Below are 244,392 nucleotides of genomic sequence, written 5' to 3'. Positions count from 1 at the left end.
GAATTAGCTGGTGGCAAAGCCATGAGTCTGTATCTTGTAATAGTCTTAAGAAGGGGGAATGTAGCAGACATTCAAATGATGCGTTATAGGTGCTTTGCGGGTCTTTGGCTACACCAAAGCCTTTTGGGAAGGTGGAATACACAACTTTTCCCATCTCTGGAAATGGAAGAAGCTGCTGTTACCCAAATCTCTCTCCAACCTTAGGTGAAACACACAGATTCCTTAGTAGGTAGAAAACAATAATAAAGACAAACTGCATATTTTTTATATTAACAAAGGTGCAAGCTAAATTAGGTGGTTTGGTAGGCAAATTTCCATAATTATGTGATTAACAGTGGTCATTCACAAAACAGCTATTGTTGCTGATGCAGATATACTGGGATTAGTAAGCCAATTAACACTGGTGGTGTAACAAAAACCCTTTTACCCTATTCAGTTCACAGATAACAGCAATGAACCTCTTAATGAATTGTAATTGAGCACTTTCGCAGTGCAGTCTCCCTTTGAAGTCCCTTTGTACAGACACTTTAAAGTCAGTAGCAGAATAAGGTGGGAAGTTGAAAACCCTATTAGTTTCTGAATATATTGCCATTTCTGCTGTCAGATCTGCGCCCATTCTTTTAGGTAGAGACTAACCTGTTTGCCCTATGCAGAATGCAAAAGCAAGAAATATAGCTTTCCAACGTTAGATGTCCACCACCCAAATATTTGCTTAGGAATAACAGCATTTCACAACAAGAGTTTTTTTCATGACCTTATTGACTCAACTCTGCCATTAATGATTGTGTGAAGCCCAGCTGGAAGTTCACAATAATATTTGATTGATGCCATCAAAAAATGGACCTGCAATCACATGCGCAGGAGTGGTCTACCAGACTGCTTCCTCATAATAATCTAAGCAGCTCTTCATTTGATTGCAATTCACTTCTGTGTCTCAGTTGTGCTGGGTTAGCAGTGGTGATCAGAAAAAATGTCACACTTCAAGCATACATGGTCTCCTTTTGTGTATATATTTAGCTAGAACCTCAGTGCCCTGTGATTTTTTTAAAAAAAGTACATGTCTAGAGTAAATGCTCTGCATAGTTAGGAAATCCTCCCTAACTGTGGGGAGACTTAGACCACAGCCCATCTATTTCTGCACTGCATTTCTCAAAGTCTATTTGAAAACCCCACAAATGGAATATGATGCTGATAGCCTATCCTCTGCTGCTGAGTATCTTGAGATAAGAAGTATGCTTCCTTTGAATATTATGGTTCCATCTTTGGCTATTATGAGTAAGAGCCATCAACAACCAACTTCCTGCCCTTGAATTTGTCCTATAAAAGGAAAAAAGCATCATAGGGTTAGGGCACAATTTCATTTCCGACTCTCTTCTGCTTCCTAACTCTTAAATGGAAATAAGGGACAGAGTAGTTGCAAAAGAGTGAAAATGTATCTTCCAGCATCCAATAAAGCTGAATGTTGGAAGATTCCAGACAAATGAAAGGAAGTTCTTCTTGACACAGCACATAGCTAAACTATGGAATTTGCTCCCACATGGTGTAGTGAGGATTAGATAAATTCATGGAGGGTAAGGCTATTATTAGTGGCTAAACGAACAAAAGAACTTCAGTGGGAGGTTGCATTGTGAAACTGCTCAATTACAATAAAAAAATTCCTTCCAGTAGCACCTTAAAGACCAACTAAGTTAGTTCTTGGTATGAGCTTTCGTGTGCATGCACACTTCTTCAGATACCATATCTGAAGAAGTGTGCATGCACACGATCTGAAGAAGTGTGCATGCACACGAAAGCTCATACCAAGAACTAACTTAGTTGGTCTTTAAGGTGCTACTGGAAGGAATTTTTTTATTTTGACTATGGCAGACCAAAATGGCTACCTATCTGTAACTGCTCAATTACAGTTCATCAACTGCTTCACTCAAAAACTGAACTAGGAGAAAGGATTTTTATCACATTACATCTGTTAATTGATTTACCAATGTGACCATTGTTAATTAAGTAATTGTCGCTGCCTGCATTTTCTGCATTACAGTTCCCACTGTTTACCATCCCGCCTCCATCTGTAACCCAGGATAACGCTTCATGCATCTGATGGAGTGGACTGTAATCCAGGAAAGCTGATGCCATAATATATTACTTACTCATTAAGATGCAATAAACCTCTTTCTTGTTTTGTTAGGTAAATTGCTACTCTAGTCAATTTTTTTTTAAAAAATGGATTAGGAAAAAGTATCCTGACAGCCAGACCTCTTTTGAGTGTTTTGAAGGAGACAGCCATCAGAGTTTGAAGAAGGTGAAACATACTTATCTACAAGAAGAGGGAAGGGGTGTGGGTGTAAGTGAGAGAAAAGTATAGGGGAAAGAGAGATAAGTTTATCCTTTTCAGAAGAGGTGTATAGATGGAGCCAACTTACAGCTGGGAATTTGATATGGAATAGCAAATGTGATGCCTTGCTTCTTTTCTTATCTTAGTGAATACTCTCTTTGTATATTTGTAAATAAAGGAAATATTACTACCATGTACTAAGTCTCCAGTGGTTTCACTTCCAAAAGAAACCATACTTGGGTAGTACTTCCCCTGGAACTTTTAATTGATTGAGGAAGTGGGCAATACACAAAAGAAATCTCAGGTATTCTCAGGCCGTGGAATGAAAAGATCCCAGCTTTATCACTGGCAATTCCAGTAGGGCTGGAGGGAGCATAGCTTAGTGATAGAATGTCTGCTTTGTACACAAAGATCCCAGAATATCCCTGGCATTTCCAGTTAAAAACTGATGGGGAAGACAACTGAGACTCCGGAGCCACTGCCAGCCAGAGTAGGCTGTACTAGGATAGAGGGATAAATAGTCAGATCTATGATGGTATCTTGTGTCCCTTCTATTGAAAATACACAAAATCTATGCCTGCCGTTTCTATGCAAAGATCTAGCATATGCAAGAGAAGCCAGGGACTGTTGACCACAGTTATTTTCTGTTCTCCAAACAGTGGTTACTAGCCACAATGGTTACGCTCTACCGTTACTGGTTGTACGCTTCTGAATACAAGTAGATGGGAATTGCAGGTGAGAAGAGCACTGTTGTGCCAAGGTCCTACTTGCAGGTTTCCCATGGTTGGCCCATCTGGTTGGCCACTATGAGAACTGGATTCTGTGCTGGACTGGGTGGATCACTGACCCAGCAGAGCTTTTCTTAAATTCTCCAAATTCTATAATTGGGAGATTATAGGATGATTGATCAGGAATGCGATAGCTATATGGAATTTGGTTGCATGAATGTAATGTTTTTGGTGAGGTACAGTTACGTTAATACATAATTTCCACACATAATACATTTTTGTGCTATCAGTGAAAAGGTACACAAGCTATGCCTTCACCAGGTTGTGAACCTCTACAAAAGATGATGTTTAAAGTATTTTCTCATTGTAAGATGCTTGCATCTTTGTTCTACAGCTCCAGTGTAGCAACACATTAGTAGCAGAGGGACATATGGGGAGCGCTGCCTGCTGGTACATGATTCTCTATGACTTGAATTGACCCTTTTGTGTATTACTGCCAACTGCATGGTGTTGCAAGCAATATCACGTTTGGGTAAGGATCTACAGTACCAGCCAGAATGTTAAGGTTGATACATTATTGGTTAAAAATACGCAAGGAATCCATGTGTTCCGGGCTGTAGAACTGCACTATGTTTGAGATTTGGAGAGTGGGAACTTAAGAGGTTTGAGATTTCATTTCACCTCCCCCCGCCATTAGTTTCCTCCTGCTGCCAGATTGAACTTTTTATTGTTATTATTAAGCCAAAGACCCAGGTTGGCCTGTGAAACACCATTAACAAATCAAAGTATCCAGTTCATGAATGTAGCTTAGTGATGTGGGATGTGTTTTCCAAGTCTCATCACAGCTTGGAAAGACACTTGCTTGAAAGACAATACTGCGTTGGAAAGATCATGGTCTGATTCAGTGTGGCCATTTCATAGGTTCATATGAAGAGAGAAATCAGATGCTGGATTAACTGTCTCCTGTTTATTTTAAATGTAATAATTTGTATTAATGGGAAAAGCCATTAGGCCTTAACAGTGGACTGTCAGATATATAGTCTACAAATATTTAGTGAGATTGCATAGGGTCAGAGCCTGTCAGAGCTGCAAACAGATCCTTCTGAATATAACCTAGCCCCTAGTGGAGGAGCCTGATAAAATAAAAAAGCCCTCAATCTGTTAAGTCATTGTTAGGTCAAAGGAGGGCACTGTAGCCATCCACTTTAACAGATTGGTTGTCTGGGATGGGGGTGGAAGAGAGAGAAATTTCATCACAGAGATGAAGTGATTTCTCAATTGCTGAGGAAAGGAGCAGAGGAACTGTGTGTGTGTGTGTGTGTGTGTGTGTGTGTAATGTCATAGAATTCTTTATCACCACACTGTGAAATATAATCCTGATGTTTTGCAAGCCAATAAAAGACAAGATTACATTACAATTTTAACGTTCACACTACAAATTATATATCCACTGCAGATTCCAGTGTACAATACGAAATGTAGATTTACATTTCCTGTTGTAGAATCAGGGTTAAGCCATTTGAGGGTGCTGAATACAGGGAGGGGCAGTTGGTTAGGGTCCCAAAGATTTGCATGTGCAGGCTCACACTCAAGTACACACATCCTTCCACCCCACCCCCCCACAGAGACATGCACACAGCCACACAACTTTGCAGGCCCATGTGCAGTGGGCTGGGGGCCACTGGGATGCAGAAGTAGCAAAAATGACATGACACCAGTTTGGGATCGAAATGGCCACAATATTATTGATTACAGATGCAGTGAGGTGATCCTTCATAGCTTCATGCAGCTACTCCTTGGGACAAACACTAGCTCAACCACCTCCCCAAGCTCGGCACTGGTGGGAAATATAGGGACATTCTGGGATCAAATCAGAAGCCAGGATGACTTTAATAATTCCAGGACAGTCCCTGGAAAATAGGGACACTTGGAGGCAATGGGAAGGAACCTTTGTAAAACATAGTAAATGCTCAGGCTAGTGCTTTGCACCTCTGCTGTTAAAACAAATGGGATGCTTAGTTTAATCCTGTGCTTGCCTATTTGGAAGTAAATCTCACTGTGTTTAACTTGGACCTATTTCCAAACAAGCATGCATAGGGTTGCAGTCTTACAAATGCCCAAGCTTGGCTGGACTGGATGTTGCCTATTAGTATTTAAAAGGTTACCTTCCTAGGTACAAAAGGTCAAGGAGAGAGTGTGCCCAGATCCAATAGAAACCAGGGTATCTGCAACTTTAATAGCTGTGTAGAAGAAATTTCAGCAGGTGAGAGTTTGTCATGCAGTTAAAATAAGCAAAGAAATGTCCATGGAACATTCAATGCAACAATGAAGGTTATATAACAGTAGGCTGGTAATTTTAGGTGTTCCACCGTCTAAAAGTTCTGTGGCTTGGTTGGTGTGTATTTGGAAGCTTAAACTTTCTGAAACTTACTCATTAGGAGGTGAAACTTTGCCAGGATATTCCCCTGTTTTCCATCTAAGAAATCAAATAAAAAATTATCACACAGTGTTCGTTATTGCTGGACATGCATGCACAGCCATATCATTTGGTTGCCTAGCAACCTGGGGGTGGGGAGAGGACTGGCAAGAGGAAGAAAGAGAAAGAGAAAGCTTAGCAGAAAACACTCTGAGCGGCAGAAGAAAGGCAGTCTGACATTTCATTTAAGGTAGGTTTGGATTGGTTCTGGCACAGCACAGTGTGGTCCAGGTTATTGATGATGGTTCATAAAGGGGAACCTCACCTGTCTTGCAAAATGGCTAAGGTTTTGTAGCAAAGCTTGCTATGTCAAATCCTGTGAGTTTCAAATCTTTCTTATTTAGAAACGGGGAGGAAAAGGTGAGGGCTTGTATATGTGGAAACAAATGGCATTCAGTCTGCAACAACACAATACTTGTGCTGTGGTCTTCGGTCAAGACAGTCTGTAAACATGAGAACTGAGTTGCTTTTGAAATATAATAGCTTCTGTGTAGAGGAGTGAGGGCATATTTTTCATCACCACTATTGTTGAGTTGCAGAAATACTTTGTGATCAGAACATGATCTGCTCAGAGGGTAATAAAATGCCCTTTCTGAAAGCAAGAAATAAAATAGTATTACTCTTAACAGCAGGAAGACTAATTTTTAATACTGTGTTTTGATTGTTGCAAGCCACTCTGGGACCTTGCGGGTAAAAGGTTGGCAATAAACGGTAATAATTATTTTTAAATTATTTTTGTCTTACTTGATGTGTATGTTACAAAGTATACCATTATTAGAGCAGCAGGAATAAGAAGAATTATTTTGATAAAATTGGAGGAGTGGTTAGAGTTCATGTTTTTCATGCAAAAGGTTCTGAGCTATGATCAATGGTCTGACATGCTAAAAGCCAACTTTGTGTTGCTGAGTATAAGGTACAAACATGTGATTAATTAATTTTCCATTATTTGTTACTCCTCCGTACTTTGAAAGATCCTGGCAGAAGTAGGCGGTTATTTTCCTCCACCGTCAAAACGCAATAGGTTTTTCTGTCTGCCTCTGGAGATATTGAAAAAACACACAACTGTTGACACATTATATGACAACAATTTGACTTGGGAAGAACATGCAACTCAGATGGATTTGAGAAAGAAGTTTTAGTTGTTGAGTGGGCAATGTCACTTGAACCAGGCTTTCTGATATTTGATAACTAGTCATTCATTTAGTCCACAGGGACATTACAGATATTTAGACACTGTTCTAAAATTTTGATTAGCGACTAGGCAGATCCTATTGCACTTTTTGTTCTACAAACAAAGGGAAATGTCAAGTCTTTCAAGATCCAACAATTAAATTCTGTCTATGTCTTCTTGTTGTTCTTATTCTCTCTGAGCACATCCACCTTGATTTTCTTCCAGTGGATTACCAATTTGATTTCAGGCAATCGGAACAGGAAGTTCCATGTGACAACCCTTTAGATATTTGAAGATGGCTATCATAGCTCCCTCCGCTCAGTCTCCTGTTACCCAGGCTAAACATACCCAATTCCTTCAACTATTCCTCATAAGGCTTGGTTTCCAGACCCTTTATCATTGCCTTCCTCTGCACACCTTGAAACCTCCTAATGACAAGAAAGATTGCTGCCAAAATGATAACCACTTTGGCGGCAAACAACCTTGCTGTGTTGCACGAGGTAGCATTCTGGATGGAGATTTGGCCCCGTCAAGGTCCTCTGAGTTACCTGTTGTCAGACTATTCACTCTGCCAACAGTCAAGCTTTCTGAGGACTGAATTTTTCTAAACAAGAGAAGCCTATCATTTTATCATCAACTTCAGCTCTTTGCAAGGTAAGTGCTTGAAGTTGTGTAACTGGTAGCACTTAGTGCCCCTCATCCGACATCTAAGGTACTTCTTAGATCTCTTAAGTTTAGATTACTTGAAAAGACACCACTCTCCCCCCCCACCCCCATTTCTGTTGTGGTTAATAATGAGAATAATTAAAAATGCCATTTAATTTACAGTAATTCTTAAGTGGCATTCCATTTGCATAACAACTAGAACACACTGGATAAACAGTTGCTAGGTAACTGGAAATTCTTCTTCACTCTTCTCCACTATTCCAAAGGAAGCTCCCACGCCCAGAACCTTTCACATCGTACAAGGTAAATACTTTGTCAGGAGGATATGGGAGGAAATGCTGAGGATTGGGCGTAAGACAACAACCCCTGGTTTCACGTTCCATGAACCAGGGAATGTAGCACATTTTGCTCCAATATGCCATCATCAGTACGCTAAGAAATAATCTTAGCTGCAGAGCATAACTTGCTGAGAACCCACAGTGAATGTAGTTTATTTGCTCTCACTGGTAGTGGAGTGGAGCAGAACAGACCAAAAAAGAGCAATTAACAATAGTGTACCCTGATGCGCAGATAAGGCCAATATGATTGATGCTGGACTTTGCCGCTTCAGGAGACTGGTCTAACTAGTCTCCTTCCTATTGTGTGAGTGCCAGATTTCCCATTAGGCAGGTGATCTGGGTTTAGATCCTTGAATGCCTTTTCTAAAGCTTCAAAGCAGCTATTGAGTAGGGCTGTGAATTTATTGAGGATAGCAACAGGGAAAGGGCATATTTAACCCTTTCCCCTTGTGACATGTTCATGACTGAAGTCCTCTTCCTCCACCCAAGCTGAAGGCATTAATACAGAGGTCGGCAACCTTATCAGAGGATGGGCCGGTTGACGCTTCGTCCTCGGAGGATGGGCCAGAACATGTGCACACGCGAGCTCTTCCAGGTCAGAGGAGCGCCCGTGCGCGTGCGCACGCTATTTCCCGTGCTCCTGCGACCTGGAAGTGTGCTGGAAATAGTGTGTGCACATGCTCATGGGCGCTTCTCCGTCCCACACGCGTGTGCACATGCTATTTCTGGCGCACATCCGGGTTGGAGGAGCACCCGTGCGCATGCGCACTGGTACCATCAACTCGGATGTCAGTCCCCATGCCGTGTTGGTAAAGCAGGTGGCAGGATGCTCCATGAGTCTGTTAGATAAGCCTCGTGGGCTGCTACAGGCCCATGGGCCTTAGGTTGCAAACCACTGTATTACTATAACTGAGGGTAGGGAAACAGGACACTTACAGAAGCCTGAACCACTTTTTGTCACCATTTGCATTAGGCATAAATTTGTTGCCATTGGGAATTCGTAAAACAGGACTAAGTGTTAACCCAGTAACACTTAATAAAAACTGTTATTTTAAGGATGTGGAGTCGGTGAGAAATTGAAGTATTTTAAGGGTAGCCAATCTAGTTGCCACCAGATGTTGTGGACTAGAACTCCCATCCCTGACCATTCGCCATGCTGGCTGGGGATGATAGGAGTTGTAGTCCACAACATCTGGAGGGCCCCATGTTTACTACTCCTGGTGTAATGCTTCGTTGTATGGAAGGGAAAAATATAGAAACTAATCTGTTATCTAGGCAGCCAAGTACACTATGGTGATTAGTGCAGAAAAGGAACTAAGAGATGAACTATGTGCCAGATATTGATTGATTTATTTAGGACATTTCTATCCTGCCTTTCCTCTAAAAATAGTGCTCAAGGTGGCTGATAGAAATGAAAATTAGCAGTGCAAATACCATCTAAAAAAAGCTGCCCGAAATCAATAAATTAGTAACAGCAGGAGTAAAACCACACAGTGTGAAAAGCACAGGTGAACAAGATGTTAATGACGAAGTTAGGCAAAGCTATCTGGAGAGGGGATTCTAAACACAGCAAACATTCTCTCTGGAAGGCACCCTACAAATATGTAAGGATCAGGAGGGCACAGAGAGAGAGGCCTCATTCTGAAGGACTTAATTTATGTTACGTTTGTTAGGGAGTAGTGCCTTCAGGGATCATGGTCCCAATCCAGTTAGATCTTTAAAGGTTAAAATCAGCACTTTGGACTATGCTTGGAAGCAAAACTGGCCGCCGGTGTTGAACTTTTTAAAGAAGTGGTGGCCGAAAATCACCCATATGCCTTTGTGGGTGATTACTCAGCAGAACAAAGTAAACAAATATAGACAGAAGTGAGATTCTGCTGAATCCTGAGGAAACAGACTGAGGGTGTCTCTTTAGGAGGAGCAATCCTGTGTCAGGTTCTGAGGAATATTAGCAGGCTTGGTCAGTCGTGCCTTCTGTTAAAGTAGGGGCGGGGAACCTTGTTGAGCCTCAAGGCTGCATTCCTTCATGGGCAAACTTCCAAGGACTGCAAGCTAGTGGTAGGTGGAGCAACAGGTGTGACTCATACCTTTCTACAGTGGGCTACATTCCAGCCGAACAAAGCTGGAGATTTCTACACCTAGATCTCCATCCTCTGACCAGGTAAGCAAGAAACACCATTGCAGTTTCAAGGACAAATTCCTGCCAGGCAAAAGCACTCAAGCAATATGTGGAGCCGGGCTATTGATGGATGTGGTCTGGGGTGAGTTCCTACAGACAGCGAGGCAAAGCCTGAGGTCCCCCACCCAAGGCTCTCTTCCTCCAGCTTTTGACCCACACAGCTCTGAGAGAAGAGGCATCCTTTGACCAAAATGTGGCTCCTTGGTCTTCAGCAGTCTTAAACTTCTGGTTAATGTGTGTACACACCAGAAGTTGATTGGGGACAAGTGCCACAGAGGCCTTTAATTTCACACCTTGCCGTTGTGTGTTCATTGCATTCTGGTGCCCATGTGTTGGATAATCCTATGGATGTGGTTTACAACAGTATGCAACAGCCTTTCTCTTCCTCCATTTTGTTTTGTTTTGTTAATAACTTACTATTGAAAAGTGTATTGGTTTATACAGATAACATTTCCCAACCCCCTACTTCCACTTTACCTCTTTTTCTCCCTTTAAACCAGTTTTCTGGGAAGTTTTTAATGTATGATATTTTAGTGGTTTTTTGGTTTCTATGGAAGCCGCCCAGAGTCCACAATCTGGAGAACTCCAGCTTGGGGGAAGGCTGCTCTAAAGCATTAATTGCTATAAAGTCAATTATCCAAAGCTAACAATATTATTGGCAGCTAACTTTCACCATTTTCACGTTGAGGAAAACGCCATCAAGCTGCACATTGTGAGCCACACTTATAGGCATGGTGACTGCAGCAGGCAGTGTAGTAGATTGGGTGAGGACTGCAGAGACCTTTGGAAACAATATTGGTACCTGTCTGAGCTCTTAAAAGTGGCAGTCTCTGTGTTGGGGCATAGCAATCCTACTTATAACAAAACACAACTACTGTAGAACTCTTTATTGTGCACATACAGTAAGCCTGCAACTTAAGCACATTTAACATTCAGCTTTATGCATTTGGCAAAATAATAATAAATATATAATAAATTATATTATTATATATTATGTATGCACGATGGCGAACTCTACATAATCACCAGGGCAGGGAGTGGGATGGAGCCTCCACAAGTACAAGAGATTCCCTGCTTTAACCTAAGGACAGCTGTAAAGACGGAGACCATGATATGCTGAGAAGAGGACTGGGGCTTGTCAGCATGGCTAAATAGGGCTACAGCCTTAAGTAATTCAAATTCAGTCAAACATAGCCAGCCATTCTTGGCTGTGAGTCCTGGAAGACCAGCCCCTTGTTTTGTTGGTCTTTTTGACATCTGGCTTGGGAGGTCAGGACTGACTGACTCCCGCTACAAAAGTTGAAGTTGTTGAACAGATATTGGGCTGGGGTATTGTTTGGGCAGAGCTTTCCAAACTTTTTATGTTGGTGACACACCTTTTAGACATGCAGCATTTCACGACACAGTAATTCAGTTTTGCCAGCAAACCAGAGATTAAACTAACCCCTTTCGGGCCCCGGGAGGAGCGTGGGAAGCGTTTGTGCAACACACCTACACACTGCAGCCAACAGAGTAACGTGTCGCGACACACAGTTTGGAAAGCACTGGTTTAGGGGGTTGTGTTGCTGTTATTGATACTAAATTTTTTGTGATTATTTTTTTAGATATTATTTATGTGGAAGTTCTTTAGTTTGGTTGTGTACTTTTTGATGTGTTTTATTATTTATGACTACTTTCGATGACGATAAAACAGGAAAGCGGATAGAAAAGTTGTGCCTAAATTTCCAGTTGTGAAAATGGTTTCTGATTGTATTAGTTTTGAAAGTTGTTACTGTGCTTCTTCTCTCACATCTGGTTAAACATTCTTGATATTTACTGTTCTGCTCCGCAAGGGCTCCAACTGATGTCTATGTTTTAAACAAAAGAATTCTCCTCTCTTTCAATATTGACTCAACAAACATAGCTACGCTTAGGGTCTCCTCAAGTATTTGGGTTCTTGCATGGTCAGCACGTAATGGATTGATCTCAAGGATCAGAGATTGGGACAAGCAGTTAGTACTACTCGGCCAGGTGTAATCAAACAGAACATCTGAATAGCAGGGAATATAACATTGGCACTGAGCCAAAGGGAAAGAACAGGAAAACAGAATCAAAGTGCCAGTAACAGCCCTAATGAGGATTTCAGAAAAGAACTAGATGGAAATTGATAGAAGAGCCATCATAGCCTACTGTGCTAAAGAAAGAGCTGATGTTTCTTTTTGCTAAATTACAGAATTACATTACTGACAGACTCCGCTAGTGCAAACAGTCTCTACTAGTACAGCATAGGTGGGGAAATAATCATGGAAACATCCAAGCATAATGCACGTTCATATTTACATTGTGAACATCTGTATCATGCTTTGTTGTTGTTGTTGTTTAGTGGTTTAGTCGTGTCCGACTCTTCGTGACCCCATGGACCAGAGCACGCCAGGCACTTCTGTCTTCCACTGCCTCCCGCAGTTTGGTCAAACTCATTCTGGTAGCTTCGAGAACACTGTCCAACCATCTCGTCCTCTGTCGTCCCCTTCTCCTTGTGCCCTCCATCTTTCCCAACATCAGGGTCTTTTCCAGGGAGTCTTCTCTTCTCATGAGGTGGCCAAAGTACTGGAGCCTCAGCTTCACGATCTACCCTTCCAGTGAGCACTCAGGGCTGATTTCCTTAAGAATGGATAGGTTTGATCTTCTTGCAGTCCATGGGACTCTCAAGAGTCTCCTCCAGTACCATAATTAAAGCATCAATTCTTCGGCGAACAGCCTTCTTTATGGTCCAGCTTTCACTTCCATACATCACTACTGGGAAAACCATAGCTTTAACTATGCGGACCTTTGTTGGCAAGGTGATTTTAAACAGATTCATGCCCCCAGTTGACCTGAGCCAATATTATTGCTCTTATTGTGTGACTTTCAGATTAAGTTCTTTGTTCGCCCAGTGATTCCTATTTATAGTTTGAGCCTTAGCCTATTTAGGTTAGGTTGGTTTTGCAATTCCTTCACTTTCGTTTACACAAAGTTCACACTCTCTAGAAGCATTTGATGGAAAGATTAGAAACATCTGAGCACAGGCAACTTCTATCTGTGGCAAATCAACAGCGTTAAATACTACCAAGTGATTTGATCACATTTTTTGTAACACCGAGAGCTGTTAAACACATTTGACTTCTTACAAGCAATTTAAGAAGAAATGTTTCTCAGTGAAAAACTGAAAAACGTCATCACACACAAAAAAAACAACAACTCACCTATACAGTGCGCTTCAGTACCTCCGCCGTCAGGTAACATGCCAGTTTATACTGGATTTTCTTTCCTTATCAGATTATCCACAAATCAGGAGAATCCTAATTTACCAGTGGGAAGGTGAGGATTGCCACTTGGATCAGGAGAATGTCATGTGGACAGTGAAAAACACCAAATAGTGATAGAAGCAGTTTCAAACCCACATTAAGCTCCACTGTAAGGTAAAGGTAAAGGTACCCCTGCCCGAGCGGGCCAGTCTTGACAGACTCTGGGGTTTGTGCGCCCATCTCACATCTATAGGCCGGGGGCCAGCGCTGTCCGGAGACACTTCCGGGTCACGTGGCCAGCGTGACAAAGCTGCATCTGGCGAGCCAGCGCAGCACACGGAACGCCGTTTACCTTCCCGCTGGTAAGTGGTACCTATTTATCTACTTGCACCCGGGGGTGCTTTCGAACTGCTAGGTTGGCAGGCGCTGGGACCGAGCAGCGGGAGCGCACCCCGCCGCGGGGATTCGAACCGCCGACCTTTCGATCGGCAAGCCCTAGGCGCTGAGGCTTTTACCCACAGCGCCACCCGCGTCCCTATGCTCCACTGTAGATTAGCCCTATTGATCTTGGAACAGGCGCATACAACACTGGCTGTAAACTATAATGAGGTGAAACTATATTGAAATATAGCTATTGGAAACCACAGGCTAGTTATACTGGGAGGCAGGAATAATTTGAACACTGATGATCTAGCCTGTGCTCCTGGTGTTTCCTGGCTGTCTCTCCATTATTCTTGGCAGCATCATTCATGACTAATCTTCTACTGGTGCTCCTGAATCTTTTTCTAATGTGCAGAAGGAATGAGATGTTGCCAGATCATGAAAGAGACATCTTAAAAAAATAATGCAATATCTGTTTTAGTATTGTTACAGACTGCAGCTCAGCTGTATCTTCTAAAATCTTCCTCACATTGTTCACGAAAGGCTTCCCAATATCTATGCTAGAGAGGATCTTGTGTGAGCTCCAGCAGAGGAGAAATTGCCGCACACGCACCCTGAATGATTGACTGCATCTGCGCATTGATGCTCCCTTTCAAATAGCATATTAATAAACCAATGGTACAGTCATCTCTATTCAGAGAGTTTACCAAAGTAGCAATATTAGTACCTGTATAGTTCATTAGAGAGTATTTCCACAACCAATAACAATCATGGGTGCCATTTCCATATAACCACAGAAAAGTGATTCTGCATGTTTACTACTTTACATAATTTCCAACATGGAAATGAATGGCTTTGAATATGCTCAGCTGAGTAGCATGCGCACAAAGGGTAAGGGGGATGGGGGGGCAAAAACAGAAGCCTGTTCACAACCCTACATCTTGCATTTAAGAGTTGAGGGCGATCAATAAGATAATACTGTAGTATTATCATCCAAGTGCCTCTTGGCTGTATTGATGACCCTGCTTAAAATTGTGAGCAATGATACATTGCTGTTCTGCTGATTTTCATATATTTCCAGTGCACATTTCAGATAACACATTACAGATGCCTCAAATTAGCATTGGCCTGAGCAAAGAGCAAGTTGTTACATAAGCGGAAAAATGTCCTTTCTGATATAAATTTACTGTCATTTTTACCTCGATGGGGATAAAAAATACATTTTGTTTTTTTCTTTGTCTTGACTTCTTTAATCTTAGCAGCATAGAATGCCAATTCCTTGACTCCAAATAGCTGCTTCCAGAGTTTCCTCCAGAGAAAATATTAGCTGCATGAGATGCCTAGTGAACCAAATCTGTATTTTGGGCAGTGGAATAAAATGAATAAAAAACAGAATAAAAGAAGCTGCTATTGTATACATATGTGTTGCAAGAGCATCATGCTTAGCTCAGTGGTGCCTGAAAAGTTTCCTGCTTCAGTCCCTGGCACTGTGACTGAAACCCTAGAGAACAGCCCTCAGTCACTATAGACAATATGACTAGATTAATCAACAGCCTGATTTGATGATAAGCAGCTCCCTGCGATCATCACTCCCCTTTCCCTCTCCAAAACATATTGTGGAATCAGCTACCAGAGGAGCAAGACGAGGTGTTGCTGGCAGACAGTCTGCTAGACTCACATATCCCTGGAGATTGTGGATAAAGCTGTGGGAAGGGAAGGGGGATAGAAAGAGAAATAAGGCCAGAGGAACAAGCTGCTGGGAGGAGCTCTTGCAGAGTGAAAAATGCCATCATGGCTGCTGGAATAGGAAAAGTTTCAACGGTGGTGATGGCAAGGTTCAGGAAGGAGATGTCCGGTGTAGTCTTATCCATCTGTACTTAGAAGTAGTTTGTTCAATGGGATATACGTTGGATTGCAGCCTTAGTTGCATCAGCTGTCATCTTGTGGCTCTTAAGCGTGGGGACTTGAGATGTCTCATAGTCCCTTTTGTCATTTTTGATTGTACAAAATGTAGTTGTGCTTGCACTGCAAAAGGACACAAGCCCCGCCAAACACAATTTTTATTAGCACTGAGGCTTGTAGGATGAACAGCAGACAATGTCTTCCTATTACTTAGTACATTTCACCCTCAAGTGGAGTAGCTGTGATTCCCTTTGTAATATGTTCAGATTTTGCTAGGCTGGTGACTAAGGAGAACATATCACCTTGAAATCCTTTAATAATATTCCTTGGCTGAGGTAAAAGCAGAAAACTGCATCAGAGCAAAAGGGGGAAAGCAGAGTAGCACAATGGCTTCTTTGAACATAGCATATTTTAAAATATTGCTGTACATTTGGGGGGGGGGTGTTAGTCTGCATGATGCCTGGCTCCTGGATCCAGCAAGGGCTAAAATCTAATGGATTCAGTTGTTGAACTAGCCAGGCTAGTTAATGGGCCAAAGTGTGGCTTTGTGCCAGAGGGCAATGGGCAGGTCCTGCTTCCCTCACCTGACTGTTAGTTAGAAGGACAATGGCTAAAATTATGTGAGCTGGGCTAGAAGCAGGCAGAAAGCCAGAGAGTGAGAGCCATGCTTGATTTCTGCTTGAATCCAAGGCTCTGAGGATGGGAGAAGCAAGACCTTCTGGTGTTTTAATGCTGTAAGTCCTCCCCCTGCCATCATAGTCTCAGGTTGTATATATGTGCAAGTAAATGGGTGGACACAGGTGGCGCTGTGGGTTAAACCACAGAGCCTAGGACTTGCTGATCAGAAGGTCAGCAGTTCAAATCCCCGCAACAGGGTGAGCTCCCGTTGCTCAGTCCCTGCTCCTGCCAACCTAGCAGTTCAAAAGCACGTCAAAGTGCAAGTAGATAAATAGGTTCCCCCTCCAGCGGGAAGGTAAATACCGTTTCCGTGCGCTGCTCTGGTTTGCCAGAAGCGGCTTAGTCATGCTGGCCACATGACCCAGAAGCTGTACGCCGGCTCCCTCGGCCAATAAAGCGAGATGAGTGCCGCAACCCTAGAGTCGGTCGCGACTGGACCGAATGGTCAGGGGTCCCTTTACCTTAAGCCATATAGCATAAAGACCACAATCTCCGCTGTCCCTCATTCCAAGGAAACCGAATCCTAGGAAAATACCTGGAATCTCACACTGCTCAAAGATTGAGCAATTTGGATTAACCATTTATTCTGCGCAAGGTGCACTCCAGGAGAGAAACAAATTCAAAACAAAATAGATGACTACACACAACGTGTGTAGTTGTGTGCAAATCTTCATTACCATGTGTAGGAACACTGTCTTATACTGAGTGAGTCCCTTCGTCCATCTAGTTCAGAATTGTCCACACTGACTGGTAGCAGCTCCCCAGGATTTTAGATGGGGGAGCCCTATTTGGAGATGACAGAGATTCAACCAGGAACCTTCTGCATGCAAAGCAATATTCTACCATTGAGCTAGAGGCCTTCCATTGTAGTTTGATAACTCCTGGTATGGCAAAATAATAATAATCATCATAATAATAATTATGACTGATAGCGAAAGAATACCTGCACCCAGTGGTACAGGGGCAGGGGTACGCATACCCCTAAACATTTTATGAATCAAAGTTTGGTCTCATTGAAGGGCAGTATTTCAATATGTGTGGGAAAATGAGAGTACCCCTAAACATTTTTTTTGGGGGGGAAGCACTGCTTGCACCTATAATTAGGGTTTCAGTGGTGACAAACAAAGGATTTATTTGGAGTTTGGTTATTTACCATTACAAGAAATTCCTTTGTTTCTCTTTTTGAGTATTCCCAAGGATACTAATGCCCTTGATGAGGAACAAAAAATTCTTATCGACATTGAAAAGTTCTACTGCTTTGATAAGCAGCATGCTTTCAGTCCCCTTCTGTTATGTACTTGCTCCTTAGACAACAGATAAATGTGTGACTACTGTACACTGTTTACAGCAGGCTTAGGAATATTTACAAAATATAAACAGAAAGACAAGGCCTGAGCTTCTGATCCCAAGGACACTGGGCTTCACAGGAGGACACACCATCTGGCTAAAATAAGTCCACACAATTCATGTATTCAGTGTTCTCCTTCCTTGGCTTCTCTGTTTTGGCTGATACATTTGAGTGCCATTAGGAGCATGCAGTGCTCTGTACACAGTATTGGGAAATGATTTTGTTGCACAGGAAACCTTAATCCTTGTGTCTAAATCTCTTCTGTTAATAGTAGGTATTTTTCATTTCCTCTCTGTTCCTCCCTACATCTCATTGACTCATTATAGACAGAATGTTTCTCAATCTAGAATCTGAATACTCCTCCTTCCCCCTCTGGCTTGTGTGCTGCTTCTAACCTCACTTGCTGAAATTCCTCCTTTTCCCTTTCAGTGCTAACTGTGGTGAGCATTACAGATGCAATGAGTTGAAAACTCAGGGTACTTAGCTTTAAACTGGAGCACTATCTGTGGTTAGCATTCAGGTTGAGGCAACAGCTGCTAACCATTAGTGCTGAAAAGGAGTGAGATGCTGAAATCAAGTGGCAGGGAGTGTGTGAACCTCAAGTGGAAATGGGAAGAGTTTGGGGAATCGTACCTGCACCAAGCCACTGATATAAAGTAGGCGTATTCCAACAGACCAGTGTACCCTTTCTCCTTTTTCTTCCTTCTGCTGTTCTCAGATTCCTCTTCAGTGGACTTTATTTATTTCCATTCCCCATTCATGAATTTTATGCTCCCTATGCATAAAACAGCCCCTTCCTCTATTTGTCAGGCTGTCTTTTTAGCCTCCACATATGTTCAAAACACACTTATTTGAGGAGGCATCCACATGAGCTGTTTTGGCCAGATTCAGTCACAGTTGTTATTCAAACAAATGAACAAAAAAATGGCTGGTTGTAGATGGAGGAGCTGATTAAGGTTTTCATTGTTGGCTTTTGTTTCAGGATCTGCTGTTAAGATAGGGTTGCCATATTTCAAAAAGTGAAAATCCCGCCAAAATCTACTCTTCCAACCTGGGTTGCTATATGTCCAGATTTTCCCGGACATTGCAGCGCTTTCTTCCCGGACACTGTTTCCAATGGCTGAATCCTGGCTGTGTCTGGGAAATTCCAGACATATGGCCACCCTAGTTAAGATCTTCTGCAATCCTCCTTGTAGTGTCCCAGATTTCTTGAGGAACACTGAGTTTGCAGGCTTGCATTTGAAAAATAGTAGATTCATATACTTTTGAACTGATCATCTTAGAGCAAGTGGTAGTAAAGGGATCCTTCTCCACAACATCATTCCCAAATGCCAGTTTCTATAAAAATAAATATGTGAATATTTATAAATATAAATAAATAAATATGTAAATACGTCAAGGAATGTAAATTGGAAAGAATACTAAAGCTTGTCTCCTGCCTCTGGCAAACCCAGTGTAGAGATGAGGGAAAATGTTCCCTCAACAACTTTACAAATTATGGCCTATTTATTTTGCCCTATAGAACTCAATGGGGCGCGGGTGGCACTGTGGGTTAAACCAGTGTGCCGCTTGGACTTGCTGATCGAAAGGTCGGCGGTTCGAATCCCTGTGATGGAGTGAGCTCCCGTTGTTTGGTCCCAGCTCCTGCCAACCTAGCAGTTTGAAAGCATGCAGTGCAAGTAGATAAATAGATACCGCTCTGGCGGGAAGGCAAACGGCTTTTCTCTGCTGGCCACATGACCCAGAAAAACTGCCTGCAGAAGCGGACAAACGCTGGTTCCCTCGGCCTGTAAAGCGAGATGAGCACTGCAACCCCGGAGTTGTTCGCAACTGGACTTAATTGTCAGGGGTCCCTTTACCTTTACCTTTATAGACCTCAATGCAGGCTATTTAATACAACGCCAATTCACAAGGCAGCATTGCACAAGGCTGAAGGTCTCTCTGGTTCTAGCCCAAGTGTTCCTGGCCACTCCCATTTTCGGCCATAGTGGCAGAGCATCTAGTATCCATGACCAGCACCTGGTGTGGAGACTGAAGCAGAGCCAGAAAGAGTTGGAACAAACCACAGTGAGGGAGGGCTCCTGCACTCAGTTCCTGCTTGTGGGTTTCCCACAGACATCTTGTTGGCCACCATGAGAAAGGATGCGGAACTTGACGGGCCATTGGGTTGATCCACCAGGCTGTCCTTATGTCCTTACAATCTCTTGGAGAACTCCAGAAGATTGCTTTAATTTCCATGAATTTTCCCAAAACAGACATTGGGCCAACTAGCCTATAGCTTTATGCCCCCTCCCAATTACCTTTAATGCTAATACTGTAGCATCAAGATCTGTCCTTAAGAGGAAATCATAATCTATGTTTATGGTTGGGCAAAGGCAGGCATCTCAAAGTGTTTTATACTAGGCTTAATCAGTCCTGTCTCATTTTCTTTTCATATAATACTTCAGAAGCCATTTGACTAAAATAGAATGATGTAACTTGTATGCCACATATCAGACTGATACTAATTCCTTTGTGATCCTTATCACTTACTCCCATTGGAGTATAGCATGTCATCAGCTTTCAGACTGGCAAGATAATTGCTAACATCAGAATGGAGAAACTGTACAACTGAAATGAATATGTGTCAGATTTCCATCTTCCTTTAGGAGGCTGGGCAAGAAGAAACATGGAGGTATGTGCTATAGATGTATCCATGAATCAAGAATTCTCAAAACAATTTTTCTAAGAACCACTGTGATGATTGTTAACTTTTGACTGGAGCAACTTATATTCAAATAGTGACACTGTATCTCCTGACCAAATGAAAATGGTATTTGAACCAGGGATGTAAGATATCAAATTAGGACTCTTCCTCTGAACAATTTACAAATAGGTTCAGTGTTTTCAGATATGTAAATTATAATGGCGATAATTTGTTTCATAAGGTTGCATCTGCAGAAATAATGAGATTGGGTTCCTTAGCTGAAGAACATGAAATAGTCATACAATATTAGGATCCAGAGATCTAAACTCAGGCATAGGAAAACTCAGCCCTCCAAATGTTTTGTAACTACGACTCCCATCATCCCTGACCACTGGTCCTGTTAGCTAGGGATAATGGGAGTTGTGACTTAGGTTTTAGTGGCAACCATGCAAATAATGCCTGTATGCAAATAAGACCCGTATGCAAAACAATGACTAGCCTATCAATGGTACTTTAATTCCTAGAAAGGTTCAGTATTGGAATATGCGTGTAAGTCATGATGACTTCAGGTATCTTCCTTCAAATTACCCAGCTCAACCTAGCTTATTGTCTATTTACAAATTCAGGGATAGAAAGCTCCATTTCCTGCCACCTTGTCCTCCCCTTCAGTGTAGTTTTAGAACAAAACTTTCCAAACTGTGTGTTGCGACACAACCCATTAGTTTGTCAGCTACATTGTGTAGGTGTGTCATGTGAATGCTCCCCATGCTGCTTCTGGGGCTGGAAAGGAGTTAGTTTAATTTCCGGCTTGCTAGTAAAATTGAATTACTTTGTTGTGAAATGATGCATGTCTAAAAAGTGTGTCACCAACTGGAAAAGTTTGGAAATGTCTGCTTTAGAAGATGAAGCTTCTCCACCAGCATCTCTAGGCAGAGAAACCTGTCAGGGGGAGGGTGGGGGGAAGATGGCACTTTCCTGCTACACCGTGCAGCTGCAGTCAGCTACATACTGTTTAGAACCACACCATTGCGTGTCATATTACCTTGGGGTTTCCTGCAGCCATACCACAGTATGCGGGTGGCGCTGTGGTCTAAACCACTGAGCCTCTTGGGCTTGCCAATTGGAAGGTTGACGGTTTGAATCTGTACGATGGGTTGAGTTCTCGTTGCTCTGTCCCAGCTCCTGCCACCCTAGCAGTTCGAAAGCACACCAGTGCAAGTAGATAAATAGGTACAGCTGCGGTGGGAAGGTAAACAGCATTTCTGTGTGCTCTGGTTTCCGTCGTTCCGTTGCAACAACTCATATCACCCTAATCATGGACCCTGCTGGATGGGGCTGATGGGAGTTGGAGCCCTATAATGCCCCAAGGACCACTGCTCTTCCATCCCTGTTTCAAAAGTAGACAAACCCCTGTTATTGCCTTCAGGTTAGCACTGTATGTATGAAGTTTTAAAGCAAATCTAATTATTGCAGGGATCTATCTCATGACTTTATGAATGCTTGCCTTTTCAATACTGCACTGTGTAACCTAGGCATTGCTCAGAATTAATCTTCAGAGGGTCTGAAGATAGAATCTGGTATATAGCTTCAAAGTCTGATACATAACTTATAATTTATTAACATTTATGTGAAGAAAATTACTTTTTCTGTCTCTCAGTTTCTCGCTCTCAGCTGTAAGTGTGTGTGTGTGTGTGTGTGTGTGTGTGTGTGTGTGTATCCCTTGCGACCTTGCTGGTCTTAGAGATTTCAAACAGGGAATGAGACAAAAATCTGTATCTATTTAATAAGTCAACCTAGAACAGATTTGTTATCCTCATCTTTTCAGGAAAACATATGTGTTTCAGTTTAAGTGCATGTGGCTCAAGAGTTGATTCTCTGGGGTGTGGTTTTTTTATTACTTCTGCTCAAAAAAATTAGCAGGAAGTTAATTTATAACCATCATCATCACAAGTACAAATATGCAGAATCCTAACATTTGATGATGATTATGATAAGGCTGTGCTTGAACAATTGTTCCCCCTCTTATCAAAAACAGTACACAGACTGTATGGCAAATGCATCCTGTTTATGATTGGATATTGTGGCCAGGGGTGGAGGACCAGGGGTGCGGGTCACCCTGGGAGTCACCACTGGGGGGGGGTGACAAAATGACGGGCGGCGCTCACCGCGGGGTCTGCAGCGCACTCGAGCCACACATCTCTCCTGGGAAAGATGCAGTGGCTTGGGTGTGCAGGCTCCACGCTGCCCAAACGGTCTGCCCACTGCCTCCCCCCCCCCTAGCTGTAGGGCGGCTGAGTGGGAGGAGGCAGGCAGACTCTGGAGGCCCCACGGTGCATCCCGCCAATATGGAAGGCTCACCCCACCCCTGGGTGCACCGCCCCAGACGCCCTAGCGGCTTCCTCCGCCGCTGATTGTGCCACTAGACAACCATTGTGGCACCTGAGTTCTGATGCTAGACACAAGACAAGGACTTCAAGATTTGGTTTGGACATCAATTCAGTGCTTTGAAAAACAACCCATCTCAGTCAGGAACGCTTTGTAGGATGGCTGATTTGCCTTAGGGTCTGCCCAAGTTTGCTTTGCTTCCCTTTTGACAAAAGTGGATGAAATCTGCAGGTATGCTACCCTTCTGGAATGAATAAAGCCTGCCAAATTACAGGCAAATTGTGTGTGTGCATGTGTGTGCAGGGAATCTTCTAAAGTTCAAATTTCCTTTTCCTAAAGGGGAATTTTTAGAACTTATAGTATTTTGGGGTGGAATTGGATGACATTTACAGGCCAAATTGAAATTTCAGAATGATAGCTGCAATGGTTTACCCTCAAGGGCAACCTTCACAGTTTTAGGGTGTTTTCCTAGTGCTTGTGGGCAATTAGTCTAAAAATTGAAGACTTGAGATATGTGCCCCGGGGCAGTAAGCCTGCCAAACTTTAGAGAAATTGTTCCAAAGGCTATCATTACCTGTAAAGTTGGTTGAAGAAAAGAATTAAAGGGATTTGCTGTCTGGGTAAACCCATTCCCTCTGATTATAACTTGTCAGCTCCCACTTTGCCCTTTCCCTGTACTGATGTTTAATGTCCTTTCCCCCATCACCCCACTCTGGTGTTTTCCTTATGTGATAAGATTAGAGACTCCCAGTTCACTTTTAGCAGACACTTTGCAGCAGTTTTTTTGATGTTTAGATTGCTGAGGCACCACAAGGTGCTCCAGGAGTCCCTGCGTTGAACTCATACAGGTTTTGCTTTGTCTCTGAGAAGTCCAGAGTCCCTCTGAGGCAGTCCACTATGGCTTGAGAGTCTAGATTTGTGCAATCCCAGACAAAACGGGTTTAATAAACCAGTTCAATTGCAAATTGTAGTTTGGGAAGATTGCTTGTTTCAACGATCCATAGTCAAGATTAACCATAGTTTAGGGCCTGGAAGTACAGTGGTGCCTCGCAAGACGAAAATAATCTGTTCCGCGAGTCTCTTCGTCTAGCGGTTTTTTTGTCTTGCGAAGCAACCCTATTAGCGGCTTAGCAGATTAGCGCTATTAGTGGTTTAGCGGCTTAGCGGCTATTAAAGGCTTAGCGGCTTAGCTGCTAAAAGGCTATTAGTGGCTTAGCGGCTTAGAAAAAGGGGGGGAGCGGAAAAAAATCGGAACACTCGCAAGACGTATAGGGAAATTCGTCTTGCGAAGCAGCTCAAAAACGGAAAACCCTTTCGTCTAGCAGGTTTTCCGTCTTGCGAGGCATTCGTCTTGCGGGGCACCACTGTAAAGCTAAGCTGCAGTTCATTGAAAAGGAAGTCAATGCTTCTGATCTCCTCAGTATAACTGTGCCAGAGGAGTTAGGGAAGGGGAGAAGCAGCATGAATACAAGGCTCAGGCATTAAGACTAAATCTCATCACAATTACAACATGTCCTTGCTTCCCAAACTTATTTCATTGATGCTTGTTGGCATCACATATTCATTAAGCATATATTCAGAGAGATTTATAGCTAGACATCTTTTGCCATGAACAACTGCTGCAAAGGATAATCTCTTTATGGCCAGCATGCTTTAGGAGCATTCCGCCAAAGTTTAATGTTAATGCTGTAGCTCTTACAATATCCGTTATCGTGCTATACTGATGCAGAAGTCAAATTTTGTTATCAGTCTGATCAGCAGTGGCAAGGAGATGGTTCTGTACTTGCATTTTAAGTGGCAAAATGGCTGAAATCATTACTCATGTTCACTGCGCTGCTGGAGAGGCTACATGACAAAGAATTCTAATAACTTGGGGTTCCTGCAGCTTTTAAATTCAGAATTTTAATTTGAGGCTAATGAGGGAGAGACTGTTTGTCCAGAAGGGTTTGTAGATCTAAAGATGTTACTGTAAATCCATACTTAATTTCAGCCTTCCATTTAATTTAATTTGTGAAGCAACACAAAAATAAATCCAGCCCAATCTGTGGATTTATCACTAGCAATTTAGGCATAGTTTTATCTATTTCTTGATGATTGCATTGATCCCCAATAGTTAGCATTTCAAATGGTCTGGAATTTTTATATGAATTGTTCTTATAATATCTGATAAAAAGTGTGCACATTAATATATTTGTAAGATTAATATATAGGACTACCGAATCTGTTCAGAAAACAGTTTGAATAATAATATTTATGCATGTGGAAAGCTAAAAACAACCAAATATTTTCCCTAGAACAGGCATGACCAAACTCGGCCCTCCAGATGTTTTGGGACTACAACTCCCATCATCCCTGACCACTGGTTCTGTTAGCTAGGGATGGTGGGAGTTGTAGTCCCAAAACATCTGGAGGGCTGAGTTTGGTCATGCCTGTTCTAGAACATTGGATGTGTGGGATAACTAGCCTCATACAACCAGTATGCTTAAATCTGATTAATGCATGAAGGGAATGTGTGAAAGGGTTAATGCCATTGAGTGAACTGCCCTGCCAGGCTTAGCTCACCTTGGGAGGGACTAGGTAATCAAGACTATTGTTCCCCCAGTCTACCTAATAGGCTTAGCATGTAAAGAGGTCTGGGCTGGTTTTTCCAAGTTCAGACCACATGGTTCTAACAAGCCTCCCTTGAAATCTTATACCAATAATTTAGGAACTTTCACCACTGTAACTAAGCCTAGTAACTAAGCCTGTGTTTTCTGAATGCTGTATGGAAAAGCACATGAACCCAACCTTTGGACAGTTTGCAAGTACACCATTTTAAACTAACAAAATGTGTGGTCTTTTGCTATGCTGGTTGAAGAGGGGAGTATTTTGGAACTCAGGTTTGAGCAGCTTATATTTCCACACTTTACTGCATATTGTGATTTTAAATCTCTGCTGGGGTTCTCTCCACAGAGAGTACTTGCCCCAAACTTGGAGCCATGCAACCAGGAATTCTCTTTTTATATCTATTTTTTTTCCTTGTTACCAACAGGATGTAGAAACAACACAAACAGTACAAGCAATGAGACACCATTGATTTTGGGCCAGCAGCATTTATTAGGTAATTGACTGGTTATTTTGTTATTGATTAGTTCTTAATTTTGTTATTGGTTGTTTTTTTAAAAAATGTTAAATGAAAATGACCTCTTCTCTGCTGTTAGTAAGTGCATTTTTCTAACTACATTTTCTTAAATGCATTTTCTACAATGCATTTAATAGTATATTCTGGGTGTAATTTGAAATTATTAAACAAGCTAAACTAAGAGAAGAAAAAGACACACCAGATAAAATTACCTTCTCCATGCAACTCCTAAAAATACAAGGACTCTTTCAGGGTCTTGCCAGTGAGAGCCAGTGTGGTGTAGTGGGTAAGAGTGGTAGTCTCGTAATCTGGGGAACCGGGTTTGTGTCTCCGCTCCTCCACATGCAGCTGCTGGGTGACCTTGGGCTAGTCACACTTCTTTGAAGCCTCTCAGCCCCACTCACCTCACAGAGTGTTTGTTGTGGGGGAGAAAGGGAAAGGAGAATGTTAGCCGCTTTGAGACTCCTTAAAGGGAGTGAAAGGTGGGATATCAAATCCAAACTCCTCTTCTTCTTCTTCTTCTTCTTCTTCTTCTTCTTCTTGCCTTGAAAACCTAAAGGGTCCATGAGGCATTTAAGAGGGGAGATAAATTTTACAAACCTATTTTGAACCAATAAGCAAAATCTACCAGGAAGCCAGGAAGGCAAGGCTAGGATGGACCAGAATAACAGTAGCAAGGCTCTCTCTATGGGACAAGGGAAACCAGTATCATAATTAAGATGGCAACATCAGGTTTTACTTAGCCTGTTTCCTTTCTTCCGTGTTTTGCTGCTGTGGTAGACTAGCAAAGGGAGTCCTAACCCAAGCCAAGGACTTAACTCTCTGGACTCAGCTCACAGACACTCCATCAATAGTAGACATGCTGCTGAATCTTATGCATGTTCCATCAGACGTCAAGCCAACTGAATTAATTGTAGACATGCTTAAATTGAGGTGGATAGACTTGTAACCTTGGAATGTTAGTGTACACTGTAATGTATGGTGGAATGTGCCTAGTGACTATTTTAATACATTGGTGTCCACCAACAAAGGATTTTTAATTGTACAGTGCTTTTCTAAATGGAGAAATAGGAAACAGAAACTTACTGAATCAGAGGACTGACATGGCTGAGCATCAATGCCATTAAGACAATGTTTGTCTCTTCCATTTGTCTTCTAACATTTCATCTCCCTAGTTTTCACTCCTGATTCTTGCTGTCTTTCAGCAGTGGGTGCACAGCATGTTCTTTCTGTTCTTTAACAGGCTCATCTCAGCTATCTGCCAATCTCCCATTCCCACCACCCTTCTGAGTAATAATAATAATAATAATAAATTTTTATTTATATCCCGCCCTCCCCAGCCGAAGCCGGGCTCAGGGCGGCTAACAACACTAAAAAAGTGCAACAATATAAAAACATCATAAGAATTAATTAAAATCAAAATTAATGGCAACCATAAACTAAAATATTGTAAAGATTGCTGAAGGAGGGAGTCAGGCTGTGCCCTAACCAAAGGCCTGGTGGAACAGCTCTGTCTTGCAGGCCCTGCGGAAAGATGTCAAGTCCTGCAGGGCCCTTGTCTCTTGTGACAGAGCGTTCCACCAGGTTGGAGCCGCAGCCGAAAAAGCCCTGGCTCTAGTTGAGGCCAGCCTAACCTCTCTGTGGCCTGGGACCTTCAAGATGTTTTTATTAGAGGACCGTAAGTTCCTCTGTGGGGCATACCAGGAGAGGCGGTCCCGTAGATACGAGGGTCCTAGGCCGTATAGGGCTTTAAAGGTTAAAACCAGCACCTTAAACCTGATCCTGTACTCCACTGGGAGCCAGTGCAGCTGGTATAGCACCGGATGAATGTGATCCCGTAGCGAAGACCCCGTAAGGAGTCTCGCTGCGGCATTCTGCACCCGCTGGAGTTTCTGGGTCAGTCTCAAGGGCAGCCCCACGTAGAGCGAGTTACAATAATCCAGTCTGGAGGTGACCGTCGCGTGGATCACAGTGGCTAGGTCAGGGCGAGAGAGGTAAGGGGCCAACTGCTTAGCTTGGCGGAGATGAAAAAATGCCGCCTTTGTTATAGCTGCAATCTGCGCCTCCATAGAGAGGGAGGTATCGAAGATTACACCCAAACTCTTAACGGACGGTGCTGGCACTAATTGCACCCCCGCAAGAGATGGGAGTTGCCCCCTCAATCCCATATCGTCCCGTCCCAGCCAGAGGACCTCTGTCTTCGAAGGATTTAACTTCAACCGGCTCCCACGTAACCATCCAGCCACAGCTTCCAAGCATCTGATCAGTGTGTCTGGGGCCGAGTCAGGATGGCCATCCATCAACAAATAGAGTTGGGTGTCATCGGCATACTGATGGCAGCCCAGCCCAAAACTCCGGACAAGCTGGGCGAGGGGGCGCATAAAGATGTTAAAAAGCATCGGGGAGAGAATCGCACCCTGAGGCACTCCACACACCAAGGAGTGGCGGGATGACAGTTCCCCCCCAAGCGCCACCCTCTGTCCCCGACCAGAGAGAAACGAGCGCAGCCATTGAAGGACTGCGCCCTGGATCCCCACGTCGGCGAGGCGGTGGTCCAAAAGTTCGTGATCGACCATGTCGAAAGCTGCTGACAGGTCTAGAAGAATCAGCAGCCCCGACCCGCCTCGATCCAGCTGTCTACGGAGATCATCTGTTAGGGCGACCAGAGCCGTCTCGGTCCCATGACCAGCGCGGAAGCCGGACTGGAATGGATCCAGAGCCGATGTTTCATCCAGAAACCTACCAAGCTGTTCAGCAACCGCTCTCTCAATCACCTTGCCCAGGAATGGAAGATTCGAAACTGGGCGGTAATTGGATAGATCTAAGGGATCTAATGATGTTTTCTTTAAGAGCGGACGCACCACTGCCTCCTTCAGTTCCCCTGGGAATGTCCCGGTGCCAAGGGACAAATTGATGATATCCCCCAGGGGGGCCCGCACCTCGTCTGGACATGCTCTAATCAGCCAAGACGGGCACGGGTCGAGAGGACAAGTGGTGGGCTTTCCAGCTCGGAGGAGTCTGTCCACATCGGCTGGGGATATCCGGTCAAAGTGGTCCAATACTGGACCCGAGGACAGTCGAGGGGCCTCCAGTTCTTTTATTGTATCCAAATTGGCAGGGAGGTCATGGCGGAGCGACAGGACCTTCTCCGCAAAAAAGCTCGCAAATGCCTCACAGCTATGTGTCGAATTGTTATTTAAATTTGGCTGTCCTTCGAGGGACGTTAAAGACCGAATTATACTAAATAATTGTGCCGGGCGAGAGCTAGCGGATGCAATGGAGGCCGAGAAGTAGGACTTCTTGGCAGCCTTCACTGCCATCTCGTAGGTTTTCATAAAAACCCTATAAGATGTTCTTGAGGCTCCGTCACGGGCACCCCGCCATACTCGCTCTAGCCGTCTGAGGTCCCGCTTCATTTTCCGGAGCTCCTCAGTAAACCAGGGAGCCCGGTTTCTGCGGGGTCGCAGAGGGCGCTTAGGTGCGATCTCATTGATGGCTGCCAGGAGCTGGGTATTCCAGCCCTCAACAAGCTCAGTCAATGAGTCGCCAGGGGGAGAAAGGTCCCGCAAGGCTTGACGGAATCTATCAGGGTCCATCAGCCTCCGCGGGCGAGCCCAAATCGGCTCACCACCCAAGCAGGGTGGGGGTGGAACATCAATCCTGGCTTTCAGAGCATAGTGATCCGACCATGGCACCTTCATCGAAGGAGACAGGATCACATCTATACCGACGCCAAAGATCAGATCCAGCGTGTGGCCTGCTTGATGTGTGGGGCCCGAAACAAACTGGGAGAGCCCTAGTGTCGCCATGGAAGACACCAGGTCCAGAGCCTGTGAGGAGGGAGTGGCATCGGCATGGATGTTGAAGTCCCCCAATACCAATAGGTTAGGGAACTCCAAGGCCCAGCCGGCCACCGCCTCCAGCAGGCCTGACAGGGTGGCTGCTGGTGCGCTAGGTGGCCGGTACACCAGCCAGACAGCCAAGCTCACCTCGGAGCCCCACACTAGGCCAACACATTCAATGCCGGGGATCGATGGCGGTGGTAGAGCCCTGAAAGAACAGTCTTCCCGGATTAATAATGCCACCCCTCCCCCCCGGCCCACAGTCCGTGACTGGTGGAGGACGGAGAAACCCGGGGGCGCCATCTCTCGTAAGGTAACAGTTACCCCTTCGCGCACCCAGGTCTCCGTCACACAAGCCAGGTCGACCCCCTGCGAGATGATGAAATCTCGCAGGGTGGCGGTTTTGTTGCCTATAGACCTGGCATTGCACAACACCAGTGACGGAGGTGAGTAATCCTTTCTCACCCTACCCTCGTCTCTCGGGATGGGGCGCAGATTGGAAGGGGTACGAGCATATCCGTATCTCGATCCCCTTCGCCTATGCCATCTGCCCCCACCGCCATACCTCCCTCGCCCCTCCACAGTAGGAATCCCAGGCCTCATACTCGCCTCCATTTACAAAGTATAAAAGCAAACAAACAAACAGAAAGAAAAAAAAAACAATTACACCAAAGCAAAACCAATCCCCACCCCACTCAACAAACCGTCCCACCCCAACCCAAAATAAAACAAAACAAATAAGAATACATGGATAAAAAACCACCGTTTCTGGTGGTACAACAAAGTAAAAAATAAAAACACTTTTAAAACACTTTAAAATATATAACACGATTAAACATTTGCTGCCACAGCAGCAGTGTCCTTCGAGTTGTGATGGTGGTGAGTCTGGGGCCCGCCCCCAGGCCCAAGGTGGAGAATGGGCTTGCAGGGGGAGCGGTCCTCCCCAAGACTCACCGGCAGAGCGGCACTATATAGAAGGATCTGGCAACTTCTGTTTCAGTGTATCTGAAGAAGTGTGCATGCACACGAAAGCTCATACCAAGAACTAACTTAGTTGGTCTTTAAGGTGCTACTGGAAGGAATTTTTTTATTTTTTTCTGTTCTTTAGTTATCTTGCCGATGTCCTCTATTCTACTCATCTAAAATGACTGTTACTAAGTTTTCAGCTATCTTTCTTTCCAAACAAAATCTATTTTCTATCCTAGTCAACTTGTCTTCTGCCTTTTAAATGGTTGATATTCCATCTCTTAGCTTCTTTTCACTGTACTGGGTCTAAGTTATGGGACTGGATATGGTGAAAACTGCACATTTGATAGCTACAGTATATACGCATAGCAAAACTCAGCTTCATGCTGCTCTAAGAGGGACAACCAACAAGCCCCATTTGAAGGTCATGTGGAGGCTGTGCAGTTTGAATGAAGATTTGTTCAGAGGGGAGGGGGGAGGGCAAGGTACCTGCTTTTTCCAATAACACCCCTTGTGTTGCCAGTTGTAATCTCTGTGTTGGTTTTTTCCCCAATTGCTCAAAAAGTTAATGCATCACAGAGCAGACTTACAAAAACACACAGCTATACAAAATTCCTTTTTTGAGAAGTGGTTTCCTTTCATTTCTCACATCAGTGAAGGTCTCTTGGGAGTTTTATCCTCCATCATCTCAATTATTATTTTGAAAAGACACTTGTCTTATAAAGCAAATTATAACATAATTAATGTAAGTAAGTCTTTGGGGCTATTATTTCATTCCTACAGTATTTGTTATAGACTTACTTATTCATGTTTGTTTTTGTTATTTATTTTGTCATGTTGCAACGTCAGTGATTTTTTTTTTAATGTCCTTTGAAAAGCCTTGCTTCTTCTTTCTGTTCTGCATTTTCTCTCCTATAGGCAATGACACAGCCCATCACTTATACTGACCCCCTGTGGATTTCTGTGTCTCTTTCAAACTAGTCTCCGTCTGTTCCAGACCTCTTTTCTTCACCCCGCTTTTATCCTTTCTTGCTTCTGCCTTGTTGTACATTCAGAAATGGTTATATGCTTGTTTACTCAGAAGGAAATTCATGAGTAATCCTATCCTATTACTCAGAAGGACATTCCACTGTATTCAGTGGGGTTTACACCCTAGTAAGTGTATTTAGGATGCAGTCCTGCTTTTCCTTCTTGAACTGTGCTAAAGCCTGTCTATCAAGTTATTTCATTCCTTTTTTAAACACTCTCACAATATCTGTTTTCTTTTGCAAAGTGTTTTCAGGCCCATGACAGATTATTCAGTTCTGCCATGTGCTGTTAATATTGCAGTTGCTTTATCAAACCGTCTAATCTCTCTTTCAACTTTATCTTCCATGATGTCACTTAATGTATTTACTCAAATTCATTTAGCACAGACTCATTTAATGCAGATTTGTTCATTGCTCCTTAACCAACTTTGAGATGCTTAGTGTAGATTATCAAGGTCAGTGGTTCCCAATTGGTGGTCCATGGACCCCAGGGGGTCTGCATAGCCCACTCGGGGTCTGTGGCACCATTCACATAACTAAAACTACCACAGGGATACCAAAATTTCAAAAGTAGGGAGTCTGTGGCTTGGCTTTTGAAAAACAGGGGGTCCTCAGTCGTTAGCTAATTGGGAACCAATGATCTAGGTAGCAAAAGAGAGTGAGTGAAGCAGAGGTGTTTCCTTCCCCAAACCCTTTTGGTGTGTGTTTGTATTAAAGTTAGTGAGTAAACAGCAAGAGGGGTAGTAGCTATAGCACATCAATTAAAACAAAAGTGAAAGAGTGAACTCTTGTGTGACTGTTATGCTGCCTGTTTTCACAGGATCCCTTTTGTGTTTTTGTACAGCATGCAGAAGGCTGGAAAATAATTTATTATTAATATAATTATATAATTTACCTGAAATGCCAGTATGCTTGTATAAGGGCAGGCTTTGTGGTCATTAAGTGGCTGGTAGACTTCACATCAAGAATGTGCTCTGGGCTGTCATGATGTGGTTGGTGTATGTAAAGCATGTGTAAAAAACACATATATCCTTGCTTTTTTATCAGCACACTTATTCTGTTGTTTTTGTTTTGTCTGCTCTCTGCCTCTTTTTGGAAGCGTCATCTATATGTCCTTGAGCATACGGCATGTACACACATTTCAATTTGATTTACACTTTGGAAGCCATTAATGGACAGGAAAAGGATTGATCGTCCAGGAATGTGACTCTAACCCAATCCAGATGGTCCAATGGGTTAACCACTGAAAGTCCTGAGGGCATTTTTACAAGTGAAGCCGAGAATGCATTTTAGTCTGGAATGTATCACTTCTTCTGCGCATTATTAACGCAGGAGAGAGCCAGTTTTAAATGGAACGCATGTTCTAGCCAAACGAGGCTTTAGATTCAATCACAGAAGCGGAAAATGAAAACAAAACAATTAAACCCATTTGTGAAAGTGCCATGTTACACGCGGTTGTTCGCATCAAGGTAAAAAGTGTGGTTTTAAAAAACAAAATAAAATGAGAGACCAAGGAAAATAGCCCTGGAAGAGGTCAGGAGAGGAAGGTGTGTTGAAAAGCAAAAAAATGAGAGGAATATGAAGGAAGAGCACTTTAGGCTGAGTTCCTTCGCCATTAAAACAACCCCAAGCTACTGGTTATTTGGGGGGGGGATAAAAAGGAAGGGGGTGTCTGTGAAGGCAAAGCGCCAGGTCACCCCGAGTGGGCAACATTTGCCTGACAGATTGGCTTCTCCCTCCCTCGGCTCCACTGTAGTGTGTTGGGCTTGCCGGAGGGGGTGCTGGGCGGCTGCCCAATCTGAGCGGTGCTCGTCCGTCTGATTGACAACTGGGTCGGGCCCAGCCGGCACCGGTGCAAGATACGCACAGGCAATTAGACGGAGGCGGGGGCTGTTTTTGCGGGGCTTTTCCCTGCCTTCCCACAGGCGGGGGCGCTCCGGCGTCACGCTCGCAGCTGCCCCTTTACCTCAGGCAGCCCAGGAGGGAAGCCGCGGCAGCCGCCGCCCGCCACCCTTTCTCCCAACGGGTGAGGCAAGAGACGGGGTGGGGGAAAGCACAGCCCAGGCACATGAATCAGTCTCTCGGCGCGTATCCGGCTTCAGGCAGAGGCGGCGACCATAGCGGGGAAGCGGGAAGGGAGGGGACGCCTGCTCTGACTGCGGCCATGCCGAGAGCAGCGGCGGCGGCGACTCTGTCACCTTGCCGTGGAGGTGTGCGCATTCTTTGGACGGGGAGGGAGAGCTGCTGGAAAGGTTGCGGGAGGGAAAGGAAGGCGGGAAAAGTGACAGCTGGCCGAAACAGCGCCTGAGCGCGGGGAAGGGCAGTTTGGGGGACTCTGCGCGCGCGCGCAAGAGGTGCTGCTCTGGAGCCCAGAAACCGGGGAGGGGCGCGCGCGCTCTTGCTTGCCTGCCCGGTGGCGGGGAGGGGCAGGTTAAGAGTAGCGCGTAAAAATGCTCCTGGGTGCTGGAGGAAGAGGGACGTGTATATGTGTGTGTGTGCACAAGGCGGCTCTCTGCGTGTGCTGACTTTCTCGCGCGCGCGTCTGTGTCCCCGTGTCGGCACAGGTGAACGCTTCCGAGCCGCCACTGCAGTGCCCTCAGCTGCGTGTGCAGCCGGTAGGAGAGGACACAAAGAGGCGGGACGGCTCTCCGGCAAGGAAGGGAAGGAGACGCTCCTTGGCCCCCCGCGCACGCGGGAATTATAACGGCGAGCGGGAGGAGGACGATGCAAGCAAGCATCGATATTGTGAGGAAGTGACTGGCCGCGCGACTTCCTCTCAGAGCTTGCTCGCTCTCCTCCCCGCCTTCCAGATAATGCACAAATAATCACCGCTGCTTTGAAGTCGCTGTTGGTTTAGTAGCGACGGCAGCAGCAGCAGCTGCCGCCTTTTTTGCAAGGGTGCTGCGCCTCGCGCGCGCGCCCGTGCCTCTAGCTCCTTATGTGGGGGGGAGCTCTCTTGTCTCCTCCCCTCCCACCTCCCTCGGGGAGAGCGCCTTTGTTGTTGTGTTTCGGGGAGGACTCCTATCCTTCACCTCTTCGTGCACGCTGCGTTGCGTGTGTGTGTGTGTGTGTGTGTGTGTGTGTGTGTGTAAGGCAGTTCATCGCCGCCCCACCGAATGCATGCAGTACGTCGTATTTTTTACAAAGTATGTTATTGTTTCGTGCGCCTCATTTGAAAGCTGATTGTCACGTTTCATCCCGCCCCCCTCTTTACCCCCCTCCTTCTCTCTCTTGTTTCCTCTCCCAGGTGCTGAAAAGCCACGGCTGGCGCTGGCGGAACCGGGATCTGTGCGATCGCTCCGGCGCTTTGCAACCTTTGCAGTTTGACCGACGGTCGGAGACGGGAGAGTTTTGCAACCCGCCTCTTTAGAGCCTTTGCATATATCGGGGAGGAGAAAGAAAGAAAGAAAAAGCGGAAGGAGGAGAAGCCCAATCATCATCATCGCCGAGCTGCTGCAGCAGCAGCAGGAGGAGGAGGAGGGAGAAGAGAAGGGTCGTCGATATTGTTGCTCCTCTAGAACTGGCGAGGCTGATGGCGGAGTTTGGCAGCAGAGGGGGTGGCACCAGCAGTGGGGGCATAGCGTCCTCCCCAAGCCCTGCACACGGGAAGGTGGCCTTCAAAGCGGGAGATGGGGAAGGTGGTGGTGGTGGAGGAGGAGGTGGGGTTGCAAGAACCCACTTGGACAGTGCCGGCAACGGGGTCTCCAATGGGGACTGTGCTCTGATGGGCACCAGAGAAGAGACAGAGTCTACTCAGTATGGCAGCCCTGCCACAGAGAGAGGATGTCCCACCCTGCAGCCAGATGGCAAACCTGGTCACCCCAAGAAAACGAGCATCATCAAGGTAAGAGGATATGCTACCTGGGGTTCTCTGCTATTTGGGGGTAGGAAAGTGGATGATGGAACGGGACATGCACAAATGGCAGGCTCCAGGTGAGCCAACTCAGCCGTGTATGTAGCAGTAAATGTGTCTGCTGACTTGTGCAGGTGCACACACAGCTTTAAAGCAGGGAGAGGACACAACCTGGCCATTGAATTTTGATTATATGAATGTGGAGCTTTGGTGCCTGTGTCTGTATAAAGAGGTAAAGTTGGGGGCATTGTGGGGGGGGGGGAGCGAGAACTTGTGCTTCTGAAATGAAAGAAGGAAGGAAGGTACTGCTGCCTAGTTAAGTACGGAATCAGCTTTCCATGCAGAGATTTCAGACTACGCAGGTTTTTGCTGATTCTGTGGGATGCTGGGTGCACCTGTGCAGAGCAATTTTGTACCCTGTTGACAAACGCACAGCAAGTGATGTGAAAACCAAGGATAAATGACGTGGGTGAGGGGGAAGAAAGATGACTGCCCTCCTAAAGGTGACAGCGCATCCATCAAGAGATTGTTTATGGCAGCTTATGCCTATAGTCTTAGCCTTTCTTAATTACTTTCTAGATATTATTGTCACATATCAAACAGGTACGGGGAGATAAGACAATGCTGGTAGGTGAATAATAGATTTACAAAATGAAGGATTCCTGGTTGTAAGTCTGATTAGTTTTAAAGAAAACAGTTGGTTTATTTTTTTAAAAAAAGTGATCGCTACAGGGCATAGGATTCATAATAGCTGAATGGCATATAACCCATACTGTTAGTTTTAAACACAGATTAGCTGCATTAAAAGTTACATAAAATAATACAGTTGCAATATGTATGAATATAGCAAGTCCATAGCCAATGATATCTCCTTGCTGAGAATAGGTATTTTCAGTAGCATGTTGTAAAGTGAAATGTTTCTATAATGAATACTCCATTAGCAGCAGATCTCAAGTTGTGCAGCAAGCTGCAGGATCTTGTTTTCAGAATCAAGGGGAGAACAAGGACAGTCAGTGGTAGAGTGCATTTGACAGTCTTGCACCCACCCATCCTGTCAGAGAGAGGTGGTGCAGGTTTGTTAACCACTTACAGCAGTGTGCTTGTGTGACAAACATCTGCAGCACAGTGGCAAACTTCTGTTGCTTCTTGTTTAGGTATAAATTCAATACTGTATTCATTTAGCCTGCCAAAATATCTTTTGAACCAAGCACAGAGTTAATTTATAACTCTGCAATTGTGATCCCTGGTAGTCCAAACAACAATATAATTGCTGTATTACTGGAGTTTGTTAAATAGTGGTGTGTGTTTTTTTAGTTTCTGTAGCAAGCTTGTGCTTCGAAAGGGTAGGAATAAAAGAAACATTTTTTCAAACCATAGCTTGCTTTAAAGCTAGGATTGGGATTCAGAATTTGGTAACTTGAAAGTGGACTTTGCCTTCCACACATCTATGACTTATGTGGTTCATCTCCCTAACTACGGGTTAAAACTGTAGATTTGTTTCCTAATGTTTTTCTTTTTATGATAAAGTGGTATATAAGTATTTTTAGAAATAAAGTTAGTTGCTTTCCTCACTATCTCTTTCGTATTATTACTCCCATTAGTGGTTCAGCATGGTGTGAACTCCAAATATTACTTATTAACATGCCTTGGCTGATAATTATTTTGTATTGGCGTGTCACCCATATTTACAGCCACGTCTGATGTGTGTTTACTTGGAAGCAAGTCCTACCAAGTTCAGTGGGAACAGGAATTTTAAATGAACTAAGGTTTGGAATTTATTCAGAATTTGTTTATTGTTCAAGGTCACCTTCATACATATGCAAAAAATTTAAAAGCTCTAGATGTGCAATTTTAAACATGCTGTTGATTATGGATATCCATATTGAAGTTTATGCAAATACTTGCCCTATAGACATGCAGCATAAGCAAATAATACGAGTTTTTTGCGTCAGCTGTTACTTTCCATTTAGTTGAACACAACTATATTATCTATTTTACAGTTGGCATTCTTTTTGAAGTATGTGGCTGCCAATACAAGAGTTTGGCAAAAAACTTGTGTAAGTTAGTGGCACTAAAATAACTGATTCCTTTAGTATAATTTTAACATCATAAATGTGGATTCTTACTTATTGAAACTAATCTTTGTTTAATGGTGCTTCTACCTGCCAAGTACACCTGGAGCTCCTAAGTTATATACTAAAAACTGATGTTGAAATGTAGGCGCAAATATGATAATAAATGCCTGCTTATGCAAATAATATACTGTTGTTTAAGCAATGCCCACCATACTGGCATTCTGAGCCTCTTCCCTCAGTGTAGTCTATTACATTTCTATGAACAGTGGCTAGGCTTGCTGAGAGCTGGAGTAAACAATTTTAATCTTACGAAAAGTATGGGCCTGCAAAAAACTACAGTGCTCTGCTTTGGTAGCAGGCTTTAGGATTTGGCTGTAGTGTTCCAGTTCCAGCAGAAGTCGCCGTTTTATCCATTGTGGAACCTGACCCTTGGTTTGTTGCTTTTTAGGGACCCTGTGCTGTGCTCGGGATTTGTAGTAAGAGGATTTCTGCATTCAAAGGGCGGGCTTGTGTGCTACTTCTCTGTGGTAGACCGCTTCTGTGTTGCAATTTTACATGCCCCATCTGTAACCCTTAGAGTTGTTTTACCACGTGGGCACTCCTGATTGCAACAGGAGTTTTCAGTGCAGCACTTTATGAAACTAAATGGCAAATGGAACCTCATTTGATCATTCTTAGAATAGTGCTTTATCTGTGATGGTGTTCATCTGGCTGAAGCTAACACAACCATTTAGGAGTGGGATGTTGCATGACAAGCTTCAACTCTGTTCTGTATATTGAAGTTTTATGCATATGTTACTGATGGTGACGATGTTATACAATATGGTTTGTTTGTTTGTTTGTTTGTTTAATTAATTGGGAGTCCCTACTTTTGCTGTATACAAGTGCTCTGCTTACATTTACATTATCACTTTTTAAAAGCTGGACAGTGAGTCTGGCTTGATGAATGCTGTTAGCAAACTGGAAAGTCTTTTGCTTTCTTAACCTGTTACTGGCTTAGCCCTCCCTTCCTCCCACTTCCAGATGATTTTGGCATGTAGGACAGCTTGCCTGCATAGCCTGCTGGATTGGGCAAACACCACTTCTGCACAGAGATCCTGTGCATAGCAAACAATATTTCTAGCTCTCCGCGCATTTTGGAAAAGCAGCAGCAAGAATATTTTTTCTGTTCATGCTTTTTCCTTCTCCCTACTTTAAGTTAGGGTATGTTCTCAATTTCTGCTGGAGATAAATGCCACAAAAGGCAATGCATTAGTAACATTTATAATGCAGTAACCTATTAAAGCTTCACTTTCTCATTGTAACACAGTTCCTGCATGTTTTCATTTGGAGTAGTTTTTAAAACAAGCAGTTAGGAAGGAGATGTCTTTGCCTTAAAAAAATATAACAAAAATATTTGTTATATCCTTCCCCTTCCAAGTTCCTTGACGTAGCAGATGTGGTTCTCCTCTCTTTTTCCCCATACAGCAACAATCGTGTAAGAAAGGTTAGGCTGAAAGGTAGTGACTCTTTCAAGGTAACTCAGTGAGCTTCATTGGGTGAGTTGGGAATCAGAGCAGGGTCTCCCCCAACCTTTTTACTCCAATCACGGAGTTAGAAATTATAGTTGAATTGACATTTTGATTTACTAACAGCACATCTGAATGTACATACCATTTACATGTGAGAATCCTAGAAGTGTAGAGTTGGAAGGGATCCCGAGAGTCATCTAGTCCAACCCCCTGCACTGCAGGAATCCTAACTAGATCATACATGACAGGTGGCCATCCAATCTTTGCTTAAAAACCACCAGTGAAGGAATGTCAACCACCACCTCTCGTGGGAGTCTGCTCCACTGTTGGACAGTTAAAATAGAATTTGGTTATCCCAAAGGAACAATACTAAGGACACTGAAAGTAGAAACTTCTGAAATGGAATAATGACATCTTTTTCACAGATTATTTCATCATATCTCATATGTATGTATGTATATGACTATAAAGCAGGAATAGGTTACCTGCCAGATGATGTTGGACTACCAGATTCCTACATCTTTGACCATTGGGCATGTTCATTAGGCCTGTTGAAAGCTGGAGTAAGCAACACCTGTAGGGGCACAGGTACCTCATCCCTGCTGTAAGGTAACATGTTAGGATTGCTTTCCCCCTTTTGTTATATGTACAGTACTAGGACAGACAGACAAATTAGAAGTACCATTTTCTTTCTTTTCTTTCTTTATCCTAAAAACCCCCATGATAGTAGCTTCTATGGCCCAAGGTGTAATGAACAGAGCACTCCAGAACTTGGGCTCCTTTTCCATATTGATCTGGGAATGGAGGTGGGGAGAAAGTAAAATGCCCGGAAGAAAATGACCAACAGTTTTTATTGCTAACAGTTGTTCTATCCACACTCAGCCCTAAATGCTTATAATCACTAGAACAACTTCATCAGCTCTTTGATATATAAAGAAAGTGCAAATAATTTATTGCAATGTGTCAAGCTGGCTTTGTTGTGGCACTATGTTACAACAAAACCAGGAGTTGAATGACTCAACATAGTCTTCATTTGTTTTAAGAGGAATTGTTTAGTCTGTGCAAAAATATATAATGCTATCACAAAGGACAGGAATTCATCAAGTTGGTTGTCAGCCTCTGTTTAGACTGGACCTAGCCCTCCAATAGGTCTTGCTGTTGTTACTTGGAGTCCTTCTTTGTTTATACAACAGCCACCTAAACCTCAGGAAACAGAAAAAATGTTTCCAAAAGTACATACTTTTCAAAGTAGTAAAAAAAGAAAAGAAAAAAGAGCACACCAAAAAACCAAATCCAGATATAGAGCAAGTATTTTATGTTAGCATTCATCTCAGGTTCAGAAACAAGTTAAATACTGTAAGACTGTCCTAAATGTATATATGACATAAAATATTTCATTGCTAAAATACAACTTCAGACCAGTAAACGATATTTACCGATACTTGTGATGCATTTTATAGGTGTTTAGCAAGAATGTAAGGCAAAGGATTAGATCTGGTTAAAAAACTCAGTTGACATTTTAAGGTTGCAGTCCTGTACATGTTTAATCTTGGGGTAAGTCCCATGGAAGTCTGTGGATCTAACTTTTACACCCAAGATTTCCTATAGCTTTTTTCAGATGATAACAAATAAAATGACCAGGTAGGTTTATTAGTGTGTTGGTACTAATTCAGATATAGTGGAAGCCAATGTACAAGGAGGTGAGTCCTATCGTCTTATGAAAGGGATATTTCAATAGGTCTTACAATGCTTTTCTTAAAATGGCTGGCCAGCCAGGTTTTGCTAGTGATAAAAATGACTTGATTTCCTAAGCTCAATAATTTTGATTGAATTCTTTAGGAACTTGCTTCTGCTTAATCATGTCACACTGGTAGAGAACTACACACTGTTTTCTATCTTGAATTTCTTAAAATTATATTTAATTCTTAGGGTGATTTATATTCTTTGTTCATCTCCTTTTTTCTCTTGACTGTTGCAGGTGATTCTGTGATGCTGTGCCCTTTTTGACTTAAACATGCAATGTGTTGGTGTGTTTTGTTTGGTCTTGTGTTTTTGTGGGACAGGGTTGGAATGTGTTCTTATTCGTGTATGTGTGAAGATGCCATCCCACTGCCAAGTGACAGACCAGAAAGGCATTCATAGCTATGTTGTGGTACTAGGAAATAGTAGGTGTTACTTCCTTACAGAGTCCAAAAGCTTGTTTGAACTGTTTAGTAGTAATATTCTATATTATGCCTCTGAAAAAAGATCATCTTGATTAGGAAACTTAGCTTTCAGCTACGGTTGGATAAATTCATTTGCATATGACCAAAATTGGTAGAAAAATGTTTCACAAGGCTGTCCTTGGTATTAATAGCAAAATAAAATGCTTTTACACTTTAGGGTTGTATTTTGCAGCTTGAATCACAAAAATAGAAATCACATTCATGCAAAGATATGACTGTTTCAAAGGCTGAATTGGCATTCTTCACTGTCTGTAATATTAGACAGGAGCCCAGCTGAATCTCCTTCCACTAACACACCAACCCGACCCTCCCAAAAAGAGAGGTTTGTTAAAGATAGTGCTGAAATTAGAACCCAGGTCTTCCCAATCCAATTCTACTTGGCTGTTGGCAAGATCACACTGCCTTTCAACTCTGCTGTAGAATGTTGGCTTGAGAAACAAAACCTAGAGTTTCTGCTCTTCGTAGTTGCAGAAGTCATGTTCAAAATATGAAGAATCCTGTGAGCCATATCCAACATTTCTCAAAAACAGTTGCATGCTTCTAGACAGGTGCCGCTCATGCAAGTTTTCCATAGCATCCACATGGCAACATTGGCATCAAAATGCCACCCTGTATTCTGCACCCTCCCTTTAAAATGAATTTTCTGCACAAAATCCTCTAAATTACAAAAACAAACAATTGCTAACAACCAATGTGCAGTATTAAGCCTCTGTCTGGAAGCAGCTTCATTCTAGATATTCCTGATGCATAGGTCCATCAAAATTCCTCTTTCCCCCCTCAAATACTGTAATGTATTTGTTAATGTAGTGGTTAAGAGCAGTAGTCTCGTAATCTGGTGAACCGGGTTCACTTCCCTGCTCCTCCACATGCAGCTGCTGGGTGACCTTGGGCCAATCGCACTTCTTTGAAGTCTCTCAGCCCCACTCACCTCACAGAGTGTTTGTTGTGGGGGAGGAAGGGAAAGGAGAATGTTAGCAGCTTTGAGACTCCTTCGGGTAGTGATAAAGCAGGATATAAAATCCAAACTCTTCTTAACAAGGCATGTATTGCCTGACTTTATTCTGGGCTGAGTTTTCCCAATCTTTTTTTCCACTAAAACAGCCAGAGGAAGTTATTTTAAATGCTTCCCCTGTTGCTTTTCCACATGGAAATCCTAGGGAAGTAGGCTTCTCTCCTTCATAGTACTGTACTCAATTTGCTCCTCCCTCAAAACATATGACATTGGTGTTTCAGGGTAATGCCCACTTGTGCATGCAATACCAAGATTGTAGTCGTCACCTGAGGTCAGCACAAAATAGAAGCAATCATTGTGTAATATGAACAGCTACATGCACATTCAGAGCATGTGACTTTACTACCTTAGTGTTGATTGGCTTTTGTCATGCATGCAAAATCTGCATTTAGTTTGTAGAGGAATACAGAAGCTTGTATCCATTTTTCTGTGTGAGTAGTGGGTGGGTTTAACTGTATTCTGTGTTTGTTTGGTTTTTTTACATTTAGATCTTACATATCTTCCAAGGAGCTCAAGGCAGCATATATGATTCTTTGCACTTCATTTTGTCTTCACAACAACCCTGTGAAGCAGTTTAGGTATAGGGTGCGAGATAATGCCTGCACCAAGCTCACCCAGGAAAACATATGTATCTGCTTGCAGTACATATTTGCATTGTTCACATACCCAAACCTGCCATGATGCTTCTAAAAGACTTGGAAACTAATTTTCTTTCCCCTAAATACATTGTTGTTGTTTTGGGGGGGGACCCAAATGCCCTGTTTTTTCAGCTTTAAATAAATAAATTTAAAAAGCTATAGGGCCCAGCCTTCACTAACCTAGTGGCCGCCAGAAGATTCGAACTACTCATAGGCTGTAATGTAGAGAAAACCCTGAAACAGGAGGGTATCTCATCATATAAGGATTGTGAATAGATGAACTTGTGAATAGATGTCCTTACTTTTTTGTTTTCATTTCCCTTTATGGAACACAGAGGAAGAGAGAACCTATAATCCCTTCTTTCCTCCTGCTATTTCATTGCCCTGGATTCTTTAAAATTGTACATTTTTAGTTTGTGGCTTGGCTTTCCTTCCTCTGAATCTGCTGGATTCTTTTCTTCTACCTGTTGCTGTTGTTTGTGGCACAATATGGTAGGTACTGTATGCTTTGGTTGTGGGAGGTGTCATGTAGCCAGAGTTTGAACCAGGCATCGGTTTACAATGCCAGTTCCAGTTCACCCTCAGAACACTGAAGTGACGACTGGAGGAACAGGAATACAGTGGATGCCCGGGTTGCGAATGTGATCCATGAGGGATGCACCTTCACAACCCGCCAGCGGCGCATCTGCACACGTGTGGGTTGTGATTCGGCGCTTCTGCGTATGTGCAAAGCGTGATTTAGCACTTCTGCGCATGCGCAACCGCCAAAACCCGGAAGTAACCCGTTCTGGTACTTTCAGGTTTCGGCGGTCTGCAACCCGAAAAAACGCAACCTGAAGCGTCTGTAACCCGAGGTATGACTGTACTTCTCTGAATGTGCAGGATTTTCTTGCTGAATTGATTTTGGGGGTTGAATAATGGCAGCTTATGTCCGTTACCACAAAAGTGAAAGACAGATGGGCCTGTTCAGACGTTGTTCCCACTCTCCGGATGGTCATCTGTTAGATACTAAGAGTGGGCCTTTAGGCTTGCATTCTTCTACCTTGACTGATCAGGAATAAATGAGTAGGTTATTACTAATAATCTGGCAAATTGTCATAATAGATTCCTATACAAAAAAATATCCCAGCACTCTCTTTTACTTTAATTCGAAATAAATTACATAACAATTGAGGTGCTAGTCCTACATATTTTTATATAGACATGAATGAAATGTGACTATGCGTCCCTAAGCCTTTTTAGGATTAGGGATTTATGATATTAAAAATCTCTGTATTTAATGTTGTGGCAGATTATGGCTACATTGTGTCTAGATTCAATTTAACCAAATAATTCCTTGAATGAAATCAAATCTATACCTTGCAGCTTCTAACATAAAGACCACTCGATCTTTTTTATCCACTATTTCAAAAATATTCACTTGGAAGTAAATCCTACGGATTATTTGAAAGTAAGCTCAGTTTTGATACACTTGATATCTCAGTCTAAGACAGCAGTTATTTTAACCAGTGTGTACTCCATATTTTAATGCATCACTGGTAAATATTATCTCTACATCTGGCTGTGCAAGCCGTACACATAAATGGAATGTGCATTTTCTTCTAAGGCACTAAATCCAGGAGTAAGAGGAGCTGTGATTTTTGTCGCTGCTTCTCAGGCCAGCATGACTCTTTGCAGGGTTATCCCAATGGAATACATTGACTCCTCTTTATGAAGTTCTTCCAAATGTCCCTCTCATGATAGAAGACACTTTGACCCAACAGAGGCTTCTCAGTGGAACCAGGGAGGGATGTGATTTTCACCTTTCCCCCCTGCAGCCCCCAATCTGCTTTCAAGGGTTGGTGGGCCTTTTGCAACAGAATGGGAAGTCATGGAGGGGATAGAATGGGAAGTCATGGAACAGATCAAAATCCCCTCCCTGTTCCTTTGGAAGACTCTACTGGATCAAGGGGCACTTGTCAGTAGAGGACAACCATGGAGTACAAGCCTAGTATGTTTAGTAAACCAGTTCCAGCACAACTAAGTAGAAAGCTGTTCATTGTTGATCTATTTATTATTTATTTATTGAATTTATATACCGCCCTATACCTGGAGGTCTCAGGATGGTTCACAGAATAAAATCAAAATATAAAACCATAGAATACACTACCAAAATAAAAACAACAACCCAGTAACCCTCCCCCACCCTCCAAAAAACCCACCCACATTTTAAAAGGGCATAAGATGTTAATCAAATCAACCAAAGACCTGGTTAAAAAGGAACATTTTTGCCTGGCGCCTAAAGGCATATAATGAAGGTACCAGGCAAACTTCCCTGGGGGGAGAGCACTCCATAGATGGGAAGCCACTGCAGAGAAGCCCGCCAGATCTCTCGAGGAGGAGGCACACAAGGAAAATGACCTCAGAAGATGATCTAGCAGGAACAGAAGTTTTCTTATCCAGAGAAGGCAAGGGTTGCTTAGTCCTGATCGTTGACTGAGGCAGAAGACCATAATACTTGGTTCTTTAAGACAACAGGGGGTAAGTAAAGGAGCTGTACCTGTGGTAGTCCTTAGTAAGTCGCTTTTGAAGCAATATGGTAGACTTCATTGGGAAACCAACTGAGGCTCTGGGCTTCCTAGCAATAGAGGCTGAATTTGATTGCAGGAGATCAGGTTCCACGAATGGCAGGGCATTATAGAACTTAATATGGAACGTGAGATCTGGATGAGGTGCTTATAGGCTTCCCAGAGGCATTTGTGAGAACAGCATGCTGGACTAGATAGGCCTTCAGTCTGATCCTGCAGGGCTCATGTTCTTATGAGGTGGTTGGGTGGTTGTCAATAATAATAATAATAATAATAATAATAATAATAATAATCTATATCTCGCCCATCTGGCTGGGCTTCCCCAGCCACTCTGGGTGGCTTCCAAAAAAAATATTAAAATACTGTGATACATCAAACATTAAAAGCTTCCCTAAACAGGGCTGCCTTCAGATGTCTTCTAAAAGTCTGGTAGCTGTTGTTCTCTTTGACAACTGGTGGGAGGGCGTTCCACAAGGAGGGCGCCACTACCGAGAAGGCCCTCTGCCTCAAGTATTACTGTGTGATAGCTATTTATAGAAACCTTTTTTTTTGTTAAATGTAGATAAGAAACTATTGGTGAGGGAGGGACATTTAATTTCAGTTACAGCATTTCATTTGTTATCCTGTCCTTTTTCTACAGAACTCAAAAGTTATCTCATTGTATCCTTGCAACAACTCAGTGAGGCGAGAGTTGATGACATGCACTCAGTCAGGAATTTGAGCCCATGTATGCCTTGTCTAAGGCTAATACTTTGTCCACTACATTACACTGTCTATAGAATTTACAACTTTATGTGCACTATTTCAAATAGTTTAAAAGTTAGGTAAATGCTTATTGGTTAACATGATTCACAAAAATAATAGCATGATATCATGAGCCACATAAGTAGCTACAGTCAAATGTTTCTGTGATCCTTCAGAGGTGATTCCTAAAGTTATTTTTAAATAATGATGTAGTTAACCACATTTCTTAGTAACAGCCAGCTAGGGTTGTCTTCTGCAGTGGCCATTCTAAGTATTTGCTTTTCTGTAAGCTACATAGCTAGCTAGCTAATCCACTTGACTCTTTACAAAAATAGACTGCCTCTACATATTTTTTTTTAAGTCTTTGAAAAAATAAAATCATGTTACCCTATTTGGACAAATATTCAAATGTACCTTTATTCTAAATCCATTTTTAAAACCTCTTGACTGTAAAAATAACCATGTTAGAATGAGAAACTTGCCGAAGAACAAAATGTGTTAGTATATTCCTCAACTGGTTACTTTGGTTTTGAGCCTTCTTCATGAATCCATACTTACAACATTTTAGTTGGTTGTAAATGCATGTCAGTGCAGATTGATACAGTGGTACCTCTGGTTATGTACTTAATTCGTTCCAGAGGTCCGTTCTTAACCTGAAACTGTTCTTAACCTGAAGCACCACTTTAGCTAATGGGGCCTCCTGCTGCTGCTGCGCCACCGGAGCACGATTTCTCTTCTCATCCTGAAGCAAAGTTCTTAACCCAAGGTACTATTTCTGGGTTAGCGGAGTCTGTAACCTGAAACATATGTAACCTGAAGCGTATGTAACCTGAGGTACCACTGTATTAGAGATGGGCCTTTGCTCTTACATGCTAGTGAGGCTATGTGCACCAATGAACTTCTTTTGTAGATATGGAAATAGTTTTCCAATCAATTGTCAGTTTTGCCTGCCTGACTAACCTGCTTAATGCTTACACATTGTGTTGTGCCAGCTGTGTTTTGCAGAAAAGAAAAAAAGCGCATTCTAAAATACCACAATTAATCTATGAAATTCTTTCAGTTTATACCATAGCTATGAGGATTTAACGTCTAATTTCCCGTTACTGCATCAATTATTTGCTGCTATATTTTTTGAAAGTTCCTAACTTAGAGAAGCTTTGTAATTGCTTATAACATGTTACTGCTAATATAGTACTGAGGAGAGAAAAATGTTTGGTTAGGAGGCTATCCAAGTTAAATAAGAAAACTATGCACAGGTATGTGACAAAAAGGAGGCTGTACCATAATCAGGTGAGGCTGGGTCAGTGTCTGGCAGTTGTAATGGGCTGGATGAGGACTGATAAACTCAAGTTGGATCTCAACAAGATGGAGGTGCTGTGAGTGGTTTAAATAGATGACATGTCCTTTTCGACAATGGAATGGACTCCCTTGGGAGGTGGCGGACTCTCCTTCCTTGGAGGTTTTTAAGCAGAGGTGGGATGGTCATCTGTCATGGATGCTTTAGTTAAGATTCCTGTATTGCAGGGTGTTGGACTAGATGACCATTGAGGTCTCTTCCAACTTTTACATTTCTGTGATTCTAGATAACCTTTTAACTATACTATTGTAATGTACTCTTTGAAGGGTGTCCTTGGAAGATGACCCAGAAGTTGCAGCTATGGGTTGCAAGATTGAACGGCCAATTGGGATAAACATAACATTTATTCTGAAAGAACTATAGTGGCTACCTGTTTGCTTCTGAGCCACATTCAAGGTGCTGGTGATTATATAAAGCCCTTCTCTGTTTGTGACCTAAATTTTTGAAAAAGTGCCTCTGGAGCGAGACAAACCATAACACTAAACCAAACCATGGCTTGCCTCTGGGCAGCAGGAAGAGTGGGAGAGGAGCAGAGCAGCCCCACTTTTTTACTGTAAGTATCTGCATGCTTCCACACACTTGGCCAATTTGTTTTACTACTGCCTGCAAACCAGGTCACTGAAATTACCCCATTTTTATGATGTGCTCTAGGTGGGCTGTTGAGTGATGAGTGAGGAATAACCATTCAGTCAAAAGGAGATATAGTTCATGTAGAATAACTGCTCTAGACTGAGCACTGCAGAAATGGATGCTGGGCACTTTCTGTTCACTGGAACTATGGAAAGAGAGGTATGAATTGGGAAGCAGCTCCTCTTGAGCTCCTTTCGGATGGAGTTAACTAAGAGGGAAATATCCCGTTGCATAGTCAGACACAGCTCAGTGTTTACAAGTTTAGTTTACTATGGTACTGTGGAAGAAAGAATTTTTGGGCAAAGGTGTGGGAGATGATTCCTGTATCAACAGGTCTTTTGTCATTTTTACTCTTGTTATTGTGGATCCCTAGAAATGCTGCCTACATAGAAAGAGGCTGAAGGAAGTGGAGTTACTTGGTTATGGGATAAAAATCGGTTCTCAATGTGTCTAGTATGTTGGCTGACCAATAGCAATCTGTGGGATAATAGAATTGTAGAATAATGGGGTTGGAAGGGACCATGAGAGTCATCTAGTCCAACCCCCGCAATGCAGACATCTACTGTGAACCTTTAGGGTGGAAAGAATTAAAACATTAAAATTTATCTTTATAAATACATTAGGCCAGTTGAGTAAAATGGGTGGGTTTATACTATTCATGTTTATATGTTCATTTGCTTGAGTGATGGTGGGACTACACATATGGGTATAAATGCAAATGAACTGGTTATTTCTGGTACTTCGTCTGTGTATACAGGCACCAGCCCTAAGCAGCTGATTTTTCTCCCCTAGAAATATCTCTTAACTCTGGACAAGCTCTGTTGCAACATTTTGTGGTTGTTCCTTCCCCATCAGGAAATGGGGGCATAAAAAGAGATTGTGTTGCCACCTTTCCTGAACGACATGTAGGCGTTGGCCTGTAGTAGGACAAGTTTTATTTCAAGGATGAATATTCTAGGCAGCTGAGAAAGATCCACTAGGATTTTTCATCCCATAGACCAAATGATATTTTAAATTCAGAAAATTGTAAACAACTATTTCCATGTTGGTTTTCCTATTTTGAGATTCATATTCATGTACAGCATGGTGCCTTATTATACTATAATGAGTGTGTCACAACCCTGCTCACTTAAGGTGGTGGATCATCTCCTTTTAAAGTTTCTTAGGAGTTTTTGCTAAGATCTTCTGGGATTCACCATTCATGGCCGCTGATGATGTATCCTGGGTGCAGATATGACCTGCAGTCTCTCTGGATGCAGGGTTTCTATTTTAGTAAGAACTCTCAGAAACTGTAAAAGGAGGGCTAGCAGCTGTATGGCACACCCAGATTTCTAGTAATATTACTTGAACATTTAGGACCATAGGGTTATCACCGAGTGTACAAAACTACCATTATATTTTGATTTTATTTAAAAACATTTATAACCTGCCCTTCATCAGTAATGATACCAGATAGGATATAGAATATAAAGTGCAGCAGAACCAATGAAAACAGCAAAACCATGGTCATAGCAGAAAAGCAGCTAGATATAGGAGAACAGGCAAAAAGGATTGTGGATCATTTATATATGGGGTTGGGTGGTATTCTTACTGTACTATATTAAGAGATAAAGGCATGAAAATGACAGACAATCTTGGAAAGAAACCAAAAGAGAAAATATTTTTTATTCTATTCTGGCTTTTCATTTATGGTAGTTTGTTGAGCTGGTGCTGAAGACTTTGACAATTATTAAGCTAATGACTGGCATCAACATGCTCAGGACTAAATCAGAATCATGAGGGATCACATTGTTCATTGATTGGTAATTTCTGAGTTCCCCTGCTGCACCTGTAAGCCCTGCTCCTGTCCTCCCACAAGGATCCTTTTGGAGGTGATATGTTGCTTTGGGCATCTTGGCATGGTGACTTTGGGTCACTTGCAGATTAGGAACCAGCCAGTGGTGATATGAGATCTGAAGGTAATCCTACTGGATGAATAGGCAAATGAGAATGAGGAGATTAACTGTCTTGTCAGGGTAGAAAAGTTCCTTAATGCTTACCACTAAGCTATGCACTTAACTATCTGCAAGCAAGTATTTTGTAACCGAAGAGATGGTAGAATCCCTAGAAGCAAACATTCTGCTCTTAGCTTAGGGAAGTCTTGGCTCATTTTTTGAAAGACCTGTCTTCTAAGCGTAACCCAAAAGAGTTTCTCCATCACTGTGCCACTCTGCAATGTGGCAAGGCTCTATGGGGGATGTAGGATAATGCAGGATATAGGCTGTGCTCTGGGAAACACAGTTTCTTTTATATTAATAGCAGGTGCAAGATGTTGCTTGACATAAAGGGTCCCAGACTTCTCTACTCTCTTAATGTGAGGGAGCGGTGGGGGTGGGGGGGAGGCTCAGGTGTTTTGGGTCTTGTACAGTGGAGTTGGATGGCAGTACTGCATGTGTGTGTGGGTTTTTTTGTACAAAAATATTAACTTTCTCTGTTGGTAAAAGAATCAGAATTTGTCCCTTCAAGGAGCCTATAGATGTTAAAAAAGTAGTATATAATTGCATGTTTAATTCCTTCCCCTCGTTTGTAATTCAAACAGGTTTGAGTTTCAGTCATTTTACAAAATTAGATGTGGGTTTTGTTTAAATGTAAATAGTTGTAATATTGACCTTGCTGATCAGCGGTGTAACGAAAAGCTCAAAGCTGCACAACAGAAATTCTTCCACCCTAAAATAATGCTTTTTTCAGAGGCCTTATAAAACTTGTCCAGAGTCATGTGGTGATAATAAGCATTGGAAGCAAGTCTGATTTTCTGTATAACTGGCAAGGTTATTAAAATACAGTTTAAGTGAAATTTATTGCAGTTGGATCAGAATGCTTTTTCAAAATGTGGGGAGCAGACCACTCTTGGGAGACACAGCATACCCAGAAGAGGCCTGTGTGCAAAGATATTTACTAGACTAGTTGCTCCTTTTTTTTTACTTCTGACCTTGATTTTTATTTTTCTACTTAAACTTTTGACTCTCTGACTGCTTTAGGCCTTAGCCCAGTTCAGCAACTTGTAGCCCATTTTGACTGAATTATCGACTTGTTTGCTGCCATCCCCTTTGTCATTGCTAATTGCCTGCCAGCCTTAGAGCATCCATGTATCTTGATTCCGTGGACTGTATAGCTTTTCTCCTGCATCTTAATTTGTGTTAGACTATTCCCTGCATTTGGACGCTTGTGTACACAGTGTTCCTTGTAGGGTTTTCCAGATCATAAAACCTAGCCTGTATCTTGCAAAGATGGTAAGCCTCTTTTGTAGCTCATTCTGTGTGACTATTGTTCTGGCAGTGCTTATTCGGATGTAAAGGATGGAGAGGGGCAACTAACCCATCTATCAGGGTAAGCAATAGTATGGGTTGACCACCTCACTCTGCAAGGAATATCAAGGGAATTTGTCTTGCTCACCTGGCATACTGCCCCAAAAGAAAAACAATCATAAAATTGTAGAACCCGTAGAGTTGGAAGGGATCACAAGGATTATCTAGTCCAACCCCCTGCAATGCAATAATCTTTCGTCCAACATGGGGCTTGAACTCATCACCCTGAGATTAAGAGCCTCATGCTCTACCAACTGAAGTTCCCCTCTTCTTTTCAAGAGGTGTTCACTGGTAATTAAACTATCATATCAATCCATCCACTATCATATCCACCAGCCATATGATTAAATAGATGGATTCCAACTGGCAAAGACTGGGGTGATTGGTACCAATTGCTAGGAACACTTCACAATTTCAAAAATAAATAAAGACTCCAGGACTGCATTGCCAAATATAGTTCTAAATGGAAATTTTATTTGTATATAACTGCGGACTAAATTTTATGTAAATGTATGACACACCAACATGTCAGTTTACAGTTTGGTGAAAATTGAATCCGGCAGCACCCACTGTTATCAGCCCCCAGCCATTTTAGCTGTCTGCTGTTTGGCAGCTCTGGGGTAAGAGATGGTCTCTTTACATAGATTGATTTCATCCAGCTGTAAGCAGAAGGCTGTGGCACTATATTTTAGAACAGGAATACAGCCTTCCTTGGTGTATTAGCATGGGTTGTTGTTGTTGCTGTTACGGAAAATATGCATTTCACGTGACTCGGGTTTGGGAGAGAAAGAATAGGTAACATATATTCATATATTTATTAGGGAATTTTGTTAATGTAGGCAGGATATTTTAGGGATAACACTTTGTTAAGCTAGTGTGCAGTAGTATGTTGCCAGTGGGCACAGCTGAAAAGCAACTGTTTTATGCTGCTGGCTTTTTGCAGTTTGCTGTTCTAGAGATTTGGAATCTTTCTTACTGGAAATACATCTGGGTTTTTCTTAATGCTGGTGCTCTGCCTAGCTTATATCTATTCCCAGATATGTATGCATAGAAATATATACTGATGCTCAGTGGTGCTCAAAATATCTGTTGACTGTAATGGGAAATGGCTATGCAGACATGTAAAAATTTGTCTCTATCCTCTTTGCACTTTAAGCTTTTGACAAACATCACATGTGCCAGAAATGAGTTCCCAGAAGGGGAGGCAGCATGCTCTGTTTTCTCTCCCAAATCCCAGTGGGAAAACAAAAGGGGTTGCTGCTTTTCACCTGCTCTATAACATGAAGGGAAGACTCGCTGTGTCACTTTTTTCTGTTTTCCATTTCAAAACTAGCATTAGGTATTCTCTTAATAAGCACAGTAGAAGATAATGAAAAATTGAGAGTAGGGGGCAGAAACTTAGGGTAGAGAACTACATCTTAACTGTAAGCTAATGCAATTGCAGAGGGGGGGCAAGATTTAAAGGTTAGAGGGTGGGTGCAGAGTAATTTTATTTAAAAAAACAAGCTTGGAAGAGGAACAAAGAGGGATTGCAAACTAGGTACTGCACCTAGTTGGCAACTAATTTTTAACAAGGATCAAAAAGAGCAAGTTTGGCTACTTTTGTTGATTCAGTCCCATGAGAGCTGACACAGGCGAATTGCTCTCTGACTCTCAATATAGCCATGTGAACAGCCATAGGCCCTTGAAAGAGTTCCCTTGTGAAAATTTTGAACTTTTTTTATGGACAGGAGAGGGTGAAGGCAAATTTCCTAGGTCAGCACTGAAAAATAGCCAAGTTACATAATATTTGGAAGCCATGAGATGGGAAGCATTGTTGAGCTCCATATCAGACATCTCTGAGGAACAAAATAGTCCCTCAAAGGTGCTAGTTGCCAGTTCCTAGTATATGTGTTCCAGCCATTAGGGGACAGATAAATAATTGGATTAAAATTAGATTAGCGTGGTGGGGAGACTCTGGGTCAGCTTTGTGGTGACCTGGCAACCAATCAGAAGGGCCAGGTGAGTCAGAAAATTATAACTTTTCAGTTACGGTAAATTGTCAGATGGGAATTTGTCAGATGAGAAGTTATGGCTTGGGGAAAAACCTAGATAGGGACCTGGGAAGTGGGTGACATGTCCTGATAGGGATTGGGGTAAGCTAAGTATGGCAACCCAGGCTAATTCCCTGAGGGCGAAGTAAATATTTTTGAAGAGGCTGAGGGAGAGTTGTTGTTTTAGTAATGTTAATAGCCATTCTAGGTGGAAATAAAGGCGGTAACCATTTTGTGTGTGTTTGATTGGTGTGTGACTGCTGACACGCATGCTGTTTTCAGCCCTGAAAGGGGGCAGATTGGGGTGGGCTGGCACATGCTTCACTGATGCATGTGATGACCTGGAACACAATCCCCGTGCAAACGGGGAGTCGTCTGTAGTCTATCCTGAGACAAGGTCTGAGAGTTTAAGTAAGTTCTTGCCTATCTGTGATATGAGCATGTGCCTGTAACTAAGTATTGTTAGCATGAGTAACCATCAGGCTTGAACCCTCATTGAGCGTAATTAAATAAAAAGTCTAGAAGAATGTTCTAGAAGTGCCTCCTCTTTAAACTGAACCTCTGTGTTTGAGGCGGAAAAGTTTATACAGCACAACCTTCACATGCCGTATTTACTCGAATCTAATGCTCACCTGTTTGGGCCGAATTGCGTTGCGAAAATTAAGGTGCACATTAGATTTGATGGTGCATTAGACTTGAGTAAATACGGTAATACAATACCTTGCTACCATAAACAGTTAACTCTGCACCTCTCTTGCATTATTAGCAGGGAGAGTTGAATCTTTTAAACCACCAATAAACATGTTGATCGTGCTACCCAGCTCCTGTCATTAGAGGGGGAGTCTGTTACAGTTAGATTTAATATTTTTACCCTGCTTTCCTATTAAACTGGCATACAGTACAAAAGTGGCTCATGGTAAGTGGCTTACAGTACAAAAAACCAAAAAAGCCTACAATGAAAAGAATATTGTTTGAAGGCATATACAAAGGAGTTTTAATGCTGAAGCTGTGTAGCCTGAATAGGAGAACACCTGAGAACCATATATAAGTTACGCTGAGATCTTTGTAGGAAGAGTAGATTTTTGTTTAAGGAAACTAACGTTAAGAGCACAGAAGAAGCATTTGGAGAAAAATATGGTACACATATAGCAACCCCACTAATAGCAAGTCCTGGTGGTAAATACAGTGGTGCCTTGCAAGACGAAATTAATTCGTTCCGCGAGTTTTGTCGTCTTGCGATTTTTTTCGTCTTGCGAAGCACGGTGTCGGAAAAGTTTTGGAAAAGCTTCAAAAATCACCAAAGTCTTCAAAAACCTCAAAAAAGGCTACCACACCGCATTCTATGAGTTGCTCCTCGAAGTCAAGTCGCAACTGTATTAATGGTGTTAAGAAAAAGGAAACAAACTTGCAAGACGTTTCCGTCTTGCGAAGCAAGCCCACAGGGGAAATTGTCTTGCGAAGCAGCTCAAAAAACAAAAAACCCTTTTGTTTTGCGAGTTTTCCGTCTTGCGAGGCATTCGTCTTGCGAGGTACCACTGTATTGATAGGAATGGGGCTACTGAGAAGCAGAAGTTGCTACTGGCATGCTTGGGGAAACCCCAGAGTTTGCAGAAGTTTATGTAAAAGTAACAAAACTGTAAACATAACACCCCCAAAAAACAGCCAAATGAAGACTAAGTATACTCGGTAGCTACAAAATATTGAGTTCAAATTGGAAAATAAAACTTTAAAACAGAAATGGGAGTCTGGAATGTAGTGGCCTGCTTGAGCGCCTTACAGCTAATATAATATAATAGAGGAGGCCATAGATGACTGGAATTTTGAGCCAGGGACACTCATTTTTAGTAGGCAAGGATAAATTTGCAACATGGTATGGCCCCAGGACACAGTCTGAGGTCAGCACTTGGCTGAAACTGAGGAGCTCTGGGTCTGGTCAGTGCCTGGATGTGTGGCCTCCTGGGAACCATGGTGGAAGAAATGCAGGATATAAAAGTAAGTAAACAGGTCCTGCTTACAAAGGTAGAACGGTGACTGCCCATGGAAAGGATTGCACATAAGGGACAAGAGGATTGTACTAGATTTGAAAGTGGAATAGAGGCTAATTGGAAGATGAGGAGAGTGAGGAGATATTTAATGATCATAAATCAGTTGGGTGTTAAGTATAACTTTTTCTCAATATTGGCTTCTGCATTGAACAGCCTCCTGAAACATGCCCTGTGGAATTTGCAGATTTCACCCCTGGTGAGATGCATGAGCTCCAGGGGTTGTCAGGTCAAAAGTACTGATGCATAAAAGGAGTAAAAGTGTACCTGTAGCTAACTTGTGCTTTTGTTTTCTACGCTTCTGTGTAACTTTTGAACCAGGTGCCAGCTATTACAACCGTTTTGTCTTACCCAGTGAGACATTTTGCTCCCAACAGTGAACGGGAATGGACGAAGATGAAACTCTTGATGGTACATAAGCTTTTGTGCAGAATTCCATACACATTTAAAAGGTGGGAACACAGGAAACTCAGAGTCAGGCCTGTTGGTCCATCTAGCTCAGCACTGTCTAAACCAGGGGTAGTCAACCTTTTTCTACCTACCACCCACTTGATGGTAAAATTTCCTTACCGCCCACCAGTGCTCAATGGAAGGAGGATTCAGCTTGTGCCATAGAACCCCCTACTGCCCACCTAGAACACTGAAACGCCCACTAGTGGGCGGTAGGGACCAGGTTGACAACCCCTGGTCTAAACTGACTAGCAGTGGACCTCCAGGATTTCATATGGGAGTGTCTCCCAGGCCTACCAGGAGATGCTGGATATTGAACTCTGGGACCTTCTGCATTCAAAGCATGTTCTCTGTCATTCAACTACATTCTCTCCCTGCGTTCTTAAGCTACACTGCTTGGTTTTTATTTTTAATCTTGTTTTTAATCTAGTTTTCAGGAAACGCTACTGAATATTTTTGTGCAGACTTAGAGCTTATATAAATTACAGAATAGCGTGCACACACACATCTCACATGTGTTCTGGCTCTATTGCATGTTGTGCTAGAGCACCAAGGACCTACTCTGTGAGAGAAGCTTTGATGGTGCATATGAGATGCATTTTGGGGTCAGTGTGTGGGTTAAGAATTTTTTGAATGTAATGTTTGGCTCCATCAAATCTTGAATGTGTAAAACTGAATGCATGCCAGCATCTTGTTTAAGTTGGACCTATGATCTGCGCTACAGAAAACAGCTCAAGTGCTGGGCTGCTTACGTAGTCACCCATATTACTGAACTGTTTGCATTTCCAATCAGCTTTCAAAATAGTATTTTTAAGGTTAAACTTGTTGGCTTTTCTCAACTGGTGTGAGTTTGGTAACTACTATCTCCATCTTAAGGGTTGAATCCAAGCAGCTTGCAAACCTATGGATGGCATCACCTTCTGTACTGAATCCATTCACATTACTCTGTAAATATATTGGGTTGATCCGTGCTCTACTGTCTTCTTCAGCCAGCCATTCCATTCCCTACTTGGGAGACTTGGATGAGATAAAACAGTCTGCCCCCCCATTGTATCTAACTTCTAACCCACTTAATATGAATATTCCTATATAAAAGCAGACTTTAAACAGAGTGCACTAGCTTCCCTCTGTGGTGCTTGCTTTCTGTCATTTCACGTAATTTATTTTCTACTTGACATACTTCAGCCATCTCTTTGCAAATGAATGTTTTTTGCTTTTTTTCACCAGAGGCGAAACTTGGCTTTATTTCACCCAGGTCAAAGACCCAGTTTGGCGCGCGCGCGCGCACACACACACACACACACACTTGCGCACCCCCACAGGCAGGGAACCTCAATGGCTCCCCTCTGGAGGCTTCATCTGGGGCAAAAAACCTGGCTAGCCCCCCCTCCCCCTGTATCTACAGCTCTGCTTTCACCCTTCACCTAAATGATTGCTGAGTACAGAATCTGTGGCTTCTGAAAAGTTCAGATTAATAAACAAAACAAAAGGGGGTGATTTTGTGGGCCACTGCTGTGATTCTCCCAAATGCTTGACTGTGTCAGGAGCAAACCATGAACCTTGGCTTGCCATATGACCTGAAAGGCCACATAATCCAGACCACAGTTACGACACAAGCAAACAGGGTCAGGCAAGGTGCACTGCACCATAAAACAGATAGCTCTGTAGGACTTGCAACACAATCGTTTGTTTACTCAGCCCACTGTGTTCTCTGGGTAAGGATGGCTTAGTATTGTAGCATTTAGCATCTAAGCCTAAGTCTAGGGGTCACTCATCACTCTGACTAAATGGGAGTGGGTGGGTGGGGGGTTTTGCTTTAGTGCCAAATGCAGTTTTGTGTAGAATTTACTGGTCTTGCATGTAGTTCCTACAGAATAGCAGGAGAGCCGCCAGAAGGTTTAGAACTGTCAATCTGGGAAAGCAGCCATGGGCAATTGTTACTGATGGAGAGAAAAAACACATTCTTGAGCTGGACAGCTGATCTCACAGCTGCCCAAGAGAACCCTTGAATGGTTTTTACTGAAACACACTGAAGGATAAAGGCCAAAAAGAAGTGATTGAAACTACCAACAGGCGGTGGCATCATCAAGATGCATTGCAATGAATTTTATGTCCTGAAACATGCCCAGTTTTCCTTCATGCTACAATATTGTGCAAGGCAAAATGTGAAATTATGTTTCATTCAAGTCAGAAATCTCATACAGAGAAGAAGGAACAAAATGTGAACTTTTGTTGTCATACAAGATTAGTAGCTGAAAGCAAATTGGGAAACAAAGAGAGTCATCTACTCTCCTGTGGGATTAAAACTGTGGTAGGTTTGTGCTTTTCTCGTATTTGTATTCTTCAAGTAGAATCCCAAAATGACCAAAATCCGAGTCATGGGTGCAATGGAAAATGAGGGGAGTGGTGAGGAATAAACTGTGGTTGATGGGAAAAATGTATTTCTGCTCCGTCTCATCAGTCCCAGTCACACTGGCCATTACTCCACTAGTTTCCTCGTTTCAGTCGGTGCTTATCAATGTCACAATCAAAGCAAAAGTTATGCATGATATAATCCTGAATCAGGCTGTCAGTCTGGTATGCATTACTGGGACCTGACTGAATGAGGCAGGGTTGCCTGTTTTGACCCAGATGTTGCCAGTTGAGTACACAAAAACAATAACATCCTTTCAGATGGTAGGGAAGTACAGCTGTTATAATCTAGAAATATAATAAACCTTTGGTTAAGTATCCAATGGAACTAGTGTACTATCCACCACTCTTCCTGAGCTGATAGAGGCATTCTTTGATTTTGTATTGAAGTCACCTAGAGGGTCCTCAGTTTCCTTTCTAAGGTTACCTTGACAGAAAGGTATAGCTCAGGAATATATGATATAGGTTTATCTATTGGGCCCAGTAACATATGTGGGATTTGTTCTTGGCTTGTGCTGGGAATTGCTATGGGCAGCTCATGACCTAGTTAGAGCTCAGGCTACCCCTGTAAAATTGGGAGACCAATCTGAATGGTCTGTCCCCGGATCAAGATGGATTCTGTTACGGTCAAGAAATCTCAGGGGATTTATCCCCTGGCAGCCTTAGCTCTTCTAGAGTCAATGCCGTAGGTCTTTGGAATGCAGAAATGATTGGACACCATTGCAGTTTTGGTACAATCTCCCGTAGTCTGGAAGTCCAATGACTCCTTAGTTCAGTGAGCTATTGTGAGAAAAGCTGGAACACAGACAGCAGAAGGTGCAAATTGAGTTGCAGCTGAAGACAACATATAGCTGACTTGAAGGTCTGCTTTGTTGTGGTGATGGTTGCAACAAATGGTGGCTTTATGGTGTTGCTGCACTAAAACATGATTTCATTCAGTTATCAGTGGCTAATTAAAACCTTAGAAGAGACCCCATCACCAGCTACACCGCTTCCATTTTGTGTAACTTAATTGGGTGTTGTCACACAGCCTTTCCCAGCCTTGGAGCCCCAGATGTTGCAAGACTACAACTGTTATCCCTGACAATTGGCCATACTGGCTGGAGAATGATGGCAATTGTAGCCCAGCAACATCTGGGGGCCTGAGGCTGGGAAAGACTCCTGCTTCTTCTCTTCTTTGGCGATCACTTCCATGAACACGGTCTTAACAGTGAGTCCATAAGTGACAGTGGAGGCCAATTCTAGATCCACACATCCTTCGACAGTGGGTACATAGGGTACAGTAGATCACGGTGAGGATTTGCCAAATGTTTCTTCCTCTTAGCACATTTCTCCCTTTCGTCCTAAGTTTGAGCATTGAACTACTCTTGTCACCACTACTCACCCCAGTCAAGTAGTGGTGAAGAGGAGCAATCCCTGGAGGAAGGAGCTGGAGCTCTCTCCCTCTGGGCCCCAGTCCAAGTCACTGGTGGGTCCAGAGGAAGAGAGCCCAGCTTTTGTGACAATAGCTGCAGTATCTGTATAAGGGAGTTCAAAGAGCTGCTTTGAATGTTGTTTGTAAGCAGGTTTTGGAGAAAAATCATTTGCATTTAACCTCCTTTGGGCACCACTGTCAACAAAGCACCCATGAGCTCATGTCACAATATGCATAGTTCTCTTAGAAGGAAGCTACCTTATAGTGAGCCATGGAGTTCAGTATTTTCTCTATGCTGACTGGCGGTGGCTCTCCAGGGTTCAGACGGGAGTTATTCTAGGACCTGAATTTATACAGATGCTCTTTCACTGAGCAGTGACCCTTCCCAAGTACATCTGTTGTTTCTTCCCCCAGCAGCAATTCTGCTCTTTGATCTTCATCTGAATAGCAGCCTGGTATCTTTTTCTAAAAAACACAGTTTATAAAGGTTCTAAAATGAATCACAACTCTTTCAAAAACTTTTATTCTTGTTTACACATCCATGTTAAGTACATTTTCACTTAGGAAAATATTCAGTTGATTTCAATGAAATTTATTGGAAGTAGTTGGAAAGCTGCTGGTCTGTGTATTTTTGTGTGTGTGTTAGCATTAAGTGCAAGAGCATATTACTGAAAGGAAAGCAGAGGATTAGTGTTTGTCCCTTATAGAAAGGATACTACTTAAATTAAGACTGGGATATAAGCAAATACAATTTGGGCAAAATCCTGAATCACATTAGGAGTGTTATTTACAGATTTTTTCTTTTATTATTTACAGATTGATTTATTTTTGGAAGAATCCAAAAGTTTGATACAGCTTTTTTCTGTCTTTGCATAATATACAGTGGTACCTCAGGTTACAGACGCTTCAGGTTACAGACTCAGCTAACCCAGAAATAGTACCTTGGGTTAAGAACTTTGCTTCAGGATGAGAACAGAAATCGCACAGCGGCGGCAGCGGGAGGCCCCATTAGCTAAAGTGGTGCTTCAGGTTAAGAACAGTTTCAGGTTAAGAACAAACCTCCAGAACGAATTAAGTTCTTAAGCCGAGGTACCACTGTATAGCTTTACAAACAATAATGGCAGCTTGCACTTTCAGAGGATAATCTTGCAGCATTTTAATCTTTTGCGGTGCAATGTTTATCTTCCTAGAAATTTACGTTGTTCAATGTTTGTAGAATCTCTTTAAAAACGTAAGTCTTCAGTGTGTACTCAGCGTAACATTTTGGTGAAACATGGAGGACGTGTTTAACTAATGCTTGGAAGGTAACACAGAAGGTAAAACAACTGTTGAGGTTCATAAACACTCTGCCTGAATGTAAATAAGCACTATATATGTTGTAAATCTCATTCCTATAAAACTAGCTTTTAAACCATAGCAGATGTTACAGGAGCACCGTTGTGGTCAAGAAGTGCTAAACGGATATTATGAATAAATAAGTAAAAAGCCCATGACCACAAAGCTTAAGGTTCTTGACAAAAGACCTTTTAATAGATAAAAACATTTCATATTTTGTCAGCGTTGAGCAGTACTTACTTGGAAGTGGTGTGGGTCAGGGAGGGAATCTGTTCACTAGAAGGCCAGGGGGCACTTGCTGGCGAATGGATTTCTAGATGCCTCATCAGAAAAGCTGATGTGATAGGAATGTACAGCAAGGCAAGAGAAAACAGATTTGATAATACGGTGAAACAGCTTTCCATTAGAGAACAGTCTATTGGAAAGCAGTGTCATTCTTTCTCTTGACATATTGTTGAAGCCAGAATGGGTGCAGCGTGAAATAAAGACTTAATGGATAAGAATGCTGGTCTTTATTAAATCTGTTTATATTTGTTGACTAACAACATTTGTACACTGCCACACAATGTCAAGTTCTATGGCCTGCCTATAATAAATATGTATTTTTTTAAAAGTGCATTGATTACATAGCCTTCTAATGGTGCATGCTGTTAGTTTTAATCTGTGCACTGGGCAGTGGTAAGGAACAACGGGGCTGTAACTGCAGCCTCAGCTGGTAGATGTGTGGGAGCAACAGGAGGGCATGGATGGAAGTCAGCAAGGGGGCACCAGTTAGCAGGCACATCAAAATCTCTAAGCCTACTTCATGGAACGGTTTGGCATTTCTGGCTCTGAAATCCAAACCAGCCCAATTCAGGATGTTTGGGCAGCGGGGTTGGGGGTGGGTGGGTGGGTCTTCCTTAATGCCACATTTCTACTTTCCAGCATCATGATAAGGTGTGCTGTCTATGTGCCAGTTTTTCCTATTTTGTAGAGCAGTGTGAGCCTCCCAAGAGGTTTTGCAGTCCAAACATATGGCCCACAAGCTGAAGGGTTTTGAAAAGACATGAGAGGAGGACCAGGAAGAAACAGCTGAGAGTAGAGTCAACAAGAGCACCTCTCTGGGCAGAACACTGCTTAGGCAAAGACTTGCAGTGGACCTGGAAGGATTTATCTGCAGTAGGGTCACTAATTAACTTAGCAATTCCAGTTTTCTTGTCTTTCATTGTGGCTAAGAAGTGGGGTAAAAGAGGTGAGGACTTAAATATTAAGGATGAAGCCCATTCTCTTAGAATTCAGGAGCTGACACTTAATTTGATTACACCGTTATATCTCCAGTGGGCCAAAGTTTCAGTTTAAGAAGCTCTTATCAGCCTTTTTCTTCTGCGTATGATCAAAGCTGTCATTTTAATTATCTTGATAACTTTGCTTTATTTATGTATTTTTTTTCTTACTTGGGTCTTGGCAGCTCCATGCAATGCACTTTTATAATCAATAATAATATCATCGTGTGATAGTTAGGTTTACTGTTTTAACTTATTGCAAATAAAATGCTTATTAAAAAGATAATTAAAACAGTTTTAAGGGTGGATATTGATCTGCCACTTTATAGCAAGAAAGCTAAAGAGTTTGGTTAGATTTATGCATCTTAGGTTTAATGATATTCGATACCTCTTGACTTTTCATGAGACAGGGTAATCTCATCTCATATGCAGTCATTTTTCATTTTGGAAATGGTCTTTTCCAGTGATAGCCAAATGCTAGGCTATCTTAATACTAGAAAAAAACCCTTATTTAATGTTTTAATCTTTTTTAAAAAAGAAAATTTGCATGGTTTTTAGAAATGTAGTTTATTGCAATTGGTTGTGCAAATACAGTGGTGCCTCGCAAGACGAAATTAATTCGTTCCGCAAGTTTCTTCTTCTTGCGAGTTTTTCGTCTTGCGATGCACGGTTTCCCATAGGAATGCATTGAAAATCAATTAATGCGTTCCTAGGGAAACCGACTTCAGACCAGGTCCGGGGACAGTCTGTCCCCCGACCTCTTCTGAAGGCTGGGGGGGGGGACAAGGGCTTTTCTTCCCACCCCCAGCATTTTAAAAAACTCCGGGACAGCGGAGGACTTCTCCGCTGTCCGGGGCGATTTAAAAGCCCCTGGGAAGGCAGGCAGGGGGGACAAAGACTTTTGCCCCCCGCCAGCCTTCAGAAGAGGTCCTGGACCTCTTCTGAAGGCTGGCGGGGGCGAAAGTCTTTGCTCCCCCCACCTGCCTTCAAAAGCTGTCCGGCCAAGGCTTCGCGGACCTCTGCCGGCATGCTGAAGCCTGCGCGCGCTGACATTAGCGCGCCCAGGCTTCGCGGAGCGCTCCGCCAGCAGCGGCAGCGCTGCCGCTGCTGGCGGAGACTTGCCCGCATGCCGAAGCCTGCCCGCGCTGACATTAGCGCGCCCAGGCTTCGCGGAGCGCTCCGCCAGCAGCGGCAGCACTGCCGCTGCTGGCGGAGACTTGCCGGCATGCCTCTCCTGCCTTCAAAAGCTGTCCGGGATAGCGGGAAGTGCTTCCCTGCTATCCCGGACTGCTTTTAAAATGCTGGCGCTGGGGAGCAAAGCCTTTCGGCCCCGCCAGCCTTCCTGGACCTCTTCTGAAGGCGGGGGGGGGGGGGAAAGGCTTTGCTCCCCACCGCTAGCATTTAAAAGAGGTCCCCGGAGATTTCCCTATGGGCTTTCGTCTTGCGAAGCAAGCCCATAGGGAAATTCGTTTTGCGAAGTGCCTCCAAAATGGAAAACCCTTTCGTCTAGCGGGTTTTCCGTCTTGCGAGGCGTTCGTCTTGCGGGGTACCACTGTAATACGAAAAACGAAAGTACTTGAGTAGTTAAAACCAAGAAAAGAATGCAATGGTATATTAGAACAGTATTCAGTTCTTCATTTGATATGAGGAATAATTATGTAATAGGGTTTAGGTTATTTCTCAGTGAAGCACATATTGAACAATCCTCCTGACTTTATTTCGCAAAATTTGTTTGACTGTTATATGATGTTGATGTCAAGTGGCTGTTACCCTGCACTTTCCATTGTATTTTCCCACCACTTTCCTTACTGCAAAATATCAATTTTTAAAACTCTCTTTGTTGTGTAGGAACATTATTTAGCCTTTGATTAAGATCAGTGTATGGCCTTTCTTTCTGGTGGTTTATGAAGCGGCACTCTTAACACACAAAGGACATATGCCAGCGTTTTACTGAATGTATGAGAGATCTGTGCAGAAGTGCCCAGAAAGAGAAGAGAATTGGGTCTTATTTCTGAGCAATGTACAATTACAGTGGTACCTTGGTTTAAGAACAGCTTAGTTTATGAACAACTTGGATTAAGAACGCTGCAAACCCCAAAGTAGGTGTTTTGGTTTGTGAACTTTGCCTTGGAATAAGAGCATGTTTTGCTTCCTGTTGAGTGTGTTCCATTTGTAGATTGAGTCCCCCGCTGCTGTGGGAAAGCACACCTTCGTTTAAGAATGCTTTGGTTTAAGAACGGACTTCCAGAACAGATTAAGTTTGTAAACAAATGTACCACTGAATTGTGGCATGAATCTATGCTAGAAATTGTGGCAGCAGGGACTACTTCTGAACCAAGACAGACACTGAGGTGCTAGGTCTTAGTAAAACTGCAGTATTTAACTGCCCATCCCTTTTTTGTGAAGGATTGAGAGAATCAGAACAGATGGGAAAGAGGACATCTTTCCTCCCAGCTGAGTAACAATTGTGACAGCAAGGATCCCTTTTGAACCAGGATGTTGTTGCTAACTAGTATTTCAGTTAAGCTCAGAATTGTTGACAGCGTTTAGTGATTATCATAGAATCATAGAATTGTTGGAAGTGACCTCAAGGGCCATTTAGTCCAATCTCCTGCCATCCAGGAATCTCCAGCCCAGTGTGGGGCTCAGACCCACAACCCTTGGGATTAAGAGCCTCAAGCTTTCCAGACTGAGCTATGGTCAATCTATGTACAGTAGTAAGTACACTCTGGATATTTTGGAGTCAGGAAGAATAATTATTACATACAGTTTATGAGTGTATTAGTTATTTTAAATCTTTTTTTTGAGAGTGGGTTTATAGTCAGATTGTGGTTCCCAAATCATTCTACTTCAAAATAAGATCCAGATTAATGTATGAGAGCATTTTATTCATTAAATTCATATCAGAACTATTTATTACCGTATTTACTTTTTAGACTATGTAGATTTGGAACATTGTTTACTCTGGCTTCCACAAAACCTAATATTTGAATATTAGCCTATAGGGGCAACGCACAGGTGAACTGGAGAGAAGCACAAATAGCTCTTCTCTGAATTGCTTGAGAGTACGGTATCTTTTTCAGTAGTCCAAAATTTAGTGGCTGTGATACAGGGCTCCTCGATACAGTGGTTCCTCTGGTTAAGAGCCTAATTCATTCCGGAGGTCCATTCTTAACCTGAAACCGTTCTTAACCTGAGATACCACTTTAGCTAATGGGGCCTCCCGCCGCCGCACAATTTCTGTTCTCATCCTGAGGTAAAGTTCTTAACCCAAGGTACTACTTCCAGGTTAGCGGAGTCTGTAACCCGAGGTGTTTGTAACCCAAGGTACCACTGTAACTACAAAGCATACATGCATCTGCATGAGACTTGATCTTCAGTGTTGGGGAAAGTTCTGTTGTACATACAAAGGACTGCGCAATGCTGCTTATAATATTTTAATATTAATATATGTGTATGTATCTGTAGTGTGTGTGCAGTTGTAGAGCAGCTTCTTGACAGTGTCTTCAGTTTGATATGTAGTTCTCTTTTGGAGGAAAAGTGGAGTCTTGGTTTCAAATGAAATCTAGGTTGCTTTTACCCTTTTTATAAATGACTTGCATTATTTATTTATTACTATATTTATATGCCACCTTTCCTGCAGGGAACTTTCTTATCAAATTCCAGTTTGAATTAATCATTAAGCTGGAATTTGATGATATACTCTCTCACTGAAGGAATTTGATATTGTTCACCTGCAGGAACTTGCAGAGAGTATTTGTTAAAATGAATGCTTTACTAGTGATCATTGTATTATTTTGTATGCAGTTTTAAACTTGCATTATTACATTGCATATACTATTTTTGGATATAACTTAGGCCTCTTTATTTGTTGGTTTTAACTAGAACGGAACATAGTTCACGTAGCCATTATCCTAAGCCAGCTCTCCCCCAGCTCAGTCAGAGGTGGGGGGGGGGAGACTTCCCTTATGTAAGGATTTTTTTTTTTAAGTTCAAGTAACACTGAAAAATATCACGACAGTAGTATATAACATATACCCCACATGCTTCATGGAAAGCTTTCTAATAAATTACGACACATTTTCATTTTGTATAGTGCATTATGGGTTGTTGTAAATGTGAAGCTTAATTTATTTTTAACATTCGAAATAAAGCCTTGCTTGCTGTTACATCAAATTTATGTCTGCTCTCCAAAAGCAACACTCTGTATAAATACAACTGTTAATTCATTGCTAATGCTTTCCTGCTAATTGTTTGGATAAAGAGAATTTTAATCCACCTGCCAAGAGTATCCTATTTCTTATAGCAGGCAATTGTACGTTGTAAATTTGGTGAAATAATTAAAACCGTGTGTGTTTGTATGTGTTTACTTTGATTTCTGAAATTGCACTAAGCTATTGTAACATACATTTACTCAGTGCTATTTTTCTAGAAAAAGCCATGCCAGAACTCACCATAAACTTCTCCCTTGTTCTCTTACAATGGCAATGGCACCCACCTGAGTGGTGCCAGAACTGAGTTCTGGTGAGTTCTGGCTGGGAAAAGCACTGCATTGTTTTTATTACTTGATTGGGAGCCACCCAGAGTGGCTGGGGAAACTCAGCCAGATGGGCAAGGCATAAATAATAAATTATTATTATTATTATTATTATTATTATTATTATTATTATTATTATCATCATCATCATCATCATCATTTACTATATGTACTATATAGAGCTGAGGCATAACTACTTTGGTTGTTGTTGGGTATTTTGATCCTCATGCAGCAATTAGACCATTACGAATTTTGAGTTACTTGTTAATGTACATGTGAATACTATGAGGCTCTCAGTTCTGCAAACTAAAGAGAATTTTCTGGTCATTAGCAAAACTTAACAACCTCTTATAACAAATGTTTTGTAATATAAGATACAAGAGAGATTTGTGGTTATAAAAATATATATGCAATGTATTTGAACTGAACCTGCGGATTCCGTGTGAGAGTATTCTTCCGGCCCACTTGGTATGAAAGTTGGGTTGCTTTGCTCCAGGGCCTGTTGACTTTTTCTCCCCTGGCTTCTAGCATAAGATAATATGTTCCTTTTGGCTGCCTGGAAATGATAAAGTAGAGGGCAGGCTGGCAGTGAGAAAGGAGCATATGGAATAGTGGGGAATCTGCTTTGCTCCCACCTTTTAAAAACCAGCTCTTTTCCATTTTTTAATTTCAGTTTTGTGCCAAGTGTGTTTCTGCCACCCTAGAATCTCACATGCTTGGCTCTCCTCATAGCCCACATTTTGTTCTTCAGTTCTATAGGACTTAACACCATTATTATGACAAAGTATAAACAGAAAAATTGTCCACAATAGAACAAAAGGATTGGAGCACAAAGTCATCTGTACAAGTAGTGTCTGATATTTTGTGCCATCATTTAAAATGTACCAGATGGTTGGCAAAGGACTATCCCAGAAGCACAAAGTAAATTACCTGGGGATAATTTAACATCTGCAGCACTGTTCTCATCAATTATATACAGTAAATGGCTTGTATACCACTTCCTAGCATCAAGTACATTTGTGTATAGCAGCCTTTATAGATTCATGGCTTTACATATCTTTCAGTATGATAATCTGGTCTGTAGCTCTTTGGCATTTATTCCCCTGTAATTCCAGTGTAAACTAAACTCTCTATTTTTATAAGGCATGTTGTTTATCATATCACATGATTAATTCTTGTGATTATTTTCTAATGGGTATTTGGAGTTGAAGAAAAGTGAATACACACACACACACACACACACACACACACACATATACACAACACACCATCTTCCATCTACTGGTTTTTATTACACCTATAAAGGTAGTGGGTTTAAGGAGCTGCCTACAGGCAGAAACCTATTCTGTACAGATGTGGATATTGTTGCTCAGAACCAAATCTGAGCAAGCCAATTGATTCTACTTCAGCACAATGGTTACCAGCACCCACCCATCTCTGCAATTTCTGGCAGCAGGAATCCCTACTCACATTTGGGATCACTTTTTAATCTTTGTCTTAGATAAACTTAAGCAGACAGATCTTCTTAACTCTTCCTCTGATAAAGCAGATGTTCCAGTCCTCTAATTGTTCTGGGAGCTTTTTAAACAAACCTTTTACAGACGCATCTAATATGTATTAGATGAAGTCTGATTAGAGACTGCATTAACTGTTTAATGCATGGGTTAGTAAAGATCTGGTAGGGCTGCCTGAAAAAGAAACCCCATAGATATAATCTATATATTCACAGAAACATACAGCACCGCAAAGGCATGGTTTGCAGATAAAACACGGCCTCTACACAGAACATCACCTTTTTACTAGTGCGAAGTTTCTTGCACAGTTAAAATTGGTTTTTGTCAACCAGCATGGAATGGTGCATCCAAGATTCTTGAGACAAGTTGTGCTTGTACCCCAGATCAGACACGAGAAGGGCCTCTCCTTAGGGGATGAGCAGCGTAGTATAGCAGGAGGTGGTACCTCTTAGGTGTAAGTTGTTTGTGGTTTAAAATATTGTGAGTCGAATTCAAATTCAGTCATAATGTAACAACGGGTAAATCTCAAAACAAAGAAACTAAAGAGAATAGAGGAGAGAACTAACGAACATGGATAAATGCACAGTTTAAAAATAACTTAAAGTAAAGTTAAGGGAAGAGGAAGGGAGGGAGATCAAGAGGAGGATAATGCAGCAGTTTGAGCTCGTCACTGAATAGAGTCTTCCAGAAGGTTATCTGCGAAGATGGGAAGTTTCCCTATGGAGGCATAGGAAAATAGGGAATCAAGTTGTGGCAAGCTGGATGGTGCAAATGAGTTTCTCAGACAATACTATTGCGCCTATACTGGCCCTCAAGGGTAAAGTCTGAGAACATCTTCCATCTTTCCGTAATAGACATTTGGGCTGCTACAAGGAGAAATGTCCATAGATCCTTATGGATGAATTTAGGGCCAGTAAAGAGCAAGTGCGGGGCACTTCAGAAGATGTTGGAAGATTCTGGACAGATAAAAGGAAGGTCTTCTTCACACAGCACATAGTTAAACTATGGAACTCAATCCCACAGGAGGCAGTGATGGCCGCCAACCTAGATGGCTTTCTAAGAGTTTTAGACAATTTCATGGAGGCAGTAATGGTTCCACAGTTGGAGGCAGTAATGGTTCTGAATACCAGTTGCTGGAAGCCACAGGAGCGTAGAGTGATCTTTCATCTTTTAAACAAATTTCTCCACCCCAAAACCAGCCTCTGAATTAGTTGCAAGGTTCATCTTCTTAATAAATATACATACAGAGGTACCTTGGGTTAAGTACTTAATTCGTTCCGGAGGTCTGTACTTAACCTGAAACTGTTCTTAACCTGAAGCACCACTTTAGCTAATGGGGCCTCATGCTTCCGCCGTGCTGCCGCAGCATGATTTCTGTTCTCATCCTGAAGCAAAGTTCTTAACCTGAAGCACAATTTCTGGGTTAGTGGAGTCTGTAACCTGAAGCGTATGTAACCTGAAATGTATGTAACCTGAAGCGTATGTAACCCGAGGTACCACTGTATATATACAAAAGACTCGCTGCATGTTTCGATAATAATTATTTCAATGAAATTTATTTGGAATTCTCCCAAACACACCATATTTCAATACAGCATATTTCGAACTTACATTGCACAAAAGGATTTTTTTTTTAATCCCCTAAGCATGTGATTGCTTCGTGGCTACTAGCAGTGTCTAGGGTGGGCCCTGATGTTGCTTCTAGCCACTCAAACAACCAGATCTGCACAGTGTTGAATTAGCAACTCTCAAGCTTTCACCACCACCTCACAACATCCTCCAATGAGGGTGCTAGTTTTTCTTCTCCTTTTGCAGCTACGCTGGTAGCCTCCGGGGAACTTACCATGAACTGTTGCTAGATTTGGTTATGAAACTAGTATATTTTATTTTAGCCTTGCACCACAGTTACATAGACTAAGATCTAAAGAACCTGTTAGACAAATGCAAGGGGTTTGCACCAGCCCATTTGATCCCCCCTTTTTTTTACTTATTCTACCCCCTTTAAACAGCTGGTTCCAATTCCATTTATAAAATGCTTTTAGAATGTTTCTTCCCCCTCGGTCCCAAAACGTTTGTTATGGAGCTAAATTCCACAGGCTAGAATCCCAAGATTTACATTTGACGTGCTCTCAAATTTAGGTACATCCAGTGTCCCCCCCCCCCCAAAAAAAACACCTTGTTGAATTCCATTTCCAATTTCCAAAATTTCAATTTCAGAAGTGGTGTGCTGTAAGGTATTGCTGGGAAGGGGAAGGACTAGCATTAGAGATAACACAGTTCTTTGGATCCCAGCTGCAGAGCTATGAATTCTGGCCATACGGAAAGTGGCTTGTCTCTTCAGTTGTGCTTTCATGAATTTTTAAAAAGATCTTTTGCTTATGCAGTTTTACTGTTGCTAGTGCAGACTAATCCTTGTACCCAACTTTGAACCAAGCGTACAAAGTCTGGAAGGCTCCAGCCAGTTTGTGCAGCTAAATGTTAAGGGAAAATATTTGATCAGGGCTTAGCTCCGTGCCTCCTGTTATTTGCGGATATATATATTTTTTAGGGCGAGAGCTGCATTTATTTTATGTGCTACTTTTCAAATAAACCGGTTCCCAGAGGGACAGAAATCCACCAGTTGTGCCGCAATTAAAACCTAAAAGTAAAGCTGCAACAGGGAAGAAAAATTTGAAGTAACATTATGACACATGTTAGCAGGAAATTGCAAGATACGGAGGGAAAGTGTACAAATTGATGTTTTAATGTAATGTCTTTCAACTCGATCTAGCAAAGGGAGAGAGAAAAAGATGTCACATTTACAGGGTTTTCTGCTTTAAAGCCGGTTGTCATAAAATGCAAAAGAAAACCCGGTGTTTAATTTTCCAAGACACTTTGATCAATTGTATTAATTTGTCTCAAGGAAGAATTAATAATTCTACCAGCAGTATAATGAAAATGTTTCAGCATTAATGCAGAATGAAGTACAGTGAATGGAGATATTGAGCCAGTTTCACCCATTATCTGTTTATTATTAAGCCTTCCAAGACTAATAACATTAGTGAAAGATATATTTCTTTAATATTTATTTCAAAGTGGTGCAGTAGCAGCTTATTGGTTGGTATATCCATGATTTTTAAAGCTGCAACTATAGTTTTTAATGCTACTTTTTTCCCTTTAGGAAAACATAGCTTGACTCCTCTGTTTTCTTGCTTGCATAATGATTGTCCTATTCAAATAGCAACATGGACTGTGATACCTCATTTACATCTCACTCAAGTATTTCCCTTTTACTTCTAAATTGTTCTAATTTAAGACAAAATAAAATTTTCAAGAGAATAATATATCCAAGGGCTTCCTATAATACTCGGCTCCTATTCTGAGCTGCTAATCAGATGCCTTTGATTAAGCTGGTGAACGTAACATCTACACATACAGCAATTACTGGCCTCCAGAGACCATTTTTTCCATATAAACAGCTGTGCATAGTTCCATGCATTGGTACAATTGCAAATGAAGATGGGAGAGCCAAATGAGATGGGTGAATTGTAGAGAATGATCTAGCCTCTCTTAGAAACCCTAGCAGAGTTAACTTGTTTGTTTTCTAAATGAGAAAAGCCTGTTATTGTTCTAGCTTTTCCCATCTTAGAAGATGCAAGTAACAAGGGGCCTTGAAAGAAGGTCATAGCTCAGTGGCTACGCAAGGTGTCCCAGGTTCCGATCCCTGGCACCACCAGATGGGACTAAAACCTGTTTGGCTGTTGCCAATCAGTGCAGATTAATAATGGTCTAGGTAGACCAATGTCTCACCCACCTAGATCATAGGTTTGTTTTTAAAGTACAATTCTATACAATGTTCTTTTGTACATACCTTGCTTGCTTTTAATCTGCTGTCTTATCTCCCTGTGCTATTAGTAATGCATGCAGCATTGCATAATTTTTAAGACATCATTGAGCCCTGGGGTCGAAGAATAGCACACTAATTGAGGAAGATATGTTAATTAAATCTGTACTGTACTGTACTGAACTGTACATACGCCTAAGCTGGTATGGTGGCACAGAATGTTCAGTTGCTCAGAGAACTAAATAGTGTGGTATCCAGCTTCCGTAAGAGAAGGGAAATGTGTCAGTTTGGCTAGGTAAGCAAAAGCCATTCTGAAATTCGCTGCATGTAAAGGTGGAAATCTGGTCAACCCAGCTCTATCTGTGTATAAAGCAAAAACAATGGCCCAGATTTTATATGGTGCAGAGGTTTGGGGTACCTCAAAGGTCTCCGGTCTGGAACCCCCACAGAATTATTTTTTAAGAGTTCTTTTAGGTTTACCCAAAGACGTGCAATCTGCCATGGTCAGGTTGGAAACTCACATGTTGAGCATAGAGAGCCAAATAGATAAAAGAATTCTCTGTTACTGGTTTAGAGTTCAACAGATGGACAACACTAGGCTACCAAAAAAATGCCTGATTGAGCTCTCAAATGGATTACCCTTCAAAAACTGGGTACATCATGCTGCCCAACTGATGGGCAAATATGACCTCTCAGTGACTGAGATTAAAGAACTCCCCTTATATTCACAGAAAAATATTATTAAACGAACCATAAGGGCAGTGGCAACTAAAAACGATCTAAACTCTATGTGCACATTTACATGCGCCCCATTGTATTTTAAACTTAGAGAGGTCAATGAACACACATCTTATTTTAATGAATTGACTTTTGCACAGCTTCGAAAAGCTTTTACAGAGCTACGACTAAATACAATAAGCTCTGCTTATAGAGATGGGAGACATAGAGGCATACCAAAAAACGAACGTGTTTGCATTAGGGGATGTTCTGAAGTAGAGGACCTTATGCATTATATCTTGCACTGTCCGTTATATAATGATGCAATAAAAAGATTTTTGGTACCTATAATGACACGGTCCCCTGGCCAGAACCCCCTTGATATGATGTTATATCTCCTTGCAGACACAGATAAGTATGTGACCTGGCGGGTAGCACTTTTTGCAACTGCTGCTGGGAAAATTAGAGCAAATTATATAGCCAAGGTAGCCATTAACTGTAAAGGAGATGAATTTATTTGATCCTATCTATCTATCTATCTCAGGCTATGCTCTATCTTTGTCACCAAACTCTGAGTATAAATTGCACACTGTATTAATTGATATTGTTTTTAACATTAGTGACCATGTGATGATTTTAGCTTATGAATTTTATCGTTTAATGTTTTTATTTGTACATTGGGGTACTTTTATAGCTTTGTTTAGAGTATGTAATGTTTTAATAATATAAATGTTTTAAGCCTTTTTTTGCCAATTCAGTATATTTTCTTTTTAATTGTCAAATAATTCTGTGTACATCACGGCAGCCTTTGGCTATGTGCAATAAAACTGACTGAGAATGAACTAAGATGGGGAGCGGAAGAAAGGATAGGTGGCTTAAGGAAAGGGATTGAGGGGACAAGGAATTGAAGCTAGAGAGATAAATATGAATCAATTTTGCATTGAGGGTCTGTGTATTGTGGTGGGGACAGAAATGAGGTTCATAGACCCTGGTCAGGGGAATTCTGCCTATTGTGGGTTCTCCTGTCTTTGCAGCACTGAGGATACAAAGAGGACTCAAGTACAGTAGTGATGGTCAGGACACTAAACTCCACAGACTGATTTCAGGAAGTACTCAGTTCTTTGGCTGCAGATTCTATTAACCCTAGAAGGATATTGAAACATCACTGGAAAGCTGATAGCTGATATTAGCCAAGCTGGCCATTATGTGATTTGTTGCCATTCATAATGTTATTTTTGTGGTATGAAACTCTCTGAAGCTGATGGGAGAGCTTTTCTCTGACATGGTTATCTTCTCAAACAGGATTATCCCTTTACAATGTTTGAGTTATTAAAGCAGAGTAAAACAAACTGCTTTTAATGGAATATATCCAACACTTTCTACTTTAAAAACCCCCAAACTGAATCATTTGACCTTTCTCCTCTTCCCCGCCCGTATTCCTAGAGTTTTTTCCAATGTGATGTTAATTTGGATTGTAAAGTTTTCCCATGACTTCAGGCTGCATTGGAATAAGAGGAAATAAGTTTTAGCTTACTACAGTTACAGATAACATTGGGCAAGAGGGGAAAATATTTTCTCAGATTTAATAATAAGGGCCCACTCTTTCCCCATAGGGACGCGGGTGGCACTGTGGGTTAAACCACAGAGCCTAGGACTTGCCGATCAGAAGGTTGGCGGTTCGAATCCCCACGACGGGGTGAGCTCCCATTGCTCGGTCCCTGCTCCTGACAACCCAGCAGTTTGAAAGCATGTCAAAGTGCAAGTAGATAAATAGGTACCGCTCTGGCGGGAAGGTAAACAGCGTTTCTGTGTGCTGCTCTGGTTCGCCAGAAGCGGCTTAGTCATGCTGGCCACATGACCTGGAACCTGTACACTGGCTGCCTCAGCCAATAAAGCTAGATGAGTTCCGCAACCCCAGAGTCGGCCACGACTGGACCTAATGGTCAAGGGTCCCTTTACCTTTCCCTTTCCTCATAGAAATCCCTTACATGCAGCTGATATGAGGTGCTGCTGTTCCGAATGGCCCATGGGTGCTGTGGTTAAACTTTTGGACGATGACCAAGGAAGACCCAGCTTCAGATCCCTCTCTGCCATTAGATTCTCTGTGGGTGATGCTGGGAGAGTCACACACTTTCAGCCTCACTGTATTGCATAGGGTTGCTGTGCATAGAAAAATTAAGGGAAGGGAGAGGGGAACCGTTTCTACTGCTTTGAGTTATTTGCAGTAAACATGGCGTTGAAATGTAATAAATACCACAATATGCTCATACACAAAATTATATAACACCAGCTATTCTAGAGGCACCACAGAAAAACATTGACTCTGGCATGATGGTAGATTACAAGTTCAGCCCTGTATGCAATTACCCTACCGAAAAAGTGAAGACCCCTTTGTTGCATAGTTTGTTGCCAAAGGGGACAGAAGGGTCAGGTGTTGTAATGAATAACTGAACCCCCCCCCCCGGTTCTCCACAGAGGGGCGCAAAAATGTTTGTGAAACTTATCCCAGTGGTTCATCTCTGCACCAAATAGACCCTCTCATTCCTATTTGAAATTATTTTTGCCCTGCTCATGTGAAGTACACCTGTACACATGTTGCATTGATAGCACTTGCACAATCGATTGCATTGCTGTTTAAATGTAATAAGAGTCATTCAGCATTAGGGCATGCCTCAGTTTTTCAACAATCACCATTTTGGGCCATACTGTGTCGTACTTTATTATTCTAGTGGAATGTTTTGCTTAGGCTGTCTGATGATTTTGCCGAATCATAACATTACCTTCAAAAGCTGAGAATTGCAGAGAAGAGAGAGAATATGTTGAGACTATCAGCAAAATTTTCCAGAGGCTTAAAGCCAATCTAGAAATAAAACAATATTCTTCAGTTGCTCGTTAAACCCATGAAATTAAGGAAACTTTTATAACAAAATAATTCATGCAACTGAAAGTCTGTGCATCTCATTTTAAAATTAGATTAAAAGATAAATACAGTATGCAAGCCCTCTTATAGCTGCTATAAATACAGTTTGAGTGGTAGGGTGTGCGAGAGGATGGCACAGAATAAATGAAAGCTTTTCTGTAGAAAAATATTTGTCCCCTGCAGCACAGCCCTAATATTGAAAGGGAGGGTCACCTGAAGCTGTTTATGTTTTTGCCTTGATGTACGGGGGTCGTAGAAGTGCTTTTATTATGTTTCTCAGGCAATGTGGATGTATTAATGAGGATTTATAAAGGCAAAATAATTTATAACCATGTTATCATCACAGTATCATTTATCATTTTTAAATGGTCGTATTCACCTTGATTTTTCAAGGCAACATGGTGCTTATGACCAGTAAACACCTTACACACTTCTGGGCTTGAGCGCCAGGTGTGAACACGAAGTATAGAACTGTGTAGCGAACATGCAAAACTGTAGCTCCAATATCTTGAGCTCCAAAATAGGTATTACATCACGCTATGTTTTTATTTTTTCTCCTTGCCCCGTTTGAAAACAGATGCATGGATCAAGCATGTGTTTGAACTATGTTATGTTTTCAATGTGAACTCTCAATCTTGAATCCATATATCACACTGTGTTTTATTTTGCATCTTTCCCGGGCCTCCTTAAAACTGAATAGTTATGACCAAGCTTATTATTCAGCCTTGAAACACAGAATTGTGCCTTTATCATGTGTGTTCATTTATTTTACATTTTTATCCTGCCATTCCTGTGAAAACTCAAGGTAATGTGTACTTCTATTTCCCTATCTCTCCCCCCCCCCCATTTTATCATCACAACATCCCCACAGGGTAGGGAGAACAGATTACTGGTCCAAGGTCACCCAGTAACTGAGTGGGAATTTGAACCTAGGTGTTGCTGTGTGGTTTGTTTATGGGGTGCTGAGTATAGTAGCTCTGTGAGGGGATTTTCGGGATTCTTTGGGGGAAGTCATGTGCTTTAAATGCCCTTGCCCAAGTCTGATACTCTAGCTACGAGATCACACACCTTCTGCACTAAAGTTATTTCCAGTATCTCAAGTTCATTGGAGCTATCTCATTTAAAGAAACTTCCAGGTGAGCAGAATGCAAATGCGGAAGTTTAAATCAAAGGCCTCCAATTATATATATGAACTTTACTTTTTATAAGTGAGCATAAGGAGATGCTGTATGGCCAGCTATCTAGAAAGAAAATTAGTAAACATTCCACACACGTACCAGTAAGGCAACTGCTTAAAAATATTGTCATTTTCTTTTATAGGATTAAATGGCTTCACACCAGTATGTCTGGAATTAGAGGAGTCCATTCTGTTTATCTAAAGCTGACAGCATAATGTAGGATCTGTTTATCTTCATAAACAGCTGTCTTCAACAGTTAATTTTTCAACCATGAGTCGGGAGCCCTCCTTTCATCTCATGTGTAGTGTATGAGCCTTGTGTGAGTTTTACTGAAAATGAATGGATCTGTGCAGAAGCAATACTGGTTGGATCATGCCCTTAGTTGTCAGTGAAGTCATCAACATCCACACCATCCTTTCTTTGGGCTGTGCAGCTGTATAACATAACAGAGGTTTAGGAAACATAGAAAACTGTCTTATACCAGGTCAGTTTATTTGCACATATATTAATTTAAGGAAGTTATACCCTGCTTTTAACTATATGCCTTGAAGCCCAGTTTTGTCTACTGACTTTCAGGAACTTTCCATGATCTCTGGTAAGGATGTTTCCCAAATTCTGTCGTCCCCTCCACCAAAGAGTATGAAATTCAAGTTGGATCTCTGAGCCCTTCCAAAGGTGCCAAGGAACTTTTTAGTACCATGTTCTGAGACTTGACCTAAAATGTGGGTAATTTTGAGTTTAAACAGGGCATATAACAGCGTGAGTCACAATTAGCCTATTGAAGTTAACTGCAACAATAATCTCAGTTGTTCAACCCTGGCTGCAATAACAGTCTAATCTCAAAAATTCAAATGCTGTGTTCAATTAATCACTGTTCCGTTTTCTGGCTGAAAAAATGGCAGCCCCACTATCCATTTGGAGAGCAGTTCACAGTGCAACTCTATTCAAGATCACTCTGAAATAAGTTCCACTGAATTCTAAAAGTCTTACACCCAAGTAAGTGTGCATTAGATTGCATTCTTTATATCTGAACTAGATACCTCCCCCTTTATATTAAAAGAAACAAAGAATTCTGGAAATGGGAGGTCTGCATTAATAGTGCACCTTCTGTTGAAATATAAAGTGCCGTATTTTCCCTTCAAAAAAAATAATGAAAAAAAAATGTAAACCAACAGATTTTCCAGATTTGTGTTGGAAGATTTGAAACCCTTTAAGTAGTAACAACTTATCAACAACTTTTGACTATAAAGAGGGTCATTTTTAGCATAGTCTCTCCATCCCTTTAGGCAAGGAAAATGTTTGTATGTCAATGCAGAACTGTCTGTGTAATTTAATTATTTATAGACATCTGGACTAGCTGGCTTGCTGTTAACAAATCACAGGCACACATTGTACTTCCCACTTGAGACTTTAAAAAAGAATAGAAGGACACCAGGTCATAATTTCTTTTCATGTTCTGTTTAGTGACCATAAGAAATTAATGTATTTCCTTTTGCAGCATTTAGGGTTTTATGTTCCATTTCTTCCCTTGCAGTGCATTTGTGTCTGAGGCTCAGCCAAGCAGTCTGATCTTGAGGAGCAATTTTAGCTATAAACAATGGTTTGTGCTGCTGTGTAAGCATCATTTAGTGGGGCAGAGCTGCAGCTTAACTGAAGTAACTGCAAAACATAAACAAGGTGGAATTTGATTCGAAAGCTAACCTTGAGATTTATTGAACTTTGAAAGTGATTCAATTATGTGGTGGTCATTTGCCCCACAAAACCGCCACAAAAGGATTGCCTTGATACGGAGCTGAGGTTCAGAAGGGGAATACGGTGAAACAAATGTGTAATTATCCACGTAACATGGTGAACTGAGCCAAATCCTTTACCAGAGTAACCTAATAAGCAGCAAGAAACTGAATAGGCTTTGTACTGAAGGAGGCAGAGCTGAATGCCATAAACATGTACAAGGATCCTATGAGGATTTAGTCTTCAGTATACCATACAGGAAATGAGGAGTTGGCAGTTGCAGTAGACGTTTGTGCTAATCACATGAGTCCAGCTGTTCAGAAGGGTAAAAGTACCATAAAAATCCACTTGGTTAGTTGTGCCAGCTATTTGCATAAGCTTGACCAGCTGTTTGAATCCCATCTATTGCCTGTGACATATCCTGTAAATTTAATAAACTTTTGTCATTATTACAAGGCACCTCTGAGCTTTGAGGGTGTAGTAGAACACCTTAGCTAATAATTCTGCAGTATTTCTGGCATGTTGTCATTTGAATTATCTCTGAATTTTCCATCTCTGCAGGGCCATTTGTTCCAGTGATAAATAAAGTGTAGGCAATTGTTGCTGCCAAACAGGATTTTATTCTTGTTTTGAAGAGTTCACTTTTAAAAAAACAATACTTAATAATCTGTTCCCAAACTTAAGAAAGGGTGACAGCTTCAGTCCAAAGAATAAATAAATAAATCCTGATAGATGTGTTTTGCTTTTTTGCCAAGAGGCCAATTTATGGAGCCCAAGCTCAGAGTGGCACTTCATTCACACTGCTATAGATTTATTCATACAAATAAGAGTGCGGGCTTAAACCATATACAGTGGTGCCTCGCAAGACGAAATTAATTAGTTCCGTGAGTTTTTTCGTCTAGCGAATTTTTTGTCTTGCGAAGCATGGTGTCAGGAAAGTTTTGGAAAAGCTTCAGAAATCACCAAAGTCTTCAAAAACCTCAAAAAAGGCTACCACACTGTGTTCTATGAGTTGCTCCTTGAAGTCAAGTCGCAACTGTATTAACAGTGTTAAGAAAAAGGAAACAAACTTGCAAGACGTTTTCGTCTTGCGAAGCAAGCCCATAGGGAAATTTGTCTTGTGAAGCAGCTCAAAAAACGCAAAACCCTTTCGTCTAGCGAGTTTTTCGTCTTGCGAGGCATTCGTCTTGCGGGGCACCACTGTACACAAAATGTCATTGAAAACTACTACCTGATGAATCTCAAAGTAGTTTTTGTTCCTTTCTCAAAGCTTTATTGCATGCAAAGTGACTGGCTCAAACATCTGGTCTGATTGGTATAATTTTAAGGTTCGTTTCAGATTGTACAACAGAAGTGTGAGAAGCAAATTGCCCACCATATTTAGCCTTAATTGTTAACATATGAAATCAGTTCTGTTTGGGTGTTTTGCACATTTTTCTGGGCTTTAGTGGAAAGCATATGGGCTTAGTTGCTTGAGTGCAACATTGGAAGCCATGTCATTATTTTGGCATTGCTGGGATGTTATGCTGACCAAGTATAGACAACAAACAAAACTATTTTGTGCTCCCTGTGCTTTGTGAATTTGCTGTCTATGTTAATTATAGCCCACTGGACTCTTTATTGTGGTTCCCACATTAAGTAGCTGCCAGTGCCAGAACTTTCATTTTCTCGGCACGGCCATTTTGTTTCATGCAGTATCAGTATGTTGTAGCTGTCTCAGTTTGGTACTTATCGAGATTGTTGCCAACAATCAGAATAGTGAAGAAGAAGAAGAAGAAGAAGAAGAAGAAGAGTTTGGATTTGATATCCCGCTTTATCACTACCCTAAGGAGTCTCAAAGCGGCTTTCAATCTCCTTTTCCCTTCCTCCCCCACAACAAACACTCTGTGAGGTGAGTGAGGCTGAGAGACTTCAGAGAAGTGTGACTGGCCCAAGGTCACCCAGCAGTTGCATGTGGAGGAGCAGGGAATCAAACCCAGTTCACCAGATTATGAGTCCACTGCTCTTAACCACTACACCACACTGGCGTAGCGAACATTCTGTGGATCCCAGTGAATTAAAGGATGAAAGCGAGTGGCTTGGTTTAGTGAAAAAGTGGCTTTTCCCTGTTTGTGAAATTGTAGAGTAGCCTCTGGATTGTGGACTCCTTTCACCATGGGCAGGAATAAATGACCAAATCAGGGAGATTAACCAGGAAGTTGAATAGACAGAGAACACCGAGTGAAGATTTGCTCATGATCTTGCCATGGTGTCCATACACAGATTAGGGAGTAATCGGTGTAGCTGTTAAAATAAACTATAATAGCTGCTATTTGTTTTTTTTCTAAGTATTAGACTAAACCTTCTGAAATTACATCCTGCTATAGTGCAGTGATGCAGTATTTATTTATTTTTAAATGTTGCTGGATATTCGTGTATGTGGTTATACAAAGGGTCCTTCTAAGCACCCATAAAGGCACACCTTTTAAAAAGGGCTATACAGTGGTACCTTGGGTTAAGAACTTAATTCGTTCCAGAGGTCCGTTCTTAACCTGAAACTCTTCTTAACCTGAGGTGCCACTTTAGCTAATGGGGCCTCCCGCCGCCACCACGTGATTTCTGTTCTCATCCTGAAATTAAAGTTCTTAACCCGAGGTACTATTTCTGGGTTAGCAGAGTCTGTAACCTGAGGTACCACTGTATTCACAGTAGCACCAGTCCAGAACCAAAAGCAATCATTGTCTCTCTGTAAGGGGAGAGGTACTACACTTGGGAATAGCTATACTGTTTTCCCCCCTGCTTGAAATGAGTAAATTAGTCAGAGGACATCACTGGAGTGGGTGACTGTAGAGCTTTCAAAGTTAAATAACATTTTGCAAAGCAGCAAAATACCTATGAAGTAACATGGTATTACTGTAAAGGGAGATGAGGTAGCTCTGTTAGTGTTGGACAGTTTAGAAGAGAACTGTCTGGGTTTTCTTGTGTTTGAATGATATAGGAGTTTGTGTACATGTTAAGAATTATTATTTTTTAAGTGTGAGGGGAAGAAGCATTAAAATACTATGGTAAGGGGAACAGATGAGCCTCTTCACTAGTGATGTCAGGGCTGTGAGTGAATAGTTATTACATGCATTAATAATGATCAATCGATTGATCAAGTTAAATCTCTTCATTTGATGAGGTAATTAATTCTCCTGAGCGAGAATTATGTTTGAGATACAGTTTCATTTGTAGAGCAGAGTGGTGAGTCATTGGCTTCCACCTAGCTTTGTTTTTTCCTGATTTGCACTGATAGAAATCCATCAGGCTAAATGATTAATGTACACTAGTGATATATTCTACAAATGATATCTTACTGCATTGCAGGGGTTGGACCAGATGACCCTTTAGGTCCCTTCCAGCTCTACAATTCTATGATTCTAAGCACAGCTGAAATATTCTCTAGAATCCACACACCAGGAAGTACTACCATATATTAGAAAATATTTTACTGCGTTATGAATTTTGCAGACAACGGACCTTCATCAGCAACTTTAGATTTGTTATGGTGTTCTCAGATTTATGGAAGAACTACAACTTGGTTCTCTTGTTTAGTAATGAAAAGCCATTTGAAGCTATACTGTTGTGACTCATATTGTATCCTTTGCCTGGTTGTTTCTCTCATATCCCTGTACAGATGTCAAAAGAATATACTTTCAAAAATACTTAGGATTGTAGCCACAGAGATGTTTTAGTAAAACAACTCATTAAACTGATGCCGTTGTGTTTCATAAACGGGACTGATTTATTTGTATTTTTAAAAATGTTTTACAGTTTTAATGTAATTACTAAAATTATTTGACAGAGCTTTGCACTGGAAAGCAGCATATAAAGAAAAAATAAAAATAAAATTTTGAATGAATTATCTGATGCCTGTTAAAATGCAGTTTGAAAATTTGGTTGTAAATTTAAGATAGTGTGTAAATTCTTGAAATTTCTCTTGTATGTAGAAACATCAGTTGCAAGATGTACCATAAGCATGAATGCCATCACTGGCTTCATTAATTTCAGTTATGGAAGTAGATGACTATATATGCATATATTTATTTGTACATAGAAATGGCAAAGGCTCAGAGCTGCAATCACATGTCTCCATGTGAATATCAGAGCTGGGTGGACACTCTGGAGAATACATGGGGCTCTATAGATGGAGGCATTAGCCTTTCAATTTCTGCATGCTATTAGTTTTTCCTTGCATGTTTGGTGGTTAGCCACCTTCCATTTCCTTGCAACCTTACAACATGTCTACTGAACACTAGTTTCTCACATCTATTGCCATCGTTAAGTGTTCTCTTCTCATGTAACAGTTGCCATGTGGAGAGATAATTAAAGTGAATTTTATGTAGCAGCTATAAATGTGTAAACAGGCCCTTGTATGTTAGATGTTATGACCATCAGTGTGACAGGTTTTGCTTTAGAATGAGCATTTTATCAGAACTTTGCTCTGCTTTATTATTTTGATAATTTCAGAAATTTAACCTGGTGATTCACATCCATTGTGCTCAAATAGCATTACAGTAAGCCCACAATTTATGCACATTCAATGAACTTGGCCAAAAAAAAATTAAAGCGGGGGCAGACATCCAGGAAAAAAAGACTTTGGCAATCCCACCTTCCATTGTACCCAATGTGTTTTGACCATATAGCTTAGGCGTGATCCCTGGAACATAACCCCCTCTACAGAGCTTTACTGTTGAGCTCTGCTTCCTATCAGCTTTGTGTCCTTGATTTTGCTGCAGAAATACTTGTGTAGATATCAATACTGTTGCTTTGAGTAACGTTGTGAAGTTACTAAGACCCATCAAATCTGATATGTAGGGGTATACAGACATGTATGGGGGGTGGGAGACGGTTCTGGTTCTTTTCCCAATCTTCCTTGCCACTTCCAAATCCTTCTTTCTCTCCACCCACACTCCCACTGCTCCCATCATACGTGGATAGGTGTTGCCATGGGCAGTATAAGTATACATCCCCTCATTCCTTCAAAAAGGTATGCAGCCTCGAGGACTAGTTATCTTTTCATCCTTCCCACCACCATAGAAAAACAGCACGAAGAGGAATGCATAAACACCCCTTCTTTCACTAGTCTTCCTCTCAGTCTCCAAGCTTGCTGCAACTGCTGTGTGTTAATAAGAAAAGTGGGGAAAGAATTATGAAGAGGATTTCATGAAGAATAAAATGACATTTTAAGTTATAGGCCTTTCCTGATTTTTTTTCTTCAATAAATAGGCCAACCTTAGTCCATTTCTAATAGGCAAGGTGACATGTAGATACTAATTGTTGATGACCATTTGATCCCAAACACTAAATATGCAAAGACTAGGACAAGCCAGACTTGCGTGGCCCATTATCTTAAGAAACCGTTCCAAAAGCAGCTTATGCTCACCCCCCACCCCACTTTTGTCAGTTTCACTGTGCAGCCAAGAGTTTTGTTATGCATCTTCAGATTGTGCACTGGGTCTTTTGCCAGCAGGACGTTTGAATTCTGACTTAAAACTACTGCTTTTTTCGGCCCTGTTCAGCAGCCCTGCAATGTGTAACTTAGCCTCCCACTATACCTGCTATAATGTAAACAAAGCTAGAATTCTACCTTTTCTAGGCAGTTTTTCAAGCTGTACCCATTTCCATGTTCAAGCCCAGAAGCAGGATCTCAATTTAAAGCACCCCTTTATTCCTTAGCAGACAATAGAGGCTAAGGGAGTGTTTGAGGCCATGGGAACAGTAGCCGCAGGTTCCTTTCTCCTTGGTTAGTTGCTAGGAAGACATTGCTAGGCTTCACATCACTCCGCTGTTTGCTCCTTGGTTCAGCATCTCATATCCTTTGCTCTCTCCCCCTGTCATGGGGCCCATTCTTCTGTCTCACGTTGCAGAGGAATCAGTACCCAACCCACACACAAAGTATATGCTTCTCTTCTGTCCAGGACTTGTAATAAAATTCTGGGCATTTGTATTAATATGTTAACAATTGTGGCCTAGAATATCAACAGATATTAAAATATAGCTTTGCCCACAAACACATTAGATGTTTATAGAGAATGTACAATAATCCTGGGATGTGTACTGTTGAGGCATAGTTTGGTTGGTTTGATGGTCTTCAGCAAGTCTCCTGCCTGTGAGTGTAAAAAAGAGAGAGGCAATAATATATACTACAGTGGTACCTCGGGTTAAGTACTTAATTCGTTCCAGAGGTCCATTCTTAACCTGAAACTGTTCTTAACCTGAAGCACCACTTTAGCTAATGGGGCCTCCTGCTTCCGCCGTGCTGCCGCAGAATGATTTCTGTTCTCATCCTGAAGCAATGTTCTTAACCTGAAGCACTATTTCTGGGTTAGCAGAGTCTGTAACCTGAAGCGTATGTAACCTGAAGCATATGTAACCTGAGGTACCCCTGTATCTTGTAGGGCTGTTGCAAAAATGCAGAAAAAGTGGCCACAAAACGCCATTGACACCTAAGGATGCAATCCCTTGTACACTTACTTGGTAATAAGTCGTACTGAGCTCAGTTGGACACAACAGCATAAGGGTAAATTGTATATCTGTTACCTTTTAGTGTAGCTTTTAATTCATTCTGCATAGATGTCAGTACTGGTGGACATACATGTTAGTCCTCAACAGATCTTTTAAGAATATTTTGTTTTTGTAACATGTGGCAAGTACCTTACCAACTTTCCCTTCCTCTACTTTTCAGGATGGTACGAAGCAAAAAAGAGAACGGAAAAAGACGGTGTCATTTAGCAGCATGCCAACTGAAAAGAAGATCAGCAGTGCAAGTGACTGTATTAACGCCATGGTTGAAGGCTCAGAACTCAGAAAGGTTCGCTCCAACTCTAGAATTTACCACCGGTACTTCCTTTTAGATGCGGACATGCAGTCTCTACGTTGGGAGCCTTCGAAGAAGGATTCTGAGAAAGCAAAGATTGATGTTAAATCAATCAAAGAAGTGAGAACAGGGAAAAATACAGACATTTTTCGTAGCAATGGAATTTCGGAACAGATTTCGGAAGACTGCGCATTTTCTATTATTTATGGAGATAATTATGAGTCTCTAGATCTCGTTGCAAATTCTGCAGATGTTGCAAATATTTGGGTCACTGGACTGAGATACCTGATATCGTATGGAAAACACACATTAGATATGCTAGAAAGTAGCCAAGATAAAATGCGGACTTCATGGGTTTCACAAATGTTTAAAGAAACAGATATTGATAATTTGGGGCGCATATCCATGTGCAGAGCTGTACAGTTTATAAAAAATTTAAATCCTGGTTTAAAAACTAGTAAAATTGAATTGAAGTTCAAAGAGCTACACAGAACAAAAGACAAACCTGGTACAGAAATCACAAAGGAAGAATTTATTGAAGTCTTTCATGAGCTTTGCACTCGCCCTGAGATCTATTTTTTGTTAGTTCAATTTTCTAGCAATAAAGAATTCCTGGACACAAAGGACCTTATGATGTTTTTAGAAGCAGAACAGGGTATTGCACATGTCACCGAAGAGATAAGCCTGGATATTATTCACAAATATGAGCCATCTAAAGAGGGCCAGGAAAAGGGCTGGCTTTCCATAGACGGTTTTACAAATTATCTTACTTCTCCAGAATGCCATATATTTGACCCAGAGCACAAAAAAGTGTGCCAGGGCATGAACCACCCTCTATCTCATTATTTCATAAACTCATCTCATAACACGTACTTGATAGAGGATCAGTTCCGAGGCCCATCTGATATCACAGGATACATTCGTGCTTTGAAAATGGGGTGTCGATGTGTCGAGTTGGATGTGTGGGATGGTCCTGACAATGAACCAGTAATTTACACAGGGCACACCATGACCTCGCAGATAGTCTTCCGCAGTGTAATCGACATTATAAACAAATATGCATTCGTTGCTTCGGAATACCCTCTTATTTTGTGCTTAGAAAACCATTGTTGTCTCAAGCAGCAGAAGGTGATGGTTCAGCATATAAAGAAAATACTGGGAGACAAGGTCCACACGCAGTCTCCAAACACAGAGGAATCTTATCTGCCTTCTCCTGAATCTCTTAGAGGGAAAATACTAATTAAAGCCAAGAAGCTGTCTCCTAATTGTTCTGGGCTAGAGGGAGATGTTACAGATGAAGACGAAGGCGTAGAAATGTCCCAGAGAATGGGAAAAGAGGGTGTGGAACAACAGAATATTATCACAGTAAAACGGTTTCAGCTCTGCAAAGAGCTTTCAGAACTGGTAAGCATGTGTAAGTCGGTTCAATTTAAAGATTTTCAGGTTTCATTTCAGCTTCAAAAATACTGGGAAGTTTGCTCCTTCAATGAAGTGCTTGCTACCAAATATGCCAATGAAAACCCTGGAGACTTTGTGAATTACAACAAACGTTTTCTCGCCAGGGTTTTCCCTAGCCCTATGAGGATTGATTCTAGTAATATGAACCCACAGGATTTTTGGAAGTGTGGCTGTCAGATAGTAGCAATGAACTTTCAGACACCTGGATTAATGATGGACCTCAACATTGGTTGGTTTCGACAAAATGGTAACTGTGGCTATGTTCTTCGACCTGCTATCATGCGGGAAGAAGTCTCTTACTTCAGTGCAAATACGAAGGACTCTGTGCCTGGAGTTTCACCTCAGCTCCTTCATGTTAAGATTATTAGCGGACAGAACTTTCCTAAACCAAAAGGGTCAGGTGCCAAAGGTGATGTTGTAGACCCTTATGTCTATGTAGAAATCCATGGGATCCCTGCAGACTGTGCAGAGCAAAGGACAAAAACTGTGCACCAGAATGGGGACAACCCAATTTTTGATGAGAGTTTTGAATTTCAGATTAATCTACCTGAACTCGCCATGGTGCGCTTTGTAGTGCTGGACGATGATTATATCGGGGATGAATTTATTGGGCAATACACAATTCCCTTTGAGTGTTTACAGACAGGTTATCGCCATGTCCCCCTTCAGTCTTTAACAGGAGAAGCTCTGGCACATGCTTTCTTATTTGTCCACGTTGCTATAACTAATAGAAGGGGTGGTGGAAAGCCACATAAACGGGGCCTGTCTGTCAGGAAGAGCAAGAAATCCAGAGAATATGCCTGTATGAGGACTTTATGGATTAAAACCATTGACGAAGTATTCAAGAATGCTCTCCAGCCCATTCGGGATGCCACAGATTTGAGGGAAAACATGCAGGTACCGTCTTTTATTCACTACCATTTATATGAGATTAGCATTTTACATACAGATATACTGGTGTAATTATGTTTCCATAATAAATAATGTGACATAGTTAAGCGTAGTAAATGTGCTCAGAGGTTCAGTGACTTTGCAGACAGTTAAAAGTAAGGATTAGAGTTATCAGTGCCCTCAAGTGATGGCTGTAAGATACTCAGGCACGGACGCCACCCTAACTGGATTCAGTTTTTGTGCTGTAAGGTATTTTCTGTTATCTGACTGTTGTTCTGAAGGATGACTGATTATGGATATGTTTTATAGCAAGGTTCGCTAACTGGTTTTATTTATTTACAGTTGTTCCTTGGATCCCGAACGCCTTGCAAGTCGAACATTTTGGCTCCTAAACGTTGCAAACCTGGGAGTGTGTGTTCCGGTTTGCAAACGTTCTTTGGAACCCGAACGTCCGACGCGGCTTACGAGGGTTCCGATTGGCTGCAGGAGCTTCCAGCAGCCAATCGGAAGCCGTGCTTTGATTTCCGAACGTTTTGGAAGTCTAATGGACTTTCAGAATGGATTTCATTCGACTTCCGAGGTATCACTGTATTTTTATTTTTAGTAGTATTATAGACCTGCCTTTCACCCTAAGGTCCCAGGGCAAGTTACAACGATAAAAGAGTCCAGCAATATTTTTTTTAAAAAACCGTTTGAAACAACTTATAATCACAAACTACCTCACTTTTCCTCCAAGGAGCTTGAGGTGGCATGGCACGTCTCGCTCTTCCCCATTTTATCCTCTCAGCAACTATGTGAGGTAAATTAGGCAGGTAAATTAGGCAGAGAGAGAGAGAGAGAGAGAAAGAGAGAGAGAGAGACCTAGTCCAAGGTCCCCCAGTGAACTTCATGGCTGAGTCAGATTTGAACCCGGGTCTCCCCAGTCCTAGTTCAACACTTAACTATTACACCACACTGACTCTCATTAAAATCTGTTCCAGAGTAGAATTTTAATCTCAGGGCTGCATTACATGCTGACTAATCTGGGGGCTACATCCCAATGGCGCCTATGATCAACGCACTAGTGGGTTCTGATGTTCCAACCCCACCTTTGCCCCTTCTTTTTCATGGCACATATACTCACAGTACACACACAGCATATGCCATCTCACCCCACACATGGCTTGCAGAAAGCCCTCATTCCTTCTTCACAACACCTTTTTACCCATGGCAGATAGGAAAGAGGTTCAGGAGCTCAAGTGTGGCAAGGAGCCCAGCATTCGACTTGATGGAGCAATGGTATACTGCAGCATCCTGAGGTGGACTTCTTCCTTTTTAGTGCCATGTGAAGGATGGGAAGAAAAAAATGCTCCCTCTGTAGCTGTAGTGTTCTAGCAGGGAGGGGGAAGTGGGGAGGGAAACGTCCCCCACCGCTCTGCCAGAGAGAAGGCCGTCTTCCTCCCTGGTGTCCCTTCCTCATGAGCGTTGAATGAAGTGCCTTTCCTTTCTATCCACTGCCACCGAACAGATTGGCGGTCTCTGGAAACCGGAGGGAGTACTCTGCTCTGCTCTGATGTTTCCCAAGCACTCCCAGCTAGGGGTGTCAGAGAGTTCAGACAAAAACAGAAAAGAAATCAGAAATTGCTGCAGTTGGCATGTTCATGTGTGGTCAGGAACGGTAAACAAATGTGACTGGTCTTTGTTCAATGTTGTTCTTGTTTAGTTCTATGAACAGTAAGTAATTAATGACCTTTCTACATTGTTTTGACATTTCCTTTACACTGAAAGGGATGTTAAGATACATAAATAGTTATGCAAGTTATGTTAAATTGCGGGCAGCAAGATAATAAGGTAGTACTTTGCAGAAGCCAGACTGCAGCAGAATGGATACGCTGTTGATTGTGGTGAATATAGGTCAGAACAGAAAGCTGCTGCCTTATTTTGATACTCCCACTGCTCAGGTTTCCAGTGCTCTGATCTGCTAAGTGTTAGTGGATAAATAAGAGGAGAGGAACTTTGTTCAGTGGCACTTCTAGGCTACCAGAAAAGGCTTGGAGGCTTGGATGAGGCTTGCAAGCCTGGGGTTCAGCATACCTGTTTTGCAAAAAATAGTTGTGTTTGTTGGCTTGCAGCTGATTGTATGAGCTAAGGGCATCAAAAAGCATTGTGTTTATGGTGTGTGATCTAAAATGGCTCATTCATATATGCAAGCCATCACTTGATTCTGCAGTCATCAAGGGATGTAAAGGCATGCATAAACTAGTGTCGGAGAAGGGGGTAAACTTAAGATGTATGTTTACAAGTCCCCATATTAAATTGTTGCTGAGGCAAGACCTTCCATATCCTCAGCATTTCTATGTTGTTTCATGCACTGTTGTGTCAAGTAGGTTGCTGTTCTCATAGTTTGGTACTAAGCAAGTACTAATTTTATGTATTTTATTTAATGTTAAATTATTCTAGGATAATACTTCCTGCCTGTGATTCGTTTTACCTTGTTAAAGGATGAATCAAAGACTAAAGTGAATTGAAACAGATACACTAACATTGGGCAGGATCAACAGATGTTGACCTGCATCGTAGACATCATAATACAGCACTGGAAAAATATGTATCTGAAGAGTAATGTAAAATGACCCATGATCACTTAACTCCTAGAGAGAAAAAGTTTGCATGACAATATTGATGACTGAAAGCTTTTCAAGTAAAGAGCATGAGCTGGAATTTCGACTGTTTCTCTGCAGGGAGAAGAAATGATTACAGTACTGTCAACTGCAGCTGAAAAGTGGGATTACTTTAGAATGTAGAAGCATTCTAAAGCATATCTTCTTAATTTTAATTCTGGATAACTACTGCAAGCCTTGTTGGTACCTTAATTACTTCAAAAAAGTTGATGTTTCTGCAGAACATGGCTACAGATATGGGGTGTTTTATTTTGGTAGCTATTAGGATTGCACAATGAGGCTGAAATAAAACTAAAGATAACTGAGATTCAAATTGTGTATAAGTGAAATATAACTTCTTCCTTCCTTTTCAACAGAATGCAGTGGTTTTATTCAAAGAGCTGTGTGGCCTCTCTCCTGTAGCAAACCTCATGCAATGCATTCTGGCAGTATCTACACGCTTGGTGAGATCTGATAACACACCCTTGGTTGTGATGAATCTCAGCGAACAGTATCCCGTTATGGAATTGCAAGGAATCATTCCAGAAGTTTTGAAAAAAATTGTAACAGCATATGAAACAGTGAGTAGCTTTTATTAAACATATTTTAGACAATATATTACTTTCAAAATATTAGTCTAACCTTCCAAATCACGTGGATGGAAGATCATTTGCATGAATGCAGAGGGTATAACAATGTTTTCGTATGAAACTGTAGAGATAATAACACATGAGCTGTGGCCTGTGCAAGTCATTGTTAACAAAAAAGAACATTTGTTTGATGTGTATCTGATGCTATGCTCATGTGTGTGTGTTACTGCTGTGCAATTTTATATATATGACCAAGCTGTAGCCTTGTTTTTAGTCTGAGGGGGGAAAGAAAATGGTGTTGTTTTAAGGGTTTAGTTTTATTACAAAAAATGTGAATCACATTAGTTTCAATACCTGGTTCAGTTCAATTTTTAGAAACTTCTTTACAAGGTTTTTTTAAATATATATTTTTATTTGCTTTTCTGTTTTATCATATCATCAACACATACTGTGTTACACACAGGATAATAAGAAAAAATACATAAATATAAGACATATATATGTATATTGATGATAACATCTTATTCCTCCAATTTATTTGAGTCTTATAAACCCTTAACTTTTACTCCCACTCTTTCCTTGGTTTCCTAACTGCTGTCTTTTCCACTGTGTTATCTTACTCTACTAAGTTGTTTTCATTACCTTATATTATCCCACGTTGTAACCTCTACTGCTGAGTATTTTTGCCAGCCTGTTATGATTATTTTCTTGTTATAATATTTTTCCATATATATTTTTCCATATAATCTATATATAACATCCAGTCCTCTTTTAAATTTTATCATCTTTATTTCTTATTCTATTTGTTATGCTGGCAAGTTCTATATATTCATTCTTCTTGTGATGGTACTTCGTCTGTTCTCCACTTTTGTGCTTCCAGAATTTGGGCAGCTGTGGTCACTTAAAAACAGCAAGCAAGCTTCAACACCTTGTATATGTTTCAGAAAATGTGTTTTAAAGCTAGATGTATCCTGAAATTCATAAAAAATGTGAATATTTTAATGCTTAGGCTACATAGCAAATACAATTATATCTATTAAATTATACAGCTTCTGGAACATGGAAAAGGGAAACACTCGAGAACTGTTACTTAGCAAGCTAAAATGAAACATCTCCCATTATATTTCCCCAAACTTGGTTCCCTTCTCAAGTGAGTCCTGTCTTTATTGAACAAATGGACTTTGAGAGTAGCTCATTCCATTTTCACATTAAGGCACTAAAAAGAGCTTATAGTCTTCTTGTAGAACCATCTGATCCATGATACTGTTCTGTTCCAGGAGCATGGGGGAACCTGCAGAGCAGATGGGGTGATGATGGTTGCAGAAGCTGTGGGGTGGAGGGGAAGTTGGCAAAACTGGCTTCCCGCCTCCATTCTGCTAACCATTTCCTTTTGTTAGTGGATAGACAAAGTAGCATTTCCACCATTACCTTTACCAGGAGCTGATGACGGGGCTCAGATAGGGATGAGGATATATTTGCAACATGCAAACAATCTGTTTAAACTTTGCACTTAGAATATTAATTGTTCTAAGCGTTTTGTTGAGACTAGAAACTGCTTGAAACTATAATACAGTAAGTGCACATTTGCCTAGCTTTTAGGAGCAAAGTTCAGTTTCAGACAAGAAATGTCATAGGAAACTTAGTACAAAAGCTATTTCAAAACTTAGCAGCAAAGGGCCTCTACGTTGAAAGTTAAACGTTGCTGCTATAAAACTATACTTGTACAGTAGTTTTTCGTATGTAGCAGGAAGCATTGCAATATGTCATTAGGAATTGGTCAAGATAACATGATTTGGATATGTATAATATGTAAGGGGCAAGGAAAGCCTCTATTGGCAAGCAATGCTGCAAATGTATAGGTATTGCATGTAAATCATAGTGATGTTTATGGTAGAGTTATGTAGAACTCTTCTTAAATTAAATAAGAATAGAAACCCTTTTACTTTCGTGCTGCATAGCTAGTTTATAACTTGTGTTTTAACATGCTGCAGCCTTTGCTCTGCACTAGAGTGAAAACATGGGCATTTCCTTATGGAATGTTTTAAAAACAAACCTTGGTTTCCATGGTGAGTGCATGGGCTATCTCTGATTTACATTGTTTTCTTCATTCTCAGTATGCTTCGTGGTTTTCATGGATGTTTCTGAAAGTACAACAGTTCCTGGGTCAATCCAATCTCAGATAAATATACTAATTTAATATTTAACATTTCTTTGTCAGAAATACCTCCCTTACCATAAAAATTAGAGCAAACATTTACCCTGGTAACTGAAGTAATCCTCTCTCTAGTTTAGTATTTTAAATTTATTTTTGCACAGTGAGTAACTAGGGAGCTCAATATATTTGTTCATTAACCTACACAAGGGTGTAAGCTCTCTCCAGTAAAAATGCTAGCCAATATCAGAGTAATTTAAAATGACAAAATACTACAGGGAATTGAGGCATTATAGAATGAAAATGTGTTCTGTGTTAAAGGAGAAACTTATAATTATTAAAGAACTAGTGTCAAGTGAGCAAGTATTTTCAGTTAATTAAGATGTCCCTGGATAGTTGTTAGAGTATACATTTTCCTCATAAAAATATAAAGTACAATACATTTTTTTTAAATTCAGTATACATTATTGCATGCAAATGGTTGGGTTTGCATTTGGGAATTTCCCCCCAGGCTATTCTTATGTGGACTAATGGAGAAATTGCAAATTATTTCCGTTGGGAGTTGAGCCTGAACCCACATTTGGATGTATTTATAGTATTTATAGTAAGTGGAGAGATGCTAGAACCATAAGTTACAGAACAGGAACATTGCTATATGTAGTTGAACGCGTAACATTCTTGAAACAAGCATGAGGCCCCTGGTTAATATACAGTGGTACCTTGGTTTATGAACAGTTCAGTTTAAGAACCATTTGGTTTACAAACTTCGCAAAACTGGAAATAGTGTCCTGGTTTGAGAACTTTACCTTGGTCTAAGAACGGAATCCGAACAGTGGAAGGGCATCGGTGGCAGGAGGCCTCATTAGGGAAAGTGCGCCTTGGTTTAAGAACGGTTTCGATTTAAGAACTGACTTCCGGAACGGATTAAGTTCATAAATTGAGGTACTACTGTACTCTTTTTTGGGCAACTCGATTGAACGACTGAAGGATTTGGCACACTCAAATCTGGGAATCAAGAAGACTGTAACCAACCTGGAATTGAGAACATAGCTCCACCCCGAAACTAGATTAAACATACATGGTTCTATGTTCAGTTCCTTCTATAGATTCATTATGGCAACTGATAAGTTGCAATGAGACAAAATTGTTGTACAATATTGGTTTATTCCGCTCACCGTGGGACTAGTAACACCTACTGTCCTGCATTTCCTTGAAACCCTAAGAAAATGCTTTCCTGTAGCTAAATGTTCTGATAAAATGGGTGATGAAATTATGAGGTATAAGGGGATAATACAAAAACATGTTTATTACACTTTTAATGCAAGGAAATGAGACCCCCCTCCAAGATTAGATTACATTGTGACACTGAGAGATATTTTGTGACGGATCCAAAGAGTTCTTAGGAATTGTGACTAGGACTGGACAGCTGGGATCCAAAAGGGGGATATGAGAGAGGAATCCACATGTGCAGACAGAATTTTGCTTTGTTTTTGATGTAACCATTCCAAATATCAAGTACATATGCTGCTTTTAAAAACTGCAGTGCTTTCCCAGTTTGGCAGTGGGAATTCTGCAGCAAAAAATAAAAATAAAAATGCAGGCAAAACTTTGTTCAAATTCCCGTTCCCTCCTGCTAAGTCTTTTGGGAGCCACCCAGAGTGGGTGGGGCAACCCAGTTAGTTAGATGGATGGCATACAAATAATAATAAAATGATTAGTAGTAGTAGTGGTAGTTTTATGTATTATTTATTGATTTGTCACTTTCCACACACAGAAGAGTGTCCCAAAGCAACTTATAGTTTAGGGGGAAGACGATGAGTAAGGGGGGAGCATGTTAGATGTGTATAAAATGTATGCATCAGGTGTAGAAAGTGAGTATAGGTTTTTCTCCTTCAAAATGCTAGAACTTGTAAGAACAAGATGCTGTACAGTGGTGCCTCACAAGACGAAAATAATCCGTTCCGCGAGTCTCTTCGTCTAGCGAAGCAACCCTATTAGCGGCTTAGCAGATTAGCGCTATTAGCGGTTTAGCGGCTATTAAAGGCTTAGCGGCTAAAAGGCTATTTAGCAGCTTAGCGGCTTAGAAAAAGGGGGGCGGAGCGAAAACAAATGGCAAGACTCGCAAGACTTTTTCGTCTTGCAAAGCAAGCCCATAGGGAAATTCGTCTAGCAAAGCAACGCAAAAACGGAAAACCCTTTCGTCTAGCTGGTTTTTCGTCTTGCGAGGCATTCGTCTTGCGGGGCACCACTGTATTAGATGGTTCTTTCTCCCGCATGGCTTTTTTTAAAAAAGTAGTTAAAGTAGGGAAAACGCTTTTAGGCAGTTCTAGAGAGGTCAATAAAGTTCTTTTCAAGCTTTGTCTACTTGTTTCGTTGATGAATAGCACCATGCAGTCCACAACGTACAAATACATGGTTTTCAGACCAGTTGGGAACACCAGACAAATTCTGCTTCTTAAACCTCGTCCAAGCAGTCTTATATGAATGACAAGTACTTTATTGTAAACATAAGTAACACCCAGAAGATTTGTTTTCTTACAATGGCAATTTTGGACAGCATTTAAAGCAGTAGAAAGATCAATTACACTTCATTATAAATCGACTTTGATTGCCTGGGCCTAACCACAGCTGGTCGGTAATGAGGTTACTATTGATTGCCGTCTTGTTTGCAAATTCTTTTCCCTATGTGCTGTCACAGAGGTTGACGTAAAAAGCTCCTCTTAAGTGAAGGTCTGTACTTCACCAATCCCAGAAGTTATCATTGAAATTATAAGGTATACGAAGAAAGTAAAGTTTCAGAAAACATTTTGATAGGCAATAGCTATTAAGTTTATTTACATGCTATGTGTTATTGCCAATATAATTATAGAGGTTATGAAATGCTACACATTTGCTAGAGCGGTAGGTATAATATCAGTGGCCTTCTCCCAGGTAGTACTATTTCTGTAGTAACAATTTGTGAGCCTGCAGCTCTGGAAAAGCATTTAATGAAGGCTACTGACAAATCTTGAGATTAGGTTAGATTGGAGAGTCAGAAATGAAGCCCTACGATTCTGTAAAATGTTGAACAAACCAAGAACATTGCAGTTGTTTGGACACACTCATATATTGATCTATAGCGAGAGCAGGTAACTTGCGGCTCTTCAGATGTTGTTGGACTACAAACCGCCATGTAAGATCTTAATTAGTATCTGTTTTCAAGTGATCTGACAAGTGTCACTATCTGATAAATAGTATTTTAAATCATCTCTCCATAGTTAAATCGTTGCCTTGTTTGGTGGGTTAGTGTAATTCCCTTACTGGATGTGCTGGAACCATCACAATTTGATATATGTATAGATCCTGGGGCCCGATTAATACTTAAGATGTTCTTAACTTCTTGAGACATTGCAAATCTGTACATAATTTCTAGTTCTGCAATCTCGTCATTAGGATAGAGGTTAAAGGATTACCTTCATATTACCTCTCTTAATAAAGTTGCATAACTGCTCATGCCTAACTATCCATCTAAGTTCCCGATGGACAAATTCTTACTTGAGCTGCCTAATTCCCAGGTCCTGATGAAGCTCTCATACCTAGATGTGACTCCAAGCCAGTTAATGTATTTCAGAAAAGCTGTGCCCATATTTTCACAGAATATGGACTGCGTATTTTCTCAAAATGTTAATGTTTGGGGTAACATTTGAAATGCAGCTCCATGTATACACCACTCAAGCGGCTCAGTCACTGAGTTCTCTTTATTTTGAGTTCTTATCACAGTTCCATGAAAAATGGAAATAAATAAACTCTGTATTTCTAATGACAAAAGAATTCTAAAGGAAAAAGAGTGATAAAAAAGACCTGATAGACACTAAGAAAAGGGTGGATAACTGTTTCTTATATCAATACTGAGTGTTAGGTTAGGACTATTTAAAAGTTGCTTTTTCTTGTCAGATTCAACCACTTAACGTGACCTACTTTGCTAGTTCAACTTTTAGTATAACAGTGTATTGGGTGAAAGAAATTCCTAAAGTAAAATCAAACCCTAAGGCAAGTAGCTTTTGCCCTACAAGACTGAACTAAACAATTTTGTATTCATCCTTAGTGACCTGTCTTTTGTTTTAACTTCTTCTGCATGTCCTTTAGAAAACCCCTCTTTACTAAGCTTATGTCTTAATTGCCATTATATTGCCACTAAAAGCTTTTCATGCTATCACATTTTAAGATGTGTCCCATTTCGCTTTCTCATTGGAATTGTTTATGATTGGACCTTCTTAGGCTCCTTTCCACAGCTCATTTGGAAGCTACTAACCACAGTTTGCAGTTCACTGGAAACTATGGTTAACTGCGGCTCCGTGACTTGTTTCTGCACTTTCCCCAAAGGAGGAGCAAAGGAGCTGCATGTGGGTGCATATCCTGGCTTATTTAGTCATTATTTGATTGGGCCAATTGGACAGTTTGGTCTGGAAGAGTGTAGTTTCAGGGTGAAGCAGGAAAATACACCATGACAGAAGAAGGCAACAAACGAGAATAAAGCTAAAGTAAATTAACTCCACTGAGGGGAGGGAATGAAAAACAGGTTTTTGAGTGTGCTCCAATAACCCTGAAAGTGAGACACTGAAATAATGAGTAAATGATAATCTGAAAACAAAAAGAGGATTACAAAGGATTTCTTTCTGCTATTGGATTTTCTGTATTTTGGAGATAGATCACATTAACTTGACAACCAGCTGAAGATATTGCTATAAGGTATTGCTTATTGCTATATATTGAAGACTTATTGCTGTATTGAATCTTCAGAAAATAATCACTAACTGAAAGCTGGGATTGGCTTCAGAGTTTGTCATGCTTAGAGTAAACCAACTGAAATCAATGGGATGTAATGGGTTTACTGAAAGCATTTCAAAGCCCTTCATCATTAAACTTGTGACTTTATGAACCAAATTTTTAAATCAGTTGGTGGGCACAGGATATACAATCTAGCACAGGGCACAGTACAATTCCCCACCTGCTAATTCAATGTGCTGCCTTCATTAAATGTTTCTTGAGGAGTCTTAAAATAATTTAAAGATAATTTGCCTTTCTGTGCATTATTTATAAAAAATATGGGTTGCATGATCTTTTGCCCCTTATTTTTGTAGGAGAGAAATTGAGACCGGGCTATTTTTTAGGAGTATGGAGACTATGAAACTATACAAAGTTGACCTCACCTGGCTTGGAGATGTTTCTGCAGTGTTGTGGCAGTTCCCTTCTTTAGTGAAAACTGTTTCAACTCATCAGTGTAGTGCCATGGTAGTGACATTTCCCTGGCCGCCTTGCTGTTTGCTAGGCAGTGGATATGTGAGGAAATATTTGACAGATCTCAGGCCCTGTTTGACTGCATTTTGTTCCGACAAGCAATACTTGGCAAGATTCAGGATTGTGGACTTTTATGTATCCACACAGGGCCAATTTAAACTCTAGCCATGAAATCAATGTTCAGCATTGCTTCTGGGATTTGTGGGTCGAAACATATATACAGAATGTTCTCATGGAAGCACTGTATTCTAAAAGGAGCAACCTATGCATTTTATTGCATAACTACACCTCTAAATCTGTAGAATCCACAAACACTCACATGGCAAATTCTGACACTTTGAAATGCCTGTTAGTAAAGAAGGATGACTTGGCAAATTAGCAAATAAATAAGTGAGTACAAATAACAGCCCTGTGAATATGTTTTCCTTAGGGAGGCAATTATTATAGAATCTTGTACATTCGCATATGATCGAATTACTAGAACATATGTGAACTTTTCAAAGGCACCATATTTTTTGCTCTATAAGACGCACCAGACCATAAGACGCACCTAGTTTTTGGAGGAGGAAAACAAGAAAAAATATATATTCTGACTCCCAGAGCCAGAACAGCAAGAGGGATCTGGCTTCTGGGATAGCCGCGTGAAGCCTCTTCAGGGCAGCGGGATGAAGGCTCCCTCAAGAGTCGCGCTCCCTTTAAAAAGCGCGCGGAACGTGTGTGCGACTCTTTAAAGGGAGCGCTGAGCAGAGCCTCCTGTCTGCATAAGACGCACACACATTCCCCCTTACTTTTTAAGAGGGGAAAATTGCGTCTTATACGAATTTATGCGAAAAATACGGTACTTTGAGTCTCTGAGAAAAGTGGGGTATAAATCTAAATAAACAGCTTTTTTAAAAAGTAATGCAGTAGTGTCCATAGGCTGCAGCTCCACAGGGCTGAGGTGTCTTCAGCCCCTCAAGGCTGTTGGGATGGGACTGAGGGCCCCACCCCAATCTTGAGGGTTTGGGCCTCGCGACACCAGGCCTCACAGGGCAGCAGGCCTCATGGCGTGTGTTGCTCGTAGGTTGGACAGAACTTGGCACTTCTGGTAGTGTCACCAGCAGTGTAGTAATCTGAGACTGTTAGAATACAAAGTTTAGAAAGGAGCCACAGCTCTGTAGCAGAGTTTATCCTTTGCAAGTGGAAGGCCACAATTGTCCTGTTTTAATCTCTAGCAACTTCAATTAAGAAAAGAGCTCCGGTAGTGAAATACGTTCTGCCTGAGAAATGGCCAGTTCATGCAGGCTGTGGGTCTGGATTTGCCAGTGCTCTGACTTCTAGTTTTCATTGCTCATTTTCTCATTGCTCAAGTTATTCTCTTGTTACAGATGATTCAAACTATCAAGACTCTGATAGAAAATGCAGATAACGTATATGAAAAAATAGCCCAGTGCCAAAAAGCAGGTAAGGACACAACTCTGCTTTTATTCAGCTTTCTGCAGTGGGTTAACATATTCTACTAAAAGTGTAAAAATAGTCACACATCAATGTATCATATAACCAACATGATTCAACAGATGAATTTCAATTACTTACTTTTTGGTTTTTGTGTTAAAGATTTTAGGAGCTATGTGAGAGTTATGTTTCTTTGATACATGGAACATTGCAGCTGATTATTCTATTCCTTCATTTTTTATTTCAACTTACAATGAGTAAAAAACTTGCTTTTTGGCTGAGTGAAACGTTTTGGCAAGTGATTAGCCTTAACTCGGAAAAGAATCAAGAAAAGAAAAGAAAAGAATCAAGATTTGCCTCAGTCTGCCAATGCCAAAATTTAAAAGCGTTAACTGGAACAAGAATTAAATGAGCAGCTTCCACCTGACAGGGAAGTTTAATAGCATTTAAAATCACATATAATATTTATAATACATAGTATACAGCTTCCCTGTCTCAATTATTTCCATCTTTTATGTGACAATGAAATAGTGAAAATATAGTGTGTTGGCAGGATTTCTCTAAGGATGGATTAATGCCATTTGGAAGCAATGTATATACAGTTGTGAGCCAGAGGATCTCACATTATAGGTCATTTAATTTCTACCTATTTTGTTTTGTTTTGTTTGTAAAGCAGAAAGTAATACATGTCTTGCAGGTGTAATTACATTTTTAGGACCAGATAGGAATGCGTTTTTTTGCAGTTGAGTGGAACAGATGACGATTTAATTATCAAAATGCTGGAAATTAATGTGTAATTGATACCATTGCATCTATCACAAAGAAAATATAAAGATGTTTTTGTTGGTCTAAACGGCATGAAAAGCTTTTTCTTCCTGCCTGATGAATTGTCTAGGAAGGTTGTGATCTTTAACCCTTTACCTGTCAGTATGCCCATTGGGTGGTATTCAGTACTAGTCCTAATCAGAGTGGATCCTTTGAGATTAGTGGACATGAACTGGGTTCATTAATTTAAGTGGTTCTACTCTGAGTAGGAACCCATTGAACTTAGCAGACAGAGCAGGCAGGCACAGGATTGCACTGCTAAAAGTATCAGTGGAATTACTTATTACCCAAACTAAGCAGTCTGATTAGCACATGCATTTTGGAGGTGTTCTGCCTTCAAGGGACCATTTCTTGGTGTCAGTGTGAAGAATGTTGTGGTCCTTATACACTGAAGCTCCTAGGGACTGCTTCATATGACGGCTGTGATTTACGATGTTTCTGCAACATGTTCTAGTGCATTAGTCTTGTATTAGTTTGTTTTGCAATGCTTTCTCAAGAGGGACCATAGCTTTTGTTAACAAAAGTACAACAAAAACAAATGTGATTCAGAGATACATAGAGTTGGAAGGGACCATGAGAGTCATCTAGTCCAACTCCCTGTGATGCAAGAACCTTTTACCCAACGTGGGACTCAAAACTCATGACCCTCAGATAAAGACTGACTGAGCTATTTGTGGTATAAAAAGTTACAGGATTCCACCAGATTGGATGTGGAGCAAAGTTTTTGCATGTGCAATCATCATAAATGGGCAATAGAAAGGATGTCTGATCCTACTAACAATGGAGACTGTTTCCATTCCCAGGCATTTTCAGTAAGGCACGTGGCAAAATGTTGGTTCAAGTAGTTATGGCACGGAGCCCCACAGTGCACAAAAGCCTTCAGGGCTGAAGTTGCGTTGCGGAAGTGGTGGATGCAGTTGTTGAACTGGGTGTGCGTGGGAAGTCTGACTTGCTCCATGGCTCAGGTTCTGATTTAGCAAGCCACTGTATATGGTTCAATATTAACCTATCAAATATTTGTATTAATAAGTAACCTTGGTCTGGCTGATAAACCTCCAGTGTTTAGTTATCCTTATGTTTGTTTTGTGCAAAAAATAATAATGTTGCTGGATATTTTTTGCACTGCATTTAATTATGACCAAGTCGTCTTTTATGAAGGAGTAAAGAGAAAGGTAGATGAGTATTTTTGACATAGCATCCTGATTTTGCAAATTTTTTCAGGAAGCAACAACCTTGACTTGCATTTTTAGTCCCATAAACACATGGGGGTGTAACTTTGTTTGCAGTGGAATTTTCCCATGGGCTGTGTTAGGATTAAAAATCCTTCTGTGTATCTTGGTCTATGTAGATGCATGAGTCTACATAGATCTCACTAACTTTTAAAGGTAAAATGTACAATAGTTTTATCTTTGCTTTAGGGGTATGTGCGTTTGTGTTGTCCCACCTCAGATGGAGGTTCGCATGAGTGAATCCTCTTTCATACAAAGTAATTCCACATTTTAAAAAACTAGAAGGTGAGGTAGAACAACTGTAGCCTAGTCATCTCCCTGACAAGTTAATACTTTTATGCATAGTATTTAAAAAAGTGATTTCTCAGTGTCTTAAAGTGGTATCCTCAGCTCATCAACCAGGTGAAGCCATCTGCATAGAGCTATTATTCTGTTTCTTTGCATCAGAAAGATACTCTCCTTGTTATGACTTCATTTCTTTTTCTTATATGAAGTTTTATCAATAGTATTCATTCTAGCAGTAATACTCTTTAGCCAAATGGCAGCCTTCTAGTGTGTTTCCTGAGGCAATTTATCATTCATGCCATTTGACTATTTTGCCTTTTAGAGCCTTTCAAGACACTGCATTGAAACTTTCAAGAATAGTTCTAAAGGGGAAAATATTTTATTCATCTATAAGGGCTCTGAAATTGCCCTTTCTTTATTTGCTTTCCTCTTTTGAAATTGCAAAGATGATTTGTAAGTCACTATGTTTCAGAATTAATGAGCTTTCATCATTAACTGACACCTTGTCAGTTGGTAGAAACCAAGCATATCAGATCCAGTATGTATTAATGCAAAAATAGTGAATGCACTATCATGTTGTATTGCTTAGCAGAGGCAATGATAAAGAAGAGAGGCAGCACCAGGTGAACCTCCCTAGACCCTTGTGAAAATGAGGTGATCCCTGTTATTTTGTGTTCTCTCTCACATAAGTTTAGAGCAAATTAATCAATGTGCTGCAGCAAATCTTACATGACTTACATTGGCTTAATATATAGTTGGCAGAAGTTTCTTGTATAAGTTATCACTTCATTTTCTTCATATTCTCTTAGGTCACTTTTGTTTTGTTTTTCCTTCCTCCAGCGATGGAGTTCCATGAGAATTTACAAAGTATAGGAGCCAAGGAAGGTTTAAAGGAGAGAAAGCTACAAAAAGCAGTGGAGAGCTTTACCTGGAATATTACAATCCTAAAGGTATGTCTTTTAAAAGTTGAATACTTTTTGAAACGTAAACCACCATGCTTAGACCATTACCAGAAATATGATAATTAACATTACACTACCAAGTATGGTTCTACTGAATACAAAGTTTGATGATACTTGGAAATGCTGTCCTTTTATTGAATTTACAGAAACATTTGTGTCTTGGATATGAACAGTATAGCATCACCCTTTATTAGTTAGATGCAGCTGGAATACTTGTCTAGTTTTAGCCATCAAAGACATAGGAATAAAAGCACAGATGATGAAGGGTGGAGAACATCTGGTTCTCCAGATGTTGCTGGACTACCAGCTCCCATCATTGCCTTGATCTCTGGGGCTGACAGGAGTAACAGCAACAGATTCTGTGACAGGCAGCAACTCTCCAGGGTCTCAAGCAGAGGTCTTTCACAAAGGTGGCATTTTTCCATCTCCACCATATTAAGCAGTTGGTCCCTTACCTTTCTCGCCCTGATCTGGCCACAGTGATCCATGTGACGGTCACATCTAGGATTGATTACTGTAACTTGCTCTACACAGGGCTGCCCTTGAAGCTGACCCAGAAACTCCAGCGGGTGCAGAATGCTGCGGCGAGGCTCCTTACGGGGTCCTTGCCGCAGGATCACATTCATCCAGTGCTTTACCAGCTGCACTGATTGCTGGTGGAGTACAGGGTCAGGTTTAGGGTGCTGGTTTTGACCTTTAAAGCCCTATGCGGCCTAGGACCTACGTACCTACGGGACCTCCTCTCCTGGTATGCCCCGCGGAGGACCTTAAGGTTCACAAATGACAACACTTTGGAGGTCCCAAGTCTCAAGGTGGTTAGATTGGTCTCACCTAGGGCCAGGGCCTTTTCAGTACTGGCCCCGACTTGGTGGAATGTTCTGTCACAAGAGACTAGGGCCCTGTGGGACATGACTTCTTTCCACAGGGCCTGCAAGACAGAGCTGTTCCGCCTGGCCTTTGGTTTAGACTCAGTCTGACCCTTATGTTTCCCTCCCCTTATGGTTTTGATCTATGGGCTACTTTTAAATTGCCCCCCCCCCCATTATATTTTTATTGGTGTTGGCCGCCCTGAGCCCGGCTCTGGCCAGGGAGGGCCGGATATAAATAAAATTTATTATATTATTATTATTGATGTGTTTGACCTTCTTAGCTGGAGATTATGGAAAAGTGATGAAATGAATGCAATGCAGTGAAAATAAGTGTGGGCAGAGGCCCTATTGGGGACAGGGGCTCCTAGGTGTCAGGTGCACTTGTGAAGTAGCACTAATCTGCAAGGATGAAGAACTACAGATAATCTTCAGGATTTTCTGAGCAAGCAATTCCTGAAGTCTCCTTTGCATTCATGGCGCAACCTTAGTATCAACCCTCAACGTAACTCTTCTTTAACCTTTTCAGCTGCCTTGTGCACAAAGGCCACTACTTCCCTGTAAAAGATCACATGTCTAAAATAAAGGCTACTGGCACATGGAATCAATGGCCCGGGGATATACGTTGTGTCATATTTAGACCCTGCCCTTTGACACATGGAACTTGTGCAAATAAAATGAGGTCAACAGCGATGTGAAGTAAATTACACTTAGAGACCATTATGGCCATGGCCATAAGCTTCATGGTTGAACCTCTCATTGCTATATCCACACCTCAGTAACCTCAAGAGGCGATTAAACATACTGATTATTCTGCACCCCCTTGAATAAGCATGGTGGTTTACTAGTTGATTTAGACCTTTGCATGGCCATATTTGAGATGGGGAAATGATAGACATCAAAGATCATTGCACTTTTTGTTTCTTTAAAACAGTTATTTAAAAGAACATTTGCCAATGTTGTTGTGTTCCTGTTTTGATGTTTTCTTTAAAAAAAAACATTCTAGTGATATCAGAATCCCCCGTTGTCAGACTATAAACTTGGCATCATTAAAACCGATTTTTATGTGAAGTGGCTACGGCTCTAAAGAGGCTCCGTGAAGCTATTAGAAATCTGTTTACTTCTTTGAAAGGAAGCAGCTGAATTAACATTAATGCAGTTAGGAAGAGAAAATTAAATACTTTGCCGCTCTTTTGAAAAGTATCAATGGTACTTAATGAGGTACACAGGAGGGAAAGTATTAACATCTTTTCTTTTTTAGGCACTGCATATGCTTGCTTCACACTTCTCTAAGCTTAACTCCATCTTAACATTTTTCCTTTACATTTTGCATGAATTTAAAATCATAAAATAAACAAAGCCTTTTTTCATATGGAAGTATACAATTAAAATGCAGAGTTGTTTCCATTTGTTCTCCGCAATGTTTTCCATTCAGGAAAATGGAAGAAGTGGCAAAGTTAGTGCAGCTGCCTGCCTGTAATTCATTCCCTGTCTTTCTTCCCTAAACAGATGAAGGTTCCATTTGCCCACCGAATAACTCATCTCTGCACTAAACTCTGGAATCTATTTTAACGACATCACATTTCATGGCACTCTCTCTCTCCCACACACTTTTGAAAGCTTTCTTTCAGTTTTTCAAAAATACAGTTTCATCTCACCTCCTCTCAGCTTCATTCTTCCCACTCACTAACTTGTCATAGAATTCTATTGTAGAAACACATCCAACATACAAACTGTAAACCTCATCTTAATTCCCTCCCACACATCTCAGCAAAGCAGCCCATCTTTCCTGGCCTCTAGTGCTGCACTTACAAAGCACCTGTGGAGGGATGAACAAGTCATCTTAAGAAAACTCTTGCTGTTTGCCTCCTAAGATACAAAAACTAGCAAATTCAGGACTCTATGAAACAATTCATTTACTAGTAATATTTCAGAAAGCAACGTTTTATTTATCAATTTACCTCTTGGAAGCCATTTTGGCATATAAGCCATTTACAACTATAAAATCAAGCCAAAATTAAAATACACAATAATGTTAAAACATCCTTAATTAAAATGTACGTAAAGCAAATGAACAATTCAAACAGTTTAAAAACAAACTACAAGTTTGGAAGAAGAAGAAGAGTTTGGATTTGATATCCCGCCTTTCACTCCCCTTCAGGAGTCTCAAAGCGGCTAACATTCTCCTTTCCCTTCCTCCCCCACAACAAACACTCTGTGAGGTGAGTGGGGCTGAGAGACTTCACAGAAGTATGACTGGCCCAAGGTCACCCAGCAGCTGCATGTGGAGGAGCGGAGACACGAACCCGGTTTCCCAGATTACGTGACTACCGCTCTTAACCACTACACCACACTGGCTCTCAATTCAGGGAAACGTTCAATTCAGGGAAACGTTTGCCTAAACAAGCACATTTTTAGGGAGCTGGCGAAATGTCAACCTTTTTAGGGAGTCTTGTATTTCAGTAGGGAGAGTCTTCCACAAGCACTGGTGGTACCAGTAAGAGAGTCTGCTCTGTGTTACCACAAGCCAATAATCATCAGCCTTGAAGAAACTAGCCAGATTCCATTAGCCGATCACAGTGCCCTTATGCGGCAGTGAATATGCCATTTGTAGAAAGTGTTATTAAATTATTTCCCATTAAAATTAACTTGCTCACCTTTAGGGACAGGCCTCAGAGCTCCCTCAGTAGCAACTGTTCTCTGGAAGCCATGTATCAGCCTTAAGCTTCTTAAATAATTTGCTTTGCATTTGTGATCAAAGACTTATTTTGGAGTTTTGATGGATTTGGCTATGCCCTTTTTGCAGAGAAAAAAATTCCAAGTATTGAGTTTTGCTTGGGGTTCCTCTGAAGTTGCTAGCAGCTTCTGAATTTTCTGTCAGTTATAGCTCACTTTATTTACAAGTAACAGATAAGCAGACAAGGCAGCTGAAAACTGCTTCAGTTGGGCTGCAGTTGGAAGCGCTCTGAAAATTGCACCCAGCATTTAATTCACTCGGTTTATTTTAGCAAGAGTCAGCCTAGATTAGCTTAGATTTAAACAAACCAAAGTGAAAACAACATGAACTAAATAAATGATTCTGTGCTGAAGTTCATAGAAACATTTGTGATAACGTACGTATGATTCATCTGCTCTGCCATATAATGTTGCATGTATCTTTCTTTGTTTCCTTTTTCATGGGAATTTTAAAAGGATACCAGTTTTGTTTTGACAGATTAAAGATTGCCACTGAAGCCAGAGTCCAATGAATAGATGTTCTTCCCTACAGAAAAAACTCAACATTGTCATATGAATGTTCATAGGGGTTTTGGTCTTTCTGTTTTATTATTCAGCTAGTGGTGTCTTTCCCAGTTCTATAAGATTTGCTCTGTATTCTTGGACCATGATTTTATGGTCCAAGCTGCTTTTCTTAGAAGAATGCAGTGTCTGCCTTATCCTCAAGGTCTGGAACTTTGCCAGACTTGTGGTTTTCTGCTCTGCAAAGCATTCCACCCTCCAGAGAAAGTCGGGAGAATTGTCTTAGAAGCAGTTTTCCTTACGCTTACGAGAGGACTATGCTGCCATCCCACCAACAGCTGCAAAGGAGTTGTTAATGAAAGAATGTGATTATTGTATCACCCAACCCTTCCTATATGCTCATTTTCTTTACATACAAGCACTGTTCCTACTACCCCATAAGCCATTCAGCCCATGCCAAAACCACTTATTGGAACTCCAGTTCAGAACAGGGCTCTCCTGCCTATGCCTGGAGCACTGGCCAATGAAACTGAAAATAACCTGAAGCCTGTGATCATGCACACACATGCATCTTTCTTTTTTGAAAGGTAGCTGCTATCCCTGGGCACTCTCTTCCTAACTCTGAATGTTACAAAGAAGCTCAGTATAAAGGCACTGCAGTTGCTGGATCACAATGAATAATAAACTCCTGATGGCTCTTGGATTCCATCCACAACAATAAAACTCTTAGCAAAAGTTATTTGCCCAGAATTGTTTGGTGGGAAATATTATTGTCTTTTAAATGCATCCAGCCAGTTGAATGCAGTTCAATCCAGTGTGTGTGTGTCTTAGCTCAAAGTAATCTGGTTTTCATCTTCATGAACTAGGCTGTGGTACAATAAATCAAGTCTAGAAAATGGTCTCATTATTGATAGCTGTGACTGCTTTTGTTCTTAACAGGGGCAGGCTGATCTTCTCAAAGATGCTAAGAACAAAGCCCTGGAGAACCTAAAGCAAATCCACTATGCTACTGTTTCATGTGGACTGAATAAGCCAGGATCAGAAACAGCCGAGGGTTCAAAGCCCCGTCGAAGCCTGGAAGCTATACCTGAAAAGGCGGGTGAAGAAAATGGAGAATGAAAGAACATTCTCATTATTTTGGAGTTTATAACTCTGCAACCATTGTAGCTGCACAAGACATTTTGCTTTGCACTTACTACTAGTGGGCGGGGAAATCCTGGAATTTTAAAAGCACAACTGGAGAAGCTAATTACTATCCATGAAAACTGTGAATGTACATAGCAATTCTGTGTGCAGAGGCAACTGAATTGTTCTAACATGGAAATAATATTGCTGGCTAAAACACTCTGTATATGTGTAAAAGATGTCATGATTCAATAATCTTGTGCAGAAAAAAATATCATTGTCATTTAACAGAAAAACAAATTGGTTTTCCTGACTGGAAATACGTTATAATGGCAAGGGAAGGAGCTTTTGTCATTGCTCAGAAAAGTGCCTTGATTTTTGGGGAAAATCTAGGTGTGCAGTGATTCCTTGATTTAGGAGCAGTGCAGTTCTATAATAGTTTGTTGTGTTAGGCCTGTTGTTGCACATCTAACTTAAAAATCAGGGCTGAAAATGTAAGCAAATGCACAGATTAAGCAAAATTCTATGATGAAGATAATTGGCAGTGTTCAGCTTTGAAAGTGCTACTCTTTTGGGTTTCTTTTTTTGTTGTTGTTGAGCCATAAATAAAAAGGGGAATGTAAATACAAAGTGCTTACTCCTGGCACAGTGCACTGTGGGAGAGCCGTTGCATAGAAGGAACATGTGCAATCAGTCAGCCATTAAATGCCTGAGTAAGGTGCATATACCTATTTCCACCTAAGAACATCTGCAGATGTCTACAGCTAATGTAAAAGTGACCAAACTGCAAACAAAATACTGTACATAGTTTTATCATTTTGTGGAAGTGAAGAAGTAATTCACATTAAAATGTTTTATGATACAATTCCCATGTTATTGGCCTAAAACTGAAATTCAATTTTTGTTTTGTTTCAGGTTTTTAAATAGCCTTTTTAAACTTCCAGATCCATCAATCTTCCCATTACGTGGTTTTAACATGGATTTGTTTTTCGAAATTTCATACTCACTGTAAGCTGAATATACAAACAAAGATCTGCCTCCTAATGTTTCTGCTAAAAATAATAAAATGGGGTACGACATCACAAGGTGCAATAAATTTGAAGCAAATGAAGTCAGTTTTAAGAGATTTAAATTGTCTTTTTGTTGAGTGCCAGCGTCAACCCTAATTTTGTTAGAGACAAGATAATCAAGTGAGTGCTTACCATGCTCAGCGGATAAGACAAGCTTGATCCAAAATGTTCTGTGCACCTCAGAAACACCATTCCCTTCCAGCAAAGCCTTCTCAATAAGAGATACACCATTTAAGCAACATAGTTAGGATTTCTTACTCAAATGATTTCAGTTCAAGCAGTGCTATTTTTCTGGGGAAATGTTCTGTTCTTTTATCATGGCAATGGCGCCCATCTGAGAGGTGCAGGAACGGAGTTCCAGCTGAAAGAAGCCCTAGGTTCAAGTATAAATAGCTGCAATGTTGTAGGCTGAAGCATTAAGGACTGAATCAGGACTACCACCTGAACAGTGGATCAGCCAGTGACAATACTAGAGGCAGTCCTACAGTGAAAGGCTATACAGAGTAGATTGCATTAACTTTGCATCTGCAGAATCGGTTCACCAATCTTGTTGCCACCAAGAGATGTTTCCCCTGGACACTTTTTCTTTGCCCGTTCTCTGCTGAATGGGTGGAGATGGGCACAGCCTGGGTGTGGCCAGATAAGAGGTGCAACCAGCAGAACAGCTCACTTCCCTTTTCACGAGAGAGATGGGGGTAAGGGATGGCTTTTAAATAGGCCTCTAGCCTCTGACTGTGGGTCGCCACTTAAGCAAAGACTACAGTTGTGTTAGTCTTGTGGTTGTGCAAATTCAACACCCCTTTCAAGTCCCGTGGATGAAACAATATCAAGTTGTGGAACTAAAGAAGGGCTATCTGTGTTCTGCTTATCTTAAACTATGCTGGGATAGACGATACCTTCTTGCTCAGTGAACTAGCAGCCTTATCATTGCATGTTGCTGTCCTCCAGTTGCCTTCCAAACACCTTTAAAGATATAGATAAGCCTACCAGTGCAATATCAAGCCGTCAAAACACACCTAAAATCACCGGGAAGTTCTGCTTCCTGCCTGTGCCTCATCTGGTTTTGTTTTCTTCACAAAAAGAAACCTCTTCCTTAAAACTTAAGCACAGCAAGAGTAAAGTGCAATGGTTTCCTTTCATGTTGCAATCTCATTTGTGGTGTCCCTTCCTCTGCACTGCACTGCCTCCCAGAGCAAAAACATAACTGGCACAACATCTTTCTGCAGTTTGTGCTGGTGACTTGGCTCATTGGCTCCTCATTGGCTCAGCTGCCTGAGCCCATGGAAATATGACAGAGTCACATCTATTGGCATTTGCTGATCGCATGGTACTGGGTGCACCAACCAAGGAAAGGACAGTCTGTAACAAGACTAAACAGGAATGGCAGAGGGATGAAGAACTTTTTGCTTGAGAACAGGGAATTATGGGCCTCTCTGCTCAAGAACCAGACCAAATCATGGCTTCTTCAGTCAAGTTTAGTTACCCAAACTAATGCCATATCCTACCATTCTTACCTGCCACAATGTGCATGAGGACTAATGTCACAGGAGCTCCAATTTTATTCCAGTGGCTCCCTGCACCTGCCTTATTAATAAGCTGAGAAAAAAAATGAAGGAGAAATGTCTGATGGACATTTCCAACAGATGTCAGAAAGACTTGTTCACAGTGCCCCCCAAAAGGCCCCAAAGTTGTGCAGGCAGCTGTGCAGGCAGCAACCTGATTTGTCCCTTAGCCTCTGCATAGGGGACAAATAATTGGCCCTTGCTTGAAGGAAGATAGAAAAAGTCTCCAAAGTGAGAGACCATGTGGAAAACGAGACAGCTGGCAACCCTTGTTCAAGACAGGGCTTGCTGTGAAGTGCTCTTAATGTTGCTTAAGGAACAATTCATTGTCATTATGGGATGGACAGGGGAGCAGCTGCACCTGGAGCAATTTGCTGGATCGGGGAGCATGATATTAGAAGCCGTTTATTTTGCAAAAAATTAAAGGGCATTTGCAATTACATGGGAACTTGCACAATACATTGGCCTAGGTTTATTTCATATGTCCATGCTGCATAGGGTGACCCAATGCATTGGCAACTATTAATATTTGTGTAGAAAAGGGAATTCAACAGCAAGTGCAGTTTGTTGTTTTTAATGTTGGTGTGATTTGACAATGTGAACCTGCTGCTATATTTCGTATTCAAGACAATGATGAAAGTGACAAAAATGGCTAGGTTGTCCTAGCATTGTATGAGTCAAATTTACTTCTATGGCTCCCGCTATTGAACTGACAACCTGATACACCCTGGGTTAAAGATGTGGAGCTTCCTCCCACCCCACTCTGAAGCAGTTAAAAAAAAAATCCTTACATTGGAAGTGAAACACTTATCAATACTCTATCCGATTAAAGTGGAATCCAATTTTCTCTGATGAAGTGAGGTGGTACTTATGACACGCTCTGGGTTTCACTTGATAAACTTGTCTCCACCAGCGGGTATCACATGATTACAAGGCTCTCTGTAAGAGCTGATCTGAGATAACCACTCCACACCAGCATGCTATCATATAACCATGTAAGTTATCTGATGGTGAAGCACAGACATTTGAATTACCTTGGGCTGTTCTTGCAACACTGCCCAATGTATCCTGATTTCTGCAAAGAGTATAATACACCAAATACTTCTATCAGTATAGTGGCCCTCAGCAACAGCTTTCTGCTGAATCACTTAAAACTCCCTTTACATGGTTTTTAAAAGGCAAGTGCCCGTTTTCTTTCACACAGGCTTATTCATTTAATTGAAACACTTCAAATGGATATTGGGTTGGGAAAGGTTACATCACGTTAAAACAAAATCATCCTCAGCAGTTGTGCCGAGCTATTTAGCCTAATGATGTCAATCATTCTGTGATAAATCAGTCAAAACTTGCTCTTGCAGCTAAACAAACCAGTATTGGCCAAATAAAATTTAACATGTTGAGCCCGACTCAGGATACCACTGCTAAATGGTGGATAAGACTTTTCCTTCGGCTAAATGGCATGAGGCGCTCACAACTGGATGGAATTTTGGGGCTTCAGCTCAATACTTTGCACATAGGAGACCTCAGGTTCAACCCCTGGCTTTTCCAGGTATGGCTGCATCAAGTGGTCTGTCCAAAACCATTGCCAATCTCTGTAAAAAAATACTGACATAGATGGACCAAATAAATCTGTATAAGGCATTAGAGCTTTTCAGCACGTAAATGCTGTGTTTCAATTTGGCTGAAAACCATGGTGCTAGTCATCATTTATAGAATGGCAGTGCTGAGATTTGTCCCTGTTCAAAACACAGGCCTAGATACTTCTAAGGAAACTAGGACTAATTCTTAATTATGGGCAATATTCAACATTTGTCATACTCCAAGCAGTCACATTGAAATAAATGGACTTACATTATGTTGATTCCAGTGTGTCTGCTCTGAGTATGGCTAATGCTGAATATCATTATCCCCCTATTATTATTTACTATTTAATAATAATAATTTGGCACGCCATTGCACCCTCCTCGGATAGAACTACTTGGAAACTTTTTAAAGAACTACAAGATACCCTATTGTTTTGTGGTCACTTGGACAACACAAGGCTAGTAAATGATTTCCTGACAAACAACGGTACCAGCTTAGATGTGTTAATACGAAGAAATTCAGTTAGTGGTTAGATGCCGCTTTTTGCAGAATAAACCACATTTTTATCAGGCCACTCACCAGCTGTGTGCATACATTAAAGACCTAGTTGGTTGCTTTTCTTTTAATTGTTGTAGACCACCAACAAGTCTGGACAACTAAATGCCACTAATGCAACAAACACACTAAGTCAGAAGGCTTGTCTGTTGATAAAATGCAACAGCAACTCAATGTATCTACCACAGAGCTGCAGGCCTACAGAAGTTGTTTGACTATATCTCCCATCATCTTTTCCCATTGGCCATGCTGGCTGGGGCTGATGGGAATTGTAGTCCAGTGACATTCAGAGGGCCACAGGCTCCCCATCCCTAATCTACTGGATGTGGGTAAAGCCCTGAGCAGCCTCTGAGCAATTTCCACCGCTAGAAAGGTCTTGGCTTTCAGATGGGTGTTTTCAGCTGAACTGCTCAGCCTCATTTACAATGACATCATTGGAAATACAGTGTCCTCTAAATCACTCCGACGCACGCATTCGCTTTCTCTGCTGAGCACGATTTGCCTCAGTGTTAAAGGGTTTTGTACTTAAAGGGGGGGGGGAGAGAAACATTTCATAGTAAGACATTTAAATGCCACAGATGTCACAACATTAGATGGTTGAGAGGGGTGTGTGTGTGTGTGTGTGTGTGTGTGTGAGAGAGAGAGAGAGAGAGAGAGAGAGAGAGAGAGAGAGAGAGAGAGAAACAGTGCAGAGAGCTTATCAGGGAAACAACATGCAGTTAGTGGCACTTTACATATGATGCCTCTATGCGCTGGTTCTGTGCAGGTTTTTCTAAAAAAGTCATCTAACAGCATAAATTCCATTCAGATGCAGCCATTATTATGAGAGCATCAATAACAGGAAAATCTAATTAGGGGATAAAAGGCTTGCAAGGGATGGAGCCCTTTTTCATATTGAAATGGTAATGAATTAAGCACAAGCCATGAAGGATATTGTTTTTTATGACTAGTGACAAGTACAAAGGCTCACAAGCCCTGCTTTCCGCCACAGGATTAAGTGAAATGTCTTTCTCATTTTCGCACCCGGCCCTTTCCGCTCTCAGTCAAGCAGCACATACCTTCCGAAATCTGCACGTATGTGCTAAATATGCTTGTGAATGCATTAATGCTGGAAAGACTCTGGTAACGGGTAAAGAACCCGCCTATGTAAGCATGCCCATGCACCTCAAGCCCAATCACATGCAGAGTCTGGAAGCAAGAAAGGGCATGGTTGGAAGCCTAGGTCTAAACACAAATGGACACAACCCACATGACGAAGGTGTCTGCATATGATGTGGAGTGCACAGAATGTTTATCCGTAGCACCAGCCAGGGACATCCCATGACATTTTGCTGTCTGAGGCAGGACACCAAATTCCCCTCAACCCCACATCATGTATCCAAGGCAGGCACTGGAAGCGTAAGTCCCACAAGCAGCCCTTTCCCTTCCCTGGCAGAGAAACAGTACAACAATATCTACAAGTAACAATGTTCTGCCTTTCTTGACACCCACAATCAGTTGCCTGAGGCAGCTGCTTCACAATGGTAGGGCCGGTGCTGCCCACTTATGTGAAACATAACACAGTGAAAACTGTGTCTCAGCTGTCCATTTACTTTAGGCACAACAAATTAAAATACCGGTAGTAAACCACTTTATACCAGGTCAGACTGCCACTGAGCTGTGGTCCTTTTCCAAGGATGCATGCAAAAGATGGCTGATGAACTACAGTCATGCCGGCAGCATCATCTAGCAAGTTACCAGCAGGTAGGAAAGAATCAAATGCCATGATCAGCACTACAGAATCTTCTGAGCAGGATTCTAGCAGGCAACATTTCCCTGTCTGAGTCCTTCCTACGTTAAGTAAGACCACTATGCCCCTTGGGCTACTGTAATGAGAATGACTGTGGAGAGGCACTGTCAATCCAAATCACAGAATAAATGAGCAAATGAGACTTGGCAGTAAGAAAATGGGGATAAGTACAGCAGAGCAACCAATTACTGAGAAAGGGGCTTATTTTGTCTCCCTGCTCTGCAAAAAGTGACAGTGCTGAGGCTGTTATCTGATTCTGACATATTTCATGATGTGCCTATTTTAGCTATGATGAGATACACACTTCTGGAACACCAAATACTTTTCATCGGGGGCCTTCTGTATTTTTGCAGCTAAGCAGCACCCACAAATTAAAATGTTTATTATACCTAATCTATCTATCTATCTAATTTTTATTCCACCTGATAAGAACTCATAGCTGATAAGAACACAGAGCTAACCAGCTAATCATGACCAGACCACAATCACACCGTACATTTAAAGAACTATGATACCACTTTAAACAAAATAAAAAAATTCCTTCCAGTAGCACCTAAAAGACCAACTAAGTTAGTTCTTGGTATGAGCTTTCGTGTGCATGCACACTTCTTCAGATACACTGAAGGTGCTACAAGGTGCTACTGGAAGGAATTTTTTTATTTTGACTATGGCAGACCAACACGGCTACCTATCTGTAACTGGAACCACTTTAAACAGTTATGGATTCTCCCAAAGAATTCTGGGAGTTGCAGTTTAAGGGTGTTGAGTGTTGTTAGAAAACCACAGAACTATGATTCCTGGAGTTTTATGAAAGAGGAATTGAGTGTTAAGCTACTCTGTGTAATGAAGCTCTGTGAGAGGAACAGGGGCGTTAGTATCCTTAAAAAACTACAGCTCCCAAAATGTTAGTAGTGTGTGCGATTCTTTAGACTGAAGCAGCATACCTCAGGGTAATTTTCCAGCCAGCTTCAGTGTAATACACTATTTCTAAAAAGGTTGAATAATGCAGTGACATAGTTGGCAACTAATTTCAGTCTGAATTAAATTAGTGACCACTTAGCTTTAGGGCAATGTGAATTACAACCGGAAAGAGGCAAGACCTGCTAGATGTTTACATTTATCTACCATGCTTAATGGTGTTTACATTGTGTAATGATGTTGTTCAGCTAGTAAATCAGTTTCAAATATAGTACAGGATGACTTGACTTTAGTGCTCAGAAGGCATCACAAAGCACAGCACAATTACAACCCACTTAAACATAAATAAATCCCAAAAGAACACAGTTAAATCGGTCTGCCAGGAAATATGAACAAACTAAACCCTTTAATTTCAATAACACAGCAGAGTTTGTGTCAATTAGGTACTGTTTGTTCAAGTTGCAAGAGGCTAAAATTCTTTACTAAAAGGTGTGCAAATTTTTGTTTTAATTTCTCAATTCATTTTCATTTTAAAAATTCATCTGAATTGCATTCATTTCATTTCTTATTCATTTTAATTGCATACGTCTAGGTCTTCCCAATACGTTTTAACATAAATATCACTGAAAGATCAGGTCAGTCTCCTTCTGCCTCCAACTTCTTCCATATGGCACAAAATTTCCAGGTGTTCTATTACTTTCCTACAATTTTCTAGACTGGATGAAGGATTAACATTTAGCATCTGTCATAGTTTGCTATCTCTTCTCCTTCCCTGAAAACATTTCTCTGATCTGTATAGATGGGTTTTTTTTAATCATTTCTATTGCTATGAAAAACTGAAACAATCAATTTGATGTGTGTATTAAATCTCCCTTGTTTCATAAAATATACAATTAAAAGCTACTTATCCCCCCCCCCGCAAATGCTTGTTTAATAATGCTGCACCACCTTGTATTATTTCCAGAAACAACAAGAAAGCACAACATTATGAAGATATGCAAGATGATAGTCAAATATGAATTTAGCTATTTTTGGTTAATGGGTATATGCCCCACTTTCCCCATCCACCAAGAAGTTGCTCAAAGAGGCTTACAAATATAAAAGCAAAAATAAAAGCAAAAATAACCCAACCATTAAAACACAAATTAACTAACTAAAAGGAGCAGCAAAACCACAAACAGCAGCACCATATATTAGATGCATTAAACAAGAACAGAATCAAATGCTTATGGAGAAAAGGAAAGCTTTCAAACAATAAGGAAGATAACCCAACATTCCACACATACAGGGTGCAATGATGTTTTTGCCAAATGCAATAGCTTTTTTCCTTCTTTTTTCAGGGACATTACATTGCTTTCATTAAATAGCAGGCTTAAACACAGCACAACAAAAACAGAAAAACAGACTTCAAGCAAACTAACATAGCATGAACAAGAAAAACACTTCCCCGTTCAGTTATCCTGAGCTCCAGTGATCAGTAACAGGAAGATTCCAGCTGGCCTGTTTGTTGCACCCTTTCACAAAATCAGAGCTGGAAGGACCACGAGGATCCTCTCCAGTCCAGACCCCTGCAATGCAGGAATCTTTCACCCAACCCAACATGGGACTTGAACCCATAACCTTGAGATTAAGAGCCTCATCCTCTATCACAGGGCTCAGCAAACTTTTTCAGCAGGGAGCTGCTCCACTGTCCCTCAGACCTTGTGGGGGGCCGGACTATTTTTTTTTTTTTTAAAAATGAACGAATTCCTATGCCCCACAAATCACCCAGAGATGCATTTTATATAAAAGCACACATTCTTACTCATGTAAAAACAAGCTGATTCCTGGACCGTCCACGGGCTGGATTGAGAAGGCGACTGGGCAGATCCGGCCCCCGGGCCTAAGTTTGCCTACCCATGCTCTACCAGCTGAGCTATGTCAGGGCCTACAATGAACCTCCAGGGGTCAGACCCCACCTGAGAAATTTATATACTCTTCCACAGTGCTATTTTTCTAGAAAAAGGGGTGTCAGGACTCACCATGAACGCCTCCCTCGTTCTCTTAGAATGGCACTGGTGAGCACTGGAGAGGTGCTGGAACTGGAAAAAACTCTGCTCTTCTAGACTCTTGGTGGCTTGCTGGCCTAATACCCAAATTCAACCCACCTGTCAAACAAGGCCAATCTACAGGGCCCAGCACAGTCAATCAACTCTGCAGCTGCATTCCTGCTGGCAGGTACTCAGTCTACACCTGGCCCACCAGCAGGTCTTCCCACATCCTGCTGCTACTTAGGCTGGGTAAAAGCAAACAATGAAGCAAACCCCAAGCCCTTGCCGCTTGCCAAGGTGCTACTAAGCAGGGAGGCAGAATCTTACAGACCAATCAACCTATCTCCTTGAAATACAAGTGTCTTTCACAGTAGGTTTCCCCTACAAATGACACCTGCAAGAGGGCCAGAACATCCGTTCTTAAAGGATGAGCAGATTGCCAAGAGATCTTTCAAGCAGCTTGGTCTCATGGGCTTTATAAGCTATAACAAGCATCTTTAGATTTAGATTCCTACATTATGCTAGCTTTTGAAGCCCATTTAGCCACCGGTTCCACCTGCACATTTGTAAACAGATTACAGATCACTCACACTTTACACACATTTAAACTTGTACAATTTCAACTTGACATACTTGGTGACTGGCCAATTGAAATTGCACAAATTAAATGCAATGACGGTGGAGAGCTTAAAAGCTATTTCCATGCTGGGAAAACCTTGCACAAAAATAGCTTTCGAGCTCTGGGAGGCTCTCATGAGATCTTGCAAGAGCTTCCCAGAGTCCATGTGAGAGCCTCCACTGGAGTTGCTACATTGCTGGAAGAAACTCTGCGAAGGCTGCCCTTGCAACTCAGGGCAATGGGAGAGTGAAATAGTTGCATCAGAGAGGAGTGCTTCTGCTTTCCAGTTTGCAGCTCTTATCTTTTCTCAGTAAATAATAAAATCACATGGCTACAATAAGAGGAAACCCTTTGTTTGTTATGGTGCCTGGGGTGAAGACTCATCGATACAAACCCCATATAATTAAGTGATAATATTTATAGACTTCAGCTTCCTGCTTTCTTTTTGGTGTCCTGCTGATGGACTAACAGCAAACAAAAGCTCATGTTCTTAATGTTAGAGGCACAACATTAATGCTGCTGGAGAAACGGGAGCGGAAAGCCAGTCTTCCGAAGGGAGCTGCTTACATTCTTTTTCTCTTGTCCCAGGAGAGCAGCTCTAAGATTCTTGCTATATAGTACATTATTTCCCCTGCATTCCACACTTCCTCCAAAAGACAACTGGAGTCAAGCGCATCTGGGGACCCTGCCTGTGGGAAAATGATTGCTTGTACATAAGAGCATGAGCAGAGTTCTTATTATTGCAGAGTGATTTTACAGCACGAGATATTGTTAAGAGCATGATGAGCATGTGAACACCTCATGCTAGACTAATGATTGGCTCACGTAGCATAACACTCTCTTTGTCTGTGTGGGCAAGGGCAAGGTTGCATTCCTTTGATTGTTACTTTTGAGTACCAGGCAGAGCAAGCGCAGTGCTGGAGGAGAGAGGATGATCTTATTTTCACTGCGCACAATAAACATTGCATGGCTAAAGCCAAAGCTTTTTCTTCAAGTCATCTTGGTGTGAGACTGATTTTCTTACTGATGTCGAGCTGGTTCTCGACATTTGGTACCCCGTGTGACTACCTTCGGACTCCACGTTGTTTCTCATCGTTCAGCGCTCACCACACGTCTTTCATCCGCTATGGATCCCGGTGAGTGCTCCCTTGCTGCCCCGTGTATGTGATTCTGGACTACGTTAAGGACTTATCAGCACTTATCTCGCCCGGCAAGGGCTGCAGACGCGTCGTTCATCCACCTAGTGGATCCCTGGTGAGTGCTCCCGACCCCCCCCCTTTCTTTTGCCATTATGGGGCAGTCTCTCTCTCCACCACAGAAAAAGTTTTTTGAAGACCTTAAATTTCTCTTGGCCAGCAACAGCCTCATTGTCTCAGATGCTGATCTGAAGTCCCTTATAGAAGCATTGGATACTCACTGCCCCTGGTTTTTTCTTCAGGAGGGGAATTGGCATTTAAAAGACTGGGAAAAAATAGGACAATTTTTCCAAAACCATCCTCAGATTGATGTCAAAGTTTTGCATGCCTGCTGTAAGGTTTATAAGGCTATCTCAAGCCTAACTCCTACAAATCTCCTCCTGGCCGCTGCTTCAGCTCCTTTGCCCCCCCTCCCAGTCCTCATGCTGCCTTCAGAAGCACCGACTTATCAGCCTCCTAAACAGGCAGACATTTTTCCTCCTTCGGCTCCTGTCGTCCCTCCTCTGCATTCTTCGCATTCCACACCCCCCATTTACACTCCTCTCCAAGAAGAGATTCTTTGTACTGCAGCTCCGTTGCTGCCTTTTGATTCTGATACTCCAAATCTCTTTCCTGTGATTGCTCCTGCACCCCCAGCCCCCGTCATGCTGACCCAAACCGATGTTCTCGATGGGCTGACGGGAGGAGCAAATTTTCTTCCTATTGCCCAACAGTTGGCCCTTGATCCTATGTATTGGGCAGCCACCACAGCCTCAGCCCAAGAGACTTTGGCCTCTGTCCCTGATGACAAGACTGAGCGCAATGGCCGGTGGGGGAGCGTCAGACAGGGTCCTGCAAAGCCCTATGGACAATTTGTTGATCGCTTGTTTAATACCTTCAAGCGGCAAGTTCAGGACCTGGCAGCACAAGAACTGACTGTACGCCAGCTTGCGTTTGCTGATGCAAATGAGGACTATAAGCAAGCGCTGCACCTTCTAATGGCAACATCAAATATAGCCATTGCTGATATGCTTAAAGCCTGCCAGTCAGTGGGCACTGCTAGCCACGGCCTGCTAGCCACGGCCTGGTCCTCCTCCGTGTCCCAAAATCCTGCAAAGGATAAAACCTGTTGGATTGACAATGGCTAAGGAAAAACTCCAGCGGACTTTACCCATTACGTACCTGGGACACAAGCTGACAGCATCTGCAGCCATTCCAGTTACGCCTCAACTACAGTTTCCTGGTTATCTTAGATTGGTGGATTTACAACAAATTCTTGGACAGCTGAATTGGATAAAGAGTTATTTGGACCTGCCCACCTCCACTATGGCTCCACTATTTTCTGCCCTTAAAGGACATAAGGATCCAGCAGACAAGATCACAATCACCTCTGCAATGGAAGAGGCTCTTCCACAGCTGTTCCAGTGTTTCCTGGCACGCTGAAAGGCCATCTTCATCACTACTGCATTGGCCCCCTTTTCCCTGGGAAGCCACTTCAACCACCAAACATCATTACAGTTTTGCTGCCTCTTGTTTGGGAAGTGAGCCTGGCTTTGAAAGATGTCCTTGCTGGACTGGCATCGCTTGGATTTTACCCCCCAGATTTTTTTTTCTCCTCCCTCAGGAGTCCTGCCCTATGATGTGTTCCCCTGAGCATGTACAGAGGGCTGTCTTGGAACTATTGTGGACTCTTGGCAAGGGAGGGGGTGAGAGGATTTTAGTGTGTTCAAGTTGTTTCATTTTTGTGCTTTGGCATGGTTCCCGGACAGAAAGCAAGTTGCAATATGGTTCTTTATATGGCCTGCGAAGACAATGTGCCCTGTTCTCGACCTTGTTGCAATCTTTTTAGTTACAGCAAGCGGAATATGCTTGGCTGTTGCCTTTTAGCTGCTGAGAAAAATGATTTTGAAAAGCTTTAAAAAGCTTTGAGCTTTTTTTTTTGGTGGTGGTATTCTAGCATTCCAGTAAATGCTTCATTTAAGATTAGCAATAATATGAAGGACAATCGTATAAGTTTATCACCTGTGTTTTGTTGCTTGCAGAAATAGTGCCTTATTGTTTTTGTTTTAATCATAATAGCAATAAAATTTTAGGTCATTATCCATATTGTAATTGGACCTATGAGTATGTTAATGAATCTTCTTGTTTTCTTAATGTTACAACTATGAGTGATAGGCCAAAAGTCTCAGTTAATAATGTCACAACCTACATGACTTATGAACAACAGGCTGCGTGTAGAGATTTTTATGCTTGGTTGGACTGGATGAGAAAGAGCAGTAAATCTGCATATTTGCTTCAATCTGATTTAGGGTTATTCTGTGGCAAATTGGACCGAAGCTTTGTTTTTAATTCTATCATCTTTGTTTTAAAAATAATTAACAAAAAAACAAAACAAAAAAGTCAGAAATGAGAGAAGTTGCTTTATAAATTTTTTATGCTTTAAATGTAATCTTTGCCTCTAAAGGTGGAATTTATGTCTTAATTCATTTTCATTGTTGTATGTATATAACTGATCAATCAACCAATATCTCTGCTACTATTGATTATATGGAACAAATGATAACCCATAATCCTTTGAATCCACCTGAAAGTTTTGATCCATGGGAGTGGTTGTCTTCTTGGTTACCTAATGGATTATGGTTAAGAAATTTATTATTGATTGTAATTGCATGTTTGTTGTATTCAATGCTTGCTTTTTTTTTATTTCCCAATGTATTGCATGGTGGTACCGACCACGGCCCACCACAAGGGTTACAAGGGGAATTTATGTTGCAAAATATAAACGCTTAGGTAATGGGAATGCGATTTTGATTAAGGGCCCCTCTTATAATATAACAAGAAAAGAGGGCATGTGGGAAAATGATTGCTTGTACATAAGAGCATGACCAGAGTTCTTCTTATTGCAGAGTGATTTTACAGCACGAGATATTGTTAAGAGCATGATGAGCATGTGAACACCTCATGCTAGACTAATGATTGGCTCACGTAGCATAACACTCTCTTTGTCTGTGTGGGCAAGGGCAAGGTTGCATTCCTTTGATTGTTACTTTTGAGTACCAGGCAGAGCAAGCGCAGTGCTGGAGGAGAGAGGATGATCTTATTTTCACTGCGCACAATAAACATTGCATGGCTAAAGCCAAAGCTTTTTCTTCAAGTCATCTTGGTGTGAGACTGATTTTCTTACTGATGTCGAGCTGGTTCTCGACACCTGCCTTTCCCTCTCTGCTCACAGTTCAAAAAGCAGCCTGAAGGCAATTTGGTGCTAAAAAAAAGTACAAGAGGGGAAAGGGTTAAACAGACCCTTTTTCCCCATTTGGCCATAGCCTGGCCTAGGAGTCCCACTTCATGCAATGTCTAAATTATCCTAACAAAAGGGGTAAACTTTGTTCCTAATCTGCACCTCCATCATCATAGTCTCCTATGGTTTGGCCTCATCCATCGTCCTCAACTTTTCCTAATAGCCAGCTTAGGACCTATTCTAACTACAGCTGCCCCACGTTTCCTCACAGAAAGCCACACTTTTAAAAAACCGCTATGCTAAAACAAACAAACACCACCTCTAGAACTGGAGTGTAACTTTATACCTCTGCAATCCATGCAATAGTAAACTCTCTTTGCTTCCCCTTGTGGTATGAAGGGTCAGTGCAGCCTTTTGCAGAATCCATGGAATACAGGACACTTAGGTCACGTCTATACTATCCATTTAAAGCACTCTCATGTCACTTTGCAGTTATTACTTTCCCAAAGGATCTTGGGAACTGTAGTTTGTTAATGGTCCTGAGAGTTGTTAGGAGACTCCTATGCCACTCGCAGAACTGCAATTCCTGGAGTTCTCTGGGAAGAAGGATCATTAAACCACTCTGGGAATTGAATCCCCTGGTGAAGAATAGTCGAGGCTCTTCTAATCCTGCAAGGAAGCCGGGTTTCAGCCCTTATCAGGTGATGCACAGGAAGATGCATACCTTGTAGAAAGGTGGTGCAGTTAACCAGAAGCTTGGTGGTTTGAGTCCTCCCAATGGGGGCTGTGGACAGCATTTCTGCATTGCAGGGGGTTGGACTGGATGACCCTCGGGGTCCCTTCCAGCTCTATGATGCCATGATCAATTGCACTCATCTGATGGTGATGTTTGTTTCTACCCGGGTCCAAGGCTTTTTACAGATGACATGCTTCTTGTCAGCACTCGTTCAGGGTCGTGGGATCCCCCCCCCCAATATATAGGTTGAGCAGAAGATGAGCAAGCAGGTACCCACACTGGCTATATTAGGCTTGGAGTTTCTTCCTTCCGCTGCAAACCTGATTTTTCTCTAACCAGCAGCAAAAGGGTGTGCTGCGACTTTTATAGCAAGCCCCAAACCCACCCCTATTTCCCTCACTTGCCATGAATACTCCTGGACAGAACACGGGCCTCAGCCCTTACCTTGGCCACTGGGTACCACCTTCCATTCCTAACTTACCACGACTGCCAATTAAATTTATTGTTAGAGGCCAAGCTAATGAGCAAGGCCACAAGTAGCTCGTAATAATATGCAGGCTCCTTTTCGGGGGGGGGGGGATCTTCTCTAGACTTTTATTGCTCATGTGGCTTTGTTCTGAATTAACTTGTTACCTCTGGGAAATCTGTCTAATTCGTTCATGGCGTTTCTTACATGGGCTTAGTCATGGCTACTTGCTTAGATGGCTTTAAAAGGGAATTAGATAGATTCATGGAGAGTAATGCCTACTCTTCATAAAGGCAATGCGCAACCTTGTGCGCACTCCTTTCACTGAATGCCAGACTCTGGGGAGCAACCGCCGGAGAAGGCTGCTGCCTTTGTGTCCTAATTCTGAGCTTCCCAGAGGCATATGACCAGCCACTGTAGGGAAAAGGATGTGGGAGCAGGAGGACCTTTGGTTTGATCCAGCAGGGCTCTGCGTGCATTCCTACGACTCTTCGCAGAAGTGCATGACGAAGACTTGGTTTCTTTAAAAAGAGCAGACATGAAAGGAACATTCCTCACTTAGGAGTGTTAATATACAAATGGCTGAAAGACTCCACCTGTTCTACTGAGGATTTTCTGTCCAAATTAATTAATATCATGGTGCTTCTTTTAAAGGGGAGGGAAAAATGTATCTCACTTGTACAAGAGACTTGTGGAGGAACAAATGCAGTTCTTAAATGCTGGATTGTGCTTGTCGGAATCTGCAAAGGAACATCCCCCTCTATTTTCTCTAACAAACGGTCTGTGTAAAACACCCCATGGCAATATCTCCTACGGAGACATTTTCAGCAGACAACAAAGGCTGGAGCACTGGGAAAAAATGTTTTCTTCTTTTGTAGGGTGGTAATGATGTGATCAAACAAGGACATAATGGCAGCTCGGCCTATTATCGTGGTCCCTGGACAAAACACCAGCCGGTTTGAAATAGGTGTTCCTGTAGGCATGAAAGGAAGCCATCAGATTGAGACAGCGTGTGTAAATGTGTATTTCCATGCTTGGGTGTTTGAATGGCTTCCAGAATTTGGTTATGGGGGAGATGGTAGTAGTGAACGGAGACTCTGCCATCTATAGGCTTGAAATCCTATGTGCATGTTTCCCTAGGGAGGCAAATGAGGAGCCGCCACACATTGGCCCTTTCAAAACTGGGCTCCTATTAATACTGCTGAAGCTTCCATGCCAAGCTTGAACCAGAATTGAAAGCGTGTTTCCAGCCTCAGCTGCTGTATTGGGAATACAGTTGTACCTCAGAAGTTGAACAGAATCTGTTCCAGAAGTCCGTTCAACTTCCAAAACGTTCAGAAATCAAGGCGCAGGAAGGTCCTGCAGCCAATCAGAACCCACGTCAGACATCTGGGGTTCCAAAGAACATTCGCAAACCGGAACACTCACTTCCGGGTTTGCGGCGTTCGGGAGCCAAAACATTCGTCTCGCAAGGCGTTCGACTTCTGAGGCATGACTGTATTAATTTTGCCAGTTACCCAGCACCCTGGACACTTCCAGATTAAAATACTGTCATAGTGTTGCACGCCACCCCTAAGGAAACAAAGCGAACAGCTCTATGCTTGATGGGAAATGAGTAAGTCCCCCTTCCTCAGCTGGCTGGTGGTTATAATAATAATAATACAGTGGTACCTCGGTTTACGAATTTAATCTGTTCCGGAATTCCATTCTTAAACCGAAGCACGCTTTCCCTAATGAGGCCTCCCGCCGCTGGTGCCCTTCCACCGTTGGGATTCCGAGGCAAAGTTCTCAAACCAAGACACTATTTCTGGTTTTGCAGAGTTTGTAAACCAAATCGTTCTTAAAGTGGACTGTTCTTAAACCGAGGTATAATAATAATAATAATAATAATAATAATAATAATAATAATATATTTATACCCCACCCATCTGGCTGGGTTTCCCCAGGCACTCTGGGCTGCTTCCAACAAAATATTAAATACAATAATTCATCAAATATTAAAAGCTTCCTTAAACATAAAGACAAAGGCTGCAGTTGAGAGCTATGTGAGCCTGAAGCTGGCAGCAAAGCAACAGGCTGGGAAGCCACAGAATCAGAGCCATGCCTGATTTCTGCCTGAGTCCAAGGCAGCAGCTATGGGGGGAAGCAAGGCCTTCTTGGGGCCTAGCACAGAACTGCTCCCTTTGTTTCCTTAATGGCCTACAGCGGTACCTTGGGTTAAGAACTTAATTCGTTCCAGAGGTCCGTTCTTAACCTGAAACCGTTCTTAACCTGAAGCACCACTTAACTAATGGGGCCTCTCACTGCCACTGCATGATTTCTGTTCTCATCCTGAGGTAATGTTCTTAACCCGAGGTACTATTTCTGGGTTAGCGGAGTCTGTAACCTGAAGCATCTGTAACCCGAGGTACCACAGTATTGCTTTATCAGGAAGCTAGCCAGGAATTAGAAGGGTCTCAGCATACAGCCTATTCTCCCGCCAAAAACTTAGAACACTACCTGGGTCGTCCTTGGAAATGTCTGGAAATGTCAATTGGTGCAATATGCATTGGTGAGGCTTCTGATGGTAACCCAGTTTATTCAACCATATTACAAAACACTAATATTAGATCAGTGACATTGGTTCTGAATTTGTTTGCTGGTGAAATTCAAGATGCTGACCCTTACCTTCCAAGCCCTGTAGGACTAGGAGATGTTCAGTTATTTATTCCTCCACCCTGTGAGATGTGAGAACAAGGGTGCAGGACCAGATCATCTCAACAACAGGGATCAAGTTATGGAATTCAGTGCTTCAGAAGATCTATCTACCTCATTGACTGAGTTCAGATGGCAAGTTAACCCTGTTTCAATGCAATGTTTTAAGAAATTGCCCACTGCTGTTCTGGGATTCTCCCAGCTGCTACGTGGTGCTCTGGGGACCTAACAGGAATGAAAGCATAATATGTAAGTAATTAGGGAAATGAATATAGTTGGAATTTCAAAGAATTAAAAAATGGGCAGGGGCGGAACAGGCTGGGGACAGGCAGATAAGTAGAATCAACATTGTCAAGATAAAAATAGTAGTAAAGATACCTACTTGTTTTGATATCTTCAGGTTATTTCAGTTCACAACTGCAACCATTTCTTTCTGCTTTCCTTTAGCTAGACTCTTTTCTTGAGCCTGTGAACCAGGTGACTGTGAAATACATTTCACTGCATTTGGCCCTAATAGCGTCTTAATAATATTCATGTCTCTCACTGTCTCTTTCTTCTTAAAGCGTGACTCTTCCATCCCCACCATAATTCACATTTTCTACACTTGTGTCCAGTTTTAGCTAAGAAAATAGAAAGAAGCAAGCACTTGTTTGACAGGCAAATTGACAAACAATGACAAACAATGATGCAGAACACTGCGAGGATTTATTTATTTTTTGTAAGCCTCAGAGTTCTCCAAAGGTTTTGTGCTATTTTGGCTCTTACAGAAGTTGAGCAATCCCCTATGGATTCCTTAAAGGAAGTTCACCTTCTTCAGGATGTGGAAATGCCTATACAAAAGAAAACATTGATTATGGTTTGTGAGTATCTGTGACTGCTCACACAAGTCCTGATCCAGGAAAAAAAGCACGTTTGGTAGCAAGGCAGCCATGGGAAGGGCCACAGCTCAGTGGCAGAGGTCACAGGTTTGATCTCTGGTATCTCCAGGTAGGATGGGGGGAGGGAACCCTGCCTAAAAAACCTGGAGAGCTGCTGTCAATCAGTGTGGACAATACTGAGCTACATGGACCAATGTAGATGGACAGCTGAAACGGCGAGGCTTTATCAGCATCAGTTGTTTGTTAAGGGAGGCAGAGAGTCCGGGTTCATTCCCGTTCCCTGTACCACACAACACAGAGCCCCAGATGTTCTCACCATATGAGTAATCTACGCAGCATATATGGTAGCACTGAGAAAAAGGGGTAAACAAAACATATTTGTACAGTATGACTCAAAAGGCAAAAATGCATTAATTAACCGGATTCAGCATATCTGACATCTGCTGTTCACACTGAGAGAGATCCCTGCTTCTCCAATTGGCAAAGCAGGGACTAGCAAGGGGAGTCTAAACAACGCAGCCCAGAAGGGTCATTGCAAAGGCTCACCTTAGATGCAGAGAAATAGAAATCTGTTTTGCGCCGATATTATTCCAAGCTGTTTCTGCAGTTGGCTAGGTTTGTAGAATTCTCAGGTTTTTCAAGCTCTCGAGAGAGGAGTCTTTGGACTCCCAAACAGGTAGAGTAAAAAATTTCTTGTACTAGTGAGCCCCTGAACAACCCCTCCCTCCTTTCTTCCTGCTGGGCCCATTATTGGAGCTCTTTTCTCCAGCCTTTGTGCATCACTCAAGAAAAGAGAGAATTACACAAAAACTAAAGCCATGCACACTTGTTATTTCCATGTAGAGCATACCTGGATGCAGACTGGAGAGGAGCCACTCTTTTCACCCTGTCCCAGCAATGGATCTTCTTCTCATAGCAACTGCATGTGGTTGTCTGCATGCAAAAGCCAGGCCAAGGTGCTTGCGCCTCCTCACATGTAGGGGGTGCTGCCCAATTAGAGCAGTTGGTTGTGTGAGTGTGCCAATGGCACACAATCCACACATGCAAGGAGGGGCTGGTGCTTTAGACATTGTATTTGGACAAGGAAACCCAGACAATGGGGCCGGGGCTAAAAGTGCAGCCCTGCTACAGCCTGCCCTTTGTGCAAGAAAGGAGTGCAGAGGGTTTATTCACTGTCTCAGCCTAGCACTGTAACAACAACAATAACAACAACAACTTATTATTTATACCCCACCCATCTGGCTGAGTTTCCCCAGCCACTCTGGATGGCTCCCAACAGAATTAATGATAATAATAACAATAAAAAAGCAATAAAACATCAGACATTAAAAACTTCCCTAAACAGGGGAAGCTTACCTGACACCAATACCGATTGCCGTTACTGTCTTATGTATTTATTTATATACCACTTAATACCAGGATAAGCATCCAAGCAGTTTGCAAATATAAAAACCAATTGTGCAGGCATTAAAATATAAACACCCATAATTGAAATGCACGATAAAAATCCAATCAAAATATAAAAATTACAGCTGGGATACCTCAGTTGGTAGAGCATGGGATTCTTAATATCAGGGTTATGGTTTCAAGTCCCACATTTGGCAAAATATGCCTGCATTGCATGAATTTGGAACTAGATGACTCTTGTGGTCCATTCCAGCTCCATGTCTATGATTCTATATAAATCAACATAGTTAAAATAGGCAATAAATGAACTTGGAAAAAACCAGATTTGGAAAGATAAAGTTTGGATTGAACTGGAAATGGGGGGTTGGACTGACCCCCCTTTGCAGGGATGGTTGGACTTTCCGAGTCTGGTAATGGGCCGTCAGAGGTTTGGAGCTGTTGGGACTTTCAATTTTGGAGGGAATTTGAAATATGTTTTTAAACATCACATGGAGCTTAGTCTGGACTGTGAGAAAAGGGCTGATTTGCTGAAAAGGGTCAAAAACACTATTAAGCTGGAGTTCCCGCGAGTGAAAGGAAAATATGAAGAAGAGTTGCGAAAGGGACATGGAAGAGATTTAAAGGCCTCAGATATAAGAGCACCAGGTTAATGTGCCAGACTAGTGGGATAAAAAAAAGACTGACAACCCCGGGACCGGGGGGAGGGGATGCTGGAAGAAGATTGGATTGCTTTTATTTTATTGTATCTTTTTATATTATTACTACTAGAAATGTTTTATGAATTTTGGGAAAATGTTGAGATGAAATTACTTGGCTCTTGTAAAAATGTCTAAAGAATCTGGCAAAAAGGTAATGGTTATGAGAAGCTGGCAAAAAAGATTTAAGTTTTAAGCTCTAAGGTCGTTTTTATAAGACAAGATGCTAATAGAGTAAGGTAACGTAATGATAAAATATTATGAATTATGGAAAGGATTTGCTGCGACAATTATTAATTAAGATACAAGAGATGGGAGGAGGAGGAGGTCATGGAAAGAAGGTACCAGAAATTGGAGAATTTGAAAGTGATGGTTTTATTTTCTCTTTTTCTTTTTTTGTCTTTTTTCTCTTTTTTGTAATGTTGTCTTTTTTGTGTAATTTTAATTTTTTTGTGTTTCAATAAATATTATTAAAAAAAAATAAAAAAATAGGCAATAACACAATTTCATCAAAACAACTCAGAAGACTAAAGAGATGAAGTGAATGCTAAAGCAAACAGGTGTACAATATATTTAAAAGCCAGTAGAATGTAACATCGTTTTACTTCAGAGAAAGTAAATATCACAGCACTGGTGCCACCAGAGAAAAAGCCCAACTTTGCATCACAATAATCCTTAGGATGTGGCAAGATTCACTTGGCTTACATCAGGCACTTGAAGACATGTAGGGAAATGTAATCAGACCCAGTTGCTATTGCTACTGCAGCCAGTTAAGCCAATGGGCAGGGAACTGGTTGGCAGAATGACCAAATAGGTATCGGCATCAGCACCAGTGGGACCCTCCCAGGACACTTGGCCAAGGGAGCTACAACACCCAACAAACTACAGGAGAAGCTGCTGTCTGGACAGGCCTTTGCAGCAATGACAGCTATTTTCTGCTTTGAATGTTTATGGCCCAAGAAGAAACGAGGGCTTGACTTGCATTTGTTCCCCAAACAGAAGAACTTTTCATTCCGAGTTCTGCAAAGGCTCTTGATAATTACCCCGATTATGCCTGCCACTAAACAGCAAGTGCCATTTATAAATACTCCGAACAATTCTGAGTGCCAGCACGCTTATTACTACCTCTGTTTGTTTTCATTAACTAAAGATTTAACTGCCTTGGTAACCGGCAATTCTGGCTATATTTGTAGTCTGACTGAGGTCAGGACAACATGTGAATGTTTCTTTTCAGGGCTGAAAGTCTGTGATTTGTGTCAAGGTACTAATTCATTATTATGCCTCGTCTGTCGCCGTTTTGCAAAAAAACTGACAACCACCAGCCAAAAAAGAGACAAGGAAGAATAGAAAATTTAATACACAACTGTGATTGAGCTAAATTAAGAGGAGGGGGAGAAGGAAGATTTAAAAAGGAAAAGATGCTAGACAGAGCAATCCTAACTTGGGGATGATCAGAGTGGCAGAGAAGGGTGGTGTTTTTTCCCCTCGCTCCTCCAAGGAAGCATAGCAGAGGCACGGTCTGGGCCAGCCTAGGATCCAGCAGATCCTGCGACAGACTTGCTCCACTCCACACCATTTTGCTACTGCCGGCAGAAACACCAACACCACCAGCTCCCAAGGCACCCACACCTTCAGTGGGCACAACAGGTGCTTTTGTGGAGCTGGATGAGCTTGGGGCGGGGGTACTGTGGGGAAAAAGACATATTTGCCAAATCCACACCCACTCACCCCGCCATCCCAGAGCCATCCCAGAGCTCCCTAAATGAAACAGACATACCCAGAAAATTAATCCTATATATCAATAGCAAACTCAAGATTTTGAGTATGGAGTCAACATGGGCCATCCATGTACACAACTAAGGCTTGCAGAAACACAATGATCTTTAGAAATAAATTCTATGTGGGATTTCCTCCTCTCCATCCCTGCTCATTGAAAACTGGAAGGGATCAGTAGCCATGAAACGCTGACTACTGGGTGGGTGAGCAGGGGGAGAGGAGGAATGGAATATCCTGGGAAAGGGTACCTAGCTGACATTCCCGACAGGAGCAGTCCATGCCGCAACATTTTTGTTGTTGCAGATCTCAGTGCATTGCTTTAAGAAAGCAAGCTTTATTGATTGATTGAGTAGGTATAAAACATTTCCATTTCTCATTTGGGCTTTAAAAGAGCCCCACAGGTTTCATTCTTTTATTACAGTGATTGAATACAATGGTTCACAGCTGTGGCTGTAACTATGCAACTGTAACAATACTTCTTGAAAACGTGATAAAAACATTAATGGGTAAAAAAGAAAACCACACCAATACCTAAGAAAGAAAGAAAGAAGAGATGCTCAAGCCACAGAGAAAGCGTAAAATTACAATGCATGTAAAAGCCTTGGGGAACAAAAATATATTTATCACCCCCTTGATATGCAACAAAAAGGGGTCAGTCTAACTTCCTTGTTGTGCAGTTGGGGTGCTCCTACTGATAAGGCTCTGCCCCAGGTCCCTACCGATTACAGGACCCAGAACAGAGCCCCCAGTGACAACCATGATTGAAAGACAGGCAAGTTCATGTAGGAGGAGCCAAACCTATATAGCACTCAGCTTCTTCTGATGGTTCAGCTGCTGAACATAGTTGTATCTGAAGTACCATCTACCTTAATTGGATGACATGGAAAATACAACTGACCACATTTTGCCCAGATGTAGTGATGGTGGGAATAAAGTTTAACTGATTGATTTGTGCCTGTTGCACAGAAATGTGCTTAACAGGCTTCAGTATGAAACCAAGGGTGTCAACCCATGTTCCTATGAGCAGAGCTTTTTCTGAGTGGGCCCAGCTCAAGATAAATGTTAACAGTAAGCCTTAACCTTTAAATAGTGGGAACTTAAATTTTAAAATGCCGTTAATGCATGCATCCACATCTGAGCTCAGCAGGTAGGGCTCTCTTGGGCTGACTTCCAAGCTGGCTGTTTTTAGAAACCATCAATTGTTTTGTCTCAGTTTAAGCTGCTTCCTAATCTTCATAGCAGGAATCCAAGATCAAATATGGCCTTCCGGGAACACCATGTATCACTCCTAATCTTTCCAGAAGACATGAAAGAAAGAGGTAAATGGTGGGTGAAAGAGGTAAATGTACATACTTGCAAGCCATGCATGAGTAAGGTCAGACTAGGGACGTGGCCAATTTCAGTTCTCTTGTAGTAGAGTCTCAAAATAAATGAGAAACCACCAGCTCAGCATGGGTCAATAGCTCTGCTTGAGTCATGGACTGCTTTGCTTTGGGCATGCTGAGGAATTAGCCCTGATCATGATGAAAACTAATTTGTTCAGGGGAGTGTAAACAGCTCATTCTCTCATGGGCAATTTGGGAGGCGCTAAACTGTCAAGACTTTGGTACACCAAACATTGACTGCTCCAAGAAGACAATGAAATCAAGCAAATGGCCTGTTGCTTGGGGTAAGCTAAGGCAATGTATTTGCTTCTTAGCAAGCAGATCCATTGAGCAGGTCACATGCAACACAGAACAGTTCAAGGCTACACAAACAGTAAACTGAAACATCAGCAATGTCTTTAAGCAGAACACTCTCCTCTCCTGAAGCTCAGTCTACCCACCCACACATATATATCCCACAATTATCTCCAATAGGTTTAGTGGCTTCCATGGTTCTCTTTTTCCTCTTTTGATCCTTACAACAACCCTCTGAGGTAGGTTAGGTTGCGAGGTAGTGAAGAGCCCAAAATCACCCAGTGAGCTTCATGGCCGAGTGGGGATTTGAACCCAGGTCTCCCAGGTCCTAGTCTGATACTCCTACACCAAACTTGCTCTCACTTTCCTCCCTTATTTTAAATACTTTCGAAGACATCTCTTGGTTTTTCTCCATAATTTCATACATTTGTTGCATGTGGATGAAAATAATTTGGTTTTTAAGCCATTTCTGGATATTTTTTCTTCCTCTCAAGAGTGGCCTGATTCAATTTGCAAGCCCAAGGAACCTTGTCATCAGCTGAAACTTTGCGGTGTGTTCCACTTATAAACTGAACTGATTTCTCAATAATGATGTTATCCACAACAGAGCCTAACTCTATCAGATAACAAAGGCGCCAAGTCTGGACGCACATGCAAATTAAATTTACAGCTACAGCAAAATGCACCCAACGTGTTTGCTGTCATGCTGTCATTATTAAATCTCTACCCATGTGTTTTGCCAAGATTTGCAATACAATAAATCTGCCACATGGTATGCAAAGATGATACGAAGAGCTCATGGGAGCCTTGGGGATGGTTGTCAGACAAAACTCAAAAGAAAAGAGACTGATTTGCAGTACTACAGGAAGTGGGAGAAAATTAATTTCCTGGGCCATCATTTATCTGTTGTGAAAACAGCCCTCCTTCTTGCCCAGCAAAAGGGTATGGGAAGTGCTCACACTATTTTGAATGTCTGCATGTGGATTTGGGCTTGATGTAACATTATTACCAACAACTGAGCAGATTGTTTATGATGGGGAGGATCATAGCTCGGTTATAGTCAGTGGCATTGCTAAGACTGAATCCAAGCCTGGGGATCCCCCCATACAAGTACCAGAGGCATGCACTGGTGACTGATGCGAAGCAGGAAACAGGGCTAAAGTTAGGAACACCAGACACCCTTTTCTCTCCCCCCACCCCCTTTACACATCCAAAGGGGTTCAAGAGCCTGGCACTCAGTTAAATCAAACACTAGTGATCCAGGCACACCTGCCACCTTCTGTTCTCTAGTGTCTTTCTGGACATGGCCCAAAGCAGGGTGGTCCAGCTTTTCATGCCAAGTGGGCTACTAGTGTGGAACCCATGGGCCACACACCGCCTTGTGGTGTGCAGGTGCCTGTGAGTGGGAGTGAAGCCTAAATTTGACACCAAGACACCAGCCCTTGCACTGCCACCCCAAAGTTGGGTAAGTGAGGTGCTGGGCTTTGGGAAGAAGCGTGAGGGCACTGGGAGTCCTAGAACTGTCCCACCTCCTTCTCAAAAGGTGGGCAAGAGTTTACTAGGTTTGGGGAAAGTGGGGCCCTGGAAAGCTGCTGCTAATCAGGGTTGACAATAGTGGGTGAGACTGATGGCCTTACCTGGTATAAGGCAGATTCTTCCAAGAAATCACTATCAGGCCTAGTGGTCATAAGAGTCATAGAGTTCCCGCCGGGCTCCGCAGGCTTGCAGATAGCTTCCTAAAGCCTGCATTTGCTCCATAGGATGCACACACATTTCCCCTTCATTTTTGGAGGGGGGAAAGTGCATCCTATAGAGCGAAAAATACGGTACTTCACAACCCAACAATGTGTTTTACATTAAGGTATCAAGTAACAAAATCACTAGCAGTGAACTTCCACAAAACTCAACTTGTGATTTGGAGGTGTAAGCAATAGAGAGAATCTGGTGCCAGTCCACCGTGCCACCTGCTGGCAGGGCACTGCCATTCCAGAGTAGGCTGCCATATCTGAGTAGAACATGTGCGTTTCTAATTCAGCCACTGCCCTAGATAAGCTGAAGCAGGTGGTGTCCCTGTCCTCCTTGCATTGGGATCAAGTGTTATTGGGACCATCTATCATGTTACGTGTTGGTGCCACTAGAATTTATTGTAGACAACATGCAATTCAATAGGCACTTCCTACTCAGAGACTTCCACTTGCCTCAAAGGGCCAGGCTACAGGTTACACAGGGGATTTGTGTCTGGGTATCCCAACTTCTTTTCCACTGGAGTGCACCCACAGTGGGGCAGTGCTGGTTTCTTTGGAACAGTGGTGTGGAAAGAGGTGTTTAATTTTTTTCTTCCGCCTCTGCTGTTCTTCCAGACAGGAGCACCCCTCCAGTTGCTGTTTGCTCAGAAAAGCAGGAGCCTAGGCAAGGGATTTTGAAGAGGAGAATCCTGAAGGAGATGAGCAAAGGGCTAACTGCCCCTGACTTGCTGTTGCTAACACACAAACCCCACAAGAAACCCAGACAGGCTTCCATTGCTGTATTTTAGTAGGGAGGGGGGAGGAAGAAAGGAAGAAAGAAAAGGTGATCCATTCATTGATCTCCTGCATAATGTGTAGTTTGGCCCTAATTTTAGCTAGCGAGTACAATGAGAGAGTTAACAGCCCTGATGATTGTCCTCCAGAGAACAGCATACTGTGGTAGGCAGGATGATTACTATCCTGCACGGAGGCAGGTTTGGTTTCCGAAATTACACCTTTCATGTTTAATCACTGTCATAAGTATACACTTGAGAGCCCCACACAGGAGAACAGTAAAAGTAGTCTTTAAAAAACTCTGGCATTCAAAAGCCAGGAAGCTGACCAACGTAGCTGTGCCACCATTTAAGCAGCCCATTGTTTTCAGAGGAGCACTGAAACCCAACAGTTGTTACTGCTTTGCACCAGGCCTACATTAGAAGGAAGCTATGAGAAGTCTTTAATTTAGAACTCAGATGGTTTGCAAAGTGCAACACAAGGGACTCTGCACCGTGCCCTAGTATTCCGCATTAATCAATCTGAGAAAACAATAATCTATTTTTTATTTATTCATACCTTCAAAGCATTTATCTGCCCCTTTTTAAGCAGAAACAACTCCCAGGGTGGCTAATAGATCAGTGGAAATAACACAGTCCCTGCCTCCAAGCTTACAATTTTAAAAAGGCAAGACACAAAAGGAAAAAGGAATGAGGAAGGAAGAGGAAAACCAATAAACACAGACAGCAAAATCATTGCACTGATTGCTCAGTTCAGAAAACAGCCCTGAGAAATAGTTTGGCGACCCAACCTTCCTGAAATAGGCTGATTTGGATTCTTGTCCTTCCCACTGCACAAGGTAGAGTCATGGGGATCCAGGTGGTGACATCACACCCAGGAACAGATTGTCTTTAACAATTATTAGAACATGCTTTTCACTTGGATGTGTCTATAGAAGGGGGTAGAAAATGCACACACCATCTGTGTTACACATTACTCAGTATGATCCCTTATGAAGCCAGGCTGGATGGCATGCTCTCAGTCTCCTAACCCTGGTTGTTGGGAATGGACTGTGAGATCCCTTGTTCCTTCCTGCTGCCCTGAGTTCCATGAGGTTCTTTCCGAAGAGTACTTTGCCCTTGGTGGTAATATTACTTTTACACTGCACTAATTATATTTCTTCTGTTAACCAAAATTTGAAACCAGGTTTATAACCGGGTTTGTAAAGCTTGAATAATAATTTAACATCAATTACCTGGGAAGGTGGTAGATTCTCCTTCACTGGAGGTTTTTAAACAAGAGGTTAGATGACCATCTGTCGAGGATTCTTCAGCTGTGATTCCTGTATTGCAGGGGGTTGGACTAGATGATCCCTTCCACCCCTACAGTTCTCTGAATTGGGAAGAGAGTGGTCAATGGTGCTTCTTTGTACCTACCCAATGGCAAAGCTGCTATACTTGAGTTGTTCTGTTAGCTGCTGGCTTCAACAACTTCTATCTTAAGATGTACTGGATGAGATCCAATGTAGAGGGAGTCTGCTTCTTTCTTCCCTTGCACATCCCTGAAGTCTACACTACAGGGCTCAGGGAATCCCCTGGAACAAATGGATAGGGGTTGCAAAGGGTTGGAGAAGAGAAACTAGAAGTTCCATTGTCACCCAGTTTTACACCACTTACTGTCACTCAAAGATGGTAGGGTTCTGTTCCAAATGTCTCTTTGTTTTCTATCTAGTTGATTGTCCTTATGTTCTTGCTCTTCAACACAATGCAATGAGGATTTGTATGGAGATGGGCCAGAATGGATTGCTCTTTCCATACTTTTGTGTACAGGAACATTCCTTTAACTTTCTCTTTTGCACACACATATCTATACAAATTGCTGACTCACAGGAGGACATGAGGCACACAATAACTTGACGGTACTAGATCAAATCTAATTTTCCTACCTTTTGAGCAGACTGAACTCCAAGAAGTTGGGTAGGAACTGCCTTTTTTTTTTTTTTAAGGGAGACGATGTAGGATAATTGTCACTTTCGCAAGAAAAACTCAAGGGGAAATGCAAAGCGTCTGCATATTAGTTCTTTCTTTAATAAAGTACGTCAGACATTCTTCTAGAGGAAAGATACAAATTTCCACAGCTAAAAATGAACATCCAGTCACTATATGGTCATAATCATTCTGCAGTAATGTGGACATTACATGCAACAGACTTGAAAGAGCCATGTGGCGAAGATGTGATAAGAATCAGACGAGACTCTAAGAGGCTGGAAAAAAAAAACATTTTAGAGTTCCACGTATTAGTACTAAGCAGCCATTTATACTGCATATTATTTTCTATTAGATTACTGATACCCATGAACAGGATGAGTAGGTTAATTTTAGAAGACATAATAAACTGGTACTTTAAAGTGGAAAGTACCATCTAGGAATCCAAATGTAAGGCAATATGGGATTATTATGACCTAATATTATGGTAGTCATTCTGGATCAACATGCATACAAAACCAAGCACTTCCAGAATTATCAAAAAAGCAAATTCCAGTATAGCATTGAGATAGACTGTGTCATAGGGTTACCAATGTTGACTCCTCTAATGGAGTTACTTAGGTTTCATTGCTGTCCTTCCGTAAAGCACTGTTTATTTTCTGAAACCAGAGATAATTACAGGCATTGAGGAAGTAAAGTTATACTAATTATAGCAAACGTGGTTTTTTTTAAAAAAAAAATCCCAGCAAGATAATAGCAAAAAATAAAATAATTTGCATTGTTTCATGGCACTAAGACAGCTCTGACAAGAAAAATAATATGATCCCTGAATTATCTGTAGACAGCAAGGGTCAATCATAACAAAATTACAAAACCCTCTATGAACTCCCCCACCTGATGAAAGATGATATACCATACTCTAGTTTCTCTTACTTGGTTTCCCACTTTTAAATAGCTGTTTACTCTAAATGGCACTCTCCCCTGTTTTATAACAGAAACAAATCTAAACAGAAAGGTTAGTCACATTTAAAGGATCAAAATTAATCACAAGCTGTGTAATCCTTTTTTGTCATCCTTACAAATTCAAAGGATATTATATTAAAAAAAAGCCTGCACAGGCCATAAAGGCTGAATCTTGAGGTGGTTTACTGTGTAAGTTTAAATGAGAAGGAGTGCTAAGCTGGCACAGAAACCTTGCATAACCACAGTATGTTTTAGGTCTTGCATGCAGAAGAACAGCAATGTGACCTCACAAACTGTATTTGCTATTAAGCTCTTCACACAACCTCTCAGTATTACTCCCACTTTTACAAGGCACAAGGGCATCATCTTGTGAAGAATTACTTGATAGTGTCTGAATATGTAAATGTGAACATGCCACTGTTCAATAGCTATTACCTGTTAATTTGGGTCATCTGCCCAGAACATTCATGGATACAAAACTAGGGGAAAGTACCACTGTACTGCTAGCTCAACTAACTTCTGGGAGAGCAAACTCACCCAACAATCTTATTCCATTCAGGCAAGGAGCAGGCAAAATATGATCCAATAATCTCCCACCGCTCGCTTCTCCCAACCCCACAATCCCCTGTACAAAATGACAGGGGCAATATTCTCAGGAGAGCTATCCGTTATGTAACACTTATGCTTTGGGGTCAGGTTGCAATTTGGTTTAGCATGACTCATGCTGCAGATGGAGGGGTAGAAGTATTCTTAATGTAAGTTACAACTGCAATTAATCACCATTAACATCTTCATGCCCTATCACTTACCATGCAACTGCATTACATGACGGTGGTTATACTCTGTGTGTGTGTCTGGAAAAGAAAACTAAAGCATACAAGCAAAGTGTCTTACTTTGAGATAAATCTTTGAAATATCTTTCACCAGCATCTGTCTACAGAACAGGCTTTTTGGGGGTGGGGGTGGGAAATACGCTGCATTAATATTAGCAACCTTTGTTTCTTTGTTACCTCCAAGGGTCCTAGAGATAATTATATATAATGAAGCACAACACCCTTAGTAAAAACTCCTTCCCTAATGGGTTACACATTTCACGGCTAAGAGGTTTCCTTTCCAAATGCAGTTAAAAAGAGAGAGACCAGATTAGTGGGCTAATTAGGTCTTTTTGGAGGCTGACATCATTGAACCATTGCCTATCTCTTGATGAGATCTGGAGAAACCCTGTCATGGCATATTTGCATACAGAAATGGATGGGTGGGCATATCTGGACACCCACCCACCCATCCCTTTAGTTTTCTTGTGTTCAACCTGCAAGCCAGAAGCTTTCTGAAATTCAGTCTGTTCAACACCAATGTATTGCTAAGGTGAAAGATCCCCAACAAGTTAGACACTTGGGGCTATTAATCTCAATAAACCCAAATTCTCCCCCTGGCTTAGTGACATTAGTCAGTGTAATCTAGAGAAATGCTGCACATAATGTTTAGCACTGGCTGCCTGGGAAAGGAAGAAGCCTTTTGAGCACAGAATATGTCTCTGGGCATATGCATACTTCCTATCGTCCTGCTGTTTTTTCCTGGGGAAAACCACTCTTTAGCGCTCAAGTGGAGAAAACAGCAATTGGGTTTTCCATGGATTGCTGTTTGTTCTGATTTAGAGCTAAAGGCTGGGTTTTCCCTGGGCAAGGAGCAGGTCCATGGGAAAACCGCTCAGACCTGTGCTTCCCTGATTTGTAGCTCTTCTCTGCAGTTACCTTCTGGTTATTCTCAAATTGGCCATGCTGGGTGTGAGATTTAGAGGAAGAGCTACCTTGAGAACTTACACTCTTAAAAGCTAGAAAGGAACATAGCCACTACTCCATCAGCATTATTTACTATGCACTAGTTATGGACACTGACATATCAGTTGATCCCAAGGCCAGAATCAGCCTTGGGAAATATTTTAGCCTACTCTTAAGATTGTGAGAGAAACTTGAGCTAGAGTGAAACATGACATCCTTGGTATAAAAAAGCATGAGGAATCTTGTTGCCCTTTGTGGGGACCATGTGGTGATGTATACATAATCATGCACACTCATATCAAATTAAATTTTAAAAATGAGTGCCAGGGAACCGTTACTACATGGCTAAGGAACACTGCTGCATTATGACCCTACAATGAGCCTTGGTCCTGGGCCTGAGGGGATTGTGGACGTCCTGAAATAGCTATAAAAATATGTTCCAGGCTATAATATACAACAATGAACAACAATTTGTTCATTGGGAGACAAGTTTATATCTAGTGGAGACTAAAGTCTAAATGTTTCAAAGCAACTAATGTGCACCTAATTTGTATTACTTTACGAGGAAATTTTTGCACGATAGGAACAGCAGTTAGTGGTTTCTGCAGTATGTAAATTCAGCATGTTATTTTTCTTTCAGGAAATGGTTCAGGAGGCCAGCCAATTGTCTTAGTGCCTGAGATGCAACCAGGATGCAATTCTGAAACCTTTACTTTTCAGATTTTCTAGCTGCCATGTTTTGAGGAAGAGTGCCCCCGCTCTCTCCTGAGACCAAATCAATCTGCCAGGATCCAAGCTGATGCTCAATTGCTTTCCCCACATTTGGAAAAGATGCTCACCTGTCTACCCACGAGATTATATACTTCATGTTATTCTACATGATGAGCGACTATGAGCTACTACTTCAATATTCCAAGAAGTTGCTAACAAAGTAAACCTACGAGTACCTTTAGTATATATTAGATCTTGAGATTCACATGTGCATGTTTTAAAGGCAATCATTACATAATTGTTGTCTTGATTTCCTTGCTGAAAAAGGACTGCCTTTACCACACCTGTGCTCTGGTTTTATGAGTTTCCCAGTCCCATGAAGTGTCAGATGCACACGCCAATGTGCCACAGCTGACCTCACAGGCTGACTTAGATTTCCAAGGGACTAACAATGGTGAAATCAGAATCCTTGCTGTTGCTGCTGCTGTCGTCATCAGGGCTGGAACTGAGGTTACTAGAAGAGGCAGATATGGACCCCATCAATGGATCAGAAAAGGCTAAGGAAGAGTGACATGGGACCTCACTCTTGGTGGTCACATCCTTGCAGGTTGGCACAGTCTGCACATGCTCTGGAGCAGGACAAACATTCCCTCCCTCCTCTTTGGAAAGTAGAATATAGTCATCCGTGTGCCTGTTAGCAGAGGTTCCACTCGAATCGCCCACAGCCTATGAAACAAAAGAATTTTGAACAGGCAAGCATGTCAGAAAATCCATTTTTAAATACCACGCCTATTGCATCCATCATCACAGCTAGCACATACCTTTACAGGCGTGGCTGCCGTTGCCTCCACCATCGTTCCCGTCTAAAGGTACACACCAGTAAAGGCACATATAAAGGGGGTCCTAGTTGGGAACTCTTTAAGCAGGGTCTCTCCTACAGATTATAAAGGATGAGTGGGTTTATAGGGTCAAGGTGTCCCCTCTCATAAGCATGCACAGGACCGAAGCCGTTCAAAGCATATGCAATTCTCCCTCCCGCCACAGTTGTGCTGTCGGTTTCCCGACACATTAGCAACCGCACATTCTGTACAATGATCCTGTACATTTCAATTATCCCTGTGCAGAAAAAATGTCACACGAGAAGCGGCTCTTGGTGACTCGCAAAGTGCAAACCGTTAATAAGGCTTGACTCTTAACTACAGCATTGCAAAAATATATATCTTAAAATAACTCCATTACACATTTTAAAACGAAATCTCTAAATTTATATGTAATTAGTTTCTCAAGCCATATATAGATATATCTCCCTGCAGCATCCTTTGCAACATGCTAGCTTTTTTTTTCTGACGCTGCTATTTTCAGAGGTGAAATATCTCCCCACTCCTTCCTCTGCCAGTTTCGGTTTAGGAAAACTCATAGTGATATGAAGCATGTTTTCTCCCATCTGCTGCTGCTACTGAATAAATGGAATATGACAGAATTATACTTCCAGTAGCTTTGAAAGTTAACAACCTTACACCCAGTGCCATATGGCTTCTTGGAACATTTTTCCTGATGAGTATCTTCTAGTAGGATGAAAGTTATTTCCATCATGCATTAAAGCAAGCAAACCCTCCTGATACTGTGTTTTAAACAGGTCTACATGTTTTATGGGTTCATGTGTGTGCCTCCCTTTACCTATCCAAGGGGGGGGGGAGAAATAATGTCCTGTGTAAGAATCACAAAATAAATTCATGCTATCTTTTATTGATTGAATGATTGCATTTCTATCCTACTTTTTCCTTCAAGGAGCTCAAGCGGGCATACGTGGTTCTCCCCCTTCACATTTAATCCCCACAATAACCTTGAGAAGTACATAAGGTCGAGAGGCAGTGACTGGCCCAAGGTCACCCAGTGAGTTTCGTGGCTGAGTGGGGCTTGAACCCTGGTCTCCCAGGTCCTAGTCTGACACTCTAACCACCACACTACACCATCTCTCTGCGTCTGCAGGGCAGGTGATGAAAGACTGGAATTGGTGTGGCTGATGGAAAGTGGTAAAGTAGTGAGCAGTGAAAGAAGGGGTGTCTGGAACCAAATCATGGAAGAGAGATAAATCAGCTGTTCTTCCCTTCATTTCAACAGCAGTTTTAGAATAAGCAAACTCTCCCTTTCCATTCCACCTTATAAGGCACCACAGCCCTCTCCCTTAAAATTTGCAAAGGAGAGAATGCCACCAGGCGCAGCTTTTGTCACAACTGTACTACCAAGAGAGGAAAAGCAACATCCTGCTAAAACTTCCTCTACTCAACATCTATACTGATGCAATATGCAAAGAATATGCAAATCCCCCTAAATTTAAATCCAGCAAGCAAAACATTTGAAGCTGATTTCTCCCTTGTGTGTTGCCAGCCCTAATTGTAAATATTACAGTGGCTCTGAATTTTGACCGTTCCCTGGTCTCGTATAAAGAAAACATAATGTGTTGATCATATAAATGATTGGCCTTTTGTAAAATTCTAAATTAATCCACTCCTTTCCCCTCCCTATTGTAAAGCTATCTCTCTGCAAATCACAACCGGACATACACAATTGCTTTTGTTTATTATGAGATGACAACTGGCATCTCCAATAGATTTATAGAGAAAGGTCAAGTCCCAATCTTCCTATCAAGCATTCAACTGTCCTAGCTCTAATAAAGTCTATAATGACTAGGAAAGGCTGTTCAGCCCCCCCTTCCTTCTAGAACTTTCAACCTCACTAATCTTATTGGAAGAGAGTTAAGCATCTGTTTAACTCTGCCACTGAAATCTATGGGACTTAAAAATGCTGGATCATTTTTAATCTACACGTTGGATTACTGGCTATTTCAACACAGTTGCATCTCTATGGAAATTACTGTGTGCAGGTAATCATGGCAAAATAAACTTTATGCATGAATAAGCCCAAGGTTAAAAAGAAGAAGCTGAAAGTGAGCAGCCACAACATAATTGCAATACAGTGGAGTAGAGGTAGCAGCCTTGAAGCTGCCTCACACATACTACTACGGAGGGGTAGAAAAAGCAATACACTTAGTTATTTTGGTGCTAATACAGAAAAAGCTCAATCCAAAGCATGCCTGATCAAAGAGACTTGCAGCCTAGTCTAAGTTTAGAACTACTGCCTTTGATAGGACAGATACTGATGCATTAAAATGTTCCAATTAATTCATGGCAATATTTTAAAAGCTTATGCTGCACTCATAAAATTCTTCCAGCCTGACCTAAAGACATCACAATACGACACCGTGCCTCATTAAAACTGAAAGTTGGCTCTGGTGTCCTTTCTGTATAGGCCATTGAACATAGCACTTATTTAACTTCTGAAAATTCATTATGAAGCTTTTATTTCTTTAAATGCTTCTGATTAAAGTTAAAGCTAAGCAGAACAGAGGAAGACATGAAATAGAGGTATTAATGTTTTTCTTTCCTCTCATTTTTTGAAATAAAAAACATAGTAAGCATTACATGTTATATATATTGGAACCGATCTACATAATTTTTGTCTAAAGTAAGATTGTTCCTTTATAAATCCCACAAAGAGAAGGAAAAAGGAAGAAAAAGAAGAGGACAAACAACTATCTAGCACCTCAGGGTTTTTTTTTTAATTCAGGATACCCAGGGCTCAATTTCAGGCAGAATTCCTACTGAGATAGGCCAAGCAAGATATATAATTTGGCCTCTTTCCCCCTGTCAGGGGATGATTAGCTGCTTGTGCTTAAAATTGTGCCCCTTCAGAGTTTGTGCGGCCCCACAAACCTCTGTGTGTGACAGAGCTCCTCAGACATGTCTGCTCTAGTCACTAGTAGAGTCTGACAGTGGCTGCCTGCGGAAGCGCTTCCAGCAAAGAAGTTCCTTAACGGAAACGCGTCTCCTGGACTCACGACGTGGCAGCTTCCGGCGAAGCATGGGTCTCCCTGCAGTTGCTTCTGACACCTCCCCGCTATTTTCGCTGGAAGTGTCTCTCACCCCTTTCTCTCCCCTGCTGTTTCCTGCCTGGGCTGCTGCGTCTCTCTCAGCATTACTGAGATCCTCCTCCAGAGACCCCTCGCTCCCCCTCCTTGTCCCTGCTTTAGCTGCTGGCTCTCTCCCAGTCTCTGGGAGCCCTACCACCTCCCTTTCCTCTGATGTCAGTTCCCTGACATCCACCTCCCCTCCAGGGCCCCCTTCTCCCCCGCCCCTACTCTCTCCTCTGGGCGGTGAGGAGCTGAAACCCCGAAAAGAATCCTCTTCATCTTCAGACGTCTCGAACATTTCCCTCCATCGGTCTTCGTTCCGACTCGCTGAATCCTCCTCCACCTCGGAATCCGAGAACCCCTCCAACTCTTCTTCTTCGTCGGTGGTGGCGAAGTATTCCCTCCGGAACCTCGCCACTGGCTGGGGTTTTCGAGGGAATCTCTGATGAAAAGTTTCAATCAAAACCTCGTCATCTACATCCTCTGCCCTGACCCAGGTGTTTTCCGACTCCGGCTCCCCTTCCCACATTACCAAATACTCTACTTGCTCTCCCTTCCACCTGGAATCGAGAATCTCCGCTACATGGTAGCTGTGTTCTTTTTCCTCCATAGCTGGTCCCCTATTGACCCTCCCCTCTCTGTCCCCTATATACGGTGACAGCAACGACCTGTGGAACACTGGGTGCAACTTCATGTGGTTCGGTAACCGGAGTCTGAAAGCCACTGGGTTGACCTGTTGCGTGACTTCAAATGGGCCCAGCCTTTTGGGTCTTAACTTCTTACAACCTCCTTTGAATGGTAACCCTTGGGTGGACAGCCACACCTGGTCCCCCACCCTAATGCTTTCCCCTTCCCTTCTGGTTTTGTCTGCCTGCCTCTTATATTCCTCCTTCGCCCTGTTTAAATTAAGTTGGAGCTGGCGATGGATCGCTTCCATTTCTTCAACGAACTGTTCTGCGGCTGGAACGCTCCAGTTCTCCCCTTCCCCCCCTGGGAAGGCTCGGGGATGACACCCGTGATTAGCCAAAAAAGGGCTCATACCCGTGGACACGTTCTCTGCATTGTTGTAGGCAAATTCTGCCAACGCCAGCTTCTCCACCCAATCATTCTCTCTGTCATTCACATAACACCTCAAATATTGCTGGAGGACACCATTAGCTCTTTCCGCCTGCCCGTTGGTTTCTGGATGACGGGCAGTAGAGAAATTCACCTCTACATGCAATAAGCTCATGAGCTTCCTCCAGAACCTGTAAGTAAATTGTTTCCCTCGGTCAGAAACCACCCTCAAGGGGGCGCCATGCAGCCTAAACACATTTTCCACAAACAATTTAGCGGTTTCTTCCGCTGTGACCGCATGTGAGCAGGCTATAAAGTGGGCCATCTTGGTTAACAGGTCTACCACAACCATGATGGCTGTTTTCCCTTTGGACCTGGGCAGATCAGTCATGAAATCTATTGCCACTGCCTCCCATGGCCTTTCCGGCGTGGGTAGTGGTTCTAATAAACCTGCCAGTGCCCGCCTCTCCCCCTTGGCTCGTTGGCATTGGTCACACCCTCTCACATATTCCCGCACATCTTCCCTGACCTTGGGCCACCAGAATTCCCTGGTAACCAGCCACATGGTTTTGTGTTGCCCAAAATGCCCTGCTGTGGGGCTATCGTGCAGTTGCTTGAGTACCTTTTCCCTCAATTCCCCTTCAGGTATGTATAACGCTCCCTTGTAGTACAACGCCCCGTTTCTCTCCTCAAAACCCCCGGGTTTGTCTCCCTCCCTCCTGAGACCCCTGAGTTTGTCCTGGGCGTATTCAACCTGCACCGTTCCCTCTACCAGTTCCCTTTGCCCCACCAATGCCGCCCCACACACCCAGCGGTCCTCGGGAATGACATGGGTCTCTTCGGGTGCACCCTCTCCCTCCAAATATTCAGGTTTGCGTGAGAGAGCGTCCGCCCTAACGTTCTCCGGGCCTGGTACGTAACAAATCTCAAAGTTAAATTTGGAGAACTCCTGGGCCCATCTCAACTGCCGTTGGTTGAGCACTCGCGCAGTTCTCCAATACTCTAGATTCTTATGGTCCGTGCACACTTGCACCTTCTGTTGTGCACCAATTAGCAGGTGCCTCCATCTCCGGAAGGCCTCATGAATCGCAAGCAGTTCCCGGTCGTACACCGTGTAGTTCCTCTCAGATTTGTTCAGCTTTCGCGAAAAGAAGGCACACGGTCGCCACTCTGACCCCTCCTTCCCCGGCTGCAGAAGAAGCACCGCCCCTATGGCTCTGTCAGAAGCGTCTGTTTCGACCCTCAGCTTTTTTTGTAAATCCACATGTAGAAGTTGTTCATCAGAGGCGAAGGCCCTTTTCAGTTCCTCAAACGCTCGCTCCGCCTCCCCCGTCCAAACAAACTTCTTTTTACTGCTGAGACAGTCCGTGATGGGCGCCGTCAGGTGGGCGAAGTTTCGGATGAACTTACGATAAAAGTTTCCAAACCCTAGGAACCTCTGCACATCCTTCTTGGTCTTGGGTGTTTTCCATTCCAGCACCGCTTGAACCTTGCCGGGGTCCATGGCCAACCCCTTGTCTGACAAGCGGTACCCCAGGAATTCCACCTCCTTGGTATGAAACTGACACTTCTCCAGTTTCACCCACAGTCTGTTGGCTTGCAGCCTGCTCAACACTTCTCTGACGTCTCTCACATGTTGCTCCTCATTCTCCGAATACACCAACACGTCATCTAAGAAGGCCACGCAATTCTTGTAGAGCAAAGACCCCAGTACGTGGTTCATGAAGGCTTGAAAACACGCGGAGCCTGTTTGTAATCCAAAAGGCATAACGAGGTATTCAAATGCCCCCAAAGGGGTGAACATGGTGGTCTTCCATTCATCCCCTTTCCTTATACGTATCAGGTTGTACGCCCCCCTTAGGTCCAGCTTTGTAAAAATCTTTCCTTTTCGCACCCTGGTCAAAATATCATCAATCCTGGGCATAGGAAAAGCCGCCGGCTCTGTCACTGCATTTAACCGCCGAAAGTCACATACCAGCCTCGGCTTGTCCGTGTTTTTTTTATCCACAAAAAACACTGGGCTACCCCCCGCTGCCTTGGACTCTCTGATGAAGCCTCTCTTCAGGTTCTTGTCAATGAACGCTCGCAACTCCTGCATTTCCCTGTCTGACATGGCATACAACTTGCCTACAGGAAGCTGTGCTCCAGGGAGTAAATTGATCTGGCAATCAAAGGGCCTATGCGGGGGTAGTTGGTCAGCTTCCTTCTCGCTGAACACGTCGCTGAGATCAGCATACTGTGGTGGCACCTTCCCCTTCCCCATTACTTCAGTCCCTGCCAGGGTGGCTTGGGCCCCTGCTGACCCCTTTTCCCCCCTGCAGTGTTCTAAGCAATGTGCTGAACCGAAGGAAACCACTCTTTGATGCCAGCCCACCAGCGGATCATGTAAGGCTAGCCAGCTCATTCCCAAAATAATGGGAGCGCCTCCCAAGGTGGCCACATTAAACGCTATCAGTTCTGTGTGCCTTGCCACCCTCATTATCATTGGGACGGTCTGCAAGCTAACTCCTCCTCCCAACAGTTCCCTGCCATCGATCGTGGTCACCTGCAGGGGGTTGCTTAAAGGGATAGTCTGTATCTGATGTTCAGCAGCAAACTCCTTGCTCATAAAATTGCAGGAGCTGCCTGAGTCCAACAGCGCCTTTATTTTTAGGGGGTGTCCATTTTGCAGCTCTAGCGACACTTCAATCACTAGAGCAGGTCGAGGAGCTTCTGGCACGGGCACTTTCACTGCTCTTTGGCCTGGCTGCAGTGCCCTGACGTTGGCAACCAGGCGTTGGCTTTTACCTGCTCCGTTTCTCCCTGCTCTCCCCCCTCAACTGCTCCCACCATCCCTTGCCATTCCTTCCTCTGGGGGCAGACTCTGGCGAAGCGGCCTGGCTGTTGGCAGAGATAGCATTTCCGGGCTCCCTTTCCCTCCTTCTTCGCCCCCTCACTGGGCTTTGAAACTGCGCGCGCGCGGGCTGTTCCGATTTCCATCGGCTCTGCCGGCGGGAAAGCTGGCTCAGGAATGTCTGGAATGCGTAACTCCTTCCAACGTTCCCCTCTCCCTTCCCGCCTCTCCAAGGCTCTTGCCTCCTGGCGCGCTCCAATGGTCAGCGCAGATTTGGTCAGCTGATCCATAGACACCGCCCTGGGGCTCCTGGACAGCTCGTCTTTCACAGCCGAAGAAAGACCTTCTTCAAATAGCATCTGAATGGGTGCTGCCGATAAATCCCACCCCAATCTGTGAATCAGCATGGTAAATTCAGTCCAGTACTCACGGACAGATCTGCTTCCCTGCTTGCAAGCCATTAGCTGTCTGCGCACCACCCCTTCCTCAATATCGCTGGAAAACATGATATCCATTGCACGAAAGAATTTCATAGTGTCCTTTAGGATATCGTTGTGCGTTGCCATCAGGGGTCGAACCCAGTCCCGCGCCCCCTTCTCAAGATGCCCAATTACGAAAGCAACTCGCGATTCCTCATCAGGGAACTCATCAAACTGCACATTCAGGGCATATTGCATCTCGGTCCTAAAGGCATGGTAATCCTTGGGGTCCCCCCCAAACTTCTGCACCAATCCTGGTACCTTTCTGGGGAACTGAGTGGTTCTCCCCTTTTTGTCAGCATCCTGAGCCCTTCTCTCCTCGAGCCTCGCCGTCTGCAGCGCAAGTTGGACCTCCAGAGCTTGATACCTTTCTTCCAAGCTTGGACCAGCTCCAACCCCTGCCTCTCCGGTTCCGGCTGGGTTGCTCATGATGCTTTCTCCTGCACAGGCAGCGTACAAAGACTGTCAGACTGCTGTCAGGGGATGATTAGCTGCTTGTGCTTAAAATTGTGCCCCTTCAGAGTTTGTGCGGCCCCACAAACCTCTGTGTGTGACAGAGCTCCTCAGACATGTCTGCTCTAGTCACTAGTAGAGTCTGACAGTGGCTGCCTGCGGAAGCGCTTCCAGCAAAGAAGTTCCTTAACGGAAACGCGTCTCCTGGACTCACGACGTGGCAGCTTCCGGCGAAGCATGGGTCTCCCTGCAGTTGCTTCTGACACCTCCCCGCTATTTTCGCTGGAAGTGTCTCTCACCCCTTTCTCTCCCCTGCTGTTTCCTGCCTGGGCTGCTGCGTCTCTCTCAGCATTACTGAGATCCTCCTCCAGAGACCCCTCGCTCCCCCTCCTTGTCCCTGCTTTAGCTGCTGGCTCTCTCCCAGTCTCTGGGAGCCCTACCAACTCCCTTTCCTCTGATGTCAGTTCCCTGACACCCCCCCTCATAGTAATGAGCTTGAAACACCATACTTTGGTCCTAGTGTCTGCCTGCTGTTATGGTAAACTGCATATTCTTGGCAATGGCTGCTCACCACCTTCCCAGGGTGGGTGGGGCGACATTTGCGGTTCCTCGTGCTCCAGTCTCGATTCCCTCTGCTTGACCGTTGCAGGAAATTCCCCATAGCCTGAGGATCTAGTGGTGGATTCCTGCCAAAAATGCCCATTCAAACGGCCCAATCAGTGACCGTGTCGATAGGGCAGAACCTTGCTGACTGGCCAGGCAGCAACGCTTAAGAGGGCCACCTGTTCAGTGCAACCCTTGGGCAGTTGGCCCCAGGAGCGAAAAGTTCCATATTCTTGGCAATGAATATATACAGTGATCTAGATTTGTGGGAAGTGGCATTGTGAACACCAGCTGACAAGCTCACAGCATGGAGAAACCTCTTCCCCACCAAAGCTATGTGCAATGCTCACCGTCTTACTCTTGTTCCATAAAAGTACACAAAAAACAACACAACCACTACCCCTTCTTGGGGGTCTCTAGCTTCACTTTCTAGTGGAGCACACTCCACCCAAACATCTGACAGCTTGCCAGAGTCTGATCTCGCTGTCTTTACCTATTTGAACAAGCATTTGCCCACTTTAGTTGTAAAGATGGTGGCTTCTATATAAATCTGCACAACAGCATGATGGATAGAACCCTACCTCCATGAAATTCAAAAGGGCTAATTTAATCTATTTGAGTGAATGAGGGTTTCATACTATGCATTAGTATTCTGCTCTCATTTTGTCTCTAAAATGTTTAGCAGGGCTTTCAGCAGACTGAAAAGCAGGTGTAATTGGTTAGTAAACACCTAGACCCATTGGATATTATTTGCAAAGTAAGTAATAGAAAGGCTATCATATTTGCCTTAAATGTAAAAAATGCAGAAAGCATCTATCCTAACATTCATAAACAGGAAATCCTATTAAGCCACACCCGCCTGTTCTGTGAAAAGTATCAATTGGCTATTTTATGAGATGAAATTTACATTAAATCGTGTGCAATTTCCTACATTCTCTGCTAATAAAAGTACGCCGACATTGGAAGTCCAGTATGTAAGTGGAGCCTGTTACTTACTGTAGACCTGGCTTTCACAATGTCATACAACAGGTAAGCAGACATAGCCTGTTTTCTAAACAGAAGTCATCATATGGAAAACAGTAACTTCTTCCTTAGATATCCTGGAGGCAGACTGCAATTCTCAGTAACACCCAACCAGTTATAGGCTTCTGAACATGTGAGCCATCACAGCAATGAATTCAGTCCAAAACATTTTGAAATCACATTTTTCATGTTCAAATAGATATTCAAAGCTGACCTGGTCCTAAAACGTTGAAGATTCAGAGTAGATTTACCACTGAATAATGACACTGGTTAATATGATTTTGGGTTGCAGTCTGCATCCCAGCCCCGTCAATGGTTCAGCAACATCCCATAGCTGGACAGCTATGCACAGAAAACTATTATACTATGTTGCAGGGGTGACAATGTAGATCATGTCCACAAATCCCAAATTTACAGACAAAACTGAAGCAGGATGGGGCGCAGTGCCAGCTTGACTTGTATTGTATTGACAAGACTGCTGGGAGGATATTGGCCAATCCTGCAAGTTTCTATTTTCTATTTTCACTGAATGGATTATTCTCTTAGGCATGTTTAATACCTGACCAATTACGCAGAATTCTTTTTTAAAAAACAGTTAATATATATATATATTATTCCATAGTGTAAACTATGTTTTGTAAAACTTTTCTGATTCTGTATTTTTTCTTTGGTCATGAACTTCGCTGGTCAGCTTTTAGGCAGAAATCTCTGAAGTGCTCACCATATTAACTTTTTAATTAAAAGGCTATATTAAAATGAATCCTGAGTTAGGGCTCTCCAAGGTACTGAGACAGACAAACGCCTTCTCTTAAAAAGTTGCACACGTCTTAAAGAGGACTACCCAGAAAAAGGGTTTTTAAACTGTATGTGTGAAAAGAGTTGACTGATACATAGCATTGGAAAGCCAATGTCAAACAGCCATAACATTTAGGGATTCCTTTATCACAGGGACAGCCTGTTGGGAGTTTCCATTGTAAAATTCTTGAAATAAATGGGAATTGCTCAAGAAAATAGCTATGCTACGGGTTTTCCAAATGTTCCATCTTATCATTTTATCTGTTTGTTTGATTACCATAGTTGAAACTCTTATATTTTAATTTATAGTTTTATCTTATTGTGCCCTGCCCTGAGATTGGTCTATGAAGAGTGGATTAAAAATAAATGAATGTTATTGCTGGTGTTTGGCTTGTATATGATCGTCTACTCTGAAATGGATGTATCAGCTTATGTATAAGACAGAAAAGTCTAATGCAACCACTTGCTACATGGAAGGCAGATAGAGCTATTTCCCTTCATAACCTGAACGAGCGTTTACAAGAGATAAAGCTACCATACAGATTTGAAGGAAAAGCCCAAACAGCTGAAAGAGTAGAGTGGTTCAAAAGAATTGACGATAAACATAGTGCAGCAATGTAGCTGGTCAAATATTATTGCATAATGATAGTCTAGAAGACAGAGACAATAAGAAGAGTCAAGCAATGGCAAAAAATGTTCATCTTCTGTTGTGAAATCCCTAGGTTTCAATAGTCAGATCTTTTAGCATATCACAGCTTATCTTCATATATACCAGAAAACAGGGAAGGAACAGAGACAATCGCTTTATCTGAAAGTCAGTAACTGTGATTAGAATAGGACATCTCAAAGATATTTGCCCCAAAGGGGGGACATAATAGCCCTGCTGAATCAGACTACAGGCCCATCAAGTCCTTGTTTCCCAAGTGGGAACCCCAGAAGCAGGATACAAAGACAATTGCTTTCTCGTTTTGTGCTTGTCAGCAGCAGGTTTTCAGAGGGGTGCTTGTCTCTGATCCTGAAAGCAGTACAGTCGTACTTTCGAAGCTGAACGCCTTGGCTCTCAAACGAATCAGCTCCTGAACGATCGAAACCTGGAGGTGAGTGTTCCAGTTTTCGAATGATTTTCGGAAGCTGAGCGTCCGGTGCTGCACTTTGGTTTTCGGAAGCTGCACTTTGGTTTTCGAATGGTTCAGAACACATTCTGTTGGAAAACCAAGCTACCACTGTATACAGCCACCATGACTAGTAGCCATTAATAGTCTTATGGTCCATGAACTTGTCACACCTAAAAGCCATTCATGTTGGTGGCCATCAGAAAGTTTAAAAGACAAATTCAGATTCTTATGAAAAAAGGTTCAAATGGAGTTGGAAGCTACTATTGCTACTTATTTATTTTGAAAGTGACTTAATTGTTAATATTATTATTGTTGTTGTTAAATACTAAGCCTGCAATCCATTGGGGCTTGAATTCAATGGGGCTTGCTTGCCTTGGATTAGGCCTTTATCTTTCCTGTCTGCTTTTTTTAAGGCTTTAAAAAGTACCCCAGACCTTCCTTTTCTGAAACGCATGCACTTTACCTGCTTCCTTAGAGGCAGGGGCTCCTTTGCAACTGAAGGCTCCTCTACAGCTTCATTTGTCTCCTTGGTCTGATTGTTGGAACAGTAGTGATCATCTTCTATTGTGATTTGTTCATTCTCCTCAGCCTCCAACTGGCTCTGATTGAAACGTAAGGAACCTTTCAAAATATCCTTGATCTGTTTATCAAGAGGGGGGAAAGTAATTTAGCTGCATTGCAACATCTGCCACTTAAAGCCAGGCCCTCTTCGGAATCAATCTTCTTATGCATTGATTGCCTAAATTGTTGAAGACATTTATAAAAATGACAACTGTGTTTCTGAGTAAAAGCATTAGGGTGCCACTGAATCTTCTAGCAAGAATGATGAGATAAAGGAAATGCATTTAAAAGGACATCAGTTCCCCTGGATGCTATTAAAACATTGAAACGTGCCATAGTGTATCGACCTGAGCCCTTTCTGGATCCAGCCTACAATTCCACAAAATACTGAAAAATTGCAAGAGAGAACAGACATATATTAAAACTGATAATCTAACTGAAAGCACCCATAGTGCATGATCTTACAACTGCAATGACATTAGAATATGAAGAACAAAGACTGGGCACCATTAAAAGGTCCCCCACCATTCACCCCTCAGTGGTAGTGAGTGTGGGAAGAAAGTGGGCAGGGAGGGGCCAAGTTGCCAAATTCCCTTAGAAATTTGCAAGGTTTGGAGTTCTTGACCTCACAAGATTTCTGGGAAATGATAGTAATGCTTGAAATACTGTGAGATCTTGTAAGGTGAGGCTATGTAAACTGAAGGCAAACCAAAACTGGAACACTGAGAAGAGTCAGACATTTCATCTAGCCACTCACCCTGTTGGAACATCATGGGCTTAAAAAAATTCCCTTTACTGGGCACTAGAATGTAATCTTTACATGCCAACCTGACTGGCTGTTTATTTTTGCTCTTCTATGGAATTCCAAAGGGCACAATTGGTCAAATTAAGGTTATTGTTCTTGCTGACCTGAAGTTTTAAGGTCATTTCATTGGATCAATTGCTTATAGTCTTACTTGTCATAACTGAGGTAGTAAAGCATGAGATTTTTAATCTCAGGGTTGTGGGTTTGAGCCCCACTTTGGGCAAAAGATCTCTGCATTGCAGGTGGTTGGACTGGATGACTCTTGTGGTCCCTTGCAACTATACAATTCTATGATTCTAATTTTGATGACAAGAGAATACAGAATCAACAGGGTTCCTGGTGTTTCACTGGGGGTCCTGTTAGTGAAGGAATTCATTATTAAAATGGTTTGGCCAATCATGGATATGCCCTGGAGGACTTGATTGGGGCTGGCTAGATTACCTCTGAAATGGCCTTGGGTAATTTGAGTTTGGTTGCCATGTTGCTTGATAAAGTTGTGGCCTTTTACTCTGGCTACTGTTTCTTTAGCTCACAGCAGCAAGAAGAAACTGAAAGTCAGAATTGTCTACCAGCATTATTATTTCAGTAAGTTCCACAGACTCTTCTTTTGCTCACTATCATAATAAATCTCAACAAACTATTAAAGTTCAGTAATTATAATCCTGAATAATGCAAAGTTCAGAAAAAAGCACATAAATTATAGAAGTGCCATTCAAAATTTTTTATATATAGAATCTTCATTTTGTCAAAAGATATACCTGCTTCAATCCAGCCAAGGACACTAGAATTTCATCTTCCTTCTCCAAGTGTTCCTGAAGAATGACTTCTTGAATATTTCCTGCAATGCCAAAAACAATTATTTCACAAGAAAGAACCAAGATTATGTGCCTCAAGATTACATGCAACCCAATGGCCACGAAGATGAATGTATACTTTGATATATATCTAAAAAAATACGGAGTCTGGATAAGAACCCTTTAAAAAATCACTTACAGTTCAGCTGAAACACTGGCTTATGGGGCTGGCTTGTTTCAACAAACCATAATTAAAATTAAGCACAGTTTAGGGTTCAGGTGTAAGGCTAAACTATGGATATAAAAACAAGAGCATTTTTTTCTAATCTCCTCTTCATGAGGAGGGAAGTGGGTGATACCAAGGCTTGTTTAGGCTAATTTTCATATGGCAGGAAACCAGTATTTATTGTTACATATGAATGCTGCATTTGACTACAATTTATCATGAATATTTCCTGCAATGCCAAAAACAATTGTGAGATCAAGAGTGAAAGGGGCCATGTTTTCTATTTGAAGGCTGCATTGGCTCTCCATCAGACTACTGATCTTCATTGTCTTATACTCCCCAATTCAAGAGGAAATATCTGGGTAGCATTGTAAATTAAGAATGAATACGTGCAAGTTAAGTTATTGCATTTGAAGTCAGGTTCCCTTAGCACCTGAGTTAACAGAGCAAATTAAACAGATGACTAAAAGGCAAGTACCAAGTTTGCCCAATTAAGTCATGTAGGCAGGAAAAAAACTGAACACCTGGAATAACAACAGATGGGATATTTAAATTCAGGAAAGCAGGCAAGAATTTTATAGTTCTGCCCCAGTCTGAGTCTATGTTTGTATTGATAAGCTTGTACTGCATAGATGACAAAATGCCCATCTGGAAACATTTTTGCTTTGAAATATTCTTCCTATCTGATGTTGCTGTTATTCAAATTGTAAAACCTGAAATCTCTCTCTTAAAATAAGAAAAGGTTCATGAGCTGCATCTTTTATGGAACAATGAGCACTGATACCACACAAATGAATTATGAGACTTATAAATTATTTGCAAGGCAAACAAAATCTGTTTCTGTGTCACAAATGGCTTCCTTGAGTTATGTCTCATGTTGTTTAAAAGCAGATGAAAGCCATGATTCTGCTTCAGGAAATCAGCAGCAAATATACACACTTCAGAACTTGTCTACTCTTGACAAAAGATTGCTTTGTTTCCAGACAGCTGATATATTTCAGCAATTTTTCATACATAAGTTGGGATTAAATCACAGGCACTAGCTGTAACGATGAATGACATCAACAACTCAACAAGCAATTCTAGGGGAAAGATGTAATCTGCAGCCCACACTACTCAGCCAAGAGTAATGCTATGTACCTCATTCAAAACTTGAGGTTTAAATGCCAGGGGATGCAGAATTATATAAACTCTGTTATGTAACAGAAAAAGGGTGATATGTAATTGTACCCACCCCTAACGGAACAGATTTCTGCTCATGCAATAGAAGTTGTACTTCCTTCCCTCTTCCCTTGCAGCCCCTCATGGTTCTGCCAAATCTGTTTTAGAGGGCTGGGGGACTGTGGAACAGATTTGTTGGGGTGAGGGGCAGGAGTGGCAGGAGAGAGGAAGGAAACTGATGCTGGATATCATTCAAAATGAGCAACCTGCACAAGAAGAAAGTGGAAAAGGGGCTACAGCAGATAAAAATGTAAAAGACCAAGGGCCATTAGAAAGGTGTAGATAGTTAGTACCATCTGCATAAATATGATACAGATAGTAAACCAGAGGAAGATGAGCTAGAAATCAAAAGCTGTCTCTGCAATGTATAGAGCACCTCCAGATCAGCTAAAATAACTGCAGAATTAAAATCACCCATTTTGCACATGCATTCATCCACTGTACTTTACTAGATGAATGCAAAGTACTTCTTTAGAGATTTCCCAAAGTTTATAACTGTCCTTAATGCAAACATTTTTCTATTTTAAACTAAAGTCATCCTCCCCTTCCAACAACACAGAAAGTTGTAATGGGACCTCAAGGTGAAGGACGAGAAAGAAATCAATAATCGCCATTACAACGTTTTTAAAAGATTTGAGTTATTTGATCTTTTCCCAGATATTTGATCTTATCCCAAAACAACATGTTAAGAGAATGGGTTGGATCCAGACTCTGCCTATGATATGCTTCACTTAAGGGGAAGAGACAGCTAAATATTTTTGGATGACCCTGATTTCTGGTGTTATGAGTGAAGCAGAAAACCCCTATGTTTCAAAGTGTGGCAGCTAGTCTTACAACTCATTAGATCTGCTCAACAGGTACCGAAGTGATGTTCTGGTGAAACAATAATAAGTAAGAAAGTTTCTCCAATATTATGCTGAAGAAATGTGCTCTCAAAGCTCTTTGCACCTAACAAAATGGACTAACTACACAATCTGAAGCCTTTCCCCCATTTATCAGTTTTCACCACAAGAACCAATTTATCATTCTTACACATGCTATACTTATGTTATTCAAGACACCACATTTATTTCCATAGTAACATAGAGGCAGGGTCCCAAATATATAATTATGTTGTCATTGTGTGGTACAGCAAAAGAAGTGGATGAACATTTAATGAGAAAGCTTTTGTATAAACACACAAACAAAAATTACTGCTCTAACTCATCTTTTCCTCCTTCACATTCCAGGGAATACAATTATAATCTCGGCAGCCTCAGGATCAAACCCATGGTAACAAAAAGGTATGTCTGAGTAGAAGTATGATGATGCCATCATACAGATATGGAAATTTGAACATTTTTTACAATCACATATCTAATTGTAGTATGTGGTATAAGAGAAAAGTCACCTGGTTAATTATCATAAAGCTAATGAACTTGAGAACAGTAAAGAGAGCTGCATTTGCTTGAACAACTTCAAGTGGTTTGTGCCACATCTGTGATTTAAAGATATTCTGCCTCAGTAACTAACAGTAGGTGTAACTTAGCCTTTCAGTATATACCGGATTACCAAGAGGTTTCCTACACAGGGATTGATCAGAGCTGCTTAGCTTCAGCATTAAGGTTGCTGGTCCTGGTCCACCTGTAGATGGTTGTGGTACTTGCAGTCATGCATCATTTTAATATTTTTCCTCCCATCCACTTTATGTGATGCAATGACATAACAGAATTGGCCAGAAAGATGAGAACTTACATATGAAATGGTGGGGACCTGACACAGCACAGCATGATTCTCCAGGTCTTGCATAACACAGTTTCTAAACTCTGCTACAGATCACCAAAATATCTCCCCATACTTTCTAGTTACCTCCCCAGATATTTAGCTAAGAGCAGAAGAGCAAGCTTGCATGAAAAAGCCATTAGAAATACTCAGATATATAGTGTAAACTAGTATATTGACCCAAAGTCTAGGAGCTGATAAAAGCTCTAACACCAAATAATCAGCATATGGCTGACATAGTTTCAACTACCTTCTGGGTGCAGAACTGTCTTTTTTTTAGAGTTGGAATATTTCCAAGTGCACTGGATGCTAAGACAAAAAATTTCCAAATCATACTGTGTTTTAAAGCATGTTTTTTAATTTTTTTTATTCATACTCTGATCCTTTCAATGGAGAGAAAAATAGCTGATGCCTAGAATATAGAACTGATGTATTTATATGAGAGTTATGAACTTCTACGCCTGGAACATATTTCAATCTTAAATAATATATTGATGTGTTTATATGAGTGGGGATTAATTCAGTAATAAACATCCTTCTACCTTGTATTTCCTGGTGTGGTCATTGCAATGACAGATATGCAGGCCTGGTTTGATTTTTTTTTTTTTTGTGCTTTGCTATCCTTAAAATCTCAAGCGAACCTGTGCAAAAGAAGTGCTCTTTCTACAAAAAGAAAAATGAAAATAAGTGAAAGTCCCTTTCTTGATGTTCAAAACAGCACGTCTTCAGTACTCTATTCTGAACAGCAAGAAAAGGCCTTTCACTGACTGGCTGAAGGAAGGAAAAGATTTAGCTGTTTTCTGCCCAGCTGGGAATTTTTCACTTTGCTCTCTAGTGAAACTGCCAAGCTAGGAGAAATCTTACTAGTTTTTTTTCTTTCTCTTTTCTTAAAAAAAAGAAGAAAAAGATTACTATCAAGAGCATTCCTAAATAGGTCATTAGTGGTCTTGTTTCCTACATGCAGAAAGTCACTTGCAGGTTTCTTAGTTTGTTTCATGCTACAAGTCCCTTGCACATACACACCTTCTGAAGGACAAAAGAAAACTACCATGGGCTTAGGGAGAATTCAGTGCACCTCTCTCAATGTATTAAAAACAATGAAATCTGCAAAATGAACTCAAAACCTGTTCCTTTTAAATAGATCTCAAAGGAACATTCTGAGGCTGATGTGGATAAACACCTTACTAGGTAAGAAAAGAAAGCTCACACAAATGGAAAGACATGCAAACCTGGGGCAAAAGTATGTTGCCCATGCATCAGCTCTGAAAATTATAAAAGTTATCTATATGCAAACAGAAAACAGAATTATTGGCATAAGCCAGGAGTAGGCAACCTAAGGCTCATGGGCCACACGTGGCCCACAGGGGTTGTTTAACCAGCCCCCAAGCCGCCCCCAACCCGAGCCGCCAGCTCAGCAAGTCCCTGCCCGCTGCGCTAAACTGGAGCAGCGCAGCACGGCACAGGGACTTGCTTCCGCAGTGCCGGAAATTGCGTCTGCGCAGGCACCGATGCCGAAAATTGCAGGCCCATGGACAGATCTCCACTGGAGTGAACTAGCCCAGGCAAGGTAAACCTTGCTGACCCCTGGCATAAGCGATCCACTGGAGACTTACAGAAAGGAATGGAGAAAACCCACGCTCTTGTTTCTGATGGCCTTTCTATTGTGTAAAATGATCATAGCACAACAGTTATCATAGCATAAGGTTAAGTGAAGATTTATGCAGAGGTTTGGCAGACTATCTGAAGGTCAGACACACTTTGCATTTCATTTGTCTGGTCAAGAGAGGAAAGTAATATGAGCCTCAATCATGTCAACATAATCTGGCAATGCTCCCATCGCACAGTTGAATTTTCAAAGGTTGCAAAATTGTTCCATACACAAAACTTTGGACATGGTGATACGTTTCCTAAATTTGGGAGACAATACCCAGAAGATGGTTCAGAAACCTCAGCTAGTGCAGAATTTGGCAGCCAGGTTGCTCCACGGGGCAAGACTGTTTGAGCATATTACACCAATCCTGACCCAACTGCACTGGCTGCCAATTAAGTTTCCGGGCCCAATTCAAAGTGCTAGTTTTGACCTACGAAGTCTTAAACAGCTCAGGACTACGATACCTCAAGAACTGCTTCTCTCCACATGAACCTACACAGACCCTGCAATCACCATCTGAGGCCTTTCTTTGTGTGCTTCCTCCACGAGAGATCCCGAGGGTGGCAACATGAGAATGGGCCTTTTCTGCAGTGGCTCCCCATTTGTGGAATGTTCTCCCTAGGAAGGTTTGGCTGGCTCCTTATACACCTTTAGGTGCGAGGCAAAAACTTTCCTCTTTAACCAAGCCTTTGGCTGATTAACATGTAATAGATACCCTTTTAAATCTGTTGTGAGGGGCGGATTATTGGTTTTGTTTTGTTCCTATTTTTATTCTGTATTTTTTATATTGTTATGGTTGTGAACCACCCTGACATCTATGGAGGAAAGGCAATATACAAATTTAATAAACAATGACATTAATAGAGCAGCATCTTCTTACCCAGATGTGTATTCATCATCTTTGCACAGTATTTGCACATGGCTTCCAACTCATTCAATTGCCCCTGGAGAAATGAAATCTGGGCTTCCAGTTCTTCCTCCTATAGTTAAAATTTTTAATGAATTAGTTAATAATAAGTATACTGATAACATATTTTATTCATGATCTATCTAAATTGCATTTCTAACAAACCCTTTCTCAAAGGATCTTGCTCCCCTCCTCCATGTATCCTGCCTACAACCCTGTATTCATAACAACTCTCCAGAAATTAATCCATTGATCTTAGATAATTCAAGCTGTTTTAGAATGTACTAGCTTCTAACTTAAGCAGAAGTAGTCCAACAACTCTTAACTCATGTTCCCCTTACCCATTTAGCACAAGCCAGATCCTTATAGTTTTAACAAACTTTTTGTTACAGACTCTGCTTTCCAGAATACCACCTTGCATGTCTTCAGTCAAAACATGTACCTAGACAAATGATTTGTCTTCTTTAGGGTAGGTAAGTTCAAGGACTTTTACCAGATTCTCAAGGCTGCCTATGGTCTTTTGCAGACAACAGTGATGTTCCAGCTTCTTTAACTCAACACCTCTCAAGGGCTGACACAGCACTTGGGTCAGATCCAGAGGAAGTTGGTTTCCCTTAGCTCCCATTGAAATCAATATGAAAAATTAGTCAAGACTAAAACTTGTGATCATAGACCTGAAGAGTTGGAAGGGACCATGAGGGTCATCTAGTCCAATGATTGAGGAAAGGTAAAAGTCTAACTTAAATCCACAAGTCTTGCAGTAGAGGCAATGGAATAACCCTGCTTTGCTATCTCTCTCTGTGGTGCAGCCTCATATAAAAATACTCTGTGACTGACCAAAGAGGGGGCATAGTTTTGAAACTGGCTTTACCATTAGGCAGGGCGAGGCAACCTTTTTAATCAGTTATGTAGTTATTTACAGCAGAGTCCTAACCATGCTTACTCAGAAGTAAATCCTATTGAGTTCAACGGGGCTTTCACATCAGGTACGCGGGTTAGGATTATTATCACTACTGGGAGCATCATTTCTCTCTCTGCCAAAGTAGTCTGGGCTATGGGGCCATCTCTAATGGTTTGCATTTATTTTATTCTACAAATTATAAAGGCATCGCATGTTTCATGCTACCGGTAATTATGAGTGTAATCTTCTTTTCCAGATTAATCAAACAATGCAATTCTACTTTGTTACAACAGACATATGGGCAGGATTGCAAATTGTGTTATATTTGTAGTCATGAGTCAGTAGCATTAAATTAACTGCAGATTTCTTAGCTATTAACAGATGTAAGTTTACTAGAGGGTCCAACATAACTCTAATGCTTTTCAAATGCCCTCACAAAATTCTTTTGTGCGGAAATAGGGCTGAAGAGTATCTGTGGTGCTATTCAGACACACTTGCAGAGCCAGACTTTTAGAAGAGCAAAACAACCGCATTTCACACGGCTTCCTGTGCCATTCTAAATTTAGACAGGACCAAGTAAATGAAGAGTCTAAATTTGGACCCCAGTCCAGAGAAATGGCAGGTAAGATGTATGTGTAAAGGTTTGCTATGTTGAAAACTGTTTTTGAAAGTAGTTAAGTCAGTCCTTAAACCCAAGTTTGGGAGGAACGCTTTCTGATATGTTAACCAATTGCTCGTAGGACCATTCTATTATGGTCTCTGCAGACTGGCAGTCTAAAAGCGATTCTTGATCTTAGATTAAAAGGTACTGGCTGCAGCTAAAGGTAGCTTCTAACAGTTGCATCTTATCAGCTGCTGACAATCTTTTCTGGAGACCAGGGATTTGGCAACCATCGCGTGGCAAATGATTTCATAAATGTTACATTATGAAGACAAATATTTATGTCAGCCAAGCATTATGGGGAAATATTCAATTAGTGAAAACCTCTACCTATGAGGTATTTGCTTAAAACAGATTCAATATTACTTAAGCAAACCTGTTAAGTTTCCATCTTAACAGACACAATAGAGCAATTGCTATATTGCCAGTTACAGATAGGTAGCCGTGTTGGTCTGCCATAGTCAAAATAAAAAAATTCCTTCCAGTAGCACCTTAAAGACCAACTAAGTTAGTTCTTGGTATGAGCTTTCGTGTGCATGCACACTTCTTCAGATACACAGAAGTGTATCAGATACACAGATACTGAAGAAGTGTGCATGCACACGAAAGCTCATACCAAGAGCTAACTTAGTTGGTCTTTAAGGTGCTACTGGAAGGAATTGCTATATTGCCACTTAGATTTTTTTTAAAAAACATGGTGCTTAAAACTTTTAACTTCTTAAAGCTCACCTACTCTCACAGCTAATAATTTCAGGGTTGACAGGAACATGTCAGCAGTAATGGTAGTAGAAGCAAGGAATGCAACAATAGTAATGATGAATAAGTTGTTCCACTGTGAAAACAACTAAGAAGGAGAAAATTCAACCCATGAGATTGTTCTGCTGAGGGGAAGAAAACTGTCACCAGTTCTGGGAAGTTCATTTCTAGGAAACTGCAGCAAGTACTTCCCACACATTTATACCTCTAGACCACTGTAATCTAAAGATACTCAGCAACCACTTCAATTAAACCCAAAAGTGAGCTGGATGCTTTACTTGCAAGCCAGTAATATATTCATCTAGGTCACCACTTTCACAATGTAATTTAAGATATGTTTCTGTTCATTACAGACTATACTACTTGATGTTTGTACAAAAACCACACAGCATGTTAAATGCAACCAAACCTTTAGTAAACATTTTGAAAACGGGTTTATTTCCTTACACATGAGACTGTCACACATACACCCAGTGCTTTTTTTCTGGGGGGATGCAGGGGTATGCATACCCTTAAACATTTTTTGAATCTTTGTACTTTTGTCCATTTACTGTATTTATTTTCCCCAATTTGAACTATAAAATGGTGATTTTCTTGAGTCAAAATGAGAGTACCCCTAAACATTTTTTTAAAAGAAAATAAGCACTGCATACACCTATATTTATTTAAGGGAGAGTTTCTTCCATAAGGTGGGCCCACAAGTCTGGGATTCCTTTCCATCAGACCCTCATAGAGCTGCCATGGGGAAGGGTTTTCAAAAGGCCTTGAAGACCTCTCTTCTTCAATAGGCCTTCCAGGAGCAACCTTTTATTGGCTGGATGATATTTCTGTTGAATTCAGCTTTCTCTCTTTCTTTTAACGAGGTTTTACTGAGTAGGTTTTTTTTAATGCATTTTTCTTTGTTGGGTGCACGTGGCCTAAAAAGCACCCTAAAATATTTTTAAATAAATGAATACAAATGTTGTTTACTTTGCTAATGTCACATTTTAATCCAGCTTTTAAATCACTGAGCAAGTAAAACCTCTGCTCGTGCAATGGAACAACCTGAAATATGTTCCAGGGAACTGGGGGAAACCCCAGAGCAGATTTTGGGGGTGGGGAAGGTACCTGGCCAGGGTGGGGGGAGAGAAGAGGAAGCTCCATTGCACAAGTGGAAGTTATTCCTCTATATAAACATGGTAATCAATGCAAGGAATGCCGCTTTTTCCATGAGTCGACTGAATTGGCTCCCAGTCACATGGAAGAGTCTCCACAAGAACATGCGGTCCCCTCTTTAGATTTTTGTCCTATATGTAGATACCAGTTTTTGGAACCAGGCAGGCATGTGACATTAAGGGTGGAGTCAGAAGCCAATCCCCACCCTTCCTTCCCCCCTGCACTAGTCATACAGATGTTAATAACTGAAAGGGGCTCAGGAAGTCTCCGAATCAAATTTCATCTCAGCGGTTAACAGACTAGCTGGCCTTCAGATTCCTCCAGTTCAATACTAATAATGGCATGTTTTATCAGCTGTTGTAAAGCTTACAGAGATGGATACCTGTGACATGCTTTAAGCTTATGAAGGATACAATAAAAAATGCTAAATATGATGATTATGAAACAGAAGTGAGGACATTTGCTTCACACACATTGGAAGAATGAAATGAAAACTGCAACATTCATATTTTAATTGCACAAATCCTGTTTAAACTAGAAACCATGTTTCTTACCAACATCTTGGGAAATACATAGTGCTGTCATATTAATTGAATTTATTTCCCCTATAACTGGGGGAGAAAGGCACAGAGAGGTGCCTTCACAAAGCACATACAACGTACACCGTCTTGTGATTAGCATCAAATACAGTCTAATACTATTGTAAGTGGCCAAATGGATGGCAGAATGAATTTTCCTTCTCGCGTCATTCACCCAAGGTTATTATGACTACGAAAACATCATCTAATGTTTCCATTCTTTTGCAACAGTCTGCTTTCTGGCACTAATACATAAATGCTAACTCATGATAATGTTCAAGTGACATTTAAGGAATTGTTGTATTGTCTATGCAAACAGCATGTGAGCAGCAATTACTCCACTAATGCCAAAATATTAACAAATCTCTCAAAACTTAGCAGGCATAGTATTTAGCGGTGTCTGTTCCTAATTTTGAGAATCATTTAGGCCAGATGCCCTGAGTGCTCTCTCCCTCTGTGAGCCCACCTCCTTGCACACATAATCACTGCTCATTCACCTGCTTGCTCCCTCTGGCTCAATCTACGCTCTTGTCCAGAAGAGGTCAATGTATTGTGGATGATGCTCTTTTCATGCTCACACACAAACTTAGAGGGGGCAGGTGACCAGGTAGCAACAGCAAGGAGCAGGAGAAGGCGGAAGGGTCTCTGCAGGTCAAAAGTGGGCCCTCTGCTGAATTATGGACCTTGGTAGGTGTCCAACAATGCTAACCCCAACACCGTCCCTGGCTTTAAGTGCACCAACACATCCTGTCAAAATATGCATGTAGGCACTTGATCATATACATTCTTTATAAATTAACTCAAAATGTATAGGTACTGGGGGAAAATGAAAATGTATGGTTTCACTTTAGTAGTATACATTGCTACTATGCACCTCAGACAAATTGCACACCTGTTTAATTCTGGGTGCGTCTACATATTTGTTTGTTTACAGAGTCTGATTCATGACATGTTCTCTTGTCTTTCTGGATTCAATTAGTGCTACTTATCACTCCATTTGTGTGACTTTTTCAGTTGTGCATTGCTTCTTTTCATCCAGCCCAGGCAATGTCTAGAAGCTTAGAATCCTATGGCCATGGCATGACCATGACATGGCCAAGATGGAGCACTGCATGAACCAGACCTGATAATGATATCTTGAAGTCCACAGAAGTTGCAGAAGGAAAGATGAGATGAAGAAATCACCTAGCTTAAACTTGTATTGGAGTTGTTGATGACTAAACCTTACTGAAGCTTGTTTTAAAGTTACAGCTCCAGCTTATCTTGAATAGTACTAAATATGTGGATTCTGTCCAATACTGGTTTCTGGCCTTGCTTAACCGGATAGATGAACTGTGGCTGTGAGATGGGCAGGAGGAGTATTGCCTGTTGGTTCTCCTGGCCCTCTGAGTGACTTTTCATTATACTGACCATCAGAATTAACAATGACCTTCTGGGTCAGCTAGCTGGAATCAGTTACAGCACCTCAAAAGCATTAACAGAATATAGGAGTAGATACTTGCTCATAGCAAGTTTTGCTTACGTCCCTACATGGCTGGACTCTGGAAATACACAGAATTGCTTACCACATAACTAACCATGGGGTGACACTTCAGAAAACTGCAGTAAGTATTATTTCAAGCCGTATTTATGAACAAGGTATTCATTAATAACAGATTTCTACTGGCCATAGGATGGCAGCACTGTCAGCAACACTAGATGAGCTATCTTAAGAAAAGAGACACAGGAGAAAGCAAACCTCTTCAAAACCGCAGCATTCACTTTTACTCAGTATCTTCAGATTTGTAGGTTATAACATTTCCATGGTAATATGATGTCATGTAGGTATGGGATTGTTATTTCACATTTTGGTTTCTTTACAGCTCGGATGACTATGTTCGGAAGTTAGGAGTAATACTGGCATAATAATTAAATGTAGGCAAATGTTTACAAATAAAAACACTGGCACCAAAATGCTTATTTAAAAAAAGTACTCTTTCATTAGCTTGTGAGGAAGCACTAGATGCCTGAAACTATAGAAATGGAAACAGGCTTAATTTCACCAAGACACTGCATGATTAAATTTTAAAAACATTCTATTTATACGATCTTCATGAGTTTTCTTAGAGCTTACTTTATCATAATCTTTCATAGCGCATATGTACTATACAAATAAAATAATGTATCTTGACATACACATTCATCCCCTGTCTCAGCTCTTCAGATATCTGAAAATTCTTCTTTCTCCCTTCCTCTCTACTACTGTCCTTTCCATCAACTTCTTTCCCCTTTGTTGTGTTAAAAGCCTTGTTGCTCTCTTCAAACCAGTCTCCATTTGCACTACCATTCTGAGGTTCTGTTCCTATATTTATCTCCTCTTTATGCTCCAAGGGATGGGATGTAAGGATTCTACACCAAAACTAGAATTGGATGAGTCTTAATACTGCCTTTAAAGCATGCTGTGGCCTTATGGTCCCACGCTTTAAAAGAAAAAAGATTTGCCTTATCCTCTAAGGCAGGCATCCCCAAACCCGGCTCTCCAGATGTTTTGGGACTACAACTCCCATCGTCCCTAGCTAAGGGGACCAGTGGTCAGGGATGATGGGAATTGTAGTCCCAAAACATCTGGAGGGCTGAGTTTGGGAATGCCTGCTCTAAGGCCAAGGAGAAATAGGACTAACATCCAGTTTATCTTTATTTTTTGCTGTGGTTACACTTGAGGAGTCTTGATGTTTCATTACTAAATAACAATGCCTTGCATTTGGGCTGAAGAGAGGGTCAATTTATTGCTCAACTCTGAACTGTATTGGGCTGAGGGCTTGGGTTAGTTGTGTTTCCTTTCAAAGCTGAAAGGCGGTGAACAAACTACCGTATTTTTTTGCACCATAACACTCACTTTTTTCCTCCTAGAAAGTAAGGGGAAATGTCTGTGCGTGTTATGGAGGAAATGCCTACGGGTGGCATGCCTACGGATTTCCCTCCTCTAAAAACTACGTGCGTGTTATGGTCGGGTGCATGTTGTAGAGCGAAAAATACGGTACTTAATGAAGCTTTGCTGCATGCAATATAGTGTCATAAAATGTTAAAGTAAGCTTCCCCCATTCTACTTATTGTGTATTTAACAGTATTGAGAACATCTGCTTTGTCACATGATACTGTCATATGATACTGATGAAACTTGTTTGCGTGCTTTCGTGTTAACATAACCACAACTCGTTTAAAGTAATGGGAAAATATATGTCGTTCTTGTATGTCCCTGCCCCCACTATGTTTACAGCTCTGATTACTTAGTTCACGTGTTTTATATATCAATGTGAGTGTGAGCTCTAGGAAGACAAGGATTAATTATATGGAGGAAATTGTATGAACCAATCCTGTCTTACTGATTTCATTGGGTATTGAGCACATATAACTTGATTACTACGTAGCTTCTGTCACTTGAAAATGATGCAATGAACTACTCCAAAGACAATTTCGATCATCATTTTGATACTGATTAGTGCTGTTTCTTTAAAATAAAACAATAAAGAGGACTATTTGTTTATAGGCACTCTCCTTCTTCCTTTTCTCATCTTTATAGATTGTCAAGAAATCTAACTAAGTAAGATTATAACCAAGAATCAGAAGAAAATTCTTTTACAACCTAATGTTACAAGATGAAAGAAGCATTAGACTTAAATTCTGACTATAGTAAGGAGAATATGGATCATATCTGAGTAAAAGTAGGAAAAGCAGTTGGCTCTTAAATAATATTTGGTGACAAAAGCTTCATGAATACATTTTAAAAGGTTAAACTAATTCAAAATGTATTAGTTTCTATTGGTGTATTTAAATTCTTAAATGATGAATTTTCTATACTGTAGATACTTTCTTCAATTGTGCAAAATATGTTTGCTATTTTGCAGTTGTAAAAGATATGTTCCAAATCTTCTTTTTTGGCCTTAGCTGGCAGAACACCTAAAGCTCAGACACTGAGGTAAGATACAGAGAATGAGCAGTGGGGTCAGGGGTGCTCTCCACGGCCTCCCACTCTCACACATTTCCCCCTCCTTCCAATGTGCATCTTCTGCCAAGCCAGGTTAAAAGGACCCAAAATATGCTCCCAAACTCGCTTTAAGAACCCAGTTTCAATTTCGCAACACTTTACAGTAGTATAGGGATGATACAAGTAGAATTCATAAAAGTGAGCTCCTCTGATTATTCAAAAGGATATGTGGGTTGAGCAACTCCTCTTTGTAGCCTGCTACAAAGCAATGCCCCACTTGAACACACATCAAGCATCCTCCACAGTGCCTGCCTGCCTTCTCCTAATCTCAAAGGCTCCCTCAACTTGCTCAGGGCAGAAAGGAGAGGTGGCAGAGGATTTAGCTCTTTGGCAGAGCTGTCTTTCCAGTCAAGGGATGCACAGTATTGCTTCAGGTGGCTGGCAAAAATGTGGCTGTTTAAAAAGGCCTCCACAGTGTGTGTGGTTTTTTAAAAATGTGTGTTTCCTTTTATTTCTGAAGTTTTTGTTTTAATGGCTGCCTTGGAACTTATCATTGTAGTTTAGGGTCTTTATGTCAACACTTATGACTAAGGAACGGGAACTGGGATATATTGTGTGATGTGATGTATGGATTTGTTAGCCACCTTGAATTTATTTTTGAAAATTTGGCAGGTTATAATATTTTACAAAAATAAATAAGTAAACACACATTCCAATGTCTCCAATGGGAACGTGACACTGTTCGCATTGATCGCCACTGATGGAAGGTGCAACCTGGCAAAAACTTATACCTTTTCAGTTGCCATGTCCTCTTTGCCTGCGCTAGAAAATGATGATACTTTCTGTGTGCTTACTTGCATCACACGCAAGGGATCAATTTTGGAATGCGCATAGAGATGGTGCATTCCTACTTTTCAGTAAAGGTATCAAAAGATGCATTACAAAGTTGATTCACAGTATGATTTGTAGCACAATGGCAACAGACCAGGAGCCAAGATCTTAGCACCTTTCCTATTGTTTGATGGGGAAAGGCTGCATTGCACCTTACACTGAGGCATGAGAAACCATTACTTCCCTATAGTACAGGCATTGAAGAGATATGTGTGAAGCTATTTTGGAGGCAGTGACAATGGCTGTGGCTCTGCACTTGCTCTTGCATGAGCAGAAAAGGCTGAATTTAAGGAGAACCTAAGGAGGCGTCAGAGAGAATTGGGACACATCTTTCCTATTCCGTCTTCCCTGCCCTCACAACCTTATCAGTGCCTTATAAGCTTCTATGGCAACAGCAGCTAAAGCAGGGAACAGGAATGTGCTGCCTAGACGACTGGTGTAAAGTCTGACGGAGCATTTGTCAAAGTGGTCCTCACTGAGTCCTCTTCTACATCAGTGAGTCCTTGGCCACCAACTTTCTGGTGGCAGCAATGGGTGGCTGTGAGCCACCATTTAATACTCCCAAATGCCCCATTGCAATGTTAAACATGGGAGACATTGTGAGAAATTTAAAACCTAGTGCCAGGATAGGCTGGGAGGGGTGGGGTGCATATCAGGTGTCAGAACCAGTAAGCTTTGCAAGTGTTCTGGGACCTCATCAGCTGCTGAAGCCTGTCAGATCTGGTGCTGAAGTGGGAACAGGGTTCCTTTCTTATTTAGAGGACACCATGGCTGTTCATGAGTTAAGGAAGACACACAGAAAAACAGAAAGTAAGGGAAATAATTCTCCATAAAAATTCGGAACAGATCTTTCCTGTGTCACAAGATACGTGCCTGCCTGTGTACATAGGTCCCTGAATGAAAAAGCAGACCAGTGCAAATAAGGGAGACAATATGAGATCAATAAGCAGTAGGGACTTACAGACTCTTTTTTGCTCATACTTCTGCTGTGCGAACGAGAATGGGAAATAGTACTGAAAAAGGACTCTTTCTTGGTTGCAGACAAAGGTGGAGACCCTGTGTATTCACGTCCCCCAGACAAACTTTCAATGCTTGGAGAAGCGCTGACATTTTTTGAACCCTGCCCTGTAAAGCAAACAGAGGGAAACAAAAAATGATCAGTGGAATACATTGCCATCAAAGAGCTCCCTATCTGAAGTGTCACTCAGTAACCTTCGTAAACAGATGAACACAGAGTGAGATTTTGTGACATCAAAGCACATTTGTCCACACACAGAGGGACTTGCCACTGTGAGACAGGCAGGTCTGCCTAGTGCCATCCCTTCAACGCATACTCTCCACAAGAAAAATACAAGTCAAACACATAAAACAAATTCTGTGCAAAAAACATGGACAGTGCCCTATGAAAGGCGTGCATTCAGTGCTCAGTCTATGCACAGCAGTGTAAAAAAATCCTCAAACAATTTCTCTCTCCCTCCTTTCCAAATACAGAGTTTTTAATATTTGCTAGACAAGGAATTTGGAGGTAAGCAGTGAAGTGTTAGCTTGATAGAGGAGGCATTGGTAAGGATAAAATGGATGTATGTAATGCAGTGGAATCCTATGTACCAACTCAGTTCTCCAACCCGATCCTTGCATAACCAAAACAGCATGATTCATAGATAGGAGAAATATGTGAGCAAGTTTAGGGGAACCCCAAAGTTTGCATAAGAACAAAAGATCTTTAGAAAATAATTCTTCAGGGGCCAGAAAACCCCCAAAATAGCAAAAAAGGGGCTGAGCATCTTCAGTTAGCATGGAATGCTGGCAATCTGCTGGAGAGGAAGGAAAAACAAGAAACTGGGGGGTAGTGGAATGGAATATTCTGAGAACATATGTGCCTGGCTGACTGGAACAGTCCACACTGCAATATTTTGTTGCAGGTTTCACTGGTGTGACCCTAATCCCAAAATCAGTTGCATGTTCTTCCTGTTCATTAGGTGCAACAGTTAGGAACACGGGCTTAAAAAAAAAAGGCAATAGCTCAGATCCTGTAATATATATATGACCACTGCATAAATCAATGTTCACTTGCATGTGTGATGTTTGGAGCTTAAGACAAACAGAGCATGATATGAGAATAGCTTCACGACATTTAGCAGGTACAGTGTTCTTATTTATCAATAATAATAATAATAATAATAATAATAATTCCCTTACAAACACTCAAGGGAGAAAATACATTTAATATAAAAAACTAAAATGTAACAATAAAATAAGAATATAAACAATTTCAAGAGACATATGATTACAGAAGCTAAGGAGCTAGGGAGATGAGAAGCCAGTCAACAACTCAGCAGGTAAAACAACTCCTGGAACAGAAAGGCCTTCACAGTGACAGAAGAAGTAAAACGAGGGAGGCAAATTCCAAAGCCTGAGCACAGCCAGAGGAGAGGAAAGGCTCTGGCGCGCTCTCTCTCTCTCATTTCAACCAGATTTAGATGGGCTATAAAAGAGTGTCTGTCCAGCAGATCTTAATGAGTACATAGGCTTATATAGGAAAAGGCTGCCCATTAGGAATCATGGTCCCAAGCCATTTAGAGATTTAAAGGGCAAAACCAGCACATACTAATTCAGTCTTGCAAATCACCCAGAAGAGTAGAAATTAAGATGCTGAGCTCAGCCATGAACACACTTGGTGGCCTTTGATGTCTCTCACCCACAGTACAGCCTCTCTTTTTTTTACTAAGATGATGCTGAGCCTGTTCAGGCTGAAAGAGAGCAGGGGCTGTGCATGACTGCCTCCTCAACAATATCCCAGACTCTGCCGGCTGCAACCACAAGTCCTTTGTGCATTGGGCGGAAGATCTGAATGTGCACAGAATCCTCCCAGCAACTGAGAACCTCGATGATGGATGATTCCCAATCGCAGGGAGGTCTCTGGGTGTTTCTTGAACACCCAAACGGGGGTTTAGTTAGATTGGAATTGTGCAGACTACACCGGCAATTTCAGATCACCCCTGTCTGTAATCCTCGACAGCTGCTCCTAGCCAGTGCAGAGTCTACTGAGCTAGAAGGACTAATGATTTGACTCAGTACAAGGCAGCTTCCTATGTTCCTAGCAACTATTCCCTGCCAAACTTCAGTGATGACAATAAGGAGAGCCTAATCTGATTGAGATAGAAGTAATGTTGACAGGCCTTGCCAGACACCTCTGCTGACTGCTTCCATCAAGACAAAGGAATACTGCTAAGATACATGCTTAGAGGGGAAGTGCAAGCCAAAGAGGGAAGGAACTCTCATGTTTATTTTGGTCCCACCAGCTTTGGTTCACTCTTTTACTATACATCGTACCAGTTGGCAGTTAGTCTCCTACCAGATCCTCAGCAGCTATTTCATCACAGGTGCCATGCTTCCAATAAAATGGAAGAGTGCCTAGAGTGGTACCTCGGGTTAAGTACTTAATTCTTTCCGGAGGTCTGTTCTTAACCTGAAACTGTTCTTAACCTGAACCACCACTTTAGCTAATTGGGCCTCCCGCTGCTGCTGCCCCGCCAGAGCACGATTTCTGTTCTCATCCTGAAGCAAAGTTCTTAACCTGAAGCATTATTTCTGGGTTAGCAGAGTCTGTAACCTGAAGTGTATGTAACCTGAAGCGTATGTAACCTGAGGTACCACTGTACATACTAAGTACTATCTGTAATTAGGTTTTCTAGTCAACTGGTAGGGGAAAATTGCCCCCATCCCATTCTTTACAGTTCTGTGGAGTGGTATTTGTGAATGCTCTCTTTTGATAAATTCCTATCCTTCACTCTTTTGTCTACTGTTAAATATAACAAGAGGATCATGGTGAAGAGAAGTATACTTGAATTTCTATTTATACCTGAGTTCAAGTCCCCAGCTGTTTATGGAAGTCAATAGGTTGTCAGAGGTAGACTGCTTTAAGTGTAAATGGTGCTCATGGAAAACCAATGTATGAGCTCCTTGATGGGCAGGATAAAAATGGTATTTTAAAAATACAGATATTAAGAAAAAACTTGTCTGCTAGCTGTAATTGTACATATACTAATGTCACCCCAATTGTTGGTTTCAAATCCCTATTGTAGAACTCTATTAACATGAATTCTGCCCAACTAAAAAGTGGTTTTAGGTATTTTTAAAATGTTTTCAGACCTGAGGTTACCAAAAAAAGTGTACTTTGCAAGTGGTAAGCCACCGAACAAACCTGAGGTACAAATCATGGTTTTTCTAAAGTGAGATAAACCATGAGCCCATGTGTATTGCTAAGCCAAACCATGGTTTTGCTCACAGCAGGAGGACCAATGTGCCCAGAATCTTCTCACCAGGAGCCCGTGAATTTTCAGTAAGTTGTGGCATGGCTTTGAGTTATTTGTGAACTGGATCAATATGTACTTGCAGGTTAAAAGTGTAAACTTCATAAAGCAGCTTTTTAACTTTGGGATAAATCAACAATTAGAAGTTCTGCTGCATTATTTAGATTGTCAGTTGGGAAAGTCTGCTAAAAAGTTGCAGAAGCAGGATAAATTATATGATCTCTGTGTAAGATATATTGAAGACTCTACCTTTGGAAGCTGTATCTATTCTATTTTATAGAACTTATTTTTTGGGGGAAATTTAATAGTGCCAAGGCCAATGACCAATATAAATTTATCCATCAACAAAACAAGTAGCAAAGTCTGCTATCACTCCTTTTTTTCTGAAAGCAGGAGACAGGAGAAGAAACAAAAAATCTGAAAAACAATTTAGAATAATTCTGAATGCTTAAGCAACTTTGCTTTTAAAATAGAGAGAGTTAAAAAGAAGAAGAATTTGTTTTACTTTTACAGTCATAAGTGACAACCATTTTGTGTGGGAGTTCCATTCCTGGCCCTCATGCGCCCCACCCCATTATGCCCCACCCTTGTTCCGCCTTCTTCCAGGTCCAAAAGGATCTGCACATCAGCGATTGCGCATCAATTGGACGTGCCTAAAATGGCCGCTGCCTGAACTCTGATTCAGCATGGAAATTAAGGATCTGAGCTATGGGGATGTATCTAACACTCAGAGCAGAATAACTGAATTAATGGACATGACAAATAGTCCATGAATTTCAATTAGACTACTATGAGTATAACTTAATTGGATACACTCCTATGGTTTCAGCAAAGTCACAAAATAATCCCCTTCCACATAATACTGTCAAATGTTGGAAAAAGACTCTCTCTTTGCTTTGTATAAATACTAGCTTTCTAAATGAAGGGAACCTTTTACTTCATTAGATTTACACTGCACTACTTCAGATGTAGGCTCTTAATTGAAGATTTTTAAAAAAGCATTGTAGGCTAAGAAGATATTCTTTCCGAAAGCCCTAAATCAAAATTCCTACAGTGTACCTGAATAGCATAATACTATATGCAACAAAATGGTAATAATAATAATAAATTTTTAAAAAATAGTAGATTCAATGGTGATTCAATAAAGGAAATTTCTTTTTTCTAAACAACAGCACCACTTAGTGGAAGTACGGTGTATGATACACACTGGAAATGACAACACCACAAATGAAACAGGCGTGGATCTGGCTTTCCAATAAAAATGTGACAGGCAAACATACCATGGGTTGCTGTAGCAACTATCCCTTGGAGGGCAGTGAGATTCTGGACAGGAACCGACACTTGAGCATCACTGCCTGTAACTACATCTCCTAGTAAATAAAGTTAAAAAAAAACTTTACCGTAACAGAAATAGAAGTCTTTCATTTTTTGTCTAACTAAGAATGGGAAATGACCCCTTTCTATTACAAATACAATGTCTGACATCTGATCGACTTTCCCTGAGATATATGCTTGTCATCTGATTCTTCCATTTTACTTCCCTTTAATGCCAACATTCCCTACATTTACAAATCTACCACTCCACAGAGTATGCATTTATTTGAACAATTTGTAAAATATTAAAAATAAGAACACACGCTTTTTTTGAACCCTGTAAAACTTGGTAAACAAAGACCACCACTGATACTTGGTGTAGATTTAGGATAATGATTATGTCTAATTTCACATTACACCTCTTAAATATATGTCAAACATGGGATCTAAAAGGATTCTTGAAGTCAGTTCTTGATAAGAAAATGGGAATAATTAACTTATTATTAGGTAAAGGTAAAGGTACCCCTGCCCGAACGGGCCAGTCTTGACAGACTCTGGGGTTTGTGCGCCCATCTCACTCAAGAGGCCGGGGGCCAGCGCTGTCCGGAGACACTTCCGGGTCACGTGGCCAGCGTGACAAAGCTGCATCTGGCGAGCCAGCGCAGCACACAGAACGCCGTTTACCTTCCCGCTGGTAAGCGGTACCTATTTATCTACTTGCACCCGGGGGTGCTTTCGAACTGCTAGGTTGGCAGGCGCTGGGACCGAGCAGCGGGAGCGCACCCCGCCGCGGGGATTCGAACTGCCGACCTTTCGATTGGCAAGCCCTAGGCGCTGAGGCTTTAACCCACAGCGCCACCCGCGTCCCTTAACTTATTATTAAGAAGTATTAAAGCAAAGTTCTTTATCTTAAGAATAAGTTAACAGTTATAAGAAGTGTATTCTATTGATTTTCAAATATAACAAGAGATATTTTTGAAAAGAAGACTGTCTTCCTCAGTCCCTGGATGCCTTTGTTTTACAAACCAACATTTTACAAACCATATTACAAACCAACTGGAATCTTTTCATTAGCTATTGCTTTTACGATCAATTTACAGCATTTCCACAGCAGGAACTCAACACACAAAGTTTCCAATAAGAAAAGGTATAAATTATTGGTAATTAACAATGCAACCCTATACATGTCTACTCAGAAGTAAGTCCCACTGAACTCATTGAGGCTCAATCTCAGGCAAATGGGTATAAATTATTTATTGGTAACAATCCCCTAAACATTAATCAGAATTATATATCATTAGGGTTTAATATGACAGTCAGATCAACCAAGCATTTCTGTTCCTACTACAGCATGAATTGCCCAAGAGGTAATGCCAGTATAAAGGTAAAGGTAAAGGGACCCCTGAACATTAGGTCCTGTCGCAGACAACCATGGGGTTGCGGCGCTCATCTTGCTTTACTGGCTGAGGGAGCCGACGTACAGCTTCCGGGTCATGTGGCCAGCATGACTAAGCCACTTCTGGAGAACCAGAGCAGCGCATGGAAACGCTGTTCACCTTCCCGCCGGAGCGGTACCTATTTATCTACTTGCACTTTGACATGCTTTCGAACTGCTAGGTTGGCAGGAGCAGGGACCGAGCAACGGGAACTCAACCCGTTTTGGGGATTCAAACCACCGTCCTTCTGATCGGCAAGCCCTGGGCTCTGTGCTTTAGACCACAGCGCCACCCGCGTCCTTTAATGCCAGTATAATGAACCACTAACACTACAACAAGAAGAAAACAGTCTAACTTCAGTTTTAGATTTTAATAAGTATTCTGAATATTTGTTTCTGACGATAATGAGACATGCATGGTTTTTAGTCTGACATTTAGAGCACCATTACTGATTAACAGAAGAGGACCAATAAAGAAACAATGTGCACTTGGGGCTGGTAGTCTGTGCTGGAAAGGTGATGAAGATACAGAATCTAACATTGCACTATTCCTTCAGTTTTTTGTTTAGTTTTGTAGATTCTCTCTCACATGCAGATCTAAGTAACAGGAGCAAGGCAAACGGTCAGCCTCCCGCATGCTGAAATAAATACACCCTCATAAGTATCTGCAAGATTTGTGGCTTGTTCTGTGGTTGTTATGTGATCATATTGCTTCCCTATGTAACAAACAGAAGGTAAATCAAATCCTAAACACTGTTATGAGTTTGATGGTGCCAGACTCCTATAATCCCTGGATTAAGCAAAAATCAGAATTTAATCTGGCCTGGGGGGGGGGGTTAAAATGGGTGCAAGAGGACTCTAATCCCTGGCTCAAGTAAGTGTTAAGAGCTAATTAAGGCAGTCTAGCTTCCTCTTGAGGTGACTGTTTGAATCCAGGGATGCAACTTTGGGAGAAGCAAGACCCTCTTGGGGTGCTGAAGCTGTGAACCCCTACATTGCAGGCTCAGGTTGTAAATATGTGTAAATAAACCAAATATTGTAAGTACATCACAGTCTTCGCTGCACCTCATTTCCAGAAGGAAACACAAACCCTGTGTAAGTTCCTGGAACCTCTGGAATCCTGCACTACTTGGAGATTGGGGTGGTGTGAAACAATATCAATTTGGTAATTGACTAAATTTACAAGAGTGCCTAGCATGCCATGTCATGAACCAGGCCTATAATGGTCATGATTTCTATGGTCTGGCCAACTTCCACAATACAAATAACAAAACAAAATCCTGCTTTGGGGCATGCAGGCTAAAAAAAATCCAATTACAAGAAGTTATATTTTTTTATGTTCCATTTCCTTCTATGAAATCATGTTCGCTAGTTACAACCATACATGTTTGTTTTTTTCTTTGTTGATTCTGCTTGTCTGTCCTCCTTTCATGGAATTCCAGCATTTGAAGTGCTAAAACCTTTGTTGTTAGGCTGATGTTCCCCACTTTGTTGGGGGGTGGGGTGGGGGGTGCCAGCCTTGATTGGTTTTTAACAAGCCTTGCCTATTGCTCTTATGCACACTGTTGGCTGGTCATTCTTTCTCTCATCCTGACAGCTTTTCCCTAAAGGATGGGACACCAGAGATTCAAAACCGATTTGCAGATTGTATTTTCAGTTGCAGTTTTCTTACTGTTGAGTAAATTTGCTTGTTTCTGTTCCATTAACTTAGAACTAATGGAGGCAAGTGGCAAACCTTCAATGTCCTGCTATGGTTTTGGAAAATGGACTTGTAACTCTTAGAAGTTTCTAACTGTGCAGGTATAAACTTTAGGTGTTTTGGGGGTTTTTGTTTACCTACTCAGGATAATTAAATTCTGCTTTTTCAGGTGATCTTGAAATACCTCCTTTCCGGTATGTGTGAATGCCATGCGAATTGAGATGTCCCAAGCATCTCACAAAATTGTAATGGTGATGCCTGATGACTAGACGGTTTCGTGATCCTTTGAATTTTTATAGGAATAGGCTAAAGATCTACCTAAATAAATAAGTATTGATTAGCACATAGTGAACAGCCAGTTTGGGGATTACTATTAAGTTAACAGCAATACTTCAGAGGAGTTTAGTAAACTTGATAGTGGTCTTTCAAATCCATATGTGGGTGGCCTGTCCTCAAAACACTTTTAACAAACTTTAATGGTAGCCTGGTAATCTGGGATTGCTTTTACATGCTCAGTGGCTCTTTAAACTAATAAAAGGAAGACCAAGCATGATTTTATACAACAACAGTGAAACCTAACCCATATAGAAATAAAAAAATTCCTTCCAGTAGCACCTTAAAGACCAACTAAGTTAGTTCTTGGTATGAGCTTTCGTGTGCATGCACACTTCTTCAGATACACATACTGAAGAAGTGTGCATGCACATGAAAGCTCATACCAAGAACTAACTTAGTTGGTCTTTAAGGTGCTACTGGAAGGAATTTTTTTATTTTGACTATGGCAGACCAACACGGCTACCTATCTGTAACTGGAACCATATAGAAATATTAGTCATAGTTTTAAGACATCATGAATGGAAGGCATTTACAGTGAATGCAAAAATTTTTTTGCTTAAAAGCAGAAATTTGTTGTTGTTTTTAAATAGTATGAATGTTTATTAGCAGCAGCAGTTAATACCAGTAAAAACAACAATGGATGCATGGCACTTTGGTAGCACAGATTTATGTTTGGTCACAACATGTTTCAATATATTATTCAAAACTGGGGAGGGAGTGTTACAGTCAAACCTCGGCTCCCAAACGCCTCTGTTACCGTATGTTTTGGCTCCCAAAAAGTGTAAGTGTTCCGGTTTTCGAATGTTTTCCGGAAGCTGAACATCTGATGTGGCTTTCGCTTGAGTGCAGGAAGCTCCTGCAGCCAATCAGAAGCTGCGCCTTGGTTGTCAAACATTTTGGAAGCTGAATGGGCTTCCGGAACAGATTAAGTTCAACAACCGAGGTTTGACTGTACAAGGATGTTTATAAATAACAACAACTTCTCAATTACTTCTGCTATACTAAATACAGAACTACAAGTTAAGAATAAAAATACCAGAAACCAACAAACTTCAAGTTCACTAAAAGGAGTATATTTTACAGACATTTGTCAAATCTTATGTAGTAGATCATAAAGCAAACCGATATGTCAGCAGAAGCAATAAGAGTGTTTCAGGCAACTTAGGGTTAGGTAAAAGTAAAGGGACCCCTGACCATTAGGTCCAGTCGTGACCAACTCTGGGGTTGTGGCGCTCATCTCGCTTTACTGGCTGAGGGAGCCAGCGTACAGCTTCTGGGTCATGTGGCCAGCATAGGGTTAGGTAGTCTGTCTTAATTGCAAGACAGCCTTTACATGGAGTGGTGGCTTCTTCATAGTCATGACCTCCCTGAGAAAGCACAAGAGGAATTGTGAGGAAACACTGTGACCAAGGCTCTGGCAGAGCATTTAGTGTGCGTAAGTGTGGTGTGGTGAGATACACATCCGATCATCTGGTTGAGCTACTTCTTTAGAATGAGAATTTTAGGAGTAACATGACCTTTATAGTTATCTGACTATGCTAATGCATGCTTTTCTCTTATTGCCACTAATAGAAAAGAGAACGTTTATAAATCATGAATGGAGCTTAGACTCAAAATGACATATGAATAGTCATGCTCCTTTATCTGAAGCCACAAAATACAGCAACATTTCTTCAGAGCTAAATCAGAACAAGTGATTCAACAACTTGTTGAATTTAGTAGTTTTCCCACGAGTGTTATAAATAGTCAAAATATACCAATATATATTCACAGTATCTTCAAAACAGACCAAAAATTGAATATTTTTTTTTTACAAAGTTCTAATAGTGTTTATCAGTAAAAGGGCAAACAAATGAATGAATATACTTAAAATACCCCTTTGCAATACCATATGAGATTCTATATTGCAAAGCACTGAGGAATGGTGTGGTGATGACTGACTGAACTTTCTCACTATAACAGAAGTAGATTTGGGCAGGGCAGGCAAACACACAGGGAAAGGGTACCGAATCAGGTCAAGGAAGGCACTAGGAGATGGGGACTAGAGAAGGTAGCAGTCAGAAGCAGCAAGCAAAGGGGTTAGGGTAAAGAGGGTTGGCAGATGCAATAGCATGGAAAGAAGGTGAAACAAGATGGAGAACTTGGAGAGTGGCAGGGTAACTGCAGAAAGGGTTTTAGTTTAGAAGAGAGATAAACATGATCAGGAGCTGAGAAGCTGTGGAAGGCTGAAGGTCACATGTAGACTTGGTAAAACTGCCCAAATACTGGGCTAAAAGCCTCTAAGCTTTGCTCATTACAGGATTCCGTCTCAAAACCAAGTAATGTCATGTATTTACCTTTGCTTAGTTGAACTGGTACACTTTCAGATTTCATAATTCTCTGTTGTTGTTGCTGCTGCTGCTGCTGCTGTTGCTGTTGTTGCTGCTGCTGCTGTAGTTGTTGTTGAGGGAGCTCCACTGAGCTCCTAATGGGCACTACAACAGAAGAAAAGCTGCCACTGCTACCTACAACTAGCCCAGTGGCACCACCTGATGTCATGGCTGGGGAAATCAGCTTTCGGCCAAAATTCAGTAAGCTACTAGAAACTTTATTGATGTTCAGCGGAGCAACCTTGGCACTGACACTGTAAAACAAGAGGAAACACAGCGCTGCTACAATAGTGTTGTATGTGGTATTGTCAAAAACTTTCTCTCTCTCTCTCTCTCTCTCTCTCTCTCTCTCTCTCACACACACACACACACCCTCAAATAGGACTCTGTAAGGACAAGCACTATTTTTCAGAGTTCTGTTTTAATGAAAGAAGAGCCATTAGCCTATAAGGAATTAACTTTATTGGCAATTTCAGGGACTCAGGAAATAATTTCCTCCTTGTCTGAACCACCTGAAAACCACACTGAATTTTCTTTCACAGAAGCAAGTGTTTAACATTTATTCAAATGGGGGCTGGGGGTGGGGAGTTCTCTCACAAATATTTTTCAGATGGAAGCAACATATTTCCTTCACTTGTGACTATAATGGTGACCTCGGTGTCAAGTGTAGGTGGCAGTTATTGTCTTCCACACCGACGATGCCAAAAAGGCCGTGCCATAGACATGAATCTGATAGTCCAGTCATTTCAAAATCACAAGCTGAGTCGGTGAGGTTAAGTAAGAAATCCCCTCCCACATACAGACATGAACACCAAGGCTCAACCTTTGTCACTGCTGAGAAGGAAATGCGGAGCTTCCTTTCCACTCCTTAGAGGTTATGATTTTAATTTACACTCCACTTTCCTTTTACTGAAGCACACAAGACAGCTTACAAAGAAACCAAGATACTGTGAGGCTAAATAAGGTAAGGCGCCACATAAAATCCCAGCAAAGACAAAGCAATTTAAAACAGGAGCAGCATACATAACATCAGAATCCTATGGAAGTCTACTTAGGCAAAACTTCACTGCACACCTAAAAGCAGACATATGCCCCTTTCTTTCCCACCTCTGCTTAAGAGGTAATGGAATAGCTCAGGCACTGCTGCTGTTGAGAGGAAGATGCTGAGGTGGAGAGACTTGGGTCCTTTTACTGGACTAGCTGTGCACAAGCTGTGATCAGTGTTCTTAGGAACTCTCCTTTCCCAAACAATAATTCTGATGCTCCATCTGCTTGCTTATTCCCCCCTTGCTATGTCCTTGACACAGCAGTGACTTTCCGAAGCAGCAGTTTAAGCAAACAGGGATTGGGACAGGAAGTTATAGATAGAAAAGATTTGACAAATTAAGTGCGCTCTCTCGCTTTCGCTCTGCTACCTTTGAATGTTTCGATATATGGATGTAAGAGATGGTTTTAGCCACCAAACAAGGATCCATATCTATGGCTTAACCATCAAGATGCATAAAAATTACACAACGATCACCAGAAAAATGGGGATTGATTATGTTACACAGCCATTAAGAAAAAAATTAAAAGCAAGGTATTACTTTAAAAACATGAATCTCAAGAAGATGTGAATCCAGACTCTGGAGAAGATGATTTTGTTTCAGCACAATAAGCATCATTGACCTTGGATATCAATGGATATTTTTAAAACAAGCTGTGTTTTGCTCAGATGAAAATGCTTTGTTTAAGAAAGCTGATTCAAATATGTTCCCATTATGTAGCCACTGGGAAACTTGCTATAAATACAACACAATCGTGTGGTTTTTAATTCTGCATTTTTAATATATACATTAATTAAAATTCAAGTCACAACAGTGAAATCTACTATATATTTTGGAAAGTGGTTTGTCTGTCTGTCTGTCCATTTGTTTGTCCTCAATACATTCCCAAGGTGGGGGGGGGTTGCTCTTCATTGACATTTAGATGCCAGCCACCATACTGAATCAAGATGGCAGACCAAAACATCACTTTGGTGTGACTTCGCCTGTTTTTTTGCATAGTTTGGGCCACCTCTTAATATATCATCACTAAACTTGGAATGATGGCTTCTGAGGTGCAGTGGCAGACTGTTTTAAATCAAAACTGTGTGACTTCGCCCAGTTTTTAACATAGTTTCAGTCACCTTTTAAGATATCACCAACAAATTCAGCTCATGGGTCGCTGAGGTAGAGATGAGGGGCCTAAGTTGATGTTCAGGTGCCAAGTGGTATTTTGAATCAAGATGGGGGACTAAAATGTGACCTGTGGCATGACTTTGCACATTTTTTGGCATATGTTTGGCCATCTCTAGAGATACCATCACCAAACTCGGCACAAGGGTTCCAGATACGGAGACCACAGACTCCATTTCCATTGCTATGCTAGATGCCATTTTTGAAGCAAGATGGAGGTCCAAAATGTGACTTTGGCATGACTTCACTCTTTTTTTATACAAGTTTGGGTGCCTCTCAAGATACACAAGAGTTTCTGAGTTGGGGTTGGGAGTCTTTGCCACTGTTTGGATGCCAGGCCTAATTGTGAATCAAGATGGTGGAATGAAACATGACTTTGGTATGACTTCACCCAATTTTTGGTATAATGGGTCCAAACTCAAAAATTAAACTATCAATTTAAAACCACAGTATTTTGGGGTTTCTAAAAAATCCTAGAGAGCACTTAGTGCAGGCTTCCTCAACCTCAGCCCTCCAGATGTTTTGAGAATACAATTCCCATCATACCAGACCACTGGTCCTGCTAGCTAGGGATCATGGGAGTTGTAGGCCAAAAACATCTGGAGGGCCAAGACTGAGGAAGCTTGACTTAGCGCTTCTAGCTAGCATGTAATGCTATGCTTGTTCCTCCCTCTCTTCAATTTCTGCTTTTATAATTGTTCCCTATAGCAAGGCCATCCACTTGTGCTCCCCCACACAGAACCCTAAATTCACTTTCCTAACTGACACTTAACTGTTAGCATTTTACAGCCTTTACCTCACCTTTACCTCACCTTGAGATTAATCCATTTTGCTTCACACAGGCATGCTGCTATGTTGAACTTGCACATACTTGATTCAAAGAATTCAACCTAGAAATGCTGTAGCTATCTATAACACTGGAAAAATGGTATCCTCTTGTGTATTGTGGGGACAAATTTTGCCCTAGGTTTTAACTGAAGGCTTAATTAATTAATGCAACAATTAAATTAACAAACTGCAGCTCTTATTTGAAAAAGTACAATTATTTAATGCCTGAGCCAAGTCTGTGTATCCCACTCTTATATACAGATATCCTTATCTAAAGGGGTGGAGTGCCAAGATGCCCTTTAACCTTGTGGCTGCCGACAACTGACGTCGTCAATCAGATTGTCCCTGAAAAAAAGTTTTGCCACCACTTAGTAAACTTTGGTTCCTGACTAAATCTTATTTTTATTTAATGCTCTTACTAGAAAGTGTGCCTACTGTCATGAGTAATTACTGAGACCAGGAGCCTGCCAGGTCTGAGAAGGTCTTGGACAAAGCGTCCTCTGGGGCGCTTTTTGTCTTCTCCCTTCACACAATGCCACATTCGCCCCCTCCCTGCTGTGGCTCTACTGCTTTGTCTGCAGTTTTCTTCCTTCTGCTGCTATTTTTCTGCTAACCCTAACCCTTAATCCTAAACCCTAACCCCAACCCTACTACCCTGACTTATCTCTTTACCAAGCAGCAGTGGGAGTCAGTAAGTGGTCCTTTTTTCTGTTTTAACATTTGGGGGAGTGGGTGGGATTTTAATATGGGTCTCCCTGCTGCTACTTCATTTATCAATCTATGCTGGATCAATGGTGTGAAGTCGAGCAAGGATCTACTTATTTAACGGTCAGGTAAAGGTCTCTGAAATATAACATAGGGCTGCCATCACCTTTACCTATTTTGACATTTGCTAAAAAGATCAACACATTATTCTTAGACTAGATAAAGGACTCTGGATGAGCAGGAGTTGCCCACTTTATGTTGTCAGGCTCAGTGAGTGCTCCCTGTGAACACAGCTTCATATATATGGAATCTCCAAGTTTAATGGCAGTATACCACCAAACATTTATTTACTTAATATATTAGGCACTTGCTGGGAGCAACACTACAAATAACAATTGCCCTCATGTCTTGCTTCACATAATCATCTGGCTGGCCACTGTGATAAAACAGGACACTGAGTTACATGGACCTGATCCAGGCTGGGGTTTTCTTAGTTTTTCTCATTTGTAAAAACCAAGTTCAATGATCAGCTTTACCTGTTACCTAGTAATTTAAAAACAGAAACAAATCATGGTTGCAACCCTATGCAATTCTACTCCTCCGGTGTACATGGAACTTAGTCCCAAATGAATATAGGATTATTAACATGTATAAATTTTTTCTAAACACATTTTATTTGGGCAAAATATGACAAAGGCTTACCGAGTTTTATTCATCAAGTCTGCTCCACGTGCTTTGTAGTAATCCAAATTTTGTTGAAACTGGTAAGTCACAGGTCTTGGATTTCTCTAAAAATATAGAAGGATCATACTGTATAAGTAAAAGCATGGATAGCAAATTGTCATTATACTGTAGCATAGTACTATTCATATCATTTGTCCCAGCTAAAAGTATTAGGGAAAATTATGGCTATGTTTCAGGTTACTATTCTTTTTCTGACTAAATCTAGCATAGCCACTAGATGGTGCATACAACCTTCTCTCCCGCTATTACAAACAAATACAGGATAGAATGTTAGCCCACAATGGGAGGCTACATATTTTGTACAGAATATTGAAATAGCTGTCTTATTTTTCCTTCAAAGGTGGCAAATGAAAAATTAATATTTTTAATTTAAATTAAACTTTGCTTTAAGTAAATTATTCTGGATTAATAATCTATTTCTATAAAAGAACACACATTATTTGATAGTACCTTTAAGGAACATATGCAGATAACACAACAAACAAGCAAAACTATGGTGAGATATATATATATATTTTAAAAAACCTAATCATAATTGAAGAAGTTTCTATGATTTGGTTTTGTGCTTCAAGATCAATTTTCTCTTAAACGTAGAGAAGATTGGTTTCAAACTGCTTTTAGAAATAAAATTTCCATTAATGGGAGACTTGGTATGGTAGCATGCTATAACCTCTATATCAGGGATAAGGAAACTGTGGTCTACAGATGGTCTTGTACTACAGCTCTTCCCCACCCCTAGTTTTAAGCCTCAAGGGATTTCTGCTGGGATATTTTTCATTCGGGTTGCTAAAATTCTATATTCATTGCTGTCTAGAGACACTACAATGTCTATTCTATCTTGAAACCTTCCAAGCTAGAAATCAATAAAAAGCAACACTATTTTGAGCTCATGAACTGTAATAGGAATTAGCAGGAAAGTTTTCATACCTGTAGCTGTAAGTTTTCTGAAGCTATATCAACATTTTTATGCACATCAATGACAATTCAATAACTTCAGGGGAAGAAACGTATCACCCCCATCTTTTTTTACTTTGATTGTACATTTACAAAGATTTCTATTTTACTGTCAACAACATTTTTGGTATATTTCTGTTCCAGAAATTAACAGGATTTAGAAACTGCACTACAAAATAAAACTCATGTTTCTTGAGTGCTAGGTGTTTATAAACTTCAGGTTCTGCTTATTCATTTTTGAGTGTGTGTGTGTGTGTGTGTGTGTGTGTGTGTAAAACAGCTGCAGCTATTAGAAAGGAATTAAAGTTGAGCACTGCTCTAAGCCAGGCATAGGCAACCTTCGGCCCTCCAGATGTTTTGGCCTACAACTCCCATGATCCTTAGCTAACAGGATCAGTGATCAGGGATGATGGGAATTGTAGTCCAAAACATCTGGAGGGCCGAAAGTTGCCTATGCCTGCTCTAAGAACTACTATTCCTAAGTATGCCATTAGATGGTAGATGGGAGCAAGGGCAAGGAGTTGGAAGGCAGAGGTTTGAGTCCTTCCCTATGTCCCCTAAGTTAGCCTGCTGCCTTCAGCTATGGTGGAACAGGCTGCCGCATCATCAGTGTGGAAGTAAAACTAAACCGTTAGTCTGGTCTTCTGAACATGGAATGGGTACGTGTGTGTGGCCACTTTGTCCAAATCAGGCAGCAAGGTGTCTTGGGCTGTCCCTTGATTTTATTATGAAAAACCAAGCTTGTAAACACGCCTTCATTTTTGTGAGCAGGACTTGTAAACAGGGGCATTTGCGAGCTTGACCTGCAACACATGTGCCACGTTTGTCTTCTTGTCTGAGAATGTGCAAAACCACACCTGCGGCAAGTGCAAGCTGGTTGCCTTGCTGGAAGAGAAGATACAGCAACTTGAGGCCTGTCTATACACACTTTGAGCTACTGGGCAAGATGAGGAATTTCTTGAAAGAGCTGAGCAGACTGTTCTGCAACAGTGATGTGGGGGGGGGGGAATGAGCCTAGGGAGATTGCCCATTGCAGGAGATGAGCCCCTGGAGGAACGTGACACACAAGCACTGTCAGGAGTCATGCTGGCGCTGCAAAGTTGATTCTACCCCAGGGGTCAGCAAACTTTTTCAGCAGGGGGCCGGTCCACTGTCCCTTAGACCTTGTGGGGGTCCCGACTATATTTTGAAAGAAAAAATGAATGAATTCCTATGCCCTACAAATAACCCAGAGATGCATTTTAAATAAAAGCACACATTCTACTCATGTAAAAACACGCTGATCCCTGGACCATCCGAGTGCCGGATTTAGAAGGCAATTGGGCCGGATCCAGTCCCCGGGCCTTAGTTTGCCTACCCATGTTCTATGCCCTCACAGAATCAGAATTCAAAATGACCTTAACAGATTGGAGAACTGGGCGCAGGCATACGCTAACAAACTGAATTTCAATAGGAACAAATGTCAGGTTCTGGACTTAGGCATGAATAACCAGTTGCACAAATATAAGATGGGGGACACCTGACTTGTCAGCAGCACATGTCTTAGTAGGAGTCTTAGTAGATCACAAGCATAACATGAGTCAACAGTGTGATACAGCAGCAGCAAAAAGAAAAGAAAAAGAAATCTAATGCCATTCTAGGTTGCATCAACAGAAGTATAGTGTCCCGATCAAGAGAAGTAATAGTACCACTCTATTCTGCCTTGGTCAGAGTACTGTGTCCACTTCTGGGCACCACAATTTAAGAAGGCTATTGACAATTAAGAATGTGTGTGGAGGGTGGTGACCAAGATGATCAAAGGTCTGGAAATCAAGACTTATGAGGAAGTGTTGAGGGAGCTGGGTATGTATAGCTTGGAAAAGAGGAGATTGAGAGGAGGTACAATAGCCTTCTTCAAATATCTAATTCTATTTATTTATATTCTTTTTATATTAAATTACAAGCAATGTATGGGCTATTCTTTCACTTTTTCAATCAAATTTCTCCTTGCAAGTACCTATATCATGGATTTTGTTGTAACAAAACATTGCTTTGATTGCAAAATTCAATAGAGTTCTGGTGAGCGTAGGGAATAACCTCCCATTGATACCTATGATGGAGATGGAGCCACATACTTGTGGATCTGCTGCTTATCACTGTCATGCATTTATAGATCCTTACTCACTGGTAGGGTTGACATATGTCCGGAATTTCCCAGACATAGCCAGGATTAGGCTGTCAGAAACAGTGTCCAGGTAGAAATCCGGATGTACAGCAACCCATGTCGGGAGTGAAGCCTTTGGAGAATTTCCTTAAAAAGAGTTCAACAACTTTGGGGAAAACTTAAAAAAGCTGAACAACTTTGGCAAAAAAAACCAACAACTTTTGTGTCTGGATTTGCACTCTTTGTTTTTTAAAAAAAAGATATTTATTAAGATTTTCAAAATATTACAAAATGAAAAAACAAAAAACAAAAATACAAAATAAAAGTAGTTAAAAACAACTCAATCTTTCCGCTACTTATCTTTCATTTGCTTGTTTCCCGGACCTCCTCACGCCTCCCTTTTTTGTATTCCAATTCAGTTTGTTAGTTCAGCAAATCCTTCCCCTCTTTGTTTATCCTAGTCTTTAATCTTAAAATATTGTGACATTAAATTTTTACCTGTTAATAATCCATTTTTCATATTCCCTTATAATATTACAGCTAAAAACCACTGAATTTCTATCCAACATCATTCTAACATTCATTAATTTTGCCATATTTCTTTAAATAGTCTTTAAACTTTTTCCAGTCTTCTTTCACCGACTGGATTTGCACTCTTTGAAATATGGCCATCCTACTCGCTGGATCAGAATGAATACCTGCACATACAAAATCATGACCCTGCATTATTGGTCTAAGAGAAAACTAGTACTGTCTGGGCCCATACTTAGAGAGAACACAAAGGTAACATTCCCAGTGTCTTAAAGAATTAGAATACTAGAACTTTAGAGTTGGAAGGGACCATGACAACCATCTAGTCCAATCCCCTCCAATGCCCAACGTGGGGCTCAAACCACGACCTTGAGATTAAGTGCCTCATTAGGGTCACTTAGCTTCAAACCATGGGTCAGGATCACAAGAATTCTGTGCACTTCTATGCACATAAGAATATTTTGCTGATTTGCTTCTGATTACTCCAACTTGTTCTTTGCTAGATGCCACTACAGAGGTTTTAGTGGTCTTTTGTGTGTGGGACCCCTCCCCTCAAGAAACATTCTGGTACCGCATGGAAGACTGGCACAATTCTTTAGTTCCAAATCCTTCTTCACTGAAAATCTATCCCAAATCTATTGGTTTAGAATAATCTAAAGCAATTTAAACTTTTAGCACTTCTTTATGATAATACCATATATTGTTTCTGGGTATCAATGCTAAACAGCCTTATTTCAAGACCCCTTCAGCTACACCACCGTTACTGATAGGAGGTTCGTTAAAGTTTTTTTGGCAGACATACTTGGGACAACTACTGTAAGTACTCAAACAAAATATAGCTGGCAACTTCTTTGTACATCATCTAAAATGGTAATGTTCTATATAGCAGTTTAGCTTCATAATAAGTCATAGTGATAAGGTTAGCGCAACCACATACACCCAAAGATGAAAATTACTTTGCTTATGTTGCTGTATTAGAATTTTATTTGCTATAGGGTAAAACAGATTTGCAAAATTCACAGTTAACTTAAAACAATAGTTTAAAACCTTTTATTCCTAGGCTTGACTGCCTTCAGGAAGAAAAGAACATCTGGTTATTTAAGGAACACAATATGTTCACATTTTCTATGACTTTTGTTTCTAATTGAGTTTTTAATTTCTCTTTATTTGAACAACTCTAGTTAGAACTGTTTTTTAATCGCTTTATATTTTTGTGATTGCCATCCCTATGTATCTATTTTCCATCTGAAAGCGTCTGCTTTGAAAAGTAACGGCACTTCTCATTGGTGGTGGTGCAGAAAAAAAACAGGAAACTGCCGGATAGTAAAAATACAGCAAACACCTACTCTAGGTGCTTTGGGCAAAATAATTGGTTTTGCACTCAGCATACTGTCCTTTTCACATCAGGGTAATACTTTGCTTCTGAAAAACAGTGGAGTGCGTACGTTTGAACATTTCTATTAAGAAAATGAAAATTTGGAGACTGCTCTCCATAGCAGTTTTATATTAAAGACATGGAAATTAGCATTGTTTTAAGAAACCTCAACATGGTCCTTCTAGTATATAAACTAACCACTTCTGAAATGTTGCAAATGAAAATAAAGGGTTTATCACAGCACATTTTATAAGAATGGCTGCCAATTATCTACTGAGCATAATTCAAGCTGCTGATAACTGGTGTATGAAGGCCTACACAGTTTAAGAGCAAGGTATCTAAAAGATTGTCACATCACCTATACACCAAATTGATCACTGTGCTCTGCAGGAGAGGTGACCCTGCAGATCTTTTCAGAAGGTCTGTTCTGCACAATGTAATAATCATCCTCCTATTGCAATAATCAGCCTCCTATTGCAAGTGCCATCTTTTAGGTGCTTGCTGAGGACTATCCTCTTTCAAAAAGTCTTTTAAGTGGAGATTCGAACTGAACTTTATTAGGTTTTAAAATTGTTTTATATGCAATTTTTGAAAACATTGTTTTTATGTATGCACATATTTTTAATTTTGTTTATATATATATATAATTGTTTAAATATGCTTTTATTGTAAAATCGCTTCAAGATGCCTCACTGGAAGCAATTCACAAATGAAATAAATACTAATAATATCAAAAAGAAAGACAAACTGTAAAAAGGAGAATTCTGAATGATTATTAGATTGTTAGGAAATAAATTTAAAACAATCAAATCAGGCATTTTACATCTATTGTACCTAAATAGCTCAAAAACTGCATGCAAGCAAATATTTACATAATTATACTTCGCATAAAGTTGGCAATGCTAGAGGCTTTATTCAGAATCTGATATTTTAATATATATTTTTTGCAGAATTTGAGATCCCTTTTTCCATTCTAGGGCTCAAAGTTTGTTCATATCGCTTATACTCATGAATACCCCAAGATCGACCAATCAGAGCCAGGTGCAAAAGAAACACTGTTAGAGGAAATGATGCCTCTGAACTCATTCTAAACTACGGTATTTGTTTTCATTACCAAAACTGAGCTAAGCTTGCAGTCCTTTCACAAAAAAGTCAATTTCTGGTTATCCCAAGCTTTCTTCGTGTCAGTAGCCCGAAAAGGCATTTTGTTGCTGCTTTGTTAACAACAATTGGACGCCAAAAAAACCTCTAGTCCATCTACTGCAAATCACCCAAAGATCAAACAGTAACCCATCCCTCCTCTCCACAATTTGAATGAGGAAAGAAGGGAAATTTACAGGTAATCCCAAAGTGAGCAAATTATTCCAGTGAAATGGAAGAAGTCATGCAAATGTACATAATTTATTATTGTTGCACCTTTGCTTGGGAAAGAAGAAAGGAAGATGATGGTCACTTGCAGGAGAAGCAGGTGTGCAAAGGCAGAAAATAAGGTTTGGCAGGAGCAGTATTATAGCAGTCATTTGTGCTTAGTAAAACATGTGTAAAGGTAAAGGTACCCCTGCCCGTACGGGCCAGTCGTGTCCGACTCTGGAGTTGTGCGCCCATCTCGCTTAAGAGGCCGGGGGCCAGCGCTGTCCAGAGACACTTCCGGGTCACGTGGCCAGCGTGACAAGCTGCATCTGGCGAGCCAGCGCAGCACACGGAAACGCCGTTTACCTTCCCGCTAGTAAGCGGTCACTATTTATCTACTTGCACCCGGGGGTGCTTTTGAACTGCTAGGTTGGCAGGCGCTGGGACCGAGCAACGGGAACACACGCTGCCGCGGGGATTCGAACTGCCGACCTGACGATCGGCAAGTCCTAGGCACTGAGGTTTTACCCACAGTGCCACCCGCGAGAAAAATATTATGTTGCATTGCTGGGCTGGTTGGATCCTGGGTTGTACTGTAGGCTCCTTTCTGGTGGAATGAAGATGTTTTCTTAGAGATTGCTCTCTGCCAAAGTCCGTAAAGATACTACAAGGAATACGTGGAAGCTGGGATATTTAGTTCTTTGCATCCCTATGAGAAGATGTCTGAGACTATACTAGGACTGCAATTCTATGCACACCTTACTTAGAATAAGTCCCACTAAACACACTGCATGTTCATAGGCATAGGATTGCACCATAAAACTATTTCCCCCCCTTGGAAGTATAGTTTTGGCTCAGTTGTAATCGCTACAATAAACAAAATTCACTGAATATTTCCCAAATATCTATTGGTTTTTGATGAAACCATTTTTTCACATATGAAACAATATCTATTTTTCACAAATAAAATGAAGCCAGCATCCACTACAACTGGAGGATGGTGTGATGGTACAGAGCTGGTCTCTTGACCTCCCAAGCAGCTGAGTCACTGCTGCTTAACAGGAGGAAGAGGGTTAAAGGGATGTTGACATAGCAAAATGCAGAGCCAATCTAGTGTTCTTGCTGGTGTGCTTGCACCATGCTGACCTTCCCAGCACCTTTCCCTTCTCCTTCCTGGTAGGCAGCAGTCAGTCATCTACTGGGAAGTCATTTGAGCTCCATCATGCTGTCCATTAATGCCCACTACCCTCTACAGTGGTACCACGGGTTACATACGCTTCAGGTTACAGACTCCGCTAATCCAGAAACAGTGCTTCAGGTTAAGAACTTTGCTTCAGGATGAGAACAGAAATCGTGCTCTGGTGGCGCAGTGGCAGCAGGAGGCCACATTAGCTAAAGTGGTGCTTCAGGTTAAGAACAGTGTCAGGTTAAGAACGGACCTCCGGAACGAATTAAGTACTTAACCAGAGGTACCACTGTACTGTTTTAAGAACTGGTCTCTCTTGTTCTTGCTTCAATTACAGGTGCCAATCCATGAAAATGTCTGCAACACCTGCATTTAACACTGAGTGAATAGTAAAAAATCTATTTCTGAGACTAACTGGGTGGAACTTATCAGAAAAGACTTTCCCCCCCCCCTTGACCTTCGTCGTAGGGCCCATACAAGGAAAATAGTATAATAAACACCTATTCCCCAGAATGTAGAGGCATAAAACCAATGAACATTTTTTTTTTTTGCTGTAAAGAGTGGCATCCTGTTTTTAAAGTGTATCATTTTAAACATTTTTCTGCTTTAGTGCCTATGTGTGCAGAATGTTCAGATTTTTAAAAGACCAAAATGCTTTCAAGTATCATGGAGATGATGGATTTTGCTTTTCATCAGAAAGGAAATTTTATGCACAGTAAAGAGTAGCGGTGTATGCAAGGAGTTCTATGCAAAACCAGAATTAAAAATGATGTTTTAAAAAAATCTATATGTTTAATGTAACAATTCTTGTAGAAAATAATCAGTAACCAAGAACAGTGTATAAAATTCCGATTCTGTTTTGATTAGTATAAATTCCCTGAATTACTTTTATATACTTTTATGCTGCTTTTATGCTACTTTTGTGTTGAATTTCTGTTTTAATAATATTTTTAACAGCTTTTACATTGTACACAGCTTAGAGATCCTTAAAATATTAAGCAGTTTATAAATGCTTTAAATAAATGAATGAATATCAATCAATGCTAATCAATGGATGATCAATGTGGACCTCTGGCTGGCCAGCTTAGATCCACCTGCAGGCAGAAAGAGGCTCTGAAGCCAGTTCATACAGGGGCACAGAATCAAGACTAGCTCAAAAGGAATTTTAGGAGAAAAGCACTTTGGGGGTTTAGGTGCTCATGGTGTTTTAGGACTGATGCCTATGTGACTCTAGATGTGCTTGTTTTTGAGACCCTAAGACCTTGCCAGACTGAATTTTGTACATATCCAGATACAATAGAGGTACTGTGTGAGTGCTTGCGAAGTGAGCAGATGACCTGTTCTGGACAGGATCACTCTCCTCCAGAGTGATCAAGTTGGAAGTATTCATTGATCCTGGCTCACCATTTGAAACTCACATGCCTTCAGCTGCTAGGGGCACCCATGGCTAGTTCCAATCAGTCTGCCAGCTACAGCCCTTCCTGGACAGATATGGCTTTGCCGCAGTGATCCATCCCCTCATAACCTTTAGACTAGACTTCTGTAATTGGGGCTGCCCTCAAGGATGGTTCAGAAGCTGCAACTGTTGAAGAATGCTGGCGAGAACTTCTGCCTGGGCACATAATTACACCAATCCTTAAGGGTCTGCACTTGTTCCCTGTGTGCTGGCAGCTCCACAATGCCCTGTAAAGTATGTGCATGAGAGGGCCTTTTCTGTGGTGGCTCCCAGGTTGTGGAATGCCCTTCCCTCTCATGTGCACCTGGCACAATCATTGGATAAATTTTGTTTTACATTTGCCTTTGGGGGTAGAGCATGATCTCAGAGTTATCACTCCCTCTGCAGCACTGTTGCTAGTTTTGCTTGCTGTTTGATATGGGCTAATTTAGTGCTGTTATGCAGCACCTACTCTTTGCTTTAAGCTGTATGAAACCCACCATGAGACTGCAAGATGAAGAGTGGGCCATAACAGCATATAAAGACACTAACTAACTAACTAACTAACTAACTACTGCTTGGGGCAAGCCCTTGAATGTTAGCCCACAGGCAGGCAGAGATGGTAAAAGATTGCAAGCCTACACAATCCTTGGCTGCTTCTCCTGACTGTTGGAGGCAAATATTCAGAACTGCAGGTAATGGAATCTTTGAATATCACCTCTGAGGCCAAAAAGGCTTCCAACCAGGAGATATCCCAGAATGACCTTCTGAGAAGGTGAATTTGAGACTTTGCATTGCCTTCTCCTTCTTTGAGAAAACCCACCAAGGCTTGTATCTGGGCCCAGGTCTCACCACATTTGCTGGGATATTATTATTATTATTATTATTATTATTATTATTATTATTATTATTAATTGGATTTATATCCTATACCCGGAGGTCTCAGGGCGGTTCACATAAAAAGATCACAGTATATAAAATAAAAATAAAAGCAATAACCCAATAATACCTCCCCCAAAAGAGCCACATTTTAAAAGGGTATGGGGTGTTGATCAGGTCAACCAAAGGCCTGGTTAAAAAGGAACGTTTTTGCCTGGCACTTAAGAGGTGTATAATGAAGGCGCCAGGCAAACTTCCCTGGGGAGAGCATTTCACAGACCAAGAGCCACTGCAGAGAAGGCCTGTTCTCGTGTTGCCACCCTCTGGACCTCTTTATTAACATTAGAACACAACACCTACAATGAAAATACTAAAACCAGTTTGGGACCTTAAATAAGATGGGTTGGATCCAAAGGGTTCCCCTCTGATATATCCTTGTCGAATGTAATGCAAGAGAGACTATGCTTGCTAGCATGCGAAAGCATTGCCACTTGAGATTACATTTCAAAATGCTGGAGATACAGTGTGAGGCATATGACCTCAGATTTAAAAAGAAAAAAGGGTGGGATTTGCTCCTCTGTTTTCTGGGCATTCATTCTGAATCGCCCTTAGTGAGCAACTCAGAGCTATCATGTTGCCATCCAAAGCTAGAAGCTGACAACAAGGGCCTAGGTCAAAACAATGCTAGTTCTCTATGACTCTGAGCCTAGATACTTCTTTTTGAAATGACAATTTTCCCCCATTGTTAACTCTTCCCTCTCCTTATGCATTAAACAAGGACTGTAACCATGTTTTAAAAGCAGTTGGGATGTGCCTCAACTGCGAAGATTTCCAAGTGACTTACCTTTGGATCTCTGAGAAAAAGAGCTCTCAAGATCAATGAGTGGACATCTCCAATTGGAGGATAATGCATCAGAAGTCCCAAGCAGGTCTGATAATTACTTGATATCACTAAAAGTAATAGGAAATATGATAAGTTTCCCCCCCCTCAGTTTAACATAAAAGTAATCACTCTAAGTACAATTTGTAGGGTTCTGGGAAAAATTATCGTCACCAAATAGTATACAGCTCCTCTCTCCCTTTAGTTAAAGATAGCCTCAAATGGTTGAGGGCTGATTTACAACTTTTGCTTTGTTTCCCAAACGTGTTAATCCTAAAATTAGCTTAAAGGTAAAGGACCCCTGACAGTTAAGTCCAGTCGCGAACGACTCTGGGGTTGTGGCGCTCATCTCGCTTTACTGGCCGAGGGAGCCGACGTTTGTCCGCAGACAGCTTCCGGGTCATGTGGCCAGCATGACTAAGCCGCTTCTGACGAAACCAGAGCAGCACACGGAAACACAGTTTCCCATCCCACCGGAGCAGTACCTATTTATCTACTTGCACTTTGACATGCTTTTGAACTGCTAGGTTGGCAGGAGCTGGGACTGAGCAACGGGAGCTCACCCTGTCGCAGGGATTCGAACTGCTGACCTTCCGATCAGCAAGCCCTAGGCTCTGTGGTTTAACCCACAGCACCACCCACGTCCCTTCTAAATTAGCTTAGAGAACCACTTATTGGCCCCTCTTAAAAGCTTGCTACATATTTTAATAGGATGTATTAAATTTCCATTATCTAACCTCCGTCTAGTTAGCATACAACTGTCCCTTTCTGGGTATGTGATGAACTTAATTATGGGTGAAATTAAATAAATCTTTTCTGCCAAGACTATGTAAACTACTTCATTTCTTTAGCACCATCTAAATCTTGGCAATCCATCTACTGGAGCTGTCAAAGGAGTGCCAATTATTTTTGAATTGTTCGCCTAAATTGCTAATAATAATAATAATAATAAAATTTAGATAGTGCAACTTTACAGTTTTGAGAACTTCAGTTTTAGAAATAATATCATTTTTATTAATTAAAAGCCTTTGTGAAAAATGTTCTTGCAACATAAGGCAAAAATCATTGATAAAAATAGAAACCCAAAATATATTGACTGCTTTATGGCCTTAGAGACTTACTAAACAGCATCCCTGCACCCGCTTCCATGTGAGTCAATCTCATATCCTTTGGTACCTTCCCATCTCTCCCTGAAGAGGTTTATGAGGAAAAGATTCAGGACTGGGCAAAATGAATAATTATAATCTGTGTAGGGAGCCACTTTATCATCTTCATTTCCGTTGCTGATCCGACAGCTTGTAATTTTATACATCTGCTTTCATTTGTAAAGCACTCACTTATCCTACTCATTTTTTATCTGTTCTGCCTGTTTCTTTTTCTTTCCTTTTGTTTTTCTTGTTCATGTTCAGATACCTGCTTTTCTCTCTTCTCTTTGAAGTTAGCATAATGAATGCAATACAATGGGCTCAGTCAAGAGTTCTTTCTGCCGAGTATAATAGATGGGACCACGCATTATATAGAACCAATCAAATCAAACGTAACACAGTATAAGGCGGTTGTGATAAGGATTCTTTATACTTTCTTAAAATAAATAAGAATGTTGGGAGTAGTTCGTCCTAAATGGATTTTGTAAGACAACATCTGATGTATTTTCTTCAAACATACCTTTTAACACTCTAACTGAAGCCAGATTTTAGACTTTTTATTTGTTTCTTTTTTTGGGGAAAAGACTAAGTGTGATTTGATTCAATAATGAGCATTAAAATATTGATCGTAGGTATTTGCAATTATAAATTATAGGTAAATGCAACAAACAGAAGAAATGAAACTTCTCTATTATGTGACCAAAACCAACCTATTATCTCAAACAGGGGGTGGCAAATGGGAGGTGAAAACTTTTTGGGGTCTTTTTTTGTGATAGCTACTTTCCTTACATGTGTATGACAAAAACAGACACTCCTTTATATAATACTTTGTTCTAGTTCTATTTCATCTTCAAGGTTGAAAAAAAAGAAACCCTTATGAATTCAAATTGGCGGAAACAGTATGTTGCAACATCAGTGTAGAGAAGCTGATACATTTGGATACCAGAATCATTTCTCATTTATATCAGTTCTTTGAAAGACATAGGCAAATACCTGAAAATATAGCTTTTTTCGGGGGGGGGGGGGAGTATTTCTACTACAAAGTTCTTTTTGAAAAACAAAGACATCTAGTTCATAAGTGAGCAATTATATGTCTAGAAGGCTTAAAACATCCTAAGAATAGTAGTATTGGTGCGGAGCAAAATTTAAAATACAAACTTCTAACTCTAGATTAACTAATCTGGGAAGACTATGGTTTTAGAAACACGGCATATAGACATCATTTGCAATCTCCACAACCTATATAATTTTATTTTTTTTAAAAAATATTCAGATTAAGAGAATAATTAAATCACTTATAACTTATGTGCCAAAAGCATTAACAGTGTAAATTAAGGCACCCTTGGCTAACTCCTGCACCACAGCACACACTCTACATCAGAGGTAGCCAATGTGGGGCCCTCCAGATACTGTGGTCTATGACTCTCATAATCCTTGACCACTGGCCATGCTAGCTAGGGATAATGGTAGTTGTAGCCCACAACAACTGGAAGGCTCCACTGTGGCTAGTCCCATTTTACAGTTTCACCCATACTAAAGGTAAAGGTAAAGGGACCCCTGACCATTAGGTCCAGTCGCAGACGACTCTGGGGTTGTGGAGCTCATCTCGCTTTACTGGCCGAGGGAGCAGGCGTATAGCTTCCGGATCATGTGGCCAGCATGACTAAGCTGCTTCTGCCGAACCAGAGCAGCGCACGGAAACGCCATTTACCTTTCCGCCGGAGCGGTACCTATTTATCTACTTGCACTTTGACGTACTTTCGAACTGCTAGGTTGGCAGGAGCAGGGACCGAGCAACGGGAGCTCACCCTGTCACGGGGATTCGAACCTCCGGCCTTCCGATCGGCAAGCCCTAGGCCCTGTGGTTTAACCCACAGCGCCACCCGCGTCCCATTGTTCACCCATAGTACTCGCTTACAAATTAGCCTCCATACGCCCACACTTCCATTTGGTCTTTTAGTCATAATCCTTTTCCTCTGCAAGTTGAGAGGCACTATAGTGCAGGACTCTATGAGGCAGTGGCCATCTAGCTGCACACTGCTTTCCTTATATGCTTTCACATTTGGGTTAGAGAGAGAGAGAGAGAGAGAGAGAGAGAGGGAGAGATGCAAGACTGGAACAAGATGGGCATTGGTGCAAGTGTCTGTTTCATCATAAGGTGGCCTAAGCAAACAAGTGAAAGGAGAAAGCAGGTCCTTTATTTATTTATTTATTTATTTTACTTTCTATACTAACTCTCACATCAGTCTAGAAGTGGTGTATTAGATATAAAAAACGTACATCAATAAAAACGTAATACAGCATAATAAATAAAAAGGTGGCTAAACTGTTTCAGAAAAAAATACCTTAGAAAGACATATATTTTTATTCACATGGTAATATAAACTTGATATTCTTTTTCATTCATTAGGATTTGAATAGTTACTTAGGCTATAGGGAGGAGCTTGTGGAAGGTCATATTGCCTTATAGGACACTAGTAAAACAAATCTAAAAAGCTCTGTTGGGCTCACAGAACGACTTTTATGATACTTTGGGCCATGGGCTCTATTTACAGCCTGCTTGACTATTTACTCCCATGAAAGACTGCAGTAGTATAATTTTTTTAACCATTCCATTTATTCCATAGTTCTGGCAGTTTAAAAAAGCCACTTCCTATATTAGCTATTGCAAGTGATGTAAAAAAAAAAAAATTAAGGGAACAACTCTCTTCACAAGAAACGGCTCAGTGAGGACTAATCAAGCTCAGTAGCTATGGAACATTAACTGATAATTGGAAAATGAAACCTGAAAGTAAGTGATGGCAGTGGGACGGAATGGAGTATCCTGAAGGTGGGGATGGCTAGAACCCCTGAGCAGTTTCAGTGCTGTTAGAAGGTGAAGATACACAGCAACATTTTGTTGCAGGTTCCTCTTAGATGGGATGTATTGTTTTTGTACCAGTGGTGCTATATTGAATGCTGATATTTATATATTTGCACAATTCTTCTGAACTGCTTTGCGGTTCCTTACAGGGAATCAGATTGTAAATTCCAAAGTAATAAGGGTCTGGTCCAGCCTTTTGGGGGTCATGTATCTACATATGGAAGGAACATCATAGGACACAGACACAAAAATGGCCAAAAGGTCCCTTGCAGATTGCAACTGCCTCACTTAGGGGTCTTTTTACAGTCATATGCTTTTTAGCAGCCATATGCTACCCCGATGCAAGGGAGGAGGGAAGAGTCCACCTGTAATTTCCCCTTTAGAACAGTGCTAAGGCCTTGTGCAGAAAAGCCTAAGGAGGAACTGGAAAAGAAGAGAAAATAAAGAACACTTGATAGCTTCAAAATTCTGGTGGTTGTAGAAAAATGGATTAGCATCAATTCAATGTCCTCTATATAAAAAAGAAAGAACAAAAAACAAACAAACTGGAAAAAGCCCATTTTTAAATGGTTTCAGGAATTTCAGTCCAAATGCTTTTTTTTGGGCCAACCTCAAGATCTTAGATCATTGGGAATGGAGCATTTGAGGCAACAGAGTCTATCAAAGAATCAAGTGTGAATAATTGTTTGCAAGATTTGGCTCTCAGGTAGTACCCACAGGTGTGTTGGAGACTTCTGCATGATTCCTGCAAGTCAGCTAACGCACACAAAATCTTTAAAGGCTTATTCACAAAGACTTCACAGACTTTTGCAGTTGGAATGTTACCAGATGCATACAAATTTGCCCTGGAAAGGTGGGCTGACTTTAAAATACAATCTACTGGAAGGCCTGGTTATTGATAACCATAATTTGCTTAATTTACCTTTTTGTGGTTCTGCACGTTTCTCAACTAATTAGGATAAATTGGTGGTTTTATTACAAATTTATTTCATTTACTTTTTTACCTTCCCAAGTATTCTCTACTTCCTACTTGCTTAATAGAGATTTTGCTTTAGAGTAAATCTCCACATAGTTATCTATATGAAAATCAAAGTTTTGTTCTAAACATTCCCCTGAAGTTGTGTGTTAATTAAGTTTATGGGACTCTAATACACATCAAAAATAATTTAAGTGCTCATGTGACATAGTTAAAGGCAAAATAAAATAAAATAAAATGCAGAGAATTTTTGTAAAAAATAAATTTGCTTTTAATACATTTTCTCTTATTTTAGAAATCCATAAAATATGTCAGTAGTGAATGTATAGTTTTACTCAATACACCACATATGACAGAAGGTGGAGCTCTATACTTACCTTGGCCACTTTGTTTCATACAATGCCATCTACACTTCTGTGTTTTAAAAGAGGCATAGCGAGAGGAAGAACATCCCAAAAACCAAAATGTGTTTTTAAGTTGTTGCTTTCTTATATATTATGAACAACTTTAAACAACTTCCAATCAAAATGATTTTTAATTTTTTTTATTTCAATTAGAAATATATTGCATTATATAGGCTATATGTATAATGTAATGCATACTCACAGGCATCTCTAATGTATAGCAGCATGGCTAAGAAAACATAGTCAACTAGATTGAGAGTGATGCTGTCAGCAAATAAAGCATCCCAGATGACAAGAAGGTCCTGGAGGGGAAATTCTCTCCCAAATAGAAGCCTTACCCATCGCCTGCAAATAAAGTCAACAAAACATATCAAAAGTTGAACCAAAAAGATCAGGAATTAATAGTTTACAGGGAAATCCAACACACAGTAACTTATGATTAAAATTAATATAGATATGTTTACGATGTTCTACATTATATCTTAACCTGGTTATAGAAGGAAGTGTGTGAAAGACTTAAAAAACTCTAGCTCTCTAATGTTGTTTAGCAGATCGGCTTTATTAGAAAAGCTTTGTCCCAGTTTACTTATCATTTCAGCTTTATAAGCAAATGAAAGAAGCAGCTGCACTAACAACTCCAAAAAAGTCCGCGGATGAGCTCAGCTGTAACAGGTTTCAGTGGAACTGAGCAGACTTCAGTGGAGAGCACCTTCCTTCTGATTTAAAAGAACTTAAACGTCTGAACTGAACCCATAATCTTAAAATGGCATTAAGAGAAACCACTGGGCACTTAAGAGTATAAATTTTACTTTAAGGATTTAGTTGCAACTGCCATCTGGTTAAACAACACTAGGTGCAAGATGGAGTAACTTTCAACGAGGGTTTATTTTGTTGTGTGCGTATTAGGAGTAATAAACACTTCATGAAGAATACAGAAAAAAGACAATAATGTGGAATTTCAAACGTATCTCACAGTAGCTTTCCTTTGGCTCCCTATGAATATCTACTTCTAAAATTTGAAGAGGTGCTACAATAGGGGAAGCAGGGGAAACATGGAGCAAAGCTAATTTTGCACAATTAATTCTAACAACATTATGTGCAAGGTGTTTTACCCAATAGTGGGAAATTACCCCTCAGTGACAAGCCTACAGGAAACTATTACCTTTCAGTGTCGCAAACATTACTCAGACTCTGCAGGAAGCCTATCGCTTTAAGTAGCACTTGTTCCTTCCCTTAACCCCCCCACCCACCCACCTTTCACATTTCACAAACTGTTAGGAGTCATAACTCAGCAATGCTTGATGCATTTGAGCTGACATTATTCACAAACGACCTCATGCAATTCAGGACAGAGGATAGATAAAACTAATACACTTAAAGGCGAAAAATACACCATGGCATAATGGGATTTGTTATTAGTCTTTTATCAGAAATCTCCTTTTCTTCATTACCACTTCATTATGCAGTGTTAATCGTTTGTAAATGTAGGATTCTACTGCTCAAACCAAAATCAGCTTCCCCGCTTTCTTCTTCTATTCTGCTTTTAGAAATTCTCTTGGGAATATTAAGTCTTAGTCCCCAGAGGTATTCTGTTTTCACAGATGTAGACAGCTGACGAACTGGCCTGCTTTAGTAACCATAATGCTGCCATTAATGATCTGAACCTCTGTGTCTCAATGGGTGTAAGCAATTCACACAACTGAAAATGGATGTATACTAACTGCTATCTGTTCTTTTCCAGCAACATTTCCCTTGTAGCAGCCATAAACCAAGGACCCTATTGTCTCTGAACTATGTTAACCATATGGCTTGACTTCAGCAAGTTTGCCTTCATAAAAAGGGGATGCTTTAAGGAATTAAGTTCTAAGTTGGAGTGTTTTCTTACTAATTAACACTCTTTTATTGCTCTTTCAAATATTTAGAGACAATCTAAGTTTCACTTAATGATACTGTTGGACAAGAGGAGCCCCTTTCCTTTCAGATGGCTGTCTATAGTTTAATTATAGCCCTGTCCTGTTAATTTCAGCCTCACATCTGCTACACCTGCAGACTACTATGCTCACAACGGTGTACCCTTTTATCACATTCGGTAACACAATAATCTGTATTTTACCACACCGACATAGCAATTGCAACCAACTGCAAATACAGAAGGGAGTTTTTAAAGCAATAATAAATATAAGAGTTACTACAATCTCTTTGCTGAAATGCATAGCCCCATGTTCTACACATGATTTCTATGTAATTAAACCATAATCCCCAAACAATCTGTAATTACTACCCACAGACAGTGGTTTAATAATGACCTGCAACACAGAGAAACAAATGCTTTGGAAACTTTAAACTACATGAGTGACATATTTTTAAAATCAAATTTAAACTTTAAAAGGAAATTATTTTTATTAAGAGTTACTGGGAACAACATCTTCCTGGAACCTCAGAGAGATGCTTCCCATCAGGGTAAACAGATAATACTGGACTCAAAGGACCAATGATTTGACTCAGTATAAGGAACTAAACCTTTGCATAGGTTATTTTTTGGTGGTGGAGGGGGGAACCTAATAAGTCATGCATTGCCTTATCTGCGTAAACTATTTCTATTCTGACTGAGTATAACAAGCATTTCAGATACAGCTTGCTGTTTTCTGTACTACATCCATAATCTTTTTCAAGAACTTGGGAGTGGGGAAAAGCAGCCAGCAGCCAGGAGGGAGAATACACATTCATTCAAATGTTGTTTAGCCTTCAGTGGAACCAGGCATACAATGTCCTTGTTTTTGTGATGCCCAACACCGGCTCGTTTCCATATTCTTCATTTATGTATGATCTAATCTATTTTTAATATTGACTTCCCCCCAACTCATCCCACGTGCACTTGTTACAGTTCAAAGTATCTATTCCAAAACGGGTTAATAATAATAATCTGTAAAAAACATCACCAGAAAAATAAAAATAGCATGCAATAGAGAAACCTTCACTTCCAACGCTTACACAAAATAAATACATGAAATCACTAAGAACTCAAATTCTATTGCAGAAAGCTAACTCATATGTACCGAGATAGATTAAAGGAGGATAGGTCTAACAATAGCTAATTAGACATGCTAGTTAAATGGAACCCCTTTCTTTGGGAGCAGTCTACACTTAAATGCCAGTTGATTGGGGGGGGGGGCAAAAGCATGGGGAGAGTGGGCTTACTAGAAAAAGTGTGACTGGCCACTGTGGAAAACAGGGTGGTGAATGAGAGGTTTTATTTATTTATAATAAAATAAAAATGTGTACCCCACTCTTCCTCCCAAAGGATCCCAGGACAGCAAACACATCAGTGATAAAACAATGCAATTCTTGGCCTGATCTAGCCGAGCTCTTATGTATATCACGTAAATAGTACAGATGGTTTATACTGCCTACAATTTAGGCTTCACGCACCCATATTTTGCCTTTCTCCCTCTCTTTTTCTCTCCAGTCCTCTTCCACTGCATTTGAACTGGTGTCATTGTTATATAAATGTTTAATAAGAATTTGTTTACAAGTTGAAATTAATGACCCAGAATGCCCAGTGGAAGGAACAGATTCATCAGCGATGCCAATTTGGAAATAAATTCTACTGCCATTCGCAGATCCCACTAACTAGCTTTGAAAGAATACAATGAAGCCGTATCTGTGGAATGTGGAGTGTGGGCAGAGGATGTCATGTGAAAGGTTGGTGCCGGGGAGAGTTTATGGAATGGATGAAATAACTGGGAGGAGTCTCCAGTGATTGGCACAGAAACAAGGAACTGTGTGAAATGATAGGATACGTGGAATGCCAATTGTTTTGTGAGAGAAAAATGTTATTGAGAGCAGGAACAAGAAACCATGGGAAGCACAATTATTTCACCCATAGCTGACACCCTACATTTAACTCAGTATCGCTTCCTGTTACTGTCCTCACCCATATACAGTGGTGCCTCGCAAGACGAAAAGAATCTGTTCCGTGATTCTCTTCGTCTAGCGGTTTTTTCGTCTTGCGAAGCAAGCCCATTGACAGCCTAGTGGATTAGCGCTACAGCGGTCTAGCGGCTTTCCGTGATCAGCTGTTAAGCGGGTTTTCAAGCGGAACAGCTGATAGGCGGCTTAGGAAAAGGGGGGGGGGAGTGGGAAAAACCCGCGGGGACGCGCAAGATTTTTTCGTCTTGCGAAGCAACCCCATAGGGAAATTCGTTTTGCGAAGCGCCTCCAAAACGGAAAACCCTTTCGTCTAGCGGGTTTTCTGTCTTGCGAGGCGTTCATCTTGCGGGGCATCACTGTGCGCATAATATAGCCCTCCCACCCCGGCTGAGCTTCGTCCAACCTGACATGTGCTTCTACCTTACCATCACACATCCAACTCTCACTCCCCAAGCAACAGCATATACATACATACATTTTTGGCCATGCATATCCTCTAAAACTTGCTGATGAGTATGCAACACTTACCTCTCAGTTTTGCTACTGATTTTTTTAGTATGTTTTAGCTTTACTCTGATAGTCATATCTGGGCTTTACTGTGATGGTGGCTGAAATTTGTATATTGTCCATCTAAATATCCCAGGGTGGTTCACAACATTTATACATCCTTAAACATTTATACTGTGCTTTTCATTATACAATAAATTCAAAGTGACTTACATACAAATTTAAGACAAAGCTCCAAAGCCCAACACCTAAGAAACAAAACTGCACAAATCGTAAGTGATAAAACCATATTTGGGAGGGGGCGTTCATATAACTAGTTTTAATTTATGGTTTGTTTTAGTATTACCATAAAGCACTTTAAGAGGTTGCCTGGACCCCATCCGAGAATCAACATCTCTCTGTGTGTGTGTTTCAAATATACTCTCCATGCCTACCTGTCTTGCATTCTTTAACTGTTTATTTTGTAGCTGAAAATGCAGCATGCACCTATGCCATACCCAAGTATAAACCCCCAGCAGCTGTGTTCCAAATACATGACCCCCCCAAAAAAAATCTTTGATTACTGCAGTGCTGTCCATTTACACACATCACCCATTTTCAGTCTTCTTCTCCAAGAACAGCCCCACACTGTCTGGTTGTGTACCATAATACACTTTCAAACATGTCTGGTTGATGCCTACCTTCCTCACCCCCTCAACCTTTATTTATCAGCTTTGTGATATCATAACTAACCATTTCCATGCTTTTTGGGGTCTTAACTCCTCTCATCAATCCCAGTTTTTCCAATAATTCCGATTTCCTATAAGCAGCACCAACTTCCACAGGTCCTTTTTTCGATCCATTGTGTACCGATTCCAAAATCTGGTTTTCTTTTACACCTGAGAACACACTCTTAAGAATTATCTAGCTGCAAACATCCTGCTCTCACTCAAATAATTAAAACATGCAATCTTACCTTGATACTGTAGCAGGTATGCAGAACAGATACATTAAAAAAGCTGCAACTGTCTTGTTTTGGTAATCAAGTTTTTTTTTTCTAGTCTCCCACTCTAAACCCTATGTGCCTTTTCTTGATTCTCTCTTTTTAGTTTCCTTGACCCATGTTTGCTATTATTTTCAACAGAAGCACCAAGAAGGGTGAGTTTAGTGGAGGGGAAAAACAAACCTTTCTATCACTCTTTCTTCAAGCTCTTCATAGGAATGGGTGTAAAAAGGTAAAGGTAAAGGGACCCCTGACCGTTAGGTCCAGTCATGGCCGACTCTGGGGTTGCGACGCTCATCTCGCCTTATTGGCCGAAGGAGCTGGCATACAGCTTCCGGGTCATGTGGCCAGCATGACTAAGCCGCTTCTGGCGAACCAGAGCAGCGCACGGAAACGCCGTTTACCTTCCCGTCGGAGCGGTACCTATTGATCTACTTGCTGCTGCTGCTGCTGATCTACTTGCACTGCATGCTTTTGAACTGCTAGATTGGCAGGAGCAGGGACTGAGCAACGGGAGCTCACCCCGTCGCGGGGATTCGAACTGCTGACCTTCTGATCGGCAAGTCCTAGGCTCTGTGGTTTAACCCACAGCGCCACCCCGTGCCTCAGGAATGGGTGTACTTCTCACCTAACCAGATGTAGCAGTGATTTGGTCATAGCTTAGTGGTACAACATCTGCTTTACATGCAGAAAGTCCCAATTTCAATCAACGGTATCTCAAGGTAGGGCTAGGAGACTCCCATCTGAAATCCTAGAGAGCCACTGCTGACAAGTTATGGACCAATAGTTTAACTCAGTATAAGTCAGCTTCTTACACACCTAATTCAGCTCAGTTTGATAAAGAAAATTGTATTGAATAGTTATGGTTTTAACAGAGAATGTAAGATGTTTCAGCTATAGATTTGCCTCTGCAGATCATCATATCCTAATCAAGGATGGAGCCTACTTCTTGATTGTTGGGAGAAGGGAAAAAATTTATCTGTCACCCCAATATTTTACCCATTTCTCTCTTCATTTTCTATCATACAAATTAATGCCTGCCATTCACTTCAACAGGGAAAAGTAAAACAGTCTGCACTTGAGTACATCGTTATGGTGGGGGCACAACCTGTTCATTAACTATTAAGTGCCCAAACCAGGTTTTCACAGCTGGAGCAATGTTCCTCCTTCCTTTTGTGAAGGCAGAATGCAGAAGCTAGTAATATGTTTCCAAAAACCTATTTCCAAAATCCTGCAGGAGTCATGTTTGGAAAAGGAGCGGAAATGAAGTTAGTTTTTCAGTCTTGGAGGGATCAATCCTGTAAATCTTGGCTGGTCTGGAGGAACAGGGCCCAGCCCAGAAAAGCTCTTGCCCTTTTCCCAGGAAGGTGTAGGGATACATAAACCACTCTGCTGCTTGGTCTTGATGCCTATTGCAAACAGTTCTGTGCTTATAGGGTATGGACCAAGAGGGCTGGTCTTGACAGCTCTACTGCTTGGGGAATAGGCACAGAGAATGAAGGAAGCTTCATAAAGGACCGGTATTCTTGATGTTCTGCCTTGTTCTCACATTCCCAGCTATACATGATGGGCCTTTCCCGTGGACCCACAACATTCACGGTGAGAAGGATTATTTCCAGTCCAGCACAACTATTTTATTAAGCTCCAGTTGAGCCCTGCAGATGAACAGCTGATGAACTTCAATCAAAACCAGGTTATGACTTGGGTAGTTCAGGCCACTTTATAATGAAGCACAGAACATTTCAAAAGATATTTGTTCTGCAAATTCGCAACTGAGGAAAAGCTAACATTTCAAAAAGAAGAAATAGGAGAGATTTATGTCATCACAGTATTTCATCTTATGCCTATGGTAAGCTCTAAAACTAAATTAAGCTGCCCTTCAAAGGCCATAGACAGCAGTCCATTTCAATCCATTAGTTTGGCTAAATGCCTTCATACATTCATGAAGAGAGTCATTATCATCAATCTTCCAGTTATACCGACCAGTTGACTAATTGTTTATGCATGTACCCAGGAAATACTGGGTGTTTTCTCATTGCTAACACAGTTCCAGAGAGAGCTCAGTAAACAGCTAGTCCAGTCTGAAATGTACAAAGATGATGATTTAAATATTCTGCTAAGCAAAAAGTGCTAAATTGCAGCTTTATTTACTTCCCTAGGTCAGAGGTAAAGAATAATTTTGGGCTTCTTGAAATCTCATAGTACACCTTTTTGAGATGTAGTTTTTGGCAGTGCTAAAAATAGGTTGGGTGAGGATTTTAAATTTGTTAGGAAGAAATTAGAGAACCTTAAAACAGTCTTTTATATAGACGGTATTACAATGCGCTGATTTAACTACACAATTTTGTGCATTTGAAGTTATTCCTATTACTTTTTTAACAGGGCAAAGGAGGATTGTACTAGAAGTACTTATATTTTTTACACAGAAACACAGTTTACACACTTATTTACTCTCTCTCACACACACACTTTCTTACTTTTCTAAAGTAGATTGCCTATAGCTAGTAGAGGTTGGGGGGTGCACCTTAGTTGGGCATTTAACATTTTTGGGCAGGAAAATATGGTATCATTTAGTCATTTAGTTACTTACATATTCCTATAGAAACCCTGCTGGCACTAAAGAGTTTGGATGATAAACAGCTAATTCATTACCTACAGTATTTGCTGGAAAATATGCATTAAATAATGCAGTACAGAAATTGTGGTTCTTCTAAGTCCCTGTCTGGAGAGGGAAAGGGGAGAGAGAGAGAGAGACATGCAGAGGCAAGCAATGTCTATGCTGCTTCTAATTATTCCAATTATCACGGCACACTATGAAAACTTGATTAATAACACTGAAGATATTGTTGTGGCAATTAGCCATATGGTTGTGGGACTTTATTCTGTCACGATTTAGCCATTAGCATCTACTTATGTTTGTCAGAACAGTGCATCCGTGACAAGTTGAAGTTCTGCTCACCTTGCTGATTCCCTTGTGAGCAACACTAGAGAACTGTTTATTCCTGGGAGCCCTTTACCAGAGTAAATTTTTCATGTGGCATCAGGTCTGACTGGGGACAAATGTCAAGTAGCTTATGCGACGACCCATCAAGCCTGGCTCTTTCTGCAAAGGTACTTACTAAATTGCTTGTCAAGGCAGACTTCTTTCAAAAAATGATTTGACCAGGAAAATTAGTGTCAAGTGACTTGTACTGAATGTTTTGAATGGTTAGCAATTCAAACAATATGCACTTTTCATTATTTAGACGTAATGAAATGTTCCATTGTGATTTTATACAACTATGTAGCATGCATTACAGTACACGTGAAATGCATACCTACAAGCCCTGGGACTGAGGGCCAAGGCCACCATCACTTCTGACCAGCACAAGTTGGCACACGTGATTCTTTTCAATGCAAGTCAGCATATATCAATGTTTGCATGTATATTCTCTCTCTCTCTCTGTGTGTGTGTGTGTGTGTGTGTGTGTGTGTGAGAGAGAGAGAGAGAGAGAGAGAGAGAGAGAGAGAAAGAGAGAGAGATGAATCCATGTGGATAGCTGACCTTCAGGAAGTTTAGGTGAGTCAAGCAAATATTCTGCTGACCTATATGAATCCACTGGTGCAATAACATCGGAAGCATTATGTGAGTAGGCTATGGAAATGGTCAGGAAGGAAAGACACTTCAGTTATTAAGGGAGAGAAGGAGTTAAGAATGCCAGGATTTAAACTGTAGAAATTTCAAATAACTTTTAAGTTCAATAGCTGACTATCATCAAAGAGAAGAACGACCTGCCTATTTGTTAGCTAGGGTATGTCTTAGGAATTAGCCCCAGCTTCCCTGTTTGCTTGACTGAAATTTTATATTCTGTATGGTCTTATTAACAAACCAACTTATTTGGTTGAAATAATCTGGTGTGTCCTGATGGATAGATCCTGAACTGCTGCATTTAACCACACCTGGTTGCCCTGGGGATTTTAGCCAGGGTACTGCACAGGTGTACATCAACCCTGGGGAACTGGTTGGGAAATGGCAGAGGGGTGACTTAAGATTCCACTTAAGTTTCTCCCCCAACCAGATACTACTATGAGTCGGAGAACCCTAGAATTGTAGAGTTGGAAGGGACCCTAGTCCAACCCCTTCTATGCAGGAATGTGAAGCTGTCTCATACAGGGACTCCTTGGTGCATAAATGACTCTTCTAAGGATCCCAGAGATGTCACAGACTTTGAAAGCAGTGGGTCCAGCTGAGGTTGCCTGTCCCACCCCAAAGTGCTGTTACAGAACAACTTAGAAACATTTTGACCTGAGAGGAGGCAAGAGAAGACAGAACAGCTGACGGCTTCCAAGGAAACTGTCAGGAACAGTAACTAGTGGTGTAGCGTGGGTTGTCAGCACCCGGGGCAAGGCAAGTAATTTGCGCCCCCTAACCTAAGGGGGCAGAGAGCTGTGAGTGCAAGCGCCCCCCATGTTGCGCCCGGTGAGGCCGGGCCCCCCTGCACCCCCACGCTACGCCACTGACAGTAACGCCTACAGCATGGTCAGAATTCAGCAAGGAGTACATGACAGCATTTATTGTCCCTGATCTCTTCCCGCTCCCAGCTTGCCTCTGTGCTGCTACTAATTGTTATTCCATTGGATGCTCTGCTCTATGCAACAGGCATTTCTGTTGCAGGGTAGGCCATTTTACACCTTGCAAAAAACAATGCATGAAGTGAAACTAATAAAAAAATGTATTTCCACTTTTGCAGGAGTTTCTGCACAGGCATAACTGTGAGAGTTACTACAGTGTCTGCCCATTACAGCACTGAACAAACTCCCATGCAAGTATTTGCAGAACAGCACTAGCATCTATTGTCCCCACTCACAATTATTTTGATCTAATCAATTGTTTTCAGGTAATAACTTTTTTATTTTTACATTAACCTAGCATTTTAGAATTGGAAGGAAACAAAAGGGAAAATATATGCCTTACAAATTTAATTGCTCAGATATTTTAGTGCTTGGGTCAACTTCAGATAAACTCTGGGAAAAATTCAACTAACAAGGAAAAACATTTGTAAGTTTCAAGGAGTCATGAAAAACATACTTCCAGATGTCTGAGACCCTGGTGCATATGATTTTGACAGCGTACACTGCTGTACCTGCTCATTATGTGGTCCTGTTACTACTGCCAGATATTTTTTGTCAAACAGGAGGAGGTTGGAGGTCTTCAGATCCCATTACACTACTAGAGGTATTATGTTGATTTGTAAAGCCTTATACAGCTCAGGAGCTCAATACCTTAAGGATCGCCTCTCCCCATATGAACCGACCCAAATCCTGTGATTGTCATTTGAGGCCCTTCTCTATGTCCCCCATCCCAGAGAACATGGGTAGGTAAACTAAGGCCCGGGGGCTGGATCCGGCCCAATCGCCTTCTAAATCCGGCCCACGGACGGTCCGTGAATCAGCATGTTTTTTACATGAATAGAATGTGTCCTTTCATTTAAAATGCATCTCTGGGTTATTTGTGGGGCCTTCCTGGTGTTTTTACATGAGTAGACTGTGTGCTTTTTTAAAAAAATGCATCTCTGGGTTATATATGGGGCATAGGAATTCATTCTTTTTTCCCCCTTCCAAAATATAGTCTGCCCCCCCCAAGGTCTGAGGGACAGTGGACCAGCCCCCTGCTGAAAATGTTTGCTGACCCCTGCCAGAGAGGTTCAGAGGGTGGCAACCAGAGAACAGGCCTTTTCTGTGGTGGCTCCCCAATTGTGGAATGCTCTCCCCAGAGAGGCTCACCTGGCACCATCACTGCATTTCTTTAGGCACCAGGCAAAAACATTCCTCTTAATCCAGGCCTATGGCTATTAAATAATCTGGCCTGTGAAAGTGTGTGTGGGAGGAAAGGAGATGACTGTTATTATGAAGGTTATTTTACCAAGTTGTCCGCCAGTATGTTTTTTATTATGCTTTTATCATTTATATCAATTGAACATTTTGGAAGTCGAATGGGCTTCCGGAACAGATTCCATTTGACTTCCAAGGTATGACTGTATAGGCTGCTGTGCTTTAGCACACACTTGGTGGTTTCAGTAAACAGGAGATGCCAGATAGATTCTCATGTATGTCAACACTTGACCTGAATTCTCAGATTTTCAAGCAAAATGAGCGATGGAAGAGCCTCCAGGAATATATCTAATGTTCCTGACCTGAGACTCTGTCTTGATTCCCTCCTGTACTTCAGCAGAATGCTGAGTATGCCTCCAGAGAGATGTTCCTATTTTTATATCTGTTTGCAGAATGTTCCTGATTGTTTAGCCATGGTTAGACAAATTTGGGATTAAGACACATGCTCCCTCCCTTCTTTTATGAAGCTAAAATCCCTTCCACCCATCTTGGTTGAGCACCAAGTTTTGCTAGTCTTAGCTATAGCTAACTATGTTGCTGTTTCAACCCTTACCATTGAAGTAGGTTCCTAGGATAAGGGTAAACTATATGCCAGAAGAAAGGTGTGGGTAAGAGTATACACAACCCCATAGCTCACTTCTGGTTCCCTACAACAAATCCTTTTGCATGCTCGTGGCCAGAGAACAACATGCTTACCACTTTTGAGCACTTCTCTAGGTTTTCTGGAAGGTAACCCATTTTATTCATAGATACCCATTCTAGTAAACTAGATGCTAATTGTGGAGGGCACCTTGGGTGGTGGTGGTTGGGATAATTTGTGCTCCAGAGAGGAAGCCCAATTGTGAATTTAGGCTGTTGTGATAGGGTTAGAGCCCTACCACTGTGTAACAGTGTACAAAGAGCAGTGTGTGATCTCAGAAGCACCCATGACTGTCTGGAAGAATGTATGAGACTTGGATGAAGCCTGCATTCCTAGAATGGCTGTCTTCACAGCATATGAGGCAGCCACTAGGACAGGCATAGGTGAACTCGGCCCTCCCGATGTTTTGGGACTACAACTCTCATCATCCCTGACCACTGGTCCTGTTAACTAGGGATGATGGGAGTTGTAGTCCCAAAACATCTGGAGGGCCAAGTTTGCCTGCACTAGGACATCATGACTGCTGCCTCCAAGGACTTGAGACTGAATAATAGTAGTATGATTCACCTTTGACAGGCAGGAAGCACCTTCCTTTTGGTAAAGACAAGACTTCTTTGGGAAAGCCATAAAACTAGGCTTGAACAAGAAGTCTCCCTTACCCTGCATTGATGTAATTAGTATTAAATGCTGCAGGATCTTTTCTTAGCTTAGCTCCAATAAGGAAAAACATTCTCAGTTCTGGATTCTTTTAGGGAGATTGAATTTTCCTGCTGTGGAAAATGGAACACTTAAGACACTAGCTTCCCCAGTGCTTCCTGGGGCAAAAAATGAAACTGGTTTAGAGCCTTGAACTCTCCTTCCACAGAACTGCAGAAAGGAAAGGCTTTTGCCTGCACCTTCTAGAGCCCTTGAGACTTGTTCTCGGGCTGACTTTTGAGGAAGAGAACTGCTTCCTCTCCTTCCTATTTGGCTTATGATTTTCATGTCGACAAGACTAAAGAGGCCAGAAAGAAATAGCAAGCTGAGAAATGTTCCATAATGAAAATAATTACTTTGTCCTTTCCAGAAATTTCTTAATGCCTTCAGCTGCAGAATGCTGATCCCTGGCATTTCCCGGGTTCTCTTGTGAGGTTCATTGTGACTTTATGAGTTAATCACGTCAGGAATAGTCATTTTAGCTCTCATGCCTTTAGGAGTAATTACACATTTAAATGATTAAACAAATCAGGAAAAAAATCTACCGCCTAACGAAAGCAGTTAACGCTAAAATCCTTTTTTATATATTAGTATCACAAGTCGTTTGTAAATAACATGTTCATTTTAGAGATGTAAAGAGTTCTGTCATGCCCTATGAAATAAATTATATTTTATTGGTGCCCGGGTGTTTCATAATTTCTATTTATTTGCTGCAAGAGTGGAGAATTAAGATAGAGTAGTTTATTTCACCAAAAGACTGACAAATGGCTCATTAGATACTTATGGAGCTGAAGCTAATTGTATGATTTTTGGGGTGTATTAATTGTCACTGCCTGCTTAACTAACTAATGCTGGTAACAATTATACTGCCCTTACCCTGCACTCTCATTCAGGTTAAAACACTTTGCATGCTAAAAGAAAAGGGACAATATTTTTTGCTAATGTAAACCAAAACATCACTATTTGGATTGGAAGAGCATGTAGGAGGAGTAACAGAGGATTAATGGTTCCCATTGGAGACACCATTGACAGTCATATCCAAATTGCAGTCACCTCACATCAAATAACAGCTTGAATCACAAATATTCCAAGATTCTACTTTCCCCCCACCCCCAGCTACAAATTAAATATAATTTACATTACTTAGGTTTTTTTTTATTTCATCGGAGACATAAGGTCAGAATTGATTGAATATGTACTACCTGCATATAATGATTTCCAGTTTTTTACAATCATGTGCTAATGCTCTACAGTAATGGCCTATGGATGAAGAGACAGATGTACTACCAGTCATTCGCTACACATTTGCATTAACAAATCATCATTTAATTGAAGCCCATCCAACAAGTTTATGCTACTTAAATAAAGTTCCTTTCAATAAAAGATGCCACAATGACACATGGTTGCTAGCTGCAATGAAAGTTTGGTGGGAGGGTGATTTATTTTCAGTTCATAGATTTAGGTGTATATCGAAGATGCATTTATTAATTTGTATTTTGCCGAGAGATAAACCACCTGACAACTAACACAGTGTTCCAAGCTAGTTCCAGTCTGAAATGAGATCATTTACTCTTTGAAATAATTATTTTGTAACACTACAATTTCATGCCTTGCAGGTTTTATCTCCCACACAAATATATAATAGACCACGAATTGTGTGTTAATATTTTTAGGCAAGCTCTAATAATGAGTCTCATATCCTGCTGTTACCAACGTGGACTAATTCTTTTTTTCCCTTAGATGTCTCGTTGCAGACTACAAACTTTGCCACTACAGTTAGAAATCAAGTTGCTTTTCTATAATTTTGATATTATTGTTCTTTTTTTAAAAAAAAATCAGTCTGGGGAACTATTCTGGTAATTTGCATGACTACAAATTTCAGATGCAGAAGAATACTTTGAATTCTATAATGTATCACAAAAGAGTAAAAATTGAAGGCTGAATGAACGCAACACATTAGTGCAACTAATGATGCAATCCTAGGCACATTTATTTGGGAATAACCCTCATTGTATCCAGTGGGACTTACTTCTGAGTCAACAAGTTTAGGATTTCAAGGTGAAGTGTTCATCTTGTAAAGATGGGCTTACAGTAGTCTAAATGTATCTTTTTTGTTAGCTGCTTTATGCATCCAAAAGTGAGATAAATTTTTGATGATCTCTCTGTCAAATACAGCATAGTCACCTGTTTTTACCTGTTCCTGTTTTTATAATGCTGTTTTACTGTTTTTATGGTAAGACATTGCAGATTTTATGTTACTTTTGTATAATGCTTAGTTTTTTATATTAAGAAATTTAGAAAAGCTCTATAAATAAATCACAAAAGGAGCTGTATTTTAAATTAATATTTGATTCCATCTACACAAAGTAAAGATGAACAAAGGATGCTGGCTGAAATCTTGCATTGCTGACTAATCTCAGTGACTTCAATGATATCTGATTAGTCCACATACAAGACTGCAGTGTCACAGTCTATAGAAAGCATATTAATATGAGTTTGATATCTTGTTGAAACTATTACTACTGAAATCGTATGCTATTGCTGTGTCCTTTTAAACATAAAAACAATGAATATGCTGCTATTTAGGTCATGTGAAAAGAACAATAAAATGTTTAAAATAAAGACTATTCTGAAGAACAACTTTACAAAATTAGTGTGAATGGCATGAAGCAAATGAGGGTGTTTAAAGGCACCTTGTATAAAAAATGTATTTTGACCTTCCTTTGAACTATTTTAGAATTCTCAAGTTTGAGTTTTTTACTTGTTGATTCAAGGTAAAATGTCATCGTTCAGTGGAATTAAGCTGGTGTATTTTGCAATTCCAAAATTCACAATACAAATGCTCATTTTGATGTGTAAATGATAGTAAAACAAGATCCCCACACTCATTTTTTAAAAAACAGCACAGATATCTAACATAATACCAAATAAACACACATACCAAATATCCTACTGTGTCTTGTCTGTATGTTCTCAATGATCTTTTTATATGCTAACTCTGAATAGTAATTACAGATCTTGTAAGTTGGCTTCTGTTTTTCAGAACTATGAGTTGCACATAAAACATGCATTTTCATCACAACAATTACCATTAATCAAAACACTGAGAGCTAATACCACTCAAGTCCAACCTACCGCTGTGCCTAGCAATATATCAAACTGTCTGTTGTCAAACACTCTATACAAACTTAAACAGCCTATCACTGCAAATAACAAAAAATATGCTTGCTAAGTATTTTTTTTTTTTTAGTCAAACTGCAATCTTGGTAGTCCATTCTTCAACTGGATTCAGTATTAAGTATATCATCCTAGACAATGATACATTTTCTGCTTTGTGACAGCATTCACACAGTGGAAATTCCCACACATTTACTAGATTTAACACAAATATTGATAATCTTTATACATTTATTGGTTTGATTATACAGTATCAGTTCAGAAATTATTTCCACCACTGAATTACATACATGGAGTAGCTATATAGTTCTCAGTTATCAGAAATGCCTCTTTTATTACTAATAATGTCTGTCATCAAGGTATGTAAAAGCCTGTTTAAATTAATCCTGGGATACTACGACACTCTCATTAGGGAATGGATATTATCAGAAATCTCATATATGCAGAAATGAATTCAAAGATAAAAATACTTTACCCACATAAGATCTGCACTAAATCTAAGAATTCATTTGATGTAGCACATAGGGTGAAACTGATACTTCCAAAAGTTTGCTTAGATACCTTGCTTTTCCCAACTAGCAAAATTATCCCGTTCTCCTCATACAGAAACACAACTTCTTATTTCTAACACTGGGAAAGTACTCTGTGCTAGACTTAATCAGTCCGTTTTGCAACCAGCACTCAATAAGAAAACTCGTGAAGGAAGGATGAGGTACAAGTTAGGCTAGGCACAGTGGAATTTAACAAACAGATCAGGCCTTTATTACCAGCAAGCTCCATTATGGATTTGTGAGCTTTGTAAGCCAAGCTCCCCCAAGTATAATTAAAATTTTATTTATGTGTTTGTGACTGTTAACTTCATGTTGCCTCTGCTTGTCCCCCCGCTACCCACACACCCCAATGTGAAATGGCATGCAGAGTTTACAGCTGCAGAGTGCACAATGTGAAATTTATATCTAGACTAAAATATAAGAAAATGTTGGAAAAAATAATGAAGAAAACATTGCCTATATTTTCAGTCAGCCTGTGCACACAACTAAGACAAGCTGTAAGATTGAAAAAGAGGTATATCGTAGTCAAAAGGGCAAAAACATATTAAAATGGCATATTTTTCACTAGCAAGAATACTATTTATTACATGCTTATACTGTGAACCAGAAAACTGTAACTGAGAAAGATGTAGCTTTTCTATATATACTTTGTGCTTCTTTTGAAATCTATTATTAATTCAAATGTAGCAGGAAATGGTTTGCACCTTCAAACAAAGCTGTGTTGAAAAAAATCCATTTCTGTAAAAAAACAAGCATCTATACATAACTTCCACCATTTTTATTGTTCGCATTAACCCTTCCTGCGCTCAGTGAGGTAACCTTATTATACCCAACACTTTTTCATAAAACCTTAATCTAAGTAACCATAGGGGGATCTCCTCTCCCCTTGAAAAACTGCAAATAAAGATGTCAGCTATTGAGTATATTTGTGGCGTCTCCAGCAGCTGCTGTTAAATACCAGCTGGTCTAGCTGATTAAAATTACCTCCGAGTTGGTATTATAAAGATGCCTGGGCAGCATTGCTGTATTAATGGATTATTGAGTGAGCGATGAAAACCTTGGCCAGCTGATGCGTTTTATTACAGATAGGCTTTATGATGTGTAATCACTGCAATTTTTACAACTGGAGAAAATAGGGGGGGGGCAACGAAAAAAACTCACAGAAACCAGTTTGACTGAGTATTTTTGCTATTCTGCTACCTAGCCGTCGGATCATTATTTCCTCTTTGAAAACTAAATCTGTATATTTGTGAAATTAGCACACATGAATGAATTCTGGGAATAGGAATCCCGTATATCATTCCTGATGTACATGAAAAAGACCGAGACTAACTTAACTGTGCGTGGATTTCAATCTTGCATTACCAGAGTCCAACTGGCTGATTTTCAGTCACGTGATAACTGAATTTCCTTGTATTATTCACGAGGTGGGATACACACAAATACACCCCTTATTCAACAAAGCAGGCTGTATTTTTAGAGCCAATATATATAGCTTCTTCTCTCTCTGTCCTTCCTATAATTATCCCATGGTTTGTTTGTGATGATAATCATGCACTAGGAAAAAGAAAACCTGTTGACCTTTGCAGTGTATGAACATGAGTGTTAAATGGTGTAGTAAAATGTAGTTTACCCTGGGCACAGTGTGTTAGCCAAGAGCCCGTGAGAAAAATCAGTCTTACAAATGTCAGCTTGCTCTGAATAGCTACAAGAGACATACATAGCTCTTGATCCAAAAGAGTTGCTGATGTACATGGAAGGGAACCATGCATGTAGACAGGGATTTCTTGACTGGTTTTGCCAATTTGGAACGTTTGAGGAAACTGATCTTTGCACATTCCTACATAAAATGACCCGATCTACACCTGTCAAATGAATGCAAGTTTTGGAACACAGCCATTTGCAGGATTTCACACTTTCCCAACTGTTGCCACATAATTCTCGGCAGTTTGAAATGTACCAAAATGCACATATTTTGAGAGAAAACATACATTAAAATATTTAAAAATTAGGTATTAACAGTCTCTCTCTCTCCCTCTCTCTCTATATATGAGATTTTCTGCTAAAAAATGCAGGTTAATATGAAAACAGAACAGAATTATGAATAAAAACACCCAGAAGTGACATGGACTTGAAACAGGAATTTGGCCACTCTTGCTGCCAATAATGCAAGTTACTTAAAAATATAATCAGTGGTAATTCTACAGACATTTTATTTCCCTAAAAAAGAAAAGCAGCAGAATTGAATGTACAAGAATACACTGTATATAGAACGAACAGAGACTTTTTGGCATTTGAGTAATTTGTTCTGATACCTACCTATAATTAAGCCTACTAGTTTAAATAATAATTTCTAGCAGTATAGCCTTTACAGATAGTGAAACAGAAATAAAAGCAAATAGGGTGGGAACACAGTATTTTCAATGGTAAAACATTTTGTACATGGTGCAACTCAGCTGCACCTTTTGCTCACTGTGCAACAGAACAAGGTTCTGGAAACTACCTGTAAAGTAAAGGTAAAGGTACCCCTGCCCGAACGGGCCAGTCTTGACAGACTCTGGGGTTTGTGCGCCCATCTCACATCTATTGGCCGGGGGCCAGCGCTGTCCGGGGACACTTCCGGGTCACGTGGCCAGCGTGACAACGCTGCTCTGGCGAGCCAGAGCCGCACACGGAACGCCGTTTACCTTCCCGCTGGTAAGCGGTACCTATTTATCTACTTGCCCCCGGGGGTGCTTTCGAACTGCTAGGTTGGCAGGCGCTGGGACCGAACAACGGGAGCGCACCCCGCCGCGGGGATTCGAACCGCCGACCTTTCGATCGGCAAGCCCTAGGCGCTGAGGCTTTAGCCCACAGCGCCACCCGCGTCCCTGGGCACCTGTAAAGTACTTAGTGCTTTTTTAAATAAACAAAAAGCTTTAGTTGTGAATACAAATGTGGGTTTGTATTATACAGGGGGCCTGAAATGTTTAGGTAACCTCTGCTTAAAGGATTGGCATTTATGCTTACTATGCAGTTGTGCAATTAATTATTCCAAAACAGTATTTGCTAAATGGGCCTTTATGAAAAGTCAACATGCTTTGTATTTCTCTGCTAGGAAGCTTGCTCACACATTAGAGGAAAGCCATGTCGCAGATGCTAGTTGACATTAATTTCATATTATTTGACACGGGCAACTCGTATCATCTTATGAATGACAAACTGTCAATGGGTGGGGAGGATTGCTCATTATAGTGCAGTCTTAACTACCTTTTTACAGGCTATGAAGAAACACACCTGCCAGTTTGCCTTAGTGTCTTCCTGGGGCATGAGAATAGTGTTTTTACAGCAGCAGTTAGTGCATTATAACTAAGTGAAATAATCTTGACGTGTCGTAGATTTTCTAGCTAATGTAAATATGAACTGATAATGCCACATACCCGAAAAGCTACCATCCACATTTGGTACACCAAAACATCTAGGAAGATCTTCCTTGGCTTCCAGGCTCAGACACCAGCTTAAGCTTCAGGACCAGTACATCACAGACTACTTTATAGATTGCTCATGTGTGCTGCACATATCCAGCAGTGCTCCTAGGTTGCTGCACATTCAGCCTCTGGGCTCTTTCAGCAAGTCTCCATGCCTAGCATACTTCTTTGTAGCATTCCGCTCTACTTCATGTTCCCTCAAAGCCTCTGGTGGAACAGTTTCCATAAATCCTTCTATACACAACTTCCGGTCTTCTTAGCCCTGACTGTTTGGTTCCCATATAGCTCAGTTGGTAGAGCATCTCAAGGTTGTAGGTGTTGGACTAAAGTACCCTCATAATCCCTTCCAACTCTACAATTCTATGATATCCATTTGAAAGCTCTACTCTGTTTTTTATGTTGATGTTTCATTCATTTTCTTGCAGTGATGTTTCATTCATTTTCTTGCAGTGATGTTTCATTCATTTTCTTGCATATTAGCAGTGTTCATGGCTTTGAACACTAGCAGAAACCAAGTTGGGTCTGATGGTCTCCTGTAACAGATCTAATGTGTTTACACATATTATACACACGTTGTATAAAGCATACCATGCTATCACTGAGAAGAAAAGGGCAGAGATTTGAACCATTACATTCAGAGACAACAAAGAATCTAAAAGCCCATGTTAGCATCAAAAGGACTGGCAATGTCATAAATACCTATGCTATATTTTATAGTGCATTAAATGCATGGTTTTAAAACAACATTCAGTAACAATTTACAATTAAAACGTATTGGAAAACTGGGAAAACTGCCATTTGTTTTTGTTTCTTCTGATGTGGATAGCCCCCGTTCCTCAAACTGTATGGCTGTTACCTAGGAAACTGCCTGGAAGCAATATAATTGGATGGATTTTCAAAGTGATTGTCAGAATTGTGGGCAGAGTTTCAGGTGGAAGATCCATGGTGCTATCATGGCCTAAGTTCAAATTTGTCCTGTAAAAAATTACAATATCAAAAACTCTTTCTAAGCAGCTCAGATGAGAGATTCTGCAATCATCATCTGAAAAAATACCAAGCAGGCAGAAATGTGTATTTATGTACTGTAGTAGAAGGTTACTAAAAGATCCAATAAGAAAAAAACAAAACACTGCCTTGCAGATGTGTATAAAATGAACCATTTGCGGTTAAAAGGAAGTGCCAAATTAATTGTATGCAACCCATTTGTTACTTCACCATTTCATTTGCCTTGATACCAAAATATTTAATTTTGTATTATTTTCTCTCTCAAGTTGCTTTCCATTTTTCATACTTTTTTTTTTTGAAATGGCGGTGTTTGCATATTTAGAACCATAACAAGATCATATAATTTCATTTATATTTCTATAGGGCATAATCTAGAAATTATATAGGATCTCATCTCTTGTAGCAATGTGTAAACAAAGCAAGAGCCAGCTAAAAGGAAAGGAAGAACAAGAAAAATCTGTCATGAACCTGCATCTAAAAAGGTATAATTTGGCTATGTCAAAGTGTTTTCTGATCAATATATCTCCTCTTCAATAACACGGCTTACTTTTATTTTTAGAACCTGAAGTAAAAAACGAAATGAAACAAGAACAATCAAATCAGATTTCAAGGCTACCATAAGTTTGCCAGCAAATATATGTGCCTGTAAGTTACTTTTAAACAAATCAGTAAGTTGTGATTCAATAGTTAACAGGTAGATTTAATATTTCCAAAGAGGAGTTTCCCCTCTTCATTGCTTTATTAGCATCCAGTAAGGGGTATCTCTGATTCACTATTTCATGGTCATCCAAAGCTGTGATGTTACTTGGGCCACCAAGGCAATCATTATCTTCGTGAAAAGAGTAGGGAGAGGAGGCCCATCCGAAGGAGACGGCTTTGTATTGGAAATGGTGGGGTCCTATGGCAAACTGGAGGTATTTGTGGCAGCTTGGGTGGAAAAGAATGAGGAGGTATACATCCTGTAGGTCCATGGAAATAAGTCTTTGATGTGGAGGGATTTCTTGGCTGAATAAAGGGAATTCGTCTTGAATCCTTTTCTGAAGACCACCTGTTAATTGAGTTACTTGAGATCCAGGACCAGAAGTGTTGGTCCTTGTTTGACATGATGAAGAATATAGAGTGGATGTCAAAGCAGAACTCTACTGGAAGTACCTGTTCTATGGCTCCCATGTTGAGAAGGTATCGTATGCAATCCCACGCAATGCAATTTTGTCTGGGGCAAGTGACACTGGTGATGATCCTGTACCCCTGTGATATAATGTTGAGAAACCAGTGGTCTGCAGCTGTATCTTGCCAGGCATTGATGAATGTCTGGAGCCTACCCACACCTGTCTGATACTTGTGTCATTGTTTCCATTTACTGGTGTACTGGGTGGGTGGGGTTTGGAGGACCCAAACTTGTTTCCCTGTCATCATCTGGGAGAGTGGCGGTGCTTGTTCCAGGATGGCTTAGACTTGTAGTTGTGGTGCCTGCAGTCTAGTGGTAGTTCCAAAAGAACTAATTCGCCTGGTAAGATGTATAACATGTAGAGTAGCACCTGACATCTTGTTAAGTGACCAGGACCTTCATCTACAGAGCTGCTCCAGTGCCTTTTCACCAAACAGTTTCCACCTACAAAGGGTGCTGTGGAGAAATTGATATTGTATGTTTTGTCTGTTTCCCAGTGTTTCAGTCACTGCGACCTGCAAGTTCCCACGCCTGCTGCCATTCAGCACACTGTGAATTGGGTGAAGTCCAAGGTGGCTTCTGCCACAAATGCCGCTGACCTGGATATTTTGAGTAGTGTCTTGTAGACACAGTTGGGATCCTGATTCGGGTTTGCAATGTGGTCTTCAAGAGGTCAATGATCTCAGTATCCAGGATTTGATAATTGTTGGTTAGTTGAACCAACTTTTTGTATTGTGTGGGAGCATCTCATCCTGTTTTAGTGATTCTCTTGAATAGGCCTCGTGCTGGTACAAATTTAGAAGAAGTTTGGGTCTCAGGAAACACCACTGCCCCCTTGGAAGGAGAGGGGGTAGGTTCAGATGACTTAGCATTAAGGTCTACTGCTGCTCCTGAGCAACAGAGGTGTGGCATATTATGAGTGTCTTGAAATAAGCAATGAGATAGCTGTTTGTCCACCACAGAACTACCATTCCATTCCCTTTCTTCCACATCCTGAAAGGCAAAGAGGTCGGACCCTATGGAGGATATTGCCCAAGAGCCATCAGGTTCCCCAGTATTGGTAGATTGTAATATGATCACTGCAGATGGTGACAGCAGTCACAAAATTGAAAGACACCTGCTTCTTGGGAGAAAAACAATGACAAATCTAGACAGCATCTTAAAAAGCAGAGACATCACCTCGCCGACAAAGGTCTGTATAGTTAAAACTATGATTTTCCCAGTAGTGATGTATGGAAGTGAGAGCTGGACCATAAAGAAGGCTGATCGCTGAAGAATTGATGCTTTTGAATTATGGTGCTGGAGGAGACTCTTGAGAGTCCCATGGACTGCAGGAAGGAAGCATGCAGCAAGGATTAGGCAAGGAGGGCAGCGGTGGATCTACCTACTTCCAATAATATGCAGCCAAGCAGGGCTTGTGTATGTCCTTTGTGAGTTGGAAGCCCACTGGTGTTCTGCCAGGAATGGGTGTGGTAAAGGCCTGGGTCCCTGTTTGAGGAGACAATGGAGAGGAAGCTGAAGTATCTTCAAAGCCCCTAATTTGTCCTCCTCAGAGGGTAGCAGAGTGGGTGGGCTGTAGTTGAGCTGGGTCTACAATGCACAAGTGGTTTGTTTTTTTCATATTTGATGTGCCAACCCTTCAATCACTTGCTGGTTGAGGTTGTTTTGCGGCTGGCCTTGCAATGCCGAAAGAAACATCCTGTTTGACTGAAAACTGGAGTATGGATTTTACTGGCCATCCAGGCTGAACCCACAGGGTATTGGAAGAGATTTCATGCCTGAGTCAGTCACTGCACTCTGTCAGGTAGGTGGAGGGAGAAGTGGTTATGACCTTACCGGTTCTCCAAGGTGGTGAGCTCTCCTGGCCTCGTCCTGCTGCTAGGCTGCTTTGTCTTTTTGGTGGCCTTGTGGACTGCTGTGGAGTCAGTGTCACTGGTAGAGGCTGGTCTGAAACATCTTTGTTTGATAAGCGGCTGGAGGGGTGACTGTGTTGGAACGGCTATACGCAACCTTCAAGAGGAAGAGGTGGGTTCCTAGGTCTCAGCTGGGCCTGCTTCAGTGGGTTGTACCTGTCTAGCTCACAATCTAGAATCTACATTTGCCATGTGACCGGGATAACAGAGCCATGAGGATGTGGAGAGGCCACAGCAACATTCTTCTTCTCTGATTGGGCTGAAATCCCAACACTTTGGGGTTAAGGTGCATGTCCAGGAGCAAATCAGTGAGGCTACAAAGGTGCCATGGCAGAAACACCCTGAGAATGATTTTTGGGGTCTTTTTTTCCTTGTTTGAGGAGGAGAAAAGGAATTAGGAAAGGATGTGATTAAAACAGAAAAGGGTGGGAGGTATTCTGTCTCTTTAGAGAAGGGAAGACTATATGGAAAGAAGAGTACAAAAACAATGGGTACAGGAGAAAAGTAAAAAATATATAGGTTAAAGGAGAAGCAGAATAAACAACCCTAAAGATGAAGAAAAGTGTGGTAACAAAGGACGATGTGACTGGATCATTGGAAGGCAAGAGCAAAAACTGAACGGGAGCCACCTACTTCCCAGGAAGTTCTTCTCCTGCCTTCATCCACCAGGTGGAGCCAAACCCCCTATGATGTCAATGGGAAAACTTTATTAAATGTATAAGGATGAGCCCAGGAAACACTTCTATGAAATGGCTGCATTGGCTTCATGAAGCAATTCTGTACATGTCTATGCAGTAGTAAGCTGCACTGAATTCAGTGGGGCTTACTTACTTGACTTAATTTGCCAGAATAGGCTATACATCGAGGATTTCATATAATTCTTCAAGATTTTTTCCCCCAGCTGGCATCTACTCTGCTTTCATAGAAAGCAATATCATTGCAGGTAAAATTCAAAACATTTGAGAATTAAGGGAAAAGATAACTAGTAAATATCAGCCCACAAACAAATATTCATTTCAACTTGTGTTTTTAAAATAGCTTTAGAGCCATCATTTTTGTGTTTAATGCATGGGTTGTACACATAATATAGTAAGAATCTTTACCACTGGGAGCAATAACAGTAATTTTAACAAATTATTCCTTTTCATTACAATATGGTATTTTAACTGTTTGTATTAAGTTTCTCTGCATCTTTCAATCAATCAGTTATACAGATGGGCCTGCCTGTATTTCCATAGTAACGTCTCAAGCTCATGTAAGTAAATATTTTCGTACATACTGTTAAATTATTAGCACATTGTATGCATCAAAGCTGAAAGATAATACAGAGTTAAGTTTTGCAAAGTTTATTTATTGATCTGTAAGAACAATCCCAGTTAAATTACCATAAACCTCAACATCACAACAACTGCTAATCCAGCTAATAGGAATTAAGGGACATAGAAGATACATAATAAGCATCTGGGGGATATAGAATTTATCCCATGAGTGCAGTAAAGGAATCATAATTTAAGAGTGCTGAAGCCCTTGTGCATCATGAAGGTCCTTCCTCACAAGTGACATTAATTGCATAGCCCACAGATGCTTATTATGCATTCTAGATCACTGCAAAGAAAAATATTCATTTAAAATGTAAAGGTTTAATGCTATTTTAAGTATAATGCAACACAGCTGCTTGGTGATGTCACAGGCAAGGCTGAATAACATAATTCTGAAGCACCATTTAGAATCTCACCACTGGCATAAAAGGTATATAAAAGCACACCTCAAATGTTTAGCAAAGGATGACACACACTTGTTTTTCGCATATGAAAAATGTGACTGCAGGACGTCTCAACAGTGTTTGCAGTAGGCCTCACCAGAACATACTGCAGTTTATATTTATAATGACCCTGTACATGAAGCACACTGAATAGGCAACACGGTTGTGCAGACCTGAAAAACTGGTCTTATGCCTCCCACTGTCACCTGAATGTGTTGTAAGATGTCTTTTTAGAAAAGAACAAGTTATTCTTATTAATAAGCTTCTGGGGGCATATTTTAGCAAAACAAATTAAGTTCTCTAACATATTGTTTTAACCATACTAATACAAGTACGTAGCTGGGTTGTCTAGTGAAGATTTCCTGCAGGCAGTAAGCTGGTTCTTTTATGTAGTGAGGGTTGAGGGTCACATCCTGGAGCAGTCTTCCTCGACCTAGTTCTCTCTGGATATTTTGGAACACAACTCCTATAATTCCCAGCCACTATGTCAATGGGCCAGGCATGATGGGAGTGGGAGTCCAAGATATCTCAAGTGTCCAATGTTTGCCCTGCATAATGATTTCCTCTTCTTGGAGTGATACCGCAGGTCAGTGAAACACACTTACACACGTCGCTACATAACCATGGCAATAACAAATGTCAGAAGGCGGTGCCAATGCTGGGATGGTTGTGCTAAGCCTCTTCAGAGTTTTTGGCATATCTGCATCTGATTCCCATAATACAGATCCTTCCCATACACAGTCTTTGTTGAGATAATTTTTTGATGCCGATTTAAAATCCTCTCTCTGCCACTCATGATCATAGCTCAACTGTGCAGTCTGTAAGTTTACTCTAGGATAACGGAGTAGTGTTCGGCTGGTATTTTCAACCAACAACAGCCACACACAGCCACACACACACACACACACACAAACACAAACACACAAAGCCAACATGAGTCATTAGTAAGCACAGTTAGCACGTGCTGGCTGTCAATTAGTGTGGAAACATCCCTAATTACCCCCAAACTGATCCAAACTAATTTGCAGGCAAAAGCTGTGTACCCTTAGAGATGGTTTTAAGTTTGTCAACACTTGGGAAACACAACTTACATTCCATACAATATACTTCCATCAGGTTATCCCTTCCCACAATTGCAAACACAATCCTGTATTGTTCTGCTCCTTGAATGTGGCGGCAGATACTCTTAAGCGGTACTGAGATTCCTAGTCGGTGCAGTATTGGTCTTAAGAAAGTTTTACTCTAGCGCAGAACAGATACTGAAGGTTTAAATACTTTTGCTCTCAGTTTGACTAAAGCAGGCTCCTCATTAAAGTTTCTATCCTGACAGATGTGGAAAAGGGAAACTCGCTCCCCCCCCCCGCAAGATTAATGAAAACCATTGTGTGACTCACCCATTCTAAATGGTAGCACAATTTACGATACTGCTTTCACAGAGCAGGATTCCCCCCCCCCCAATTACATATGCTCTTTGTTTACACTGACGTGTGATTATTCAAACCCAACAATACATGCTGCAAAAAAATGAACTGACGACAATCGTACAGATCTCCATTCCTAGTTCTATAAAAGGACTGGAATATATTTCTCAGTCTATAAATGTTAAAAATTATTATCATAATAATTTACTGTATAAAAGCAAATTTAAATAAGATTAAACATATTTACATAATATCAAGGCTTTAGTAACACACATTTTTAATATGCAATTCAGATTTAAAACAGAGTTACTGTTTTGAAAAGCTTACTCTTAAATTACAAATTTGCAGTATTTCTCCTAGGAGATTTACTGGTCCTAATATGTTCAGGAGAGATTTCCTTGACTATCTTAACTTTATAAAGTGACTGTGGATGCAAATCTACATCCTGTGGACGATAGTGGTGAAACTCTTAAGTGATTTCTAGGGTACGTTCCCCCCCCAATATGATCCTTTCCATTTATGGGATTGTGAAGAGAAATGTGTGAACTGGAATGAACACTTAACAACATACAGTACCCAGTAGTCATTTCCAAGAAAATGCCTGAAAACGTGCATTCTTTCTCCTCCCATGTGAACAGACTAGATCACATTGAAGTTTATCCACACAATCGCATGCATGGGGGGGGGGGAGAGAAAGGTAGCTAGTCTGCACATACAAATCTTTACTGTATTATCTTTAAGTCTAAACCTGAAGGGCTGTAGTGATCCTATTTCCAGGGTGCTAAATGGATTGCCATATAATTATCCCGACAAATCTTCCACTTTATTTCATTTATATCTGCATAAGCCAAAATAGTGTCAACCCTGTATTACACATATAACTGTTTTCTTCATTCTGCAAAGATCCACCCAATTCATTTATGCTTCTGATTCTTTTTAGGAAAAAAATATTTATCAAAATATCCTTTTTGAATACGGAGCTATACTGATCTTCATTTTAGGTTGGGCTAGAGGAAAAGAAATGAATGAATGGACCTTGCTTACCTATAACAACAGTTCTGATGAGGTCCATTTAATTCAGCATCCTGTTTGCCTATAATGACCAACAATATGCAGTTCTTCTAAATACACATGCAAGGATATAAGGCTGCATCCTTATACATTGGCTTGTTGCTCATCTTAGCCCAAAGTGGTCACTTAGATTGACCTACTTGTTACCCAACATACTGCTTGCTTATCACTAGCTAAGCACAGCTACATTAGAAATCATTTAAAGCAGTCTTAGGATATAGCAAGTATCTATATATGTTGTTAAAATCATTCTGCAGCCACAAGAGTGAAGTTCCTAAAAGTTCTAACTCCTACTATGGTTTGGAAAAAACTGAGGTCAAAACTATGAATTATCCTTTTATAGTATGCTTCCCTAGCATTAACTCTGTGTGCGAATGAAAGAGACATTCATTCTAGCAGCCTATGACCAGCTTTCACCCCGTGCATGTATGCTGGTGGCATACATCTTCTAAATCACAACAGTCCTCAAAGTAAAAATTAAGTTTCATGCAACTTTGATTCTTCCACTGCTTCCAAAACAATACTATCAGATTGTGGCAAACAATTCCATTATAACTGGATTAAAGATATATGTTTTAAGGAACTTATTGCCTTATTTGCCTTTTTTGTGCAGTATGACCCACAAATCTCATGTAACTCCTTTTATGTACATCTGTTTTGTTATTTCTTTTTTCACACTAGCAGTCATATACAGTGGTACCTCGGGTTATAGACGCTTCAGGTTACAGACTCCACTAACCCAGAAATAGTACCTCGGGTTAAGAACTTTGCTTCAGGATGAGAACAGAAATCGCGCAGCAGGGGCAGCGGGAGGCCCCAGTAGCTAAAGTGGTACCTCAGGTTAAGAACAGTTTCAGGTTAAGAACGGACCTCCAGAACAAATTAAGTTCTTAACCCGAGGTACCACTGTAACATCATTCCTGGGTAGCTTAGTAGAAGGATCCATTCTTGTGGCGATCAGTACTGTAAGATTACTATGCTACCTTGTGCAGTCACATCAAAGATAACAATTCAAAGAGTAGCAAAAACAGTCTTCCAAATATCCTGGAATATATTTCTTGAATATTCATAATAAAAACTCACATGGCCAAAGGTCTTCATCTAGTCCAGATTTTCACTTTAATTTCCAGTGCTTAGCAATGTTAAAGTTGGCAGTCTTTTCACCCCCAGGACATTTTGACAAGAGGTGCTATGAAAGTTTACTTGCCAGGCATCTATTCCGACTATATGTTACTTTCAGCACTTGAGACTGAAGGCACATCACCTGCATCTAGGAGTAACATGACAAATCTGTATTCTATCCTCACAGCTACTCAGTTCTATTCATTAACATCTCAGCATATAATTAAGTGGCAAGAGAATAGAACTCAAATGGATACTTCCCATTTCTCAACCCATCTTTCATCCTACTTATATACCAATCACTTTTGACACCATATGCAGGAAAGCAAATTACTGAACAAAGTCTAAATCCATATTTAAGCTAAAGTGGATCAAGAATATCAATTACATTATCTCTTTTCATCTGACACACACGAGCCCTCGGCTGCACAAAAGGCTAAAGGAAGCATACCTGATAGAATTTAGAATACATACAGATTCTGTGACTAAATTATAACAACCTATAAAGGCAATATAAATATTCTGAGTAATTTGTGGGTTTGCTTGGCTTTACTAACAATTAGTTACGACAGCTAACCGAAACCTCCATATGCAGAGACAGTGTATTTTTGAATGCCAGTTGCTGCGGACAGGATTTGCAAGCTTCCTAGAATGACTGACTAGAGACTGCTGGAAACAGAGTACAGTGGTACCTCGGGTTACATAAGCTTCAGGTTACATATGCTTCAGGTTACAGACTCCGCTAACCCAGAAATAATACCTCAGGTTAAGAACTTTGCTTCAGGATGAGAACAGAAATCATTCTCTGGAAGCGGCGGCAGCAGGAGGCTCCATTAGCTAAAGTGGTTAAGAACAGTTTCAGGTTAAGAACGGACCTCCAGAACGAATTAAGTACTTAACCTGAGGTATCACTGTACAGGCAACTCCCCATTTATGTGCGTTCTGTTTGTGTGAGACTGAGCACACGTGCAGCGCCAGTTTAGTGATCCACTGAGGAGCTTACTTTATACTTCTCATGTGTCTATTCTGCAGCACAGACACAGTGCAACACTTTGGTTTCAAAACACTGCCTTCACTTTTTGAAGTCAATAATAATAATCATTCAGAACATACAATAGCACGGGGGAAAACAGCACAGACTGGTTCACTTAACAGCTCCCTTCAAACTTCTCCTGTAGCTGTGTACAACACCTGCCCTCGTGTTTGTACTACAAGTGCTAGCAACAGTACAAGGCACAAAGTGGCTCGCAATAATTACTTTGCACTATAACTTATTAGATTTAAGGGTCAGAGAAATTAACATTTAAATACCATTTAATCTAGGGCATTAATCATTGTTAGCTCATATAACTGTACAATTACACTGAATATTCAATCTGTCAGCATTTTATAGGGTCTAATCCTTTCATTGACTTTTATTTCATCTGGAAGTAAGACATCTATGCATTTTTATAAGCAGATCATTTTATAAACACAAAGGAGCAAAATGGCATGTAAAAAGATGGTTTTACAAATACTGCAGATATGGTAGTTTGGGTACCTTATCTATATGTGCATCCTTTGATAAATTGAGGCCTTTGATTGAGGCTCTGCTCTGCAAACCCTCAGCATCTTAAAGTATGCACATGGGGTTGTGGGAAATGACGTTTTCAGCCATTGTGTCCAAGCTTTTGTACCCTCTTCACAGAGATGTCCACCTGTTTCCTCTCTCCTTACCTTCTGGCACTGTCTAAATATTTTTTGTTTGTTTGCAGACACAACAGCTATTATGCCCTTTGCTTGTTCTACTGGCTTTATCTTCATCTGTTTTTAAAATTGTTTTTATTACATTTCATTGGTTTTTAGGCGCATTTTGGTATTTATTTTTGTTGGCTGCTATGAATGCTTCCAAAGCAGGAAAATGGGATATAATTGTTTTTTAAAAAGGATGAATCGCTGCACTTATGCCAAGCGCAAGGCCCAACTAGCTCTTTCAAGTAAAGTGGGTGGCTAAAGCCAAACTCTTCCTCGCAATTTGACTTTGCATACACAAACCTTGGCATGGTACAGGAGGCTCAGATACTGTGCTAACCTATGTTTCCAACCATCCCATCTCACTCTCTTTTGTATTCCCTCACTGATGATCATGCTCCTTTGCTCACTTGGTAGTTCTGCAAGGATGCCTACGCTTATCTTGATGATAAGCAGCAGAACTCCCATACAGATGCCAGCCAAAGTAAATGATGTAGAAGTGAAAGGGCTGACGCCACTGATCTCCACAGGCCAGTGTCCCATTTATGTGTATATGCCTTTCTTTAAAGGTAAAGGTAAAGGTAATATGTAAAGGACCCCTGGATGGTTAAGTCCAGTCAAAGGCTACTATGGGGTTGCAGCGCTCATCTCGCTTTCAGGCTGAGGGAGATGACATTTGTCCACAGACAGCTTTCCGGGTCATGTGGCCAGCATGACTAAACCGCTTTTGATGCACAGAGGAACGTGACAAATGCCAGAGTGCACAGAAACGCTGTTTACCTTTCCGATGCAGCAGTACCTATTTATCTACTTACACTGGTGTTCTTTCTAACTGCTAGGTTGCGGGGATTTGAACTGCTGACCTTCTGATCAGCAATTTACCTAGGATAAGTGTGCTTGGTTGAAGGAAGACAAACCAACCAACAAACAAGCAAATAGCTGTTCTCTCCCTTAACATGCCCTTTGCATAGCACTATTGTTTTCATCATACTATATTTTTTATCATACTTTATTGTAATAGCAACAAAAGCAGTCTTCAAGCCATATGGAGTTTATAAGGAGACGCACATCTGTCAACATTGTTAATTTAAATCCAGCCTAAATGGATAGAGGCTACACAAGTGATTCATTGAGCTTTATAAGCCCGTAACATAATGAATGGATGGCTTCATTTCACTTTTGTATTCGACCTACTACATTTGTTAACTATTTTTTGGTGATTTGATGAGGAAGGGATAGCAAAAACCTTCTCAATGTTAGGAGTCCTGTGTTTTTGTAACAGTACTTGGGACAACAAAGACATTTGGTCAAATCTAACCTTGAGTGGCAAACGCCACAGAAACTCACTAGTATATATTAAGGAAGGAAGGAAAGAGGAGAGGCTTCATTCAGATAAAAAAAATACACACACCTGAATAACCTAAGATTGGTCAATAAGCAACAATTTCCCATACCAATGCTCAGCAAAGACACATAATCAAACACATGTTTCAGCACCATGATTTAGTAAGTTTTTGCAGTTTTTTAAACTGCTTATTGTTCAGGATTTGATTGGAAGGTACTGTTTTTGATTTATGCTAGCCCCTTTAGACTCTTAATCTTTGTAAGTCAGTCAGAGACTTTTCTGCAGCGAGCAGTGAATCAATCAATCAATCAATCAAATAAATAAATAAATAGTAACAACTTGGAATTCCAGCTTTCCAGGATGCAATTTTGCAGAGAAAAATCCAGAGTTTACGTATGATCAGAATACAAATCAACAATTTGGTGCATTAGTACAAGTGGACCATTTCTTTTTTGGGCTGTATTAATCTGAAATCAAACCTTTATTAGGCATTATGCAAATAAAAACCGTAAGAAGGAAAATAACATGTAAAAGCCTTGAAATATATATAAAAAGGCAGCAGTTGGCTACAATCATATATATATATATATATACATATAAAATCAGTGGTTTTCCTTGTTAACCTGCTCCTTGGAGGACTGCAGCCAAAAACTCGGCTACCCCCGCCGTTACCCTTTGGTCAACGTCGGATAGGCAGAATCCCGCACATTCACCTTGCTGGGGTTCCAGACCACCCAAAAGAGGGGACAGCACGCGTTGACGGAGCGTACCGTACAATGGGCAATGAAAGAGAATATGCTCTACAGTGTCCGGGACATTCATAGAGCATCTGCAGAATCTCTTGTTTCTAGGGATGTTTTGATATCTTCCCCGGACAAATGCTGAGGGAAAGACATTCAACCGGGCCAGCATAAAAGCCCTACGTTGGGCCGGGATTATTAATTTAGTGACGTAATTGACTCTGCTATCTAAGATATTTAAATCATAGAATATGGGGGAGCAAATTTTGTTTACAGCTGCCATAATATTTTGTCTCTCCACGTCCATTAGTCTAGCTAGGATATTATGGAAAATGTATTGCTCATTAGAATTATACAGGGGCTCCAGCTCGATGCCTAAAGATTCAATCTTTTTTTCGAGGTACTGATACCATCTTGATTTATAGGAGTCTTTGAGCAGATCAGCGAGCAGGCTTGATGGAGAGCAGCGAAAATGGCAGCGTAACCAGTACTTTATTGAGGTGGACCAGGCCCAGTATTCCATTGTGTGTATGCCTATTTCTGCACACATTGTTTCATATTTGATCGCAGCTGGGAGTCCAAGAATACGTCTCAGAAAGCTGGAGTGAATCTTATTTAAATCACTGTTATATGCTTGAATCCATAGCGGGATTCCATAGAATATCTGGGCTTGCACTTTTGTTTGAAAAATCTGATTGGCCGCAGGAATAAATTGATTACCTTTCTGATAATAAAAACGGGCAACTGCTGATGAGGTGCACTTTGCCTGTTTTATGGCATTTGTGCGATGACTTGCCCACCCTAGATTGCTCTGGAATAAGATTCCCAGATACCTATAGATTTTTACTTGTTGGATTTCTTGCCCTCTTATTTTCCATTTCTCTAGTTTCCAACCATTTGAGAAGACCAAAATTTTTGTCTTCTCGTAATTTATAGAGAGTTTATTACATTCGCAGTAAAGGGTCAGAGAAGATATAAGACGTTTCAGACCCAAGCTCGTTAATGATAGTAGGACTGCATCGTCTGCGTATAATAAGAGAGGAACTGGTTTCTGATTAAGTTTAGGGGCATGTGATTCTATTTTTTGAAGGTGATCTGGCAAGTCTGATAAGAATAAGTTAAATAGAAAGGGGGCAAGAATACATCCTTGTTTTACCCCTTTCGAGATTGGGATGTCTGATGAAAGATGACCTATGGTGTTAAGTTTGACTTGACAGACATTGGAAGAGTATAGATTTTGTATTAGAATCAATAAGCGCTGATCAATTTTTAGTTCTGCGAGTTTCCTCCACAGCTTTGGGCGACTGTATTAATCACTTCATATCCAAGACCCTGGAAGCAGTAATTTTGTTCTTGGCACGATTGGTTAAGATACCTCTCAGAATAGCAGTCTCAGATCTGGGTGCTACAGTTCAAGAAACATGGTGAAAGACTAGAAAATTAATATAAACATTTATCCCATATTAAGTCAAGCTGAAGGAATGTTGGCTGTACCCTCAGGAATTATTTGATAAGGACGGAACTACATTCTTCAAGCATTTTGATGAATGACAGAAAGAGGCTGATGACAACTGTTCACGTCATCTACTAAGGGAAAGCATAAATGTAAATTTGGTATATTAGGGAAAAACCTATTTCAATCATCAACCATAAATGGCTTTGGGTGTTCTCTGTGAGGTGAGTTAGATTGGATCATCATTGCATTTGAGTCCTTCCCAACTCTTAAGAATTGTTCTAATTCCATATCCTTTCCTGTGATTCACAACTTTATCTTATGTTGTCATTGAATATACAAGCATGAAACGTTTCACAATATCTCTTTCCTCTTCCAGCCTGTTGGGTAGTAAATAGTTTTCTTTATACCAAATCAAATAATAGTATCTCTCTACACTAACAAAATTAAGGAGACCACTCAACTTAGTACTGGAAATTATTTGGGGGGGGGGGAGTCTGACAGCACTAGAGACAAAAATAATTACAGTATGCTGATGTTTTATACCATTTGCACTTTTCAAATACTAGCACACAGTTATTAGAAAGAGAAAAGACCTAGGTATTTTTTCTCACTGCCAATATAGTAGGAACTGACATATCACTATGATATAAGTCTAACTGTTTTGACAGTACTACTGGTAAATTATTCCACAAGTTAAGATTCCAATTGACATTTTGTTATAGTGGTAGTCTACAGCAGATTCCAAAGGACTGTGCACTAATCTGCACATGAGGCTCTAGTTGGGAAATAATTGTTTTAGTAATCACACTTGATAATATTTCTTCTTTTCATTTTTTCCACATTATGCTATTTATGGTAACTTGCAGCCCATGGGCATAAGTTAGACCACAGATTACCACTGTCTATCCCAACGTCATCTTCCCACATTGATCTGAATGTCTCCTTTACATTCTGCAGTTCTATTTCCCCTACTTCAGCACTGACCTCTTATGTGTATGCCTCCATATTACTAATGCATTATCAAAAAGTAACGGCAATAATTGTAAACCACTCATCAAACTGTGGTATACAATCATGATTTGCAAGACAAGCAAGTACCATAGTGTAATAATGCAGACATAGAGACAAACTATATTTTGCTATAAGCAAGAAAGGGAGGAGGTTATTGCAGCATGTGAATAGAGGACGGAGCATATGAGGGCCTGAAGTTTGGTCAAGGTTCATTCACATAACGTGAAAACATGCTTTGGAAATACAGAGGAACCAAGCATTTGTCTTGTGCCAGTTTGTCAGTGTTACACATTTTATATTTTAGCATTTTTAATCTGCCATAAATTGCATCCACTGCAGTACATCTCTATTCATTTTTGTGCTCGTTGAAGCATTATTTGTTTCTTGCTTGTACATAGTTTATGTAAGTCTGATTAAGGTAGGTTCTAATATTGTTCTTGATGCATCTTATTCAACACTGTCTAGCCTAGGTTTCCAAAAGAGTGACATTTTGCTCTTGTGCCTTATTCTTAATGAAATGCTCCGAATGCAGAAAAGCTGGTAAATGTACAGTATATATAATACAGTATTTTTAAGTTTAAATATTGCAATGAAAGCAATATTTGTGAGAAAAATACATTATTTTATACTAAACAAGATAAACATTACTAGATATTAAGCATTCATAAGGGATGTAATCTATGTTCATTTATATTTTTTAGGGTGCTTTATTTGCAAAATTTGGAATATGAACAGTATCTATTAGTTAATGTAGCCATCTGTAGTCCTTTGCCGGAGGATAGGCAATGAGCAAGGTGAATTTATATGCTTCAAAAGAACACAGCTGGCTGACGCTAGAATTTCTTTCCTACACACTATGAAGATGTTTTTTACTAAGTAATAACAACAGAAGAAGGACAGCCTAATGTTTCCTTAAGATGAATAAATCTCCCCCAGTTTTGTAGAGTCTAGTCTATGTTGCCTAATTCAAAACTATATTTTAAAAAGATATGAAAATATCAAGAACTTGTTGAACACCTACAGGTACTATAGTCTCCTAATTATGTATTACCCCTATCATACTACTGAGAATGTCACTGGCCACAGTTCAAATGTCACTGGTTCCTATAATGAAACAGAAAAGCTGAAGCGTTAACAATTTAGCTTCTTTTCCTGCTTTTATTGTAGTGTTTCTGAAGTGGCAGCTAGTAGTTCCTGGATCTGGTAGGGAGGTCAAGGAGACAGGGCCAATAAGGTCACATGGGTGCAACCAAGGAGGCTACATCGGTGAGGCCAAATTGTTCTGGTTTTCCGCCCATCCTCTCTTGCAAAAGTGTAGACATAAAAGCATTGGAATTGGATAAGTTCGTAGCACATCCCTAAACTGAAAAATGTCTAGCCTTGGGATGAAAAGGGGTCCTTGCTGTCACACTTTCGAGCGTAGCTTAATGTCACAATAACTATACATTACTCAGAAATCAGCTCCACTAAATTCCACATCCACTACATAAAGTAAAATAAATGGAGAAAAGACTTACAGTCCATAAATCTGGGGAGCAATCTCTAGCCTGTTCAAATGCATGTAGAGTTCGATATCGTGTTTCTTTAGCAAATGATCTTGAATCTGATTTACTTTCGCTACTATAGCAATTGATGGGCCCAGATCTTGTGGTCTAGCAAATGGAACAGGAGTCATCATTGCATCTTTCTCCTAAGGAAAGAACAACAACAAAGTGAAATGTAAAATGAACTATACTATTAGAGCACATTCTAATACAAAATTTTAGTAAAGGTCCAGTTTGTATGTAACCTGAAACTACAGTTTAAAATAAACAAACTATGGTTTAATGAGAAAAGATATGGGGCCCATTTTGCTCCTCTGACATTCCTGTCTTTGATATGCTGGGAGGAAAACAAACCTGAGTCTGGCTTAGCATTGCATTCAAACCAGCGCTCATGTTTTTTTCTCCAAATAAACCAGGAGCAGAAGTCAAGGTTTACTTAGCTTACCAATCATACTTTATTTTGGGGAAACAAACCACAAGTGCAAGCTCACACATAGCATAAATCCAGTCTTTGCTTCCAGCACAGCAAAGAGAGAAGAGGGGAACAAACTGGGCATGCAATTAGCAGAATGTACCTACACTTATTCTTGTTAAATCATAGTTTATTTTTAATTATTGTTTAATGTGATTGGTAAACCAGACAAATATCCAATTGTTGGAATGCAGATATTACCAACATATTATCTCCAGCAACTGAGGGGGTATTTTTTTCATAGACAAACATTCCAGACCAGAATGTCATTGGTGGGTGGGTGTATAAATTTAATCTATGAAGATTGACATCAAAATACACCAAATACACCAAAACAAGGACCAAAAATAACAGCGAAACTGCTAAAATTTCTTATCTTGCAATGACAGTTGGGAGGTTTCATAAAATCCAATTACACATTCATCTAATGAATAGAAGAAGGTAGGCAGAATTGTACAGTCCACTCCTTATCACTTAACCACAGTTAAAGAGATCCCGCAATACTACATTTGCCTAAGGTGGGCTGAAGGTTTGGGGAGACTCTCAGACAAGATACCTCAGGAAAAAGCACTTCAAAGATTTTGTTTCAACATATTTTAGAAATGTTAACTCCTGTCTTATTTCCTATTATACCTCTGTTCTTTAATAATCATATTCTACAAGTTCAAAAAGTACTTGATTTTTATCAGCATGTACCTTTTGACTGTCGTGCTCATAGGTAGAAAACCAGTGTTCTGCTGTTTTCATAAGATGGATGAACATAGCACTAAAGACAAAAGTTTTTTGATAAGTACTTTGATTAATAATAATACAAATATAATAGAAATGTAACAGAAACATGAAATTATCGAAACTTACTAGGCATCATGCTCCAGGTATTCAGGGTTCAAAAGAGCTTTCATTTCCTCACTGCTTAGAATAACAAAAACATGTAAAAGTTTATTTCTGGAAGATTTTAAGCTAAGTTATAGAGGAACTGCAAGTAAGTACAACTAGCCTTTGTAATTAAAAAAGTAACTCCACTGAAGACAAATGAAGTCCTTACTCTCTCTAAAGATCAAAAACAAATTAGCTGCCTTGTCTGCACTACAATGAAGTAACCATCTAATTATTCCAAATAACAAATTACTGGGTGCCACAATGTATTATTTGAATATGCTTGATCCAGAATAATTGATCACTCCACAATCTATCACTGTTCGTTGAAAACAAAAAATATTGTTACTGGTCAAATACACAATTATCAAAGCAGTAATTTATTTTAATAGAATCTATTTTTATCACATTTTAGCAGCAATTAATCAGTGACGACACCTCTTATCCATTTTCTTCTCTGGCTACAGCTCTAGAAGGAAATAAGCGGCGGTATTATGCACAAAACATGGTTACTTTGAAAAACCTTGACACTTTCTTCCTGCATACATTGGCCAGGATCCAAAATGCTATGCGTGGAACACCACATGTGCCAGCGAATGTCCCATCCTACTTCTTGCTGCAGCCCCTAGTGCATGCTGAAGTGCTTGCATAAGGGGTTGTTTGGACCCTGACAATGATAAAACACTCTAATGATCCATATGTTATTTCGTGCAACAGCAGTTTGCATATCCTATGCTGTATATGAAGATCTTCCCCTCTCACCCTGCGGAACAAATGGCTGTTGATATCAGGAATGATTCTCTGCTGGGAGGGTAACTTGCTTAGAGGGTTGTTGTTGTTTTTTACAATCAAGCAGAATATTGATTTTTTTGTTTTGTTAATTTTGTTAAATAAATAAATAAAACAAAACAGGATGCTCGACTAGATGGGCCTTTGGCCTGATCCAGCTGGGCTCTTCTCTCCTTACTACGTAGCCTTTTTCCACCAACAGAATTTCCTACCTTGGGGATACAGAGGACTAAAAGGTCTCTGGACCAGGTTAACGGACCTCTCTTTAAAGAGTAGTACTGATATGTCTTTTACCTGATGTCATGTCATTGTTGAAACATGGTTTTTGACTATTTGCATTACATTGCAAACTGCATGCGGTGCTTGTTGATCCACATACTGCTTGAGATCAATACCCTAATAATTTGTTTTGTATGGAGAAATACAAGATACCCACCTTGGTTGTGCAGCTTCGCTTGCATGTAGATAAGCTTGGTGGTCACAATGCAGAATAAAGACAATTGGTGCTAGGAGTTCATGCATTCCCTACAGCAAAATAAAAATCAAGACTTTATTTCACATGCCTGGGATTTCTACATCAGCACCAATTAAGCCAGAAAAAGTTGTCTTAGCATAAAAATGATGGCTATCTAATAGTTTTATTGTAAATGAAACTAATACTAATTGTTTACTCTCCTATACAAACAGGAACTCCATCTGATTTTTTTTTTAATGGAACAAAAAATTAGTAGACCACAATTCATTACTCAGTAGTAGTTACATCAATATTTATGTGAATAATTGTTTTACTTAAATATTGGGCAGTTAGGAGCTATCTTGTGAAGTCACACATAGAGGATAACTGAGAATGGTATCAAAAATTGTTTCCCAAAATTGGAAAATCAATGATTGCTATAAAGTACAGAATTATTTACATGCTTTTAGAAAATGGGATTAGAAGGAACCTAAGAGAAATACATTCCAATCCACTCAGCTAAGATGAAAATTCCATATCCGCATAGCTTAAAACTAGTGATAATGGATAATGTCACATAAGATGGGGCCCAATCCCTTCTTAACCCTGTTAAGCAGATCTGCTAGACCTATTGGCTAAATTTGCTCAAAAGAAAATTGTTCATTTTATACAGGTTAACCAACACAGTATCACAACTTTGGTTATGAACATCTAAAATGCTTCAGAAGAAATGGCAAGAAATTGGGGTACTTGGTTGATGGTTATTTCTTTAATGTTACAGACAGAAATAATTTTCCTTCCATGTGTATGTTTAAATGTAAACATTAAAAGCAGAAGGTACTCTGAAAGGTTGGAAATAGATAATATAAAACCTGTCATTTTTGAAAAAATGTTTAGAATAAAAAGAGTGGAAAGAGAAAATTTATATATTGGGTAGGCTGAGCACATCTTTTTATTTTTTCAGTTTTAAATTGTCACTAGTTCATAATGTTAAATGCACTCTTTTGAATACAAAAGAGAAGTTTAAACCTTCTCTAAATTTTGCTCATTCCAGTAACTTGCATACTCAGTCATAAAAATATCTTGAGGTCATATTGGAAAGACTGCTTATGAACAGATATGCTAGGATAAGGCTTCCAAAAGAAAAATAAATCAATAATGACGGGGCATCTAGCTCCTATAATACCTTTGAGAATCCCAGCATTGTTAATAAAAATAAAAGCTTGGCTCAGCAGAAGCTGGTGGGGCATCGTTCACAACTGAACAGGTCAAACAACTATCAGGTACAATGGAAGACTTAGTTTTGATTAGCGCTATTCAGTCATCCTCTTTCACTATTACTTAGCCACATAGAATTGTAGAGTTGGAAGGGACCTCAAGGGTAAATCGGTCTACGTAACTGCAATGCAGGAATCTCAACTAGATCATACATGACAGATGGCCATCCAACCTCTGCTTAAAAACCAGCCCTAGGGGTTGGGGGGACAAAGGAAGGCACCCCTAAGGGCTCCAAAGCAAACACAACTGACTTCCCATGGGCTCCTCCCTTTCAGGGAACCTGAGAAGCACTCCTGGGCATTGCAGGAGTAGCCCAGAAGAACTTTCTGTCCATGCTCACAGGCATCATTTTACAGCCTCACTGTATCCCAGGGTGGGCACAGAGGAGGACCTTACCCTGGAGAGAAGGGGGAGGGGTACAGGGCAGCAGCTCCATGCTATTTGCCAGGCGAGGAGGGAGGAGAAGGAGGCAGAAGTGCCACAGCAGTCAGCTCAAAGGAAGCAGGGAGAGAAAAAGAGGGTAGGCGGATTTGCTAGGAGCATGACAAGCATTGCTAGGGGTGCCCAATGGCTGATGCCTGGACACTTTGTGGCCTCTGCTATTCCTGCTACTGACCACTTCTTGGTCCCTTCCAAGGGTTTTTGCCAGGCAGGCAGGGAACTGCCCACAGAATTCAATGCAGAAGCACTTCTCGTGGGAAACCAGCAGCGGGTGGCAGCAAGCTGTGCCGTCTCTCTGGATCCAGCTG

General features: G+C 41.1%; 2 protein-coding genes and 2 long non-coding RNA genes across 19 annotated transcripts in view; 1 reads left to right on the top strand and 3 right to left on the bottom strand.

Moving 5' to 3' along the window:
* Positions 1-991: 991 nt before the first annotated feature.
* On the bottom strand, positions 992-7,342 carry LOC309515606. Of its 2 annotated transcripts, XR_014212563.1 has the most exons (4): positions 7,253-7,342; positions 5,427-5,533; positions 5,223-5,297; positions 992-1,317 (listed from the first exon to the last, which is right to left on the bottom strand). It is a non-coding gene; the product is annotated as an uncharacterized lncRNA (long non-coding RNA). The 2 variants fall into 2 exon arrangements; XR_014212564.1 differs by lacking the exons at positions 5,427-5,533; positions 7,253-7,342 and adding an exon at positions 6,497-6,573.
* On the top strand, positions 5,682-109,734 carry PLCL2 (phospholipase C like 2). Of its 5 annotated transcripts, none has more exons than XM_082193312.1 (8): positions 5,682-5,723; positions 25,562-25,630; positions 34,735-35,331; positions 85,518-88,004; positions 91,015-91,218; positions 100,024-100,099; positions 103,270-103,379; positions 108,434-109,734. In XM_082193312.1, the coding sequence occupies exons 3-8, from the start codon at positions 35,020-35,022 to the stop codon at positions 108,611-108,613; spliced, it is 3,369 nt and encodes a 1,122-aa protein (XP_082049438.1). In that variant the 5' UTR covers positions 5,682-5,723; positions 25,562-25,630; positions 34,735-35,019; the 3' UTR covers positions 108,614-109,734. The 5 variants fall into 5 exon arrangements, with proteins under 5 accessions (XP_082049438.1, XP_082049440.1, XP_082049437.1 ...); XM_082193314.1 differs by lacking the exon at positions 5,682-5,723 and adding an exon at positions 9,302-9,869; XM_082193311.1 differs by lacking the exons at positions 5,682-5,723; positions 25,562-25,630 and adding an exon at positions 33,344-33,513.
* LOC309515589 lies at positions 91,235-129,624 on the bottom strand. 2 transcript variants are annotated; one of them, XR_014212535.1, is made up of 4 exons: positions 128,608-129,624; positions 127,029-128,577; positions 93,281-93,368; positions 91,235-92,198 (listed from the first exon to the last, which is right to left on the bottom strand). It is a non-coding gene; the product is annotated as an uncharacterized lncRNA (long non-coding RNA). The 2 variants fall into 2 exon arrangements; XR_014212536.1 differs by having other exon boundaries at positions 127,029-129,605.
* An 8,429-nt stretch (positions 129,625-138,053) lies between these two features.
* Positions 138,054-244,392, bottom strand: part of TBC1D5 (TBC1 domain family member 5) — a 246,171-nt gene continuing 139,832 nt past the window's right edge. For 6 of the 10 annotated variants that reach the window (XM_082193334.1, XM_082193336.1, XM_082193335.1 and 3 more), the window contains 14 exons: positions 242,348-242,436; positions 241,105-241,158; positions 240,943-241,012; positions 239,748-239,920; positions 202,867-203,009; positions 197,241-197,347; positions 186,502-186,587; positions 182,018-182,304; positions 176,178-176,267; positions 171,546-171,709; positions 161,652-161,751; positions 155,877-155,956; positions 154,216-154,392; positions 138,054-142,151 (listed from right to left, as the gene is read on the bottom strand). In XM_082193334.1, the coding sequence (XP_082049460.1) occupies positions 141,855-142,151; positions 154,216-154,392; positions 155,877-155,956; positions 161,652-161,751; positions 171,546-171,709; positions 176,178-176,267; positions 182,018-182,304; positions 186,502-186,587; positions 197,241-197,347; positions 202,867-203,009; positions 239,748-239,920; positions 240,943-241,012; positions 241,105-241,158; positions 242,348-242,436 (1,917 nt within the window). In that variant the 3' untranslated portion in view covers positions 138,054-141,854. Of the gene's footprint in view, positions 142,152-142,246; positions 142,360-154,215; positions 154,393-155,876; positions 155,957-161,651; positions 161,752-171,545; positions 171,710-176,177; positions 176,268-182,017; positions 182,305-186,501; positions 186,588-197,240; positions 197,348-202,866; positions 203,010-239,747; positions 239,921-240,942; positions 241,013-241,104; positions 241,159-242,347; positions 242,437-244,392 lie in introns of all 10 variants that reach the window. The other 4 variants (XM_082193332.1, XM_082193338.1, XM_082193339.1 and 1 more) reach the window with 4 other exon arrangements.

Source organism: Podarcis vaucheri (genome assembly GCF_965113315.1).
Source record: "Podarcis vaucheri genome assembly, chromosome: 12".
NCBI classification, from domain to species: domain Eukaryota; kingdom Metazoa; phylum Chordata; class Lepidosauria; order Squamata; family Lacertidae; genus Podarcis; species Podarcis vaucheri.
This window is presented reverse-complemented; position numbering and strand designations above follow the sequence as displayed.

What these genes read in the sequence shown, in the direction of transcription:
- PLCL2 (XM_082193312.1), top strand. Translation starts at nt 35,020, where the DNA reads ATGGCGGAGTTTGGCAGCAGAGGGGGTGGCACCAGCAGTGGGGGCATA. An exon ending in AGAAAACGAGCATCATCAAG is followed by an intron (nt 35,332 to 85,517) that starts GTAAGAGGATAT and finishes TCTACTTTTCAG; the next exon opens with GATGGTACGAAGCAAAAAAG. An exon ending in ATTTGAGGGAAAACATGCAG is followed by an intron (nt 88,005 to 91,014) that starts GTACCGTCTTTT and finishes CCTTTTCAACAG; the next exon opens with AATGCAGTGGTTTTATTCAA.